Here is a 288358-nt window from a genome sequence, read left to right as displayed (position 1 = left end):
ACAATACCTTAATATCCTTTTTTTTCTGCATACATATAAGAAATTAAGTAGCTACGTTTGATGCTTCATAGGCAAAGAGGAGGGTAAAGTATTTGTTTGTTTACTTGGTCATCTTGCTATGCAAACAGACACAAGAAACTTGCAATAATATACATAATATATCTTCTAAAAAAATTGAAAATACATGGGAAACACTGAATAGTTATTGTGTCTTTCAGTTATTTACCTTTGTAGAATATTTTATCTGATAAGCTGGTTATACTGTTGCACCTATAATTTTTTTGAATTGAATAATAACTCCCATAAGATAAGTAGTATATTATCTCTATAGTTGATCTTTCTAATTAGTAGACTTTTTGTTTGCAGTTGTAAGATTAAACCTTATTAGTATACTTTTGTTTAATAAAATACTTTTAAAATCTCTATGAAATTCAAGCCGCAGAAGATTAGTTTAGTCTTCTAACACCTATCACCTAGTTTTGAAACAAGGTATACAGCAGAATTACCATCATAGCCCCAAGAGGATAGTTTAAAATCTATGATATTTTATTTCTAACAATTACATTTTATGCCACCCTTCTTAAAGGTTTCAAAATATTGTTATGATCAGGAAGGGACTGAGATACTGTAGCACAAGACAGATGTGTGAGGCAATATTAAAGCAAGCAAACCCATTTTCTAGAGTCAGACATTTGTATTCCTTCATTTTAGTAATTTCTCTGATTATACCATGGTTTTAAAAGAAAGAGCCATCTCCATACTTGAAAGTGTAAATGAGAAAAAATTACTTAGTTGAGAAGCAGTCCACAAAGTTCGATATTTAAACTACTATTACTATTACTATTACTATTACTATTACTATTACTATTACTATTACTATTACTATTACTATTACTATTACTAAATTATATAAGGCAGATTTCCAGAAAATTAATTGGCTCTGATGACTAGAATTTCTGTATTTCTCCTGGAAATTTTGTCTTTAAGTAATCACTTTTGTATCATCAACTGATTTCAGGATGTTTTATTTGTTAAAACAAAGCACAGAATTGCTTTATAATTAGCATTTGTCCTTTGCACTCTACAGTGCACCTCAAATAAAGATTCATGAGACCGTGATTTAGTTACTATTTCTGTCCATCTCATGCTGCAAGTAGATGTGATAGACTGAACTTGCAAACTTTTATCGGAATTTTGGTCTCTTTGCTAGAAAAATTCTGATTATGAGTTTTGATTCTAATTTTTATTCTGATCACCATTGTGAAATAGGATTGAAAGAAGGTTTGAGAATGGGCTCTGGCAAATTCTTTGTTGCAGTTTGTCCTGACATTTGGAGGCAGAATCTGCTTTCTGCCAATATCTATTTGTTACATGCTTTCCCAATAGAATAACTGCAAAGAATGCGATTGTCACTGTATATTGTATGTAGTCTTCTGTCAACTAACTCAAGTTATTCCTTATTGTTATAATAGATTTCTTTTGTACAAAAATAACTAAAAAAAAGTCTTTTCTAGAACCAAAAAAATTCCAGTTTTAATGCTACATAAGGTAGCTGTTTTATAACTGCTCTGAATACAACAAATTCTACAAGGTGCTCTAGATGTTTTATGTGGTACCTATGTGTCAAACCCTCTTTGTCCAGTCATCATTTTAGGGTGAACCCAATAGTATATGCAAGAGCTGAAAGATAAACTGTTCTGTCTAATCTGTCCAGAAGTGCACTTACTGTTGCAGTTTGTCTCCAAAACCTCCAAAGGTTTGAACCTGTGGCAGTTCAACCTCCAGCAGAAGGTGAGCCCCATGTTACAACTTGCTCCTTCCCAGTGGTGTGGGGGAGAATATGAGAAGGCTAAAAGGGCAAAAATTTGTGAGTTGATGGCAGTTTAAAACAGTCAGCTAGCAGATGTTTAGCTATTTCCAGGAAAGCAAGGCTTCATCACACATATAAGTGATCTGAGCAGACAAATGCTGTGACTTCCAATGTCCCCTATCCCTCTTCTTTCCCATCTCTTTAGTGTTGAGCACTGACATCACGTAGTATGGAAAATCCATTTAGTTCTCAGTTAGCTGTGCCAGCTGTGTTGCCTTCCAATCTAGTGCACTTCCAGCTGCTCACTGGAAGGGCAGCATGAGAAATAGAGTACGCTCTAAGGCTGTGCAAAGAGTTCTCAACAACAGCAGGAATGTGGGTCTGTAATCAATGTTATTTTGGTCTAAAACTAGCATCCCATGAACTGCTATGAGACAATTAACTCTATCCTAACAAGCTCTTGAACAGTAAAAGGTTTTTGTTGGCTTTATTTTTTCTAATAAGTTTGTGAATTTGTAAATGAATATTTAAGTGTTCCCTTGACTTATGTAATATGCTGTGTTGATTTGGCACAGCCTAATTTTTTGGGAGCAGGGGAGAGCCACAGAGGTGACTTCTGTGAGAAGCTGCTGAAAGGTTCCAGCATGTCTGACAGAGCCAATCTCTGATGACTCTGAAGGTGGACATGCTGCTGGTATGTGGGAGGGATCCCACAGCGTAACAGAGAAGACTCCTGTTCCTGAACCAACAGAAAAAGATCTTGAGTGGCAAACTGACCAAAACCCCATACCCTGTCTTCCTGCACTGTTGGTGGGAAGGAGAGAGAGGTTGAGGGGGAAACAAGGTATTTTAAAGGCTTAAATTTACTTCTCATTGTCCTCCTCTGACTATGTTAATAATAAATTTACATTATTCCTTTAAATTTGAATTTGTTTTACCCTTAGAGTATTTTCTCCCAATACTTATCTTAAATCATATGCCCTTCAATAATTTATTTTTTCCCCACTCCTCTGCCCAACTACAGCAGACTTTCATGGGTACTTGGCAACTGGCCAATATCAAATCATGACAGATTTCTATCATCTAAAGAGGACTCTATATTTGTGGATTCAGGACCTCACAGAGTTCATTGTGCCAGTACAGACCTGTATTGCCTGTATTTAAGTTTCTCTCTTGTAAAAACCTGAGGAAATTAGTAAATAAAATACTTCATAGACAATAAACGTGAAAAAGAAATCAACAAAATCCATGAAAATAGACCTATTCTACTTTTACTAAGGGCTCAAAAATATTTTTGTTCATTTCTTTGTTTTAGAGAAACATTCAAGTGAATTAAATTACCCTATCATTTGGCATAAGGTAAGAAGAAATATTTTCAGGGTGGGATATGAGATAAGCTAGGATACATTCTTGGAAACAGCCTCCCTTTTTTAATTCTCAATAGACAGAGTGACAAGGCACATTTTCTCCCTTTCTCTATCATATCATCTATAATTTGCAATTGGTCATCTCCAGAAAGAGACTGTGCAGGCAGAGTCATATATAATTTATGTTACCAATTACCTAATGTTTAATAAATATGAAAGGTAGCTAGGGGAAATGGTACATTCACTATTCCTACTGAGGGAACCTAATGGATTTATACTGGACAGGCAGACATCAGCCATGCTGGCATTCATCAGATCAGTTCCAGGAAGTCCTTGAAAAGTCTGATCTTTGAATTTTCTCTGTTGATTTTTCTGACTGTTTATTTTCTTGGGGCCCCATATACAATTTTGTTTCACTATTAAAAAATATTGTCAATACTATTAGTCAGGAGCATCACAAGGTTTTTTGGTTTCCATGACAAATATCTCAGGTCTAGCCAACACTGTTAAGTGAAGTTGAGCCAAGCCCCCAGACCAGTACCTTATAGAACAGGGTACAGTGCCAAAGATTGCTAATACCCCCAGACCAGGTGTTGTGGAAAAGGAAGCACACCAAATCATTGAGTTTTAAGCACTGTCCTCTCTCACACTCAGTTCTTCCACAGTGCATATGGCAGTCATCTGAACTGGGCTATTACAAAGAAATTTCCAACTGTTCACTCTGGAAGTGAGAGTCATGACCTTGGATACAGTAGATAAAAATCTAAAGCATCCTTGTTATGTGTAGTCCATGCAAAAGCATAAAGAATTTGAAACAGTGTTCATCAGGTAATTTTTCTTTTAAAAAAGCCTCCTAAAGAGGGCAGAATCAAGGTACAACACACACAGTGTTTCCTACCCAGCACAGCATTATACATACTGCATGAGCACAGAAATAGTATTAATTGGCTAATCCACATAGCATGGAGCAGACAAATGTGCTAGCAGGCCATTACTGCAGTGTTCTTATCACTCCTGGTACAGGTACTCAGGGAGCCTCTGCTGCCCACACACAAGACAGCTGGGAGTGGGCATGTGCTCTTTGTACCAGGCTCAACCTCAGTACTTCTGAGAGGCTCTCTTTGTACCATTTGGCTTTTTTCTTGGGTATTCTAGACACTTTATATCCTTGATATCCTTTTTCTGTTGGATGTCTTCTTTGACCTACTGTCACATTTCACCTCTAAGCTACAACTTCTTTTAAGAAGCCTGTGACTGACTTACAGCTCAGGAGGACATTTTTCATTACAAAATACAGGATTTGGTCTCAAGTCACATATCTCATGTTAGGCACTTTTTCATGCACCCATGAGCTGTGGGATGCAGTGTCCATGGTTGATGGCTCCAGTACACTGACCTTCATTATTTCCCTCCTGATATAGGTTTAGAACCAAGGACTTGTGTGCTACTGCTTGTGAGATGTGCTTGCAAGTCATCTTGCATGTCTTGAAGTCATGATGATGATTCTTACCACATCTCTATCCAGACATGCTCCTCTCCCTATGGTTTAATAAGGGAACGGGGTCTTATTTAGGGGTCTCACATATGAACATCCTCTGGTTTTGTTAGCAAGTAATATCAACAACTTAACTAATGGCACTTATTAAACCTCAAAAGAGGAAAATTGTCTCCAACTGTAACATGGTTTCCAAAATTTTACGACAAATAGCATTTTGAATAATAAGGAATTCCAGTAGATTAAAATTCATTTAAAGCTGGTACTTTATTTCGGAGATCATTTTATAGAATTCTAGGATAGTTCATCTTGGAAAAGAGCTCCAAGATCAAATTCAAACTTTGGCTGAACACCATCATATCAACTAAATTATAACACTAAATATCACATTGAACTGTTTTTCAAACACCTCCAGGGATGGTGAATTCCATCCAGTCACATGAGTCTTCCAGTGTCTAAGTGCCACAGCACACCACAAACTACTCCCTCCCAGGTTACAGGAGGTCTGTGCTGCTCCCTGTCCCGGTGTACCAGCTCAGGGGACTGGTTGCCCTATGTGTAACTGGTTTTTCTCTTAAAGACTGAGACAAAGAAGGCATTAAGTACCTCAGCCTTTTCCTCATCCTTGGTGTAAGGGTTTCCTGCCCTGTGAATACTTATGTAGATTTTCATTACCCAATTTTTAAAATTAAGTTTCCAGACTTGATTATAGACAATTCCCAGAAACATCTCATGCTGAGTGCCAAAGCAGCTTGCACAAGCATTGCCTGTTTGCCACAGCTCCCCAACATTCTCAATGCTCACGTTGTAACCTGTGATGGCACAAAGCAGTGTCATTTCATATGGCACATTTTAAAGCTGCAATACAGTTACAAGAATGGATCTTATCTGTTGCCCTGAGGAAAATCTGGGTTTTAACTGTTGTTGAAATATTTTCAGAAATATTGTAATCGTACCTGGGTCTTGATAAAAATCTTCATAAATCATTAAGGTGTTGTCATTAGTACAGCACTGGAATACCACTCAGAACAACTCTGTTTGGTATTTATTATGCATCATAATTAACTATTTAGTTAAAGAGGGGTTTTTTTTAATCAGGAAGAATAAAAATCATAATAGTTACCACTGAAAACCAGGAATTAAACTCTCATACTCATTTTTCTAGGTTAGAGAGTTGATGTTACTTTATTAGCTGCACTGGAAGGATGGGGCTTTCCCCTCAAAGCATGCATGCCCTGAAACCAAACAGACTGGTTATATTTCTGAAACTAACACAAATCCATCACTTTCCTGAATGCATGCGTATATGTTAATTATTTCAGTGGACTTGTTTGGATATGGTTCCAGGTCTTCTGATAAATCTTTTCTCCTTGAAAGTATCTCAAATATGTGGTCAGGTCATAATGTACTTGTCTCATCATTCTTTGCTCTGACACACAATCCTTGTTTTCAAAACTAAGCTATCAGCTAGTACTCATTAATCACTGATGTAAGTAAACAAGGAAGCATTAGCTGACACAAGGCTTATTAGTCACAGATGTAGGGAGTTAACACAAGGCCACATTAATCTCTGACATTTGTACCAAGTACAGAATGGTACAAAACTAAGAATTAACCATGAATATAGGGATCATACACCATGTGTTAAGGTTAAAAGAATTCTCCATCTTCTCCCACTGCTGCACAGACTTTTTCTAAAAGGAATGTAAGAAGTTTTATAACAGAAGTGTTCCATTTTAATCTTTATATGCCTGAATATTTCCTCCTTATTTTGCCCAGTTCTCACAATAAATTAGTACAAAATTTTATTTTATTTTCCAAATATTTGTATTGTATTTGTGATCCTGCTGCTATATATTGTGCATGGGAGCAATAAACAGCCATGCTCAAGCATTAGCTATTTATTTGAAAAAAGTTGGTGTTGCAATTCATATGAATTTACATCCTTAAACGATGTCTATGCAATTGTCATGGAAGAAATTTATGATCCAGGTACAGTATAATGTAAAAACAGATTAATTTCAAGAGGACTGTAATACTGTGGAGATGCCCTTCATGTCTTCTGTTTTTAAAAAATATCTTGAAATTTGCAAATTTTCTCTTAGCTGATAAAAAGACAGCAATTGGTAATCTATATCTTTTGGTATTGTCTAGTACTGCTGTACTGTGCTAAAAAGCAGTCACACAGCACTGCACCTCAGAAATATCTACTTCTTATTAACTCATTTCTAAATAAGGACAAGTTCTACCCTCATAAAGATATTTAATACCTTTACTTTCGGGGGGATATACAGCTTTCTACATCTTCAGAATACAGACCTGGCTGCAAAATTCTTCATGGCCAGTTCTTTGTAATCTTCAAAAGAGCAATGCTTTTATGTTTTGTTTTTTTCTTTTACTTTTGTGCATACTAAAGGACCTAAAATTAGGTCTTTTTAGACCATGAAAATATTTTTTCTAAGAATTATGAAATCTCTATTACTTGATCTGCTTTGATTTGACTTAATTTGGATAACTATTTAAATATTCCAAATGAAATAAAGAAAAAGCCAAAAAGATAACATCTTACTCTGCCTGTACCCTCAGTTTGTCTGCCCTGCTGATGTAAACATGCATAAGAAAAACCTGTATCAGACATATACTCAAAATGAGGATGCCAGTGGACTGAAGCTTGATTAGGCACTAGGCATTTGCACTGGATTGTGGCCAAACTGATTGCTGAGTTGTGGATGACTGCAGATGCAGACCCCACTAAACTCAGGCATCAGGTGACAATTCAAGGCTTTGGACAAGTTGCCTTTGTGAATGTGCCTATAGGAAGTGTTATTTAAAAAAAAAAAAAGAAGAAGAAAAAGTGCTGTGTCTTCCAGCTGTACAAAAGATGTCACAACCACATATCATAGACCTGTAGAAGGTAACACACCCCAAGTACTGCTATTACAATTTTTATCTCATTATAAGGTAGAGCAGCAGGAATTTCTAGTTTAAGGAAAGTGTCCACTGACACAGAGATGTAGATGTTTATTGTTACTTTATTTGTGTCTTGAAAAACAACAACAAAAAACACCAAAGCAAACAAAAAAAAAACCTAAAAAACCCCAAAAAACACACAGAAAAAATTGACCAACACAAGAAAGAATAAAGAAAAGGGAAGGATTTCAGAAAAGGAGTGATCATATATTTTGTAAAGGAACTGGTATTTTTCTGACTGAGAACAAGTAATTACCATCCATCCACTCTGTGAAAAGTGATGTGTAATGGAGATCACAATTCCAACTCTAAAACAGGAGGAAAACAAGGCCACAAGAGAGAATAAAGGATGCGTGTTTCTCTCCTCATGTAACAGAAATATGGTTTTAAACACAACCAAATGCAAAATCTTGCCCAAATGATGGAAAACTAATAATCAAAAAATAAATTCCAAAGACAAAGGGCACCAAATCTTTCATTACATGTTCTTTTCACTATTTGAGTATTCTCTCATTTACAAATCTATCATATTTACTATTCATTTGTGCCCAGATTTTCCAAGGCATTCAAGAGTCCAAGTTTTGCTTGGAATTTCAAGGGAAATTGAACTCCTACACAATGACCAAAACACCTTAGAGAACACAAGACAAGAAAGATTTTGATATTGTCCTTTTTTTCAGTTGCATTATAATTTTCCCAGTAAGGCTTGATTTTGCAACACTTGTATTTTTAACTTAATGCAGTTTACAGCACCAGTGATGAATATCATGTTACTTGAAGTGCATGGTTCCAGACATGTACAAATTTTGGTTCTTTGTAGCTCAAAGGCAAGTTGTTTTTCTCTTGAAATAATGCTTTCCTCAAAGATGACCTCATTCTCTTTGTATATAATACAGAATATATTTACCTTCCAGAAATTCCAAGATTACAGATGAAAATATAACTATCTAAGTTTGTCTTTAATGAGTGAAATTAGAAAAGCAGTACCTAAATGGAAGTCACTTAAAGCAATTACTCTTTCTGGTTTCCACAGCATTAATTTAGGTGAGTCAAAGCACTACTAAGTACAGAAGATAATTAGTGCATTGCAAGTCTAATTTTAATTCATGTTGCCATCTGTAATACATTTGATTTAGGTTCAAGTTTAAATGGTGCATTGTTATAACACCTGACCAAACATCACCTGACCAGCTCAGGAAAAACTCACAGGATTCATAAATAATGTCACCCTGGATGGAGATGTAGTTTTCTGACTGCAGTGCAGAATATTCTAGCTGTTGTATGAGACACAGGTTGCTTAGTGAAAATAAAGAGCTCAAACATGACCTTAAGTGTCCTGACATAAAATGCCAGTGTGCTTTTGCCAGTTTGCGTGAACTTTTTTCTTCTTTAATACTGGTAGAACAGCTTGATGGCTTTAGTTTCCCTATAAGGGGCCACAGAGCTCTGTGACAATGACAAAAGGTACTCAGTGATCTACTGGTAAATCTTTCCCCCCAAATAACTACATACCCTCCCCCTTTTAGATTATTTCTGATAGGCAATATAGTTTGTCCTAAGATGAGAACACCAGGTGGGAATAGCAGGAGGAACTGTTTGTCTACTTAAATAATATGTTGATTCCAGAGATGGAGGAATTGTGATGATTTTAAATTACTTTGGCACATACTGACCCACAAACAGGTTTAAAATTCTGCTGGAGACTGGGCCAGCTGAGTAAACTTCTCTCCCAAGGTTGCAGACAGCTTCCAGGTACATATTCCCCCTGCCAGGGACACCTGAAGAGTTGTGTCCAGCCTGAAGACAGTGAGCAAGTTATTCTGGACAGGTGATTAAAAATAGCAAGATCTGGTTATATTTGGGGATAAAATCCTAAAGCAGGTCCAGAGGAGATTTTTCCTCTGTAACTATTCATTCTGCAAGGCCAAGGGCCATGTACATTTCTAGATGAACCTGTTTATAGGACATCCCTTTAGACCTGTTTATATTATTTTGCACTGGCAATAGTTAGACATCATATTATCAATGAATCAAATCATAATAATTCACTTAATTAGTATCATACTCCTCACACCTTACTGAGTCTTCTCTCTACTACTCTGTTACAAGCTCTCAGTGACATGGTTGACAAACTCTTTACAGCAAACAAAAAATAAGTAGACCCCTCCTAAGTATCAGTACAACTGATGGTCAGGTAACCAATGTGGATGGGTTTTCACGACTTTTATAACTCCTTGAAATATGCAGAAACGCTTCCTTCTTCACCTCAGGCTACCCTATTCTTTTGCTTAGGTGCTCTTTCCTCAGCTCTGATGTGGACGCTTTTGACTGCCTGACAGATCTCAAAGTGGATTTAGATAATGATGCTTTCAGGCTTTGATATGTGGAAAGCCATTCTGAGCAAATATATCATTTTTCAAGTGATGAGGAAACAGGAAGGAAGAAATAATTCATAAGCATACAAAAATTGAGGTGGTTTCTTTGAATGTTTCAGCACCATGATCTTGTCCAGTGGCTGAAGAATGCTCATACCTTATTTTCCTGTGTACTCCTTCTGAAGCAAACAAGACTAAGAGAAATGTGAATTCTATTAGCTTTTGCACAGTGTTCGTAACAGGCTATGCCAGTCAGACCTACTAGAGAAAAAAAAATAATTTTAAATGCATAGGCTCAGATTACTTTAACTGCTTCCAATAAGAGAATTCCTTCACTTTAAGTATATTTGAAACTATTATTCTAAATATTCAGGATTCATCATAAATCAATGTGTGTTTTTTTGTTTGTTTTTTTTTTTTGTATGAGCTATGTAGAAATGTAATTGTATCTCATTATACAGCAAAGGTTTTACTGTCAAATTTGACAAATCTGATACGTGGTACTAATTCCCTTTTTATTTGAAGAACCTGAGGATCAGTGAGGGTAAGAGTTAGATACTCATGAAGCATTGGAGTTTCCAAAAAATAGCATAGAATAATAATTTATATTTTTAAAAAAGTCTACAATGTGGCACCATCATGAACATAATTCATAAAATTACTAGTACCTATACCTTAAGGTATCCTTCTTTTTATGTGGAACCATGACTACATACTGAGGGATGCATAAGCTGAGACAGGCTGAGAATTCATTCCTTCTTATTTGGAGTGAACCATGGCAGAGGCACCTCTGCAGAGCATGCACATCAGCATACCTATGGCCATGTCTTGGCCATGTTCCATCCCCTGTTACAACTGTACTGCAAGAGAGAATGACAGCAGGAATAAAAGGCTATCAACCAAAGTAAAATTATTGCCATAAACAGAGGTTTCAAAAGTAATTAGAAATGTTTAACATAGCTTTACATAATTTGTTTTAATATATAGGGTTTTTTCATTGCCATAATTCTGAATCTAGATCTCAAATAAATTCACAATTTCAATTGCAAATTCTTCTCATTTGAATTTTCAAAACCATACAAGCCAGAAATTAAATGTGTGCTTCAGATTCAGGTACAGAGATTATTTTTCCTTAAGAAAATTTTGTCAATAAAACTTAGGTAAAGTTTTTCTTCCTTTCTTTGAATTTTTTCTGAGGACACCCTAATTGTAGCACACTAATACAAAGCAAAACTTTCAATGGAAAACATTCACGTTAACACTGAAGGGTCTGAAGGCAAAACTAAGCAGCAGGAGAAGATTGAAGGTGAGAACATGATGGCAAAATGAGTCAATAAACTCATTACTGCCTTGCTGTTCCACCTGTAAACAGAAGGTATACTGAATTGCATTTAACTGCTAGTCTTGTGAAAAAATACAACTGTTTAGTTATTGAGCTAAGCAAAGTAAGTCTAGTGTATTTGAACACTTTTTAGAAGATAGATATTGCTGTCCTAGAGCTTGTATAACTTTCTGGTTTAATGACTCACATTTTATACTGCTATCTAAAAAGTGAACCTCATTAAAATAAGTGTATATCAGTAAAAAAGACTCTAGAAAAACAGAATAATTTAATTTCTCTCCCAGGAACACATATTCTGTGAAAGAAGCTACCATATTTTCCTTTACTCTTTTAAATGGTAACAGAGGAGGTATCTTTAAGCCAAAACTTCAAAATTATATTAAGGACTTTGCAGAAAGAAATGCAAAAACAATGGAGGAACAGCTGGTGAATTTCTTTGGAAAAGCTTTAGCCCATTAACAAAGAAACCCTATAACTTATGTATTGTGATTTACTTCAGAGAAATTCTGTAATAACATCTGAGAGGAACTTTAATCCTTTGAAGCAGTACAGTAGAAAAGATGTGCATAAATTTTGCTCCGACTATGCTGTCATTGCACTCTTATTGTCAGCAAAAAAGTGTCAAGGTATTGAAAGAGTTTGGCCTGAACCTAGAACTCCACCTGATCATTCCACTCTGTCAATGGCAAAAAACTGCCTGCACTATGATTGTTTAAAACCCCATAAAATCAAAGACATTATGGATCCTGCTAGTGAACTATAAAAATAAATTTCTTTCCCTGAATATTAAAATTACAAAACTTGAACTTTTTATCAAGATGACCTCTATTAATGGTTGTGGTGTAGAATACTAGTAAGCTAATTAAATGTCTCAAAACAAACAAAGTCACTAAACTTCTCCAAAACAACAAAAATTAAAATTCATAATCAAAGCATTTAAAAAACCCACTTAAATACTTGCACAAATGAACAAATAAATGAACAAAAAATAAAACAATAAAAAATGAGAAGGAAAAGCAATAAGACAAGTAAAGGCTCAGTCAATGTTTTTGGATGAATATGTCACACAGTTTTTTTAGTAATAAGGCTGAGCTCTTGACAGTTGGCCACTACATACAATGTTGTGATAGCCATTCCATCTTAGCAGCTTGTAAGTGATTGGTGTTTCTTGAGGGGCCAGTTGGTAACACAGCCTCAGAAAAATTGTCAACAGAGATAACAGCTAAGTTTGAAAGTTAAAAGAAAACCCCATATCATAACTACTGCCCTTTTTAAAAACCCAAATAGCCTCTCCAGTTAAGAAATTCTCCACTGTTCTTTTCCATGCAGGATTCGGTGCTGAGCCTTTGCTTACTTTAAAGACACATGCTAATCTACAACCTTTCTCTTTGCTTCAACTTATTTCTTGTGCCAGACCATTGAAGATAAGGAATTCTTGCTAATCATCTTAACTAACTTTACACATAACTATGGCTAGTTTTCTTTAGAAAAGTTGATATATTAGGTGAAGCCTGAACATATTGTTGATTAGTTACTGAGCAGGTGTATTTTCAAATGGCTGAAGTTTATTTAGGTAAACCTGAATAGAAGCCTCATTGACAGGATGGTGTATCTCTCTCCCACACAGTTTTGCAAATCCTTCTTTACAAGAACAAAGCCAAAACAAATTAAACACAGGGGACAGAGATATTTCACACACCTTGTTTTTTGGACTTTGAATTAGTTGGAATTGATTTAATTGCAAATTACTTTGAGGAAAATTACCTTAGTTCTCTACACAGTTTATACATATAATTTAAACATCCTCTGTTATATTCTGTAAGTGGCATTTTTTAAAAAATGAGCTGGTTTTGGCTCTTAAAGTACATAGGAACCCTTTTTGCAGGTTTCCTTCATGGGTAAGGGAGAGCAGGCATTTCTGGGCACTGAACCTTAACACGCCATCCACGCTCCCTCAGGAGCTCAGCGTTGGGAGTGGGCACCAGTTTGTTGTTTTACACCCACGCAGAGCAGATTTTTGGAGAAGAAAAGCAATCCTTTAGTTGGTACTTCTCTAAATGGAAGGAAAGGAGCATGAGCATCGTCCCTTTTCCAGGAATAGTAGCAGAGGGAGTAGTCCAGCTGTGGACAGGATACCTCATAAACATTAAGACTGAGCTTAGATGTACACACTGATTTCATACATACATACTTAACTTTTGAGACTTAGAGCTGTGTTGATCTTGTGTTCTCTCTTTGAGAAAATATGACATTATAACAAATAGAGGAATAAGTTTTTTGATTCAAGTTTTTAACACTTGGAACAAGCCATATGCACTAGGGTTGTATACTTCCTTCTTCCTTCAGAGTTGTATAATTCCTTCTCAAGTTTAGCATGAAAACTGTGATTGTGGAGGTTAAGAAGGGAGTTCTGAGGATACATGATTAAGATTGTTATGGAGAAGATGAAAAGGATAAGTGCTTCTTCTTTCATCCTGGTTTCAGTGATACTGCTTATTGGGTACTGCTGACTTAGATGAGCTAAGCTTAACTCTTCTCTGATGCCAGACCACTGCAGGAGAAAAGAAAATGCTTAAAATGCATTCAGCTGGGACTCTACACCCTCTTGTTCTCACTTATTTCTGTGTGTGTTCAGACACAAAACTTACATAAGAAATTATCACTGCTGTGCACTAGGCACACTCACAATAGATTACCCCTCTTCAGGCCCATTTTTATCAACTAAGAACCCCAGGAAAATCTGGCTGCTACAGATTCAAGTTACTTTATCTAGTTTCTTAAGGTGTCATCTGTAGAGCTGCACAACTAAATGATATCAAATTTTCCTCTTTTTTTTTTTTCTTTTTCAGACTAGTACCTAGCAACCTTTTATGCAGTAAACTTTTAAAGGTTATTGTAGGCATCAAATACCAGGACTTTGGCTTGTCAGATGAGCAAACCACATGCATTCAACAAACTCCTAAATGCTCTTACAGGCTAACAAATCTGCTTAAAATTGCTTTGGACTACAATGAACTATGACCAATTATTCATTACTGGACATCTTGGTCTATTATTCAGCATGGTGTTAAGTGCAATTGTCTTAGTGAAAGGATGCATGTAGCAGTTTACTGATACAAGCAGATTAATGTGTCTCTAAAAGACAATTACATCCTCTTGTACATCAGTAGAAATGAAGTAAATCCAGTTTTAATTACAGACAGCCTCAAACTGTTACACGAGAGAGTAAGAGAAGAATAGAGATGATCTTCTGATGTAGAAGTCCCCTCTTTGGCTGGTTTTCAGCACTTAAGGGACTTGTAACTTTAGCCTTGCAAAAGACCTTCTTTCTCTTCTTATCCAAAAATCAATATGTGTTACATAAATATGATGGTTTGGTTTCTTCCTGTCTGGACTGGAGACTGGCTACTTTCTAAACAAATTTTCTTAACCACCTACCAGTCATTAGTGTCAGGAATCAAATTTACATTTTGCATTAATCTAAAGACTGGTTAAAAATTCACTTTTCTCTCTTTCATAGCACCCTTCCCAAACAGTCTCACCCAGTAAGCAAATTTATTACATTCCCAGAATCTTTGCTGGGTATATAGGAGTCTGAATTTTGTTGCATATTTTGCTATATCACTTGTTAACATTATATATGGTAACATTGTGGGAACAGATGTGTAGGTAAACCCATGAGCCTCAGAAAAATCCAAAAGCCCTGCTGATCACATACAAGCCCAATACAAGCAGTGCATCAGTCTTCCATACTTAAGACAGGAAGGTGTAGTTATTTCTTCAAAGCAAATCTTGTGTCCAAAATAAATTCATCATGAGATTTTTCTCCTGTGAATTTTATCCATTTTCTGGAGCTGAAAAAATATGCCCCTAACTCAGTAAAATCTTCTATGGAGCTCAGCTGAACGTAACCCATTCTAATGCAATTATCCATGTTTCATTTAGAAGAGTGATCATTCTGATGGTTCAGAGCATTTCTCCTTTAATATGTGAGAGCATTTACATATCATTAACATGCAAAGTATTTATTTATAGTGTTTTGTGATAACTAAAAGAAACCTAATGACCATACCAAGGAATCCAGACTCAGTCCTTATTTTGTGCAATCTCAGCAGAGGTAATAATATTATAAGTAAAAATGTTACACTAGTTGTATTTTTAACTATTTTTTTAACATGGACACTGTTATTTCTTATTACATACAATATTAAAAAGATGATGTTAAGTTAGGTTAAAGATTTCAAGAGTTTTTACTGAAAAGCCTATAGGAATTTTTATTAGACATGAGTAAAATAATATATATTGCTACAGTTTGATACAGAATTCAGATGTGTGTACTATGAAAGCCATTGTTGCTAATTACTCTCTTTGTGGGAATCCCTGCATACCTATGCAAACATTTTCCTCTTTTGATTTCTGTGCAGAATGGTGACAGCATGGATGTGCAGTAGATATCTTCAATTCTTTGTCCAGAAAGAGCAAACACTTTCATTCTGCAGGAAGTTAAAAGGAATGCAAGATACATGTAATTTTTTTTCTAAAGTACTTATTTTAAATTTGTGCAGGTAACTGGAGTAAATTTGAGTACAAAGTCTAAAAATAACAATAATCAAATTCTTTCTTCTCTGAAGTCAAAGAATGGCCAATGCAGATGCCTGACTAAACTGAAGAAGTCCTTATATGAACATGATGCAGGGTGAGCTGGTGGAGGTGATACAAGCAACTCATGTCAGTTCTCAGTGTTATTCTGCACGGCATCCTGGACCTGCAGAGCACCATGGTGAAGCTTCAAAGGCGCTGGAAATGGTATGGATACAGGCTGCTTCTTGATTATGGCATTGAAGTGATAATCACGTACTGATTACAGCTCTTGTTCTGTTGCATGTGCAGCAGAACAGGACTTCTGTTAGAACAGAAGAAGTATAAAACTGCAATCCTGTAAGAAGAAAAGAGTTTTGCTCCTATGGAAATAACAGAAATAGAGTTTTCTAATGTGCCTCCGTGTGTTTTGGTGGATGGGAAATACTTTATGTGAATTTTATGGAAAATTAGAAGTGAGAAGTGAGACATTTTTGTGGTTTCTTGTGAGTGTTATTTTGCACTCTGCAATCACATTTCTTTTTGCTCTTTCTGGAGCAGCTTGTTTGCTGTCTTGTAACTCCGTATGATTTTTACACTGAATGAAATACTTGCCTCTGGGAGTAAAATATTTTTTAAATATGTTTCAATGCTTTGATTTCAAAAGGATTTTTCTTTCTAACACTGACTAAAAGAGCAGTAAAGAAAACTAGAACTAGGGTTCATCAAGATAAACTGTGATATTCACTTTCTTGATTATCTGACGTGTAAAGTTTCTCATGCTTCTTCTGCTCTTGCTGCACTTCAGTTTGTCCTATTGCAAATAGCATTTGGATTTGGACATAATGTGTCAGCAAGGCATATAAATATAAATAATGAACAACAACATTTCTTAGAAACTTTTCCTTCATCATGATGAGGCTTGAAAGGAACCCACTATGAAACAGAGCAAATTAATTTTACTCCTAAATGCCTATCTGATGGAAGTTTATGCTTATAGTGTACTTCAAGCCTCTTGCAGCCACTCCAGAATCCTTAGGAAATGGCATCTGCATGCTCAAACTTCCTCAGGAGAAGGAAGTTTTCTGAGGACAGTTTCTGTCAATATTTTCTCTGTTTCCCTCGTGATTCGTCAGATTTTCTTGGGTGGGAAAGGTGCTGCTATCCAGTTAATTTCTTTCACATGGACATAATAATGTAATAAACAGTAATTTCAATTAAAACTTAATTTTATGTTTGCCCAGTATTAACTATTTGCGACTGCTACTGGTAAGCACAAATTCTGCTGCCTGTGGAATCTGTTCTAGTCTTCCAAAATGAGAAATTCAAATCTAAGAGAAGTAGTCAATAGCTTTTTTTCCTGCAACAAAATAGGCCCTGTAGTTTAAAATCTAATTTGCACAGATTCAAGCTTTAAAATTATGTTTTCTTAATATATATAAATTGATAGAAGCTACATATTGGGCAAAAAGGAAATAGAAAAGGAAGAGAGATGTAAAATTCTTCAAATCCTATTTGCTGCAGAAAGGTTTGAAGACTTGCTTACTGATCTGCAAAAGGGTGAAAGAAAACATAGGAGGCAGAAATAATCTGACAGCTGATGAAGAGTTTGAATTGACTCTTTACACAGAAGAAGCTGTGTATGAACAAGAGCAACACTGCTATGCCAGCTGGAAAACCTGCTATCTGTGACTCCAGCCTAACAGAACACCAGATATTGTGACCACACCATTCATAATTTGTTAGACCTGACAGATTCCAGAGTGATTGCTGCAATCCAGAGAGATCAAATCTTGTGTGATTAGGTAAAGTTAAATGGGGATCATGTGTGATTTACCATGGATACTGGTATTTCCCTGAAATTTGACATATGCAGATATTGCAAATTTTTACATATGTTTTTCAAGAGAAAAGGTTCTATGTACTGTAGATTGATTAATTAATGCAGCCCTCCAGAGTGTGTAGGCTCTGAAGTAAGATTTAACTTGTTTACTAAGCATATACCAACAGCTACTTGTAAATAACAGTAGAGGCGGAATGAAATTTAACAAACTCAAAGCCAAGGCTAATAATTTATTATCCCTTTGTGCTGAGGAGTCAACACAAGCTACTCGATAATAAGGGCATCTTGAAGCTTTATTATATTCTTGCCTACATCTTTTTTGCTATTCAAGCATTGTCTTCTATATTTCTCTCAAAAATTATAATACTAATATCTATATTTAATAGCTATACTTATCTAGGTCTCTCTTCCTAAAGTGTCAGTGCTGGCTTCTGACAATCAAAGTTTTAACTACATAAAAGTGCAGAATAAAAATCCCCCAAATTAACTGTAATTTGATAACCTAATGGAATTGAGTCTTGAACATTATGTTGAGCTCTTAAACCTTTGATTGTTTTCAAGAGGTGAAAGCTGTCATATAGGTTGGTGGTTACCACAAAAAAACCAATACACTGAAACACACTGGTTAAATTTAAAGCAGGAGCAGAAGTGAAGAGAATCTCCAGCCTGCATATAGGAAATCCCTATTTTGAAAGTATGGCTGAAGTGGTGCAAGTTTTGCCAAAGTAATCACTGCAATATTGGTAATCACTACTTTCTTCAACACTCAGTCTGTAGTCACACAGTCTGAGTTATGCTGCAAGGCTGTACAATGCATTCTGCAAAGAAAACGTCTTGCATATCTTTACACTTCAGAAGAGCCTAGTCCAAATAATTTGCTGTCCTGCAATAATTTGAAAATTATCCAAGAGCTAGACTAATATGACTTTTTTGCTGTAGTTTTTGTAACAGATCAAGAGAAACAAATACAAGATACACTTCTGCCTCCTATAAAGTCAGGGGTAACACAGTCCTGTTTGTGACAGATTTTTCAAGTTTTTCTAACTTTGGAAAAAAAATATGTACTTATGTCTAAATTTTACTCAAAGTCCAGATGTATTTCACAGGAAATAATAAGTGAAGAATGGTGCTAAGATGATGACAGTCACACAATTTAGAGCTGCAGTTCCTGGTGCTGGGGGCAGGCAGGTCCTGCAGATCTGCAGGAGGGCTGGGGGTGATGGTAGCGCTGTCCCAGGGGGAGAGAGAGAGATGGAGAGAGAGCCCTCTGCTCATGGTGTGGGTCCCAGTGCTCAGCAGAGTGCTGGATGGTGGCAGGTTACAGCGAGAAGGCAGCAGGGCAGGGTCTGACAGCAGTGAGGATGGCTCCCGACGCTGGGATGGCAGTGATGGATCAGAGGCAGCGATCGTCCTTCTTGTCTGAACTCCGCGGGGGAAATGGGCCGAGCCAGAACCTTCTGTCTGCTCTTCTGGATGTTTGGATGTCCAGGGGTTTCCCTCTTCTTTCCCCTCCTCCTTGCCTCCAGGGCCCAGTCAACAGGTATCTTAGCATGACAATGGGGAAAATTCCACAGAGGGAAAAGGGAAAGAACCAACCCCCAACAGCTATGCAGACATGACTAAGATATAGTTCACTTCTGAAAATATTGCCACACTACTATTTTCTCTCTTGCCTTTTGATGGTTAATGTTCATTAAAAACTCTCTCCAGAGCTGCTGCTAAATCAAATATCACTTTTCTTCTTCAGCCTCAGGGCTTTTTTCTTTGCTTTTTGTTATTTTATTTCTTCTTTTCTGCTTGAAAATGCATCTTTAGAGTTAACTGCAACATAATGAATAATGTAAGCAGTGGCAGGATTATCATATATTCATTGGTATAATAAAAATAATGTTTCCTGAAAGTATCAGAAATTTGCTTTAGCCTGAGACTAGTGAAAGCATCTTTGTCAATATTTAATCTCGATTGACTCATAGCTTGATTATAATGCATAATGCTGACCACATCAATCTTCCCATAAAGCCTGGCTTCAGCTTCTGAAAAAACTCTATTGACACATTTGATTAATCTTCATATTGTATCACTAAAAAAACTGCTGAGATTTTCACTCTCTATAAATTTGTGTATAATTATATCTTGAAAGGGCACAGAGCAATATCTTACTAGATTAACTGCTACATCATTTTGTCCTTTTTTTTGTTTCAAATGCAAAAATGAAACAAAGAAATAAGAAACATAAAAAAACTGTAAGTAAATTGCATCTTCTCTTTTGAAGATTTTCTCCTTCCTCAGAGAAACCCAAAAAAACCCCCAAAGTCTTTTATTGCTTTTCTCGGCCTTAAAAATTTCTCCCCAGCAATATATCTTGTTTTGTGCTTAGCTTTGTGGTAATATGTAGTCCCCTTTTGAAGAGGTTTATTTAGATGTTGAAAGATTTTGTTAAGCTTTGTCCAGCTTTACCTGGTGGTTAGTAGTCTGATGTATTATAAAGTAATACATCATTTTACTATCTTGTTTTTAAGATGAAAGTATATATTTTATATAATATAAATGATTTTTTTTCAATCTTAGTCATATATTGTGTTTCCTTTGGGAGTTTGATCCCTAAAGTCAGTTAATTTGTACAAAAATACTAGGTTTACATGAGCACACAGTTTATCAGAATATGTCTGTTGTAAGGTTTGGATCAGATAGTTAGTAGATGTAGGTGCAGATAGGAGTTGTCTGAAAAATCTAAAAAATCTAAAATATATTACATGCAAGTATTAATATATGCAGAACTGATTTTTTTGGATGTCAAGTTCAAAAGGCAGCAAATTAAAACTAATAGAAGATAAATATCTTGCTGCCACAAGACATAATTGAGAAAATATCTCACTTTTAGAAAAACCAGGAAGACTTAAATATGTTGTATATATTTACCTTTCCAGAGACAACTTTCAAGTCTATGACAGCTTCTGGCTGTCAACACATGCACACCCACAGGTATCCACATGCAAGATTTTAGTGTAGCAGATGCATGCATAAATCAGGCAGAATAAAGAAAAGCTGGTATATACACTACAGTTAGGTAGTAATAAATGGATAAACATCTGCTCTGCTATTTTCTACCCATCTTTGGTTAGAAAATAGAAAAGCAGGTTAGAGTCTCAAGTACGTTTTCTATTCATGACAACATAATTTTGTTGCAGGATTGAGAAACTTACTGCAATATACAAGATAGTATAACTAACAACAAATTTGTTATAAATAGATCAACAAATAACAAATAGTTATAAATAGACCTTATGGATCCAACGACAGATTTATGAAAATGAACAGGGAGTAAAATTCTTGTTGCTTATTAATTGTGTACTTCTTGGTATTTGTGTATAGGTAGTCTGTTTCTGGGAGTCATCTCTCCCTCCTTTGACATCCCCTAGCAGTTCATCTACTCAGATATAATTATATATATGTCAACTGAAAATTGAACACTGTATTTGGCCCATGACATTTATGAGACAATTTGTCTACATCAGCTTGGGCTGATGCTCATTAGCTTTGAGTTGAATTAGCTCAGAGACCGCCCTTTATTTTCACATTTAAGTTGCATTTTTTGCAACTTAATTTTTGATCCACCTGGGAGTTGTGATTTCATTTGCCTCAGGAGATTTCTAGTCAGCTTTGCATATTTGATTGAGAGTCTGAAGTTAGCGATATGTAACAGTGATTTTTAATTTTTGCATTGTCTGCAATGCTTTTTTTTCTCACGTAAATAGAGACAACATTAAAAAGCCATGCTTCCGCAGTCAGTCTTATTGATGATGCTTTCTTGTTTACTGGCTCAATTCCTAGTTTAGACATCAACACTTTTAATTTGACAGAAAACAATGACTGTGAGGAGCTCTGACACATTAATAATTTTATGGCTGTGGTTTACTATAGGAACTCTCAGACACTCTGCCAATACAAAAATTCAAGTTGAATCCTACACACCTGATGAATTTATTGAATTGTTAAAACCTTCTTCTTTACTTCATTGTCCACGAAGTGTTGCTTTTTGACTTATGACTAGTTGTGTGTAAGTCTACATACCCATGAAGATACAGGAATCTGCAGAGCAGGCACAAAGGAAAACAAAGGGCAGTACATAAGATATATGGCCATAGTAGCAAATATTTAAATGTAAAGATGACCACAAATTCTTACCAGCTGTTAATCCAAATAAATAAATAATTGCATAATCTTACTGTCTTTCAGAAGCACATTTTGGGATCTCAAGTGCTCTTTTCCATCAGGAGTATGTAGTATGGGCCCATTCTGCATTCTGTAAATGTCCGCTTCATTCATCATTACAACCAATGACCTCAAGATGTGTTGGAAGCTGTAAGCAACTAATTATTCCCACAGTATAACATTAAATATATAGATGAATATAACTACATATTGAATAGGATCTTTTATCATCACTTCTGGGTAAACCGGTGTAATAAACCTTTGCTCCTAGTAAGGGGGCTTACAAAAAGTCTACAACAAGGTAGACTACATCAGGGGCAAACTTATAGCTGGCCATTGTCAAAATTTTCATTTGCATTTGTTTCTGTGAGTGAAAATATCTTTTTTTTTTCTTACTAAAATATATTAATCCAGGTCTAGAGTAGCAGAAGTCTCCATGAGAAACAAGAAATATAGCTTAAAAAATGGTGAAGGCAGGCAGGATTTTTAATGCAGAATTTCATATCCTTTGAAAAAACAAGTGACTTGATACCATGTGAAATAGAGTGAAATCCTGTTCCTGATCAGGATAATGGAAAATTTACTTATTTTCCAGAGTTATATTTTCCCTTAAAATTTATTTCATACTTCCTGAATGTACTGTGAACTATATATACATATATGTATATGTATATATGAAGATAGATTTCTAATGACATTCAAAATCCACCTAGAAAGCCAACTAAATACTTATTTTAAAGACCATCTGTGAGGTTAAGGCTGAAAGTTCACTGCAGCTCTCATACAGGCATTTATAGATTTTCCTCAAGCTCAGTCTTTTGTGTCAGCAACACGGTGACAAGCAGCAGTGAAAATGGGAGGGAATATTTATGGTGCTTTTTTCTACCTCCTTCTTATAACATTACTGTTCTCTGACCTTCAGAAAGACAGCCATTTGGCACCGTTGTTTGATGAAGTAACAAAATGCTTCATACTCCAGGCAGGAAAGATAAATTTTGAAGTCTTAACTATTTGGGAGTATACAGAAAGATTGCAAAATTTGTTATTTAACTTAATTCCATTCTTTGTTTTATAAATAAATTAATCAAATGGGTACATGTTTGCCATATTTTAACTTATACAATTAACATTTTGTAATAATGAAAAGTTATTTTTAAAAGAAAATATGATCTCTAAATTAAGGGTTGCTGTAAGAAGACCACTTACTGCTGATGGACCCAGAAGAGAGTGTCAGTGCTGCTGGCAGCTGAGCACAGCTGACACTGGGATGTATTTGCAGCAGTAGTGCTGCTAGGAGTATAAGGAGAGCAAGATCTTATCACAGATGAGCGAGGCATGTGTTTAAAGAGAGCAATCACAGGAGCCAGCTGGGGTGCTAATGACCAGAGGATAATAGCTCAGGGACTTCAAGAGAGGAGCAACCATTCAGGAGTTAAATATCGTTTTGAAGTAGGTGTAGGGCCTCTGAGACCTGACCATGTCAGTCCTGCCACATCTTTGGCTGAAACAAGGAATAGTGATCAATGTCAGTGAATGAACATTTGACTTAATGCACCTGATCCACTTCAACACACAATACTGTCAGAATCTCTTACTGCAGAGCTTTGCTCTGTTTAATTCTGAGACTCCGTATTGATTTTTTTTTTAATTCACGGTGAGATTTTTTTAAAATTCCACACACCAGTTATTTCTTCCCAGATTCACTCTCTCATAAAATTTCATATGGTTTTATTTTAATAAATCCTATTTATACTTTCCCGATCAGCTGAAAATAAAGTATATCTGTGTCTAAACCTGCAGCTCACTCCTATTTGTATTCTATCAATCAAAAATTTTATGTCATCCTCGCACTGCCTGTTTGCTGATCCCCAGCTGTTTTTCATGCCATTGCTGATCAATTCTAGGTTTAGAACCTTTCTACCTTTAAAACTTCCTAGTTATCACATTTTCCAGGAAAGTATAAGCATAAAGAAAACCACTGAAATGTTTGAAACACATTTGTTCCAATCAGTGGAAATCCACCCACAAGGTGCAATTGCACCACCCTGAACTAAGTGGCATAATGAGAAAAATGATACTTGAGATTCTTGTGTATCTTGCATGACAGTATAGATTTTTAAAATTTTAAAAAACAAAATAAAAAAGGAATAGGCAGAGTCAGTCACCCATATTCATGCTCCATTCCAGAGCATTTTAGTCACCTACTGCACCTCAAGTGAGTATGGCAATAAAAGATAATTATCTTTTATCATATCAAGGATACCAGGATACTTTGCATTTAATCTCCTTGCTTTGCCTCACATTTGAGACTGGACTGAACAAGTGCTGCAGCAGATGCTGTTTCTGTTGCTATGGAAAATAAAAGTACTGTGTTGAATTTAAAGTGAGTAACACTACAAGGTAATAAGATTGTTCTTCAATTTTCCAATGAGCATAAAAAGTACAAGGAATTAGTCCACTTCTGAATATGTGTATCTTCTTGTTAAAAGCTATCATACCAAATTAATGCAGAAGACATGGGTCAGTTCTGGCTTTACAATGTTGGAAAGACATTACTTGGGGAGAAAATATTTCTAGAAATTCATATCCCATATTTCATACTTTGGATGGAAAGAAAAGAGATTCATAGACATCCATAAAATACAACTTTTTAAATGTTCAAAGCAGGGCAGAGAGAAATACAAAGACAACTCCTCCAGTGACATAATATTACTAGTTTCTTTTAAAGAAATTAAAAACAAATATATACTCACAGAAAGAAAGAAAAAAAAAGGATAAAAAAAGAGAGCAAAAAAAGAGAAAAAAAAATTAAAAAAAAAAAAGGATGGGCCTAGAATTTATACATGGAAATCTACAGACAACACATTGTACACAGAAAAATAGATATAAAATTTATATCCTATCCCTTGAACAGAACTTGAATAGCTTGTGTCCTAAGAACTTTGAGCAGGCAGTGGTCACATGGAATTTTCTGTCAAGAGGAAGTATGGAAACAAGACTCATTTAATTACACGATAATTTGACATTGATAAGTGTGAACTTTAGTCAGTTCTAATTTCTGTGAAATGTATAAAGGAAACTGACTACCATTACAATATATTTTTATAAGGGGGGAAAAAGTTTTAATGATATTTGGTTATATTTCTGTTTGACTTGCATTAGGTCAAGTAAAGGCACTGGTCTATCTAAACAGGATTGCGAAAGTAACATAAAAGTAGCATTATGGATTTATCCCCTCTCTTGCACATATCTTACATCCTTCTTGATGCAAAAAACCTGAAAAGAAAAGGAAAATCTGGTCATTCAAAAGAGGAAGAGCAAAGACTTCTTTGTTACATCAAGATTGATTTTGGTTCTCTTTCAAATAAAGAAAAAAAGATGTCAATAAATCTAAGGAAGTAAAACTTACTTATGAAATTATAATACATAACTATTTGTTAGGGGTTGGTTCTTTCCCTTTTCCCTCTGTGGAATTTTCCCCACTGTCATGCTAAGATACCTGTTGACTGGGCCCTGGTGGCAAAGGGGAGGAGAGGGGAGGGAAGAGGGAAACCCCTCGATATCACCCCCAGCCCTCCTGCAGCTCTGCGGGACCCGCCCGCCCCCAGCACCGGGAACTGCAGCTCAGGGAAAAGGTGCCTGCAGCCAAAAAACACTGGGACTGAGTTACTGTTCTGTTTGTGGGTAATTCATAGCTGTTGTTGTTCTTGTTTGTCTTGTTAGATATACTAGTAAAGAACTGTTATTCCTATCCCCATATCTTTGCCTGAGAGCTCCTTTAATTCCAAAATTATAACAATTTGTAGGGAGGAGGGATCACACTCTTCATTTCAAAGGGAGACTTCTGCCTTTCTTAGCAAATACCTGTCTTTCAAACTAGCACACTGGTTTTGAATAGCTCAGCTGTCTGTGGAGAATGGATCTGTTGACACTTACCAAAAGTATGTTGAGGGAAATTTCACTGCAGGTATTACAGGCTGGGGTAGAACTCATGGTATATACACTTTACATCATCAGACAACAAATCTCGTAGCAGTATGGTTGATATGCCCGACTCCAAAAATTTTTGCCTAATGGGTTAATAGCAGGTATGTAGAAGGTGTATGTAGAAGAATGTATATTAGCTAGCATTAATCAGAATCAGAACTGTAGTAGTCAGTAGCTACAAATATATAGACTACTTGAAAATATTTACTCACTTTTGCTTCCTTGGAATGAGTTAAAAATATCCTAACTTGGCAGTGGTCTCACCCACCTTTTTTTTCCCTCCCTAAAGAAAATGTCACCAGAAGCTGACACTATACAATTTCATTTCCACAGTGAAACTGAAGAGTCTGAATTTCTTTGAAACTAGAATTATTTCAGTATTGGATAACAGTAATTCCAATCCAGAGACATTATGAAACTTCCTAATGTACAGTTAATATATATTGCTGTTGAATCAGTAGAAAGATTCACAGATTCATGTTAATGCTGTACTTCAAACAATATATACAAGTAAAAGAGTGGCTATAAACAACCAAGTACATAAATATATAATTCCCAATATTTTCAAAGTAGGGATTCGATTTCTTATACTTTTCTGTAATGTATATGCATTTTACAAATATTGAAACATTTCCTTCACAAACTTAGTCATTAAAACAAGACACCTGCTTGAAAAGTATTTTAATTCACCCTGTCTCATGCCCTCATTTTATTTATTGGTAGCTCAGGCTCCAGTATTTGTCAAAAAAAAAAAAATTCACTGTATATCTTGGTCTCTAACACAGTTGTGTGTATGTAGTTATTGCAAAAGTGAAAAAGAGGAATGTATATATCCTGATATTTTTAAGAATCCAGTATAAGGAAGAATCTATAAAGGCTTGAAAGATAAATAGCAATAGTTTTCTATTATTTCCCCATTCTGATAATCTGGGGAATTTTTTTTTGTCAGAATTCCCTTACTGCTTTTTTTTTCTGGTTTGTGTGTTTGTTTGTTTGTTTTTGTGGTGTTTTTGTTTTAGCTTTTTTTCTTTTTTACATAGATTAAGATTGCGTTTCTTGGAATTTTCTTCTAACTATTAATAGGATAAGGGGGAAAAAAACCCCTTTCTTAAATAATCACTGTTGGTGATATGTCACAGCACAGAACTGCCAGAAGAAATGTATATATAATTCATAGAACGGAAATATATTTGAGAAAGCCCGGTCTCAACAGACACTAAGGAAACAGAAAGAGAAACTAATTTCAGTGAATATATTACTAAGAATTATCTATTTTAGGTATTTCTAATATTTTCATCTTTCATTGTGATTTAACTCTATCATGTTTCTGATAATTTTGAGAACTGTGGAAGGGAAGACAACTAGTCCAGTCTTGTGTTCAAGGTGAAAATTCTGTTTACATTAACATTTTCAGTCTCAAACAAAGTCTTCACAATCATAGTGACAGAATGATAAATAGTAAGCTGTCATTCTGTATGTGCACTAAATCCCTGTTTGATACTCAAATGAAAGAGTGAGTTAATGGAGACACATTGACAAAGCAACTACTAAATATTCACTGTGAGATTTAGCAGATATTTCCTTAGATATGATGAATTGGGACACTTCAGTCCTTAGTGACCCTCAAACTAACACTTCATGTGTAGAAATAGTGAGATGTTAGTAATTTGCACTGAGTTGTACATAAAACACTTTGTTTTTACCTTATCTTTCAAAGTCAAAATCTCTCTTGCAACCAATGGAGTATTGCATAAGAAAAGAGGAAATTCGAGAGAGCTTATTTTTCCTCTTTGTTTGGTCATTTCTTTGATAATCAACAATTTTCTTTTATCTAACAACTCAGTTAAAGAATACATTTGTTTTTTTGACATGGAGACATTATTTTTGTGCATTAAATAACTTTGTTGTATTCAGATCCATGCCTGCAAAGGCAAATATTCATATTCAGTTTGTTACTTCTCTCTGCTTAACCATCTATTCATGTTAATCATTGCTGTCTGATATTTTCACTTCAATTATCACACGTTGGAAAAGTTCTGATACTGATGAGAGACATCAGAACAGAGAATTTAAAAGCATTATTTGGGAGATTTTTTTTCCCTCTTCATTGGAACTGCATCCATAACCATGCAAATCTTCATTAAATTGCACTGTATTTACAAAATTTTGTCCAAGACAGGATTTTAAGATTTATGGACAAAATCCAGATGTCTAAACCCCAAGATCTTTTAGTAATAAACCACTGAATTTCTATAGCTAGGGATTTTCACATGACTGGAAGCAGATGGTGTTCTCTCTATCTCATGATTATCACCTTCTCAAAGAAAAGGGAAGCATGGAATGTTGTGTCTTTGTCTTTCAGAACTGTAAATTTATGGATTTCCCGCAAGCACTATAACCATTAAAAATTTAAATAAGTTATGCTACTTACCTAGCTTCTTTCTTATAGTCTGTCTATACTCTGTACCTTTTAAGTACTTCGCAGCCACCTTTGGTTACTGACACTGAATCCAATGAAATTCGAGTTTGGCTTATGGCTTATAACTGTTTTGAGCAATCATCACCTTGTTAATTGATAATTGAAAATTGAAAATATGTTCTCTAAGGTTTATCTTCTAAAGATACCAATGGAAATTATAAATCCCATGTAGAAATAACAGGTTTTTTAATCCTGCAATATTGTTTGTATTGCATCAGATGATACAAGAATAATGCACCTAACAATTGAGCAAAATGCTTGGGTTTTATTTTTAGGTGATATCAGGATGATTTTTCAAAACTATTTCTGACATTTCTAAATTCTTTAATATTATCAATCTGCTAGCAGCCTATAAGAAAACAGTATGCTGGGATGAAATTATATGAAATTTGTTTTATAAAACATAAACCAATTTTTATATTGCAACATATTTAACTCTAGCATAAGTGTTATAAACCCTGGCAACATTTAGGACAAGTTGACTGTATGAAATACTATTTAAATTCAGATAAAAATTTTACAGTATACAGACCCTATTTTATCTTCATAAGGTAAATCTCTTGGTCAGCTTAACTGAAAACTCTGTTTGCTTTTTGCCAAAATAATTACTAAAATTTCTGCTTGTTTTTTCAGTTATTATGTGCCCAACAGGTGTTACAGTGGTGACTAAGAACAGATGTACTCCCATTTTTATTGTTATTTTTCAGTAGAAGTTTCAGTGACTTAACAATTTATAGTAGAAGATGTTTATGTTATTCATTGATCTTTCCTTGGTTTGTGATGCTTTTAGTTCAAGTTTTTCAGACTCATGCCATAATTGGAAAATAATTTGAGCATCAGTACTAATTCTTCAGTGAGTGTTGTATTTATGCCAGTTGTTCATCTTTGGTATTGGTACCTAAAGGTACTTCAGCTGAGGAAGCTAAATTTTGTCCTCCAATTTCCTCTCCTCTCTTGTGTTTTAAACTGCAGATATCACCGGTTCCTATTGCTTATCTGAAAACTTCATTAATCTGTGAGCTCAGTCTGTGCCTCATGTACCAGTGTCTGCCCACAAGACGGTGTAGTTTGTCTTGTCTGGCAATTATTGGTCTGATGTGGTTTACAGGCAAGGTTGTTTTAAAAGCAGTCTTATGGGCAAGAGCATGAAGGAAGAACCTCAGGTAGTCTAAAGTCTACCTGTAGATTAGAGTGTGATGCAGCTGGAAGGGTGACACATGTTCATCCTTAAAAATAATACACACACACATAAACACAAACACATACGTACCACATACTTCAGTAGTTGTGTTAACCATTTCCAGTTCAGAAATGTTGATATCAAAATTCTGAGAAATCTTCATGTATAACCATGAAACTTTCATTTAAAAAAAAAGAAGAAAAACTTAGGATGGAAGATTTTCCACCAAGAACCCCCAGTAATGGAATTTAGGATAATATTTAATTGGTTTGGGGCTCTCTATCAGATTCCTTTTGTTTTGGAAAGAATGGGGTTTCTTTCCTTATTTTTATGTATTGAAAGAAAAGGCTGTTTTTATTTACTGAAAGAAAAGGCTGTTTTTCCTCTAATAAAATGGAGCCAAAGGATTTCTTATTTCTTTCTGGGAAATTTAAAATAAACAGGCTTTAGATATTGTTCAAAAGTAAAACTATATAAGAATATTTTATTCTCTATTCAATCAAAATGTAGATATACAGGAAATGGCTACATGTGTTTAGTGATTGCAAGGAGTTTTTAATATTGATAAATAACATTACAACTATTGATTTTGCATATAACTATTTATTTGCATATGATTTCCCCATGGAAATAGTAATATTTTGATTACAGGATTTTCAGGGCTTCTCCTCTTTCCACATGTGGTTACACCTGTGAAACTATTCTTATCTCGACCTACCCAAATAATTTTTTCTCTTTAACTGACTGTTGGATTATATGCCAAAAATACTGATTTCCTTTAAGTTTAAGTGGGGTGTTTTATTCTGTCAGAGACACCTTAAGGACTTTTTCCAAGTCATTTGCAGACATGGTGATGACTCAATTCAGTCTTACCAATGCAAAAAGAATAGTAGGTTTGATTAGAAGATAATTAAAGAATACTTTCCATGTTCACATGCACAGAGAAGTGGTAGCACTAGTGACTACATCTAGTTACTGTGGACTGAATACAGTGTTTTGGCTCTGTTGAGACAGCACTTTATTATTTTATTGAACAACTGGAAACTAGGAAGTCTTATATTCCCTTTTCTACATTGTGTGAGGAGGTTCAAAGAATCTGCAAGGATGGATAAAAATTTATACAGTATTCCTATGGTATGTAAAGCAATTTAGCATCATAGAATTATAGAAGATGTCAAGCTGAAAAGGACTCATAAGGATCATCAAGACAAACTCCCTGTTTCCTGCAGGACTGCTTGAAAGTATATCTCTTAACTAAGAGCATTGTGCAGACATTCCTTGAACTCTGATGGCCTTGGTGCCATGACCACTTTCCTGGAAAGCCTGTTCTTGTGACTGACCACGCTCTCAGTGAAGAACCTTTCCCTAATATCCAATCTGAGTTTACCCTGATGCAGCTTCATTGTATTTCCTCGTGTCCTATTGCTGGTTGCCAGACAGAGGAGACCAGTGCCTCCCCCTACAAGCAATTTGTGCAAAGCTTTCCCTTGTCTTCCTTATCAGCACCAGAGTCAAGAGCAACCTTCTTCCTAGATGAAGACAGAATTAATAGGAGTTGTAGTAACATTGCTGATGGTTAACAAACATCATCTGAGTCCTCATCAATTATTTCAAGGGGAAAATCTCAAAAATTCTTTGCTCTGTATCAGAGAAATATATGGTGCCAATTTGCAGAAACATCTCCAGCTCAGCTTGTTTGTTCTAGGAAAGATGTGGGGGTAAACTGAGTGGTTTCCACTGCCACATATCACCTGGAGCTGAACTTGTGGAACTTTATTTATACCCCCATATATCAAATAATAGTATGTATATGCACTCATCTGCATAGATGAGGATCTTTCTCTCTTTTCTATCCTTTCAAGGCATCTTTTCACTGGTCCACCAAACCTGAATGATGTTTAAACACAGCTACTCTTTTCTTGTTAAGGACAATTCTCTTAAGTTATTACTGTCATATGGATCAGTGTTTTTTTCATGGACCACATACTCATTAGCTTTCTCCTATTTCTTTCCCTTTGACCTGACTGACAGAAATGAAAAGTGGTTATTATACATCCCACAGCTACTATTAGAGGAGACAAAGGAAGTACAAGAGATATTTAATAGCTTTCTTAAAAGTTTTATATTAGCCTCTATGGAAGGAATGCATGGTCAATCAATCAAACCTCTTTGTAGCCTCAAATTACCTGTCAGCTATCCCAAAACACTACCAGTATTTTAACAATGTTCCTTTGCCTTTTTTCAGAAATGCTTTTGATAAGATTCCAATTGATCTATTTATGGAAGCAGGTTAAGTAAATAAAAATTAATTTAATGGATATATTTATTAGTACATTATCAGACAGATTGAAATGTTCTGTTTTCCAAGACCCCTCATTTTAGAAAAACTCAGTTTCTTTGCCTGCTGAATTGTGTAACAGTTCACACACTCTCACTGTACAGTTTTTATTATGAATTAGCTGAAGCAGATATCTAAAAAGCACTGCCAGCCAACAAACCTTTAAAGTTACATTTTCCTCCAGAGAAATTCATTGAGTCATCATAATATGACAAGTGTGTGTTTTTTTTCCTAAATCCAGTAGATATTGTAAAACACTAAAATAACAAACTTCATTTCAATGAGACTGAATGGGACTCGGGTATTTGAGAACAGGAAAAGTTTAGATGGCAAGGATGGAGAAGAATTAGGCAGGAGAAAGTGGAAGGAAAATCCTGAAACCAGAACAGAAGTTAAAAAAAATAAAATAGAAAAAAAAATTCATACACACAAAGTGAAAAAATCTGCCCAATTTGAAAGCAAAATCTGAAGTGAGATCAAAATTATATATTTTTCAATCCACTGAAATGGAAGAAATAAGAATTTTAGTGTAGCTTAGAAATAATTCTGCATCACTTCTAAAAATATATAAAAATTATAAGAGTTCCAAAATTGCAAGCAAAATCTCAGGAGGAAAATACCTGGAAATTGGTATGTTAAATCTGTATCTCAGTTAAATATAATTATTATGCAATTTATCTCTTACACAGTACCAAAAATTTGTAAGAAGTTGAAAACTACACAAAACACACCTTAAAGTAAATATGCTTCTTCTCATGGGTAATTTTAATTTCTATTCCAAATATTACTAATGGAGAAATCAGGTAGTGCTACACAAATTTAGCAAATATGAGCATTTCTCTTTCTAACTTTTTTCTTCTGACCAACTTTCTCAACCAGGAATCTGCTGTAAAATCCAGACCTCTGCTTCATGACTATGCAGCTTTACATTCCTCTCATTTATTCTAATGGCCAAAAAGGACAAATTTCTTTGTCCAGAAGGTCACACAAAACTTATTTAAAGGACTGGAGCTTTCCTCTTGAATATGGAATAAGAAATGGTACTCTCCCTATTTTATTTAGCTATGCAGAGGCTATCTCTCCCAGGTGACCTGACACAGACCTAGTCAACACCATCCATAATGAAAATCAATGGCACCAAGTCACTAAACAATTACTCCATGTTCTTTAAAAATGCACAAGTCTTCAAAAAAACAAGGATTCAGAGACTGATTAATTTGCCATTTGCTTTGGAGATTGCACAAGTTGCATTATTTAAGATGTTGCCTTTACTTTGTGTTCTCAAAGGATGGACCAAGATCAAAGTCTTATACAATATTGTATTTCCTAAACAAAAAAGTAGTGGCTAGATGACTAGATGATAGGAAATACAGATCTGAGCCATGGTTGTGGAAGTTTCGTAAATACCTGTTTGATAAACATTTTTCTTCTGAACACAAAACTCTCAAATATCTAGCTTTTCAAAAGTTATATAAAAAGCTTTTTTTTTCCCCAAATCTGAGATGATATTAAAGAAGTCATTTTAGATAGAGTAATTTAAATATCAACCCAAAAAAACACCAACAAAAATAAATAGAAATTGCAACCAATTTTGACTAGAACCAAGTACTAGAGAACTCTTTTTACATATGCTATTTTCAAAAGTGTTTTAAACAGTGAGAATTTATGTAAAAAATTTGATAAGTCCTGTCTAAGACAGTGCTAGAAGCATAGATAGAAGTGTAGATAGAAGTGTAATAAATAGTTTCCTTGGAAAAAGGATGTGCTGCTTTCTTCTGCAAGCAGCAATATAATGATTGTGAGAATGTTAATGACCAATGTTTGCCCTAGCTGGAAGGAATGGTCCCAGCAGGGAATGGAGGAGGCTTTCAGTCTCATTTAAAGTCCTGAAAGTTCACTTCCACCCCACCTAATTTCTCTTCTATTTTTTTAAAGTATCATATAAACCACTGAGGATCTACTCTTCACACTGAGTTTTTTTTAACAGGGGACCATATGCTTTAAGCAGTAGATTCCTTTCCTCAGTGCTTGATTTTTGATATCTATTCTCTACATTTGCTCACACTATAACAGACAGATACTAGCACAAATACATACTTATAAGTACTTATGTATACACAGATATGAATAGATGTAAGCCTTATATATATCGTATATATGCATCTATGCATATACACTATAATGTCTATGTCATTATTTCATTCTCTTTTATTCCTAATTGTTTTCAATTCTTTCCAGAGCCTTACTATGCTTCAAAGCAGCTCATGTAGCATTTTTGCTATTAAGAAATCTCATCAGCTATTTATATAACACTGAACATCTTCTGATTTTTCATTTGTAGCTTGGATACTTGACCCTCTCAGCACCAAAATATGTATTTGGATGAATTTGTGCTTTTGTTCCTGAGATTATTATTTCTGCCTTTCAACAGGTGCTCAGTTGAGTAGTCGGTGACTTTTCTGTGGGAACAATGCAATTGTTGTAAAGGCATCACTTATGTGACCTGATTTCTGTAATATCTGACAAAATTATTTCAGATTCGTTATTGTGGAAACAGGGATTGATCCTAGAATATTGTTGGTTGCAATCATTGAATTAGGCCACAGACTGGTGTATGATTACAATGAAATATCATGTAGACTGTGAAGCAACAAGTCAAGATAACTTGTCATCATGACATGGTACTACCAGAGTCACCAGAACTACCAGAGCCCTGATGCTAGGATATATTTAGATATCTAAAAGTATTGATCATGCACCATGCAATCCTGTTAAGAAATCAACGGCAATCACTTGATTATCAAGGCTTTTGTAAAATCGAGTTGTCAATTCAGAGACATTGATGCATAAATATAGGTTTAGAAATTAAACTTTAGATATATTTTTTTTTAAAAATTGACACTAGGAGACAAACATGACAATATTAAAGGATGTGCAAATCAAATCATATTGACAAGAATGCTGTTTTTGACATAGATTTTAATGATTGACTCCAAGTGGTAGGAGAACCCAAGAATGTAGTTTCTCTCCTAAATCAGTTTGTCTGTGGCACATATTATCAATACACATCCTTGACATGACACTGAATGCAGTTTTCAAAATAAGACCATTTCTTATTTTCTTTCAGAAAGCCATAGTAGCTAATTTTTTTGTTTGTTTGTTTGTTTCTTTGTTGTCAGTTTGAGCAAATGCTCTTGATACTTTCCTCAGTTAAAATAATCATTGTCAAAAATCAAGGAACTTTCATTCTTTTAAACTCTATTAAATAATTCATGCTGCAAAAGGAACTCTAAGTCCTTGCTCAGAATAAAAAATGAATTGTCCTTAGGTATCTGCATTTTGTCAAATTTATTCTTCCAGAGAGCTGTCTAAACTAAACAAGAGCTGTGAAGGAACTGTGGTGACATAGCACTTAGTAATGGTAGTGTAAAAGCCTCAAGTAGAATGATATTGCAGGACTAATCCTGTAAAACTAATGGATTGCAGAACTGAAGCTATAAATCTTATGAGGAATGTCTGAGGGAACTGGTGGTGTTTAGCCTGGAGAAAAGGAGGATCAGGAGAGACAGCTTCACCTTCTACAGCTGAAAGGAGGTTGCTGAGAGCTAGGAATTGGTCTCTTCTCTCTGGTAACAAGTAACAGGATGAGAGGAAATTACAAGTTGCATTGGTGAAAGTTTAGATTGTATATTAGGAAAATTTTCCGCATTACAATAATTGTCAAGCATTGGAGCAGGTTGCCCAGGGAAGTGGTTGTGACACCATCTTTAGAGATATTTTGAAGAAGTTCAGATGTGGCACATAGAGACATAGATTAGTGATGGACTTGGCGCTGCTGGGTTGGTTGGACTTGATACTATAAAATGTCGTCCAACCTAAATGATCCTATGGCTATGAATGTATTTACTGTGCATAATCAAATGGGATTTCTCCTCTGTTACTAGGTGCACAGTTATTTGATCCAGGCAAATTCCTGTAAGATTTTTATTTATTTTTTTTTAATAGCCAAATGCTTACTAGATGGTTTTGCTCATAGGGTAAGTAAGAAGGAAATCAGGATTGATCCTGTTGTTGGTTAGGCCTACACAAATACAACAAATTTCTTTATAGATTCCTCTAGATATCAGAACCTAAGGAAGAGAGGAAAAGAAATACAGTATGTATCTCAGCTAGCTAGACTGAAGAGAGAGAAAGAAGTTTTTCCTTTATGATATGACTGGGAGAGGACTTTGTTACTGCCTTTACCATTTTTTTCCCTCCGTGTGGATCTCTGTTTGGGGCCCTAGCCTTGATTTGCACTGTCCCAGCTCGTCTACACAGGGCCTAAGCTTGCAAGAAAAGAGGAAAAAAAATACAAAGTGTACATTCAACTTTAAAAGCTGAGTTGTCTGACATGATTACTCTCACATTTTGATGGAAATATTATTTAAAAATTTGAGTAGCTTTCTGAAAAATCCCATAATGTTCCCAGGCAGGTAGGTCCCATGATCCCAGCACTGTGCACCCAGGCACTTGCCCAGGACACAGGAGGCTGGTGGGAAAGTTCTCACCTGCAGGTGTTCCACAGGGACCGCCACCTGCCCTACCTGCAGAACCCCTGCCCAGGTGTGCAGAAGGACGGGACACATTGTGGCTTCTGCTGGTGGCTATGGACAACGAAGTGTGTGGGACAGGAGACACACACTGCACTCTGCAGCCTTTTTGTTGTGCTTTCATGAAGTACTGTGCTGGTTTTACCCTGAGGAAGTTTCCTAGAACACTAGGAAGTTTTTTCTCCATGGGAACTTCCTCTGTGGATTGATGGGACCAGTTGCAGGCTGGCTTAGTTGTTGACAGCCTGAGAAAAGAATTGGAGAAGTCGGTTCGCTCCGTGAATCACATTTGAAGCAAGTAAACCCCAGGAAAGCTCCTCTTGCATTTCCATCCTCTCCCAAGGTAACACCGACCCGGCCCGGGCCCCTCTCATGTGCGGCCAGGCAGGGCTGGGCTCGGGAGCTGCCGGGCCCCGTTTCCAACCAGGAGCCCCGATAACCAAAAGAAGCCGAGCCCATTGCTGGGATCCTCGCCCTTTTCCCGGTGTGTCCGTGGCTCGGGGGGCCCTGCCCTTCCCCGGCTCGGAGCAGCCCTGGGGTGGCCGAGCCCGCCCGGCCGCCCTCACGGGCTGGGGGGAGGCAGCCGGGCCCGGTTCGGGAGAGCCCCCAGGGCTTTGTGTGCTGGGCAGGGCAGAGGGAGAACCCCCGGGCTGCGGCTGGAGCTGGGGGCGGGCAGCGCCGGGGGAAAGCCATGGACACACGGCCTTGGCACCCATTTCTCCTCTGCGTGCACTTTGCAGTTCTCGTCCTGCCCCTCCAGCGTGGCCTGGGCACCCTGAGATCCTGACACAGCTCCGGCATGGCCTGGCACAGCCCCTGCAACTTCTGGGGGAGATTTTAACTTTTCCAATGCTCAGATAAGACTGACAGATTTTTATCTTTCCTTGGGTGAGAGGAAGAAGAACAGTAAGGATACACCAAAGTCAATGAAGCAAAAGCTAAGTTTTTGGATGGAAGGAGAATGAGGAGACGCCATGAAGGTTGGCCGAAATATCTTTTTGTCAGTTATAGGGGTGGACTGTACTTCACAAAAAAATTCCTTTAAATCATGAGAAAAGAAGTGGCAGGGGATGTGTAGTGAGGTGTAAAGTGTTTGGAAGATTCTTTGCCCCAAGAGAAAAAGGGGGATCTCTGTTCCTGGGAATGTAGGAACAGAGAGAAGTGAGCTGAAGAAAACTTTTGATTTTCAGTAGCTCATCCTTAAAAGTAATACCCCATGACTTTTTAACATGGCCTGCAACTCAGTTCTGGAAAGACTGTAAAGTGGGAGGAAATTCATGATAGCAAATCCCAGGCAGCTGTTAATCATGAAAAAGTGGAGTCAAGAGAGAACTGGTGATTTCCTCTCTTGGTAAAAGATCCCTATAGCTAAACAAGAAGAAACTCCTCTCCTTAAAGTGAACTGAAAAAGATTATTTAAGTAAGAAATTGGCTGAAGTGTCTTTGTATGTTGTTAAACTGTAACAAAGGGGGAAAGAAGAACTAGTCTGAAAATCTGTTCTGAATTTATTATTATTATTCTTTGTGTTGTTAACAAAGTTTTTCTTTATCCCCTGTTAAGTTTTGGGTCTGCTTTGCTTTTACTCCTAATTCTATTTTACAACAAAAGGTAAATATATTTAAAATTGGCAAACCCAAACTATCCCAAGTGCCCAACACAATCTGAGCTGAACTATGTTACAGAATATTTGTATTATTTGTAGCCTGCTTTATATTTGCCAGTTTTTAGCATCTTAACCTTTTTTGTTAATTTGGAATACTAGCATAAGTCAATACAACCAAGGTTATACACAGAAATTTCTGTGTGCATTCATATTGTGGCTTTTGTTTGTAACTGGATCAAATAATTTACATTAAGTTTAGAGCGTTATTATGAAGTAAACCTCAACTCTTTGTAACTCTACGTTACACAGAAAAATCAGTGTATCACTAAAAGAGTAATAATCTGTAAATCACTCTAAGAGTATATAATCCTCTTATTTATAAATGGCTTTACTATCATCAGGAGAGAAGAAATAATTAAAAATAAAATTAATAATTAGAAGTTCTAAGCCTATCAAACAATTTTAAAAATTAGCAAAACAGTGTGTCATAGAGCCTCCAAAAGTTTTACTTTAATGGAATAATGATTAAAAATTAGAAAGCACTAAAAGAAATTGCCATTTCTAAGGGATCTATACAGTACAATCCACATATACTTTTATATCAAGAATTTTGTAACTTGTATTTCTCTTTACATAATTACAATACAGACCAAAAAGTTTTAGTTACAATATAATGGACCTGTCATGAATGCATGGTAACATCACAGTCCTGTGTTTCAGCAATTCATGATAATGTATTTAGTTATTTTTCCTTGGCAAATGCTGCTTTTGAAATTACTTTTCTTCAGTGGAAACATCTGAAAAATAAATATCTTAATATGCTTTTACATCTTTTTTTTTTTTTTTTATTTCTGGGGGCATTATGGTTTGTTAAGGAAAAAGACTGATCTTCCTTTGGGCATTCACATTTTTGGAGTGGTGATCTGAAATCAGACTAATTGAGAGTATTCAAAATAGGGTGGTCTTTGCAAAGGTCCTGCAAAACTGCTAGACAATTCTTGGCATTTTTTCTAATGGTGGATAAGACACATAGAAAGAAATTTTTTTGGGTAACTGACATGATGGGGAGGGAATAACTGATACTATTCAATGAGGGTGTGTTAATGAAACTCAGGCCTTAAAAAAATATTATATTATTTCTTGAGTGCCAAGTAAATTTACTTGTCTCCTAACAAAGGAGACTCCTGATATAGCTGGGTAAAACTGAGGTGAAATTACAGACTCCAAGCTGTAGATCTTTGCCCTGCTTCTTAAGAGATCCTGTACTGATGATATTTCCCAGAAATACAATTTTTATCAGCATCCTGATGTCATCACAAAACCTCTATCAATGATTTTTGAGCAGTCTTGGGAATCTGGAGAGGTCCCAGCTGACAGAAAGCTGGTGAACATTGTCCCAGTTTTCAAGAAGTGCAAGAAGGAGGACCCTGTAAACTACAGACCTGTCAGTCCCATTTCAGTACCTGGTAAAGTTATGGAGATTATTCTGGGAAGTACTGGAAAACACCTGAGGGGAAAAACAGACACTAGTCACAGCTAGAATGGCTTAATGAGGGGAATGTCTTGCTTACCAAACTTAATTTTTTTTATGACAAGATAACCTACCTAGCTGATCAAGTGAAACCAGTTGATGTAATCTTTTTGGATTTCAGTAGAGCTTTGGATACTGTGTCCTTCTGGACAAAATATCCATTGTTCAGCTGGATAAATGCATCATATGATGGGTGAGCAGATTGGTGACACCAGATTGGTGACCTGTCACTGGTGGGGTTCCACAGGGCTACATCTTCCGCCCTGTGCTCTTCAACACCTTCATAAATGGCTTAGACACAGGACTGGAAGGGATATTTATCAAGTTCACAGATGATGTGAAATTGAGGAGCTGTTTACTCCCTCAAAGGCAGGGAAGCCTTGCAGAAAGACCTTGACAAATAAGAGGGCTGGGCAATCACCATCCATATGAAGTTCAACAAGGGAGAGTGTTGGATTCTGCTACCCTGGATGTACAGACAGATGGGGGCATTTGATGCTGGAAAGAAGTGATGTGAAAAGGGACCTGGGGATCCTGGTTTACCAAAAGTTGAATAGGAGTCATCAGGGAGGGCCACCCCTGTCCTGGGGTGCATCAGGCACAGCATCACAGCTGAGCAAGGGAGGGATTGTCCTGATCTGCTCTGAGCTGGGGCAGCCTCAGCTCCAGTGCTCGGGGCAGGTCTGGGTGACACAGTGTAAATAAAGACATTGAGCTCTTGGAAAGTGCCCAAAGGATGACCACGAGGGTGGTGAAGGATCTGGAGGGGAAGCTGTATAAGAAGTGGCTGTGAGCACTGTTCAGCCTGGAGTCTGTTCAGCCTGGAGGAGTCTGAGGGGAGAACTTGTGAGATCTTGTTGCAGTCTGCAACTTCCTTGTCAAGGCAATGGGGTGGGGCTGGTACTGATGACTCTGGTGAGCAGTGACAGCACCCTAGGGGACAGCAGGAAGCTGAATCTGGAGAGACCTAGGTTGGATATTAGAAAAAAGTTCTTCAGCCAGAGGGTGGTTGGGCACTGGAACAGGCTCCCCAGGGATGTGGTCACAGCACCAAGACAGACACATCTCAAGAAGTGTTCAGATAAAGCTCCCAGGCACATGGTATGGGCTGGTCTGTGCAGGGCCAGGACCTGGACTTTGTTGATCCTGGTGTGACCCTTCCAACTCAGCTTATTCTGCAATACTGTGGTAGATGTTTTTGTACTTGTTCATTTCATATTTCTCTTTTGCCCCTCTGCTTAAAACAGGTTTTCTTGCAACTGTTACATTTATACCCACAAACATATTTTCCATTTACAAAGAGTGACTAGCAACAGATGTAACAGTCCATCATACTATGAACTAGTCAGTTTTCCATAACCAACCCTTTGCAAATATAAATATAGACAGACATCATTCTAGGAGAGCTTTACATTGCACTTTCTTTTTCTGAATCATGTCAGCATACTTCTTAATGCTAAGCCTGCATGGTTCTCTAAAATAAAATCAATAAATTGATATTGTGACAGAAAGTACAATTATCATCAATTTTAATCTTCTGTAGCAAGTCATTATATTGTTGAATTTCTTTCTGGTGTTTGATATAGAAGGGTTGGTGGGAGCCAACATTTGTTATGACATGGGCCTGAAGGAGTCTTTACACTCCAAACTGTATTTAGCAGGGGGATCCTTTACATACAGGGCTGTAAATCTGTCATTTATTTCATATTATTCTGTGGTAGTGCCATCAATCACTGGTGAAGTAATCTAGGATTAGGCAGAGTGTTCGTTTGTATTCCCTGAATTTTTGTTTCTCCCGTGGTAGCTGCTGCCCACGAGCCACAGTGCAGAGTGACTGTGGGTCAGCCTCTGGGGGAAAGCAAATCGACGACCTGCTGACCTCTGTTTCTGTAACCTGAGTGATCCAGAAATGTACAAAGAGGAGACCGTAGCAGCCCTTTATCTTCTAGAGTAGTGTTACAGGAAACAAAGAAAGGTCCCTCTACTGACCCCTAAGTGCTCAAAATGAAGTGAGTTAGAGGCAGCGGCAGTGTATGCAGCATGTACGAGCTGTATCTCAGGAAGCCACTGACAAAAAAAAGAAGCAGCAGCAGAACTGCCCCTTGCCTTGAGGAAACAATGTCTGCCTGGGCTGCTAAAGAGCTCATTCAGTTTCTTCTTAGCCTTTGTCTTAGGCTGAGCCTGAAGTCTCAAGACAGCCCACAAGGAATTCCCTAATACATATTATGGCATGTCATGACAGTTAAATCTCAGGATAATTCTGCAAATAAATGAGGTCTTATAGAGGTTTGAGTTGGTATGAAAAAGACTGATTCTTACTGTATTGCTTACAGTAGCAATAAATGTCTGATTCCTTATGTGTAAGGTTTCCAAAAACAAGTTTAAGATCCAGGTTTTCATCTCCATCATATCAGTCTCTAGCCATGAAAAAAGCAAAATCCAAAATGTCTCCTAAAATGACAACCTGCCTGCCCCTGACTGTGAAGCTTCTGAAATCATGCTGAGCATCTCATTATAGGACTCTCAATTATGGTTGGCTTTCTGCCTGAAGTTTACTTTTGAAGGTTGATTGATAGCTTCAAGGAACTGCTTTTTCCTTTTACACTGATAAAATGACAGCTTCTGAAAAGATTACTTTGCAAACTGTCTATGCTTATAGTAGGCCAAAGTGTCTTCCTTGCTGTTTAGGTCTGATATCTAGAGGAGTACTTAGAGGATGAAGAAAGGGGAATGTAGTAGAAACTATTCCCAGTAAACCCATTTTAATGAGGATTAAAATGTGTCTTTTCAAGTATTTTTACTATTTTGGCCCCAAGCTTCATCAAAGGAAAGAGGAAAATGTACCAGATGCGTTCCAAAATAAAAACAAGCAGACAAACCAACCAACCAACAAACAAACAAACAAACAAAAAAATCCCAAACAACCAAACCTAAAACCCCCAAAACGGATAAGCTAATTCACAGCAATATGCATATAACTTTTTTTGTTATAAAGTTATAACAAAAGCTGCACTCACCTTTGTCACAGGAAGCAGCAGGGGAATGTTGAGTACAGAAGGGCATTTATCAACCCCTTTTGGCAAACACAAAAGTGGTGCAGGGTATCTGCACTACTTTTGTCAGGGTACCTGTTGATTTCACTGGTGCCCCTCAAAGGAAGAAGGCAAACATTGATTCAGATTGCAGTCTTGCCCATCTTTCTAACACTCCTGTTTTACAGGAGTACAAAACTTCTTCATTTCAAAATTGCTTCATCCTCTTACTTCAGATTGCCTGAACATATCTTGATATGAACGCTATCTCACGTGCTGTGACAAAGCATAACTGATTACTGTTACTATCCCTCTTAGTAAAAACTAGATTGTTATAGAGATGGCTGTCTAGTAAAATATTGAACGAATGCATCTGACAGGAGAATATGGAGAAAATATTAACAGGTGGATTTTTTTCCTTTGCTCACGCAAAAGAATAATATTGATTTCTTGCAAAATGGATAAAAGAGTCTTGAAAACTAAGAGATATTTAATGGAAAAGAAAAGGGATTATATATTTAATATTAGTTCTATTTTAATATTTCATTGGTGCTAGACATTGTGAAGTTCGTGTAATATCAAAGAAGAAGGAACTGCATTTTTAAATTTGATTTTAACAACACCATTCCCACTGTACATATTACAATTTAGATCACATTCATGAAATGTAAAGAGAATTTAAAGTTAGATTTGCAGATAGTGCAGCTGTATTAATCTTTAAGATGAAACTGGCTTACTGTCAGTAAAATATTGAAAATAATGTAAATCTCAAGATAAATTGTACTTTACAAATCAGTGAATTAAAGCTGAGATATCTACATGAAAAGTGAATTACATTTCACATATTTTTGACTTAAACTTTTTCTGCAAAAATAAGTATAAAAGAAATCTGAACACTCTAAATATTTATTAGATATTATATGATTTTCAATGCAAGTTGTACGATTTTATCTCTGACAAGTTATGATTTTTATTCTTTCCCTTCCAAATAAAAATATCCTTTTTCAAGATAATTAAATTGAGCTATTTTGATTATAAATGAGAATTTTAAAGGATATACTTTAAAGTTTGCAGCAGTACAAATCATGAACTGATTTAAGGACCAAAGAGTTAATTTCATGCATTTTTTCTCTATCCATCTTTTCGGTAATTTCAAAAGAAGTCTGTGAGGAGGCTTTGGTATTATATTTTGTATTTTTAAAATTATGTTTTTACTCTGAAGTAATATATTTGAATGTTAAAAGGCTTTCACAGAAGGTTAATAGTGCAGAAAATCTGTTTCTTCCTTTGATTTTGGGAAAATTTATTCTATAAGATTTGATTACTGTTCTTTTGGAATGCTTATGGTGTTGTTTTGGTTTTGTTGTTTTTTTGGTTTTTTAAATAGCTTTTGATAATGATCTGTAATATGTTAGGAAGAAAAACTCACATAATCAGATATTCTGTGCAAAATGCAAACCATCCTTCATATAAGTCAGCTCTATTCTCAAAGTGACAATTCTTACTTTCAGTCTCAGGTAGTACCGCAGCTCAATAAATTCGGGGAACAGAAGAAAAAGCAGAAAAATACCTCAGAATGCAAATGTGTGTGGGGGAAATAAGCTGTATATAAAGCTATATATTCTCTATACTGTGTAAGGACGAAGAGTTTTGTTCTAAAATTTAACTACTTCTATTTTTTGTCTATGTTTTTGTTTCTGTAAGTCCTCATCAACTATTGTTCGTGACTCTAATGAAACTGGTTGGAATGAAATAATACCAGAGAAATCTCTTCTCCTGCTCAGCTCAGCCCAACCCAGCCTGTAAGCAGCCTTTGCTTGCAGCAGATGTTTCTGCTTTAAACTTAAGGCAGATGAAACTACAGGTAGTTGTTTTAATTACTGCTCTGCGTGCAAACATCCCTACAGAACAGAATAGAAATGTTGCCAGCTGATGTCCACAACAAATTACTGAATTTTGTGGCAGTATCCCAATAGGAATTTTGGACTGCAAACAACCAAACAGAGCTATATAGGCATGATGTTTGACTGAGTGGGTGTTTAAGGGATTCATCTGACCATTATGCAAAGAGGGGCAGTGAGAGGTGCCATGTGCCTTCACTCCATATGGCTCAACGAGCACAGGGGCACTCCCCATGCACTTTGACTGAGCAACTCAGACATTTAGAGGGACAGAGAACAGCATCATGGTCTGGCATGATATGTGTTTTTGCCCCTGCCTCTGCTGATGATCAGTCAGGGTCAAAACAACCCCAGAATGCTTTTTAATAGGAATAAATCTATATGATCCTCTTTGTTTTTATGATCTCTGAGGGCACAGATGAATTTCCATTATTTTTTCACATATGAAGCAGAGATTTGCCTCTAATTATTTTGTTAGGAAAGACAAAAGAACTAAGCTTTCTGTTTAACAAAGAGCAAATAGACTTATTTCAGTGGGATGTGTTTTAAAATGATGATTTTTCTGGACCAGGTCTATATTTTAGTTTTCAGGAAGTGAGAAGAAACACAATCCAATAGCCAGAGAACACAATGAAAAAAATACTGTGTTAAATTATTAGGTTAATTTGTCACCTACTTTTAAAATTCTTAGTATTGAGTTACCACCAATAAGTACATTCTGAAAATGTTTCTTATTCTTTTCCTTTTCTCATTTGGTCTTCAGTAGGTAACAAATCCTTTTGGTTAGCAGCAGATTCTTGGACATGAGTGAACACAGATGGAAGCAGGAGGATTCTTCTTATGAAACCTATCAGCATCTGAATGATACACAAAATGCAGAAAACATGTATTAAATAAAGCTGGAATACTTCCTTAGAGGAAAGAAAGAATAACAAATCTCTCAACACATGATACAATCAATCACATAATTACCACAATGGGTAAGTTTTTGCTTAGTGAAGGATCCATGATTTGACTTAAGATTTTATTCCATGCTTTCTTGTCATGTCTTTAACCAGGTATTTTTTTTTTTACCCTAGTCTTCTCCTACTGCCTTGTAGTACAGTGAAAATCTTCAGTAAGTTGTACTGAAGATGCAAAAATACCTTTAAAGGGTCTTGAAAGAGCAGTTCTTCTTGACAGCAGTAATGTTCCTGAAAAAGACAAAGATTAATAGGTTAGAGAAAGAAATAAAGATACCAACCTGGAAAAATGACCTACAGTCTGTCTTCATTCTATATTTCATCATAATTGTACAACAAAAACAGTGTTATTTTATCTTTCATAAAAGAGTACCATATAGTAATTCTGTGGTAATTATTTATTTTTTTTTAGTTATTATATAAAATGAAGTGGATTTTCCTTTCTTCTGTGTGTCAGAGGATTGTTTAGCAATGCGGATCTGACTGAGAACAGCACTAATTAGGCACAGCTGTAATCTAACTTTTATGAAGCCAAGGAATTGGATACATTTAAATGCAACTAAAAATTAATGTGACTTTGGGTAAGTTTAGGGATGTGACAGTTTATACATTTGGAGTTAGATACATATTTAGTATTTTCCTGAGTTAAGACTTACAGGTCAAAAATTTTGTTATCATTATTTTTCAATGCACTAACACTTTTTACTGGTTTATTCTGTTTATAGAGTTTGCTTGATATTTCCTTCACATCTGTGAATAATCCAAGCAGCAGCACACAAACAAAGCACTGTCTTGGCAATGCTCTCTGTTGCTCATGGGAGAGCTGCAGGAGGAAGTAGCTACAGGCTTTTGTATCTGACTCACACAGGGCAAATATTTCTTGCCAGGGTAGCCCAAGGGCTGAACAGGTAATGAGATACTTAGAACACTGTCTTTTGCTGATTATTTTAATAGTGTTAGTTTTAATATTTACACATGGCAACATGTAGAATATAACAATAATCTTTTATTTAGAGCTTTGACAGTAAAATGTAATCGTATCACTTGCATACCCAATTCCAAGCAGATAGAAGGATCTGAAGTGTTTTGAAGGACAGAACAGGCTGTGACAGGTAAGGCAATACTTACGTTTAAGCAAGTGAAAGGGATACTGGATTTTCTCAAGTGTCTACCAAATCAGTTTCATAAAAGACCAAGGCTAACCTTGTACCTTGGGTTCAGTTCTCAAATTCAGCAGGTTATCAGGGACGTAAGTCATGCATAAAAATTTTTATCAGTATAACTATGGTAAATTACAGATAAGAAAAGCTCTTTTACTGTTACAACAGTACTGAGGTTATGGATATTGTCTAAGAGAATTTTTCAGGTTTGGTTGACATATAACTTTTGAGTAATTCTGTTCCTTCCTTCACTTCTGTCTTTCCATCTGTGAAGAAATGAGAAGAATCAATTCTTCCTTCAAATCATCTGAATAATAAGTATTTCCCTAGATAACTGAAAGTTACACAGAAATAGAAACAAAGCCAAAAATATGAGAAAGAAAGCAAATGACAAAGGCATAACCCAAAGAAAGAACATAAGAACCTTCATATAAATTTTGAATTTTCATTTTTTCAGTTGTTTTAGGATATAATCCCTGCAAATATTTTTACATAGGCACACCATACTTTAAGTATTGAAAACAATTCTTTTGTATTAACTTCATTCCAAGGAACTTGCAATGGTCTCCTAGTGCATTTAAACAGTACTGCTGAACATGGACCTGTTTCTTTCCTGTGATTTTCTAATAATACTAAAAATTTTAAAATAAATAGTGAAATTTTAAAAATCTAAAATTAGTGGAAGTAGCTTTCAGTGAGTGAACACACTATGGAATAACAGTCCATGATACTGGAATGATAGTATAATGAAGAATACTATGGAAAGTATGGAATTATAGTCCACAGGCACTTATTTACAGCCTCTCTTACCCTATGTTTGAAAGTCACCAGTACTCTTCAGGACCAGAAGCTTCTGTAGGCTGAAATACTTAAAGGTCTTGTTCATTTTTAGAAGCTGCTACTGAATTGCCTCTCTCTTTTCATACTGGAGCCTTAACAGCTATGTAGACAGAATCTTAAAGGGGCACAGAAGGACCTAAAACTAAGGACTGTGTTTATCCCTTCCTTCTAAAACCACACAGTGTTTTTATTTTAGTTTCTTTTGTTTTCTATCCTGTTGGGCAGCCCCTTTCTAACTTAGATAACTGCAGCCCTTGGCTTTCTGTCTTGCCTTGGCATGTTTATACAACTAAATCCTTGAAGAAAGTCACCAATGGGTATCACAATAAACCTACCAACACTACAGATGTAAAGATAGGGGTTGAAAGTCTGCAGTAGATATCTTGGATCTGCCAAAAAGTAAATACTACAAGTACTGCAAAATAGGTCCTTTGATCAACCGAGAAAATTTCAGTTCAATGAATAAGGTCTTCATCCATAGTTCAAGCACATGTAAATGGCTAGCTAGTGCTGTTAGTTAGAATCAGTGAATCTCTTTTGCTCTTTTTTTTTTCTCCTGTAAAATACAACCAGTTTGCTTTGGCAGGTTCATTTTCCATATAAAGAAAAGAATTGCATTTTTATTCAGTACTTTTTTTTTATTTGAGTAACGGGCTTCCACTCTATTCTCTATTTTTATTGTCCAGAAAAGCACCTGGATTATTCTGCATACAGTTATCAGAATAATCAGATTTATTCTAAACATGGGCTACCACTGAGACCTCTCATGATAACAAAAATTATTGCAGAATTATTTCTAGAACATTATATTTTCTTCTTTGACCAGTCATGGCAGTACTTAGAATTCTCTGTTTTTTGTTTACTTGTTTTGTTGGGGGTTTTTTAAGGACAAAGGAAATCCAGTCATATTCCAACAGTTAGTAATACCACTGGAAATATATTACTTTTTCTATCTACTACAACGAGCTAATTACTACACTTGTTTGTCTGTTTGATTTTTTTTTTTTTTCCATAGAATCATGTAATTATAGAATCATGGAGTGGTTTGGGTTGGAAGGGAGCTTAAAGATTCTTAGCTCCAATCTCTCTGGGCAGACACACTTTCCACTAGGTAAAGTGCTTGGAGTCCCATCCAGCCTGATCTTTAACATGTCCAGGGATAGGGAGTCTAAAACTTCTCTGGTCAAGCTTTTAGAATATCTCACCATACTTATAGAAAAGAATGTTTTCCTATTGTATAATCTAAACCCACTATTCTTCAGCTTAATTCCCCCTGGTCCTGACCTGAAAAGCCCCTTCAGTCTTCTTATAAGGCTCCTTTAGGTACTGGAAGTTGATGTAAAACCTCTCTCTTTCTCCAGGCTGAACAGACTCAGCTGTCTCAACCTGGTTTCATATAATAAGTGCCCAAGCTCTAATCAACTTCGTGGCTGTCCTGTGGGCTTTTTCCAAAGAACATCTTTCTTCTACTGGGGACTTCAGACATAGACTCATAGCTCCAATAAAGCTGGACAATAATTATCCCTCACACTTCACAAATCTTTGATTAAAACTCTAGTTCAGTACTGGCGTAGCAGCTGGAAACTGATTTTTTCTGCATGATAGTCGGAAACAATAAACTGAGTCCCACAGTCAATCCCTTCCTGTACCAGTTTGATACATTTTCATACTATTTACATACTATTTCAAATGGACTGTTTCAGATAATAACATTCTGGATGTTCTGAGTTATGCAGAGCCTTATTTTGCAGCTCTCCTTCTAGGGGAAGTGCACCAGACATCACCATCAGAATCCAGTTTCACAATCAAAAGTCACTTTCACAGGAAGTGAAACTCCCTAGAAGAAAGTGGAATTACTTAAAACAGATATGAACATAGTTTATTATTTAATCACAATCATGGAATTCTGTGGGTCATGCTTGGGGAAAGGAATCACAAGCAACAACTTACAAAATCCAAAAAATACTTGCAAATCAAAAAACCAAGAATCCAAACATTTAATTTTAAGAGTATTATGAAAGCTAGAGGATTGAATTGGTCTCACTTGACCAAATTCAGCTACTAGTAATGTGAAACATTCATTTCTGTAAATCTGTCTACACCATTTAAAAACATTTTTTCCTCTTCCCTGATTTTTACATCGTACACTCTATTTTGTATGTATTTGAGAAACAGGTGAAAGTCTTTCTGCTAAATATTGCATTGTTACAATGAGCTTTCCACTGCTTAAGCTTTTAATTTCAAGTTTCAGTGTTTGTTTTCATAGATAACTCCTGCCTTTACTATAGCCAAGCCATTACCAGGCTTCCGTCCTCTGTTTTTCTTTAGAATGATTTTCTTTACATTTTAGCTTCTACACCACAGTTTTTGGTATCTGGTTCACAAATCAGACAAAAGCTCTTTTTTAACCAAACTTCTCAGATGGAACTGATATTAGCACAAGGGATATTAACCTATTTTAATTTCAAAACTCTGCTCAGGCGTAAGCATAGATTTTTAAACCATACTCATGTGTGAGGAGCTTCTCTCAAATCCCATCTTTGAGCACCAGTTATGGAGAAGATCCTGGTGTTCCGTATTGGTGATATATAAATGAATATAAATATAGATACGTACAAAAGTAATAAATATGAAGTGTCATATATAGAAAATATATATATTCTATATACTGCAGAGTAATTCTCTTCCCCTTCCTTTCCCCCTTTCCTTTCTTCTTCCTCCTTCCTTTTTGTTCATCACCATGTCATATCACAGTTTGTCCTCTGTGGTATCTGCTCTCAAGGTTTCCTTTGTGTGTGCATGTGTCATGGTTTAACTCCTGCCAGCAGCCTAGCCTAGCCGGCTGCTCACTCGCTCCCCCACCAGTGGGATTAAGGAGAGAATCAAAAGGTAACAGCTGGAAAGCTCATGGGTTGAGATAATAGGGACACCAAATAGGGACACCTGTTTTAATAAGGACACCAAAAGCCATGCCCACAAAGCAAACAAAAACAAAAAAAGGAATTAATTCAGCACTTCCCATGCACACACAGGAGTTCAGCCATCTCCAGAAGAGCAGGGCCCCACCACATATAAGGTTGAGCTGGGAAGACAAATATCATAACCCCAAATATTCCTCCTTCTTCTTCCTTCTCCCTTCTTTATATACTGAGCAGGATTTCATATGATCTGGAATATCCTTTTGGTCAGTTGGAGTCAGCTGTCCTGGCTGCATGTCCTCCCAGCCTCTCATGCACCTCAAACTTCCTCATCAGAGTGGAAGTACAAGCAGCAGAAAAGGCTTTGGCTCCATGTAGGCCCTGCTCAGCAACAACAAAAAACATCTGCGTTTTAACACTGCTCAGCACAGTTGCAAAACACAGCCCCATACCACGCGCTGTGGAGAGAGCTAGCTCACCCCAGGCAAAACCAGCACAGTGTGTCTTCTGTCTATGCTTTAGGACTTTTACTTTTGAACAGACACAATACCTTCCTGCTGTTAAAATACTGCCAAATCAAACTGTGAGATCATGACATCCATGGGCCCTTAAAACCAGTGGAGAAATTGAACATATCCTGCTGCTTCTGTGTGAAGGCTTCACTCTCCAGGCAAGAGACAGCCCTCATTCTGCCTTCAGCCCTAGTGAAACACCCTTTGAAATTAATTAGGAAAAGTGTTTAACCAATTATAAGACTCTTGTTATAAAGAACAAGAGAGAATTAAGCTAATGGATAGATTTGACTGTTTTTGTTTCCTAGGTTTCTTTCAGCTTAATGGGAACTAAGAAGAAGCAGGCACTGAAGAGACAGGTTTGTGCAACTGCAAAGAATTTGTCTAATTGCAAAGAGTGTGTAATTTCTGCCAGGCAGATGAAAAATAAAAAAGAATACCTATAATACAAAAATAATTTCCAGCTAGAGATTTGATGTACTAAAGACTGCAACAGCTCACACACATTGCTGTCAGGGTTAATACATATATGTAAAGCTTCTTGCGTGTGATGGGACAGTATTATCTCATCTTAATAAGTGAATACAATGTTAAGCCAAGTCAGTCCCACTGCCCTATCAGCTGTCCTGTTTTTCCTGCTACCCAAAATTCAAAAACACCCTGAGCATAAGTATTACCCATTTCAGCTGTTGTTCTGTCTGTTTCCTATGTCTCTGAGCAATTAACATCCACCAACTGGAACCTAAGGTTTTGCTTGTTTTTGTGGCTGGTATCCTGAAGTTTTGCTTTGCCAGACCATGACTTATACTAGCTTAGGTCAGTGTGTATGAGACAGTCTGACAGATTGTTTCTATTTAGAAGAACTAAAATGATGCTGGTACTTGGTTTTAAGTAGTGTTGTCTGTGGCCAAAGTAACAATTCTGCTTTTGAAAACTGCAATACCATTTTGAGTGTGCAAAGGTGTTACTAAGGGAAAGGCTGAATGGTAACTCCTTAGATTAAAAAAGTCAATACCGAGATCTTAGAATTGAAGGAAATCTCCTTTGGGGACTGCACAGAGATAGCACATAGTGACTAATTTGTGAATTGAGTCACATTTGAAGAGTCTAGCTGTTGTATAATTGAAAGTGCATAGCAGATCTTCCTTGTACAGCTCATCTTGTGCCATACGTGCCTGTGAAGTATGAGTTTGAAAGCATAACTTACCAGTGTACAAGTACATACAACATATAAGCATAAGGTACCACACATTGCACTACAGATGTCTTTCCAGATCACTGGGAAGGGTATTTACTGGTGACAGTAATGCATTCAGAGGTCCTAGATCCCAAATTTCAGACATTTGAATATCGCATTGGATCTAAGATTAGATCATCCACTTCCATAGATTTATAGCAGAAACAGCATTGTTTCGTTGTAACTTTACAGAATTAGAAATTAAACACATTTTTCTGGAGTAGATAGTCTATCTTCAGCTGCTTTGACATGAGAAGTTTAGGCAGTCTTACACTGCAATGCTCTATGAGAACACATACAGCAGAAGAGCAAGAAAATGCCCTTCTACAGCAGACACAGTATTTCAAGTGTGTTTTGAAAGACACATTGCACTGAATAAACTTTATGTTTTATTGAGATTAGCATATCACTTTTTTGGGGGGGGGAGGTGGGTGGAGGGAGGTTAAAGTAAGCACATATATATGCTTGCTTTTAGAGAAAGACTGTGTTATGTCATTGATTTAACACGATAACTCCAAATGCACAAGGTAAAGAAGATGGGAAACAGTCCTGCTATCACAAAAGTATCCATTTTGGTAAGCAGATACATACTGAATTTCCCTGAGAGTTTTTTTGCAAAATGCCACTAACTTCCTGTATGAATGCATATTCTGACTAAGAATCTACATGGCAAAAGATTTTCACAAGGGTCTAACCTGGCTGAAACAAGTTTCCCCATTCAGTTAAATTCAAAATTGGCTTCCCATATGACAAGATATTTCTTAAAAATTCATCAATTATACCTAGAAGGAGATTAAAACATTTTAAAATAACTAGAGGATGTCTGTTGCTGACTCCAAAACTTCACCTTGTCATGCCTGAGCAAGGGATAAAGTGTGGTACCAAACAGTGAAATTGTAGAATAGAAAAGAAGAGCGTGGCATAGATAATTGAAGGTGCATTTTGGAAGAAATAATGCCATGATGACATAGGTACTTCCAATATGTACCTTCAACTAACTTTCTGTTTCTGATGACCCTTTCACTCACTTTTATCTACATCCTTCTTCTTTCTTTTTGTTAAAAGGTGAAATGTCCTTTTGAAAATCAGTCTTCTGCAGTGAGTCAGAAGCAATCGGTTTTCTTTATGTCAGCCTTTTAACCAAAGGAAGAAAGGTGTAGGGCGAAGAGAAATTATCAAGGCAATTGAGCCTGCATGTTGCACACAGAGAATTAACATTGCTAGGTGAAGCTGTGAAGATAAAATCTCTAGTCCTGAGAAATTTTTATTGTGAAATGGTTTTCTTATCAGTGAGGTTAATGAAGATGTCAGCAAATGGGATGAGATTTTGCCAAATGGAATTGCTTTCACCTCCAACCCAACTTGGAAAAGGTGTTAATCAGTACATTTATCTTATCAGCACCTGAGAAGATGGCTTTGAAACTGGCCATTTATATTTTTCATTAGGAAAAGCTGAAAAGATAATTTTTCTCAAAATCCATATTATCAATGTAATTCTTCCTTCTCACTCTGCTTCAAGTGCATACTTTTTGAAAAGATATGACAAGAATGAATGTGTGAGAAATGGAAGGGTAGGTTAAAGGATTACTTGCAAATGTAGCTGAATTTTCCTTGCGGTTTTCAAGACATTCTTGAACAGTCTTTTTCATTTAAAGTTATGAAAATACTCAGGAAGTCTTTGTATGAATAGCCATACATAAAACAATTTCTCTTGTATTAAATATATCATATGACTACTTTAAATTATACTGATAGCATGACTTGATCATGATTTGCAGAATCATGCATGCCAACCAATATATTGGTTGATAAGCAAGAAAAATAAAATTTTAATTGACCCCGTGATTGTGTGATCTGTTATCTTTGTGAAAGACCTTTGTTATGCAAAGTCCTTTCTTCTAAGTGATTAGGAATAATTTTGCATTCCAGAATACTGGAATATATTGACTTTGTGTTGTGTGATAATTTCAGATTACTTTGCTACAGAAATGATATTGTTGTTTACGTCTGTCTATCTTTTGCATATCTTACTTTGTTCTGTGAATGCTCCTTGAAATTGAGAAGATATGAATGCACGAGTGATAATCAAATCCTGCTGATGCTGAAGGAGGTTTTATATATAAGTCATAGATCAGAAGTATGGTATTTGTTTTATTTATGTTAACACAGCATTCTCTCTTTTAAAACTAACACACAGATGAATAAAATATCACTTTAAAAATGTTTGTTTGCTTTGCTCTAAATAAAATACAAGAAGAAAAAAAGTAGATAACAGTTTGAAGGTCTTAGTGTGAGGGCAAACAAATCAGGGTCAAAATTCTAAATCTGCCACTAATTGTCTGGCCTTGAAAAAGAGAGAAAGATGTTTTTGAAGTATTTTAAATGTCTAGCAGTGGAGAGTGGAGAGGTAGTTCTAAGGCTTCTGCTTGAAAGAGGATGCAAAGGAAGAAGACTCAGTGAAAAATTTTGGAAGATTTTCAGAGAAATCTCCCAAATAATGCAGGTTGAACCTCTGACACTATTACCTGCCTCCATTCCTTCTCTGAGTAATGAATATAATGAAAAATCTCATCCAGAGAGCAGTCTGTAACAAAATGAACATAAGAATTAATTCATGACTGTCAATTACCAAGATAGGTTGATCTAAGTAAAAAGAGATTACTCTCAAAATGTATAAAAAAATAAAAATTAAGACTCATTAAATGAAGAAATAAACAGTCGTCTTGGCAAATAGTGAAGTCATGTTTTGTCCCATTTGAAGTACCAAATTTGCCAATTGTAAGTATTAATCTGGAGATGGGGAATAACAAGAGTCAGAGAAATGAAAGAGAACTGCTATTCATTACTAACGGCTCCTCAGAGGAAAAGATGGCAATTTAATCTTATTTCTTCTTGCACTGCATAAGCATTACTTCTATGAGAATATCTGTTTTTCCATTTTGTGCAGAATTGATTCTAAGTTGCCATGAAAGTGATTTGGTAAATCACACAGAAAGAAACTCCAATTTATTAAAATAATGTTTGCCTTTAGGGATTTTGGAGCTCTGAGGCTTCAATCGCAGTCTACATCTTCAGTGTGATGGGCTAACCTGGCTGAATGCCAGGTGCCCACCAACGCTACTCCATATCTCCCCCTCATTACCTGGACAAGGAAGGGAAAATAGACCAAAAGGCCCATGAGCTGAAATAAGGACAGGGAAAGATCACTGAGCAATTGCTATCATGGGTAACACAGACTTGACTTGGGAAAATTATTTATTTATTAACAATAAAATCAAAGTAGGATAAGGAGAAGTAAAAATAAACCTTAAAACACCTTTCCCACAGCTTACCTCATTTTAGGCTTAACTTCACTCCTCATTTTCCCTACTTGTACCCCAGCAGTTGAGGGATATGGGGGATGGGGGCTGCAGTCAATTATTTCTGTTATACCTATTATTTCTGCTGCTCCCTCCTCCTCACAGAGAGGTCTTCTCACACTGCTCCCCTGTCCCAGTGTGCGTTCCCTCCCATGGAAGACAATCCTCCACAAACTTCTCTGGAGTGAGACACTCTTTCGGGCTCCAGAGTGGGTCCCTTCTATGGGGTGCAATCCCACAGGAACAGATCACTTTAGCCTGGATTCACTGTTGGGTCACAAGCCTTGCCAGCAAACCTGCTCCAGCGTTGGCTTCTCTGTCCATGGCACCAGAGGTCCTGCCAGGAGCCTGCTCCAGCAGGGCGTCTTCCATGGGCAGCAGATGTATCTGCTCCGTGGGCTGCAGGAGCACAGCTGACTCACCCTGCTCTGCACCACGGAATGCAGTGAGACTTTAAAACCCGTGGTGCCTGGGACACCTCCTCCACCTGCTCCACTCACCTTGGTGTCTGCAGAGCTGCACCTCTCACATTCCTTCTCACTCCTCTCTTCCCTGGATGCAGTTGTTTCTGTGTTATAACTTTTTTCTCCCCCTCTTTAATACATTATTCCAGGTCCTGCCACTGCTGTTGATTCGCTTGGCCTTGGCCAGTGGGGGGTTCTGTTTTGGAGCCCACTGCCATTGGCTCCACTGGATATGGCAGAAGCTTCTAGCAGCTTCTCACAGAAACCTCCACCTCTCTTGTAGCCTCCACCAACAACAAAATGTTGCAAGCAAAATTAGTAAAATCAATTACTACTATGGTCTTTTTTACTTTTTAGAAGACTGAAGTCAGCTTTTGACCAAAACTAATTATTAAATATTGTTTATAACATATCAGTGCATACACTTGAGTAAAGCAGTCCTTGAGTATAAGTTAGTTTTGATGGCTTTGAAATTTAGATATTTGAGCAGGCTTATTGGAAAAATATAATGTCATATTCTGTGTAACATTATGCTGATAGATAATATATATTGCTCTGATACTGTTTCTATTATACTTGGAAAATTTACACTCATTCAGAATGGTATTCATAAGTTTCAAGAAAGTTTTTGGACACAAAGAAGAGCCTGTAGAATATTTACATCAAAATTTATAATTTTAAATTATAATTATTTTAATTATAAATTATCCCTGTCCATTTTCTTTCATGTCTGTCATTCGATATGGGCTCACTGAAAATGAAGCATCATTTTCTTTTCTCTGTTCCCAAAGTAAAATGTACTTGGTACCTTCTTTGGTCAAACTAAAAAGCAGCAAACCTGGTGTCTTTTGATGCAGGTGCTTTTGTGACTAGAAGTATGTGAGACATATTTATTTCATTTTAGATTTTTTTTTTAATATCTTCATTATATGAAGGTGAAAGCATAAATTTGATTCAAAGGCCTAAAAGAAGAGTGTGCACTAACTGAATTTTCAGGCCACTTTAATTTCCAAAGAGGAGTGACAGAGATTGAAGGTCCAGAAAAGATGCACAGAGAAAGGGGAATGATCTTAGCTTTTTTCACAAAAAAAAATTTAAAAATTTAGAAAGAAAAAAATTATATATACAAGTAACATATATAGTAATAGTAATATAATAATTTATATATATACAAGTAATAATGTATATTAAAGTGATAGTAAACATAATAACTTTAGAGTTAAGGGATAAGCTTAAGTTTTTGACATGAATTAGTACCTGATGCAGTAGTGATCAAGACAAGATTGACAGCCTTATATTAATCTGCTTGTTGTTATTATTAGGGTATTATTAGGGTATTATAATTTTATGGGAGATAAAATGAGCTGTCACTGAAATCATAACTGAACTGCACAGCACACTGGAAAAGAAGCTGTAATATACAAAACAGATTTTCACAGTAGACATCATGGAAAAAATTGTCTGTTGCGCTGTCAGCTCACCTTGAAAATCTTTGTAGATCATCTATGCAACATTGTCATTATTTTCAGTGTAACTAAGCTAACTAAGATGTGGTAGTCCCTGAAAGTTTTCAGAAAGGCTTTGTGTATTCTGTACCTACCCATTTCCTTCATTCCATGACCACCACAGTCTTACTGGTCCTGTAGTACTCTGGAGACAAGAGATGCAAAAAGGACAAAAACTGAAACAATGTAGGATTTAAAGGAAAAATCACCATTTCTTGGTCCTGCAAATGGCTCTGAAGTGCATCATTTAAGGTACACACGAGTGTCTTTATCTGAACTGGAATAGGACAAGAATACCCATAGTTAGATTCAGGATGTTGCTACTAATCTCATTCTCTCTCTCCTCTGCCTAAATGCTGCCTTGATTCCTTTGTTCCTACTATTGCACAAAGTCCTTCCACCTGAAAATAAAAAGGCCAATACTGACTTACACTAAATTCAGTGTTCTGTCTGATGATTACCTTACAAGAATAGGAGGAAAAAACCCCTCAGTCTTAGACTCAGTTTCGTCTCTATGGTTAGGATCTCAAATCAGAGGTTATGTGGTTGTGGTTAGTACCCCCTGAGATATTTTTCTTCCTTGAATTTTTTCATTGTCTTTGAGAACAACTGTAAAATTCTGGCGTGCATCAAATCATATAGTGAACATTTTGTAGATTAAATCTTCAGTCTTTTGCCTTCAGATGGTTAAGAGTTTATACCCAGTATTTCTCGTATTATAGAAGGAAGTAGATAATGTGTCTCTGCTTATTCTTCAATGTGTTCATGATTTTTAAGATGTTTAAATAGCCTTTTTCATGCACACATTACCAAAACTGAAATAGCAAGGTTATATCGTTCCACTTCTGGAATCTGTTCCATATAAATAACTATATTTCACTTTCTCTTGTGTGCTTTGGAAACAGATACCAGAACTGACCCTATCTTAGAGACGTAGGTACAGTATATGGTTGGATTCTTTTGCTAAAATACTTAGTATTCTATTTTCAAAAACTGCTACTTTTTTTTTTTTAAAGCTGTATGTCATCTCTCTAAGACTCCAATCCTATGTATATAAGTCAGTTGCTAACCCTTCACCACCCGAGAAAGATGGGGCTGTGTTTTGCTTATATATAAGTGACATCACTCATCTCTGAACTGAATGTCATTAGCTGCTTGCTACCTAATTCTTTGGTGGCAATCTTCCTGCTACTGTTCACAGTTAGCTCATGTGCTTACCACCCTAAATAGCTCCGAAAATTTTTTCTGTGTTATTTATTCTTCTTTTATTCTTGATCTGAAAATCTTAAGCATATTTTAATTCTGAAAAATACCACTTTAAATAATTCCTTTAAATTTATAGTATTCACCACTTACTATTGGTAGCAAACCACTTTAAATTAGAACAACTCAACAGAATTGACCTGCCTAGGCACCCAGGAACTACTCTGCCAATGATTTGTTTTTCTAGCTGAGCTAATTGACCTTTATCTTGCAAGAGATGAATTCTTGATCTCTTGGAAAATCAGACCCTAACTAATTCCATTTTAAACACTGAAAAATGAAAATTAAGGCATGCAGAATTAAATTAATGTAGTAAATGTTGCATAATTATGTGCCTGAGATATCAGAGCAGATCAGTAACAGAGTCAAGAACAAAACACTGGCCTCCTGGAGGCAGGAGCACTGGCCTATCACATGGTAGTTGCCAACCTCCTGAGCAGACCTGCCACTGACTGGGACAAAGCAGCCGACAGAGCAAGTCCAATTAGGCAGAGAAATTCCTCTTACTTCAACGCATGTAATTATGACAACCCCTCCTTGCAAAAACTTCATGGTTATCATCACTCTATACAAGTCCATACCATGGGAAGGAATGGAAAGGCAGCATTTTCTGTCTGTGCTATGACTGGCAGAGGACATGTGACCATTAGGCCCAAACTCTGCTCCAGGACTGAAGAACAGGGGAAAGGCCATTATGACTAGCATGATCTGGGAGTGACTTTAGAGTCTGGTTAAAATCTTACAAACATTCAGAGAAAAAGAGAAGCCTTGCTGCCTTGGCCTGATAAAGAGGTAGTTTGCATGATACAGAGAGATACAAGAAAAATTCTTATTCCATAAATGCATTATGAAAAAAATACTGAAAACTTACAAAGCTTATTGAAAAAATAATAGAATTAAAGCATTTTTACAAAAATTTAGGTGGCTTATCTTTTACTGATATAATTTTAAATTGAGCAGAATGGAATAGTGAAAACGGAACACTGTAGGAGCTGTCAGCTACCCAATGTTAGAATGGGCACTATGCAGAAAAAACAGAGGGCTGGGGCTGTTCTAGCAGTGCAGTGATTTGATTCTTTAACACCATTAGAGTGATATATAATCAGATTTTTGATACTCTCACCTAAATTCTACTCTAATTTTTTGTATTGCTAAGGTCAAACAAATCTTCCTTGTGTATTCTAGAGCAGAATCAGACTCAGTGCTTTACTACTCCATCTTCATTACAGCAATGCTTTGACAGCCCATATTATTTTGACTTCAGAGAATAATAACTGCTGAAAGTCTAACAACACTTAAAATTAAAGCCTCCTTTATGTTATGTACAACTCAGGTGGAGAAGTGTTTGTGGAGGTTTTCTTTCTCAGTGTCATCAGGGACTGCAAAACATGTGACACGATGGCTATAGAAGGGCAGAGTTTTGTACTAGTGGCCCATAAATACAACTGGCATGGGAGAGTGAAACTGCAACTTTTTTCAATTTGTGTTTTGGTGAACTATTCCAAATATTCACATGAAAGGAATGGAAGGCCTTCACAATATCTGATTCAACTCATCTGGGTCAACTCAGGATCTGTGTTGTTTCAAAGGCATCCTGTCAGGTTCCCTGTACCAAGGTAAATATCTGGGGTAAGTCTCCTAGGAGATGTCTATGTAGTGTAGTGAAGTAGAGGCTTTCTGAGGGCTTTGACAATAGACTAGATGTGGCCAGGAAAGAAAAATACTTAAAGGAGAAATTTTACTTTCATTGTCTGAAGCAGGGTAGGCAATTTCAATCCAAGTATGCACTAATAATAATCATTATTATTTCTAATGAAAATGTTTAGTGCTTAAGACCTTTTCCTTCAACATTTTAAAAAAACACCATCATAAAAAACAATTTAGCAAGAATGTTCACAGTCTAGTTATTTTGGTCATTGTGCCATTTTCTGAACAATTGAGTTATTTCATTCTATAGTAACCTTTCAAGCATGGCAATTACTTTTTATTGTGTTCCATCAGAGAAGCTGTGATCTGTTGAGGCAGTGCTCTCCCAGCTGAAAAACTTGATAGTTCAGCCTTGGTGTCACAGGCCATAATGTGCATTAGAAGGATCATGAGAGTTCACCATGCCAATGGAGCTAATATTGATCTTCTCTATTCCAGCTGCATGAGGTCCTTTTCAGAGTTTTCCTATGAACAGATCTAGACCCTATAGGTGCAGATTTCCTCTTGCTAGGTCAACTGATTCACGCAAATGTGATACCATCTGCTAACTTCAGGATGTCTGCTCTACCTCTTCCTCCAGACTATTAATAAATATATTAATATGACAGATCCCATAACAGATGATGACAACATCTAGTTATGACCATTCTTCAAGAAGAATATAAACAATATACCACTACCCTTGAGTCTGATGATCTGGACAGTTTTTTCAGACATCTAGAAGTGACTAAAAGGATGACGTGTGAAATCAGTCTTTCCAAAGTCAAAGTAGGGAACATCTGCTGATCCCCTCACATCTATGGATCTAGTGATCTTATGATAAAAGTAAATCAGGTTGGTCAGATTACCATTCACAAACATTTCCTTCTTCATATGCCCAGAAATAACTTCAAAGGGCATTTGTACCATGATTTTTGCAGGAATTGAAGTAATGTGACTGCTACAGAGTTCTCTAATTGTTCACCTTTGCATTCTCAAATATTATGCACTATTTGGCTTTCTGTGCTGACTAGAGACTTTCTCCAGCTTCTATGATTCCTCACAGAGACTTTTGACAAGCTCTTCTAGAACTTTACATGCATCTTGTCTGGTCTCAAGGACCTGTAAAAGTAGAAGTTTCTCTAGACATACATTACTCAAATCTTCCAACTTGGAGTAATTTATTTCCTTCTTAATAGCCCTCTAGGCACAAAGGTTTCTGAGACACTCAGAAAGACTCAAAGAACCAAAAATTTACGTTTTCTTATCTGCATTTGCTGTCACTACATAACCTACATATTTAGCAATGAACACACACTTTTCTTATCCTTTTACTGTTACATAAATAACAGAAGCCCTTTGTGTTGCTCTTGATATCTGTTGCCAGTTCTGGCTCTAGTTGAGCTTAATACCATTCATGTGTGCCCAGAAAATGCTTCTTAATTCCTTCTCATCTGTCCCTGCTTCAGCTGTATGATTTCTTTTTTTGCACTGCAGTTGTGGCAGAAGTTCTGTCTTTAGTCAAAAGGGTCTCCTGATCAACAACACTCAATTTCATGAAGATAAAATGTGCTGTGGTGCTTGCAAGAAGCTGTCCTCCTTGATCTGACGGCTGTCTTGAGCTCTTTCACACCAAAAAAATTCTGCTTTCTTCAAGTCCAGGGTCTGTACTCTGCTAATCTCTCTCCTCACTCAGGATTTTGAAGCCATATTTCATAGCCACTTTGGTGCCATTGTGCCACTAGCTTATGAGGTCTATTCCATTCCTCAGTAGCAGATCCAAAACCATGTCAGTCCAGCCAGGCCATCTCATGCTATTTATTGTTAAGCTGCTGTTATGATCCAATTTAAACACAGAAAAGCAAATTGAGCTAAATGTCTGTGTATAAAACAGAAAGAACTAAGAAGGTTCAAAATACACCCAAAAATGAGATTGAAAACAAATGAGGTTAGATGCTGCTGCCAAAAAATTATCCATTTGATTTAATAGTAAAAGAGGCAAAGAGAAGGAAAGAGAAAAGAAAGAGATAGAGAAGGAAGTGTGCATGGGTGTGGGGGCAGGGGGAGAGTGACGTGGGTTAGGTGGAAGCACATCACCCATCTAAGGGTCTCAAGGATGTCTCGTTGCTCCCCTCCCTTGCTCTTCTGGGTGTTGAGGGTCTTCCATCGCCGCTGCCACAGCCCAAGAGTCCCGAAGTGAGTGGATTAACTAATGCACGCTTTGGGCAGGTGGGAACACCCAGGTGCCTCCCTTGCAGGGCGCCAGCGTGACCTTGTCCCTTGCAGCACTGAGGGTCTGGTGCCTCATCTTTGGTGCTCTGTACAGGGTCTGGGGACCCCTTTGGGGGCCCTTTGATGGGCCATGACACATGGCCCTGTGCTGTGGATAAGCTTTTCCCGGGGTGAAGGGGCCCACAGCTGATCTCCCCTGCACAGTGGAGGATCACAGGGTGGTCACTGAGCCTCTGACCAGAGGCTTTTCCAGCACACACCCAAAACCTCTCTCTGCCACCCTCTGGTGCGAGGGTCTCTGTGAGTTTAGCTGGCAGCTGACAGCTCCCGGGCTGTCATCTCCTCCATGAAGCTGCTAAGCTTGTGCCTTGTGACTGTGCCCATCCTGATTTATTAATCTTATCTTCATCAGTGAATGGTGTTGGTCCTCTCAAAGCCCCATTCAGGGTGTGGTGATGATCTCTGCAGCTTTTGTAGTACAGTTCTGCTATGATAGGCAAAAGACTTCCATGAAAATGTTTAATTCGTAAACTATAATATTTCAGACTCTGACAGCGCCTCTCCTCAACACTTTCCTCGAGCTCCTGGACTGCTTGTGCTCTATGTTTTCAGGAGATTTCAGAAGCACAAAGTTTTTCCCATGAGATCCTGTCTTCATCAAATACCAAAATGATCTAGTCCAATGCTACACCTCAATTACTCTGTGATGCTTATCAATCAAAGTTTGCTGAATTTTGCCATAAAAATCAACAACTTGGATGTTGGGGGTTGGTTCTTTCCCTTCTCCCTCTGTGGAATTTTCCCCACTGTCATGCTAAGATACCTGTTGACTGGGCCCTGGAGGCAAGAGGGAGGGGAGGTAAGAGGAAAACCCCTCGATATCCAAACATCCAGAAGAGGAAACAAAAGGCTCTGGCTCGGCCCATTTCCCCGCGGAGTTCGGATGAGAAGGACAATCGCCGCCTCAGCTCCATCCCCGCCATCCCAGCATCAGGAGCCATCCTCACTGCTGTCAGACCCTGCCCTGCTGCCTTCTCTCTGTAACCTGCCACCATCCAGCACTCTGCTGAGCACCAGGACCCACACCGTGAGCGGAGAGCTCTCTCTCCATCTCTCTCTCCCCCTGGGACAGCTCTGCCATCACCCCCAGCCCTCCTGCAGCTCTGCGGGACCCGCCCGCCCCCAGCACCGGGAACTGCAGCTCAGGGAAAAGGTGCCTGCAGCCAAAAAACACTGGGACTGAGTTACTGTTCTGTTTGTGGGTAATTTCATAGCTGTTGTTGTTCTTGTTTGTCGTGTTAGATATACTAGTAAAGAACTCTTATTCCTATCCCCATACCTTTGCCTGAGAGCTCCCTTAATTTCAGAATCATAATAATCTGTAGGAAGGAAGGATCACATTTTTCAGTTCAAAGGAAGGCTTCTATTTTCCTTAGCAAACACCTGTCTTTCAAACTAGGACATTGGATTACTAAGTGGAGTTCATTTGTCAAGGGAACATGAGTGTGCCATTACACCCTTGCTATTCAATTCATGACGCAATTGAAGTTTTCAGTTGCCTCAAATATATGAAGTAAGTAACAGCCTGTATTTGAACAGTGACACAAGTCCTTTCATAGAGAGATATGATGGCCCCCTTGATATAGCTACAGAATTCAACATGACCAATTGTCATAAATATGTCAAGTAATAACACTAACTGGAAAACACTAGTCATGCTTGGTTCCATCACACTGAGGGCAATTGGGAAGAACACTTGCATTATCATGCTTTCCATTTTTTTTTTTTTTGTGAAGGTGGTAATATACTGTACTGAATCCATTGCAAATATTGCCTCTCTCTTACACTCCTGCTTTATTACTATCAGCAGTATGAATTCTTGCTCTTCTCTAATCAAATATTTTAGTGTCTTCTAAATATATGCTGCCACCAAGATATTAGCTCATGAAGAATTTTGCATTGCTTTTGTTTTAAAACAGAAATATTTTAGCATGCAAGAGAATAACTGTTTTAAACAGCTGTTAGATATTTTTATTAATCTGTGTACTGCATGCCAACAAAGATGCTATGAGACTCTAAACCCATCTCATAAATTGGACATAAATGTCTTCAGAACCAGAATACCAGCAAGGGAAATGGTGCAGCACTGCAATTGCATTGTCATTTTTTATTTTCTTCATTAAAAAGTTTTATATTTAAGTTTAAAAAAAGGCAGGTAAAGGCAAGTTGAAATTTTATTTGATCTTTCTTTCTATCCACCTCTATGTTCACATTTTTAATTGCTCTTTAGTTTCAGATGTGCTTTAAAAATAATTTCACTATTTAAAATACTAAACAAAAATCAGTAGAAGTACCTCTTTCAAGCTTCTCAGACTAACTGATTAATAGTAATTGGCTTCAGAATACCATAAGAATTGTTAATAATGCTGTATTCCTATGAATTGTGTCTTGAACTATCTTCTTGTGAGGTTAGATGTTGAGATCAAGATTGTAGTTCTGTTATAATCTTCCATGCAAATTACAGTTAATTTCATTAGGGAAAACAGGTTTACACTGGTGGGAGTGGTTGACAGCGGTGCCTCTTGAATGTCAGAAAAAAATAGATAAAAATTTGGCCAGATGGCCCCCCAGTAAAGTAGAAAATGGTAAGTCTAGAACTGAGACACTAGGCTAAACATGTCTATATGCCAAATTCTCCTATGAATCTCATATATAAGAGTTCCACCTTTCTTTAGGCAGATGTGTCTCATTGTCAAAATATTACTATCTCCAAACTCTTATTCTTAACCAGCTTTTGTCATCTAGGAGAAATAGTGTTGCTAACGGAGGGGAAATACTGTCTTGCTGAAAATCCATCTTCCTCTCCCTAGTTGTCAAGTACTATAATCTGACTTTCTCCCTACAATGATTAAAGTGGAGATCTCACTGCCAGTGTCACTGTTGTGCAATCTGATAGGGTGAACTATGTTAGGTGTTTTGTAGTCTGGTTAAGTTCTTCGCAGCCAAAGAAAGGATTTTTCTTTTTGTGCATAGACACATAGATCCTTCATTTGGCAATAACATTTCCTGCAAGATATGCAGCTCACAAATACAAGTTCAGCTATCACTCAAGACTCTATTATCAGTACAAGGAAAAACTTCACAGCTTTTAAATAAGCCTTCTACAGGTATTCTAAATCTTCTCTGTCCCTGTGGCCTGTTCTCTGATTTTTAAGCTTCTTTTTCCTCCAGTCTTGAATTTGGGACACACTATGGGAAGTTGCATATTACTACTGGAAAAACTATATGGTATTTACCTGTGAAAAAAATCTATTTGGTTTTAGATGGTTCTGGTTGAACATTTGGGCCATGAAATTATAAAGATGAAATTATATGGATGTCTTTCTGGTAATTGTCAGAGTCATTTTACAGCAGAAACTTCTGACACCTCCACTTGCTAATACCTATACAGGTATGTCTCTACAAAGACATTAAATGAGGAATTTTTTTTAACAGGCACCAAATATATGCATTTTGCTACCTCTTTTTCTTTGGAAATATCCTGCAATTCCCAATGGCACCTAACTCCAGCCATTGACAATAGAAGTCCCTAATTCAATGGCTGAAACTTTTGCAAATTTAGTCTTTAATTTGGAGGTGTGTCAGTACTTCACATTCTGAACTGTATACATTTTTAGCAGGATAAATTAGCCAATGCCAGAGCAAAGGTAAATTTAGTACTTACTGCAACTGAGTCAGAATTCCAGTTTTACTGAATCACACTGTGATCTACAGTCAGCAAACCCACATACTCTCTACTGGAAATTTTAATTTACAGCACCGTAAAATAGCACTGCTACTGTCAGCACCAGGACTTAACATATGCAGCAAATTTGGAAGGCCTAAGAAAGGGTACTTCTTGGGCTCACTCAGCCAGCAGTTTTCCTGACCTGCCTTCAGCTTTGTTTTTGTTTGGTTTAGCTGTACAGAATACTTGCTAGTGGACCTGGTGTCTATGGCTAGTTTGTTTTACTTTTCTGTCTTTGGGTGCTATAACCATACTTTTACACAGAGAGAAGCAACAAATGGTGGATCTGTGAAGAAGTATGTATTTATAACCCAAATTTAAACCACGCAGTTCAGAAAAAATACTGATGACACTTGCATTAGAGTTATGATTTCAGTTACACTATGAATAAATACTTGGCTACATCCAAAAATATATACAAATATCTATGGCCCTCTTCCATTCTGTTTGAACTTAACACAACAGTTCCAGCGAACACAGAAAGTGGACCAGGCATGCTACTTTTCATTCTGTTATTTTATTTACAAAACCATGTTTGTCATTTTTCAGTGAAAGGGATTCTAATTCATATAATAAGGACATTTTTGTTCAAAGCATTTTCAAAAAAAAAACAAAAGTGATAAAAAATATCTCAAATATATCATTGTAACTGATGTTTTATTCTGGAGTGGTTCAAAGATCAACTGCTGTGCGATGGCACTACATTACATCTTTGTCTGAGTCTTTATGACAATTACTCAAAGTAAATCTCTTCATCTTGAAATTTCAGCCACAGATGGAAGCCAAATTAGGCTGATGGACAGTTTGTCTCAAGTTATATATTATTTGATCTTATTACCAAAATCACCTTTATCATTTTAATCTACATAACATTTTCTACTATACTTCAAGCAAGTTATTATTCATCAATGTAGAATGCATACTTTTATATAATTTATTGAGCTATTCTTTTGCTTCTTTTCTTAGTGGGGAGCCCATGTGTTTGAACAAACATGAAAAATATCTTTAGCCAAACATTGAGATTTTTCTTAGGTTGCAAAAGCAAGACCTGCACATCTCCACATAGAGTAAATTTTTATCTCTGATCTCACACTAGTTTGAAATTTCCCAACACTGCCATGGATTAGAAAAGTTTCTCCTAAAACAAACAAACAAACAAACAAAAAAAAAAAACCAAACCAACCAACCAAAACAAAACAAAAAACAACAACAACAACAACAACAAAAACCCTGGAAACAAAGCCATTCTTCCATTCTTTAATTATTCAAGGAATCCTCCTGCGTCAAAGGCAGAAAAAGGATCAACCAAATAAAATGGACCACAGATTCCTCACATATGCCAAAAAATTAACCTTATAATGTCTGTACAAAGGTTTGTCTTTCACTAATATATAGTGGTGAGAACAAGAACGTGTTTTAAACTTACTCTCCTCTGCCCTCCTCCCTTCTCTTTAAAAAGTTAACTTTGAAAAGTTAACTTTGAAATGAGAAATTGTGAAAGGAGCTCTCTATTCTAAAGGAAACAGCTGGAAAACTGTTTCATTATTTTTTGAAGAGTTTTAAAGGTGATGATACTTTCATAGTAAAGTGTCCATTTCCAAAGATTCTCCAATCCTGCACAAGAAGAACTGAGAACTCTATACTCTGGTATCAAGCAGCAATATCTTTCCTAACAGCATTTGGATCTTCAGTGTCTATATATGAACTGGAGGATAGTAATTGCCATAGTCCAGCAATTCCTAAGTGTGGCTTTTAAAAACTTTTACACGAAAAGTTTGATACAAATCTATTTACTTTTAAATATCTGTAAAGAAAACAGTTTTTTACACATTACATTCTTTAGGATTTTAAGGAAGGTCTCACATAACTCAATGGTCTTTAGGGTTTATGCAGTATCTTAATATAAATAATCTATGCTTATGAGTTTGCTTTCTCTTTACCAGACAGTACTTGGTATTATGCAAATATTTTGTGGGTGGAGAATTACTAAACTAAGAGCTATGGAAAAAGAGGTTAGAATAAATTTCAGAATAAGATAGCACTCTTCTTCAGCAACTTTGAGAGGTCAGTGAGGGTAGATATTTATAATTTAGATCTGTTCCAGCTATTTATGGTATTTCATGTTCTTTAAACCATCTGACAGGTTCTTGTCTGTTGTTATCTCTGAGAAACATTCTGAGAAGCAGCAGCTTCTTCCGTACCTTACACAACATCTGAACTGCAGCCTCAAGCAGATTGAAGCTGACTTGAATAGCAGCTTCCAGTTGAGATGTTCCTAACCTCTCTGAAACTGTGTGTGTGGAGGTCTGGGGGATAGAAGTACCTGCTTTAAAGCACGGTGTTTTAGCATTTTGCTGATGCTGAGAGAAGGAAGCTGCTGTGGACATGTAAAATGCCTGTCCACTGCATCTTGTCTGGAGCTGCCAGAACTGCTGTAAGGACCTTCAACAACTCTTAGTCTATTTAAAAAATCCACTCAACTTGTGACAAAGGAAATTGAGGAGGTAGAGAGCAAAACTTAGATTATATTCCAGAAGGACTTCAAGAAATGCAAAATTATATTATGTTTGGAAAGTTTTCTGAGGCACATTTGTCCAAAAATCACAGACCCTCTTTATTCAGGTGTTCTGCTTTATATACTGTTTTGTTATGGGCCTCACTTTAACAATTCTTTTTAAAATATAACTTTTTATAGACGTAATTTAAATGATTATTGGTCTAGAACAGTAAGAGTTAATCTCTGGACATCAGTTTTATGTCAGCAAATAAATATTTTTAATGAAAACAATGAAGTTTCATCCATCAGACAAATGAGTGCACAAGAAGATTTTTTTTCAAATCAAAGTTAAGAACAAGCTATCTAGCAAAAAACATGCACCTAATGTCTCCTCCTTTTAGGCTTCTTCTAAAATATTTATAAAATTAAGTAAGCTATAAAATTTTATTTACAACAAATGCAGCTTAAAACATGTTTTCAACCTCTATCTTACTGCACCAATCTAAGTTCAAATTTCAGAAAGCAGAGGCAGTACAAAGAAGTGTCACCACGACAGAGGTTTTTCTCCAAAATAATTGTTGCTATGTGAGGTCTGTTATTTATTTATGAAACATCCAAAAGTAGAAGGGCACTAAAAATGAGGAGGTTTTTAGTTGTTGAAAATTAAAGGGTCTTATCACATTTCATAATTAGATTTTCTTTTCTTTCCTCTTTCTCAAACAGTACAATCAAGATTAGAAACTAGAAAGAACAGGTTGAAGACACAGAAGAAGAAAATTAAATAAACAAGAGCATCTGATACAGACTTTACCAAATACTCATGTAGTTCTACTATTTATTAAGCAAGGTCCTGTAAGGTACTCAACCGGCCCCCCTGCATTGTACTCCTGCGCTGGTTTTACCCTGAGGGGTTGGCACACTAGGAAGTTTTTTCTCCATGGGAACTTCCTCTGTGGATTGATGGGACCAGTTGCAGGCTGGCTTAGTTGTTGACAGCCTGAGAAAAGAATTGGAGAAGTCGGTTCGCTCCGTGAATCACATTTGAAGTAAACCCCAGGAAAGCTCCTCTTGCATTTCCATCCTCTCCCAAGGTAACACCGACCCGGCCCGGGCCCCTCTCATGTGGGGCCAGGCAGGGCTGGGCTCGGGAGCTGCCGGGCCCCGTTTCCAACCAGGAGCCCCGATAACCAAAAGAAGCCGAGCCCATTGCTGGGATCCTCGCCCTTTTCCCGGTGTGTCCGTGGCTCGGGGGACCCTGCCCTGCCCTGCCCCGGCTCGGAGCAGCCCTGGGGTGGCCGAGCCCGCCCGGCCGCCCTCACGGGCTGGGGGGAGGCAGCCGGGCCCGGTTCGGGAGAGCCCCCAGGGCTTTGTGTGCTGGGCAGGGCAGAGGGAGAACCCCCGGGCTGTGGCTGGAGCTGGGGGCGGGCAGCGCCGGGGGAAAGCCATGGACACACGGCCTTGGCACCCATTTCTCCTCTGCGTGCACTTTGCAGTTCTCGTCCTGCCCCTCCAGCGTGGCCCGGGCACCCTGAGATCCTGACACAGCTCCGGCATGACCTGGCACAGCCCCTGCAACTTCTGGGGGAGATTTTAACTTTTCCAATGCTCAGATAAGACTGACAGATTTTTATCTTTCCTTGGGTGAGAGGAAGAAGAACAGTAAGGATACACCAAAGTCAATGAAGCAAAAGCTAAGTTTTTGGATGGAAGGAGAATGAGGAGACGCCATGAAGGTTGGCAGAAATATCTTTTTGTCAGTTATAGGGGTGGATTGTACTTCACGAAAAAATTCCTTTAAACCATGAAAAAAAAGAGAGACACGGGAGCTGGAGCAAGGTGTAAAGTGTTTGAAGAATCCTTTGCCCCGAGGAAAAGGGGGAGATCTCTGTTTCTGGGAATGAAGTAGGAACAGAGAGAAGTGAGCTAAAGAGAACTTTTGCCTTTGAGTAGCTCATCCTTAAAAGTAATACCCCCATGACTTTTTAACATGGCCCACAACTCAGTTCTGGAAAGACTGTAAAGTGGGAGGAAATTCATGATAGCAAATCCCAGGCAGCTGTTAATCATGAAAAAGTGGAGTCAAGAGAGAACTGGTGATTTCCTCTCTTGGTAAAAGATCCCTATAGCTAAACAAGAAGAAACTCCTCTCCTTAAAGTGAATTGAAAAAGATTATTTAAGTAAGAAATTGACTGAACTGTCTTTGTATGTTGTTAAGCTATGACAAAAGGGAAAGAGGAAGTGGTCTGAAAATCTGTTCTGAATTTATTATTATTTTTTTTTTTTGTGTTGTTAATAAAGCTTTTTCTTTATTCCCTTTTTAAGTTTTAGGCCTGCTTTACTTTTACTCCTATTTCACAACAAAAGGTAAATATATTACAATTGGCAAACCTTAAACTATTACAACTCCACAATGAAGATATATTATTTGTTTGGCTTAATACATTTAATAAAACAAGAAAAGTATGGGCATTATATAATGTAATGTAATCTCTTTTATAGGCCTAAATATGACAACATAAAGAAAAAATTACTTCTGTTAGTCTTGCTAAAGAAATACAATTTTTGCTTCACTTCAGAACATGAACAATAAAATTTATACAATACATTCAGCAAAATTTAATAACCTCAAAATGTCCTGCATACTACCATATTGAAAACTGGGTAGCTCTGGTGGACTCTGGTGAAAGTGTTGTGATACAGGAAGCTAAGCAAATTATTACAGAATTCTAAGTTTCAAACCGAACTTTGATGAGTGATAAAGTTAATAATGACAGTGCTAACTAATCATTCACTTCAGGGCAGCTTCTGTGAAGTTCATATTTTCCTAACTAGTGGAGCCAAAGCTGTTAACTAAACTATTTGTGTTTTGGTAATTTGACTGCTTGATGACTTAGGTATCAGAATACAGTTTATGTCTATTTTAATATTGAAGGGGAGAAAGTATCTCAATATGTTCACATAGTAAATGTGTCTAAATCAATTTATGATGTCATACTAAAATGACCAGATTTATGGGCAAGGTTTTGTCTGTCATTTACCATTCTTAAAAGTCATTGGCTGCACTGAGATGTCACAGTTTGGCAAAAAAAAAAGGATATATACCGGGTTAAAACCAGTGATATAATGGGAGCATTTGACATTAGTTTGTAGGAAAAATCAATATGCTAGTAATTCTTTAAACCAAATCCCAGATCTGGAGCAAAGGCAAGTCCTAAAGCAGATAAAACTCAATCACAGTAAATAAATATCCCTTATAAAATATTAGTCTTCCACAATTTGTTACTGTCTGTATTCTGATCCATTGATATAAATGAGCAGAGTTCTGAGGAAATAAGCAGGAAAAGCTGATGAAAGACAAAGTCTAGAGTCTGCCATTTTTCCAGTATATCAGAGTCTGAGAGCTAAATGTAGCAGAATAAGTCATTAAAAATACCTGATAAAATCTTTCATAATGTTGAATATGAATGAAAAGATCCTGAAGGTTTATTTGGCTGAGGAATGCTGGTGGTTTATTAGTGAGATAAAAAAGAAGTAAAGCTGATAGTGGGGCACAGTTGTGGTCTTTAAGAGCTAAGTTTCCATTAAGTTCTGATTGTATTGAAATCCCCTTTCACCCTAAGTCACTTTTCATTTCAGTTTTTAATTTCTCTGAAGTACTCCCTGCAAGAACCTCTGCAACCTCTTTGATTTCACTGTTGTGCCAACATTTATTTTTACTGTTAAATGTAGAAGAATATAGTCTCAGATCTTTGAATAACCATCTGTCATAGTAAATTCTCATCATTAATAGAACCACAAAATATTCTGAGTTGGAAGAGATTCTCAGCATTGTCAAGTCCAAATCCTGGCCTTTATAACTTTCTGTTTTGAAGCACATGATTCATCCTGTCTTTGCTGTTTTCCAGGCTTCTGTCTAACAATAGCTAGCTATTGTTTACCTTTGGACAATAACTGATTAGGTAGTGTACAAGAATTTCCAATGCAAAGGAAGATCTGTTGGTTTGGTAGCATTTTCTAGGTTATAATATTGCAATATCAGCAAGAGATAATTTCTTTTCCGCTTTTATATATTAACATTTTATTTTAAAGATCCCTCATCTTCTGCCACAGAAATTTACAGTCACAGAGGACTTACTATTCTTTCGAAACAACAGAGTGAGCAAATATTCTTTCATCCCAGTCATTGTGCTAGCTCAGAGCTAAGCTGAGTTGGACATGGCTGAAGGAAGTTGCATGTCCGGTGAGTACTCTTGAACACCTTGCCATGTTCTGACAGGAAAAAAGTCTATTCACTGTGACAGCCAAAGTACTCTTCCATCTTCTATCTAGCCAAAGTGTCACAATGAGAGATGCATTAACATTTTTTTATGTGTTACTTAAGAGCAAGTGGACTGCTGTGAACCACAGTGTAATGGATATTCTGTGTGCATATGTATGGAACCATGCTCTGGCCTCTGCAAGACAGATGCAGCACCAGAAATAATTCAAGACCAAGGCGGTCCTCTATCCATCCCCCAGCAAAGAGATATCAGTTGTAAAGCAAGAAGCAAATGTATCTTAATCCATATGATGGGAGCCAAGCAAAATTATTCTTCATCCTCCTCACTTCCCGAGGTGCCTCTGCTCAATAGATCTGAACTTTCGTATGTAGAAAACCAGCCTAAGGACAAAGTGGGTGAAGGTCCAGTCACACCAGAGGCACAACCACAATCAGTTACATCAGTCCATGATATTACATCTGCTTTCAAGAAGAAAGCATGGGGTTTAGTTGTAGATTTCCTTCTAAAGGGAACAGAGGGCCTGATAAGCCAAGAGGGCCCAACCCATAGGAAGGTCTGCTGCTTCCTTGTGTTACGGACCTCATCAGGAGATTTCCAAGCCTAGTGTGATCTTTGGCCTACTGTCTGTTTCTGATCTTCAGTGTAGGGTGAAAGGAAGTGGAAACACATAGTCTGAGGGGAATCAAAAGAATTTCAGAGCCTTTGGACATTTGGTATGGGAATCTTGAGCACCAGTTATTTTCTGGTCTATACTTCTAGTTGAAAGCAGCAGTATCAAAAGAAACAGATGGGCTGAGTCTAAAAATACTGGTGTCATCACCAAACTTTTGGTATTTTGACAATGATATGGCCTATGCAGGGTTAGGCATGCTATCATCAGACGTCAAGACGTAATCGCAATGAGAGAGGAAATAGTGAGATTAATTGACAGAGCTTTAAACTAAATATGATCTGGGAGAGGAACAATATCAAGCTTGTGCCTGGAAAACTGGGATAATATGAAAAAGTTACATGGACAGGGTACCTGTGATGGTTCTCTTCAGGAGACTGTGAGATGTACCAGCCACACTAGGGCAGAGCTGCAGTCCTACAGAGATAAGCCAATAAAAATAATAGAAACCAACAGGGAAAAAAATTATATTTGTACCATTTAAGCTTATATTATGTTCACCTCTAAAATGCATTGCAAGTGAAAATTTAATAGTTTTGGATGACAGCTTTTAAATAAGTGTACTATAGGTTAACTATGGGTTAAAATTTGTTCCAAAGCTACTGAAACATTGAATTTAGTATTCAATGTATCCATCCACTTCCTGTGTCATACAGAAGTTCTGCCCATGACAGATTTCTGTCTACTGTTTCATTATCATCCCCAAAATAATCCTGATGCACATTCTTTTCAAAAGTTTAGAGAACAGTCTCTTTTTATAAGCAAGTGAAAGCAAAGAGCTGGAGTCTTTTTAGACTGCTTCATTTTCTTCTGCATTTCTTCTTTCCTACAAGAAAGGTATTGATCAGAAGGTTTCATGTGGTAGGCCAGGAGAAGTGGATCAGTCAGGTTAATGGCACATCCCATGCTCACTTAGCAAACTATGGACCTCACAGAAAAGTGACAAAGTTGCATCTGTAGGACAAATGAGCATTCTAAGACATGAGATACAGACATAGCTGTGAAAGCCTCTTGCTAATCTTACTCCAACACCTGTAGATGTATATTGTCTCACCTGCTAAGAACTTGAGTTTTTAATTTCTCAGATTGATCTTGTCTGTTTTGCCAAACACATTTAAATGACAGAAGGAAGTAATAATGGTGAGCTCACCTTCATAAGTGTAGTGAGTACAACCAACTCACAGTGTTGTTTCTATTCAGCAACTGTCCCTCACTCTAGGGGGTCAGTATTTTATTTTGTCTTAGTCTTAAGCAGAAGTAGCATAACAGGAGAAGAGTCCAGAAGAACTTGCAATTTTAACACAGGAATAATAGTAAAGGTCATAATGATAATTATTTAGTTTTCAGCAGAAATTATAAATATCTGGTTTGTAACAGCTACCGTTTAAGGCAAAAATTGAATAGCAACTTCATTATTAAATGAAAGCCATACTCCTGCTCATTAAAACAAGTCACTGAAGCAATTTCCACACTATGGTTTCAAGAAAAAAACCAAAACCAACCAACAAAAATCCTTTAGATTTTGAATTACAAAACATTACATGAGCTACTTAAGAACATTGTAAATTTTATTGTTTATTGTACTACCCAAGACACATGAACTACTTATGTGTAAAAGACATAACCTAAGGGAAATCCATGATAAAAAGTTTTTTGGAAAACAATTCCCTTAATCAGGACTGTTTTTCCTACTTTTCTTCAACAGCAAATCTCCTGTGAGAAGATGAACCTGTTTTTCGGAGGAGGCTGCCTGGACACATTGGTGCAGAAAATGCAAGGCAAAGCTGAAGAAAAAAATCAGAAGACAGCGTAGATGAGCTGGAGGGTAAAAGGGTTAATTTTTCTTTTTCTGAACAAAAGGCAGGGCCAGGTACTGAGGATACAGAGAACACTGGTCAGTATTGAAATTAGAGGAAAATGAATTGTGGAATGTAGCTGGAAACGTTACAAAAAGTTCATTCAAAGTTAAATTGATGGGCTTGATATACTCAAAGGAAATTAATGCAAAACTGTAACAGTTTTGCACTGTGACCTCAAATCAAATTTGTATGATTCCTGTTGTGCAAGACATCACCAGACTGCTTACATACTCATGAAAAATACTTATTTCACCTGTAATGAATGCTATTTTAATATTATTTTTTATACTAATTTGAGCATTATTTTAGAACCAGGTCTTCCCCTACCCCCATCAATTTTTTAAAATTTTCCTGTCTGAAAATATCCAACATGTGAAAACAAAATCAAAATGAAAAAAATAGGAAAACAGTCACAATAGTCATAACTAAAATGCTTGCAAAGACTAAAATATAACTTACCTCTGCAGTTATTAAAAGAATATGTTAAAGTAATAGATTTAGTTCACTTCAGATAAATCCAGATAAATTCAAATTCCTGTGGTTTTTATTGTTTGTTTGTTTGTTTTCACAAAGAGGAAACCACTTCAAGTATTTTGAGAAATACCAAAATATATTAATTACTTTTGGGATTGTCTTTGTCCATTGCAGTATAGTCTCTGGTTGCAAAACTGACAAGAGTTTTAGACCAGAATGATATTCCAAACTAAGCTTTATCACTTGACTCTACGTATTTTAAGGTTCTGGCAAGATATCTTAATATTATTTATCTCCATTTATTTTTCTTTACCACTAATTGTTCATACCATAATATGAGGTATATAGCCTATAAAAAGGTTATTTTTCTCTGAGTTTCATTTAGTACCTATAGCAAAAGAATATCCTTTATTTGAATTTTATAGGGTAGTGAAAAGTTGAAATTGATAGAAAATTAAAAGTTGCAATCTTTAATGTCACATTTTAATACTTCTTCATGCAGATCCCCAGCTTCATCATTCTCTGCTTTTGTTAATGAAATAGGCTTGATCAACCTCTCTTCTGCATTGTCATTTGAACTGCTGTATTTTACAGTATAACTTTTTAATGATCTGTAGTTGTTTTTATGGTTATAATAGTAATGAGATCCATGACATGATGCCATTAGTAATTTATGTAAAAGCTAGGCTTTCAAGGTCAGTTGAGTCCTCAAAACAATGATATTTCAATCTGTTGATTTTTAGCAGCTTTGGGGTTTTGTAGCAAAAAGTCATAGAAGGTGACATACAACATTGACAACATTCAGAGGAACAGATTTTCGTGTTGTGGATTCATGTACCAGGAAAACGTTTTGAAGATGTACTCACAGGTTTGGATCCTGAAGAGGAAAACTTCAAGCTGTGTCTGGTCACAGCAGAATATTTTTTGGGAAATAAAAGGTGTATTTCAGTTTTCTTGCTTTTGTACAAAACTATATTTGCTATGACTTTTGAGGACTTTTATCTGTGACAGCATTGCAGATTATACTTAGACTTTTTTTTGAAGTTAAGTTGTGATCTCTCGGTTACTGATCTCTCGGTTACTCAATCAAAAGTACTGAAATCTTTTGCATAGAGAAGGATAGATTGTTTTCCTAGCATAGACATAAGCTTGACTGTTTTTTGACTTGTAAAGAAGCTCATACTGCTGTTGTTAACGTACCTTAGAACTAATATTTTCTCAAATTGCTTCAGTAGAGTAATGGAACTCTTTATACTCCAAGACTTTGAAGTATCTACTAATATGGAGACATTAGTATGTGGATTGGCAACCAAATAAACCAACATATTAGTCCTATGGATTGGCAACCAAAGTGGACTTTGCACTTTTTCTCTCCCTTAGACTATTTTGCATAATGTATGTCAAGTACTAACCTGTCTGAATACATTTTAAACACATCTCTAAAATCACTGTGGAGTCCTAATTATATAGAATCCTAATTATATGTAGAATAAATGCCTTAGTAGCCACTGTGCAGCACTTACCAATGTACAACCAAAAGATTTCAGTCTGCTATATTGGAAAAGAAATACATATGGAAGAGAGATTATCATTCTAGGCTTTTTTTCCCCTGTTCATGTTACTAACTGGAAAAACATACCTTCATTAATCTGTGACAGTCCTAAACAATGAGTCTGAGGAAAACATGTCAGCTACTCTCATGAAAATTAGGACATATTTGTGGAATAAATAAGCCATGCTAATACTCTTTTAGATCTCAGTATGTTTGTGTCCAAAGTGGGATTTTGAACTGGTTTTTGATGGATGAAGTAGTAAATTTTCTTAGGGGAGATGTCAACAAAAGTTCCATTTTCTAAGTAAAACCCTCTATAAATCTGTATAATGAATGTTTTTTTTCCTGTGGAAATGTTAAAATATATAGGGTTTTTTTTTTTTTAATTTGTATTTTCTTCTCTCTATCTTTACAAAAGCCTATATGTATATTATTGCAGTATGTGTGGTGATCTGAAGTTTTCAGAATGTTAACATGTGGATTGAAGAAACCAAGGGAAAAAAGAAATACTGCCCATAAGAGTGAATGCTTTCATAGCAAAGGAATCTCTTGAAATACAGTGTAACATTGTACTGGTGAAAAATTGCAATCTTCTTGTGTGGATTTCCCTAAACCAGAATCATACTACACCATAAGTTAAGAGAAGGCTGAGTGTCATCACTGAAGAAAAACATACCACATAAATTACATACCTAAGCTTTGACAGCATCTTCTGATGTAAATCTCTGACCACAACTGATCTGTGTCCAGATACAGTAATTCTTCAAAATACATCTTTTGGGGAAAAAAGCAAACCAAACCAACCAACCAAACAAACAAAACAAAGGGAAAAGGAAAAAAAGGCTTGATGCATGCTTATCACCTCTGTTTTGTCTCAGGCATCCAGAACTTAAGTAGTCCTCAACAGTTTTTTATCAAGATACTGGGTAATCAGAAATTTTGTTAGTCTACTTTCCCTACAAATTATATTAATCAAATTAGGCCATTTACTGGATTGTGTGAAACTAACACATCAAATTTTATGATGAAATCTTTTAAGGGCAGTAAAGAGCATGTTGAGAGTCTTAGAAATTTTTAATTCACTTTTAAATACATATCAGAAGAGAACATATGACCATAGGAGGAGCAGTCTCCGGAAAGCAAGCTACGTACAAGACACTAAGAAATGTAGGGAATTAAGAAATCAAATGAGGACATTAAATGAGGAAATTGAAACATTCATATGATGACCCAGGACGAACAGTTGTTTATCAATAATCATCACCTTCAGAAGCCTGTGTCCAGGTTTGAAAAGACCGGGAGTATGCTGGGGAAGAGCAGGGCCTTTCCCTTGAAATGAATAAAGTAAATCCCTCCCTCTGAACTAGTACAATTTTGAAATTAAGGGGCTCTCAGGGGCAAAGATAGGGGGATAGGAATAACAGTTCTTGATTAGTATATCTACCAAGACAAACAAAAATCACCAACAGTTATGAAATGCACACCAAACAGAGCAGTAACCCAGTCCTTCTTGGCTGCAGGCACCTTCTCCCTGTGCTGCAGGTACCGCTGCTGGACAGGGGCAGGTCCTGCACAGCTGCAGGAGGGCTGGGGATGATGGCGGTGGTGTCCCAGGTGGAAAAGGGATGGAGGAGAGACTGTGCTCACAGTGTCGGTCCCGGTGCTCAACAGGGTGCTTGGAGACACCAGGCTGAAGAGAGAAGGCAGCAGTGCTGAGAGCCAACAGCAGAAAAAGTGACTCCAGGTGTTGGGATGGCAGGGGTAGGGGTAGCAGCAGTCATCGTTCTCCACGAGCAAGCAGGGCAAGCAAGTGCCTCCCCCTCCCTTAACTTGCTGCTGACCTCGTGGTTTTTCCTCCCCTCCCTTTCCCCCATCACTAGGGCCTAGTTATCAGGGCTTTCTTAGCATGTCAATAGGGAAAATTCCATAGAGAGGAAAGGGAAAAAAACAACCCCCAACAGCCTGATGGACTTTTAACTACTGAAGTTCATTTTCCAGAAGGGAGTTGCACAGGAAATTATGTTGTAATACAGAAACCCACTGGATGTAAAAATATTTCACCAAGACAATTCACAAATGCATACACAGCAAGGATCCAAGGATCAAATTAACTCTCTGGTGCGTCTCTACTAAGCACCTACCTTATTTCTCAAAGAAATATATTAAGACCACCAGAAGTTTCAAAAATGGCATAAAGCTATGAAAAAAACTTATATTTAGTAGCTCTCAACATTTCTTTGTTTAAACCCCAAATTTTTCAGTGACCAGAATATCCCTGGATTTTTTCAATCCCAGAGATAATAGCACCGAAAAACCCAGTATTTGATGAAAATATGCATCTAATGGTGGTTCAATGAAGAATATAAAACTACATTTTTCAGTGCTGCACAGAAAGTATATATCCAATGCCACTGCATAAAAGGCACCTCACCTAGGCAGCAATGACAATGAGAAAGTAGGTGTTCCAATGTATTCGAAAGTACTGATGCTTTCAGTTCAACGTCCCAAGTATGAAAACTTCTCCAGTTGCCTTCGATATAATGCCTCTGTAATCTGCTGAACATCATTAGAACTGGTAGGCAAAGAGTAAGAAATTAAGATGGTATGGAAAATAATTACAGAAAATTAAGAGGAGGAGATACAAAACCATCTTCTACCAACATATGCAAACAAACAGCAGACTTCCATACAGGAACAGTACTTCATGACCATAAGCATAGATATAGGTAAACCTGGCATTTAATTCTAAAGCTTGCCTGAAGAGACATTGTACTGAGGTGCATTATGAATGATACGTGATATGAAATATCTGAAAAAACTTTAAGTATTTTTCAAAAAAGACAAGTTCTGTGTCATAAAAATTACGGTTCTGATGCTGGAATGTAATCAAAATCTTATTCTTTATGCTAATTAGGTTAAATTTCCTAATAGCAATTCTGCCATTAAAATTATTAATGCATTAATGTAATTCACAAACCAAAAATATCACCTAGAAATCTTACATATCAATATAATAATTATTGAATTCCTCAAAAGAATGACAAAGAATTTCAAATTTTAGGCAGGAAGATTTTATTAACTCAAACTCTATGAGTTGACAGAGCAACTCTGTTGTTCTCTTTCAACAGGATTGAAATATTTCTTTTGTTGTAATATCCACTATTTCATCATGCCCAAATCAATCCAACTGAACGTCACTGGACAAAACTATTCATACCTCTTTTTTGCAGGATACTGAATGATTAATAAATGTTCTTCACTGCTGTGTAAAAAGAAAGTGTTTTATGTTCAAATTAAAGTTATGTTCAGGAAGAAGAAAGCTCACACATGGTTTTTTCTGCTTTCTGTGTTTTCTGAGGAAAAATTAAGATAGTGGTTATAGAGCAACTGAGAGAGATTGTGGCTAAGACTTTGTCTCCTAGGAAAAAATAATTCTAATTTCACATGTATGCTCACTATTACAAATTATTGCATATAATTTTGTGATTTTTTTTTTTCTGGTAAGTTTCAGTGAAAATATGGGGAAATAGGCAATGTATATCAGCTAGAAAGAGTAACTAGAGAGTGAAGTGGTTTAATTCATGATAAAAAAATTCAAAATAAAAAAAATTCTGGTCATTTATATGTAAAGAAGTCAGATAAGTAATAACTGATAGAATAAAATACACTATCTAAAAGGCATTGTATAACAAAATTACTAATATTCACAGTACACATCACTGTAAGTAAATACTGTCCTGTTTTGTCAAAGGATTCTTTCATTCATCCTCTCTTTCTTTTGTATTTAGTTACATCAACATATCTCAGTCATTATGCCATCATTTGCCTCAGAGCAAATGCCTTTCAGCCCAACCAAAAGTTTTTAAATGCCATGTGTAGTAAATACTTTTCCCTGAACCATACATAATATACAAATCCAATCAATACGGGACAAGAATATCCTGAGGTGATACAAATTGGAAGGGTGGCACAGGGAAATATAGAACATAAGGTCTTTTGGGAAATTAAAAAAAAAAGAGAGAGGAAAGTTGAAAATCATCTTATAAGGAGGGCAGAATTGCAGATTCAAATTATAAATGTTCACCTATATTTCTAGCACAAACCTTTTCATTCCAGTCTTAGAAATATTAACCTACCAGAAGGGGAAATAAGGCCTACAAGGCAAGGAGACATATATAGAAAACATTACTTCTTGGCAGGGGGTGTTTTATGGATATTTCTGGTCTATTACAGACTCTCACAAACCATTTGTATTCTCTAAGCTTTGGGTCACATTTTGAGCTGTAACCCATAAGCACTTGTTTCAGCTCCAAAAACAAATAAATATTTCATCAGTCACAGACTTGCAAGCATTTTGTACTGGAGTAATCAGTAAAGAGAATAATTTATTTGGATTATGAGTGTTTTACAGAAAGTCACTTTTACCAAGCGAGTTCCTAATGGTGACTAAGTAGGCAGAACTGAAGTAATTTTTTTTTTCAGCTCCATCAATATAGCAGGAATTCCAGTAGAATAACTGCCAAATTCCTACTGTATCAGTCATTCCTGTTAGTACTTTAATATTATTGTGGCAATATAAACTAGCATTAGAACTACAAGGTGACTAGCAGTTATTTCATCTCCTACTTTAGAGATTTCTTGCAGATATTTCATATTTTGCTACATGGCAGATAGCTATTATTACCAGAAGACCATATATTTCAAGTGTTAATAATAGCAATAGCAGATTACAACTCCTACTTTTATGTTGCTCTTCAGTGTTAGCCTAAGTTCCAGCCTTTGCAATGATTCTGCAACTATAAGGAACAGTTATTTTAATTCATTTAATGATTTTAATACATTCTTTGACAAAACAGTATCTGCTGGTTTCGTTTTTTTTTTCCCCTCTCCTTCCTCTCCTCCTACCTGGAGGAGAAAGGCCAAGATAGAAATGTTAAATGTTATTTTTTCTGAGATATATCTTCCATTGCACATGGCCTTCCTTTGCTTTCCACTCACTACATTACCATCAGGTCTCAAATATTCACATCCTATTCAGTAACAGGAAGAAGAGAAAATAAGCAAGCTCAAAGATCAATAATTTTGTATGAAAATTAAAGACATGAGCAGGAAAATTCATATGCCTCATATGTATATGAGATTTTTTAAAAAGTGAACAAACTCTTCCTGTCAATCCACTTTCAAGCTGCCAACAGTTATCTGTCAGGTTTGTCTAAAATTAACATGAAGGGAAAAAAGAATCAGACTGCATTGCTGAAGCACACTCTCAGGCTGACACTAGATATTACATCTCCAGTCACTTTTTGTTATTGAGAAGATCCTGGACAGGAAGAACAATGTATGTACCCTCAAAATTACTCCAGCTTTCACTCTGGAAATAAAATTTTCTCCTACACTACCTCTTCTGTACACTTGAACCCTCGGTGAGTGTGAGGCTTTCAGTATAGCATTTGTTATCTTTTCAATATTTTGCAGAGCTAATGCAATTTTCCCTTGCAATCATATATTAAAATCATAGGTGCATGAGAAATCTGTGTTAAACATTTCAGAAAACAACATATTTTTTAACAACAATCTATATTACTGTAGGCAAAAGTGAAAACCAATACTAAGATTCAGACCTGCATAACAATTATGGTATCAAACTATTTCAACTGCAGAAATTTACCATATTTTTCCCTTAGAAGGAAGAGGGGAAAGTATAACAATTCTGCAATGACAAAAAAAAAAAGAAACAAAAATACTAACAAAAAAAAGTACAACAGACAAAACCACTACCGACACCACAATAACAACAACAAAATCTGAAAGGATCTCTCAGTATAAACAAGAGGAAAACATCCTTAAGGTTCTTTGAGGGTTTTCTAAGTGTTCTGATAATCGAGCTGCAATCTCTTTTATGTCTGGATCTGAGGAGTACCGAGTAGGGGAGGGTTCAGTCAAGAGCAAAGGAGGGAGTGAGTTCTTCAGCAGATTAACATCTCATAAGATTTTATGTTTCACTATGCTACATTTTGACCCTGAACTAGATTTGAAAGGAACCTGAAATGGATCCAAAACTTTTTTCTTCCCTCTGGCTCATGCTTATGGAATGAATGCAGAATGTGAGACAACACTTTGCTTATTAATACTAAAGGGAAACACTCTATATTAGGAGAAGGCTAAGGAAAACTGTCTTGTTGATTATAATGATCCTGGAGATAGTAATTCTGCCTGTTTTGTCCCAGACAAGCATTGGGCAGACATGGAACCCAGATGAGAAAAAATTACATTATTTTCCCTTTGCACATAAAGCAAGAATTATTGTGCCTTCTTACATTCCTGCAAAATGAAGACAGCAATGTTTAAAAATTTCACTTACTTGACAGCCTAAAATTGTAAGATGCTCAGCAGGATCACCATAAAATCATGTTCTGATACAGAAAAGGGCCAGTCAGAGAAATTTCTTACACCAGGATACCAGCTGAGCAACAAACTCTTGCCTTGCATTTTCCCCAGAGGTTTTCACTATAGTCATTATAATTCATGATTCATTTTTATTTATTATTAGTTAAAAAAAAAAAAAAAGACAGTTCTGTTTTGCTTTACTCTGGTCCTTCCTGATTTGTCTGCAAGATGAATATCTCTAAATGTCTGTCTTTCTCCTTTTACAAGACAAAGGCATTTTACTATCTTCTTTTGCTTTTTTTTTTCTTTTTTTGCAATGCAGTCCATTGAGAACAAAAAATTCATGGAAAGAGATGAGCATACAAGCTTATCCGTGTTACTGCTTTAATTCAGTTCTAGCAAGAGACTTTGGAAATAATGTCTCATTTGCCACCATACCCTCTTCTTTAGTTCTAGCACACAGCAATTTTTTCTTCAAATTTTCTTCAAAATCTGCATTACTTTTGGTTAAACATAAAGCAGAAGGTGTGGTCCATCTGGCAATCTGTGTTCAGGATTCCAAAGTATCACAAATTTCTGGGTAGGTGCACCAAATCTCAGAAAATTATTGCTATTGGTTTGGAAATCATCTCAGAAATATTATTTTTCTCCTGAAAAAAACAAAACATAGTCATCCCAATGGAAAGGAAACATCATCAATTCACAGACCACTGAAACTCCATGAATGAGAAAAAAGTGAATAAATTATGAACACAAGATCCAGACTAGGTTAACATATGTAATAAATATTTGATGGGAATTTTTTTAAAAATAAGGCAGATATTTAGAACACCTTCTATTTTCCAAGAGCAAAATGTTGTCTCATTTTGGCATACCACAGTTCCATAACATGAATGTAAGCTGGATTCTTTGAACAGTTGTTAAAAGACATATTGCCTGAAAGGATAAATATTTTAAATTAATATTAACAAAAGTTTTTCCAAATTCCTGTGACACTTACAGCATAAGACTACAGCATATTAGACAAACACCTACTAGCACTTCAGAACAGTTTAGGACAGTCACACTGGTAATGACATCTACCATCATATCAGATACAGTTGGAAAAAAAAACACACAATAAAGATCAGGAGTAAACAATGTCTGAGTAGGAAATACTTCAAATTGCTCAAAATATTCTGTGTTGGATTCAACATTTTCATCTTCCTTCCAATTAGCCATCAATTTTCTAATTCTAACTTTATCCCTGTGTCATTGCTGGACCATAGTCCCACAGTAGCAGCACCTACTAACAGGCACAACTGACTTTTGATGGAAATATAAAATGTTAATGCAGATTTTTTAAGTTAATTCTCTACTGTTGATAGTTTAACGTCAGATAAAACAACTCATTTTCTTTCATGTCAAATGTTAACCAGGAATACCAAAAATGGGCACATTTCTCCAGAAGGTAAATGCTGAGAGTGTTAAAAGAATATGTACTGTTTCCCTAAACTCAGTCACTTCATGCGTCGTGTCCAGGCAGCTTAAGAGTAAAAGCCCCTTGAAATGGTCCAAGTTTTGATCTTATTTTATGGAGATTAACTGATTTAAAATTCATGTCACAGTTGCATAATGAGTCAGATTCTATTTCATCATTATTTTGAATGACAAATCAGACCTCTCCTTATAATATTCTCTTCCAATACTGTTGGAGTGTGAAAAACAGAGGCATCTCTGAGTCCCTCAGATAGACAACAGAATACAAGCTTTGAATTAACACCGTTAGAGAAAATAAAATACATTAAGCCATACAGACATGAAGTAGAAGTTTTAAGTGAGTAAAAGAGCGAGCTTCAGTAAGACTTTAGAAACTTAGCTCTAGACATAATGAAAATATAGTAAGAACTTTGCTTATATTCTTCAGATAGATCAGATAGAACTATTTGTGTAAATAGATAGAGCTATATGTGCAGATTATTCATAAGGATTAACATTACTTTTATACTGCAGAACTAGAATCCTAATAGATTTAGAAGAAATGCTTCGGGTTCATGTTTTTAGCTCACTGGGTAATTTGTAAATAAAAATCCGTGTATTGGAGTGAGAGTTTTCTCTCATTCTCTCCTCAATGTCATCATCACCACCACCCAGAAGAAGATAGGAGCTGCTGCTGCAACCTCTGCCTTTTTTCAGGACTTTGCACCAGAGAGCTGCTTCTGCTTCTGGTCGGGACTCTGCCAAAGCTTTTAGCACAGACTTTAATGCTTGGGATTCTTTGTCTTTGAGGCTGATGTGCCTCTACAAAAAAACAACTTTACAGTAACCAACAACTGTTCTTGCCTCTTTGAAGACCTAAACCCATAGCAATCTCAACACAATAGAACTAACATTTTCATCTCGTTACTGTTAATTTTAAAATCCAGCATATCTAGACAGTACAAAGAAGGACATTTGTGACAATTGGATCAGTGGAAAGAATGAAATTTTCAAGGTGTTTGGCAAAGCAATCCTGAATTTGTAGCCTTACCTCCAGAACAGCAGCAAAACAGACTCTTCAGTTCACATGATTTAGAGTATGTAAAGACAACAAAACACCCAAATGAATTATGGTTAAGAGCTAAAGGGGCTTCTATTATTAATAGCATAGAGCAAGTAACCCATAGGAAATGCTCCGTGCTTGATACATTTTAAATCTCCTGTATTACTGAAGTAAACATTTCCTTGACAGCATTCCTTGATTTAAAATTGTGTTGGGGATTTTTGCCCAACTGATCCTAAGCAGTTCACTGTTTCTATAGTTTTCTACTTTAACACTAGTAGTGCAAACTGGAGTGTCACTTAATTCCATGTGCCTTTTCTAAGTTAAAGAAAACTTATAATGTAAAAAGTTCTGAAATTTTCCTTTTGGTTTTTTTTAACATTTTAAGAAACAGGAGGCATTTCTTCATAAAAGGCTAGAGTGGAGCTGTGGATTTGGTAGGGAAAATGGTTGGAGAAGAATGGCCCTTCCCTGGAAGTGTTCAAGGTTAGGTTGGATGTGAGCTCTGAGCAACCTGAGCTGGGTCAGTGTGTTCCTGGCCATGTCAGAAGACTTGGAACTCGGTGATTGTAGGATATGGGGCTATAACTGTTAGGGTGGTTAAGGCTTACGCTCAGCAGAAGGCCCTACGGAAAAGGCAGAGCCGCAGGCTGCAGGGCTGGAAGTCACCTGAGCAGTGAGAGGCAGCTGTGAGGGAGGACAGAGTCAGTGACAGCTGGGAGTGAGATCGGGATTGGCTGCAGGAACACGTGGACAGCGTATGAGCAGGAAGCCGACTGGATGGCAGAATGCGTGGACAGTGTAGGAGCAGGAAGCCGATTGGGTGATAGGAGGTGTGGACAGTGCATGAGCAGGAAGCTGATTGGATGGTGGAATGCGTGGACAGTGTAGGAGCAGGAAGCTGATTGGGTGATAGGAGGTGTGGACAGTGCATGAGCAGGAAGCTGATTGGATGGCAGAATGCGTTGACAGTGTAGGAGCAGGAAGCCGATTGGGTGATAGGAGGTGTGGACAGTGTAGGAGCAGGCAGCTGATTGGATGGTGGAATGCATGGACAGTGTATGAGCAGGAAGGTGATTGGATGGCAGAATGTGCAAACAGTGCATGAGCAGGAAGCTGATTGGATGGCGGGAGGTGTGGCTAGTGCATGAGCAGGAAGCTGATTGGATGGCAGGAGGTGTGGACAGCAGCACTGCAGCTGTGCCAGCCAATGGGTGCACTCTTTCTGTTAAGTTCTGTGAGGCTTCAGCGTGGTTTCAGTTATGTCAGGTAGGGATTAAAGGCATAAAAAGGTGTGATTTCTACAATAAAGAGGTCTCCTTCGGACGCATGAAGGAGTCTGTGTCACTCCGTTCCAACTGCTACAGGTGATCTTTTAAGATCCCTTCCAACCAAAACCATTCTATGGTTCTATGAAATTCATGTTATTTTTAATGCAAAAGTGGTTAAATTCCATTATATACTTGTAATCTGTGAATGCATAAAAGCTCAAATCTCATTAGCAGGTTTGTAACTGAATTGTAAAGGGTTCACTGAAAGCACAGCAAACAGCAGACAAACTATTCAGTATTTCATAAATATTGCAAAAAAAAGAAAGAAAAAAAGTTTTGTACCTCTTATATCTGCAAACCCATTAAAAATATTAATATTTACCTATTTTCCAAGCCCTATTTATATAAGTACCATGAGAGTGACCTTGCCTTGCCTTCCTTTCCCATAACAGAGGGATACATATGTACATGAACACACATGTATTTACTTATTTACTATCTGAGGAAAAGAAGGCTTTATTTTGGCAGTTGCTTGGGTCTAATACTCTGTTTCTTTAAAGTAGCCACAATTCAACAGGAAAGAGAAGAATACTGAGTAGTTTAAAAAATGCCACCGCAACCAACAAACCCCGTAATATTCAGGCAGCAGCTGCAGAAGATAATGGATGGACTTACTTTTTATATTTTTAACCACACAGACTGGATTAATTATTTAGAGACCTTAAATATATAATGCTTTCAAAGCAGGGAAATGGACCAGGTTTCTAATGATATTGACTTCCAAAGTGCTATATGGAGAGAAAAAGTATTAGATTATTAAGTATTCTGATCTTAATCTTTACATTACAGACTATCTGTATATTGATTAGAGCACTATTTTTTTTTTCCTTCTAGTGAAAGCCATTTAAAGACATCACTAGCTGCTGTTCTAGGAAATGCATTATTGTGTCTTCTCTATCTTCCCATATAATCAGAAAGTCCTAGGGCTTGTTGTGTCAAGGTTGGCATTTTGTCTGCTTTTTTTAAAGCATGATATGTGGTTCTAATTTTCATGAAAAATAGCCTATTAGTTCCTTTGTTAAAGGAAAACAAATATGTCTTTAAGTGTGGCTTTGGATTTTGCAAAGTAAGAGATGCTGTTCCAGCATTTCTCTGCACAAACTAAAAACTGCAAAGAGACTGACTTCAAACAGTAACATATTCTAGAATAATAGAATCATAGAATATTCTGAGTTGGAAGGGACCCTCTACAATCGAAGTCCAACTCCTTGCCCTCCACAGAGCACCCCAAGAGTCACACCATGTGTCTGAGCATTGTCCAACAATTGAGATCTGTCAGGTTTGATACTGTGACCACTTCCCTGGTGTGCATGTCCCAGTACTCAACCACCCTCTGTGTACAGAACTTTTCCTAATGTCCAGTATGTTTCCAGTATGTGACACATTTTCAAGTCATTTCCAACACGATGATGACAGTCGTCAAAAAGATCTGAGATGTCAACACGTTCAGTTACACTCTACATCCCTACACCAAAGAACATAAAATCAAGAGTTCTAAAGTTTAATTTTATTACGTATTGGTAAGGTATTATTTGTTTAAAAATGTACTTAATACTCTTTTTTTGTGATATAAAAATACTCATTTATAACCATACTGTAACTTGTATAAAACACTGTAATTCTTCTGTTTTCTCCCACACTTAAAATTATGAGTAGTTCATTCATTGAAAGCTGTAAATTCAGGAAAAAAAATGAGAAAACATCTCTCATACTGAGTGAAGCACTGAAATAGACTTCCTAGGGCCTCCACTACTTGAGATCTTTAAGAACAGGCTAAGCCACACTTGTCAGCTGTAATAAAAATGTAGTTGTTTTGGCTCTGGGCTTTGAGAATAGCAGTAATCTCCTTTTTTCTAGCCCCATCAAGCTATTCTGGGACAGTGTCTCAATAACACATATGCTTCAGTACTTTATTAAATGCCTAATGTACCCCAGAATTAATTGTGTAGGTTTCAAGAAGAAAGTAAAAAATCTGAAATATTTTACAAATATTTCACATGTAGAGTTTTAATAGTCTTCCTTCCCTAATTATATACTTCTTCCTGGTTTATAAAATAGGTTGTAAGATTGTTCGTGTTTAAATTTTCCTCAAGGAAGGTGAACTGAAAAATTCTAGAAATCTTTTCCTGTGTAGCTGAGAAGTAAAAAAATAGCATGAGAAGGATTTAGATCTCTCGCAGAAGTTTTCTACAATATCTGTTGCTGTAGTTCAGCTATACACAGTAAGAAAAGGTTTAGGAACCAGAAGATGAAAGAAATAGTGAAAAACCTGCCCATAGTAATAATATGCAAGTGCAGTGTCTCTGTGCCTTGAAATTCTTGAATTCCATTTCAGTTCTAAAATATTTCACAATTGATTGCCCTTAGTATTGCAGGTTTACATTTTTTCATACAAAATGATTGGGAAAAGTATTGGAAATGAAAGAGTAAAGAAGAATTTCTATTACAGAGGTAATTGAGTGAAAGAGGTAAACTTTTTTGAGATTTCTGCCTAAACAAAAACTTAGTATAAAATCAAAAGAGACAGAAAGAAAAAAAAATATAATTATTTGAAAATCAGGCAAAACTGGAGAAATTAATGCAAACATTGCAATTTAGAGTTTGTGAGTGTTCCAATATATATCAGATCCCAAATGTTGTAATAAATGTGGAAGTGAAACAAAAAAAAAAGGGAAAATAAAAACAAAATAGGGAAAATCCACAGAAACAATTACATTTATGTGCTAAAAACTTCTTCAGTCAAATATTATGTATAGTAAAACTCTTCGACCTCATGCAGGGTCCTCTGTAAGAGTTGAATTGGGATATCTGCTTGCGAACTGCATGGAATACATCTCTTCATATAATGGACCTTCAAAGACATAGTTAACAACAACCCAGTTGCTTGTTTTCTTAGATGAAACAATGCTTCTCAGCTATCTCAGGGCACTGATGAGGTCTCTCTCCCCTTTCATTCTCTACTAATTACTGTAGTATGCTAAGTATGCTGTCCCTGTTTTTATTCCACTGTGTAAGCTATATGTAAAAAATTCTTTCATGTCTTGGTCATGCAATACTGGAACACGACCACGTAAATATGTAGAATCCAACAAGATGCATCCCAATGTCCTGGAGAAGGGTGCAGGGAAACTTTGTCTCAGCCTTTCAATACTAAAAGTGGTAAAATAAAGGGAGGGCTTTTTATCAGGACCTGAGGTGACAGGAGAAGGAGTAATGGTTTTAAACTAGATATTCCAGTATTACAAATAGAAATGTAGTTATTTCAACACTCAATATGTCACTTATTACCACATATATGAAACTAAAATGGCTTGAGAAGAATTTATTGTTTATTTTCTCTTTCCAAGTTCATGGTATTTCTGGTGATTCTGGATTTATCTCTTACAGTAACTTGTATGCTATTTTCAGCATTACTGTGAAATCAGATTATAATAACTTTAAAAATCTAAATGTGTGTTGTATATAAAATTCAAAGTTCCATGTAGCGAATGGTCTGTCAATATCTAAGAACCAATATTAGTAATAAACATGATACAAACATAAAAAATAGCAAATTATTCTAGCAACTAAAAAAAGGAAAGGCTGATAACTGTATGTCTGTCTGTGTGTTAAACTTTGGGTTTGGAAAAAAAAAATAATCTTGCTCCAGAAATATTCAGAAAGGAGAAGAAATCAGACTCTTTAAAAAAATGGCAAATATCTAAAAGAGTGGTGAAACCATTGACTTTACAGAGCAGTAGTATTGTTGTGTCCTGTTTTCTTGGCTTCAACTCTTTTATCATCTGTAACTCAGGTATAAATGAAATTATCAGTGCTATAGATGCACTAAAAAATTGATTCTAACCTTGTTCCATAAACTTTAGACAGAAGGAATCAATATACTTATTTCATTTCTGGGAAGGTTATATACACAGACATGGCAGGAAAGAGGAATAATGAATCAAAACTGGTATTTTTTAAATCAGTAAAAGATGACAGCAACAATTATGTCTAAAGAGGTAAATGAAACCTCAAGGCACAATTTCCTATCTAAAGACTTCTATTAGTAATGCATTAGGCACATATTTCCTAATTATTTTTCTCCTTTTTAACTTATTCAACCTCAATTGCTCTTTAGAATCTTAGCAATGGATGTGCCTTTTGTAGTTGTGCCAAAGATTAAAACATAAAAAAAAACATTTCAAAGAAATGTTTGGGCCAACCATTACATGTGGTCTATTGGAATTCATAGCATGATTATGTTTTAATATGCTGTCAGAGGTGAAAAAAAAGTGACTTCTCTGCTGTGTTCCATCATCACAACCTTCAGCAACATTCATGTTCAATTTCACACAGGAGTGCTGAAAATACTGACTGAACTTTTAAGTTTGCCTTTAATCTCTCCTAAACCTGGAAATACCTTCAACAATCGCTATTAGCAACAGGCAGCTCAAAGTGCCATTAAAATAATTTGAAGTCTGAATATGTTGGTATCAGGCAATATAAAAATATAAAATATAAAATATATTGCTTGCATATTCTGTCTGAACAGTGGAAATTTCCCGAAAATGGAAAAATTTTGAGACTTTGAGAATGCCTGAAATGAACAACATGGTTTTATATAATTTGGACTATCAACTTGTAGCGTAATTTAGAGTTAGTAAAGCCTGAAACCCAGCACAGGGATACCCACTTCTCCCCTAAAATTTATAATAACTTAATTCACTCAACATGGACCACTAAAAGTATTGTTGCTAATAGGAGAGTCACTATGACAAGATGCCAAACCTCCCCACACATCACGGTGAGATGCTAAATCATGTTTCTTTTTATGGTTCTGTCAGTGAAATTACAATAATAATGGGCTCCCATTATCATAATAGGCTAAAACTAACAACAAATATTAAGAATCAGGCAAACAAGACCAAATGGGGGGGAAAAAAGTCTCTAGTCTGTGGATCTTTTTGTTTGTTTGCTTCATTTTTATTTTGTTCTTATAGGTGTCATTGCATTTCAACTGTTAGGATACTTTTCTTTCATAGCTTTAGAATAATTCCCGCTGAAAAATATGCATTGTGCAAATTTTTGTAATGAGGTCCACGTGTAAATTTATTAGGAAAAGTTCTGAATTTTCACAAGAACACAAATTTTGATTTATAAAGTAATTTGTGCATAAAGCAATTTGACCATAGGCAGTTGTGGTCTCAGGAAATTAGGCTTTTTCTGTGGTCAGCAGAGATGACTTTTGTAGGAACAACAACCACAACACCAGCACCACCACGACTACTACCACTACTACTACTACTACTACCACTACCACCACCACCACTACTACTACTACTACTACTAATAATAATAATAATAGTAATAGTAATAGTAATAGTAATAGTAATAGTAATAGTAATAGTAATAGTAATAGTAATAGTAATAATAAAGGTTCAGGTGTTCCAAATTATCCCCTTGAGGAATTTCCCAGACATCCCACTGCTTATGGAAGAATTTGGCTTGTCAAGGAATTAGATGTTTGCAAGGGGAAATGACTGAGGCCAAATACCACTACTAACAGTGTAAAGAAAGTTTAGAAGCCACTTGAATTTCAGTTGCTCTTCATTATACCTAGATATATAATACATGCTGTTTTGAGTTCCTAAATACCATTTAGATTTGAGCTACCAAGTAATTTAAAACAAACAAATACAATAAAATAAATAAAACAAGTAGAAGGCCACACTGCCAGACATTTTCATTCTCAGAAAAAATACAGTGTATGTTGGAGCAAACTGTTTTTATTTGATATTAGATTACCAGAAAGCTACACAAATCTTTAGAGAAAATACTGTTATGTGTCCTTAAAATACTAGTTTTACAAAATTAAAGCTTAGGTGCGTAAGTGGCAGCTTCATCTGCTTTGCAGAAGCAAAGTTTAGGGACAGATGCTGATACTCTTGCACAAGTAGTTCTGTGTTTTGAACCTTACTCTGCAAATCACCAGTGTAAAGGACACCATGCTTATTCAGGTGTTGCTCAAAACTGATGAAACTGACAGTAAATTAAACTATTGAAGCATTGAGAAATAAGGAAGTTTGCATTTTTCAAGTACTTTTCTCAACATTTACATTTTATTGTGTAGCTTTCAGTAGATATTTGTGCCAAGTGAGGAGCTTTGTTCTGAAGTGGTTCTGGGTATGAAAACGATATTTTTTACATATACTTCCTCATTATCTTGTGATTTTGAAAAGTAAGCAAAATCATAATTTTCCTTTTTTCTGTGTATAGCAGAGGTAGTTTAGAAGATAGCTTGTATAATAGAACATGATAGTGATAAAATGTGATGAGTGGCTTAGAAAGAAACTTGGAAATGAACCATTCAATGAACAGATGTAAGGTCATGTTGGATGAAGTTTTAACTCACTGAAGTGACTCAAACTCTGATACCTTTCAAAAAAATGTTTGTGATACTCTAAAAGATTGTCGTGATTTACAAAGTGTAGGGTGATTGTATGACCTATGCTAGACATGCATTCAAACACTTAAAATAGTACATTCTGATCTCAAAATATTTGAATTTTATAAAATTATATGCCATACACTTTTGATAGGGTAAATGATATAGAGATGCAGCTCATTCTGCAGGACTGAATGAATGCATTAATTTGCTCAAGTTTAATATTTCAAAAATTTATTCTCAAATTATTTCCATTAAGTTACCGGAACTCCTTTATTAGTACTGCAAGAAGTCTTACTTCTACTGTGATCTGTATTGTTTTATAACAGGAGAAGTTTTTGTTACTAAAATCTTATATGAAATTGGAATAGTTATTGCATATTCCTCCAACATGGAATGAGATTTTATGGCAGTAATTTTCATCAGCATAAACCATATATATATTAAGCTAAATATTCTAAAACACATGTAAGTGTATTCTGAAATGTCTTTATAACCTGAACTTGTTGTGCATAACAAAAAAAAAAAAAGAAAAAAAAAATCAGGCTTGACTAATAAATGAAATAGTGTCTGAATGGTCAAGATGGGTAGCACCTGAGGTATCCATTCTCTCTCCAGCTATATACTTTGAATTGAAAAATCGTTGTTTTTTTCATGAGACATGAAACAGTACAGATGAAACATGAGACAATCACAAATATTTATCTATAGGTATTATCTATAATTTTTTAAGTACATTGCATAAATGAGATACAAACCAAAGAAAAAAATCTATGGTTAACTTAATTATAAATAAAATTGTGCTGGTACTAACTAAATACCACTGAAATATTGAAGTGCTGAGACTGGCAGTGACACAGTTAATGAAAAAACATGTTTATTTTGGGGGTTTTCTTTCTTTTCCTAAACCAGCAAAAAATACAATAAATAATGGTGGGAAGAATTCTCTTCTGCTTCACATACTGTAGTCAAAATTGTTAAGTAATAATAAATATATAGGTTGAATATCTACATATCAACATGAACTCTGATGAATATCTACATATCAACATGAACTCTGATGAAATGCACAAAATTTGTTTCTAAATAATAGACACAAACCCTAAAATATCAATTACAAATCTCAAAATATGAAGATAGAGAAATGAAATAGTTATAGTTGCAAAAATACCTTCTTCCCTTCTGTCAGTTGAATCATACAAAACTATTCTGACTTTTGTGTCCACAAATAGACTAAAAGGAGTGTTCTGAAAACAACTTGTAAATCTTCCATTATATATTGTGTTATAAAATGTCTGCCGAACTGCCCATAAGCTGAGTGAGCTTGATGAGCTTTTTGGTGCAACAGATTCACCGATTCAGACTCACACTGTCCTTTTGGGTTAGATCCCTCTGGAAAGATATTCATGTGAAGAAAATTAGCCTGGGACATAGCATAAAGTTTCCAGGGATATGTTTTCTGCTGACAGAGGCATTTCAGGTCTAAGGGGAAGTGAATTTCACCTAAGGGAAATTAAAGGTTCTGTATACAAACCACCTTTCCAGTAACATATAAAAGTGTAATAGAAAAAACACCTAACTTGGAGAAAGGTAAATTCATTTAGATATTCCTAAATGAAACACTTTAAAATCTGTTGTCTGATGAGGAAAAAGATATCAACTTACATGGATGCGGGGAAAATTGCATTTTTCACAAAAGAGATACTCTAAAATCCTGCTAGTTATGGACAAAGGATTTCAATACTCTTTTAAATTCTCTGTGAAAAATACCACTGAAGCCCTATCTGTAAACCCTTCACCTTTAACATGAAGAATTTACATAGCCAGCAGGCTACATGCTTCTTTAGTCTGAATTTAAAATATCTGCCTTGGAAAACAGACCAGTAATATGACTAAAAGTTCCGTTCTGTGACTGGCTGCAGTTTTCAGTAAAAAATGCTCAGTGAATGGCAGATGAAATAAGATTTATTTGTTGGTTTGGTTTTTTTTTTAATGCAGAATATTTGTTTCAGTAGCCACTGTACAAAAATGCCTTTAAATGTAATACATATTTTTTTAACATTCAGTTTATAGAGTCTGTGGGGAAATTACATTCTCTGAGAGCTCCATAAATATCAGAAGTAGCAACAATCAAAAAAGTTTTTTGTTTTTTTTCTTTAACAACAGACTGTGATGGCTTATTATTCCAAGCTATCTGGGAGAATATATTAATAAAATGTGCCAGTAAACTACTTTCAAATTCTAGGAAATTTCAGTCAAAATATATCTTAAAGGAAAAAATAGCAAATCTTAAAAATCAATTGATGTCATAAGAAATTACTTACAATAATTTTTTTTAAAAATAAAATGTGAGTTCTGCCTGAAACTTTATAGTCTTGTATGATGTATTAACAAAGTTAAGTCAATCACTTAACCTCAAAGAGCCTGAGATATCTTTTGGGCCTATGAGACTCAGGAACTGACTTAGAATTAAGGGATTGATAAAAAGAGGGCTAAGGGAATTTTGGTTATTTTTTCTTTTTCATTGTCTTTACAATGCATTTAATATATTTAACAGAATTTATTTATGCCCTGAGTGTTTCCGATATAGTTTCAAAATTAGGTATTTTGCTTTTGTATAGAAAGACAAAATGGTGTGAAGACAATATGGTGTGAAATAATTTTTTGGGAGATTGACAGGAAGCTGAAAGAAGAAAACACTTGACAGCTAGTGGGTGAATCATCTATAAAGAGTGCTGGTTGAAGGGCTCTGTTATGCCTTGTGTCCTTTTGTTCTCTTCCAAACAAAGTCAAAAGGTGTAAGCAAGTTACTAATGTTAGCACAAATAATATTCATAGCCTGATACTTGGCTCCTAAATATTATGGACACACACAAAAAATTGTTTTGGAGAAAAGGAAGCTCAATAAGAAAAATAAAACCCAACAGGAATGGTACATATATTTATTACCAGACAACAAGGTTTATAATATAATGCATTACAGTTTCACAAACAATCAATACAAAATATTGGATATAAAATTACTTTTTGATTACCTCTGTGAAAACACAAGCTTCTCAAATCATTCCCCACACTACTATTGATTTTACTCTACTTTTTCTATTTAATTTTAAAAGCATTTCACATTTATTCCTAAGACTCCATTCTGCTACTAAATGCTAAGCAAATGCACAAAGGAAAACAGGGAAGATTTAATGGTAGAGAGGTATGAATATTATTTCTCATACTTTATTCTCTGATATTTCTAACACAGCTTGTTTAAGCCTGAAATACATTTTCCTAGTCACACTACACTGAGGAACAGCCAGAATTTTCGTAACCTTTTAACCCCTTCATTCATGTAATGCAGTTAGCCTTTACCACTCCGTAGCAGCTTTCTATCATGGGACACTTTGCTTCCTGCCAGTTCCCATGGCAATGGTCAGGTCATGTGTCAAATGAAAGAGTGGTGTGCTATGGTCATATCTCAAAGCTGGTAAGTGGGTTCTTTTATTTTTCATTTGTCAGTTCTTCAAATATTCATCAGCAAGCACAGTACTTCTGACTCTTTTCCTGCTAGGTGAAGTAGAAAATTTAAGGACAAGGATAAAGACGTAGGAATATTTTTTCTGTTGTCTTAACTTTTTTCCTCCATGAACTTAGGTATAAACATATAAAGAGTTACTTTCAATTTAGGGAGTGGTACAAATTTCTCTCAATACCTACCTGTTGGTGAGACCAGTGTGTGAATCTTGCTATTTTTTTGTATAATCTTGTACATTCCAGTGTTTCTAGTCTGTTGCATTTCTGGTATTCACTTAAATGATTATATGTATTTAGAATGCATATCTCACTGGATATTGCTGAACAAATATGCAAGGATATTTGTAAAAATATTAGTTAGCACAGTATTGGAAATGTCTCTTGGAATGAAAGAGAATTACTATTTATCAAGCATCAGCACAATGCCCAGGCTAACAGTGAGAAGAACTTCTACACACAGTTAGAAATTCGAGGGAGTAGTTCTTAACAGAGCAAAATGCAGTTCATGACTAAGAGGTAGTGGTCCTACTCTTGCAAGAAAATTAATTACACAATGATGAAAATGGGAAAAAAAAATTAGTTTCAGGAGTGATAAGAAACAAAGGATGCGTAAGAAATCCCTCTGGAATATATGCCCTAATCAATCTTGAATCTTAGAATCTTGAATTTTAGATTTGTAAGAACAGAAGGTATGTTTTCATTTTGTCTGAAAGTGCAAAAATACTCTGTTTTTAAAATCCAAGATTGTATCCTTAATGTTCATTGTTTTCTTGATCACCTGTACAGGATTACCATTAAGCTTCGGTCAAATGTGCAGTCCGTTTTGGTGCTGATTTGTGTTGGAATTTTCCATCATCTGATCTCTATCCTGCACTAGTAATCCGTAGTAATTTCCAGAAGCAGTTTAAGTGAATGCTTATAGAAGACAAAGAAAGGCACATGCTACAGAAAGTAAAATATTCTTCACTGGTTTTATTTCAGTTTAATTTTTCTAATGAGTACTAATTAATTATGGACTATGTGATCAAATATATTTTTCAGAAGAAAATAATACTTTACATAGATTTTTTTAAAGTGCCTGATTTTCTCTTGTAGCTCTTAACTACTCCTTTAGTCTGAACAGTTTTCCATCCCAACTGAATAAAGGGAGTGTTGTATTTGACAGTAATGAGAAGCATAGTTTCTAAAATATTGAGGCATTCTCATGCAGTGGAATTGCATCACCAGAACAGATGACATAACTAGTTTTATTAAAATGAATAGATGTTTTCATACAAAAGGTTTTCATTCCTAGCCTTGTCATATCTGATTGTTTGAGAGGCATGGACAGATGGAGATATGACATAAAAGAACAAAGATGTCTAGATACCGTGATAACGAGGTTTATGGCAAGAGCCTGAAATAGCCTCCATTGTCTGATTTCATACCAGTGAACACTGAGGGAAAGAGTGATTAGAGTCCTGAACTCAGAAGGTGAGCTGCCTCACGGCCAAGAAGAATCATCTGTCCCCCGTGATGACAGTGTGCAATGAAAGTCATTAGGTTTAAATTGCTCCAGGTAAGGTTAGAGTGGATATACAAAAAAACTTGTATGTGAATTGGGTGAGTTAAATACAGGGCATTTCACAGCCTGCCATGCACAGCTGTGCAGTCTAATCCCCGGAAATTTTGTGTACAACCTAGCAGCTCTCCAAAATCTTGTCTTTGTTCTTTTCTGTCAGAAGTTGAACGAAATAGGTGTTATCCTTTGTTTTGGTCAGGACACCACAAGATATGTTGTGTGCTCTGAAATTAGGGAGAGCAAATTGCCACTGATTTTTGGAATTCTGGAATTCAATGTTTTATCTTCTCCTTAATAAGAAGCAATATTGAATTGTATGTTAGTTTAAAGCTGAACTTAAAATATTCACTGCTACTGTGCCTCTAACAAACTGGGTTTAGCATGAGACAGTATTATGGCTTGTCTATTTTTACTATTGATGACAGATACTTTTGTCATTATTGTTCATATTCAGTGGTGGTTTTTTTTCATTTTCTTTGAGACAGACATAAATTCCCAATATAACAGCTGTGCTATCTGGCAGCTGATGGAGTGGCATTATAGTTCAGCATTAACTTCATTCATATTTTATACATCATCTGCCACTGTATATCAGGAGTGGAATCTCATAAAAGATCTTGCTCATTTTTTTCACAATCCTTATTTATGGTTGGCTAATTTTTTTAAGCAAATACAATTATTAAAATATTTAGGAACTCTGTAATTATAGTATCTTTAATAGGCGAAAATATAGCATCTTTAATAATAAAACAATAGGAAAATAATAAATTAACATTTTTGAGAACAAAATATTTGATAAAATAAATCTAGAAAGATTATATACTAAAATATTAAATAAATACTTTAAAAACACCTAGTAAGGAAACATTCACAGGCTTTTCTCCCTTTCTCTTGTACTAAAATCTGAGGGTATTCATCACCTTTTGATTGGTTAGTACTCCTACCTGTTCCAATAGCTGATCAAAAGTTAAGTAAAGGAAATATATGTTATTCTCTGACTTAAAGTGACAGATGATGGACCAGAAGTGTCCACAAACAGACTTAGCATTTAAAATCAAAGCAAAGTGCTTATCACATCCAGTGAAACATGAATCCTCTGTGTCACTGATCACCCTACTGTGCTGCTGCTCAGTGTCAGCCTGACAGTCCTGTAAGAGAAGATCCAATCACATTAAAAAAATTGATAAAGTCATGAAACTAGAATATCCATGGTAGTGCTTGTTTCTCCTGTCCTGCTTTGTTTATATCACTTCTCACTTGTATTCTAATTTTCCAGACTTTAGTACTGAGTTCTCTCCGCATTTAATGAAATCTGCTAAAAATTTCCAAATCTCCTCAAGTAAGCAGCCCTGCCACAAATTCAGTTCTCTCTCCCTTAACTTTACCAGAGGCAAAATATGATTTGTACTCTGACAGAGTAAGCATTTGCTTTATCAGAAAGCATATTAGTGTGGGTATGTCTCAGTATAATGTGCACCAGCATCCGAGTTTATGACTAATTTGTTCTGCTATTAAGTGAAAGATAAGTTTATTTCAGTACATGGATATGGAGCACCATGTTTCTTTGGAGGTACTTTGTTGTCTCATCCTAAGTCTGTGACAGTCTGGGTGCTTTTAGTGCATTAAATTATATTTAGGGGAAAGACTGGGCTTCACATAGAGAAGATAAAATTGTGATAAACAGGAAATCTGCAAGAACATTACAAGAGTTCATTACCATAAACTCACGTAAGTTTTAAAGTCTTTACTTTTACCTTATCTCTTCTTACTCTGGTATACAGAGGTAACGGAATTGGAAAATGAAAGATGGTGCTTCTTTGTGAAGTTGTTTTGAAACATGGAATGGTTAGAGATTAGAAGATTCTCTGAAGGTCATCTAGTTTCAACCCTCCTGCCATGGGGATCAACATGTTACACCAGGACTGGTTGCTCAAAGCCCCATTCAGCCTTGAACACTTCCAGGGATCCACAACTTCTCAGGGTAACAAGTTTCAGTGCCTCACCACCTACACAGTAATGATTTTTTTCCTAATATCAAATCTAAGCCAGCTTTCACTTTAAAACCATTCCCGCTTATACTGTCACTCTGTGCATTTAAAGATCTTAGCATGTCCTCTTAGAAAGTCATCAGACAAGGGAGGACTAGTTGAGGATGTGAAGACTGGGGGCAGCCTTGGCCATAAGTGACCATGAGATGGTGATACTTGGAATCATGTGTGGAGAGAGCAAGGCAATAAATATGAGTACAACCCTGGACTTAAAGATACCTTTGGATTCCTAAAGGACCTAGTCAGGGGAATACCATGAGTTAGGCGTCTAAAACTTAGAGAATCCAAGAGTTCTGGTTAATATTCAAGCATAACTTTCTCCATGCTCAAGACTGGCTCATCCTTATCAGTAACACACCAAGCAAAGAGGGCAGGAGACCTGGGTGGATGAGCAAGAAACTTCTGACAAAAACAGAAGAAGGAAGTTCATGAAGTATGGAAACATGAAGACAGTGTTTGAAAGGAGCAAAGGAACATTGCCAAAGTATGTAGGAATGTGACAGAGATAGCTAAGGTCCTTTTGAAATTAAATATTGCAAAGGATATCAAGAACAATAAGAAATCTTCTTCAAATGCACTGACAGCAAGACTTGGGAAAATGTGTGTGGTTTTCCTTGGGAAAATGTGTGTTGAAGAAAAGGTGGAGTTACTGAATGCCTTCTTTATGTTAGTCTTTACTGAGAGGGTAGAGCCAGACACTTTTCAGTTGTGCCAGTGTCTTAGATTGCAATACAGGATGTGACCAAAAATATGTATTTGATCACCATCTGTTGACACCAGGTGGTGCAGCAATCTTTATCTCTGGGGAATATCTTCTGTTAATGGACCATTGAGTCCCACTTCATGACTGATAAAATTACATCATCCCATTGGGAGATGCTCCACCCAAGGGGAGGAGACAAGCATTTCCTACCTAGATAAAAACTGAGATTTGGAACATCAGAGCAGTCTTTTTCCACTGGATTTCAGAGGAAAACCATATCCTTCTACATCATCACGGGACTTTCAGAGGAAAACTGCATGCTTCTACAGCACCACTGCTTCAACAGAACCACATCTATCACTCCAGAAGGACTGCAGCCACCATTGAATCTGTTGGACTGCTACCAACACCCTGATGGACAGCGTGTATTCTGACTCTGTCAGTGTTTAGCTGTTTTGCACTACTGTACTTTTATTTATAATTTTCCTAGTAAAAAGCTGTTATTCTTATTCCCATATCTTTGCCTGAGAGCTCCTTAATTTCAAAATTATAATAATTTGGAGGGAGGGAATTTACATTTTCCATTTCAAGAGAGGCTCCTGCCTTCCGTAGCAGCCATCTGCATTTCAAACCAAGACATCCAGTAAAGAGACAAATAGTAAAGGGCACAAACTAAAACCACAGAAGCTCTAGCTGAATACAAGGAAGAACTTCTTTACTTTGAAGGTGACCTCAAACAATCCTGGAACAGGTTGCCCAGAAATTTTGTGGAGTCCTCTTGTCTCAAGATATTCAAAACCTACCTGGACAAGATGCTGTGCAACTTGCCACAGGTGAAGAACCTGTTCTAGCAAGGTCGGGGAGACTGAATTAATTCCAGAGGACACTTCCAATCCCAACCATTACCATTCTGTGATTCTGTGATCTTTCAGATGCACTTGGACATGTGTAGGAACAGCAGTGCACATTAAGTCTTCCAGTCTAATATTCAACAGACACATTATATAATAAGCCACTAAATGAAAGTTTGCATTACAAACCCCTGGCTTGGAATAACAGGGAACAAGGGAAAGGCCTGATGTTGTGTCAGGAAAGGTTTAAATTTGATATTAGGAAAAGGTGGTTCATTCAGAGGATGGTTTGGCACTGCAATAGGTTCCCCAGTGAAGTGAGCACAGCACCAAACCTGACAGAGTTCAAGAAGTGTTTGGATAACGCTCTTGGGTCATACTGTGACTCTTGGTGATGTCTTGTGAAGAACCAGGAGCTGGACTTGATTACCCTTGTAGGTCCTTTCAAACTTAGGGTATTCTGTGATTCTCTGAGACTGTAAAGCCTGCAGAGTTGTGTCAATTATGTACTGGTATCAAAAAAAATATTTATTTAGTCTGTTGCACAAGAAAGTTAGCATTCTGCTGCTGTGTTAAGCTGCAGCTTTCACTGCAGCTTACCTTCCCAATAGAGTCCATGAGCATATTAGAGGACTTAGGTACAATACTTTGCACAACCTAAATGCGTACATGGAATCCAGTGGATACGATTCAAGGTTACAGATCCCCACACAATGCTTTTCAAATGCTGGATTCATCTGCCAGGCACAGGACGGCCATGTTTCCGCTTGAATAGTGTCGTAACCAGATAATGTTATTGGGCCCTGAAAACCATCAAGACACGTTCATCATAACTGCTGTTCTTACCAGAGACAGGGTGCTACCCCTCCTGGAATCCCAGCAGAGGCAGTTCTTTTCATTTCAGAAACACAGAATTTAGAGTCAGAAAAAGAACACATTATATACTTGGTTAAGAGAAGGCTAATGTAAAGAATTAGACTCCCACTACAGTGCTAATAAGCATGCTTCCCTCTGCAGCTTTTATTGGAAAAAATAAGATCAGCCAAGCACTTGAAAATTTTTCGACCTCCCACTCCTAGATTCTTCAGTGCAGCCTTTCTCCAATTACTGCAAACTAAGCCCTTATCAGAAAACTGAAAATATTAGAAATAGTACTCAATGCTGCATTTCATCAGGTTACAAAAAATGTTTTCCAGTTATACATTTTATTAAGGAAAAGCACGTTTTTGTCATTGTATTCAATCAAACTGTCAGCTATAGTCAGTTTTTGCCACTATAAACCCCATTTTTTTCTTTAATGAAAAAATGTCTAATGCACTGAAAAAAGGTTAATGAGCTTTCTAGTTAAAAGATATATTCATTACTTCATCCCTTACTTGAAACCAACATTTACTTTTAGTTCATCTGCAATCTACCTGCATATCCAATCAACCTTTCCAAGGGAGCATATTTTCTATATTACTTTATAAGATAGATGAAGTTAGTACTCTTTAAATGTTTGGGGTTTTTTCCTAGCAGAATTTGGCAGGACCTTGTAAGCTATGGTATACCAAAAGATATGCTCATATTGAAGTTTTTTGTCATTTCCCATCTTTACTAAAATTCATATATTATCTACAGTTTATCTTCCGTAACTGCTAATATGCTAAGGAAAAAGATTATTTTAGGAAGACAAAGGAGTGGCATTTGGAAACTAAGCATGATCAATTGTATGTTTACATTATTGTAATTTGAAGATGTATAAATACATTTATAAGAAGACCTATATATACATATTTAAATGGTCCATCAGAGAATCTGCACACACACAAACTTAATCAAAAGCCAATGCAATTTCACATACATGAAAATACTCAAATGTTTCAACAGCAGTTATACCTTCTAAGCCAAGTTTTTAACAAACAGGACATTTTAGGACTGTCATGCATATGTTCATGGCAAAAGGACCTAGAATAGGAATATTTTCAAGGAAGATAATGGTCTCTGTAGGACATTACTTGCTAGCCTGCTGTTTTAAACTTCTCCCAGCTACCTTGAATACCCAGTTAAACATTGTCCTGTTTAATTTTTCAGTGTTCCTAGGCTAACAACACTGCTAGAATTAGGGTAAATCATGATGTTGTCACAGTCTCTGGTACAGAGTTAATGCTGAATATATCACCTACAGAAGATACTGATAGAGCAGCAGATACAGTAAAACCAGACCCAAGAACAATAAAAGAAATAATTATTTTTTTCTGTGACAGAATATCACAGAACTGCTTCAGACAGAAGTCCCAGGAGCACAGGGTTTATGGGGATAGACCAGAAATTCCAGGCTAATCTGAAGCACTTGACATACAGTGTGGAGCTGCATTCCAACTCCTGGTTTCCTTTGCATCAAAATAAAGATTTGAGGGTGGTGGGTTTGGAAGCAGACCCAGACCCAAGTCCTCACCTCAATATCAGCACAGAAATCTAGGGCAGACAAAAGAATGATTTGGGAAAAGAATGAAGAATGATTTGGGAACTACTGCTGGCCACTTCTCTCTGGCCGCAGGGCACTTGACACTGTAGCTTCAGTAGCTTCTAAAGGAATATCTGTTAATACTGTAGAAGAGGAGAATAGGTGAAACTAGGATTCACAAGCATTGATAAAAATGGAGGGAGAAGATAAGGGGATAATTAATCTGCAGAGAAAAATCAGTAAAAATGTGGAACTGAAGGGATACTGAAGGGAAAATTTATACTGAAGGGAGTAACACAAACTTTTTCAAGCTTCCATAACAAAGAAAATATTCCAAACAAACCACCATAGCCATGTATATTTTGAGCTATGATGTTCTATTTCTCATTTGCTTTCTTACAATTTTCTAAAATCTAAATGATTGGAGTTTTCTAAATTACCATGGAGAGTCTTTCTTTCATTTTCAGAAAAATTGAGGTATATATGTATTTCACCTGAATGATGGTAACTTATGTTCTTTAAGTTTTTCACTGTGATTTGAAAACACTAAACAGTGGATTTTTAGATCCAGTACCAAGATGGTGTTAATACAGCAACTTGTATGAAACAAAACTTTTATATGCAAGACATAGTATAATGAACTAAATTTCAAATAATGATGCTTCTCACTGCAAAAATGCTAGGTGAGTGGGGTAACAGAAGGAAAACATGGGAAGCATTTATATAAATAATTTAGCTGTCAAAGTGTAGGACTTTAGATGAGGGACAGTGCATCACTATCAGTTTTCACTCCCCAAATTTACTTCTTTTTATGGTAAAATTGTCTTATAGCACTTTTTAAGAATGAAGAAAACAGTGTTTAATTTATTTATTCACACAATAGGGGGCATGACGAATGTGGAAAAATGGTTTATTGCAAATATTAAATTTGAAATGGCCTTTTATTTGATTTAATAAATATACCTCCTGGAATCACAATGTGTCTCCTAAAAATGCCTCTCCTATGCTTTTAACTTTAGCTCAGACATAGCTAAACGTTAATGGCTTGCCTAAGACCCAAAATGACAGTTTTGGAGGAAAACACATGAGGTTTCCTTTTCTATTATTTCCCAGCTATAGACAAAGGTAATACTACTAGAGAAATAACAAAATCATCTTATAAAAACAAAGTAATTGTGACTGTTTTTTTAATAACAACAACAACACATAAAACACACACAAGAAGAACAAACCACAGCCCCCCCGCATCAACAACTTTCCTTGCCTTGCCTTTCCTTGTCTTTCCTTGCTTCCCCTCCCCTCCTTTTTGTTTTCTCTTTCTTTTCTATTTCTTTTCTCCTTGTTGTCTTTTCTTTTCTCTTCGTTGTCTTTTATTTTTTTTTCTTTTCTTTCCTTCCCCATTTCTTTTTTACAGCAGAATATCTGAATTGTGTGTAATATTTTGGCCACTGGTGATGCACAAAGGTCTCATGTACTTGAGAAGTGGCTTAGTGGCAAGGTTTACAGAACCTAAAGGATATGCCAAGGCTAGTCTATAAATAATATTAAATAGTAACCTGGTTTTCCCCTCCTCCCTTTCTGCAAAATGTTACCTGAATTCAAATAATAAATCTGGAAAGGGAATGCTCTGTTGGTATTTAAAAACCCTCAGATACATTTCTGAGCCTACAGACAGTATATTTTCTGAACAAGAAAGGCATTTCCTATTTTGAAGAGAAAAGCTGTATAATATATGGAAGCTATATCATCCAAGGGACATGGAATAAATATCATTAGCACAGACTCCACAGTAATTTAGCCAAGACAGTGTCTTTTAGCATAGTAAGACTGAGTAAATGAAAATCAAATAAAAATATATGCTAGTTTATCTGCAAAATAACAACAGTTGTAAAGGATAAGGTATCTAAAATAAACAAACCTTAAATCTTAAAAACCTTAAAATCCCTGTTATTGCCTTGTATAACATTCACATCCTTTGTATCTGAAATATTTGATTTTGAGCCTTTTGTTTCCCACCTATGTTCTATTTTCCATTAGAAATAAAACGGAACATGGTCAGTCAATTAAATTTAAAGAGCACAAGCTGTAATTCTGTATTGTTTGGTTTTCAATAAAACAGGTCTAAATTCTGGCAGCATGATCCCTAAATTGTCATTAATACCAGAGACTACACACTGCCTATTGTAAAGAAACCTAAAATCTGAAGTAAGTCCTAGAACCATGTCCAAGAATATAAATACATAAAATGCAGACATAAATCTCAGGGATTCCAAGTAAATGGAAAATAAAAAGGGTGAATGGGAGGCATGGATCATTCTCCTTATTTCTAAATGTCTGATTTAATTATTCAACAATGTAAGTGTGCAAGGAGTGGAAATGGTGTAAACATGATCTTTGGCTGTACTAGAAAATAAGCCCAGTAAGGACTTTTGTCTCTAACAGATTAAGAGAATCCTGTCTTTTCTGGGTGAGTTGGTGCCTATATTTGTTTTCAGACTTACAAGGTACCATGAACACCAACATCACATCCAAAAAATAGCAGTTGAAATTCATCTTAACAAGGCTGAATGATAATTTTGGGATAGCAGACCTAGTGCCGAAGCTGAGACTGGTGATTCTTATACTTCTGTGACAGAGGTAGATATTCATCCCTAGGTAGGGGCATCAGTTATGCCATGCATAAAGGACTGCATTCAAAGACAGAAAACAACATGAGGGAGCAAAGATTTTTTTCCCTTAAATCATCCAGAAAACTTCAAACACAACTTTTGACACTATTGTCCTCTGACTGTTAATACAGGTGATAGAGAACAAGTTTCCAGCCCACTTTTTCCAACATCAATGCATCCTGAATTTTGAGGCTTTCTTTTTCATCTGGAAATGAGATCCAGTGTTTTTGTGAGAAGTGAGTGCTTCCTTTCCTTGACAACTTGGCATGCAACACATGGGCAGGGTGAGGGAAGTAGAAGGAGGATTTTGGAAAGTTTGCAATAGGTTTGAGCAGTGCAGACATGATGAATTTCCTCTTTTTTTTTTTTTTTTTTTTTTTGCAAGCAGAATATTTCTGTGCATATTTGATTCACATAGATACCAATTTAGGCAAGTGTAAGTGAAGAACCACTATAAATTACAACTCTTTGTATTTCTATAGTGAGCATGGCAGATCACAGAGGCAAATACTCTAAGATCTGCAATACATGAAGTGAAAATTAAACACTTGTAGTAGAGTAAGCAAGGAACAAAGTCTGCAATTTTAAAAATATAATAGGAATGCTTTTCTTGTTGAACATTGACACAGTTCATTCATGATAGTTTATTTGTTCAATCGTGTTCTCCCTAATGACTTTGTATTTTTAAAGAACTTCAGTAGTTTGAATTTTCTCACTAGTATAGTGTAACTTGCAATTTTTGTTTAGTAATTTCCTTTTGACAATCTATGTATGGTTCCATCAGATACTTGCTCAATTCAGAGTTAAAGCAAGTGACCATACCTGAAGAATTTTTTCTTCAGACTTTGTCCTCCACATTAAAACATACTGAGGCTGATAAAGAGCAATTGAAATCTACTGTATAACACCATAATGCCACAACAACAGAGATGAGATCATATTTTGCAAACAAAATTGGCAGCTAGATGACACTCACTATCAGTGGCCAGGCCATTCCTATAAAATTGTTTGAAAAACATCATGATATGGCAACATTATAAGCAACAGTGATTAAATCCACTGGATTTGTGCTTAGCAAATTCACTCGCTGGCACTAAAGAAGAATTCAGTTGAACTTTCAACACAGTTACTGAAAAAGAAAATCCCTTTTCTTTCAGTAGGAAGAACACAGTTTTACCTTTTTTCTTTTTTTCCACCCCTGAATGCTGCATTTTCTAGCTTTCACTTTTCATGAGTTTGTTTTTAACAATCTCATCAGAAAACACCAGCCATTTAATTTATTTCAAATCTATTGAAGCAAAGTAACCAACTCATTGATTAAGACCATAAAATACAATAGGTTAAAAATCAGGAAGGCGTATATCTGAATTATTCTTATTTATTTAGATGCCATCCATTTATCAGTTTTCTGATGGAATAGTTTTAAAAACTGCACATAGAATGGAAAGTTAAACACTTTCAATATGTTATATTATTATTTGCACTATTTATAACTACACAGCTGAATTTCAGGTCTGATAAACTCTCCCTTTCAGATATAGCATGGTGCTGGATAAAATTCATTGGCTACTTGTTGTTGAATTTATTAGTATTGAAAATTAGCCTCAAATAAAGCTCCCTTCAAATACATATACATATATATATCTACACATGTATATACATATACATTTATATATATATATACACATAAAGAGACAGGCATTTACTAAGAATGGCAGAAACCTCCCATCCAAATGAAAAGTGTGATTTCCCTTCCCTATAAATTATTGTAATTTTGGAATTAAGGGAGCTCTCAGGCAAAGATATGGGGGTAGGAATAACAGTCCTTTACTAGTATAACTAACACGACAAACAAGAACAACAACAGCTATGAAATTACCCACAAACAGAACAGTAACTCAGTCCCAGTGTTTTTTGGCTGCAGGCACCTTTTCCCTGAGCTGCAGTTCCCGGTGCTGGGGGCGGGCAGGTCCCGCAGAGCTGCAGGAGGGCTGGGGGTGATGGCAGAGCTGTCCCAGGGGGAGAGAGAGATGGAGAGAGAGCTCTCCGCTCATGGTGTGGGTCCTGATGCTCAGCAGAGTGCTGGATGGTGGCAGGTTACAGTGAGAAGGCAGCAGGGCAGGGATTGACAGCAGTGAGGATGGATCCCGACGCTGGGATGGCAGAGATGGAGCTGAGGCGGCGATCGTCCTTCTCGTCCGAACTCCGCGGGTAAATGGGCCGAGCCAGAGCCTTCTGTCTGCTCTTCTGGATGTTTGAATATCATGGGGTTTCCCTCTTTCCTTCCCTCCCCCCTTGCCACCAGGGCCTAGTCAACAGGTATCTTAGCATGGGGGAAATTCCACAGAGGGGGAAAAGGAAAACCAAACCTCAACACAACAATAATTATAATAATAATTGTAAGGACTTTGAGAGAAGTAGTTATCTCAATATAATATGACAAATCTAGTACAGAGGAATTAATTCACAAAGAACCCCAAACTCATGGTAGCTGTCTAGGATCTCTCCAGGAGTGCTGAAAATACTTTTAAAAATGAAGGTTTGTGCAATTTAATACACTATCTTAATCCTACGCCTCTTTCTTGTTTAACTGGCAAAAATGGAAAGGCTAAATCAGCACACTATTTTCACGACTTTATCAAAAACTGGGGAAGAGTACAATTAAGTAAGAAATGAGTTCTCTATGCTACCAACAGATAAAACATGTAGTGGGTATTAAATTGGGGATTTAAAAAATCCCCAGCAATGTACTCACTTCTCTGTCAGAACACACTTACGACTCATTATAAGCTCCAAGTTCTTGCTCCCATTTCACACAAAATATCCAAATCTATTTTTGCCATGAAGCTTAGATATACTGTGCCTAGTTTATCTGTCCCCATCATGATGCAGACATGGCACTTGCTAAGTGTCATTTGTATTTGTCAATTGCGACAATACACCAGTGTGTTAGATTGCTTTCTCTGCTCTTTTATTTTATTACTGTTAGTAATGTACTACTTAAGGTTATTTTGTGCTGCCATTGCAAATTATTTTTTTATGTTTCTTATTTACAGAGATTTTCAAAATTTTATTCTTTTTTTAATATTACAGCTTTTCGATTTGATGTTTTGTTTACATGTGGTATAGAACTGTTTAAACATATTGTTATACATGTTATCTAAAATGTTTGTCAGCAATAGGCATAGAAATAATGTGCATGATGCAGGTGGTCAGACATAGTGATTTCAAAATCAGGTATTGGACATTAAATTAAATAAGACAAATGAGGGGAAAGAAAATAATAAATAATAAATAGTTCCCTTAATAATGTCCCCCTTTTACATTGATACATAGTATTAGCTTGGATATTCAATGACCCTTGTTACTGAAATTTGAGCTCCAAGCATTTTTTTTTTTTTGGGGGGGGGGGGAGAATAGGCAGACAGGATTGCTAAATTATTAAGATAGGCACAAGGTTATAAAGCAATTATATGGAAAAAGCTGTGTTCTCCTACTTCTGAAAATTAAACATCTGATTCATTTAATCACCCATTTCTGTTGATGAAATGTCCTTAACCTTTTACTACAATAAATGTGCACTCATACACCCACTCACATGAGTAAGCAGTTCAGAAATAGCAAATAGAAAGAAAGGTAAAAGAGGATAAGAAGGAACAAAAAGTTTTTTATTTCTCATGTTATCTAGTGGATAACATTTTCTTTCTTTTTGCCACGTTAGATGGAATTGGGGTTAACAGCTTCTCTTGTGATATGTTCTCTGTTTCAAATCAATTCATAGTTGTCCTAATAAGTATGGTTGCTAGACACATGAAAAATCTTGGCTCAAAGATGCATCAGTGTTAACTGATTTGCTAGATTAACATATCAGGATGGAAAGAAGGATGAACAGAAATGAAAAGTCCCAGGAGTAGTGGTCAGAAAATCTGCTTTACACAGTTTTATGACTACAGTCCTACTAGATGTTTTTCTAGTCTGTCCCTTGTGCAGCTTTCCACTGATATTACTGATGTGTTGGGTATTATCAATATTTTCAATTGATATTAATAGTATATTTGCAAGCAAGTATTTTGCATTTACACAGTTGAGTAAGTTTTCATAATCCCTAGAAGATCGGTTACCATGTCTGAAAGATGCATGGACTTCACAGTATGTTTAGCAAGAAGCTGAATTCAGAAAGCTTCAGTGGGTTTTGCCTATGCACCTCTCTACATTAATCTTACTGGTTTGCAGCTTTGTTCATTCTGCTGACTATTGTCATTACTTTTCCTTGGATTTTCTGGCTACTATCATCACATGCTTTCATTTTTGGAGAGTCAGTTAAGAAAAAAATAAATATAAAAGTACAGAGGCAGGTAAATAGAGCGATTGGTAAATAGAGAGATGTGGAAAAGCTTGCAGAAGGAGAATTAAATAAAAGAAATTCAATGGGAAAGTGGTATGTTGAAATTCATCCCTCCCTTGACCTTCTATACTACTTAGATTTCAGCAAAACAAATAACTTCCACATTCTTTTGCCTTGTTATAATTTGAGGACTCTTATGAAAACAAAAGCCAAAAATCAAGAAATCAGAGACAGTTTAGTGCTGCTGTGTGTTGAGAGTGAGTTATAACATACAGTAATTATCTAGAAACAAAGAAAAACTGTGTTTTTTGATTGTCTCATTTAACAGTGCTTTCTACAAATCTTTGAGTCCTGGCAGTTGAGAGAAAGAGAAGCCACCCAGAAAATTTGTAACAGTTAAAAGTAAAGAAAAGACAGCTTTCCCTTGTCATTATAGGAATACAGTATTTCTGTTTAGTCAGATCCACCCAACAAAATTATTTACTAAAGTAAGTGACATGACCTTTAATTTCTAAATCTAGAGTGTAAATTGAGAACATAAAGAAGAAATGACAGAATTGTCAAAGATAATGCTGTATTTACAAGCAATGTGGAAGCATGAGTGAATTCCTACACTCATTATATATTACCTATTTTATTATCTAAATATTTTATGATCTAAGTATTTGTTAATCCAGCCCTACTGAATGTCTTGACCCAACTACTTCAAAGGATGATCTTTGAAATTTTCTTACATAGGTCAAACTGACTTTCAGCAATGGAAATACATATTTGGTGTATAGGAAGAGTGGTCTTTTAGAGATGATAATGAGTACATAATATTTCTCTTAAAGTAAAACACATATTGAAAGTTATTACATGATAAATATAATTTTTAACATACATAAATTCCATCAACATATTAATACAGACACCTACTATTAGGATGAATACATTTTGCAACTGAGACAATCTAGGCTTTTGCTTTGACTGAAGGAGAGAGATGCAATTCTCTTCTCTATCCTAATCCACATCTTCCCAATTTCTTTTGCTTCCTTATATGTCATTGATTTTCTTCAAATATTTTCTCAGAATATTAAATTCAGTTCCTAACACACCCTTAGAAAAACCCTGGTTTTGTTTTCAGTTTTATTTTCTTCAGGTTCAACAGCTGAACTCTTTGAAATCAAGATCTTTCAGCTACCAGAGCCAGGATATCTCTCCATGAAGCTAGACCTGACTATGTTCTTCTTATTTGAGCAATGGGAAAACACCAGATGGGATAAAGTCAGTTTTGTAAACTTACAGTCTTCTAATCAGAAAAATAAAACACAATGGGATCCAAACAGAATCAGTCTAATATCGCTTAAATACTGCCATCTATATTGAGCTGAACAGGAAGTCAATATATGTTAAATAACTACTTTATACAATGACACATTGATAATTTTTTACAATGAGAGTGTGAGTTTTCCATATTTGTGGTCTTCTGATTTACTTAGAAATTTATCTTTGATTATGGTCAACATTCTACCAGTTGGGGCATGAATGTACCTCTTCATATAGTTTGATGTTCTTTATGGAAATTAACACTACTTGAAAAAATACTCCATGCTGCATGTGCAAGTGAACAGTCACGGTTACTAAATCATACTGACTGCCTACCTGCAACTACAATGTCTAACCAGTTTGGACATACAGAATATTTTCATCAGTGTCAACAAAGTTCATTATGTCATTTTCAATTTTTACTCTCCACACAAAGAGGGGATTAGCACAATTCCTCTTAGGGCACTAAATGGCATCTTAATGTTATACACTGATTCCTGTATTTTGTACAAGCCCGAGTCACTCTGAATTTAAAAACTGTTATTCAGATGTACAAACAATGCCAGGGTTATCACAATTTATTGCACAGCTCTAGTTCAGAATGTAGTGGTATCATTGAAGAAATAAAATAGTAAATGCATATGGCAAATTCAAAAAAATTCCAAAACATGCATCACACTGGAAAAACTGGTAACTTAAGCAGTTGTTGTGTCATTACCTAAGCCATTCTAGCTTTTAGCCATTTTTCCAACTATTTGTCATACTCTCTACTCTTCGCCTCTGTGACTTTTATCCTGGCCACCTTATTAACACTAAAATATACTTTAGTCATGATAATATTTCTTCCGGGCTTGGGTTTGTTAGGTTTTTTGGCTTTGTTTTAGGGTCTTCTGCATACATATACTAAAATGCAGTTTGAAGATTCTTTTCTTGCCTCAGGTGGGAATCCTATTATTGACTTAGGTGGACTCGGTTAGGCTATAACAGCTTCATAGGGACACAAGAGAGAAATAATTTATAACTCTTTACAACTCTTATAACTGCAATAAGGAAATGTCATATGAACTTACAAAAAAAAAAGGTATCTATTTTAGGGGATATTTCAAGGGGCTGCACAAAGAACAAAATTCATAAGAATAACTGAGCTCAGAACTCAGCTGTATCTCAACAACACCTTTTGAGTTTGTATGGTTTCCCTAAAGCAGTATTCAAACTGAAATATAAGTTTTATAGAACTTGCTAAGGTAGATCTTCATGTTAATAATTTTTGTATATAATCCTATTGCACTGAGGAATACTCAGGATAGTCACCATTCACGAGTTAAAAACAGATCAGAATAGGGATCAAGAACAAAAACACACAGTAAATGGACTATAATCATTCTGAAAGTCAGTAGCAAGAATGAGAATTTGATTTAGAAGACCTTGTTCCCAATTCAGTGCAAATCTTCCTCTGTGGATTGCATTGATGGCTATGTGTAACTCTTATCCAGGGAAGACCTCCTTTCCCCAGATGGCTCAGCAGCACATGACATGGAGGAGGAGACACCGAAAGGGCATGATTGGCCCTAAGGGAATGGATTATAATGGCTTGGCACCTTTCCACCTTGGATAGAGGCCCAAGCATTTTTCGAATAATCACTTGAAAACTTTGCCTTATCTTCCTGAAATATTCCACAAATAAATATCATCTGTCAAATTGCCTTTACCATACAGACACTAGAAAAGTTAGGGTGATACCTTAAATCTAACTAAATATTGATGAGGCACTTGCAACTACAGATACAATTCAGTCTGTGCAGCTGCAGCATCATTCTTTGCCTTAAATGTCAACTCCTTCAAGCAAATGTATATCCATGCTCCTGAGAACTTACCTGTTATTTTCTCCTTGGGACAAAGCCAAGATTGAAAATATTGCTGTAAGAAGAAATTAAACATCAACAAAAAAAAGTAGCAGAGCTTTCGCAAGAAGCAGTCACCCCACCCCCATTACCAACAGAAGCAAACCATACCAAAGCAGTGCTCTTTCATCCCCACAAAGAGATGAGGCATAAGGACTTGAGATTTTAGCAATCTTCTCTTATTTTTTTCCTGTGGAAAACTATAAGGGTTTTTTTTATAGTGGTGTTATATTTAGAAATAGAATAGGGTATATCTGTCCATCCATTTGAATCTCACTGTATATCACAGTTAATGGGAGTGCTCTTCTAGGTTTCTATTGTTCTCCTTCAGCACTTACTTATGTTCTGATATGAAGTAAAGGCTTTACAGCTCTTTAAAATGCACAATTTACCAATAACTCTGCAGAAGAGAACCAACAAAATTCTGTCCAAGACAACAAATATAGATAATTTCCTTATAGCACTAAGGCAGGTAGACTAAAAAAATAGGATTTTTCTTACAGACCCAGGGAACTACAAAAGACAGGGAAAGCAAGGAAAGAGAGAGAGAAAGAAAAGAAAAAAGGCAATTAAGCTAATGCATTTTTGGTATCACAAGGTTATAGATATTTCAAGAGCTGAGCAATTTACCGTCTGGAAAGGGAGAAGAGCTCTTGCATAAAATGTCCCCCAGCTCAGATTTATTATGCTTTTACTTGCATTATATGTGATACAATTAGCAGGAGGTGCCAATAAGGCATTCTCTCAAGGACGTGGTCATTTCATACCATCTGTTATTAATTGCATTGTCCTTTCGACAGCTAGATAGAGGGGAAAAAGTTATCTGAGAACCACCTGCAAATTCTGACTGTATGACGGCTGGAATTTAAAAATATCTAACCAGAGTATGTGGATGGATGAAAAGATCCAGAGAAAAACTGGTTCTCAAAACTTAAAGAAAAAATATCATGAATATAAGGCCCTAGTGTAACGTATATTAATGTACTGGCCTTTTTTCAATTTTCAACTACAATGATAATTTCTCTGTCAAAAAGAAAAAATATGTGCAGAAATTAAAGAGGAACAATTAAACTTCACCACTTAAGATATGGTTGTACTGTGTATGGTTTGTTGAAGTCATCGTTGTTTTTTGTTTGCTTTTTTGTTTGTTTGTTTGTTTGTTTGGGGTTTTTTGTTTTGGTTTTTTTTTGTTTGTTTTTTGTTTTCTGTTTTTTGGGTTTTTTTGCTTGTTCCCTAAGTTGCTCATAAAACCAAGGATAATAAAAGTTGTCCACACTTTTATTCTTTTTTTAGAGAAGTAGATAAGTACTGAACACAAGAGATGTGGGGAAACTAGAAGGTTTGGGGTGAAATCTCAGGTACAGTAGCCTGTGTGACAGATTCCACGGGGAACAAAAATACAAGCTACATAAAAAATTTGTGTACCCCTCAATTTCAACACAATAACCTGGTTATAAAATATATTACAAAAGTGGAAAAAAAAATATTAAATAAAGTTTTGATTATGCAGTAATATTTTTCAGCATTCTGGTAAGTGCTGGAAGATTTTAAAATCCATGTTTCACTGGAAATTGAGGAGGGTTATCATCAGAATTAGGAGCACAGAGCAGACTATCATAGTAAGACCAAACAAAAGAATTGCAAATATGAGAAAAAGAAAGTGGTGAGACCTTGTTTGGGTTTAAATAGACTTTGGGTTTTTTTGACATCATATATCAAACAAGCAGACCAAGCAGGAATTTGAATTGCACTGGAGATGAAAATATGTGAGACAGGAGGAGGAATTTGAGGGAACAGGATGAAGTTGCTTGACCTTAAGAAGGAAAACCAACGCTTTTCGTGTCTAGAAACCCAAAGAGCTTAATTATAAGGTGTCTACCATCTAAGCATGAACACTCAAAACTGAGATCATGTTTTTAGAACACAGTACAAAAATCAGGCTTGTCTGGCTTACAATTTTCATTTTAAGTATTAGGGTGTCCAGCTTCCCACCTTCCAGTGCAGACATTTTGATTTTATTTTAAATATGCAAAGTCACAAAATCGCCTCCACAGTGTGTTCTGGAAACTAATAAGCAGATACCTGATGATTCATCTTCCCAAACATTTTACCTTTTATTTAAGCCTTGAAATTAAGTGCTAGCATAAGCCAGTCTTTTGTTTATGAAATTTTTATATTCTGTGTTCCTTATGTAATGTTTCAAAAGACTAATTTCGGACTTTAGGTTTAGATATTAAATGCTGCAATAGTTAACTGTATCATATTTCTATACATACATTAAAGTAATGTTTAAATCCAAAATCATGCAAGTATGTGACATCACTCCAAGATTTTTTAATCAAAAACTGTTTGTGCTTTTTTTTCTGATGAGGACCTGATAGGCCACAGAAAATCAGAAGTGAATTTTGTATCATCTTGATACTTTGTATTTAACAAAGGAATTCTTTATACTCTTGTTTCATTTCACAAGCATAAACAAAAACCCCCAAATTTATTCTTCTTATCAGGCAGAAGTGTTTTTCACTCTTTCTCAGGGATACTCTCTTCCACTTTGGAGTCAATCCCAGCCTTTTTGTCTTGATCTATGTTCAGCAGGAAGCCTTTTATATCTAGTAAATTTCTATTTCATTAATTATTTATCCCACTAGTTAGGGCTAGATTCCCTTTCCATTATTTTAATCCTGTTAATGCATGCTCTTCACTAGAACTACACAAGTTCTCTGTAGCTGGCTTAAACTTGATTACTATTATGACTGAATTATGAGCTTTCAGCACTTACGTTCTGTGTGAACACTAGAAGTCTATAAACATTTGTTAAAAAATGAGATGCACACATGAAGAGTGTACAAATCTAACACTGCATACAGAGGTCTGAATACAAAGATTGTTAGTTGTATCATGACCCTGATATCTCTAAGAAGGTCCTTCAAAGCTGAAGCCATGATCTCACCGAGAAAACCAAACAAGAAGATTTACCCCAGGTATTAGAAAAGATTGTTCAACAGATCTGTCAAAATCTACCTCTTTTTTCCCCACGTGTGTTAACAGTCCCACAGTCACAACACCATTGACATAAGCAAAATTCAATGGGAGGTGTCCTGTGACTGGTGTGCCACAATGAACACTTACAGGTTCTTTGGGAGGGATACACGGGGAAGGAGAGGTTAAAGGGTTCATTACATAAGGGTGGATTTGGACTGTGTGGCAGTTTCAATTAGCAAGTTGTGTACCTCTGGATAAGAACAAGAGGGAAAGCAAATTAAGAAGTTGTTGTTGTGGAGTGCACTATCTCCTGCCCAGACAGGATGATGACATTGATGAATTATTCCACAGAGAATTAAAGGATGTCTCTAGAGCATCCTGTGTTGTCCTTACCGGTGATTTTAACTTCCCAACCATCAACTGGGAGTGTCACACAGGGGACACAAACAGGTCCTGGAAATTGCTGATGCTCATTGCAGGTACTAAGGGAGCCAAGTAAGAAGGGCACCCTCCTATGTTTGCTCTTTGCAAAGAGATAAGGAAATGGTGGGCAAAATAGTGATTTCTGGCTGACTTGATCACTGGACCATAAAATAGCTGAATTTCAAGTTATTAGCAATAGGAGCAAAACTTTAACACTGGATATAGGGAGAGCAGACTTAAGGCTGATGGAAAAATTACTTAGTAAGGTCCCCTGACAATCTGCTTTTGAAGGTATTGTGATCTATTAATTCTGGTCCATTTTTCAGAGATTTTTGTAAAGACCACAAAAGTAGGGAATTTCACAACGCTAAAAGTCAAGCAAGTGGGTCAGAAGAGTGGCTTGGCTGAACAGGAAAAGGTAAGTATACGGAGACTGGAAGCAAGGACTGGTGATGTAGGAGGGTAGAGAGGCCTTACAGAGAGATCTGGATAGAATAGAGAGCTAGGCAATCAACAATCATATGAAGTTTAAGGAGAAAAATTAACATTTTCTTCACCTGGGAAAGGATGGTCCTGGTTAAACCTACAGACTGGGGGAAGAGAGGCAGGAAAGCAGCCCTGCAGAAAGACATCCAGTGGTTTGAGCTGGCTATCTTCAATGCAGTCTGATATTATCCTAGACTGCTTGCTACTTGCTGCACTGCTTTCCCAGAGGATGTTAGGATGACTGAAGTCCCTCAGCAAGATTATACCCTATGAGCATGATGCTTCCTGTAGTTCTTCATCAATAACTCCCCTTGATTGAGTGGCCTGTAGTAAACATGAACCACAAGGATTCCTTTGTTGTCTTGGTCTCTAATATTCACTCATAATTTCTCAACATGTGCATGTGCTTTTCATAAACAGAACTATGCAGTCAATCCTTTTATCTTGAAATTTAGACAACAATCTCCCACCTTTCTTTCCCTGCATGTCCCTTCCAAGCAGTTTATAGCCATTGATTGCAGCACTCCAATCATGTGATTCATCCCACCAAGTTTCCAAAATGACAGGCAGATAATACTTTTTCCAGCAGTAGAGTGGGAAATCTTACTATTTTCTCTTTTTTTTTTTTTTTGGCCTGTATTACTGTACTGCTGTTAAAGATGTTCCTTGAGCAGCACCTGTAAGATGAATGAAATTAGAAGTAAATTGAAAAACTTTCTGATATGGAAGAACCCCTTGCAGAGTCAAGGGGGGCTGCTTAAACATATACTATTAAATTACACATTGTTAAATCTCATCACATAATATAGACCTATAAATGCCTAACAAATAAATATTTCTTACCATTTTATCTGCTTGTTGTATTTGAATGCAACAGTTTAGCCTGAAATAAATACCAAGTGTCTGTAGTCAAATTCCATTATGGATCCTGATATTAAGACATGCCTAGACTATTCCTCACATACAATTCTTGAGTGCAGCTATATATTTCATCTCTTGAGAAGCCAGCACCTCTTATGGGACTGGTTTCTCTTCCATGAAAAGTAGATTTTGTGGGCATATCCAGAGATCAATATCTGCCTCGATCCACAAGGTTATAATCTACTACTGGAGTATTTAAGGCAGCTCCCTGAACTGCAAAAGAAGTCACCAAAAAAATGAACAGACAGACCTATCTTACTTAGTTGTGCATTCCCCAAGTTATTTGTAGCTATATTTTCAGCACTTACTGCAAAATATCCCTGTTTATGTATGCTTTGTTGAAATATGCATGCTATGGAAAGGAGAACTCTATGGGGAATGCTGTAATCTTTTCTGTGTGCATCACATGTGGTTCTTACAATGGTAAACTACCAAAGTAAAAAATAGGGAGAAGAATATTTAATGCAAAACCTCCACCAATGTAATACAAATTCAGAAGCACAAACAGCTGAGAAAGCTGTATTAAAACATGTCTATATTTGAATTTAATGTTTATAGAAGATATTGGAGCAGCAGCCCTAGAGATGGATTCTTTTTATTCAGCCACACTGGGGGAGAGCCCATATGCTTCTTTCTGTGCCATTGAACAGACAGCAGCAGATGGACACTTCTTTTTGCCTAAGAATGCATAGGAAGATCATACTCAAGGGAAATGCAGCTAGATGACTAGATGTTACTGTACTAAATAAATACCAGCCGACACAGCACATGCTATAAATCCTGTATGTATGATCAGTGAGGAATGAAAAATAACTGCTAATGTCCCTGGAGGGGGGCAAAGGGGAGGGTGGGAACTCTGGAACTGTTTAAGGATGTTAAGGATGTTGTTAGGTCATGCAGAAAGAAAATTAAGATGAGTGAAAGCTCGGAATTCAATCTGGCCATTACTGTAAAGGATAATAAAAATGTTTTAATAAAGACATTAATAACAAAAGGACAGCCAAGGAATACCTCCATTCTTTATTGGACAAGAGGGAGATTATACTTACCAAAGATGAGGAAAAGACTGAGGGAAGCCTTTTTGCCTCAATTTTCCACAGCAAGGCAGGTTATCCTCAGGATAACTGCCCCCATGAGCTGGTAGATGGGGACAAGGAGTGGAATAAACCCTCTAAAATCCCGGAAGAGGAAGTTAGTGACCTGCCAAGACGCTTAGATGCTCACAAGTCTATGGGACTGGATGGAATTCATCCTGGGATTAGGAGGGAGGTGACAGAAGAACTCAGCAAGCCTCTCTCCATCATTTATCATCACTCCTGGCTCACCAGGGAGGTCAGGAGGTCCCAGACATCTGGAGGTTGACCAGTGTGACACCCATTCCAAAGAAGGGCTGGAAGGAGGACCTAGGGAGCTACAGGCCTTCCAGCCTGACTTCAGTGACTGGCAAGGTTATGGAGCAGATGTCCTTGAGTGTGATTGCATGGCACCTACAGGACAGCTGGCAGATCAGGTATGGGAAATGCAGGTCCTGCCTGAACAACCTGACCTCCTTTTGTAGCTAGATGGCTCACCAAGAGGATGAGGAAAAGCCTGTGGATGTTGTCTTTCTGGATTTCAGCCAAGTCTCCGGCACTGTCTCCTAGAGCGTTCTCCTGGAAAACCAGGCAATCCATGGCCTGGACAGGTGCACTCTTTGCTGGGTTAAGAGGAGGGCCCAGAAAGTGTAGGTAAGTGGAGCTGCATCCCTAGTGTTGGGCCCAGTCCTGTTTAATATCTTTAATCTGGATGAGGGGACTGAGTCTACCGTTAGCAAATTCTTGGAGAATACCAAGTCAGATTGGACCATCCATCTGGAAGGCAGAAAGCTCTGCAGAAGGACCTGGACAGGCTTGGTCAATGGGCTATGAGGTTCAATGAGACAAAGTACTAGTCACTACACTTTGACTACAACGAGCCCATGCAGAGCTGCAGGCTAGGGGCAGAGTGGCTGGAAAACTGCCTAGAGAAATAAGACCAAGTAGGTTAAAGTTTTACTTTCAAAAATGTTTTGGTAACTGCAGACAATCACAGGTGGCTCAGTCTGCTGTGTTGTCTGGATAAGGTTCTCATTAAGTAGACATCTTAACTTACTTCTTTTTTGACATGTGAAGTGTGTGTAACAGAGTGTACTTGTGAGGGTATTGGGAAAGGTGTGCAGGGTGCAAATCCATCTGTGAGAGAACAAATCAGTGTGTGAGTCTGCTATTGGTGTGCTTGTCCCTTTTTGTAGTACCTAACAGAAGAGTGGATCAGGCTCTCCTACACAAAACCAAAGGCATCAGCTTCATGGACAGCTCAGGTACGCTGAAGAGCTAAAGCCACAAGGTGAGATCAGACGGGGAAAACTGCAAATGCATGAGACAAGAACATAGCAGAGAGATTAATGCTGAAAGAGCATAAGATGTAAGTTCAGTGTTGTTAAGGGAGAACCAATGTCCTGCTTTTCCCATGAAAAAGAGAAGTTCATTGATGCCATGAATTATCTGTCTTAAATTTATAGAAATATGTTTTTCATGGACTGTATTATGAAATTTGTCCATTATTCATAATGGTTTATCCATAATGGAAATAAGGGATGTAAGGACTGAGCCCTTCTTTGTTTGGTCAGCATTTTACATAATGTTTTCACACCACCCATTTCTGCCAAGTCTCACTTCCTTGCCATGGAAATTTCCATTTAAATATTGATCTGTATGAAGGCTACATCTGGCAGGTCATATCTGTCCTGTGGGAGATAATTAGGATGATTCTCAAAAACCTTTTGATTGATTCACATTTTCATCAGTTGATACCCATTATATAATACTGTGGCCCTACAGTATTTCTACTAGACACACTGAATGCTTTTGTAATCATTTGTAACCACCAATTTGCACATCACAGAATTTGCTGAATTCTTTCAGCATCTTGGTCTATCAAATGCTAATGTAACTAAATAAGATTTTCAGGTCACCTTCTTCATAAGTGTCTTATACATTTGGCCAAGAAACTAATACCTCTGTCAGCCCATCTAACTCTTCTTCAGTAAATTAGTCTCTGGATGATTATGACCAGACCACTTCTCAAACAGAGGTCTTGGGTGAGTTTTCCTAGATCTTTATCTACAGTATGTTCACAGACAAAGTTAAATAAATTCAAACTTTGATACTGAGATAGTTTGATTAAAGGAACCTAAACCACAGAGTATTTAACAATCTACATGAAGAAAATGGAGCCATGAGGGCAGGCTGAGTGGGGAAAAAATGGGTACAAACAACCTTCCCTCTGCCCACATCTTTCTGCCCACAGGAGTTTTCTACTTGGTGACACACTCCTCATTCCCACATGGACCTCTGTAAATTGCTTCCTCTTTTCACCCATCCTTTGAGGCCCCACTGGCTGCACCCTCGACTTGCTACATTCCATCAGGAGTTTCTTAGGACTTGTCTCTCTCGCTCTCTCCTTCCTTTCCATGTCCTTCACTTCCTCAAGTCAGCATGGTCTGTTTTCCCTAAGGAAATCAACAAACTCCCTTCCTCCACACTGTACCCCCCAACCCTCAATCCAGTCATCCTCCTTTTCTTCTGGTAACACATCAAATCAAGAGGCATACAAGCCAGTCACAGTAGCCTTCTACCATATCTTTATTACATTTAATCTCAGACAAATTATTTATTATTCAAATTATGTTTGATGTGATGATTGTATCCAAACCAGGGTATTTTTTTTTCTGTGCTAGAAAATGGGCATATAATACTCAAAGTTATAAACTTACCCTCAAAGTTGGTAATCTAATTTACAAATAGCAATCTGATTACTGTTTTTTTAGCAGTGGGTGCTATTAACTATTATTGTTTGTTCTTTTGTCAGTCCCTACCACAGCAGCACTAAAAGAATGGCTAGAAGAAAGCACTAGACCCATTACAAGGTAATCTGTGGAAGTGGCATGAGAAATGGTCCTGGACAAATTGCTCTGCCAAGCTGTTCTTTCACTCCAGTAAGTGCTTCAACTGCATCTCACTGATGAATAGAAATGTCTAAGAATTTGTTTCTATTTCAAAACCTGTGACTTCATGTCATTGAACCTGCTGCTTTCCTTTGGTAGGGTCTCCTCTTTCTGCTATTCCTAACAGACTTGTTGATGAGTTCTTTATGAGTTTCACTGAGAATCTCTCAATGTTGGGAGACAAAAAGCCCTCAGCAGCTCAAAGAATACTTGAAGACAATACCTGCATGGAGGGATGTTTTGCCACTTTTGAGTGTACCTCGCTGTTTATCCACAGTCACACACACACACAGATATTGCAAATAAACTGGAAATGCTACACTCCCCAGAGAATCTCTGCTAAGGCATTGTCACAGCAAACAAAAGAGATTCTTTCCAAAGAATAACAAGTACGTCAGGTATTTTGCTTTCAGAAGAGGAAAAGGACAGTTTTACTATGAGAAGCACAATGATATACTGAAACTAGTTTTGCCATTTTAGTTATTAATAGAAATATAAATAATTTCTCCCCATGAAGAATCTTGCAAGATAACTAAAGTTTATCAGTTACAAAGTTCATTCATTTATTTATTTATTACAAAAAGCCAACACCCCAACCACAGCCATCTCTTTCTGCAATCAAATTTTTACCTTCAAACCTCTTAGTAAGGAGAATTTCTTTCAAACATTAATTAATTTCTCATAACACTATACCACCTCACAGTACCTTTCAGATTAAATTTTATCAGATCATGAGAGAGACCAGCTCAAAATACTTTTAATTTAATTTTCAAAGAACTAAGATAATTTTGGAATTTCCAATACATTAGGGCACATTATGGTCATTAATTTATTTAGAACAGAAATATTGATTAATAAATGAAACTTTACACACTGTTCAAATAGAATTAATATTTTGAGTTACATCTTCTTTAAGCCCCCATAGCTACTAAGGAGATAAAAGAGACTGAGTTCCATGGTGCAGCATTTTTATGTTTCTTGTTTTCAGTATCTTAAAGAACTTTAGTTCTTTGCTACTGAATATTTTAAGATGCATATTTATTCAAAGAGGGTAGTAAAGTGTACATCAATACAAGGTCAGGCTTAGTTCAACACTTTTGTTAGCATCAAAGGAGTATTGCTGATATTTTATTTTTAGCAATTGCATCAAAATGTATATCTCACTTATGTTCAACTACACAAACAAAAGGCTTAACTGAATTTTCAAGCCCTTTGGATATTAATTAATTTCTATATGTTAAATGAACCATTACTGTAAATATTGCTATAAATATGTCTGTGAAAACCAAACACTGTTCTTGATTAATAGATTATACTGAGGCTAAACTGCCTTTTTAAAAAAATTATTTTCTCCATATTAATCTTATTAAAAATACCTCTGAATTTAATTAACATTTAGTATAGAAATTGTGTTTGGCAATTGGCTTAATTCTTCTACTAATTGTTTATATATTAAATCCTCATTTTCCAAGAGCACTTTACATAAAAAAGAATAATAATTATAATGGAAAAAAATTAATCTTTTTGTTGGGGAGATTTTTCTTTTTGAGTTAATAATACAAACAGTTTTGTTGAATCATCCCTGTGTTAGAATTACTATGACAAATCAGTTCTCTTAATTCTTAATTGTAGATGCCAGTACATTATACTTTATTGAAAAGCATTGGTGAAATCAATAGCAAGAATTTATTCTTAGGAAAATAATCTGTCTTTATTTAAACAACAGTAATTACCAGACATAGATGCTTGCATGGCTAAACACTTAATAGTAGTATTTACTTGTACAAACATAAACATTATTTTTCTTTTCAAATAAGATAAGCCTTATGATCAACACCAATTTTATTACCATTTTTGATGCTATTTTAAGAATAATTTACAGACTTTTGATTTTATTAGGGCATCCTGTTAATGAATTAATATCTTGTGGAAGAATGCTTAGGAAAAAACCTTTAATTGAAGAAAGCATAGCTATGCTGTCAGAAACAATAAAATCATTTGCTGTGAAATGTGTAATTTTCTGCAATACAGGACAAAATAGAATATTTTTTTTCTTCTCAGCTGATGAGAACAAAAAGAAATTCCTTTTCAATTTTAGTGTCTAAAATCCTAGTCCTACGAAGTTTGTATCTCCTGAATGATAGACAATAAAAGGTGCTGAACTCAAAAATTAGTGAAAAGTGTGGAAAAGTGTATGTACAACAAAGCCCACCAAGGCTATTTTACATGCATTCTTTTGCTTTAAGGAGCACAAGACAAATGGGCCAGAGAATACAACCAATACCTAGGAATAGAAGTCAGGTACTTCAAATGCCAGGTATCTGTAGGTAATCATTCTGATAAGATACAAACAAATAAGGTACTGCCTTCTGTGTCAATTGAAATGATTACTGGAAGATCAGTTCTACATCTAGTGTGTCCTGGAATCTCTAAGTGTGTTGCTCTTTTGTGCATGTTGAACTTTTGTGCATGGCCAACATACGACTGTCCCATGCCATTTTTACATCTGGGCTTACTCCTGTATTCCTGATTTATAATTGGAGTCTAGCACTGCACAAGTGATCACTGAAGTGTAATTCCTGAGAGTAACTCCTAATTGGACTAAAGATCTCTGCAAGCACAGGTCAGTTAGGTATGGGTGAAACTTAATGTGCATAATAATATGCATTTGGTAATTTGGCTAATGTGAGAAAAAAAAATTGTGCATGTGTAAAGATAGATAATATATGTTACAAATTTTTTTATTTACCTATACAAGAGAGGTCTTCAGCCTTTTTTTCCCTACATTTTAAAAATGGCTTTCTAAATTTTGTTGCCCTGAAAGGAATTGTATAAACTAGATATTTAGGGAAAGACCTAGATATTTGGAGTGCCTTTCAGAAATCCTAAGAAATCACTCTAACAGAAATCATTGAGAGTATGCACCACACATTACACGTTCAGTCAGGTTCATGTTTTGGTAGGTCATCCTGACTTACTAGCATGCTCTGATGCATTTGAGAAACTTTATTGATTCAAGCTAGAGTGTTGCTGCCTGTTCCTTCACACTGTCTTGAAAAACACATTCCTGGATAGCCACATGGCCTTGGTGTGAAGCATAATTAGAGACGTCGTCTGGAACAACTAGAAATGCTCATCCTAGCTGGCCTTCACAGCAACCTAGTTCAAACTATCTTGAAACTTCTAAACTAAATCTCACAGAGCAACTTGGTTTTCACAAAACAAATTCCATCTTCATTTTGCCTTAGATCCCCTGGCTTCTGTACTCACTGATTTTACACTTGCCCCCTCCAGTGCTTAATCAGAGCACAGGAAGGGCACAAGCACTGTCACTGTTTGACTAGCTGCATTCATGTACCAGCCACAAAATGTTATGAGGTGAAAGAATGGCTCTTTTATGACTTTTTTAGGTACCAGGCTCTCAATTTACAAGGATCACTTGTACAGCCATGTAGCCACAGCAAAGAATACCACCACTGATACAGAACAACAGGGCTATAAAATCTGCACTTGGAAACATACCTTTAGCAATATTTTCTCCTTGAAGAAGCCAAGCTTACTAAATCTTTCTATCCAGCCACATTAAGAATTAGGAGAATATAGGGAAATAACAGTGGACCCAGAGAATCCATGATGTCCTCATGTATGTGCCAGAATCCAATTTTTGCCTTGGACAATGCTCACTTTACTTGTTCTTTGCTTTCTTAGTAAGCACACTTCATTTGAAATGTTTTTTTAATAGGCATAAGCACAGACAAGAAAACAGAACAGTTGTGGATTGTTTTGCATGACATATTTTCTGTAAAGTCTTACTTTGCTGTACATCTTTATGTCTGAGTAGTTTTACTTGTTATACCTGCACTGTCTTTTTGCATATTCAAACACAGATTTTTTGACCTTATGGCTTGCTTTTGCTTCAAGTTATACTTCACAGTCTACTGTTCCTTAATGTCTCAGCTCCTTCTGTCCTCTCTTTTGGTGTTCAGTTCAAGTACACCCTGTACATGCAAAAAGTGTTTGGCTCATACAAACCTCACACACCTCCCAGAGCACAGGCCTAATCTGGCACATCACTACTCTTCCACCTCCAGTTCAGTGGGAAAATAATAGTTCTTAAATTACACACTCTTTGGTGTACAGGATGTGTTCTTTATCCTATCATTACTGTTTTAAATCCTTCTAAGCAGATATAAAATTTTTCTTCATTGCCATTTGCCACCACTGAAAGTAGTATTTTTGCATAAATCATCATTTCATACATATTGTGGCAATGTGTCATTATTAGACTCTTCACTCATGATAACCTTTGAGTGTTTCTTATTCAAAGATTCATGCAAGATTGATCCCTGTATAAACATTCTGAAAACTCTCTCTGACAAAGTCTCAGGCAGGTATGAGAGTAGTTTTTGAAATCTACCCTTCTGCATAACGTCCTTTGGCAATTCTTGACAGTTCTCATGTGCTAAACCAAATAACAGTGTGCTAATCTGAGATAAATGTAAGTTATCAACTTTCATTTAAGGCCTGATTAATGTGTTTCAGCCATTGTTTCTAATACAGTAAGGGAATGCCTTTAGTTGCAAAACAAAACTCATCGAAATCATGGTTTCTCTTAACATGTTGAACCTTGAATTGAAATGCAAAGATCATTCCTGCCTGAAAATACTGTTGGCCTGGGTTCTTGAATAAAAAGCTTGAGGAATACATGCCATATTTGCAGTTACCTACCCCTTATAAATTCTCCTACTGTAAGGAAAACTAAGTTGAAAAATTAAAACTGACTTCAAACTCTCTTCCCCAAAGCTGCTCAGGGAAAAGCAGGAGAAGTTCTGTGGAGCTATTTGAGCAGGCACCTACCTATCAGATGTGTCAATTACCACTTGTAAAAAGTATTTTAATTCTGGGTGCTGAAAATTTAGACCAACTGAATTATTATGAGAGATATTTAATATATGATGTGGTAGTCTTCCAACTCCTTTCCAGCCACCAGTGAAAAGCACAGGAAGTTGGGGGCTGCTGTAGGGGAAATGAACTTATCTCAGCCAGACCCAATACATATGATTAAGGTGAAATGAATCTTCTTAATTTGTGTATTAACTGAACATTTTCATGGTCATTTAAATGCATGTTATGATAGAGCTCTATTCATGACACTTTCCTAGGTAGATCAAAAAACATCCCTTTAGTCCTCTAGCAGAAAGACACTGCTCAAGGGTGGAAGACGAGTGCTATAAACAAAGAGGACTGCCACATTAGACAAACAAGTAAAAAAAATAACTTCTAATAACTCTTCCCTATAAAATGATGAAATCTCGCAGTGCAAATGAGATGTGATTAGCCAGAAAAACAAGTTGGTTAGAAGGGAAAAAAATCAGTGAAAACAAACAAAAACCAAGTTGATCTGAAAGAACAGAGAACTGTTCTGTTAATATCTGGATGCTTGATGTTGTGGCGCCCTATATCCTTTTATGTCTCTAGAAGAGGAAAAGGACCTATTTTTTATCCAAAATCAAGCCTTTCTCTCTGAGAACTTCCCAAGTATCACATCCTTTTTCTTCCTGACACAGATTGAAACATGCACAAGCTTTCTGCAGCATTTTGTGCTCTCTCCAGGAATGTTTGAATGGCTTCAGGCACAGTCTTGGATGTCCTTTGTAGTGAGACAGTCTGTTATTCCCCCCCCTCCCCACCTTTGACCAATTTTGTTTCATTTGTCTTTTGGAGCTGGAGGGGGAGGGGTTAGGGAATGGTGGGGGGTGTTGGATCCTTCTTTGGGATTGGTTTGTCTTCCCTCTGCAGTGGCTTGGTACATTCTGAAATCTGTCTAATTTTTATTCCTCTCAATATTATATATATGTATATAATTATTCTATATCCTTCCTTAATTAATGATAATTGAAATATTGTAATACACCTACTTGGTTATTCTTTGTTTTGGTCATTGCTGCAATATTGATTGTGAAAGAAGGCTAATTTCTGTACAATACTCTGTTTTATTCAGATGTATGTAGGTTCTTCCTCCCATGTGCCTCTGCTCTTTTTACTGAGGTAGGCAAATTGGACATTGGACAAAGTCAGTTGGGAATTGGACAAAAAGTCTCAGACTTCACTTCCATGATTCAATAAAGAGCAATTAAATTAACAGGAAAACCCCTCTGACACAAGTAGAATTAAAATTTCATTGTGATTTCTTTTCATTGATGCCTAAACCAGCATCCTTTGCACTTCTTCTTCATGTTTTCTAGTCAAATCAAATGAGTTTGACTTTGGGATATTTATGTACAAAATACTGCTTTAAAAAACCCTTTATACTTTACATTCCTGGCTTTGGAGATTGCTTGTTTTCTCATTTAAATGGTATTTTTTGTAAGAGCCTTTTCTACCATTTATAGATAAAAATATTTTTACATTTCATATGTGCAGAATATTAACTATTATCATGTTTGTCTTTTATTGAAAAAAATGGGTATTTTATGAGTAAAATAAATCTACATCTATATAGTTTAGTAACTGTCTATATCAGTGTTGTAGCACTAATGATATTTTCAGGATTGCATTATGGCTTTACTGCATCAGTTTGGATTTTATCAGAAGTTATATTTTAGTCTGTGCTCAAGGAATTTAGTGGAGTCATGCTAGTTGTATCAGCTGAGAATTTTGCTGAATCACCATACATCAGTCTAATGGAACACTAAATTAGCAATATCTATGTTGTCAGAAATAAGTCCAAACTACAATGGCTTTTTAAGATTTGCAACTACTGTGTTACAAGCAGGAAAACAAAGACATTTTTAAAGGTTTATTTAAGACCCATCTGTATGCTGTATGGTCTCATAAACCTGGCAAAAAGGCTGCTCAACACATCTTTTCAAGCTTAATTTATTTGCAGCTCTGAAGGTTGAGACCTTCGCAATGTGTAATGGTCAAATAATACCAACTGCAAAAGCAATTCCAATTAAGCTGAGGGTTTTGGTTTTTTGGCCAAAATTCAGACATTAAACAATGCAGCCCTTAAAAAGCAAAATATCTATGCTTGCATCACAACATATACAGAATTATTAACAGTGATTCCTATCTCTGACTATTTGGATTTAGACTGCAACTATAAACAACTAGTTTGGGAAAATAAATATCAACTTACTTCCTGAGCTTTGGAACAAAACTAGTTCTAAAAATGGCTTCTAATTGGCTGTAGACCACGGGCCATAGTTTTGAATTAATACTAAGGGTATATCCTAATTTCTCATTTGATGCAAATGTTTCTGGATTGATTTTGCCACTAAATCATTCCTAAGATCTAATTGCTTCTTGCACTTCTAAAGTTTCTGTCCTTCTTGTGATTTTGTTTTTTTGTTTGGTTGTTTTGTGTGTGTGTGTGTGTGTGTGTGTTCTTTTTTTACTTGTTTTTGTTTGACTTTATGGTTTTTTGTTTGGTTTTTTGGTTTTTTTTGTTTGTTTTATTTTGTTTAGTTTTTGGTTTTGGTTTTGGGGGTTTTTGTGTTCTTTTTTGGTTTTGTTTGATTTTGTTTGTTTTTTGGGGTTTTTTTGTTTGTTTAGTTTGGGGTTTTTTTGTTGTTTTCTGGGGGGTTTTTTTGTTTTGTTTTTGTTTTTGTTTTTTTTAATGCCCGTTATCAATTTCCTGAGGCCACCTTATTTTTTTTTTCCTATTTGTCCAGTCTTTATTTCTAAGAGTTTCCTTCACTTTGATTTTTCTGGGCATTAGAGTGCTTTGCTAAACCTACTGACACCCTTCGTACATTTGAAGTCTGCTATGCTGAGGGGCATTCTCTCTCTCTCTACTATAACATGGTATTTTATGTGGTAATATATCTAAGATGGGATGCCATTGTAGCAGAATATGAAACGGAAAAGATGGGTTTCAAGTTAATGATAGGTTTGATTTAGACAAATGTGGTCACAACAGTAAAGGAGAAGGGGGATAACACTTATTTTGAATACAAGGGTAATGAGCAGTTCAAGAAATAAACATATTGGAAAGAAATATAATTGAGAGCAATTTTGAAAAAGAAGGGAAAAAAGGCCCCACCTAACCATTAGAAATAGTTATGGGTATACATCTGGCCAAGAAAATAGGAAGGCAGAGGCAGATAATAATGTGATTACTGTAGTAATGATATACATTAGATACATTACAGGGAAAAAAAGAATTCATACTTAATGCAGCCAATCCACTTATTGATTTTTCTTAATGGAAAAATAACAGTGCTCCAAAACCAAAACCAGATATCCTTTTTTATATTCCCTATCACTTATGAGCTCCATCTCCACAGACCCCTTGATTAAGAGCAGTAGACAGAGACAATAGAATAGTACATATAAAATCTTGCACCTTCTGGACCAGGTTTGGGTTTCATATAAAAGTTGCCTGGGTCACTGTTGCTATTGAAAACAAAATGTACAAATAGCAAAAGATGGCAATAGCAAGTATTACTTTTGCTTGACACATTGGTTAATTTTATTTTGCTTCATTTATACTATTTCATTATACTTCCTAAGTACATATAGCATATATTTGCAATGAATTCATCTGACTGCAAATCCAGGTGAACTTCACTGACAGGGTTTCAAAGTCTTAGCCTTCCTTATTTTCAATCCTCAACTCATATTTAATATGACTAAACATTGAACAACCTTGCAAAATACAGATTACCCACTACTCCATCTTCTATGTTGCCATATCCTATTTTCAGCAATTAGAAAGGTGTCTGGCACACAGAATCAAATCCAGGTATAGAGAAAACTAAAGTTTTGGTCTTGACTGTCTTTTTTTTTTTTTTTTTTTTTTTTTTTTTTTTTTTTTTTTTTTTTTTGCAATTACAAGAACAAAGCAACTGAATGGATAAATATAAAGAGCAGAGCTAAGTCAAAAGTCACTTGCATGATTGATCTGATTCATTGGTAAAATCAAGGCATCCATAACAAGCATTTTTATTATTTTTATTCCTACTCACTTCAGTGAGTGCCATTTTCTGAGTGCAGGGAGAGTAAAGGAGCCCTATATTGTGCTGTTATTCCATGAACAGAGTGATGTAATCCTATCACAGACTTTTTGGATTTGTCCAAGATGATATAGATCTGATCAACTAGAGAGAGTAGGAGATTCAGCATCATCCTTTACAAAGAAAAGAGTGCATACAGAAGCAGCAGAAAACATGAAGATGCCAAACCAGCTGTCTGTACTGGTCAATAGGGCTGTGCAAAAGAGAGCAGCAAGCAGAGCTGCCCTTGAAGTGGAGAAAAGACATTAATGGTGAGGACTGTCAAAACCAATCAAACTGATGACTGTGAGTGGAGGAGGAAAGTTCTGGCAATGCAGGAAACAGACAGCAAGAAAAAAAGGTTAAAAACCTCAATACCAATTGAAAAGATGAAGAGAAAAAAGAAGATAGAAATAGGATGATCAAATGCAAAACAAGGCAACAAAATTTGGCAGCAAAAATTCTGTCTTGTGAACAGCAAATAGAAGCAGTTTTGTGTGGGAAAAAGCCCCCCCAGTACAATGGCAGGGAAGGTGGTGCTTAAGCATTATACTTTATCAATTTTCCTCTAGGACTGCAGCTTGTATATTCTTTTAAGCAATGCTTTAATTTTCTGCTTGCAACCTAAGTAAATTTAATATTTAGAAATTATACTGCTTCTGTAACCAGATAAATATGAGGTACTGCTGGAATGTGGAGATCTCTCCATGCATTTTAACTCCAAGAATTTTTAGACTGATTTAGAAAACCAGATTATTTTAAAACTGCAATTTATCTTTTATCCATTTTTTACTTACATGAGTTGTGTACAACAAAACCAAATCAAAATCCCCCCCACCAAATAGCAGGAAAAATGGCACTACCAATATAGATTTCGAGCCTTTTCAGCTATGCTTATCATTCACTTAAACATTAACTTCAACCACTAAAATTGGTGTTCAACAACCCTGCAAATCTACTCGAGGGTGAAGGTGTAAAATCTGAAGAATTAAGCACTTTAGACTTGAAAGTACTGAGGGTGAGGATTGAGCCTTCTATTTACCTAATCTCTAGTTCCAATCAAATTTCTCTGAACAAAATTAATTTAGCACAATCCTAGGATAGTCACACATTCTAAGATAAAATGAATTTTGTATATTGTTGTACAATTGTTGTATAAAGAAAAGTAGAACACTTTTCACATCATAGGCTGTAGTTTCATCAGTCTGCAAAACTATTATTTTATATGTTCCTGAAATATGACTCAAACTCTTTCCCTCAATGATTAATGATTATTTAATTGAACACATAAGAAAATATTTCTCTCCCTTATATCATGTTAATTTTCACTGTTATTAAAAAGAAAAGACAGGGCATCTCCATTGCAATATGACAGTTCTGCTAGGAAGAAGCAAAAATATGTTGCAGAAGCTAAAAAGGAAAAATAATTGGCATTAAAAAAATTATAAATCGACAAATTTAAACCATTTAGGAGGTTAAGTTACAAAAAACAGGAAAACATGAAAGAAGAAAGAGGTAACTTTTAAGTTGCAGGAAAGATAAAGAAACCTACAAACAAATAATTACTTAAAAATCTAAAGATGGTTTGCATTTTAAATGTTAAAAGGAGCTACCACTATTTGATGGAATAATTTTAGATTATGTTTTCATTAATCTTTATTCAGAACTTTTCCCTATTTAAAAAGTTGTTCTAGTTTAGACAGAGATTGTTCTTCAAAGATGCAATGCTGTCTTTAACCAATTGTATTCCAAATATGGAAAAAGAACTTTAGTAAAAAATTTTTGATTCTCACATCTTCCGCACCTAGAAATACCCAGAAATCTTTGATTCTACATTTCCTTCAATCCATCTTTAAACAGTAGCCATTCAAACTGGAGCTGGTATTTTTATTTTGAAATACACTCTGTGAATACAGGTATTGATGTTTGTTCTCCTGCAAAGCATTTTTGTTGAATGAAGGAAATTCCTTAGGTGGATTTTTACAATTTCTTTAAAGTAGCTATAAGAATGCCATTATCCTTCTGCCTCCCTCATTCCCCTACTCTCCCATACCCTTCCTTAAAATGGCATTGTCGATATTTGAAGTTAATCAATTCCTACAAGCAATGGAACTATAAATAATAAATAGATTCCATGTGGTAAAAAAGCAGACAAAATTATAAAATTATTATGTATTCATACCCTCCTGCTTAACTCAATAATACCAAAATAAGAAAAATTGCAAACGCATAAAGCCACATATACTTAAATATAAGAAAACATTATTTTTTGACACTGGGCCTCCCAGGTTAACATATATTTTAAATGCACAATTTTGATCCACAAAACTAAAAAAATTCACCTTTCTTCTATTTTAATACAAGCATGATTTTGTCAGGTGACTTTTCTGCAGAAGTAACCAAGATGCAAATCAAATGAGAAAGAAAGATGAAAAATCTATGCATCAAGAACAATAATACAGCTATCCCACTCATATCTATGAATTAGATAGATAAATAGTTCTTAATTATAAAATTAAGAAAATACAAAAATTAACTTAGCTACATATTCCATGTTTAATTTGCTAGGTAACGATGCTTTGATGAAAGAAAAAACTTTGAGAAATTGTTTAAGGGATCTGTGATTGTTGTTATATACATAGAGTTTCAGCATTTTTTTTTCCTTTTTTTATCTTAACATCTTATGCTATTTAAAAGAAAAACAGCTAGTTTGGAAAGTATAAATTTCAATACCTTTCTTAGCACTCCTCTTTCTTTCCACTGTTGCTATTATTTAGTATTAGCATTAGTATTAGTATTAGTATTAGTATTAGTATTAGTATTAGTATTAGTATTAGTATTAGTATTAGTATTATGTGAATTTCCCCTTGCAGAGCACTTTGAATTTGCAGTAAGTCTACAAGCTTGTATTGTGGCTCATTTTATATATGGAGAAATATAAAACAAGTGTTATTATTCCCACAAAAGAAATAACCAGCTTTATTACTGTCAAGCATACAATGCATGAAACCTACTATCACTGGTAAAAACTAAAACCCTCTGTCATCCTTCACATGGAGTTTGGCTTTGATATTTTGGCTGGTGGTGCTGAACTATTACTCCTGCAGGATAACCAGCTGAGGGAAAAGTGAAATTTAGCTAAAGAGATTGGTATTTCAGCTTCCTCCAGGACCTCTACACAGCTGGAAACCCAGGGATGGTTTAGTATCTGCTCTAAAAGCAACTGTTATTCTGTCTTATCACTTGAATCTTCTAGTGTGGCTGTCAAACCCTGCCGAGGTGACCTTACAGTGTTTCAGGGGATGGTGACCACTAAACAATTTTTCACACCAAGTCTGCCTGTGTGTGAAGCAGAGAGGAGAGGAGGAACCAGCCCCAGCACTGGCTACAGAAACTCCCTGCAGTAATTCCATCCCTGCCATAGAGAAGTGGAGCTGAAGCATTCTTGTATGTCGGGGAACAGCTCCGTCTCCTTCTCCCTTTGCTCCCAGTCTTCATTTACAATGACGCTTTTCACAGGAGGTGAAGTCTGCCGTGCATTCACAGCCTGGTGCAGCACCATGCAGTGGCAGAAGTGAAGTGATGCAGCCTAATGAAATGCTTTAAAATCTATTTCTCTTGAGGGGAAAAAAAAAAAAATTGCTTGCCAAGAAAACAGAGAACATGTGAACACTTGAGAATCCCAAAGCTGATTTTTTTTTTTTTCAATAATGGAAGATATAAATTCTCCTATTTGATAAAAATAGAGTTGTACCTGTGATTTCAGCAGTGAAAGGTGGGTGTAAGGATATGCTCTAAAAATGTTGAAAATAAAATTTTTCTACAAAATTAAATGTTTTCATGAGAGTACATTCAGATTTGTGCAAAGATCTATATATATATGATCTATGCTTTAATTCAATTTTGGGGGGCAGATGTTCATTAATTTTGTACTTCACATAATAGATCTATACTTAGGCTGTTATTGCTGCAGTAAAAATCTTAGTTTAAAAGCTAAAAATAAAAATTTTAGAAATTCATCTAAAGTACGAAGAGAGTAAAATGAAATATTATGTACTTTCTTCTAATTCGTAATCAGCACAGTTTAGTAAAGGAAAAATTGGGTGCAAGTGAAATAACAGTTGGGTTATTATGGCTGCTGCTGTCAAAATCCTACACAACTATCTGAAAATGGATTCACACAGATCCCATGTTTTTTTTCTTTAGACACAAAATACTGATTCACTGAAGATCTTGAGAGAAGTTAATTGGATAAATCTTAGAGAGAAATTCAGATCAGGCAATAAAAGATGCTTCTCATTCTCTTGTGTGCTGGTATGTATGTGTGCACTTAAAATGCAAAAATCTGAAATGTTTTGTATCCTGTGCATTCCTCCAATGCCAAAGAAGAGCTAATGTGAAGAAATAGCACAGTGCCCCTGGAAAATACCATAAAAATGTGGACACTTTTCTACTAAGAAATATGATAAGGAAGAATCAGTTAAATGCTAATAGAAAAGAGATAATTTCCCCATAATAGGGCAAAGTAAGCATTAAAGGGAACCCAATTATGCCTTCAGGATATAATATCTGCTGGCAGCAGTTAAGCAAATTTGATTGAAAGCAGTTAAAATTCCCAAGTGTAGAAATATTAGACTGCTTGTAGTGACAGAAATTATATTTCACTTTGATGATCTAATTCTTGAAATGTATAGCAGAAATGCAGAACAAACAAAAGGGTTGAAACCAACTCCAGGCAGGCACTCAGCTAGAAAGTTACTGATTTCCAATAATTCCTGGCACATTCTTCACATTTCTAAAAGACAAGCAAATACTGAAAATTCTGAAAACTGTATGCCACAAACCTGAATATGAGTTGAACTACAGTGTGTGAAAACACACCATTCCTGTAGATATGCCATGTTAGTAGAATAATATTCTGTATGCTCTAAAACACAAAACCAACATGGCAACCTGATTCTTCCAGTGATAGTCAAAGTGCTGGAATTAGCAGGACTTCGCAAACCTAATAATGTTTGTCTTCCTGTCTTCACTGGATTTCTTATTCTCCTGCACTTTCAATCAAGCAATTATGCTTGGAAATTTTCATGATCAATTAAATGACGTTACACGTTGTCTCCAACAAGAGTAAAGGAAAGACATCAGAATAACTACCTCTATGAATGTCCCACACTCCTTAAAAAAGAAAGAAATTTCAGGATGTGTAAATGTCACAGTGATGTTCTAGTTATGATCTTTGCACTGTCAGCTATTTTTGCCATTCTACTGATGGACACTGTACAGCCACCATTTGGTGTACCAGCAGCTTGAGGCCATGGAAACACTTTTTAGCTTCTCTAGTAGAATTTCATTTATACTCCTGGGTGTGCTAATAAAATAGGATAAAATACAGTTGTTCAAACCAAGATATAAAAATTAGGTAATAATTTATTAACTAAATTATTATTATTTATTAACTTAGGGTAATAATTTATTAACTAAAGGCATTCTCATGTGGCTGTACCAGCTGCTTATTGAAGGACCCTGTCTCTCAGTACCCATATACACAAAAGCCACCAGAATTAATAGTGAGGTCAGATTTGATTCTGCTAGGGAGGAAAAAAGGGACTTTTGTATCTTTAATTTTTAAGGAAATTTTAAAGTTGTATTTTCACAACTAGAAGTTCAAAATAAGTCAAATTTTCTTAAAAATGCTTTAGCACAAATTATATAAATTTATAAATATTTATATAAAGTATATTAATATAGCAAAAATTATCTACAAATTTTGTCAATTAAACCACTTACAAGAAATGCTGTTAGTTTATAAATTTGGAAAATGCTATCCTCAGTTTCAATATAGGGCAACAGGCATGGTAATATGTTCAAAATCACCTGGAAGAGGAACAGAACCCTCTTCAGTACTCTCCTGAAACTCAGGTCAGTAAAAAATTCTTTAGTTAATTGTAAAACCTGTATTCTTTATGCCACTTTACTCCTAAGTCTTTTCCTTAGCTTCATTATCTACTAGTACTTGGTATATACTAATACTGATAGAATCATGGAGTGGTTTGGGTTGGAAGTGACCTCAAAAGTTCCTGCAGTCAAACTCCCCTGCAATGAGCAGGGACATCTACTAGATCAGTTTACCACAAGGCTCTTCCTTGCCATGTCTCCAGAAGAGACATATTTGTGATACTGCTGCTTTTATTTACTAATCTCCTGGATAACTTTCATCACTGACTTTTCTGTATTCAATGTTTGGCTGGATAATCAGGATTCCTGAATAAATATTCAAGCTAAGTATGCTATGTTTAGAATTTTGCACACATAGTATCTGCCTGTAAGACAACAGAATCAGGAAAAAAAGAATCAGGTCAAGTTCTCTAATGTGATATTAATGTTATTTTTTTTAAAAAAAAGGGTTAAATATTAAAAGAATAGAAGATAATTTAGATGAAACTAGGAGAAATACTTCAAGGCACTAACCAGACAAAATGAGTTAGTATCTTTGTCAATAACCTTAGAAATGAAAATGGGGTTATATTCCTTTCTGACTGGACATTTTGATCCAGTGTCCCATGAAGGCAGTAGCTTCTCTTGGTAGAAGAAGATATAGTGGCAGTAGGAAATGGTGAAATGAGACATGGCAGTGGCTTGTACTGTAAATTGATCAGTGGGACTTGAGCCATGTCAGCACTCAAGTTCTTTAGTGGTTTGATATGGCAGCCATCTTATTTTCATTAGCAATAATTTCATTCATGATTTTTGCACAAACTGGAGGTCCACACAAAGAATTGCAAATCTGGGAGGTGCTGTAAACATAGGGAAGGATCAGGGTGCAGTAAAGACAAAAAAAAAAAAAAAAAGCAGTCTGGAAGACTGCAGATAAAGAAACGAGCTGAAATGCAGAGACTCGGGAAGGATGCAAAAATGTATTTTTTTTCTTTCTTTATGACTAGGGATAGGGATAGGAACAAACAGCAAAATGAGTGGTCATGACTTGAAAGTAACTCTAAAAATTAAAGAACTGTTTTCTTCAGTCACAGGCTGAATGTGTGCTGCTAATGAAGAGAAGAACAGCCATAAATAAGCAAATCAATTTCTTCAGGGGGTTTAAAGGGAGTAAGTTCCACTCTTCAAAGCAAAAGGAAAGCTAGTTTTTTGGATACCAATTTCCAGAAAAAGACAAGAATGCAGGATAGTGCAGAGACTAAAAAGAAAACCAAGAGAGACATATGTCTAGAAGAAGACCATTGAATAGTAAAATTAATTTATTTCATAAATATCAAACTATATCCCTATCACAAAACACCTGGAATTGAGAGCAACAGAATACACTAAACAATGGTTCTGGTTTCCTTATAAGTATAGACAGAATGGCTATGGTGAATCAAAATTAGAAACTTCTCATTTTCAGGATTTAGGGTTTGTGAAATACCTTTCACCAACTGCCTCTTTTTGAGAAGAGGGTGTGAAGTTGCACAGGAGAAGGAACAAAAGTAAGTGGAAAATATAATAGTGTTCAAAGAGAGATTATACAACAACAGTTCGAGCCTGGAATTGTTATACCAATGTCTTACCTATTCCTCTCTTTCTCCTTTTATCAGTTTCTAATTAGCCCTTGACACTTGATTGTGACATAGATACTAATTTTTCTTCCTGTCCAGGTTAAATAGAAATATAGGCAGATAAGTTTGCATGTCTTTTTACTGAAATGTTTTTCTTTTTGCTGAAATATGAAAATATGCTCTCTAATAAAGAGCTGCATTTTCATGTATCAATATACAATCACTGGAACCTGCAAGAAGTACACTAGTCACTAATAGGCTATGACTTCTGCAGACAAAATATAAAATGGAGAGGAAGAAAAAGAAAATCAAGCTTAGTATGTTCATTACTCATCATCCAATCACGAGACATAAAAAAGTCCACTGTAATTATAGTCTTATTTGCGTCCAGCTTTTTTTCTGTTGTAAGAAATAAAACAAATTATGACTAAAAGCTCAAAAGATAAAGACAAGAAGAAGAAGAAGAAGAAGAAGAAGAGGAAGAAAGAGGAAAACGAAGAAGGAGGAAAAAAAAGAAAGAAAAAGAAAAAGAAAAAGAAAAAGAAAAAGAAAAAGAAAAAGAAAAAGAAAAAGAAAAAGAAAAAGAAAAAGAAAAAAAAGAAAAAGAAAAAGAAAAAGAAAAAGAAAAAGAAAAAGAAAAAGAAAAAGAAAAAGAAAAAAAAAAGAAAAAGAAAAAAGGAAAGAAAAAAGGGGAAAAAAAGAAAATGGGGAAAAAAATGAAAAAAAAGGAAAAGATTTCAAAAAATTGAAAAAAGGAAAAGAAGAAGGGTTGGGTTTATAGGCTAGAACTGCACTTTCACACTTCTGAGTTTCTGTCCCATCACCTCCCTTTTATGCTAAATGGGTCACTTGGTGTATTGTATATGAGTAAAATCTGATTTTGCACAGAATCCTCTTCTGTAGATTTATCCATTTTGGAGCTCTCACACATTCCAGAAAGAAATTGCTTTGGAAAGAGATTAAAATACCTGAACAAAGTTTAGTGATGTTCTTCACTAAATTTTTAAGTCAGAACAGTCAAACCTCTTAAATTAAGCACATGAATGAATGCAAACAGCGGTCAGATACAGAGCACAAACATTTGGTTACCTTTAGAAGCCTTCCAAACTGCTTGATTTCACACTTGCATATTTTCTTTCGCATGACTGCATTTTCTTATTGATGTTGTCCTTGGAGATACTAACAGCATTTGTTTTCTCAACAGCTGTTTAATTAATTTATTTCTGCACTTAGTGGAAGTGCCTTGACTCTCTCATGGTGAAGGATAACTGGAGTCTGGGGTCTGGTCTGCCATCAAGGCTTTGAAGCTGAGGATGCTACACTGCCATTGGCACTACAGGTATATGTGTCAATGGGAGGAAGATCCTGCAGAACTGTGTTGTTGTACAGGTAAGAGGATTATAGCTAAGTAGTTGCTAATTGGTGCAAATGATCTTCTTTCTTGTTTTTATTTTTTTTTTCTATTTGGCCTCAGCTGACCACTAAAAGCAAGAACAGAATGTTTTTACAGACACAAAATGACCTGATATACAGCTTACTGGCAGATTTCTCTAGTTTTCTAAGTACAGAAATGTTGTGCATTCTTTTGGGAAACATGCTTTGCTGCCCGCATGTTCTGGTGAACTTGGAGTTGCCAAGGTAAGAGAGATATTCCAGACCCTGCCTTTGATTTGTGAAACAAGAAACATTCTAAATGCATGGCCACATAGATCTTCACACAGTCTCAAGCTGTGCCAGGGGAGATATAGGTTGGATATTAGGAAAAAGTTTTTCATGGACAGAGTGATGAAGTACTGAAATGGTCTGCCTGGGGAGGTGGTGGAGTCACCATTCCTGGATGTGTTTAAAAAAAGACTGGATATGGCACTTGGTGCCATGGTCTAGTTGAGATGTTAGGGCATGGGTTAGACTTGATGATCTTGAAGGTCTCTTCCAACATAGTGATTCTGTGAATTCTGTGAATTCACCATTCATTATTACCCATAAATGTCAAAAACAATTCATGCATATAACACGCTAAGTTTGCAACTACACGGACCACTCCTTCCCTGAGCAATGATGTATTTGGCACATTTTTGCAAGACACTCTATGAAAACAACCTATGAAAGTCAGCAGTAGAAAAAATCAAATTTATTAGATTCCCACATATGATTCATAGTTTTGCATTATACATTTTTATCTAAATACACCTTTAAAGTACTGAATTTAGAATATGTGCCTACTCAGATGTGTAGAACTTCGATGTCCTAAAATAAAAAAAAAGTAGAAAAATACATGCAACAGAAGAGAAAGAAATGGCATTTTCTTAAAAGACAAACCAGCTGTGACATTTTTATTGTTATTATTTTTATTGCCACTTTTTTCCTTTTCTTTAATTCAACCCACAAAACACCACAGCAGCTGCCTTAGAGGCAAGCTGCTGTGAAAGGCAGAGTCCAAGCCAGCCTACTATTTAATTACTATCCTTAGTTATGAATCAGTGAACAGGCACTACACAGTGTTTTTGCCTTCCTGATTGAATTTCCCCCTTTGTAATAATTGCTTTTAGCACGAAGAACATTATGTTCCAACAAACAGTCTCACCAACAGACAAAGTCCCCAGCTGGGACATGAACTTGTGGTGCTGAAGTGCAAGGGAAGAAGCGCATCGAAGCAGTGACAGAGCTTTGTCTCGGCAAAATTAGAGCTGAAGCTCTTCTGTAATTAACTCCGTGCTGGCTGACTCTCCATGTTTGCTCTCAACAGAAGGGGATGTTGCACACTACCTAGAGAAATGAAAGGCCTCTCATTTACACACCAAAGGCTACTCTCCACTGGAGCTCACCAGGGCAGACAGCAGTGCTGGGTAGGAGGGTGCAGCCAGGGCTTGGATGACTGCTCTCCTGCCTCCCATGACAGCCACCCAGCAGTCTGCCCATTGTCCTGCAGCAACGGGTTCTGCAGCCACCCCAGATTCCTGTTTGACCCTACTTTTTTTTTTTTTTAATAAATATTGTTTAAAATATATTGAACAGTTTTCACTGACTGTCCAGTTCAAGAGCTATGTCATAGTTTGGGTTTGCCAACTTTAATATATTTACCTTCTGTTGTGAAACAGAATTGGGAGTAAAACCAAAGCAGGCCCAAAACTTAAAAGGGGATAAAGAAAAACTTTATTAACACCACAAAGGAAAATAATAATAAATTCAGAATAGATCTTCAGACTACTCTCTCCTTCTTCTTCTCACACTTTAACAACAGACATTTCAGACAATTCCTTACTTAAATAATCTTTTTCTGTTCACTTTAGGGAGAGGCGTTTCTTCTTGTTCAGCTATAGGGATCTTTTTTCAAGAGAGGAAATAATCAGCTCTCTCCTGACTTCACTTTTTTCATGAATAACAGCTGCCTGGGGATCTGCCATCATGAATTTCCTCCCACTTCACAGCCTTCCCAGAGCTGTGCTTGTGGGCCATGTCAAAGTCATGGGGTATTTACTTTTAAGGATGAGCTACTCAAAGTCAAAAGTTCTCTTCAGCTCTCTTCCCTCTGTTCATATTTCACTGCCATGAACAGAGACCCCCTTTTTCCCTCGGGGCAAAGGATCTTCCAAATACTTTACACCTCACCCCCCCATGTCCTTCTCCACGGTTTAAAGGAATTCTTTAGTGTACTACAGTTCATCCCTATAACTTACAAAAAGACATTTCAGCCAACCTTCATGGCATCTCCTCATTCTCTTTCCATCTAGAAACTTAGCTCTTGCTTCACTGGCTTTGGTGTATCCTTTCTGTTCTTTATTCTTTTCCTTCTAAGGAAGGATGGAAAGTCTGGAAGTCTTATCTGAGCATTGGAAAAGTTACAATCTCCCCCAGAAGTTTCAGGGGCTGTGCCAGGCCATGCCGGAGCTGTGTCAGGATCTCAGGGTGCCCAGGCCACGCTGGAGGGGCAGGACGAGAACTGCAAAGCGCACGCAGAGGAGAAATGGGTGCCAAGGCCGTGTGTCCATGGCTTTCCCCCGGCGCTGCCCGCCCCCAGCTCCAGCCGCAGCCCGGGGGTTCTCCCTCTGCCCTGCCCAGCACACAAAGCCCTGGGGGCTCTCCCGAACCGGGCCCGGCTGCCTCCCCCCAGCCCGTGAGGGCGGCCGGGCGGGCTCGGCCACCCCAGGGCTGCTCCGAGCCGGGGCAGGGCAGGGCCCCCCGAGCCACGGACACACCGGGAAAAGGGCGAGGATCCCAGCAATGGGCTCGGCTTCTTTTGGTTATCGGGGCTCCTGGTTGGAAACGGGGCCCGGCAGCTCCCGAGCCCAGCCCTGCCTGGCCCCACATGAGAGGGGCCCGGGCCGGGTCGGTGTTACCTTGGGAGAGGATGGAAAAGCAAGAGGAGCTTTCCTGGGGTTTACTTGCTTCAAATGTAACTCACGGAGCGAACCGACTTCTCCAATTGGTTTCTCAGGCTGTTAACAACTAAACCAGCCTCCAATTGGTCCCATCAATCCACAGAGGAAGTTCTCATGGAGAAAAAACTTCCTAGTGTGCCAACCCCTCAGGTGCTTTCAAGGTAAAACCAGCACAAGTTCTTCAAATGGCTGAGAGGCAGAAGATGCGGGCTGCTTTAGGTACTGCAGGGCTCATCTCAAAAAAATATAAGTTCTATTTGCCTGAGTTCTTTTCTAGCGAACAAGGTCTTCTGTGCATTTTTGCTGTGTAAAAATATTCACATCATCATAATAAGCTGTGATTTTTCCCAAGCTGACCAGAGCTAAATTAGGTGAATAATGTGAAGCATAGAAACATCTTATTTTGAAATGTTTTTCTCATTTACTTTCACTATAGGCATCTGTGTTATATCAGGAAAAAAAAAACAGCAACAAAAAAACCACTAAACTGAAGATAGTTACAATTCCAGTTGCAAAAATATTTTTTATTTACTGATATATAAATTAGAATTACTCCAGTGTTGCTGAATTGCAGCCATCTAATAGATTTTTCTCCTTTACCTCTGCGAAAGAAAGTAGATTCAAAGAGAATATCTATACTACCTCCAGCTGGTGTAACAAAATGCTTCAGGAGAGATCAAACAGTGCCACCAAAAGAATATTTAATTTTCTTTCTATGATTCAATTATTAGAATCATGAGTCTAATTCCATATAAAGATTCCTCCTTTCCTCCCCAGAAAATATACATGAAACTGTCTTCAAAATCATAAAAATCCGAAACAGCATTTTTCTGATGTGATTTTTAGAAATCTCTTATAAAGCTTATTTTCTAGTCATTTTATTTTCTTGTATTGGTTTGCCCTGTAATAAAACGTGTTGGGGTTTTTCCAAGAAAATACATTTTCCTTTTTTTCTGTCTCAGTGCTTTTCAAACAATGTATTAAATATTTCTACTCTGTGACAGTGAAAGGGTCTTCTACGTATTTATTTGCAGGACTCATATCCTAAAGTAGGGGAAGGGTATGAGCTGAATAGAATAAACAATACAATATAGAACTAAACAAATTGAAATTTTGGTCAAAAGGTAGTATTTCCCCAGAAACTCATTACTGTGCAAAATCTGAGATACAGCAATTTGTCTGTATTCTAATTTTAAAATTTCCATTAACAAAGTACAGAAAGGGGCAGAAGTAGGCAATATCTTTCACCATATCTTCTTCTTCAGAGGAAACATTTTCCTTTACAAGCATTTTTATGACCTTTTAGAAATATACTGCAGAATTACTTTGATTTGCAGTGTGACTTTGACATTTGTCCAGGCAGCAGTCCTCAAGGTGCTGAGTTTCAGTTTAGGAATTAATCTTTTCAAAGCAGAAGATTTTTACTTCAGTTCACATTTTTCCACTGTCACTATGGTCAATTAAGGCCAGGTACATAAAGTTATTTAAAATTCTAAAGATACTAAGGGTGACTCAGGAACCTAACACATAATATTTGATGCCCCTTTTTTTCTTTTTATTTTTTTTTTTTTTTGGTTTGGTGGTTTTGTGGTTTTTTTCTGTACAATGACCTCAGTGTTTCCATTCTATTTGCCGTATTTATTTGCATCAAAATGGGAAGTATTGACATGTCACATGTTCATAATCAGCTTGGATATTAGACAACAGCCAGCAGCAACCTTGTCTACTTAAGTGATTTGGCAAAGGAGCTCATGAACAAGCACAGGCTGCTCCTCACATTGGCCTCCAGTGCCTGTCAGATGGGACTTATGCTTATTGTCCAAAACAGGCATTTTGAATCTGGAAAAAGCTAGAGTCTGAAGGTGCATTTCCAATCTTGCATTTATGCGAGTCAAACAACTTGTCTTATTCACAGAAATAAGACAGTAAAGAAAAATCCTACAAGTTGTGCAGAGGTATTGTGATTTAAGACCAAAAGTTGCATTGTGCCTGATTTAGCATAATCATTGGACAACATCTCAAATATTGACGCACCTACAAAAATAAAAGTTTTTTTAAAAATAGTCTCTAATTCCTTGATGAAGAGCAGATCGCACTGCAGTTAACTGTTCCTGGCTTTGAGCCAATAATCTCCCTCATTATCAAAGGGAAGATCTGCATTCTTTCAGTTGGCCTGGTCTCCAGATGGGAAGTCCTTGTCATGTTCCCGTATCTATGCTGAGTGTTTGCATCATGAATCTGGAAAACTTCAAACTTTTTGGAACTTTATGAACCAGAAGGGCATGATACAGCCTACTTATTCCTACATGCCAACAAGTAATACTGGTTGACCCCTAAAGATCTGTACTCTAAGCACAAACTACAACTTTCTCTGTACTTCAGACAATTTCAAGCAGCTGAACTAGATAGATTCTACAGAATTTTCTATGGTAGTATCCTTTCAATATCTGTTGGCAGGTGTTGGCTAGAAAATTTAGTTGTTTTCAACAGTTGGGCTGAATATATTTTGAAGGGTTTTTAGTTCATGTCAAGCTAAAAAAGAAACCCCAGACACCTATAACCTACCACATCTAAGTAAAAACTTCCACAGATTGGTAACTCAGTGCATAAGAAATCACTGTTTTCCAGTTTTCCTGAACCTGGTTTCATTTGTTTCCCTCTGCTCCCATACCAGAAGTGAGATGACCATCCAAGTTCTCAAAGGTCTCTTAAACTTCTGTGTTTTCCCCTTCAATGTTTCTTCTCCAGATCAGAGCCCTACCTTACCCACTAGTTCCTGTTTTGGAAAGTGTTTAATGTTTTTGATAATAATTACTGCATTTCTCTGAACTTACCTGAGTTCAACAGGTATTAAACTTTAGAAAGTCTAAATAATGTTTTATGAGGCAAAATGTAGTGGTACTTCAGGGAGCTTGAGAAATCATAGTAAGGAAGAGGAAGATAATAGGCTAGAATTTGAGTGTTATCAAAACAGACAGTAAATGTGCAAAGTAAAAAATACACCCCAACTAATTACAAGTCAAGGAATCTATTCCAAAAAAATTTCTATCAACATGATCTAATGAAGGATAAACTGCTTGAAAAAAAATACTCTTGGCTTCAAGGTCCACATGTTAATAAGGTACTGTGTTACTGTATCACAGCTGAGAAGTAATCAAAAATTCTTTCTTGACTACTGGTGAGTTTTAGTTCAGCATACAAAAAGTAGGGAGATTTGGAGTGCTACTGGCTGAGAGATGGAAGGGGTTGGTGGGCTTCTTTGGAGTCTGAGGAGTAGGGGATCTCCCTGTCTCCTCCTCTTGTTTTCAGTCCCTTCATATGTTAGCATTCACTTCTTTTCCTTGGTGTGCTGAAAGAGTGAGAGGGAGAACAAGGAGCCATGGGAATCCAGCAACAAGAGGAACGGGTTGAGGAAGAGGAATGGAAATGAGGCAGAGACTCCAGGCTCTCAGGGCCATTTTGCCGGAGGTAAAATAGAGAACTTTGTATGCAGCAAGAATTGGTGGCTGGGAAAGGAGGCACTGCTCCAGTAGTCAGCCTGCCCCTCTGCTGACATAAGCTTGGCAGATTGTTTGCATCCTGCCTGCTCTGCCAGTGCTTAAAGCCAGCCCTCTTTGGACTGTGGCCTGCCACCAATAGAAAGCTTAAACTGCATGGGGACAAGCCTGAGTAGTGCCCACACCTCTTCCACATAGGAAATATAATGCTTTTACTGCATAAACTTCCTCCACATTTACACTGTCCATCTTGATTCTATTGCTATCTATCCCTAGATTTCAACATCAACGTATTCATGTGGCAGCAAAATCTCTACAACATTCCAATTAGCTGCTGAATATTTTTAGGTGTGTAGCAATCAGCTATCTTATCAATGTTGCACACTGATTTAGCCCATTGCCCATGAGCATCTCTTAAAAAAAAAGTGAGGTTTCTGAGCGAGGGTCTCAAAAATAACATTCCTACCAAAAATCTAAGGGATGGTATCGATGACAAATTATGCCAAAAGGCACAGTTTTGAAAAAGATTTAAGAATATGACACAAAAAGGCAAAACAAAATCCTAGGATTTAAATAGTGTGCTTCCTAATGTAAGAACAGTACTGATGGCACTGGTGTCAAGTAATGAACCAAAAATTATGAAGCAATCTCACTAACATATGAATTTCTCATCTCAAATTTTGCCAGGTTATTTATTTTTCATCTTAATTTATGCATAAAGAATTATTCTAACTCAGAATAATAATTTTCCAGTGAAAGTTCCAAAGTAATGCAGAGAGACCACCACACTAAGGGATCTTCAGAAGCTTTTAACCTCAGTGAAAATTGAGAACAGGCTAAAGAATTGATTTAGAAACATTAATTGAAATGAAGCATTAAGATTTTTCAAAAATCATTATTGTCCATTGAAGAAAAAATTTTGGTTAGATTTTATTCTTATTTCAGACAAATATTGAAGAAAGGAAAACATTTACTTACATGTGTAAATATTTTAAAATCTACATAAAAGTTAAAAAATTAAAAGTTTAATTAGCTGTGTGACTGAACATTTCAACGCATTATTTTTGAAAATATTCTTCAAGCCTGATAAATCAATGACTGCTTTTCATTAATTCTGCACAGCTTGATCAAACAAATCAGGAACATACACCCTTCTAAGCAGCCATAATAGCAAAAAATTATTTAGTCCTTGTAGGTGTAGACACAGTTTACTTAGGCAATGTCCTTCCTTTAAGTGCAACTTACAAGAAAAAGGTAGAGGGCTAGAATACATGAGACATGATTGCCTGAACCCTCTACTTGCTCTCTATTTTAGCAAAGTGGGTTGTTCTAAATATATTTGATGACATGTGCCTCTCAAGTGTAGTCTTTCTGTGCACTAGGTAACTTTTATGTCTACTGACTCTATCATTGCTAGACTGCAGCCCGTGATTATTCTCACCACATCAGTCTTGTTTGATTCCTATACAGGTCGTTTTCTAAATCCCCAGTCAGACTGTTCAGATTTTCTGTTCTGATTTTTCATGCTTTTACATCATGGATACAGCTGTCTAATTTAAGAAAGAAAAATGGGTTATCACCTGCTTGTACTCCTTATCCATCACTTACCCCACGGCCTTCCCCCTATCTTCTTGTTATTATATCCTGACTAATTTAAAAAGAATATCTATATATATGCAAAATGCAAAAGTTCCTGACAAAAAGCTTCTGTGATGCAAAGTTATGTACTCCCTTCACAATAGTGCAATACAAACAGGATTTCTGTGTCACAGTGGGTGGAATGCAGAACTAGAGAAAGATCAAGTGAAGATAGACAGGAAAGAAATGGGTAAGAGCTGAAATTTACTAAGGTAAAGAAGTGCAGTAAGAAAGGGGACAAAGAGATGGGTGCTAATTTTATAAACCCTGTAGAAAAGGAAGTCATTAGGAAGGTGCATGATTCAGATGTAATGATGAGGAAGAAGATTGCATGTCTGCTTCATTACTGTTCACTATTTCTCTCTACATTTTTTTTTCCAAAAAGGGGCGAAGAGAAAGGCTGGCAATATCAGTTTCAGAGAAACATTCTGCAGAATAATTACATTAATCCTGAGGCGTAAGATGTAAGTTATGCAGATTGTGCAAAATATGAAAACTGAACTTCTTGGCAAATCACTTTAACCAGTTATCACTGACATTAACCAGTTTTGGATTTTACTGCCTAAAATACAGGCAAAATTAAAAGCATTAGGCTAAACATTTTGGTTCCTCTTCCCTTGCTTTGGCTATAGAAAAAAAGCAGTATTGCCCTACACAAATTCAGAAAAACACATATCATAAGACAGTAATATCTAATCATATTTTTACATGCAAGATACGCTTTGGTGTGATTAAATTAACATGCAAATAGAACATCTGACTTAATAATTCTGGTTTTATTACTTCTGTGTATCATATTTCTCTTTACGATAATGCAACATTTATTACATTAGCAAATTTATTTCACATCCTGTGCTTTCTGAGTTCTTGAGCTTAAGTGGAGGTGTAACCTTTTGTACCTAATTGTTCTTTTCTTTTTGTTTCTCTTCACTGTATTGTATATTCATTGTTTTTCCTCCAGACAGGAACAAATGGTTCTGCCAAAAGAAGAAGCTCTAAACTTTAATGAAGTTTCTGGATGGTATCTGTGATTGATTTCAAACTAATCCAATTTCTTGTAGTGACTATGTATCTCTTATAACATCACAGCATTTGACATCACAACCAGTCAAAATCATCTCACATATGAGGGATGAACAGCCTCAGAAGTCTCACTGACAGCATGCAGAGACTCAGTGCTTTTCAGAAGGATGTCAGGAAAGGAAGGCTTTGTGGAAATCTGTTTGTGAATAGTATGTGTTCTTTCAAAAGTCAAAAATATCTCAGTAGTGGGTTATGCAGACAGATTTCTTACAGTCATCTACTTCATACTCAAATCAAATTAAAAAGTTAATGGGAGCTAGCATGCCTCGTGGTTTTAAGTCCTGCTTTTTTTATGTTCTGCATCTGCTTCTGGGCAAATGTAAATGGGGGTGTTCCAATGTGCTTCTGTTATGCCTATTGTACCCTTATATCCAAAGGTAAAGTCCCCTGACTTCCCTGATTGTATTTTCTCTATTCACTGTGGGAAATAAAAAAAAATAATAATAAAAAAAAGTGGGTGTATTTCCATAAATTTCAACAGAAACTGGGTCCAGCTTGAAAATTACTCACGCAAAGGGACATGAGGGCAATAATAATTTAATACCATAACACTTCATCAGTATTTTAATTTCTTCCCTCCTCACTTATACATCTTTCTCCTAAGCTTTAAAAAATCCCAGATAATAATTGAGATATTCTAACAGTGACTATATAAAGCTACTCCCCTAAAGTTCCAGGGCTGTGGAGTTTGAGTTAAAGATTTAAAATGTTTTCAAAAGTGTGGTCCACAGCTCTGTGATTTTTCATTACCTACCCCACAGCCACAGTATACTTATTTATAAAAAAATGTCAATTTGATGTTTAAGGTCTAAGTGAAAGAATAAATTAACACAGTGGGAATTACTAGAACAAATACTAGCAATAAGGGAACAATCCATTAAATCAACTGTACTATCTACCCAAGCTACTTTCAAGGGAAAATACTGCTCTTAACATTGATACTTTCACAAATGGTATTTCCTAAAGATTTACAGCACATCTGCAAGATATGAGGTTAAAAGTCATACTATAACAATGAATTAGGAAAATCTTCCTGTTCGGATTCTTAGAATTAAAATTATAGAAAAATAGGACCGGAAAAGACCCAAGGAATCACCTATTATTTTCACAGTTTAAAACATATGATAAATTGTATCATTTTTTCATGTCACAGATTCCCCAGTCTTATAAGTGATTGAATTATTTTGTTACCTTTATGAAATTAAATAAAAATAAACTGAAAATTCCTATGCGACTTTTTTTGTGCTGCATTTTAAGCCAATATTCTTTCTGATCTTTGCAAAAGCCTTGGTATACCTGATTTTTGTTTTTTTCCTCTGTGTTCTTCCGTTATCTTTAGAATCAAACAGTCCCAAGCTCTTTAAGTTCCTGGCAGAAGTTATTTATTTCATACCCCTAATCTATCTCATCCAGCTCTTTCAGATCTCTTTTAGTGATCCATATGTTCTTCAAAATGTAGCACATTTTTCTTAAGTTACACAAAACAAACAAACAAACAAAAAAAACAATCTACCAGCATAATGCCTTACTAATGGTAAGTATTTTCTTAAAAGGAACAATTCAACCTAGTGTACAACCTAGTATCTTTTTTTACAATCCTGATCATTCATTATTAACTTCTTGGTTGCCATCATCTGAAAAAAATCTTTTTTTTTCAAGTTTTTTTTTTTTTTTCTAAATAGCTAATATAATCCTGAAATTCTTAGAATCACAAAATATTAAGGGACTGGAATGCACCTTAAAGATTACTTGCTCCCAACCCCCCTGCCATTATGGGGACACTCCAACTGGATAAGGTTGCTCAGATCCCAACCCAACCTGGCCCTGAACACAGCCAGGATTGGGGCATTGGCAACCTTGCTGAACAATTTGTGTTTAACAACCCTCACAGTGAATAATTCCTTCACACTATCTAACTTAAATTTCCCCTTTTTCAGTTTGTGCTCATTCCTCCTTGTCCTACCCTTACAGTTCCCAATGAAAAGTTCCTCTCCAGCTTTCTTGTAGGCCCCTTTAGGCATTAGAAGTTTGCTGTGAGGTCTCCACACAACCTTCTCCAGGCTGAATTGCCCCAACTTTCTCAGCCTATCTTTGTAAAGTAGGTGCTCCAGTCCTCTTATCAATTTATTTGGCCTCCTCTGGACTTGCTCCAACAGTTCCATGTCTGTCTTGTGCTGGGGGCACCAGAGCTGGATGCAGTGTTCCAGGTGGGGTGTCAGCAGAGTTAAGAGGCAGAATCCCCTCCCTCAACCTGCTGGGCATGCTGCCTTGGATGCAGCCCAGGATTCCAGTGGTCTTCTGGGCTGTGAGCACACACCATGAGCTCACATTGAGTTTTTCATCAACCTTCACCCCCAAGTGTTTCTCTGAAGGACTGCTCTCAAATCACGTCTCCACCCAAGCTTCTGGGATTGTCCAGACCTAAGTGCAGGACCTTGCTTTGTTTAACTTTTTCAGGTTTTTGCTGGCTTACCTCTGTTGGGGGTTGGTTCTTTCCCTTTTCCCTCTGTGGAATTTTCCCCATTGTCATGCTAAGATACCTGTTGACTGGGCCCTGGTGGCAAGGGGGAGGGGACGGGAGGGACGAGGGAACCCCATGAGATTCAAACAGCCAGAAGAGGAAGTGGAAGGCTGGGCCTCAGCCCATTTCCCCCGCGGAGTTCGGACGAGAAGGACGATCGGCGCCTCCTGCCTCTCTGTCCCATCCCAGCGTCGGGAAACCACCATCGGACCCTGCCCTGCTGTCTTCTCGCTGTGAACTACCACCATGCAGCACTCTGCTGAGCATCAGGACCCACACCGTGAGCGGAGAGCTCTCTCTCCATCTCTCTCTCCCCCTGGGACAGCTCTGCCATCACCCCCAGCCCTCCTGCAGCTCTGCGGGACCCGCCCGCCCCCAGCACCGGGAACTGCAGCTCAGGGAAAAGGTGCCTGCAGCCAAAAACACTGGGACTGAGTTACTGTTCTGTTTGTGGGTAATTTCATAGCTGTTGTTGTTCTTGTTTGTCTTGTTAGATATACTAGTAAAGAACTGTTATTCCTACCCCCATATCTTTGCCTGAGCGCTCTCTTAATTCCAAAATTATAATAATCAGAAGAATCACATTTTTTTTCAGTCCAAAGGGAAGCTTCTGCTTTCCTTAGCAAACACCTGTCTTTCAAACCAGGACAGATTTTGGCCACCCAACGTGGGGCCTGAGGGCATTGAGAGAAAAGGGTGAAAAAGGAATAACAGTTCTTGAGTTACCTCAGTTTTGTGTTAGGTGGCATCATGTTGTCCAGCTTACCGTGGTTTGGGCTCCATGTGGCCACAGCTTTATCTCTCCCATTTGCAATCCCTTACTTGAACATGGGTCCTATAACTCAGGCTGCTGTAACTATTATCCAGTTCCTTTTGTGGGCTGATAACGTGAGAAATTCATGGATTTTTAACTTCCTCTGGAAGGTGGGTACATGGATTCAGAGCTATCACACTCTAACTATGTTTTTGGGGTTACTTTAATAATGGTACATACTGTGAGGATATGACACCAGGAAAAATTTTGTCCCAACCCCTTACACAGTTTTTTGGGTCTGCTCCACCAGCTTTTGAAGGGTTCAAATCTCTTCTAAGCAGTAATGATATCATAAAGTGGCTGACATTGCTAATAGGCCTTGTAAACCTGTTCTATTTAACATTCCGAGATGAGGGGAGATTGACTTGGATGACAACCCTGATACGTCGCCCAAGAAATAGGGATTCTGCCCCAGACCCTGGCTCTGCCCCAGAGACTAAGGATTCTGCCCCAGAGGTTAAGGATGTTGCCGCTGAGCCTGATTCTGCCCCAGAGCTCACCTCAGAAAGGAACCATCCAGAGTGGGTGGGGTTTCTAGTGAAGGAGATGGGCCAAATGCTGAAGGAGTACCTTTCCCCAGCTCTTGAGAAACTCTCCCCCTGCCTTAAAGAGGGAGAACCTGATGGTGCAGCAGTGGAACCCACAAATGTTACATCTCACCAGGCTCCAGCTGAACTGCAAGGGCACTCACAGCCAGCAGTAGTTGCCCCCGTGGAAACTAGAAAGTCTAAGGTGAAAACAAAGCACCTGGATAATAATGATCAGAAAGCAGGGCCCTCACAACCAGCAGGGGAGCCAGAGGTTGAGATTGTCACAGAGTCCTTGTCATACGAGAGTCTCCGTAATCTGCGTAAAGATGTTGTGCGAAGGGGCCGTGAGGCTTTTACAAGGTGGTTACTGCGGGTCTGGGACCTTATGGGTACAGGTGTGCAGCTGGATGGTACTGAGGCAAGGAATTTGGGACCCCTGACCCAGAACTCAGGTGTGGATCACATATTCGTAAGGGAACCAGGCCCCCTTTCCCTCTGGAAGCGGCTTTTAATGAGTGTAAGAGAGAGGTTTGTCCATAGAGAGAGAATGCAGGAGCACCAACACAATGAGCAAGTAGATCAGGCTGCAAGGATAGAGGTGTCACAGATAGACTTAGACTGGCAACACAAGGGAGAGTTGTTCCTGGCTCGATGGGCCCACGATGCCTCAGGTCACCAAGGCAGAGATGCTACCTATAAGTGGGCACGAGACCGAGGGGTGGATCTCACCATGGACAGTATTTCCCAGGTTATCCACAACTGTGAGACGTGTGCTGCCATCAAGCAAGCCAAGCGAGTGAAGCCCCTCTGGTATGGAGGGTGATGGTCCAAATGTAAGTATGGGGAGGCCTGGCAGATTGACTACATCACACTGCCTCAGACACGCCAAGGCAAGCGCCACGTGCTGACCATGGTAGAAGCCACCACTGGATGGTTGGAGACCTACCCTGTGCCTCATGCCACTGCCCGCAACACCATCCTGGGCCTGGAAAAACAAGTCCTTTGGAGACATGGTACCCCTGAGAGAATTGAGTCAGACAATGGGACTCATTTCAAGAACAGCCTCATAAACACCTGGGCCAGAGAACACGGCATCGAGTGGGTGTACCACATTCCTTATCACGCACCAGCGGCTGGGAAAGTGGAACGGTGCAGTGGGCTGCTTAAAACCACCTTGAAGGCACTGGGTGGGGGGGACTTTCAAGAACTGGGAGATTAATCTACCAAAGGCCACATGGTTAGTGAACACCTGAGGTTCCACTAATCGAGCAGGCCCTGCTCAGTCTGAGCCCTTGAGAACACCAGATGGGGACAAGGTTCCAGTGGTGCATATGAGAGGTATGCTAGGAAAAACTGTTTGGGTGAACTCTGCCTCCAGCAAAGACAATCCAATTCGTGGGGTGGTTTTTGCTCAAGGGCCAGGGTGTACCTGATGGATCATGCAAAGGGATGGAAAGACCCGATGCATACCCCAAGGAGACCTTGATATAGGGTGAACTTCCTACAATACTGTGCCTGTATCTGTAACTGTATGGATGTCTATAATTTGAAGATTTTAATTTGATTTGGCATGATGGTATGGGAAAATTCGGGGTGGATAATGTTGGGGGTTGGTTCTTTCCCTTTTCCCTCTGTGGAATTTTCCCCATTGTCATGCTAAGATACCTGTTGACTGGGCCCTGGTGACAAGGGGGAGGGGACGGGAGGGAAGAAGCAAGCCCCGCGAGATTCAAACAGCCAGAGGAGGAAGCGGAAGGCTGGGTCTTGGCCCATTTCCCCGCGGAGTTCGGACGAGAAGGACGATCGCCGCCTGTGTCCCATCCCAGCGTCGGGAAACCACCATCGGACCCTGCCCTGCTGTCTTCTCGCTGTAACCTGCCACCATCCAGCACTCTGCTGAGCACCAGGACCCACACCGTGAGCGGAGAGCTCTCTCTCCATCTCTCTCTCCCCCTGGGACAGCTCTGCCATCACCCCCAGCCCTCCTGCGGCTCTGCGGGACCCGCCTGCCCCCAGCACCGGGAACTGCAGCTCAGGGAAAAGGTGCCTGCAGCCAAAAAACACTGGGACTGAGTTACTGTTCTGTTTGTGGGTAATTTCATAGCTGTTGTTGTTCTTGTTTGTCTTGTTAGATATACTAGTAAAGAACTGTTATTCCTACCCCCATATCTTTGCCTAAGCGCTCTCTTAATTCCAAAATTATAATAATCAGAAGAATCACATTTTTTTTCAGTCCAAAGGGAAGCTTCTGCTTTCCTTAGCAAACACCTGTCTTTCAAACCAGGACAACCTCTCAAGCCTGTCGAGGTCCCTCTGGATGGTATCCCTTCCCTCCAGTGCGTAGATTGCTGTCTATTTTTACCACACAAATAAAGTTCTTCATAGTTATTTTATTAAATTTTATCCTACTTCCTATAACTTATCTCTGATTTTTCAAAGTGATTTGGATTTTTAAACCCTTTCTCCAATGCAATTCTTAGCCCAGCTTTGTCTTCTGCAGCATATTTATTACATAAACTTTTAACTCCCCCATCCAAGCACTTGAAAGTATCAAGAAGTACCTCTGCAGACAATCACATTCTTCTATTTATTAGACTATCAGTTCCCATTCCATGCGGGTCATGTATTGTATGTACACAACTGTTTCTTTTTGTTTAACTTCACATTTTATTTATTTTTGGATGAGTGTTATGGAAGACAAATTTTGGCCTGTGATTTACTTTATTTGTAGCATACCACATCACATGAATCAACATAGATTCCAAATGTATGATACTGATTGATCTGGTTTGCTGCCACTCGTGATCTAATTGTTCTGTAAGGTCACTTGTGGGTGGTCCATGTACTGTGCAGATCTCAGGTCATAAGGAGGAAGGAGCAGATTGCCATAACGCATGCCCTCAAAAAAAACCCCAAACAAAGGCTTGGCAAGTGCAAACTTCCCCAAGGAAATCCACAAAGCTTTTTTCCAATATGTGTCCTCGTTCCCTTACCTTTAATTGTAAGAAACAAAGTAATAATGGATTTTGTAGTTCTTTTACTTTAAACAGGGCTGCAAGAAAAGAGTTGCTGCCAGCACTTCCCTACAATATTCTAGACTGATTCACATGAAGTATCATCTATCACTTTCTGTTAGACTGCACTCAAAATAAAGTACCATTCAGTGTAATGGTGGCAGAATCTATTCCTGAGGTAATGCAACCTCATACATGTTCAAAGAAAGGAGATATACACATATAAGGACAATAAAAGAAAGGCAGAGACACTACAGTCCTTGAGCAAATTTTAATTTCTCTGTACTGTTTTGAACTAAACCAATATTTTTACTATCACAGATAAAATTCATCTCAGACAGGTGCAGAGAAAAAACTGCTATGAACATTCAGAAGAAAGACTGCTTTATTCTAAGCTTCCTCCTAATACTCTGCATCAGATGGCAGAGAAGTTAAGTATAAACCAGTCACTGACTTCAAATTAAATGATAATAAATGCAGATTTCCATGAAGATACCACAAGTTAGTAATTACAGTTTTATTGAAATTGGAAATGGTGAAATAAACTCAGTCTCCATTGTCCAATACATGTAATTGATAAGTTAATTTGTCCTCAGCACTCACACAGTTTTAATATTTCTCCATCAATGTCATGAAAATTAATAGGACACAAAATGTATAAAATCATATTCTCTGCAAAACCACTGTTCGCTACCAGTGAAGCACATTTATTTCGTTTACCCTTCGTGTGGTCTCAACATTTTTTCTTTTTCTTTTTCTTTTTCTTTTTCTTTTTCTTTTTCTTTTTCTTTTTCTTTTTCTTTTTCTTTTTCTTTTTCTTTTTCTTTTTCTTTTTCTTTTTCTTTTTCTTTTTTTCTTTTTCTCTCTCTTTTTCTTTTTCTTTTTTTCTTTTTTTCTTTTTCTTTTTCTTCTCTCAGTAATATCTTTGAGCCTTGGCATTTTGTGACATTTTCTATTTCATATTGATAACACTCTGCAGAATGAAAAGTAGACCCAAAGAAAAATTATGTTCAGGCACATCATCCAACATTTACATGGGTTCTTTTTCTAATAAATGTTTGCAAATAGACCATGTTCCTATGAAAAGACTAAACTGATTTTTCATTTTGTTTTGTCTTAGTTGTAGTTTCTGTCAAGATTCACCTCATTTTGCAAAACTTTTGACTCCATTGCATTCCTCTGGGATTCCAGCAATAATAAACATGAATAAAATAAAGTAATGCTTTGTGGTAGACTATGTTTTCACCAGCTGAAGGGACACTGTCACTTACTTGGGGAGAAATAATCCTCATGGAATAATTTCTCTCAATCTCTGTTCTGCAAACATCTGGAGGAATGAGCAATATTGCTGCTTTTTGGCAAGAGTACGTAGTCTAAATTTCTGCAAAGGGTTACTAAGGTTCCAGTACCTTATGTACAGACAAGGGGCTCATCCATAGCCAACCAGAGCATTTTGGAGATTTTTGGTATGTGACTTGATTTTAATTGATATGTAGGTGAAATGCTTCATCACTTAACCTTCAGAAAAGTGAGAAAATTTGGTTCTCTTTATGGGAAGGGATGAGTCAGGACTGTTTGCACCTGCCACAACTAATTTTTATCTAAGAAAATTTTCTCAGTGGTAAAAACCCAAGATATTAATCTGTCTGGTCTGCAGGGATATTTGCTCCAAGTTCTGAATGTTTGAATCCCTATATATCTGTAGGCTAACCTCAAATTTAAATGCCATAAATAAATAAGTTCTTCACATATTATTTCCCTGTTTTTTCCTAAGTGCTTATTGGCATGAAGTTATTCTTATGTCTATGTAAGTTCTAGATGGTATCTTCCTGTGACAAAATGGATTTTCTGCTGTTCAAGAATGTTGGTGGTACCCCCTATTTCTTTCCATTTCCACAAAAAAAGAATGTTGTTGAAGTGATTTGATTTGTTTTGTTGTTGGTTTCAACATGTAAAAGATAATAGAAAAATGTTTTAGAAAAACCCAGGACTTTTTAATACTAAGGAAAGGCATCATAGGAAAATAAATGATTTTCAACATACACTATGAGATAGAAAATGAATGAATGCTGTTAGTTTTCCAGAAAAATATTTAGCCTGAGTAGGGATGACATGGGATAGGAAGGGGAGGTGGAGTGTGCTGAAGCAACTTGGTGTGCAACAGATATCCAGCCAAGGTCAACCCACCATGTATTTAAACTATTCAGAATACCTTACTGAATTTTAATTCAGAGAGACATGTGACAAGAAAAAGATCAACAAGATACCATGCCTCCCATGTCTTTTCCCTCCAGTGTGTTTACCCTAAGTAAATGGGCATACTGAGATATATATACAGTAAAGTAGACAAGGATGCAAAATTAAAGTGTAGAAACAGGCAGAGCTTACTGACAGAAGATAAATTCACTTTCACCCTGCTACCAACATGCTGATGCCTCCTTGTTGCTGCTTCTTTATGGAAATCACATAATAAAGGCATAATCATTAAAAGTGGCAGGTTGAAGCTGAAGAAATAGAGAGATGGTCCTATGTCTTTATATCTACATAGACTTATCAAAAACCTCCCATCTAAGCTCCAGGCAATAGTATAAACTATAAATATATTAATCAGATGGCTGAAACACCTGGGGCAACCAGTGGTGAGGTTTAAAACTGCTGTATAGAGAAACACCCTATAACTAGCCATCATTGTCCCATCAGCCTATGCCTAGCTAGGTAAAATTACAAGGCTTGAGGGTCAAAAGCTGGATGCTGGACTGATCTAACCAGTGAAAGTTACAGCAGAATTTTGATCATTGCAAAGACAGCAAAAATTCTCCTTCCTCCAGGTTTGTCTACAGACCCACTTGTGCCTCTGCTTCTCATGGATGACTAGGAACTTGTCAACATCAGCAAGGTTAAGCACAGTGTTGCAGTGTGTTTCTTGTTAATGGCGTGTTCTGTTATTGCCCAAGCTAATGGTTTTGTCCAAAATTATACCCTCCCACCCACCCTGTCAATGTATCCTAAGCTACCTATCACTCCTGCTTTGTGTCGGCCCCCTGCTTGTCATTTCTCTTTGGAAATCCCCTAAAACTGGAGGTCTCATTAGTCCATGTGACCCAGTTTTCCCCCCTACCTCTCTCACTGGACAGTGCCTTTGTAAGCCCTACCCTTTATCCCTCCTCAGGATTTCTCCAATTTCCCAGTAAGTTCTACCTTCCCCTTGAACCTCCCCCATATTTAAGTTGTTGCACCTTCGCCATTTTTGTCTTTTGCCCCCTGGACTCCCCAGAGTAATAAATCATTTTTATCCTATGCAAAAGTCCTCCCCCTCCTCCTTGCCTCCTTTGAACACAGTCTGTCATCCAAAAGGCCATGGAGCCATAGCTCGAGCCACATCTAAGGGCTCCTGTTCCTGGGGTGGAACTCGCTCCAGGCATGGGACCGTAGTGGCAACGGGAGTGCAGCTGCACAACTTTACTAATGCATCTGTATAATTAATATCATGCATGAATGGCATATCAGATATATCAGGCACATTATTTTTTTGCTTTTACAGCCCTTTGTTTTTAATGATCATGCTGTGAATTTTTCTGGAGAAGTCCAAATATTCCTATTTTTTTATGATTTTAGTGAACATTAAAGTGTAAATGTTTTCCCAAAGCATCTGTCTCCTGTCCTTATACTATTTTTTTTTTTTTGCTAGCAAATGCAATAGTCTTCCAGCATACATAATTCCATCTATTTTCATTACCCTTCTATTTTTCTTCTGGATCTAATTATATATAACAAAGACCATACCTGTTACAGATAAGAACTTCTTAAGCATGAAACCAAATTTATACTTTTCAGTTTCCCAGTATGCAAGTAGTGCTCAAATTCTTTAAAGACAGTAAAATTGGACAGCAAAATACATGGGTCCTCATCAGAAGCCAGAACAAAGTGAGAACTGACCTATGACCTATAAGATAACCTTTGTGTCAAATGAAAAAAGCACATTTTTGCTTTATAGTAGTTTTCCTCAGAGAGGTTTGGACTATGACTAAATGGGGAGATACAAACTTTCACAATGTTTTTAATATTTTAATTGTCTTAAACTAATGAAAGTAGAAAAAGAGCAATCATCAATAAATATTAAAATGGGAGAAAAAATAAAAAGCAATATAATGAAGATAGAAAAAACATCCATCAACATACAAGTTACACAAAATATGCAATTTAAGTCAGATAAATTATTTGTGATAGTTTTTGAAGTCAGGCTTTGTTCTCAGTATTCAGTATCAAGAAAAGGGTAGAGACAATGTAGAAACACCTCAACTTTTGAAAAATTAAAAACCTCCTGCTTCTATTAATCAGGAATAACCCAAAAAGAGTTAAGTTTGATTTAAACTCAGACTTAAGCAAACAGTCTCACACAAATCAGAATTATATTGTATTGAAGAGAAGCAATATCCCTTTTAGAAGGTAGTATTTGGTTCTGCCTACCATCGCCTGCTTCTATGTGTACTCTTAGGGAAATGGTACACTGCACCAAAATTCACCTATAATTAGCAATTCAAATGAAAGCTGTAAAATAACCAGTGAAAATAACATTTCCATAAATATTTCTAAGGTAATGAAACATGCAGAAGCATTTTAAAATAAAGGAAAAAAAAAAACAAACAAACCAGAAAACAAATTTTTAAAATTATTTTGTTAAAACAATCTTTAATTAATGAGATATGTACTATGGATTTTTTTTTCCCAAAATATGTTACTTCTGTTTGCTTAAGTGTGTGAAGAGTCAGATCCAAGTCCATCATAAGATGAGCTTAGAAATACAGGCAGACTTAATGGGCATAACGATGCCTATAAATTCAACCAAACCTCAGGTACCTATCAGAGATAGGTGGGATCAGATTCACACTGTGTTTTGAGCTGTATCTCTTGTGTCCATTTGTCATAGTGTCCGTTTCTGATCTGGTGACATGTCGTTAAACTAACGCAGCATGCAGCCTTTGCTCTCACTGTCCTTTCTCTTATTCACATTTTATCCTTCACTGGTTTTGATGAAAATCTTTTGATCGTTTCTGATGAATTAACCTCCTTCAGTGATTCTGTGGAACCAGCCTATTCCTTGGTCCTGCGAAACATTTCCTGCAAAGGGAAGATGACAGTGGTTCGACTTGTCTGGCAGAGACACCCCTTGTCCAGAAGCAGCCCCGCATGTCCAACACTGTTCATTGCAGCTCCTGACTGTCAGCAGAGTGCTAGCAAAATATTCTGGTACTAGCCAACAGATGGTTTGGAAAATGGCCACACCCCTTGCACTGTTTATTTTGAACTGTGTCTGTCACACCCAGGGCAATGTGTAATTTTCTTAAAGGAAGGCATGCAGGTGAAACAAAACTGAATCTTGGTCTCTGGTCCTTCAAAGATTTTGGTTTGTTCTTTTGTGTTATTGTTGGGGTTTTTTTTGTTGTTGTTTGTCTGTGGTTTTTGTTTTGTTTTGTTTTCTTGGGTTTTTTTGTTATTGTTATTGTTGGGGGTTTTTTGTTTGTTTGTTTTTTTTGATGTAGCAGTCCTTTAGCTATTAAATGTGATAACAAAGTTTTTACCCGGAAGGAATTTACAGGAATTAAAAACAGGAATACAGGAAAGAATTTAAATGTGCAACTTTGATCCCAAATGCTAGTCCAGGTGAGCACAGCAGAATGGGAGCATGTCTTTGTTAACTGAAAAACTGTTAGGTAAAAGATAGGACTGACAAATAGTCTGGAAAAATCTTCAGCATCAATTAATCTTATAGCAATAATTTAGAATACATTTTCTGCTCTGAAATATTTCATTCAGGAGAATGTGAAAAATACTCTGCTGGAAAAAAAATCTCAGTGTCTGTGAGTTATATCCAAGTACTTTTTTAGTACACTAGATGAATTTAACACTTGCAAAGCACTTCACATGTCGGCCCAAATGTCTCTTAACCAACTCTTTACAGTAAAGATTCTGCTTGCAGATATTTTGATTACATAGATTTCTTTTTCCATATTTCAGAATGTAATTTCAGATCATAGGACATTGATTGCTTGTATAAAAGAAAGCAATTCACTGTGTGGGTTTCACCTCTTGTGAGATAGGGAATACCCATTGGTGTTGAGTTCACTGGTTTCAACAACACAGCTGAAAGATGTGCAGATGAAAAATATGTTCTTCGAGAATCATGTTTCACTTTAGCAAAATCAGATTTTTTTTTAAATCTACTCAAATCTATCTCCAGAAAACCAATTAAAGCTGAGAAAATAGTATTAAAGAGTTCTAAGACAGGTATTAGCTAGATCATTATGACTGTGCTCTTCATTTTGGTTTTACAGTAGTGGTTTTTTTTGGTGCTTCTTCACTTTTTATGCAAATGTCTGTTTTCATTATTAAATCTGAACAAAACTCCAGGCATTTGTGACTTGTGGCATTTGGGTCTGCATTTGAATTTTATGGATTAAATAGTAGACAGATATTATTAAAGGATGTACTCTTGTTTCCTTTTTAAATATCTGACTGGTAGCATCTAATGAACTAAGTAGGGTCATTTTAAATGTGTAAGTAGAAATCTACATTTTTCTGTAAACATTAAAGACTTAGATTATGCTTTCAGCACACTGAATGGTACTTGAATTGCAGCCCCACAATTATTCTTTTCCTAATCTCAATAAATAATTACAAGGATTTTCCTGTAACTAAATGCTTGCAGTGAAAAGGTAATATCTGCAAATATAACAAACATTTTGGACCGAATTGGAGCCATACTGTCAACAAGAAGAAGCAAGGTATTGATCATTCCACTTGCTTCCATGCTTACCAAAGTTATCAGCAGACCTTTACAACCATTTCCAGCTGGGGATCTGATGGATGGTTAGGGAAAGGATTTTGTGATTTTCACAAAACACCACCTACAGAAAATTTGGTAAAAGCAACATTATTTACAGTTTAAGGTTATTGCATACTTAGTATTATTATTATTAAAGTCACCTGAATTTGCAAGTGAACATTAGGTCTCTGATCTATCCTTCTGTTTTGGTTTGTAAATCATTAATGACCAAAAAGAAAGATATTATTTCTTCATCAGCATTCTTGGCTGACCAAATATACCCTTCCTATCCATAGCAATAAACATAATCTGTCCAATAAGTGTGGCCAGACTTTAAGCTTCTTGAGTTCATTCCAGATACTAACATTTTCTAGGAAGACAAATGTGTTCACTGATATTTGGCAAATCCAGGGATCTCTGTTTGGCTGTGCTATAAGAATAAATCAGTAGCTAGAAAATTCATTTCTTGTGATGCCAGATAAACCAATAGGATGAAATTAAGTATTTTAAACCAAGAAAACAATAAGCCCATAATTAATGAGATAAGTTATCTGCCAATATATACATGACAGCAAGAACAGGAAAGGCCACAATCCTGAAAAGTATGACAAACAAAGACAAGTTGTTTTGTAGATGAAATTTTATATGCAGCACATTGTTGTAGAACCCTAACCAGATAAACATTTTAAAGATTAAACTGAAAGTAAGATAAAAAATTACCCTGCTGAAAATAGTATATATGTGGATATTATAAAACAGAAATAGAGAGCATTCTGTTATATACTATTTTTCCTCTCAGATTAACCATGAAAGTAGTTCACGGTTTTTAAAAGCTCCCATTTAGGTTCCACCCTATAGGCTATCTTGATGGCTTTTCTTATGGATAAAGCAAATTCCTATTCTGGTTACTCCCAGTACCTGAATAGGTAATTATTATATAAAATTATATTCTGATTTATAGAAGGTAATTGAAAGTAACTTTTACTGTGATCAGTACAAGCCAAGGCAATTTTCTAAATTTTCTTTTCTTTCTCAATGCTTACTTTCTTTCTCATAGTCTGTCACACTGCAGTACAGAGTGGCATTGACCATTTGTGCCTTTTTAAAATGTCAGTGGTTTCTGGAGACCAGAGATTTTATTCTGTTAAAGACAAAAGTAAATTATTCAACATTTGCCTTCCTTTGTCCCAACACCTCTTCCTATAACACCTTTATTAAATATTCAAAAGTTATTCTTTTACATGAAGAAAACAACAAAATCTGGGTAGATTTGTTTTTCGCTTCAAAATTAAAATCTGAACAACATCCATATTTTTAAATCTCCAATTAAACCAAATTTTTTTGAAAATACATACTCCTATGAGATTTTTTTTTTTAATATATATAAACTCAATAAGCTGCACTAAAAGTTGCTTAATTTTGGCCTTAGGATTTTTTATTTTTTTTTAAGAACAAACCAAGAAACTGCAACTGTCATGAGAATTACAATATACCACCTTACACCAGTCAGACTGGTGACTACCCATGGGTACAAACTTCAGTGAATGCACCTGATTCTCTGAATGCTTCGTTGCCTCAACCAGCTCACCATCTGCCTTATCCACCTGTTGCATGCTGCTTAAATCTTAGGCTGAAATCTCCAGTGTAGGGGCCAGTTCGTGCCATTGTGAAACACTTGGGGCAATCAAATTCTGACTCTTGTTGAGATCCTTATGGGCTTCTATCATTCATGCACTGAATAATTAACTGTAAGGTCAGTAATATAAATAAATTACTCTGTGGTGATTTTACATAGTCTCAGACATAAATTTAGTGGTTTTGGCCAAGTTTGTTCTCATGAGCTTTGAAATGAGCTTAAAACTCCACCACCTGCAATGCCAGAAAATAACCAATAATTTACATTACGTGGTCTGTGATGATGACCTAATCTTGAGAAAGGAACAGCTGATTGAGATAAATATGTCTCTAGAAAGCAGAGTCTTTCTTTCAGTCTTGGGAGCAAAAACAATTGCGCATAAATATTGTTCTAAAAACTAAAAGCACTTTCCACATTCCCCAATTTAACAGAAACATGTAATTTTAAAAAATCATCTTGGATTTAAAATTAAAATCTTGACTGTTAACTCAGTAACATCATATAGCATTCAAACCTAAGTTGCAGTGACACTGTAGTCCTGATCAATTATATTTTATGCATTGTCCATTCAACCATGAAATAAAATGCTGGTGGAAAAATACAGCAGTAAATACATATTTGACACCATCCAAAAACACCATGAAATTCAGTTAATATCTTTGCACTTTAAAAATCAAAACTGAATTTACTTTTTGGGAAATTATCTGAATTCTTAGACTATGTATTATATAAAGTTTGGGCTGAATGTTCACTGAGAAAGTGGCAAAATTACTTTGGTATTTTGGCTGGATGAATGGTACATGTCAAGACTGCACATTTAGTAGAAGGGATTAGCTGAAGCCAAGTTGGAAACAGGGTAGTAGCAAAGAAAAAAAAAAAGATATATATATATATATGTGTGTGTGTGTATATATATATATATATATATATATATATATATGAAAAAATTATTTGGAAACATTCAAAATACGTGTGAATAATTCCTGACAGCCAGCAGATGCACCTAACATTGATAAAGCAGCTTTGATCTGAATTGACATCTAAAAAGCCTCTGAGTTTAAAAATCTTTGGTGAGCAGCAAGAGTTGGAAGAAACCTCATTTGAAATATTTCCCTCTGGCAGTAGCGATTACCATTTGGGCCATCCTTTAGCAAAGAATATTTTTTTTTGTTCAGCTTTTATAATCTGTCTGTCGTTGCCATTGCCTACCTATGAACTGTAAACACTTCCCAGTTCACTAATGTGTCATCTGAGGTTCTTTCTATTGCTCTGTGTGGTGAGAAATATCAGCCTTCATGATAGATGTCTCTCTGGAAAGGTGAATGGCTCCCTCTCTCTAGTGATAGCTTTTTAACTCCAAATCAAATATGGACTGGAACACCTGCTCTTGTATTTCTTCTTCTTCTTCTTCAGATAGGCAGTTTGTGTCCCTCATAAGCAACAAGGAGCCCCAAAAATTATGTGTCTATGATCTTTATCCTAAGATACTAATTTCCAGAATTCGGAAATATTTAATAATTGTATATTGTATTTATTTTTGTCTTCCACACACAGGTTGGAATTCTTTGTGACTTTAGACTGAAAGAGGAATGCATACAGACTGGACATAAAGAATTATGTATTATGTGTTTTTATGTATTACAGGATTTCAGATTATTGTAGAATATTTTGTCTTAAATATATGAAATGAGAAATAAAAGTCTGTTGTCATATGGAAACAACCTAAATTCCTCAACTCATCACACTGGTTTCTTAAGTCATGGACTTGGGAAAATAGCAAGGGTTAGTCAGTCTACATGCAAAGACTGTGGCAAAGATGTTTTGTTCCAAGGTATCTTGCTGATGGACACTTTTGCATACTTTTGGGGAAAGAAAATGTCAAATTTTGGCATATGTGGTTCTCCCCCTCTTAACAAGAAAGGGATCTTGTTTTAGAACTAACTGCTGCTTTGAAAAACACATAATGTAAGTCAGTAAAACAAAACAAAGAGGTGCCACCATGAAGATTTTGGAAAATAGGATTTTGTCGAAGGTGTAAAGTCCACACCTAACAAAAATGCCCAAACAAACAACCCTGTAATGGCCTCCATACACAGATATACCCTGTTGCTTGCTGTGCCTAGTGGTACTGTTTCCTTAAAAAAAAAAATCATTCTCTTTGGTATTGAGGAAGGCAAGATTAGCTAATTAACATAATTTTTAGTATAAATTTATTATAGAGAACAATTTAATCATTAATATTTTTCTTGCCTCTTTACAGACACGTTTTTATTTTCCTTTTTTTTTTTAATACTAATTTTTGCTCTGTTGAGTCTTCTTCCCCCAAAGCAAATTTAAACTTCTGTGAAAATTTGATTTGATTTGATTTTTCCTGGGTGATAGAGTCAGTCGATGCTTTAATAGATTCAAGTGGTTGCTTTCTAATTATGGTATGCTATGAAGAACTAGACAGAGCTGACATGGTGAGAGAACCCACGGGTCTTACCACGCCCTGCCAAATCTTCCCTGGGGTGTCTCACGGCCCTTACCATGGGACTGGGACCCATGCCATGTCCTGGTCTCCCCAGTGAGATTCAGAGGCAGGCCCTGTCCTTGCTTCCAGTCCTGCCACTGGCCCTGGTCCTGGCTGACTCTGGACCTGACTTACCCCCTGCCATGCCCGCCACACCACACAGGCATGCCTTATCACACATTAATCATAAAAATTCATTCAAAATCTTGAACCATGTGCATATAAATGTAATGTGCACATCCAGTAACAAATACACAGCTGTCTCCTAGGCTATGTTATGCCAGTCCACAAGGTCAAGAGACTGCTCACACAGCTATTGCAGGAGTGAACAGCAAGATTCACCAGTAGCTATTTATGTGCCTAATCATTTCATCTTCCAACAAGCTGATCAATGCATGAACAAAACCAAGTGCATGCCTACCTTTTTTTTTGATGGCAAGCATAAATTTTAAAGGGTATTGAACACCTCTTGTGCCACAGCTGACATACTAATTTACAAGGAGAGAGGGTCCTGGGCAGAGGCATTTACTACACAAGAGTAGAAGTAGAAATAGTCACTTTCAGTCACACTTGGATACAGCAAGATTATGAGATGAAAAATGTTACAGAGGAAGGGCACTCAACATGTCCTCTCAACCCATATTTTCTTATTCCAATTCTCTTTTTTTCTCCTCTATGTACTATTACTGAAATGTTTCTCACCTTATAAAGATTAATTGTAGGTGAGTTTTAATACCTAAAAAACAAAGAATCCTAAAGCTGAGCAAAAACAATTTATCAGTAAAATGTGATAAATAAATACCCCTATATATAAAAGTATTGTAATGCTATTGCTTAAAATAAAACTGAAGAATAAAAAAAATCATGCTAACTGCAGCAATGGAAAGCTCAGTGAGAATTAATTTACCATCTTATATAGGAGAATCATTTAGTGCTGAATTCAGCATACATACAGGAAACCTGGCTCACTTTGTCAATTAAACTAAGGCAGAAAGCTAAAACTGGACAGGGAGGAATGTGGGGAGCTAAAGCTGGTGACTGCAGGACTCATTTCCACTTCTGTATTTGAACATGTCACTACACTACACAGAGCATTTCTGGTCAGCATCCACAGGCCTCTATAAAATGGAACCCCTGATTCGATATCCTCCTTCTCTTTCTCTTTTCTGGAGGTGTTTAGCTCCATAACCCAATTCCCTACATTTTATCTGGGAATATTCTTCCCCCCTTGATACACCTGGGTCTCAGAGTGGGTTAGGAAACGCCATGCTGCGAAATTGGGACTTGGCTTTAGGACAAAGAAGGAAACAGTAACGTAGATCTATTTTCTGGAAGGGAGACAAGACAGACAGAGAGGCAGCTGGTGACAGGAGATGGGGTCCTCTGTCTTGACTGAGATTTGGGAGGATATGAAAGCTGGACTTCCTTATTTTTCTAAGTCTGACTTTGTTCCTACCTGAAGTCTTATGAGTAGCACCCACACACTCAGACTCCTGAAAACCAGCATTATCACAGCTTCAACATGAAAAAAAAAAGGATATGATGACTTTTGCCAGTATTTTTAGACACTCTGAGCAGAATTCAAGAAGAGAAAGCTCTGGCATGTGCTATAGAAACACTTTTTAATATTTCTTATTTAAGAAGGAAATTGGCCTTTTTTGACTCTGCATCATGTTAATACACAGAATCACAGAATCAGAACTGTGAGTGTTGGAATTGACTCCTGGAGATAATCCCATCCAACCCCCCACAGGCAGGATCCCCTACAACAGGCCACACAGGAATGCATCTGAGGGGTTTGGAATGTCTCCAGAGAAGGAAAGCCTACAGCCTCCCCAAGTAGCCTGTTCCAGTGCTCTGCCACCTTCAAGGTAAAGAAATTCTTCTGCATGTTGAGGTGGAACTTCCTGTGGTTTAGTTTATGGCCATTTCTCATTGTTCTGTTGCTGGGAACCACTAAAAAGAGTCTTGTATCATCCTCTTGAGACCAACATTTAAAATAAAAAAAAGAACGCATCAAGATTCCCGTGGCTTTATCCACAGAGCTGCTTTCCAGCAGGTCACCCCCAGCCTGTGCTGGTGCCTGAGGTTGTTCCTCCCCAGGTGCAGGACCCTGTGTTTGCCCCTGTGGGCATAGCTCATTGTTTTTCTCCACCCAACTCTCCAGCCTATCAAGGTCCAGCTGAATGGCAGCACAGCATTCAGGGATATCAGCTGCCTCTCCTGGTTTTATGTCATCAGCAAAACTGCTGAGGGTACATGATGTAGATTAAGCTGGGGGTATATTATATGGATTTCAGTGGGCCAGCTCAAAAGTGCGTGATGGCCACGCTCCAGACTGACTGAGATATTTGTCCTACTTGGGGATCCCCAGCACAGCTGTACAACCCCAGCTCACATTTCACTGAGAGAGGAGATAGAAAGCAATGCACCCATGAGTTGGTGCTGTTATGGATGCAAGTAAAGGAATGGATTTATCAGTTTCAAATTGATACAGCTTCAGTGTGCCACCAAATATACAAACCACACAAAAAAATAACAGCAAGAACAACAACAACCAAAAACCAAGCAATTATAGTAAATTGTAATAATGTTTTATGACTGGTACATCCAACTCTTAGGAGCTGAACTGAAAGAACGCCTTTCTGTGTGGAATAGAAATCATCTATAATGACTTTCAATCATCTTTTTCTTACTGTAGAATTAAATCAGCAGTTCAGAGATTAAAAGAATTACATGTCCTCAGCAATTCCCCAAACTGGAGCAGAAGGAGCCAATACTAATTCCCTGAGTTCCAAAAGTTATTCTACTGAAATATGCCAGAGTATCCATATTTTTTTCAGAAAAAATAAAAAACAAATTTAAAAAAACAGTTACCTAATGGAAAACAAACCAACAATAAAGAAACCCCACTGTGAGAATGAAAGAAAAAGTTGGTAAATATATTCTATTTCCTTACAAGTTATATGTTACACTTGAATCAATTAAAGTAAAACAGAGGGTTTATTTCTAGGAATCTAAAATATTCGAGCAGTTAAAAATGTTATTTAGTTCTTATTTTATTTCTTATTTTTGCAAAAATTTATTTAGTTCAAGATTATGTGTTATTGTATAAAGTTGCAATTTTATTCCAAAAAGAGCCTATGCAGCAGCAGTCCTTTTGTTAAATTTTATGCACCATAGAAACAGTTGCTGTCAATATTTTAATATCAGTTAGATTGAATGAAACTAAGAAAACCCCAAACATGTCATTCTAAGCAGATGGTTGTCATGGACTGCATACAACAACAAAGAGTTATGATGCAAGTTTATGTAACTTGATACCCTATAAACAATTCCTGTGAAGAAATGCTGATTGAAATAAGCCTTCAGCAAAATATTTCATTTCTATTATTTTCCTGGTTCTCAAGATGTTTTTTAACATTTCTAGATACATGACAAATGTCCTGCCAAATACTGTGTTCCCATGTCTTCACCAAGAGTGAAAAAGCAACATCCCCTCCACAGCAGGGCTGCTGCAAGCATTCCTTCAGGCCTGACAATAGAAATTATTATAAGTTTGAAAACAAAATTATAAAGAAATGCAAGAAGCACAAAATGGCTTTCTGAAATTTAACATAAGGCATTGTGACTTTGCTTTAACTCTTACTTTCCAAATAGCAGGAGTAACTGCAGAAACAGCTCTATAAAGTTAATGGAGGTCAAATACATGGCCATACATGGAGGCAGTCTCTATCTTCATAAGGAGGCAAGAAAATGTAAGCAAAAAGCTATGTAGTAGTAGTAGTAACGCATCATTTAGAAACCTTTGTCCAAATACTTAATGAAATAAAACACTGATTTGACTACAAAATATGTTATCATTTTCTCAACTGCTACCAGTTCCATGCATTCCAGGGATTTTCTGGATTGACCACAGCTTGCTGTGCTACTTTTCTAAGAGATGTGAGGGTGTTTTGTAGCTGGAGCCAGAAGGCCTCATCAATAACCTCTCCTTTCTCAGTGGCCTGTAGGGACACCCACCACAATGGTCTCTTTGCTGCCCTGGTCTCTAATTCCTACCTTTTGACTTGCTCGGGGCTGCTCTTTAGAGACAACTCTTCACAATCACTTCTGATGTAGAGAGTTACTCCTCCACCCTTTCTTCCTCTTGCGTCACTTTGGAACAGCCTTTAGCCATCAATATACACATTCCAGTTATGGGAATCTTGCCATCAGTTCTTGGTAACTGCAACTAGGTCATAGCTGTTCAGCAGCACAGTACCTCCTCCACTTCCTCCTGTTTGCTGCCTGTGTTGCATGAAATGAATGAAAGAAGTTAAATGCTTCTCTTAAGGCTTTCCTCAACCTTCTCTGCCTTCCAGTTTGTTTCTTAGACTTACTAATGATGTGAGCATGGAATGAATCTGGGTAATGTCAAATTATACAAGGCAGAATTTCTCATGCTCAGTAGCCCTCAGAGTGCTGGGATGATTCAATAAAGTGTTTAAACAGAATTAATGCAAGTGCTAGAGGCAGTACTGTTTAGACAAGCAGAGTTCAGAAATGCATCCACTGCGTTCTGCTCTGCACAGTTGTGTACTCTTCACCTAATGCAATCCTTCTGTTCGAGTACCTGTGCTCATCTTGTGCAGACACACAATAAATTCAAGTAGGAAAATTATAGAGAAACAACTGGTGAAACGTATACTGCAGGAGGACAAAAATGCTAGGAAATTCAGAGCAAATGTTTTTTATTTTTGTGCCTTGTTTTGGTTTTAAATATTTTGTACCTGGTAAAAGCAATAATCTAAACATGAATGCCATATTCCATATTTGCCATATGGAATATTTCTAAAAAGTAATTGTATTTGTCTGTTTACTTTGAGTATGGCATACTTTCCTTGACTGCCTTGAACTGTATCAATAGATGGATAATCTTGTGCAAATCAGCTCCAATGAGCATAAACATTTTTATTTGTATGGATTCTCTCCTATTTTAATGATTTTACTCCTATTTTACTCCTATCAGTATTGTACTTGATACTGAAGACATCAAGTTTATAACAAGGATAATGAAAGTATTGCTCAATCAATCATAAGTTACTACTGAGAAACTTCTCTTCAGAGTATCTGGAATAAACACATTCTACATAAATCCTGGATCTTTTGAAAAAAGCTAGGGACACTCCGCACCTTACAGAACAGGATTTCAGCATGTGCAGTGGTTCAGAAATGGCTTTTGAAATTCTGCTGTTTCATTGCCACAAGGCATCTAACATATAAGAAGAATGTCCCAATTGTGGATCTCAAGCAGACTTTACACAGACAAAGTGCAACTACAGTTTTGTGCCCTATTTCCTCTCAAATTCTATCATAAATCATGAATAGCAGTAAACTGATGCTCATCAGTCCCTGTTTCCTCTGAAGCTTAAAGTGTTCATCCCTGCTGTGTGGAGCTGTGTGCAGAAGGTACAGGAAAGAGTAAGGAATGGAATAGATGATACCAAAGAATTTGTGGATGTCCTGGTTCTGGCAGTAGTCAGGAGAAGCATGGCCAGGACACAGAGTTTGCTCTATACCACCTCATGCCATTTCTGGGCTTGGGGAAAGGGAGTCCTTCCAGGTTAGGTAGCCTGGCAGGGTCAGGTGTTGTTGGGGGCTCCACATGGTATAGTGGTGAGCACTTTTGTGTAAAGCATTCACATCTTGTACACTTTTGCTCTTAATATTTATACTGCTACTGTTCATTTTCTTATCTCATGCTGTTTCCAGTAAATTGTTCTTATAACACCCTGTGATACCTTTTGTCCTTCCAATTATCCTCTCCAGCTCACCACCAGAGGGGAGGGAACAAGGAACGAGCAAAGAGTGCACTGAGGTGTTACAATAGGAACACTGAATGGGAAGTACCATTCCCAAACCATGACGGTTAACCATGTGTGTAAAATACAGATTAGTAACATGGACTATTTTCTCATCTGCACTGCACAGTCTACCAACTGATTTACCCAAGTTGTTAATACAACTACAATATTTATTGTGCAGTTCTGTTCAAATTCTGTCATTTAAAAACCTACTATCAGAGTTGGAGCTAAATATCTGAACGGAGCGGAGAGCACACAGCATATGATTTAAATAAATTCTCCCATATGGATGCAGAAAGTTGATGTTATATTTCCTGGATTTTTTTTCCCAATCATTTAAAGTACCCGTGTGGCTGAAGAAGAGCATCATTTACATAAGATTTTAAAACAGCAGGTCATGAAGTCTTTTTCTCCAGAGAGTGCCTGTATATAAGTACTGTGCACAGCCTTCCCTTTTCTCTGTAGTTCTCAAATCTTCAGAATAAAAAACACTGCCATATGTGTCCACATATTTGTTGAAAGAACTCCAAAGGGACTATAATGCCATAACTAGATATAAATAGCTTAGGTGTAGTAAAATAAAGAGATTAATGCTTTGGTTTCTCTTAGATCAGAACCTCTAAATTCTGCTCTTAATAACTAGAAAGTGAAGTGAATAATGACCTCAGTTTGGTGACACACAAGTAGATTCAGATGAATACAGCTATTCTAAAAGTTCTAATGAGTTTTTTGACCTTTTTAAGGATTTCCAATTTTTTTCCTTTTTCATAGTTCAGACAAAGTTCCAAAGATAAAATATTCCCAGTGGTGTCTCATTGTTTTCCCTACCTTTCTTGATAGGTCATTTGTATACAAAGTTAGGACTAAAGGATTTGCATCTAAGCAAAAAGATATTTCTGAGGAACTAGCCTTACTAGTAAAACACTCAGTCTCAGATGTCTCTGAAGTTGAAAAAAGGAAGGAAAAGCAATTTTGGTACCTCATATTCCCTCATTTTCCTATTTCCACTTAATAGTGAAAATTTGTCAAGTCATCTATCTTCACAGATGAACAGATCATTCCTGCATCATCCTGCTCATGATGTGCTTCCTTATATGCATATTTCTGCTTTCTCATGTGTATATTTTGCTTTCTTTCCATGGTGTTTCATATTTCTCTTTTTTGATCTGCGTTACCCTAATTGCAGCATCCTTAAAAATGATTGCAAAGTTTGTTTTTTTTTTAAAAAAAGAGAGATTCTCTAGCAAAATATTGGTATTTATTTTGGTATTTATTACTGTTCCTCCTTTGGCTATTTGTCCCATTGCCTTCTATATCTCCTGCAGTTCTTAGTTATCTATTGGAATGGCAAATGGCATGTGGAAGCATCAGCAATGTCAGGGTTTATATCAATATGTGTGTATGTAAATTGCATATGCACATTATATATGCATAAATATCCACCAAGTTCATTAGATCAGTGTTTTCAGCTTTTACACTTTCTTCTGCAGCCTGTAGTCTTTCTACATAACTTCTCTGCACATTCTTTAAGGCTGGAAAGCAAGAACAGTTCTGCGCTTTGAAACCTTTCAGAACACAGCACTGATTCTGATACTGGTATTTCAATACTATTCGCATGACCAGTGTGTACAAACATAAAAAAATCTCCTGAATATAAGCATTTCATAGCCATACTGAATTACATATGCATTAAGCCCTGTATAAAGATCCACAGGTCTGAGCACAGTTGAGTATTACAACTTAATTTTCACTAAGTCCTGCCAAACCAGCAGAAATATTTCAATTTTTTTCTTCTTGTTCAATTTAGTTCATCAACGCTAAACTTTCAGTTTCTTAGAATATGCACTAGTTCTCCAGGATCCTGTATACTATCATATTTCCCCCTAGTCTCAGAAGCTATGATGTGTGTTAGGTATAGTACCTGCAAATGAGGTTCTGCAAAGAACCAGAAATCACAGTGCATATACACCTTAGAAACTTTTCACCTATGATCTCACATAATGGTAGCTCAGGCAGACTGAAGACACATCTTAGGTGAGGGTTTTGTCAACAGCCTGACAGATGAAGAGATTTTTCAGGCAGACCCTACTGGAGGCTGAGAAGCCTCTTGAGTCCTCAGCTCCTCCCACACTGATGCAGGCTGTTGAGTCACTTTCCTTCACGGTTCTTCCATACCACAATACAACCAGGGAAAAATCCCTCACAAAGACAACATACATTTTTTTTCAATGCTTTTACTTTGCCTAAAGATACATTAGCTTTGTTTTTCTGAAAAACACTGTACTCTTATCTGACTCAAGCCCCTTTTCCAAACAAGACTACTTTCTACATTAAGGTTTCTCAGAAAACCTTCTATTAAGAGAGAACTCTTAATAGACTTCAATAGATTCTGATTGGTAAAAGTAGTACTGTCAAAATGAAGCCATAGACTGATTACATTTTTACATTTTTAGATAATTTCTCCACATCATAATACTAATGGTTGGCTAGGAAAGAATCTGATACCTTTGGAGAATGTCTATAAATATACATGAAGAAAAATTTTAAAAACTGAGAACATAGAGAGACACTTAATGTCTACTAGTGAAAACTGTCATAGGTGGATAGATACTAATCTTTATCCTTCAGTTAAATTAAGAGGAACCTAATTAATAGTTATTTAATGTCCTTAATTACTGAAAATCTGTTTTATGAACAGTGAAAATGGTGGAGTAGAGTCATACAATCATCATTTATACTAAAAATGGAACATTGTCCTGTCTCTGATGAATATGAGGAAGACAAGAAAAGGAAAATATTGGCAATGTTGATAATGTTTTTAATGCAGATTTACTTTCGGAAGGCTGGATAATGCTAATTACCCGAGCATGGTGGTTCTTACACTGAAAGAATATCAATGATCCTGATGTATACTTGGAGATCAATATCTTCCAATCACTGACCAGTTAAAGCTTCTTGGTACCATAGTAAATGAGATGTGGAAGAGGATAGCATCTGCTGTTCTGAACATAAAATTTTATATAAACCAGCTACAACACAGATTATCTGCAATATAGAATGCATGTATCAATGACTTAGCTAACAACAGAATATTGAAGGTTTTTTCCTCTTGTGCCATATAATCTAAACCAGGAAGAAGGATCAGAACAGACAGCTTGCTTGTTCTCTCACTTGCAGAATAATTTTTTTGCTTTTTATTTATCAAAGAGGTTTTAAGTCAATACATATATTTAAAAAAAAAAAAAAACCATAACCAAGTCTTTTTAATGTATATTTTCATTGATCCTACATGTTAGATAAGAAGATCTTTTTGCAAGCATTAATTTGCCTTCTATTCTTAGATACCAGTGTATATGTTTAATCACTTCATAGATTAAATTAAATCTTAGATCATGACAGGAACTACAAACTGTGCAACTTCATGGCATGAACTAGGGCTGCTTGTTACAGACAAATACTAGGATTTGCTTTGGTATGTTCTTTATGTAATGTTCAGCTTGAAGGTGCTGAACAATTCCTAAAAACAGGTGCTAAAAACAATTCTGTTATTGTACCTTATTTTAAAAAGGTTGAAAATAAAAAAAATTATCAACTATGAGGCAGTACTACTAAATATAAGTAGGATTTGCTCTGTGCATATTTTAAAGTCACAATGGACAAAGCTCACTCCTGATTTTCAATCTATCCACACTCCTTGTGTGCCCACGCTAACTTAATTAGTGATCAGGATGTATAAACAGAGAATAATGGGGCCCTTTAAATCTAATCTCCCCATCTGAACACTGATGACAGAAGGGGAAACAGGAGGCTCACACTGCAGATGAACCAGAATTCAGCATTCTTCAGCAGATTTACACCAGGGATAAATAACTTGTCTGATGTAATTAAAAATTACATAAGTATCAAAATGTGCAAATGACAGTGAAAAATTTTGTATATGCACAGAGGATGGAAATGTATTATTTATGTGGTTAGTAAACTAATCACAGATACTACATAGCCTGTATAAGTTCATCTCTGATGTTTACCAAGAAAGTAGAAATGCAAATATCTATAAAGAAGAGAACATAGAGAGAGAAAAAGATTAATATCTATATGAATATGGAATAGCTATGTGGAATGATCCTACGTACTGAAGAATCTTTAATGTTCCTTCTTTCACTGTAAAATTGTTGCCAGACTTTGGAACTGTCTGCTCATGGAAGTGGTGGAGTCACCAACCCCAGAGGTGTACAAGAAAAAGCTGTATGTGGTATGTGCTACAGTCTAGTTGACATGGAGGTGATCTGCCAGGGTTTGGACTCAATAATCTTGAAGGTTTATTCAAACCTAAATTATTCTATGATTCTCTGCTTAAATTTAGCAGGAAACAGGGATATCATAATTTGTAATTATATTATAATTTACATGTTCCTTTCTTGAAAAGATTCTTCACTGCATAAAGTAGTAAAATTTTGACTGACCAAGAGAGGAAAAATCTTTCCTCATAATAAAATAATAATCCAGACACTGATTCCATAATTTGAAATTAATTGTAATATAATAGAATTGATTCCAGGGCATTTCAAGTCATTAGGGAACACAGCAGGTCTCCAGTTCAGCGCTCTGGTCGCTGACCTGGTTGCTGAGTGTTTTATCCCATGGGAGCTGGAAACCCTCCAGGAAAGGAACAGACCAACTGGCCCACCATTATCAATGGGGAAAATCTTCTCTTTGTTTCCAGCTTCTCTGTCCCTGCTCAGTTGTGTGCAGAACAGAGCACAGGACCTTCTCCCCAGAGTCTTCCCCAGTGCCATAAGCACCTCTGTCAGGACTCTGCCTGCCTAGGACATGGCTGAGCAGTGCTCCTGCCCTGAGTGCATGGGGGCTCCCTCAGCTCCTTGCACTTGCCAGTCCTGGTCCCAGTGAAAGGCAAATCCTATCCTCACACATATTGACCAAGTTGAAGGATTCGATATTTTTTCTGACTGACTGAATGAATTGCTAATCATGCCCCAAATATTTACCAATTTTTCATGGTCTGTAATGCATAAAATAAGCTGAAAATAATTATTTCCATATTAATTTTAAAAAAACCAACTAATTCTCATGAGTAAAGTGTGTTTGGCTATGTGCCCTGTCAGCTAGCAAGCATGACTGCCTTTCCCAGAGAAGCAACTTCTGATACACATGGTGTAACACAGACCAAGCCTGGCAGTGTGATATTATTGCAAGGAGAGACACACCAGGAAGATGGCACTGTGCTGGTAGATGTGCATGAAGTTACACTTACATTTAATCTTTTTATTTCAGTAGCTGCAAGCATTCAGATAAATTTCCAGGTCCTTTCTCTGAACTCTTCTACCTGCTGAAAATGCTTGCAGTATACGTAGTGTCACTCCCTCTGATTCTCAGGAGCTGTGCAGAAATCTAGAAAGAAAAGAAAGTATAGGTGGAAAGATAGGGGTGCAGGGAGCTGAGGGGGAACAAGCTGTTTTTTCTTTTTCTTTTTCTTTTTCTTTTTCTTTTTCTTTTTCTTTTTCTTTTTCTTTTTCTTTTTCTTTTTCTTTTTCTTTTTCTTTTTCTTTTTCTTTTTCTTTTTCTTTTTCTTTTTCTTTTTCTTTTTCTTTTTTTTCTTTTTCTTTTCCTTTTCCTTTTTCTTTTCCTTTTTCTTTTCCTTTTTCTTTTCCTTTTTTCTTTCTTTTTTTCTTTTACTATCACTAATAAAAGAAATATCACAGCAATATCTACAAATGCAGAGGGTAGTTATTGTACATGAGCACAAGAATTAGTATTATTAGCAGTGGATCTTATCCATAGATATTGTTTCTGTACAACTCCAAGCTGAGTAAGCCTTGAAATCTGATTGTCTCATAAACAGGCTCTATTAAGAAGCTATAAACCAATTTGCATTACTTAATCTTTTGAATCCAAATGAGATTGTAAGCAATGATAGCCATTTACTCTGGGTGCCTAATATAACAAGAACTCTGATGCATTCAATTAAGAGTCAGGTAGGTCAATATACCTTTTCTATAAAGAAAAAAAAGTTACAAAAGTAGGTAAACAAATTACATAGCACATGAGGCAAACAGTTGATTTTTCTGGAATAAGTATTTTTTCATTATGTGCTAACCTGCTCCATGAAGGAACCTCAGGAAACCCCACATCAGGATTAAGGCATGGAGAATTTGGCTATAGCTTAGGCTGCAAGTTTACAAGAAAACTCGAGGCAAATTCAGCGCAAATTCTTCATCCCATGGGCAAATATCCAAATAAAGTGTGACGACATGTTTGCTGAAAAAACTGAACAACACTTCAATAAACTGAAAAACACTTTTCCTCTTACCACTATTTCAATCAGGGGTGCATTTTATCAGCCTCATTTCCACTGAAAATAAGTTAATGATTAGTTTGAAAAGAACAATTACACAATACAATATAGATACATAAAATGATTCTGGGTCGGGAGGGACATTAAACTGCCAGTATTTCAATAAAAAGTCCTTAACATATTTTGAAAGCTGTGCCCATTGAATATTATATCCATCTGGAAACACAAGGTTTTCTTAAATGAATTTACAAAATCAGCTAAATGGAGACACATAAAAAGAGGCAAATATAAATTTTGAAATAGATATTTCTGAAATGTGTCATACTTCAGGAATAAAATGAAAAAATAAGTTAGGTTTTGGAAAGATGAAGCATAAAACCATTTTATGCTCAAAATATACAAGACAGTACTTTTCCAAAAAATTCTGTTTTGTGATTTCTGAAAATTACCAGCTGAGAGCTACAAATGACAACCATCATAAGTCTAAAAAATTTTTGTCATTTGTTTCTTTGTCACTTGGTTTTAGAGAAAACAAGGAGAAGTAAAATACAATGAAGCATTACATGGAGAAAGATTACTTTTCTTCATTAGGGGAAAATTGATATTAAGTTTTCAGCAGTGAAAATATTATAATGATAGTTGAATGATAAATAGAAAGGTAGCCAGCTGGTAAGCCACTAAATTGTGATTTTATGAGCTGCGAATCTGATCCACAGGCAGTTTAAATGAATAATCTTTGAAATCAAACACTTGTTTCTTAATTCAAAAGAAACATTCTTACTTGTTTTATTTATCCTATTCAACATACACGCACCATATTTAAGAAGTTCTTCAGAGAAGGAATGGCTAGATATTGGAATGTGCTCGCTAAGGGGGTGGAGGATCCACTGTCCCTGGAGGTGTTTAAGGAAGTACTGGATGTGGCACTAAGTGCCCCAGCCTTATGGAGATGATGGTGTTCAGTCCAAATCTGGACTTGAGGTCTTTTCCAACATAATTGATTCTATGAGATGTTATTCACTTCTCATCTAAGATATAGCCCAAGCTAGAACAACAAAACCTGAAACATTTTCATAACTGGAGACTAAAGAACAGAAAAATATAATTTTGCAGAGAAGGAGGTGAAACATGGCTGAAGGAGTACTGGTTCCTACTTTATAGACCTAATTTACTTTCACAATGCTCATATTAGTTAGGTGCATATTCAAGTTAAAGTAATTGAAATATTTAGAAATTTTGGGGAAAGCTAGAAGACCAAAAGAGAGGTTTCAATAAACCTGACAGTTCAGTAGATTTGAGATGGGGCAGAGCACTGTGAAATTATATTGTATCAATTCTGTGGTCCAAGTTGTAGAAACTAATTGCACTACTAAATGTCATAAATTTGTCAATATATCTTTAATTAATATTTGAGTAGTACAGCTACCCTCAAGAAAAAAAAACAATGCTTTTGTGACTAACAACTACTGTGCATGGCAAATCAATATTTGATGATGGCCAGCAAGACTAAAGAGAAACATGTCAGATGGTAGTTACCTTTAAGTGTGATTTCTGACATTGTCAATGTACAGGGCTACTGCTATGGCAATGGCCTTCCCTCACTCTTTCCATTCATATCCACCTGTATGTTCCTTTCTACACAACAGTTCCCTAGCCTCATTTTTTCAGTCCACCTTTCATGTATGTGTACCTACTTGCTTTTTACATGTTGATCTGTGAAGAACACTAGGAAGAAAAATGTGAAAAAGTTGAAAAATTCATTGCCACTGATCTATAACAGACACCTGCTATAAATAGTGTTTGATTTACTTGAGTCTTGAACTGGTCTCTTCTGTGAATACAGTAAGAAATTATTTTTAGTGTAAACATTGACAAAGTGCAGCTGCAACTTTGTTCATAAATACAATTGATCATATACTTCAAAATTTAAGCAGTGAAGAAAATTCAGAAATTATAATAAAAAATAATATTTTTTCACACAGTACACAGTTCTGATTCAAAATTTTCTGCAAATTTCTCGGCTTTGAGGTGAAAAAAAATCCAAATAAGGATTTATATGTCCAATAAGACAAGTAACCAGAATGGAAGTTAATGAAGGAAGAAGTCTCTGCTTTCTGCTAATAAATCTGGAACTGACCACTGTCAGAGATGATATCAGACCAGTAAATCCTGAATTACATGATATGGCTCATTACCTAAATCTCTTTGTGCTTAGTCTCTAAACTGCCATAAAGGGGCAAGTACTCTGTCAGCAGGCTGTCATCTCTATTATTTCTGGTCTGTGTGCTCCTTGTAAAATGCTCGCAAGGTCTGGAATGCCACAACACTCTTAGATTTGAGTGGTTCTTAATGATGACATATAGAAACCAAAAATGGCACTAATGTTGGAACAATAAAGATCTCTCTGATGCATTGTAGAGGCCAGAAAATGTCCTGCTTGAGATTACAAAACCAACTTGTAGCCATCTTGGTACAACCTGCCCTGTTTGACTCCTCTTAGAAATGCCGATGGCTTGATAGCAAGCCTGGAAGCAGATGAAGCTGATAGTTGTCATATCAGACTTTTCCACTTCAGTGCACAGAAGGTCGCACACTGAGGCATTTATCTGGGATATTGGAAACTCATTACCCGCTTCTGCTATCCAGAGTAGGTACTGGACCCAATTTTACCAATCCTTTGCAGAATTGCACAACTACACCTGCAGAAAGTTATTCCTGTTTTTCTGTTCTCTGATCCACCAAATAGTTAATTTTTATTTTCCAATTCAACAGGTGATATTAAGCAAAGATTATCCAAAGACTGTTCCAAAATCAAGTGGCCTCCTGAATCTGAACCCTAAACTCCTATACTTCGTTAGGCCCCAAAGTATGATCAAGGCAGAAGGATTTTTTTCTCATTTTTAACTTTCTTATAATTAAAAAAATTCTCTTAATGCTACATATTTCAATTTTATTTCCCAGCAGATGGTCTTTTAAGTTAGATGAAACCATGGTCTTTATTACCAAGGCATTTTGCTTTTTTTTTTTACCTTGATGCTTCCTATACAATTTTTGGGGGGGGAGGAGAGTGCTGCTTTCTTTCTTTTTCCTTCAGCAATTTTACATGTTTGGATTGCTGATCTCCAAACAACAAGACAATATCAGATGATTTTTAAAGATAGTAGAAATAATCCCATTTTCATGCTAATTTAATGCAAAGTCTGACTTCACATAATAGAATATCTGTGTTAGTTTCTGTTTTACCTAGCAGCCTAATGAAAAAGTAATTCATACAAATCATTTACTGCTTAAAACTTTTGAATAAAACATGCTAACCTTGTCATACTAAGTGACAGATAGAAATGTCGCCATTGTTTGCCTTGGACAAATAATCCATGTACTTTATGTATAATTCATTTGATCTTTAAGAATGTTTAACAATATTGAATTTCGATATATTTCAATACTTTAGCACATCAAACCCTTTTATCAATTTACGTCTGCACCTCATCAGTTTAAGTCTGTGACTATATCACTCTAGCTCCATGTAAACCCTCATAGGTTTGGAGGCTGTTTTTTTAATAGCAGAGAGACAGTGACATTACCCAAGTTGTACCATTCTGTATCCTCCTTGTAGCCTTCTTGCTACCACTGAACTTGAGAACCCACAACAATCCAAGGCTGTACATCCATCACAGAAGCTACTTACCTAGTAGGTTTTTTGTCCCAGAGCCATCAGATTCTTTGAAGAGATTGAAAAACCAATATAGATTAGATTTAAGTCCCGTGGCCAAAATAGGATTCCGGTCCCCTCCTAAAACTTCCTGCACATCAAGCCTTAAAAGAAAAAAATCTGAAAACAAAGTCTCTTGAGTTGCAGAGAGAGAGAAAGATGTTCCATAGAAAATTCATATATGCACTCAGATATGTATACACACTGATGCTTGCTGAGTCCTGCTGGCAATCCTTAACCTCATAAAGGGGAACATATGGGCCTAGTAGCTTTTAAGATAATAATTTTTGTGAAAAGTATGAGCCCTGTACTCTCCATTTTGCATCAACCCAGAGCCAACACTTAGGGGGCTCTGGTATGGCAGGATTAGAACATAAAGTTTGTGGATGGTCATTTCTAAAGTAGAGTGATTTTTTTTTTTCCTTGAGACACCCAGTTGCTCTTAAGTAAAGAGACTGAAGGTTTTATGCAACAAAATCAGCTTATCATAAATAGGTTCTCTTTTTCCAGTGCTTAACAAGTTTGCATGATGAATATAGCAATCCACGGGTATGCATAAGCATGGAGGCTGGCAAATGGGATGGAATCTCTGTTGTGGTAGAAAGAAAGTGGTTTTTCTTAAATCATTTTTCCCCAAATAGCTTATGAACTTGACAAAAACTTGCAACCTTATGATGCTTCTATTTACTTGATGCCAAAAAAGACAAACATAAGAATGCAAACCTGCGAAGAAGCACTGCCCAGTGTCTTCAGAGATTTTTATTGCTGTCTCCTGGATGGAGAAAATATAGTCCAAACAAACATTTCAAAAGGGTTGTACCTCCAGGTACGAGTCTGTGAGACAGCAAGGACCTGGCATATTAATTAACTTAATTCTTACCACCAAATTTTTCAAAGTATGCTTTATTTTACTAAAGTGCATTCCACTTCTATGTAAAAAAAAAGAAAGAAACAAAACATAACAAAAAACGGCTTTGTTTGGGGTTTTATTTTCTCCCTTCACACACAAAGTTTACTGTCTTCTTTCTGTGAAGCTTGACTTACGTTTGACACTAATTTCATCTAGAAGTATTTCTGCACCAGAAAATCTCGGTAGTTCTTCAATTTTTTCAAAGTCAGTAGCCCACTTTCTAAAGCACTTTTCCTCAGTATTATTATATGTGTGCCAGTACCAGCAGATGAGTAGAAATGGATGTTTGCAAGCACAGATGAGGAAGCAGCATCTATATTTACTACTACCACCAAAGGAAAACAAAGAAGCAAATAGAAATATAAAAAGCTCACCTTTTTTTAAAATTGAACCTTATCAAACTAGTTAAGCAAGTGTTGCAACCTGTCTAAGAAAGTGATAAGGAGGGATAAACAACAGCAAGGATTATTATCATATGCCTCTTCCCTGAATTTGCTTCAATCGTCCACCCAGAAATAAACTCACCTGAATCTGAAACACAGATATAAGCCACTGAAAGATTGCTTACACTTCTATTTTGACATATCTAAGAATATCAAACAGTAAGAAGATCATTTACAATTGGAAATAAAGGTCCTTGGTGTATCAAGGACCTCAGAATTACAAGTATTCCTTAATGCAAGCTGGACAACAAAATAATACAATTTGGTTCTGAAACTTTAAATGTATAAAGATCAGCAAGATTTCATTTCTCTTTTCCCCTTTCAAAAATTTGTTTTCATTTGCAGCCAGGATACATGGAGGCTGCAAGCTATCCTAATACCTCTGAATTATGGACCTGCTGTTTGCTGATCTGGGCAAACACAAAACCAGAAGGTGAAGGTGAAGGAGAGAGAGTGTTGCTGAATATAAATTCAGATGTGACTGCAAGCCTGTATGGGTCACCTGCAAGCATATAAACAGAAACAGGAAATGACTCCTACATTTCATACAAAATCCAATCTTGAGTGATCTTGGCTTTCCACCACCCCCTGGGCTTTTAAAATTTTAAATTAAAGACTCCATATATTTAGGGAACAGAACAAAAATTAATTATTCCTGTTGAGATCATCATACATGTCTGAATCCAATCATACTAAATAATGTAACTCTGATCTGAGTGAACCATTATACTTTCTCTTTCAGCAATCACATCCAAGTTAAAAGATAAAGAAATTGCCAAAAAATGCAGCAAACTCTGTGACAACAAATATTTGCCTTTATTGTACAATAAAGAGCAATAAGATTCAGAAAACTAAATCAGACAGCTTTATTATTTTTATTTTTTTCACATTAATTTCTATGTCTTTCCTATCATAAACTATGTCACATGCTGAACTGCTTTATTTTTATCACTGGTAACACATTTTTACACAGCAGGTCAATAGCAGATAAGTTTATCTCATTATGAAATGCTAAAACCATTGCCAACATATCTATTCAGAAGAGGTGTTTTGGATGGAATAGTTTTCCTTTATAAGGAGATCATAATGGTTCTGTGTCAGGAGAAATCTCAGACATTCAACAACTTTCCTTTAGCAATTTAGTAGGGATAGCAAACAATATGAGTAACAATGTAGCAATAAATCTTGATTGGAACCTAAAGATGTAATTATTGTTCCTTGAAATTAGAGTGTCATTCTTACATTAGTTGCAATTATGTTACCTTCAAAAATAAAAGATCAAAACAGATGGATTTGTTTAATTAATTTTGTTAGTTTGAATATTAAGTTCCTTTTAATACAGTCTAATCACTGCCTTCTTGAAAATTAGCTCTGCCTTTACAGAAGCATCACGTAAAACTTTTACTTATAGGAACTTAGCCTCTATAATATTAACAAAATGGGTGCCTGAATCAAATGTAACAATTGGAAAATACTAATTCAAATACAATTGAGTTTTCACTAAGGGTTTTATGAAAGGCTATAAACTAGAACTTAGTATTTCAGAGCATTTCTTGACATTTTTATCAAAATACTGTTGGGGCTGGCAGAAACAAGTTTCAAAGTGGAAGACTTATTTTCTAACTATAGCATATGGTTAGCAATATATATACATACAGCACAAGGAATAATTGAGGCCTTATACATATTATAAATATATGTATAATGTATATAATATATATATTAAAAATATTCTCAGAAAACAATGCTGCCTTGAATTAAAGAAAATAACCTTCTTTCTTCTAGGGAATATTACTCATAACACTACCATCTACACCAGTACACAGCACAGATCTATGTACATCCAGGTACAAAAGTACTTTCTGAGTCACGGGAGAAAGAAACATTATGATACTGATCTTTTATTTTCCTTTTTTTTTTTTTTACTTCTTTTTGACTTCTTTTCTCATTCACATTACTCAACAGTTTGCTCAGATAAAAGCACAAATAAATTAGTAAGAAGTCCCTTCAAGAAATTAATGAGAAAGGCAAAGAGAAACCAGGAGAGAATAATTATGTTTTCGCATTCACCATTTCTGATAGAACAACGCAGTGACCCCAGAATTCTCTAGTCTGTAAGGGCGAATATAAGTAACTATTTTGAGGAAAAACACCTTGTTTTCTCTTTCTCCTGCAGTCGGAAATTTGTTATAGAAAATCAGTGAAAATCAGTGAAATCAGTGAAAAGGAGAAAAATTGCCTGAAATATTTAAAACATATAGCAAAGAATTGTTTCAGAAATGGGCGCTAAGTGCTGAGTCTGATCCTGAGATGATGGCCCCTCAGTTAAGGCCATGCTTGATGTCACAAGCAACCTAGAAAACTGAAAAATTGCTACTGTACAAACCATGGCCAACTATTCACATATACACTTTCTTTAAAAATACAGAAATTTTTACAGATTTGCAAACACATTTTTATTACTTACGTAAATATTAATTTCTTTTCCTCCAAGGGTTGTCCAGCTTTTGAGCCTGTTACCCAAAATATCTGTATATGGACATTCTTGGCAAGATTTAGCATTTCATCTCAAGGTATTCTCAAAATGTTAAATCTAGTTTCTCAGTATGGGAGGAGAACAGGTCAGGGAGAACTATTGCCCTTTATTAGGTGAAATGATAGCTCAAAATTCCTCAGTGCCGTTGTGTGATTCTCAGCCAGATTAATTTTTAATTCTTTAATTTTGTAAAGGGTAAATCTTAAAAGTATTTTTTTCCACCTTCTACAATATTTAATTTTAAAAAATACCACAGTTATCAATCAAAAGCCATACTTACACAAGGCTATGACTTCTGCTCTTAGTTCAAATTCAAATAACTCAGTGCTGAATAAGTAATGGTTCTATAAAAAATTACTTATATGTACTCTTTCAATGACTCATTAAAATAACAATAGTCAAGATATTATTCTTTTATATATATATTCTTTTAAAAGAATACATATATTAAATATATAAAAATATATTATATATATAATTATATATAAAATAATTATATAATATATAAATATAGTATGTATAATATATATAAAGTAATATATATTCTTTTAATAGGAGCCAAATAATTCACATTTTAAAACCTTGTATTTATGCAATACATACTTTACCTACCCCCAAATACAACAAGAAAACACAAAAGATGTACAGTCACTTCTTAACACCTTTTCAACATACGTAACATACATTTTTAATATATGTCATTGACAAGACTCAATGAATTTATTTCAAATCAACATAAATATAACTACAGACAGAGCTTGGGCATGGGGTTTTAAAATGAGAGAATATGGAGAAAATGGAGAATGGTTTCTGATTAATTTCCTCATATCAGCCCTAAAAAAAATACACAGCACAAACAGAAGAATGAAGGGCAGTCTATTTTCACCACAGCTGTAGCTGCCTCTATGAGGAACAAATACTTTATCCTGGTTTTACCAGGGTCTTCCTTAGAGCACTATGAAGCTATGAATTATGCTGCCCAAGAACACTGTTTTGGCCTTCCTTGGAATTCCTTTCCAGCTCAAATTTTAGTGCTTCACACTCTTGTTACCTGTCTTACTGCTGACCACCCTGTCCCAGACAACTACAGATTTTCCCAGCTAAATTTGATTACAGTGCCTAATTTAAAAATACATGCAGGGAAAGATGTCATTTACAGAGTGTACTGTTTCATCTCTTTCTCATAGAAGCACTAATAATTAAGCATACACACACAAACACACACACTCCAACAGCTGGTCATCCTTCAACTGTTCCATAGCAATTTCACCATTAGCAAATGCACAAACCTAATTAAAGATCTGCATTCTTTCAGTCATAAGGAAAAATTAGTTCTCTTGTCAGTCCATTGAGGACTTACTGGAGAATTTCTAAATCCTCTGTGCTCCATTAATGGTGTGTTTTGAATAAACCTCAAAAAAATAACAGCCTGACATAAAGGAGCTGTCAAGAAAAAAATAAAACCAAATCAGAAAGTTATTTAATAGAACACTAAATAGGCTTCAAATTATTTCTTACACCTCTCCACAGTGATTATGCAGTTGGCCCTTCACATGTCACTTTTACAAGCTGGCAAACACATTCTATGCAGCAGAGGTTATCTACAAAATTTATTAATCTCGATCAGTATTTTCAAGACTGATACGTTAAAGATTTATGATTGCGTCCTTAAAATAATTTACTATTTGATTTCCTTTGTAATTTATGACACTTTTCATAACACTTAATTACAAACATCTGTGTAGAAAACAGTATTAGACTAGCCTTTTATAAGCATTTTAGCTGGCATGGTGACCTAGACCTTTTAAACAAAGTTGCACCAGAACTTTTAAGCTGTAGGCAAAAAGGAAAGTCCTAGGGAGAGTTTAGCTCTTAAGATAGTTTCAGAAAATAGATATTTGTTAATAAAGACTCTTTTTCTAAACCAATTTACACAGCTTATTTTTCAAAGAATAAGGGTTTTTTTCCTTTATTTTAAAAATACACTGGTCTGCTGGTCTACACAAAGGCAAATAAATAGGCTCTCTAAAATTACTTTTAATGGATTGGAAAGGGCCTACATTTGGACATTTATGAAATAAAATTAATTGTTTGGTTTAGACCAAAATAAATATTACTTTGTTTGGACCAAAAAAAAAAAAAATATTCTCACTGGCTTTATATATCGAATCAGTGTTTAATTCAGAGATCAAAACTTTAAACAGTTAGGAGAAAAAGAGTCTTACTCAAGGTGTTCAGATGAGCTGCCATCAGAGAACTCTGTAAAAAGGATGTGTTCCTCACACTAGTTTCAAATGTTTTCATTTACAAAATAATATCTACAGGCAACATGAAATGCTAAATAATTTTGAATCCATGGCATAAATTATAAAAATTGACAGAGCATGGAGAATAAACTTTCTGTTTGGTTAATGGTTGTATGCAATAGGATTTGTATCCCTGCATCTTACTTCTAAGTCATTCTGTAAGAGGCATCTTAATCATGTTTTTATCTTGATGCTAAAAAACTATTGATCCTCACATACAGGATACACTGATATATGAGTTCAGTATTGGAAATCAGGGATCTTAGTGTTTTTATTTTTTTTAATTGTGTATTTTTATAAAATATATTACTGAGGGAGCAAAATACTGAAATTAATAGAAAAACCATAACTTTTTTTTTAAGAATATGGTGAAAAGATGTAAAAGAAATTTAGAGTAATTAGCTATAGTTCTAATAGAAATTATGCTTTTTGCATTATAAGAGTTATAACAAGAAAGGAGAAACTTACAGATCCAACCTGATGGACTTTGTTTCATTTCAGTCCAGCTAAGCTACCTATAAAGCTTGAGAATTTGAGTTTCATGAAATTTCCTCAGTGCATCCTGAATTATGCAGCTTACCTTATCTAAAATTTGTAAAAACAGGGCACTGGGGGAATGCTCATGGAGAGAAAAATAGTGCCCTTAAAAATAAAAATGTCTTTAATTTATTTCAAGCATAGAGACTTCTCTAAACAAAAAGTAATGAGGGGCATACAAGCTAGATTAAACCTAAACAAATTGAATACCAAGTAATTAATACTTTTTGTCAAACTCCTTGGATGTAGCACAGTTAAGTGTGCCACTCTTCCCTACATTCATGGTAAGCATACTTTCTAAAGGAAACATCCAAACTTTCCTTTTGTGACCGATAGTTGAATGATTAAATCCTCAGGTTCCTTTGTCCTCTGCAGTTTTTGAGACAGAAACTAGACTTGTTGTTTCTCTTAAATATTTTAAATCATCCATTTCATTCCATTCCTTACTCTTTCCCCCAGTTCAGTGCTTATAAAAAGCAAAGAAATTGTCTTTTATTTTTCTTAAATAACAATATCCAATTATTAATATATTCAGTTCTCAGTCCATAATTCTTCACCAGGCTGAGATTTCCTTGGATGACGTTTTTTATATTTCCATTTTTTTTCCATATTCACAAAGCTTACCTGTGTGTTCTTTTGTAGTAAAAAGCCATCAAAGCACATAAAAACACACTACCAGCATTTTGTTTTCTGCAAAACAATACTTACATGTCAAATGATTTCTTATTTGCTGAAATATGTTTATTATATAATGCACACAGAAGGAAAAAAAAAGGTACTCCTACCTCATAAAAGCTGCATAAACAGGAAGACAAGACCTTGAAATTAAGTGGTAAATTAACCTAAGATTCTTCTCCTTATCTTGAATCCATCACTGGTGAAAAATAAAATTATGTTATTGTCACAGAGGAGAAAAAGCTGAGAGCTTGCTTTTATTGAAAACTCTATTTAATTTGCCACTTTGCAAATTAATATTGTGCAACTTGGTACTGAATCTTAACCCAAAAGCTGCAGCATTCTTCAAATTGTCTCTGCGAGTGTACAGATATTTTCTACTATCAGGTACTCTTCAAAAATTTTGCCTATTATTGACAGACTATTTGAAGCCTGAACAAGAGCACCAATATATAAAAAATGTATAAGAAAAAAACCTCACTCATGAGCCCCAACTTTGATACTTTAATATTGCTTATACCAATAACCTTATTCCCTAAAATGAGAAGCAGGTCATAGTATAAAAAAAATTGTTCTCCTCAAACTAATACATCATTCCTCCCAGAAATAATTCCCTCTTAGTTTCTGCTGCACTTTAAAATGGCCATTGGGAAGGAGTCAGATAAATGTGAAAAACAAATATAGATACATATATACATACATATATATATATATATATATATATATATATACACACACACACAAATATATATGACCTTCAGGTCATAGTGGTCAAAGGTCAGAAAATATGCATTGTTTCTTCTCAAAGGAGACAGCCCTTAAGACAGGACAGATAGCAATAATCTTAAAGTACACTGATGTATGTAAAGGTTTGAAACCTGCAGTAAATCTGAGCTTTCTCAAAACCTAAGTTTCTATACTTTCCTGGGATAACGAGAAAATAATACAGAAATGAGTAAAAGTTTAGTACAAATATTCCAGTGTTTTTTCTGTATACAATATATGCATCAAGATGTGAAAATGTCTAGATAAAAATATGTATTCGTATTGAACTCTGAAACTTTATTCCTCAACAACTTTAATCCAAATTAAAAACCTTAATCAGTAATTACATATATGAATAAAATATTCTTGTATAACACAGTCAACTCCCATTGTAACGTTTCCCATGAAGAAAATTTTAATTTATTTTTGTAAAAAATAATCAGAAGCATGAAAAACAAATAGACTTTACAGTTAGATCAGTTTCTCAGGGGATTATTATAGTCCTGGGTATTTTCTGAAAATAGATTAATGACAGAAATAGCAGCTGATTTAGTTTGGATGATGTAATATATATGTGTGATTGTCTGAGGAATATAGTGAGACTCAAATGATATTTTAAAAGTTCACATTTATTATGTAGAAGATTTGTGAACATAATGCATTTATTTGGGGTCTTTATCACCCAAGGCTGTCAAGGAACTCTTCGATTTGAACTTCTGTCTATATATATTTCTCAATCTTCCAGATCATTTTAAGTGCCCTACAAAAATAAATTTACTAATTCATTTTAAATACACAAACATCATAAACTGTGAGGGGAAAAGTAAAAGCCATCACTCTCTTGATTCTACTGTTAACATGTAACATGCACTATTACAGATGACATGAACAAACACCAAAGCAAACATGAAAACTGACCCATTTGTTGCTAACTTCTGCTATGAGATTGCCACCTTGTACATCCTTTTCGATTCTCTATTCTGTCCTGATGTCCTTACATACATGTTTGCCTCTACTTAAGAATTTTCTTGTTCATCCTCTGACTTGGTTTTGTTGAGTGATTCTGATTTAGCTCAAAACACTTCATTTTCACCCAATGAGTGCTCTACATAGTCTGGTGAAGGGACAAAGAGGTGACCAGCAAAACAATGAAAACATGGTTGGTAATTTTGATCAGTTGAGAAATATGACTTCTGAATCCAGTAAAAGCTTGCTTGGAAACTGAATAAAATATAGAGATGTCATATTTGCTTAATGCCCTCAACGCACCTTTCAAAAGTAGGTTCCTTTTATTCCCACAAAAATAAACAAACAAGATAACTTTTTAAGACTGCAAAAGTTCAGAATTTAATTGATATTAATGCCTTTCAGGAATTTAAGATTAGAATTTTAGCCACGGTGAAGTTAACCTTTTCATAAAATTCTGATTTAACACTGCAGTGAAATCTTCATGGTTAACAAGACCATAAACCTTGAATGTCTAAGAATTTTTCTGTAGCCTATGGCTTTGTCAGCATTCCACCCAGCAGCCTACTTCTTCTACATCAAGATTTATGTGACTGAGAGAAGATTCATAAGATAGCAAAAAATGCTGCAAAAAGCCAATTTTTTAAAAATATTTTTTATCTGCATGCAGTTGATTAACAAAAAAAAAAAACAAACCCGCACCCAAATGATTTTAGAATCTTAAATGTAGGCCATAGAATTTTTTAAGTTCTCAGTGAAAAAAAATTACTATTATACTCAAATAATGAAATCAATGATTGTAACAAACTAATTTTGCATCAGAAGTTTGGGTTTTTTTGGATAAACGTACTTCTAAAGACTATGTAAAAATATAATACATAGCAGTCCCAGTATGGTTATAAAACTGTTTAGAAAAATCTTACAGAGCATCAAGTGTGATTTGTGATACAAGTTCCTTAGCATGGGACATTTAGAAAATAGAAAATTAGATGAATGAATAATCATGGCTTTACTAGTTCTAACTCCAGTATTTTTTTTTTTTAATTCTTAAATAAAATATGCTGTAAAGTTAATCTGGTTAATTTTCTAATTACAGAAATGAGGTGATGTTCAAAATCAACATAATCAGACTCAGCCTTGTTAGATTGGTTTTTAGCTATTATGCATCTCCATCTTTTTAATGCTAATCTGGTACCTGGAAGTGGGAAACTTTACAAAAATTTAAAATGTCACCATGACGTTACATCTATCCCACTGCTTGGTGATGGTGTTGCTTTGAGACTAATCTGAATCTGGAAACCATCATTATAAGAAGAGTTTCTCAATAATATCCCAGACCTGATACCTCACATGCAAGGAACTGAAAGCCAAAAAAAGTTATGTGTGATGGAAATTCTCATTTAACTGATAGACTTTTTGCAAGTAATATTTCCATGAAGGCCAGATGAATCACCAAAGCACAATCACTGTAATTCTGAGATGTCTGCTTGCCTCAGCAGTTTTATTACACAGATCAATTTTGCATTACCTCCTTCTGGCTGTGAGTGCCTGCAAGTGCTCATAGAGGGAGGTCATAAAACATTTATAAGCCTAAGAATGTAAATTGCCGGAAAGAGTGAATCCTCAATCTGTAGACAGACATTTGAAAGAGATTTTTTAAGAAGTCCGTGGTAATAATTTGCCCCATTCCAAATTGTATAAAATTTTCATTTTATTTTTCTTTACACAGAGTTCACATTTGATTAGTATTTGGGATTCTAAAATGTAACTGTAAATTGTAATTTACTGTAAATTACATACATTTATAAATAACATGCAATTATTTGCTTATTAATAATATTCCATGTACCAAAAAAAGATGGATAAATAGACAAGATTTCAGTTCTTTTCTAAGTGATAAAGCCAACAGACAATTAAAGAAGAAAAAAAAAGAAATATTAAACTGACAAAAGAGTGCATAGTAGAATTCTGCAACACAAGGGCTGGTGTATTTCCGATTAAATAGGAACAAAAAAAAGGTTTACTTAGTGTTATTTTACATTACAAAATTCATATTGAGTGCTAAAAATGTCCAATTTCTCCCTCAATATTTTGTCACTAAATAAGAAAATCTTTTTAGTTTAACATGCAATAGTAATTCATCTCCTAATTAAGAAGTCCATTTGAGGCCTTTGACCTCACAGCATGAACACTCAATCCTTTCTGAAAGTCTACAGTATAAAAATAGAACAAAGATTTCAAGTTCTGAAACATACAGTAATTCAGTAATGAGAAACCGACAGAATTCTCATACTCTTTTGTGTATGGACCTCTTACATGAATTTTGGAATGGGTTTATTAATATAATAAAAGGGATGAACTTGGCCAGATAGAAAGGATCATTCCTCCTGGCAATAATTAATGATGGGTGTGACCTCTTTCACAAATCAATACTGAAACTATTCTATTAATAAATGAGAACCAAGGGGAAAATAAACCATTAAATAATCATACAAATCCTGTGTTTAACCATAATGACCCAGCAGACTGCAGGCACTGTCCAAAACACACAATTTTGTTGGGAAGAAACCATGAAATAAGGAAGGCTAAAAAGTCAATAATGCTGACAAATCAGAAGAACATCAAATGCAGTATACATCTTTATTCATGGCAGTGGACTGATATACATATACATAAGAAAAATGAGTAGTCTGTCCTACTGAACTCATGCTTTGACCTCCTCTCCCACAAATGTTAAAAAGCTAAGCTATTAATTCAAAAACTAGGAAAGTGCTAGTTTTGTATCTGATTATAATCAAATAACTAAGCAGCAGGCAGGTATTCTATGCATATATACAAGTTTTTAGGCATATATATATATATACATATTTTTATACATATATAGATGGGCATGATTTTTAGAAGGCTTTGGTGCTACAGAATCACACAGAAGTTGAACTTAGAAGGGACCTTTTGAGATGTTTTTGTACAACTCGTACACTTTTTTTTGTGCACCCATTTGAAACTGAATTTCCTTCTTCCTCAATACCTAAGATGTTCCTTTCAATCTACCTCATACAAAGCAAACAGTGCATTCCTATAATCAAGCTCAAAGAATCCAAGATAAAAACAATCAGCAATTTGCCGAGTTCAGTTAGAGTGACATTTATTAAGCTCTGAAAGTCTCATCTGAGTGTCAGTGAATGTCATATGCTGATTTTATGGTATTTACTTCTTCTATACGTCATAGGTTGAGATGACATTTATGTGTCTTGCCTTTCTATGATACAGAAAATTGAAATCTAATATCTGAAATGTCTCACTTTTTTTCCCACAACTTACCAATAAAATTCAGGACCTTTAACCACAGCTTGAGTTTGACCTTAAAAATTACAAATGAAACATGGCATATCTATGCAGGGCAGGTGCTGGAAGTATATGCAAATGCATAAATGTAGGAGACAGAATATACAGCTTCTCTCCTTACCAATACCAAAAATTTTTCTTTTCTTTCAAATTTGGAAGTCATTAAGCCTTTTCTGCATAATTTTTCTGCAAACTACTTGACAGGGTGTTCAACAACAGATTCCATTCTTTGATCCCTGGTGATGCAAATTACACACTTTACTTCCTCTGTCACCTCCAGCCTTCTACATAAATTACCATCTCCAGCTCAGCTCCTTACCTCTCATCCCAATCTGTTTCTCACTTTTGCTCAGTACAGTGTACAAGTCTTTCCTTGCCTCCAAACTTTTCATATCAGTACCTGTTCTTGCTAAGCTCTTCCCAAGGACTCATCACTTACCTGCCTTTCTGTAATCTTTGGATTATGTTATCTCCTAGCAAATGTATGTAGCAAAGTAAATATAACACCAAAAGCAAAAAGTTTTCTTCAGCGCTTTTCAACCACAAGATTAAATACTTACGGAACAACCCATCTTTAACATCACAAAATTAAACACTACATTCTAAAATTAAAATCTTTATGAATCACATGAAAACTGCAGGTTTGGTTTTTCTGTTTTTTTTTTTGGTTGGTTGGTTGGTTGGTTGGTTGGTTGGTTGGTTGGTCTGAGAGAATCACATCATTTAAACAAAATGTACACAAAATTATACAAAGCTTAAAATGGGTAGTTCAAAAGTTAAGTCTGCTATTTGAGGCAGTGTGGTTATCTGAAGCTTCTTAAAGATATTGGGTCATATATGACAGATCATAATTTTTGGCAAGAAGAGAGATGCACTCAATAAAAGTCTATGAGTTGACTTTTAGAACTTTTTAAAGTTAAAATATCATTTTTTCTGATTTTTTTTTCTGATGAGGTCAGAAAGATAAGGGTGGGGAAATAACAGTATTTTTGCAGAAAAATTTGGAGCAAACAAATGACTGCACTTTTCACACTTCTACATTCTGATCCTGAACAGCAGATTTTATATTAAAAAATGTATATATTGCTTTAGCAGTAATAATGGTACTGCCTGCAAGTGCTGATTTTTGCCCACACAGCACATCATTCAGATTCTGTACTCATGTTTATCTGTTAAAGCTACAGTTAATGTCAAGCATTCAAGATTATCATTCATTTCTACAACCAACAGCAACGAACTGTTCCACATCCAAGTGCATCCCCCACTTCTCTTTGCTGAGAAGCGTAGGCAGGCTTTTTTGATCCCTCCAGATTATTTCCACACTGTCAAAAATTAGATCATGTAAGCAAGGCAATGTCTGCTTATAACTAACTCAACAAGAACATCATATGAATATGATGAGATGAATAATGAAGTGCCTGTAACTGTGAGACTCAGGGCAAAATATTTCAGAAAAACTACAAAGTCCAGAGGTGTGACAATTTTAGTTTCAGATGGTTTTTCTCCAAGAAAATCATTAATAATAATTTAGAACACTATTTTTTAGGATTACTTTGGTCTAGGCAAGTCTCATGCTAGTATTTCTCCATTGTTGGTGCCAGTTATGATATTCTAGTAGATATTGTAGCAAAGATGGAGTCAGAGTGTTATATATTTGTGGCCTTTGTATCAGGGAGCATCTTACACGAGACTAGAGTAGGAAAAAATTGCACAGGTCTTGGAACAGAAGCTAATGTACAAAATTTCTATTTCTGAGATGAACTTTCTGAGAACCTTGGTGACTTCGCAGGTATTGTCTGTTTATTGATCTTACTTATACAGGCATATTAGCATTAACTCTACTGTAATCCACTCAAGGAAGATGTGTCATATTGCTACGGAATTTCACATGGTAACATACAAATAACATTTGTCTCTGAATTAGAAGTGCATGTTCACAGTCTTTGGCAATTCAGTACAGAAAGAAAGGTAGAAAGGATGAGTGATGACTCATGAAGCTACTGTTTCAATAATTGGAACAAGCTGATAGGAGGCATATTTTGATAAGGGAGGAGACATGAAGACATGGTAGTGGAACAGAAGTATCTTCCCACAGAATTCAGCCCTTTATATTTGTTACACAAAGCTGAATTAACCAAGCCTTGCTCCCTTAAGAAACTACCAGAGAACCTCAAGTCAAATATGATGCTTTCTGGGGAGAAGGAACAGATATTGAAGAAATATTTCGTAAAAAGTAGCAATGAATTGGTAAATAAGTTGAAACCCAAATGAGGTTTCATTGTCATTGCTTACACTGTATTTTAACTTTTTTATAGTTACAGTAGAATGAAAATATAATTCCACACAATTTTTATGAACACCATATTACATTTTTCCCTTCCTTATTTGTGTTTTAATTTTAATATTTCTGAAAAACTCTTTTTTTATATGAATTTATCTCCATTTTGCCTTGTAGTTTCATGTTTATTATACAGAAGGATTTCTGTTAGGTCTAAGTCTTTCTTTTTCCAACCAAAATGCATGATAATAATGCAATATCAAACACCTGTTTTGGGGAAATCTACAAGTAGTACTAAGTGGAAGAGCAGCTTTTGCTTTTTCTTTAACTACCCACAAGTAAATGGGTTCTCTGTCTTCAATTAGTCTGATGTTTCCTTATTTTGTATAGTGCTCTTTTTTTGTGTGTTAGTCTTTCCTTATGACTCATGTGTGCTTTTTTTTTTTTCTATTCTCTGGCTGCTTCTTTATCAGTATTTTGTGACATAAAATGTTAGCTTATAGAAACAAATACAATGAGATACCATAGATACAACAACAACAAAAGTTACTTCTTAAACAGATAATAAGAAAACTCCAAAATCTATTTTGTGTTTCATTTAAATGTATTCCCTGGAGGGTACACAAGATAATTGTAAATTCTCCTTTTGAAGGCTCTTTCACCTGTCTCCAAATTTCTTGTTTACTCCTCCGAACCAGGGAATACATGAAGTCAGCAGTAAAATCATATGTTCTGTGGACTCCTCTAACATGGCTTCCTTAGTTCTAAGTAAAAATAAAACTATGCTTAGCATTCTATAAACAGAATATTTATACACATATGCTATACTAACATTCTTTCTAAGTAAATGACAGTGATAATAAGGGTATTCTCGTAACTTTTAGGGTAAAAGGATGACCATATGTCTTCCCAGTAATTCTGATTCTGTAACCTGTATCTAGTATTTTTCTGTGCTTCAAGAAGGATGGGAGAAATTAGCTACCCCAGACATTCACCGCAGTTTCATCCAGAAGTACTACTGAACTGATGATGGTTATGCAATTCTTGAGTTATCTGTTCTGTGGATGACTCACACTGCACTACAGCCAACAAGCATAAAGGAATCAGTGTAAGCTAGAAAAGAAATTAATTCTCTGAAGTTCAAGTTGTGCAGGTATGGAAACTTAAAAGGCAAAAGGCAAGGAGAGCAGGAATTTAGTCCTTAATGATTATAACCACTGACTGCAATGGTGCTTTAGTGAAAAGGTCAAAAGTCTATTTAGAAAAAAAAGAGATTAAACCCACTCAATGTATGGCAATTATTTTCTCTCTTAGACTTTTATATACTGTTCAGTAGTCCTTGTAAACATGCCACTTTTTCATAGGTAATGGATTCCATTCTGCCTTCCTCATATACATTTCATAGCAAGTCTCGTCAGTAGCCCGAGCAGAGAAAAACCCATTGCCCATCTGACATTGCACACCTGGCATTGCTTTTCTTGGGATTCATTAAATATTATACTGGAGCAGATCTTCTCACACTTTAAAAAGGATATATACATGTGATGACAGCTTCTAGCATCTTGTTCTGCACCATAAAAGAAAATAAGCCAATCTCTTTCATGTTCAAACCTTATTTCTAGGAACCTGAGCTACAGTGATAGTATCTTGTATCATTTGTATGATTTATCACACATTTACATTAAAAGTTTATGCCTCTTAAGACAATTCTATACCAATTTTCAAATAGCCTTACTTAGTTCTATATTAGAATATATTAAAAATTATTAATAAACATATAAAACCAGAGAAAAGTTAGCAATGTAAGTGAAACATTCTGTATCTCTTATACATGAAAAATCCCATGACATCTATTTTAAGTAAATAAAGAATTTTACAGATAAGCTGGAGGATGATACCTGGATACATGTTAAGTTTGTTTGAGTAGCCTGTACATATTTCTCTATGTGAAATTTAGTGTTAATTTAGTCTTTTTGTTTTTGCTTAAAGACTTCTTGCTTTAGTTTGTGATTGGGTTTTTTCTTCCATTTTTTTCTTCTTTTTTATGGTTGGGTTTTATATTTTTGATGATTTTGAAGGTTAACATATTTTAATCTGGTTTGAAATTTAAGATATGTTAGCTTAGTTGACATTGTTTACAGTGAAAATGTCTTAAGTAATGAGAATTTTTTTCCACTTACATGCTAGTGGTGTCAAAGTGTTGTGACCTGTGTACTTGCGAAAGGTGTTGTTACTATTCAATCTCCCTCCCCAGCTAATACAATTCAGTCTTACTCAAACTCAGCCTGTCTGAGAAAAAGTTAAGTTTCATATTAAAAAATCTGACAATTTTTTCAGTAGCAGTGGTAAATTTTGAGCAGGGGCTAGAAGCTGCTACTCTACTTTGAAAGATTATTTCTTTTTCAGAAAGGGAAAATTTATATTTCTTTTCAAATGTGTTAATGCAAAGATACAAAACTTTCTTTCTCTTTTGGTACATGTAGCTTCAGACACAGACTTAGAATAAGGAAAGCTGTCACTTTTACTCTCAGTGTATCTTATTAGACATAGACATAGATTGAAAGAAAGAACAGCTCAATTTGAATAAAAGTGAAAAAAGAAGGCTGCTCAGGAAAGACTAAAACAATTACTAGGAACGTTGGAACTCCAGGGAGAAGGAGGAACGGATAACACCTGACAACAGCTGAAAAAGAGGGTCAAGCTGATGAAGCTAGAAGGAAAGACAGATGGGAAGAAGAGATGTCACCAAGGTGTCTAGACAAGTTTTGGTACGAGACTGACTCTGGCTGGTACACTTTTCCTAACATAATTCCTTACAGAACAAAAATACAGAGGAAGCAGACTGAAATTACATACACACACACATACACACATATATGTGTATATATATATATAAGACATTTAAGATATATATAGATATATATATATATATATATATATATATATATGTGTGTGTGTGTAAGATATATCAATTCTTGCATCTATTTCCACTAAGAACAAAGATACCTAGGTAGAATACATTGTATCCGGGCTTCTGCAATCATGTGATCCCAAGGAAATTACTACATCTGTACTGTAGAGATGGATTTGAGACTAATTGGGAATAATGGAGCAACAATTGTAAAATCCAATTTGAAATATATTAATTAAATTAATAAATATATTATAATTAAATAAAATTATAATTAAATTAATAAATACAATTTTAAAATATCCAATTAAAATATATTAAGAGCTGTCAAAAAATAACTCCGCATCTGTACATTTGTCGGTAAAGGAATAAGCAAAGAGAAATGTATTTAAAAGATTAAGTGGGAGGCAGACACTCTGTGCAGGAATAATAAGAAATCATATGCTTACAGGCTCTCAGTACATGTTCCAGTGAGAGACTGGGCTTTCTCCATGTCACTGACTTCAACCTCAACTTGTCATCTGAATTCAAAGGTGAAAAAGTTGTCAGCAGATTTAGTGTAGATTCACCTAGGCAGCAACAGTGGAAGGGGAGGAAGAAATATTAAAAAACTCAGTCTGCCACGTCTAGGTTTTTTTATTAAATCTTTCATTTACAACACTGTTTTCTCCAGATTTATAGAATAAAAACACTCATAAAAACACTAAGACTGGAAAAGTTCAAGTCCAACCATTAACCCAGTACCTCCATGGACACCACAACATCACATCCCCAAGTTTCACATCCATACTCCTTTGGAACAATTCCAGGGATGTGATTTCACCATTTACCCAAGCAGCCTATTGCAATGCCTAACCAGTCTTTCAGTACAGAAATAATTTCCAATATCCAATCCACATTTCTCCTAGTGCAACTTGAGGGCATTTTCCCTTGCTCTGTCTCCTTCCAGGTAGTTGATGAGGTAGTACAATGATGACATCTTCCCTGAGACATTTTTCAGGCTAAATAACCCAGTTTCCCTAACTGGTCCTCACCACACTTGTACTCCAGACCCTTCACCAGCTCGACTGACCTTCTCTGGACACACTCCAGCACCTCAGTATTTCCTTGCAACAAGGGGGGCAGAACTGAACACAGAAGTAGAGATGCAACCTCACCAATACTGACCACACCATTTCTGATAAGAGGCCAGGATACCATTGGCCTTCTCAACCACCTGGTAGCCAGCATACCTGAAGACAAGGCATGTAATTCTGTCTTCTTTTTCATCTTATGAAAATATTTGATATCTAAAGTCACATAAAAGTAAAATCCAGTCCCCACAAATATGTCCCTACAAAGTATATTTTCAAGTCCAAAATTTACAATCCTTCTTTTAATCTTAATTGAACTTTCAGATTTCAGTATTCTATTTGAAATAAAATCTTAGTTTTGCCTATTTTATGTTTTTCTTTCAAGCCTTTAATTTCTTTCCTATCTCTTTTCTAGTGTCCAAGAGTTTCCCCAGTGCATAAGTAGCAATCTGTGGTACTAGTGCGTGCCATACAAAAATTTGTTTGTTTTAAAATTATTTTGGTCCAAATCTGTTACTTTTTTTCTGTACTATTGTCTGACAACATTTTAAAAATGTAATAAGTATAGTCACATTCAAGAATCTGGAACTTCAGCAGCTATGGAGGTTTGCTACAATCTTCCTGTTCCGTCACCTAGTTTTTTTTTTTTTCTAGCCTGGCAAGTCTTCACCTCTGTCTTTCATTTTTCTTAATTTATCAGCTTTCTAGGTTAATGTTGTACTCTAGTTTACACATTATTTTCCTTAAACAAACCCATTCTCAGTAGTTAAAATTGGGCTGCAAAGCACCAGACATGCCTTACTGCCTTAGAGAAGGGCCAACAATTTGCAGCTCTGTGAACTTGAACCAGCATGCTGTTGGTAAGTGTACTTCAGTTTTTTCCCATTTCTTTCCATGAAATGCAGACAACATTAATTCTCATCCCTGAGCCATTTAATAAATAAATAGGCAATCCTTAGTTCTAGAGGCTGGACCAGTATACCTTATGCTTTATCTATTGTGAGCTTGACAGATGCTGTTTTCTGCTACAAGAGCTTGATGGTGTATCAGTCTACAAATTTGTATAGCGTGAAAGAAAACACAGTGTTTGTAACATGTTTATAGTTTCAATGAATGTTGAATGAACTCAGCTAGCAACTGAGCCAGAGCGTGGACTGCAACTTTTGAAAATCATTGCAAACCCCTGTAATTGTCAACTCTAAATAGAAAAGAAGCATCAACAGCCCTGATGGGCTTTTTTCATCTTCTAATTCATTTAAGGAAATACAGAAAATTGATGTCAGTCAGAAACACAGAGAGGAATCAGAAATTATTGCAGAAGCTTTTGGATATGTAGGACTGATGTTTCTCCAGAAGCTTGACTTCTTTATTTCAGTTTTTGCAGGCACAAATGGATGCAACCATGACATTCTTCCTGTGGTATATCAGCATGAAATTTTATGGTGAAACTTTTAGTCCTTAAATATACAGCGACAGTCTTTGCCACTTACTAGTCTACCCTTCTTTTTGATGCTCTACTCAGGACTTGATGGCTGTTCACCACAGTTCCACTGACAGCTCCTTAGTTTAGCTCCCAGCTGAGTTGCAATAAAGGCAGAGAGTTAAAGCTTGTAAATCACTGATATTTTTTCCACCTTCATTTTTATAACATTTTTCTTCATCCATTTTTTTTAATAAAATCACAACAAATTACTTTTGAGGTATTTTTTAGCCTTTTATTTTTAAAAAACTACAATTCCTCTTTGTGGCAAAAATTATAATGAATAGCTACGCAACATAGTTCCTTGTACTGCTCTGCAGAAAAAGCAAGATTTATTCAAATTATAAGACACATGCAAGTCATTCAGGTCAGTATGAAACCTCCAAAGGCACAGTTAATTTCAGCTGTTCCTACTGAGCTGTCAGTACATCTTACCCCAAATGGATGACATTTATCCCACTGTGCTCCTGGCAGGACACATAGATTCCTCAGATGCTTCATTCCTTGCTTCTTTAAAAGGCAACATCATAAATACTGGGCAACCCCAGCTCTTCTGGGAGGCAAGTTTTCTTGACTGGGAAGGTACAGTAAAGATAAAATTAGCATCTGTCTTCTTTTCATATATAGTGTATAAAAAAAAGGAAAGCTCCCCCCTCCAAATAAACCATGTGGACGGTCACAGCATTGCCAGTGGGAAATTGGTTGAACTTGGCATGTAGGCATATAGGAACAGCACTTCATTTTTTTGGTAACTTAATCATGGTTCTATTTTTGCATTATAATACAGTTCCTTTAAATTGACAAATAAAACAAAACAAAACAAAAATAACCACCAAACTAACCAACCAAAAAAAAACCCCCCAACAACCCCACAAAAAAAGCCTAAACAAAACAAAAAATCCAAAACCAACCAATCAACCAACCCACAAAACATCACAAAAAAACCCCCCAAACAAGTAAGAAAACCCTAACCTGAAAGGGAAAGATCTTATTTTGAACTGTGATATATCACAAATATCTTGCATTTATTACATTCTGATAACGTATTCCTCATTAAAGTTTCAGCCCTCTAGAAACTGGTGAAAATAGGTGACTTGTGGCCCTATTCTCGATAAATATATATACTTTGAGACCAATGCACACAGAAGAATTAGTACACTCTGTGAATATGGAAGCAGAAGGATTAAATAACTGAAATTTGTATTCTAAATAATAAAGCTAATGCAACAATTTTTAAGCAATCAGATTTATAATATTTTGATATGGGAAATTATGGTCAGTGAGGAAAAGAGGAATCCATCTGTGTATGTGAAATGCAGCAACAGGAAAAGAAGTCTACCAGCAGTCAAATATTCAGGAGATGAGTAAGGTATTTTAAAAGAATCTATTTTATAAATGATAAATAAGGATTAATAATCATTCTTAATTCATGGCTGATTATTTTCTTCACAAATCTGCTCTCTTCCTCTGCCTCATTATTTTCAAGAATTCTGGTGTCCTTTATAACTCAAAGATTTTGCAAATTAGGCACTGCTTTCTATGTCAATTCTCCCTTATACAATTTTTAATCCAAATACTTTTCTTTTAAAAGACTCTATAAACCTGCATGAATTTTAATCAAGGCTAAATTTATTTATGGGAAATTATTCTGGCTGTGTCTCTATCTTACTGCCAAAGCGTACGCACCTGACCATCATTCCCAACACCACAGTGAAAACATTGCCAGAAGGTCAGAGCAGGCAATCCTCCCCATGATCAGGGGATCACACCTGGAGTGCTGTGTCTTGTTCTGGGCCCCCCCAGTGCAGGGCAGGTATGTGCTTACCAGAGCTGCCCCAGTGAAGGGCTACAAAGATGATGAAAGGACTGGAGCTTCTCTTGTGTGTGGAGAGGCTGAGAGCTGGAAGAAGGAAAGACTCAGGGATTTTATCCATCTGTGGAAATACTTGATAAGGAGGAGAGAAGAGGATTGAGTAAATGTAGTGACAATTGACAGGACAAGGTGCAGTAGACATATACTGAAATACAGGAAATTGCATTTAAACACATTAATGTATTTTTTACTGTGAGGATGGTGGATTACTGGAAGAGTCTATCCATAGAGGGTGTGGAATCTACATCTTTAAAGCTATTCAAACCCTTTGAAGCATCACAGAAACATCACAGAATACTGTAAGTGTGAAGGGACCTATAGGGATCATCAAGTCCAACTCTTAACTGAAAGGCCCATATAGGGATTGAACCCATGACCTGGGTGTAACCCAACTGCAAACAACCCTCAACATTACCTGATCCTCATTTGGAGGAGGGGATCAGAGAGCAGGCCAATGCCATCTGCGGGGTACCATCCTGACCTTTGTAATTATTTGTTTCAGTGAAAGCAACATTTAAAACTATCCCCTGAAAGGAGTGAACAAAACGACCAGGAATAGGATAGAAATTACGGACACCTTGTTCCTAGACATAAGAGTCTGTACAAGCTTTAGCTGATTTGCTTTACCCATCTGAGCATTTGATGTAACAATTAGAGCGCCCAGGCTTAAGAGCAGTAGTTTATTCATACTGATGAATATATTAATTTTTATATTCCTGACCTTTCTATCCATTTATCTAGTAGATAAATCAGCACAAGTATTTACAGAGACTCAAACGTAATAAATCTAATGCCTATTTCCAAAATACATTTTCTTGGATTTAGTGCATGTAAATGATAAAGAAATCAGCACAGGTCAAAACGAAAGGGCCTACTGTTTCCACCACAAGCATCATAAACTTGAGTATGATGAGTACTTGGGAATTTTAGATGAGAAAAACTGGAAGCAAGTCCTTGAAAAAATCAGTCAGAAAATTAAATTCACCTAAGTTTCTACTAGAGGTAATGGGAGTCAGAACTGAAAAATGAGGTAGTTAAAACTATCAGATAAAGCCTTCAAGACTAATTATCAGGCAGAACCTGAAGGCATAGAGAATCTCATATATAATGCCTGTAGGCAAACATTAATATTGTCAGCAACTTTTCATTTATGGATATAGTTAAGAAGCACACATTATGGAAATGTGTTTTACTTTTGAGTGTTATATGTATATATTTCAGATAAACATAGATTTGAGTTAGGAGAGGCTGTTAATTGTGTATCATCATCCTTGAATTTACACAATTTACATTCTATACATTATAAGGCAAAACCAGATAATTTCATGTAATTTTTTTTTCTCATCTCTCATCAAAATAATTGTGTTCATTTTTCCCTTATATTTTGCCATATAAATTCTGCATTATGACTGTTAGAATTTCTCTCATATCACATTTTTTCACACTAAAATATGGGTGTCACACATCTATCTTTCTATCTCCTCTTCCTTTGCCTGTGTTGCAGCTCTAGCCTTCAATATTTCTTACTCTTTTTCACATATCCTCCACTCCCACCAACTGAACTGCTGTTGAAGGCAGTGTTCATTACTATCCCATTTGGGTTTTCCTGGAGGGTGAAAGAGAAGTGTGTGAGGAAAGATATTTTTCTCCTTTCTCTTGTCCCCTGGGAAGAATTACTATAAATCTTTGCTTTAATGTTGAAATAGAAGTTAATAATTTTAACGTCCCTGCAGCACAGAGAGGGGACTGCTCCAAACTACACAATGACCCCTTCCACTTTTTACTTGTCATCCTCTTGCTCTCAACTTTCAGTGCTCCACTTCTTGAAATTGGACCTAATGCAGCAAATTATAATATACAATGGAAGACAACAAAAAATTAAAATAATAATAATTAAAAAAAAAATCTTTGAACTCCTTCCATATCTCTTCTTAGACCAATTTTAGGGCAAAATTTTTCAGTCAGCAAATAGGATGATTTTACTGCCCAACTGCAAGTATAATCCCTTGAATAAAATCAAACATGGAGAATTTTCCAAAAACCTTTTGTGTCACACGAGCAACCTTTCGTCTGAAAACACTCAGATGCACTGGAAAATAACTAATGCCTATATTAGTATGATCAAGAAAATGAGCATATGCCAGTTATAAGCCAGTCCTGCTGAATAACAAAAACGCTTTATAAATATGGAGCATAACCATGGGTAGAATTAAAAAGAAAGGAACATAAGAGAAGCTTTTTTTAGAGAATTAATAATAACGCAGGTGGTCCTTTGGCTTACATGGGTCATTTAACACATAATAGCATAGTCTAAACTGGGGTTCACTGCAAATATCCAGCTAACTGACCTATTTGTAGAAGAGCAGCAAGGAAAGTTTTACTTCCTTCCATGGAATTCTACCTTATTAAATCCTGAGAATTTGGGTTTTTTTGTACTCTGTAGAACAGAGGAGTGTCATTGCAGTATCAATTCTGAGTTCACTAGTAAATCCCATACACCAAGCATCTCTGTAACATCAACTGCAATTCAAGCTATCTTCACTTGAACCTTCTAGGAATAAATTGTTTAAATAGAAAGACAAATCAATTTACAAATTCCGATTATGTTCTTTCTTGTATTAGAGTTTTAGATAATTTTCTGTAAGAAGCAGAACCATCCTCTCCACTGTACTCCACTACTTCCATACAAGGGCTAGAATTTTGTCACCTTTCACTTCACTGCCACCATCATAACATCTTGGGTTCAACACAGCTTTAGATGTTTACTTTCTGTATTTAAGACATTTTGACTGTCGTTTCTGTCTTGCTCTGATCTTGCTGAAACACATATTTAAAATAAACAAGCCCTTATCATAACTAGGCAGCACATATTTCACTATCTCTCAAGCATTTGCTGAATAACTTTTTCTGATTTCATCTTTTCCTCTTATAATAATATTTAATTTGACAATAAAAAAATTAGGTCTCGCTTAATTTTTTATTCCTCAGCCTCTTTATTATTTTCTCTCATGTATCTAAGTTGCACTTATTTCTCTCAGTTGCCAGCACAAATGTCCTAATAAATTCTAATTATAATTTAAATTTACCAATTATTTTGTCACTTGAAGGTCAGATAAGAATTTCCTATAAGACAAACTTTTTGACATTCCTCACACCCGATTATTTTACTCTCACCTGTGCTCCTGAGCACACAACGAGTTTCAGAAATTGTAGCATGCTTTCACTGCAATAGAGCAGCAAGATAAAAGGGTGGTTAGCTGAAATTAGAATCAAAGCCAAAAAAGCAAAAGGAAATTGTGGGTTAAGGTTACCTTATCAAGGATATTTTAAAATAATATTTTACCAGACAGTGTAAAGCTTTTAGGAGTAACATTTTAAATTCATTAACTTTTAATGTGTACTAACAACATTTTTTAGAGAAATCAGTTCCAAAAAGTCAGTCTCTTGGAAAAACTATACTAATATCAAGGGTAAAGAACTTTTCAGAAAAATTGGACAGCAGGAAAAAAAATCAGGAGAAAGATATTTTGAAATTAACAGTGATTAAAAAAATCAAAAATGACAAAACAAGCCAGTCTTCTATCCTCAAAACTTGCCTTCAGAGTTGTTCAGTACGTGTTACTTCAGAAGGAAGTGGATTAAAAATAATGGGTATATTTTTAATTTGAAATTTCTACTGTAATGCCCAAAAAGGAATACTTTATTATCTTACTAAGATCAAAGGCAGCCCTAAAGTCACTCTTCTTTCCTTAAGTCAAGAATTTTTAAGAGTATGATACAGACTATGACCTTGATTTGAGTCCGGGGCCCATTTTTTTTCCTAGTGTACGTAGTAGAACTGAGTTTCTAAAAAGGATTTCTTGAAAGAGTATTTTGCTTTTCCTTTTTTCCCTTAAATTTTATTTTCGGTAACTGTTGATGCAACACGTAATATAATTTTAAGACAACATCTCCCACTCAAACTTGGCTTTACTGTGGGCAGAATCACCACCTGACACTTTAACTCTCACTTCATTTTTATTTTCCTCATATATTCGTAGTTTTCACTGAAAACTTCTGGAAATACAAAGATTTCTAATTGCTTCTCTGAGGTCAAAAACTTATGAAGCTAAACATTTATTAAAAAATAAACTAATTATATGTTTTGGATTTACCACCTCTTAGGGTCTACTATTTAAAAAATGAAAACAAAACCAAACAGAGAAAAACCAAAACAAACAACAACAAAAAACAGAAAACAAAATAAATTAGTATAAAAGCAAAGGCTACATTCCGAACATCGTGATGCAGTAGTTTTTAAATTCTCTCAAAATACTGTTGAGACCAAAGGCTTAGGAGAGCTAAAAGTAAATATGCACATATTTTGAGAACAATAAAATACTGAAAAAAGGCCTCTAAAAGTGCAGAAAGATTATTTTGTTACAGAAACCACAATCCCCATGTTTCAAAGGATGTGGCAGGAAAAGATGTTTCTCACACAAGCCTTTCTGGCACTATCAAGGAAATTATACCAGTGCAGGTAAATCAATGATCTAATTCACTATAGTAATTTTTGCATCTATAGCAGATTTTTACATGTCTAAGCCAAAAGGTAACAAAAAGACTGTACATAAAACACAAAAAAGTAAAGAAAAATTATCAGGCATATCACCACAGAACTGGAAAAAACAATGCTTGTAGTGTTTATCAAAGGGAGCTGAAGTAAGGAGAGGGTGGGTAAACAGAGAGAAGAAAATCAGACAGCTCATAATTAAATCAAAAGATTAATAAAAGTGGACTGCATTTTATCAAAGCTTCTCAGTTTATCAATCAATTTAAATGAGACTCTTTCCATTACAGTAAGAACAGTCAGCCTAAAATTATGACCACTGATTGATGGATTGAAAGTGGATTAATTTTAGGGTTGTAAGAAAAGCATAAAATGACTACTTTATGTTCTTAGCCCCCTCAAGAACTGACAGATCTACTGCAGTAAAATGACAAAACAGCAGAGAAATTGGGAACAGGATTTTTTTGGGGGGGGGCCAAAATACGTATTCTGGCAGAAAATACAGTTTAATGTGTATTTTTTTCTTCCAGATTAACGAACTCACTTGTAATTATCACAAATATCTATGAACCACAATGTCACAGGGTTGTACACTTTTTTCCATACATGTCAATGACATGTGTACAAGTCATGCTCTGACAAATAAGCAGATCTAAGATAAACCTTCATTATTTGTTTCCTGATATTGCTTTACCTTAAGATAAACAAAAAATAATTAATAAAATAAAAATTAATAATATAAATTATTATTATAATAACCTGTGTTCTTAAGCAAGGTTGACTGATAGTTAATGATATATCAATGTTATGTACAAAAGGGATGTACCAAAACTGAAAATGAACATGACCTTACATAGAATTTTACACATCTAGATACATGCATATACACATGGTCTGCATTGTGCCAGAATGTGAAATTTGTCCTCAAACTGGGCATTCCAAGTTGGGACTTTGGTCTTCACTAAAAATGCTCATTTGCTCTTGACCATGTAATGGTCTTTTGGCAGCATCCACACCTGCCCCTGCCTTCCACTATGTTTATACATCCTTCTCCCTCTGCACCTGGTGCTCAGGCCCCACATGATGTGTGGTTCAGATGGAGAGACTGCAAAACGCTTCAACTGGCAGATTATGCTCAAAGTGAGCTGCTCATGTACTTGAGTAGACAGCAGGAAATCTTTGGAAAACTCATGGGTAAAAATCAGAGTGTGCCATTTTTTTTCAGACATTGTTTTCAGTTTTAACTGTTTGCATTAACAGGATAATTATGGCTGTTCACAAGGCACCAGAAAAATGACAACATTTATACATTTTGCTATAAGGACAATGATACTGTGGCAAATTGAATAATCTGATCTGCCAAAGAATATTTCCTATAGGTAACTGCTGCTACGTATTCATGATATACTAAGTCTTTTCCACTCCAGAGGAGTCTTCAAATTCAAACTTATTAGAGTTTCTTGAATATATACAAAGAAGCAGCCTAAAAATATAATCTTAATTTGTTTATAGATTTATTAAAGCATGCTTTCTCTGTTTATTACTTTTCCAAATACAATAGCAGAAATCAAAACCATATACAACAGATGAAGCATAATAGATTAATTCTGTAATATTGCGGTTAAATATGTTTTTCAAATAATTTAATTTTAATAAGAAGAAATGCATCAAAATATTTAACTTTAGTTCTTAAAGATCTTCCCCCCCCCCCCCCCCCCCACCAAATAAAAGCAAACAAATCTATCTGTATTCAGACTGCTTTTATTTCTCTTTCAGAAAATGTTCTGGGTAATTTGGCTTCTGAGATTGAATAATACTACAGTAAAATAACCACATATATTTTACAGGTTAGAGATAAAAATACTTCTTGTACATCTTGTTTTTCCTCAGGCACATACTTAAAACGGAATTGTTGATTCAAGCCAATCACAAATAGCCTTTAGAAGGAACTTTTTTAATCAGGGAAGTCCCTGTATCTTGGGAAATGGTGCTGAGCAAGGTCTAGAACTTGCTGCTTGTATATCTCTAAGGATCTGACAAAATTAAGAGTCTGACTAGGAAAATGAGTGCTTTTAGAAACTAAACTATGATGTGACTCTTAACACCTAACCTGTACTGCCAGCTCTCTCAATTTTATTCTAAGGAATATAGAATTCTCCTTAGGTTCTGAGCGCAGAAGTACCCGTATTCCAAATGTAGTTTGTTTAATGTGTAATCTTATATTCCTCGAGAAAGAAAGCTAAAAATAATACTAGTTAGATTTTTATTCATCTTCTTGTTGTTTAAATTTGAAGTACATATTTTCAAAGGCTCCTAACCTCAGAAGCACAGCACACTGAATACATGAGATGATGCTTCTGATCCTAAAGAGGCTAATATTTAAAGCTACACTAGCTGATTATCTTGTAAATCTAAACCACACATAGTTAGTGTGATTGAAAATATTAGTTCCCATTTAACAGTGAGTTAACAGTGAGGCTTCTGTCATATCTTTTAGGCTAACTGCATTTTAAAATTATCCTTTTCCTATTAGACAAGGAATAAGAAGGAAGTACAATACCACATACTTATAGAAAGAAATTAGTTACATTTGCTGACAATATTGGTTTCATGTGTTGAAGGGTGCAGAATGAGAAGCCAGTCATACTCCCACATTAACAGGTGGCAACAGTTCAGTGCTACCAAGTCTGGCAGATGTAGAACCACAGGTGCTTTTTTTAAAAATGGGAGAGCTTATACAATTAGTTTTCCTATCAAACCTCCTTTCTTGACCAACTTAGTCCTGCTAAGGTGGTCCTGGTCTCTGAGAGAGAAAAAAGCACTTGTAGATACACAGCGACTTCTTACACTGCCACTGACATAATAGAATTATGCTTATTTAGGACTCAGAGGCAAATCTCAATTGGTAATTAGTTTTAATTGATAGCCTATTCTGAAAGTATTAAATTACTTCATTTAAGTTCTGATCCATTATGTTTCTAACTTTCTTCCAAGTACTTTGTCTGATAGTATTCATTTAGGAACCACAGATACGTTAAGAAAAAAATGACAAAACTATGAAACACAGACAAAACACTAGATTGTACATAATCTCATTGAGACAACAAGGTATATTAAACTCAGAAGTTTAAAAAATGTATTGAGTGTTTGGGAATATTTCACAATGAACATAGAAAAAAGCAGTAGCCCATATATACACCACTAATAAAACACATAGTCCATGTCCTTATCATGTCTTTCACCTCCACTACTCATTCGTGTTGGACATGTTTCAGCCCACTAATAACCCATGACATGAATAATTAGAAAAAGGATATTTCCTATTGACATTCTTCGTTCTTACTCTTTTATCTAGTGGATGTTGTGCAACATAACATTGAAAGAAAGGATTTATTTCCTTTTTCTCGATAGTAATCTATACATGTTTGACATTCAGTTATATATTTTGTCAGATCTCCTATAAGTAAATGTCTTTTAATTGGTGGTGGAAGGGTGGTGTTTCATTTTTGTAACATTACATTCAGGTGGTGTGCTTGAAAACATCCTTTAAAAATAAGTAAACATGCCTACCTAGATAATATTCTATTATAACTGAGGGGAAGCTGAATACTAATGAAAAACCATACTGACTTCCCACAAGCAATAGACCACTCCAGTGTTCATCATTTAACTGACAAAAAAAGCAAGGTGAACAGCAGATCCCAGAGATCATAATCAGTGGCCCAGGCTCTAGCTGGAGGCCTGTCTGTGGTGGCTCATCCCAAGGTCCAGCACTGGGCCCATTCTTGTTTAACTTATCCATCAGTGACCTGGATGAAGGGGCAGAGGCCTCCTCAGCAATTTCACTGACAACACAAAGTGGGAGGAGTGGCTGATAGCCCAGAGGGCTGTGCAGCCCTTCAGAAGGACCTCAACAGCCTGGAGAGATGGGCAGAGAGGAACCTCCTGAAATTCAGCAAAGGCAAACGCAGAGTCCTGCACCTGGGGAGGAACAACCCCAGGCACCAGCACAGGCTGGGGGTGACCTGCTGGAAAGCAGCTCTGTGGAGAAGGAGCTGGGGGTCCTGGTGGACAACAAGCTCCCCATGAGCCAGCAGTGTGTCCTGGTGGCCAAGAAGTCCAGTGACATCCTGGGCTGCATTAAGAGGAGCAGTGCCAGCAGGTCAAGGGAGGTGACCCTGCCCCTCTACTCAGCCCTGGTGAGGTGTCACCTGGAATGCTGTGATCTGTTCTGGGCTCTTGAGGAAACAGACAAGAAGCTCCTAGAGCAGGTCCAGTGGAGGGTACCGGAGACAAAAAGACCAAAGAGAATAAAAGATTAGTATTTATATTGGTGTAAAATATATCCTGGAAAAAAAGGATAAAAGATAAGCTAGAAGCCAGACAGACAATAAATAGCTGACAGAGCATTTCAAGTTTCAGGAGAGGAGAAAAAAACACTACTACATAGGAAGTCTAATTCTGGTAATTTAGGGCATCACATGTCTAAATGGCACTCCTGGTTTCTTTGCTGGTAATTATGTAATAAACAACTGGGACATTAAGTTTATTATTTTTTTTGTTCTATTAAAAATCCATTGTAAAGGCAAGCTGAACAAATCAAAATTCCAACTAAACTAAGAGGTAAAATAGTACAAGGATTGATATTCAGAAAAATATTATATGCCTTCTACTACAAAACTGCTCTGAAAAGAAATTCATTCAAAGACCAGCACCAATGAATGACACAAATCTTACTTCAAACTGTTCTGTTAATATAAATATGGTGACTAGCAGGTTCTGAGACAAGTGAAAGAAGGAGAGCCTGAAAAACCTGGCACTTGATAGAAATAATACAAATACTGTGACAAATCTGTCAAGTGCAGGTACTGTCACAATGTGCTAAAGTACAATTAAATTAGAAAGGGAAATGAGACACTATTTAAGCAAAAACTGCAAGAGGAGGGAGAAAAGAGAAAACCTGGTACTATGCCAAATGCAGCTTTCAGTTTTAGGAGAAAAATTAATCAGATTCAGTAAGGACAGTGTCGAATATACACAGCAGTTTCCACAACAACTAAGAAATTTTAATATATTGTGTCAATATAAGCTTCACTATATCATTATTTCTGTGGATATATGTATTTTATAGTCTTATGGAAAGAGAGTAACATTACGTTTAAGATTGTACTGGAGTTTTCATTTTACCAGGTGTAGTAGCTCAGATTTGCTAATTTCAATATACTCATTTTTTGCTGTGAGTTAGAATTAGGAGCCAAAGTAAGGCAGGCCTAAAACTTAAAGGGTGTAAAGAAAAGCTTTATTGACAACATAAAGAAATAATACATTCAGAATAATACCTTCAGACTACCTCTCATCTCTCCCACACCTTCTTCTCATTCTCAACAACAACATATAGAAACACTTCAGTCAGATACCAATTTAAATAATCTTTTTCACTTTAGTACAGGAAGAGGAGTCTCCTCTTTTCAGGCCACAGGGACATCTTCACAAGAAGGAAAAACAGTTTTCTCGTGGCTTCACTTTTTATGAACTCCTAGCATTTCCACAGCTTTCCCAAAGCTGTGTTTGTGGGCTATGTTAAAGTCATTGGGTATTTACTTTTAAGAATGAACTGTTCAAAAGGTCAACTTTTGTTCAAAACTGTTCAGCTGTTCTCTTCATCTCTCTTTCTCTCTGTTCATGCTTCATCCCCAGGAACAGAGATCCTTTTCCTCCCTCAAGGCAAAGGATCCTCAACAGAGGCACTTTTGCTCAATGATCTATCAAATTGAACACTCCAACCCCCCATGTCTTTCTCTACAGTTTATAGGAATCTTTAGTGTATTACAGTCCATTCCCATAGCTTACAATAGGATTTTCAGCCCAAATTCACGGCGTCTCCTCATTCTCCTTCTATCTGGGACCTGACTCCTGCTTCACTGACCTTGGTGTCTTCTCTCTGTTCTCCTTCCCTCTCACTCAAGGGAGGATTGAAGGTCTGCAAGCTTTATCTGGGCATTGAAAGAGTTCAGATGTCACAGGGGAACGCAGAGGCTGCAGCCAGGCCGTGCTGGAGCCGTGCAGGATCTCAGGACACTCGGGCCGCCCTGGGAAGGGCTGGTCCGGGAGAGCAGGGGCCCGGGCCAGAAACGGCAGCAGCTGCTCTGGAAAGGGTCATGGGGGACGGCTGGGATCCCGATCAGCCTCCCGGGGCTCAGCAGCAGCACCCAGTGCCCATGGCCACCCCTCCTCCTGCCGGGACATGCCGGCTCCCTGACAGGGCCGGCCCTGTCCCCGCCAGGCCCGCAGTGCAGCCAGGCCCTGGGCCTGGGCCTGCGCTCCTGCCGGAAGAGAAAAGGGCCCTTCCCGGCTTCGCTCACTTCAAAATGGGAATTCACAGAGCTGGACCGAATCCTCCAGTTGGTTTCCTAAGCTGTCAGCAACCAAACCAGCCTCCAATTGCTCCCATCAACGCACAGAGGAAGTTCTCAGGGAGAAAACTTCTGTGGGTGCCCTCTTCTAAATGCCAATTAATGCAAAACCAGCACACCAGGCTATTGTATAATTACAGACTGAAATTATTTTAACATGTGCATATGTACGAGCATATATTAAATTACAGTTCATACTTACATTCATACTGAATTATTTTGAAGCATCTCTGGAAAATGTTTTTTATTTGCATGTTCCATTGCACAAAATGACATGAATTAATACATCTACAGCTAAAGTAGGGGGGAGAGGAAGGGAAGATCAGAGAATGAAAAAGCAGAGAAAATACATCTCAGTAAATGGAAGTAAGAACTGGGGTACCATGTCATCATAAGACTAGAAACACTGCAAAGCAGCAACAGTCTGGGCAAACTGTGAAATTAAAACCACAAATTGTTGTGATGTTTATTTTTTTTTTTAATGGCAGAATGTAAAAGCTGCTCAAGGTAAGCAGAAGAAGGGCATGAGAGCTGGGGAGGAGGCCTGATAGTGGTACTAAGACCAGGTGAGAAAAAAAGATGTTCTCTATGCGCTGTAGGAGGAGCATTAAATTTCCCTAATTAAGTAGGCTTTGTTACCTCTGGTCTGCTTACTCATGTATTCCAGACAGGATGACGTACACATCATAAAAGAAAACATCAACTTCTGTGTTGGTTGAAGCATAAAAACATCTCCAGATACATCATGATGAGGTTTTCCTAGAGCAAATTTTAAACTATCCAAAACATAATGCAAATTTCAGACAGCAGTCTCTTGAATCACAACATCACCAGTAAATTGTTGGACCAGGAAATCTTCCAGTTTTCTATGCTTTGATTTGTAGGGCTATTTGGGAGTCTTACATACATCAGGGACCTGCACAAAGGACACTTCTTAGTCCTCTTTCCCAAAAAACCCAACCACATACAACCTAATAAACACAAACAAAACAGAACACAAACCAACAAGGAACAAAAATCAAAACACCCACACACCAAAATATACCTGTCAAACTAATTAATATGGAAAATATTTCAGCGAGTTGCTGCATTTTTCTCCATTTCAGGACTTCGTATTTCCCATTAAGAGTTGCCTGAACACATGACTTTTTTCTTTTGAAGGTAACAAATATAGTCAGAATGTTTCTAATGTTTTAGTTTCAACCTGGACTCACACTTAACATCAGATTTAAAAAATAGAAACAGTGCATACTCTTTCTAGCAAGTCAAAGGACAACATTTGCAATTACATAATCAGAAACAAGATTACAGAGAGAAATTAGAACAAAACATATCCTCAGATTACCCCTAAAATTTCTAAGTAATTTCTTACTAGATGCTTGAAAAAGGAAACATATTAATTTTATAGAAGCAAATTAAATGGGTTTCCTCCTCTGGTGTCCTCCTTACGGGGTGAATCTGTAACTTAGCCTTGTTGGCATGATTCAGACATCCCAATTCATATCTTCTTTCCAGTCAGCACTTCATGACAAAATCCTTCTCCTCTTTTCACCTCTTTTAATTTCAAACTTGATTTCTGGTTCTTTCACCAGTGGAGTGGTATTTTTTAGCAGAAATGCATCTGAACCTCTCTTCAACTCCCCCACTTCACTGTAAACAAATGCAATGCAGGAAAAGCACAGCTCTTCCCAGAGATTTTCAAGATGGCCATCTTACTTTGGCTTCCTTTAATTGGGTTGCCTCTTCTATTTTTAATAGCTTTCTTGCTTGTCAAAATGTTTTCAGTGCTGTCATAATATTTTCATAAGTGTTATGTCACAAAGAATATTGACTGTATGTACAGCTTTATCAAAACTGAAGACTTTGATTTGGAGAGATGCCCTGATATTTAATCTATAGTTTATGCTTTTAGCATTGAATGCCATTTTAGGGGAGAGCATCCCCCACACACCCTCTAGCCCAGATATGCAAACACAAACACACATATACTTATGGTATTTTACGGCCCTATAGGGTCATATAGTGGGATAAAATAATTGTTTTTGCAGATACACAAGGAATAATTTTGTGCCAAAAAACCCTAACAGCCTCTTTCTCAAATACTGCAGAACAATGAAGAAAAGAAAATAGCAAGACAGAAAGGAAGTCGTGAAGGTCCTGCAATACAAAAACATGAGAAAAGAGATTTGGCTGTTTTCCTTCCCATTTATAGGGACCGAGCCAGTGAGAATCTCCTTGTCTGTGTGTAAAACAGGAATGCAAATATATATAACCATAAGTTAAAATACAGCAAGTTAGACGAAATATAAAATCACTTTCTGTAGTTTAAAGTTCTGTCAATTTTTATGCCTCACAGTAAATTTCAAGGATTCATGGAGGCAAAACATGCTTTGCAATTTTATAAAAACTTCTAGCTGTTATCTCTACTAGGAAATACAATTATCTCTTATAGTACAAGAGAACATTATCTTAACTGCCTGAGTGCTGGGGGGAAAGTACTGACAGCACAGACATCTTGGCAACATAGAAATAACAGTTATCCAATGAAGAATTTGTGAGCTGTTTTTTTCTTGAGTGGTGAGAACATCAAGGGCATTGTTTGGCATAGAACAACTTCATTCCACTTTTTCCAATCATTCCTTTATTGCAGGAAGAAACTAAACTGGGTAGCATGTGTACCCTTGATGAATGTAACATGAAATGAAATCTTATGTAACAAAACTACATGGAGAATGGGAAAATAAGTTTAAAATCATACTGTAAAGGTTTGAAAGCAAAACCAGTGAAAGACTCCAAGTGAGAAATACAATTTAATAGGGGAAAAAAGAGAAAAAATAAAATACATGCAATAGTACAAAATAAAAATCACTGGCAGAGTCAGAATACAACGTGACACTCCGCTAGTTAGGGTGCTGGTAGCAGTCCGGATGAAGTGGTCTTGTTGAAGTAGTGATCCTGCAGAAAAGGTCTGGTAGCTCTTCCTGTCCTCTGGAAACCAGTGAGTAAGGGCCACCTTGGTGTTCCAAATATCAGATGTTATCTAGGTAGGAAAGGCTTGGCTCCTCCCCCTGGAGCATCTCCCAGTGGGATAATGTAATTTTATCAGTCATGCAGTGGGACTCAATGGCTCATTAACAGATGCTATCTTCCTGGTGGAAGGATGTGTTGTGGAAAAGATAAAGAACACTGGCCCACCTGGTTTGAACAGATGGTGATACATACTTTTGGTTACATTGTAACCTGGGACATATTCAGGACCAAAAGGAGAGGTATCACTTCACAAGGCAATTGGCAAAAAGAAGAACAATCTAAAATATATTATTTTTATCTACTTTAAAGGAAATTATTTTTCCATGTTAAAAGAAGTTATTTTTTTCTTACTGATGCAATATCAACCATTGTATCCAAACACTTAGTTATCACTGCAGTAATTTATTTTCTAAAAAAAAATCAATTCTCTCAGTGTAATGACATTTCCCAGTAATTGTTCTTTCTGTTTGTTGAAAAGGAAAAGGTACAGAACTATTGATGAGCACTCTTTTGTGTATTGTAAAAAAACAAACCAAACAAGAGCATTTTATCAAATCTTCTCTAGATTGATAGTCATTTTAGAAAGTTGATTCATATGCCACGCTCACAAAATCGTATCATACTGTACTATGATAACAATGTGATAAAACAATTTCTCTGTAGATCTCCAGGTGCTTTACAGAACACCGTGAACACCATCATAGTGGAAAATTCAGAAAGAATATTTGGGTCTCCTGTACTCCAAGTGCAAGGTCACACTATATGTTTACCTCCAGTCCTCTTCACAAGTAACTTCACAAGTAAACCAGTTCTGTTCCCACCATTCAGTCAGTGTAAGAGATGAAAAAGCTTCCCATGTAACCAGCGATGTCCATCTCTTCAATACAGCAGTGCTATAAACTGACATAAGCTAGGGAGTAAGAATTTTGCACTAATTTTGTCATTGCAGTCACTCTGCCACATGTGCTTCAGACCTGTGTACTGTTATCAAGACAGCCATAATAAAAGAATTAAGTTGGCAATGCAGAGACACTCACAATGTGTCATCAACTGTGAAACTGTACCTGAAAAACTAATTATGACATTTACTTCCTCCACAAAAAGTAACATGTAGAGTGAAAGTCCAGGTTTTTTTGAGTCTGTACCCTACTCCTCACACATCCAAGTAGGAATGAACAGAGCAGTAAAACCTAAGGCATAGGTAAAACAGGTATCAGTTCATCCAGCTTCTTAGTCCCAGGAAATATTTATATGAAATAAAACAACCAACCTTGTAGCAATTACATATTGAAGATTCAGGAGCAAATTTACATCTAGAAGAAGTGTCCCCAAATCTCACTGCCAGGACAGAGAGACAGAGCTAGGGATCTCTCAGCACCGATCCTGTTTGGGGCAAAAGTGCTAAGTCAAAGGTGTTTTATAGAATTAAAATTTCTTTAAAACTCTCAGTATTCAATCACAATTTGTTAAGAGAAAATATATTTTCAGTTCGCAAACATTTTGTATTTTGATATGCATATACAAAAAGATTCTACAGTTTAGTTCAGTGGACAAAAAGATTATATTCTGTTGACTTTTGTTGACCGTATGAAATGATAATTTTTCACTAAGCTCATAAAATTCCCTTGATTCAGAATATAATTTTAGTAAGAAAATTTAGTAGCTGTCTTTGTAGTGGTTAAGGAAAAAGTAAATTTAAGCCTGGGCATGACACCATAATTTTTGGCTTTGGCAATGAAATTTCAAAGTAGAGTCAGGCTTTCATTTCAAAGAAGTTCAAATATGTGTAGGGACCAGGGAGGAAATAGGAAATATCTGTTATTTCCATCTTAAACCAAAGGAAAAAGTAAGTCTTTGTCTCTAGCTCCTTGCTACGAACTAGAGACATTGTAGCACACATCAGGTAGATAAGTATCTGCACCCAGGCATCTGAAACTTCTCTGTCTTTAATTTTTAAGGTTATTCAGTGACATTGGGAATGGACATACTGGCACCCTATTTTAAAGCCCACCAGTTCAATGCACTGTGGTAGAATTAATTCTCTATTATGCCAAATACTTTTCCACTATTTCATTCAGTACTGGTGCAAGTCTGTTCCATTTTGCTCACTGGGCAAGTTTTGCACACTAAATTCAAGAAGAAAATAAGAAAATTAAAATTAGAATAAAATTAAAAATTAACAATATTTCTTTGAAATGGAGCCTCAGTCCTGTATCATCCCCTTAGAGTTCTGAAATAATAGATATTTTGCCTGATTGAAAAGTACCAAATAAAGGCCTTGCAAAATGAACATAAATTGTTCATTTTCAAAACCTCTCTAGGTTTGTTCCATATGTGTTTTTATAGACACAGCTATGGATGAGGTTCTAACTGAAGAGGATACAAGAAAACTGGGGGAAGGAAGGAAAATGAAACATATCTTTTAAAGTCTCTATATAAACAGAAAAAGTTTGCAACTTCTGGTAGTAAATCTGCATCCAGATAATTCTTTGGGTCATAAGCTGCTATATTCATTGTGTCCACTTGAGACACTGTGACACACCTACTGACAAAAGCAGTTTGGGTATGAGTTTTCACTCCTAGAAACATACCAGACTAACTCTTTACCCTAAGCAGTCACAGCAGTTTGATAGCCACATGCTATATCCAAGAGAAGAGAAATATGCTCATATGCTTCACATGATAGAAGTCAAATATATCAGAATACAGAGCCATTTTAAAAACAGAAAAATATGAAATCTAGCTTTTTCTTCTGGTAAAACCAAGACAGTGTTCTATCTTTTAGGGGTTTGTTACTAGATAATTTCATAATATTCTTTGGAAATCATAATATATGCATATGTTTGGCCAATGGCTCACTGTGGATGAAACTTAGAATTTGTAACATCCATCAATAGAAAAGACCCAGGAAACTGTTTAAATTAGACATGGTAATTAGATATAGTATTTACAAGAACAAACTTGCTTTGCACATTTTCAGCAAAGACATGGCCAAAAAAACATAAATGTGTATAGGTATGTGTATGCACATGGTTTTATATTCATACAGCATTATGTTGTCGAGTTAGAATTCAAAAGAATAAAAAAAAAATGAAAGTATTAATATGTACCAAGTTAGACTGCATCTGAGATTTTTCAACATTTTCCTCTCCCAGCATAAAAAATGTGTATATATATATATATAGTGCAGCTAGTTCAAAACATCATAGAAATTAGTTACTCAACCTTCATGACTTAATCAAAACCTTCTCTTTTCATCTTCTCTCTCTTCCAGAGACATTGTACATATACTCTAAATTATTTCCTAGTCTCATCGGACTGTTATGAGGTATTATTTTCTGTCTTCAGTGAAGATCTGCAGCAAAGCCCAAAGCGTGCACACAGTTTAGGAGGGACAGACCAGGAAGGCACAGAGCTGGGGTTGTGCTTTGTCAGGCAACACTTGATAAGCATCGAGCTCTGTTGTGGAGTGAATTCTGAGGAAGTCAAGAGCTTATGGAGCAGGATAAAAGGGCAGACTAGATAAGGGTGACATTGTTGTGAGTTGTGCTACAGACTCCAGGAGGAGGAAGTGGATGAAATTGTCTACAAGCTGCTTGAAACAGTCTCAAAGACACAGGCACCAGTTCTTTCAGGAGACTAACTACTCAGAGTTCTGGAGAGGCAACCAGCGAAGCACAAACAGTCCAGGAGGTTCCTGGAAATCCTGGATCACAACTTCCCACAAAGGATGATGTGCTGTTCCACCTCATACAGAACAATGGGGAAGGCCTCGTTGGAGATAGGAAGGTTGGAAGCCACATGGCTGTAGCTACCATGACATTGTAGAGTTCAGTTTCAGGTGATGACAAAGCAGGACAGAAATTATTATAGTAACAGGTTTCTTCTTGGAAGAATCCCATGGAAATAGGCCCTGCAGAGAAGGATACTCCAAGAAAGCTGGCTTATATATAAGGATCACTTCCTTCAGTCTCAAAAGCAATGCATCATGAAGTGCAAGATATTAGGAAAAGCAAGTAAGAGAACTGCATGGATGAATAAGGAACAATCAGACAGGAACAGTCAGACACAAGAATGAAAGAGCTGGGAGGTGGAAACAGAGTCAGGCCACTTTGCATGACTCTAAAGAGGTTGTCAGATTAAGTAGAAATAATTCCAGGCCATCCAGAATTAAATATGGATACAGATGTCCAGAACAACAAGACGGACTTCTTAAATACACTATAATTACAAAAGCAAAACAAAGGATGATGTGGGCCCATTACCAAATGAAGACATGACTGCGGTTTTCTGCATTCTGAAGATGCAGAAAAGGCAGAGTTATAAAATATCACCTTTGCACTGGCCTTCACTGACAAGACTTTCTTTCAGCTAGGTTCCAAAAATTAAAGGCAACACTGATACATTAAACAGTTCAAATAAAATAATACTATTTTTGTGATAGCTTCAGACACCCTCAAGCAGACTGAATGATCTTTCAAATAAGTTTTACTCTATAGTAACCCTGATGTGTTTTGGTGACACAAAGGTTATGTTTAGCCCCACATTGTTCTGGGGGTTTTTTTGTGAGGCATGTGTAAAATACAAATTCATATGCAGTTTCCAATAACAGTTGGGATTTTGCTACTCTCATAACAAGTACAGATTAGAAATAACTTGACAAACTTCAGTAAATAAGTGACCACTCTTGTTAACTGGATAAATAGAGAGAGAAAAAAAAATAAAAGAGCAACAAGAATCAATGCTTCAAAGAGGATGCATAAAAGCTTAGAATGAGGAAATAAAAGAAAAGGATTAAGACTGCTGTGATGGAAATGGATGAAAAATAAAACAGAGTGAAGTGATAAGTAATAAATGATTTTACAAACACATAAAAATTAATAAGTTGGCAAGGGAGGTTGTAGATTCCTTGTGGGAAGGTGAAAGAATAAAGCATCAGAAAATGTAAATATTGCTGGAAAGTGTAGCACTAGAATGAAAGATTTTCAAGGTGAAATGGAAAACAACTAAAAAGTGGAGCTAAAGAGTGTACAAGAAAAAAAAAAACACTGAAACAACAAAGGTATTGTATAATATTATGGCATGGCATGGCACGGCATGGCATGGCATGGCATGATTTGGTAAAACTGAAAATGTAACCTGTTTCAGTAACCATGAGACAGATCATCCCAAAAATTCAAAGCAAACACCAGGTGGGAGAAAGATCTCCCCAAACCCCTCAAGATAGGAATTACTGGCCTTGTGTTTATTTACTTCTATAAAAGGCAATGCCTTACTCCATAGGTATGAATGGATCAGCTATGGTTTAAATTAATACATGTAATCATATTAAAGATGGTTCAAAGGACATTGAACAAGAAATCAGAAGATTAAATTTGATTGGTTTAAACTGGAGCAACTATGACCTTCTACTAATCTATTCTGATTTATTGAGAGTCTGAATTTCTTTCTGGTATTTTAAGAGTTTGGGTTTAAGAATCTGCATTCTCTCTCTGACTTACAGATTTTTTTTCTACAATTTGGACTATAAATTCTCTCTCACAGACCTTCATAGAGTTCCTGCACCAGAGACACCTTAATTAACTGTTCTGATACCGCTAATCAAATTTGCATAATTACTGAGACTCTCTCTTTGAGAGTCCTTTGATTTTTCAGAAATTTCAAAGTGGGTTTGGTGGAAAATCTTCAAATATTTTTACTTTTCTTTAAACATTTGATTTCCAAGATTCAGTTATAAATTCTACCCAAGTTTCAAAAAAGTGGAAAAGGTTGAAGATTATAACAAAAGGAGGGAGGGAAAGAAATACCTTTGGTATTCAAGAGTCTCATGCAATCTCTTTGTGTAATTAATTAATTAATTAAATTAATCAGTTAGGTTGATCAGGAAGTGTAGCAGTCCTCTGTATGTGTCCACTACTTTAGAGAGGTTCCTTTTTAAAAGCTAGGAAAACATTACATGAGCAATATCCCAGTACATTATCCTATCCCCAAAATTATGTAGTGATACATCTGTTCAATCAGAGAGCAGCTGAAAATTAATTTCTTTCAGAAGGAAATGGGGCCTCTCACAAGGTGCATCTGATTTCACAGCAATCTAGGATTTTTTTTTTTTTTAAACCCACACTTGTATGATTTATTCAGTGTGTTGGGTGATAAATAGCAGGGGTTGAAGATTTTTAAAGTACTAGTACAACACATGGTTTCAAAATTATGGTCTCCTAGAGGAACTGATTCAGATAACTACACGTATTGTGCAAAAACCACAATTAATTATCTAAAGATATAGTAGTAGCATGTATGTGGAGTAGCACAGCCTTTTCTTTTTGAGACTATAATGTATTAAGTGAATTTCAATTCACAATTTAAAGTGTTTATTTTCTTGAAAATAAATACATTCCTTTTCAGATTATCTTAATTAAAATTAGACTCCTGTGTCACAAGATTAATTCATTTTTTTCAACTGAATTTTAACCTAAATCAGAACAGAATTTTATAGTATTCACATTAATTCAGGTTCAATCATTGTTTGCAGTGGCAAAAAAATTTTACAGTACCCCATAGTGCCACAACAGGTCAGGTGGTATACTAATAATTTAGTTCCCTACTTTTTGGCAGACTGTATCAGCCCTGGGAGGTTTTTTTATTGGGGTTTTTGTAATGCCTTGTGATCAGGAAAGCCCAGTGTAAATGTCTTTCTTTCAGTGTTTAGTCCATATATATTTTATATATCTTTACTCACGTTTTAATCTGAGATGATGAGTTCAAAACTCAGGTGTTTGAAGGGCAAGAGATGGAGCATTTCTGCTGCAGAGAGGGTCAGTGGTGTGACACAGAGCCTCCAAGGCTCATGGGCTCAAGAACCTTCATACTCTTCACACATCCTCTTATAGACCTCTTCACATTTAAGAGAATAAAGAGTTCAAGAAAATTTGTATGTTCTTTTACAAGAACAGAGGGTATTTTCACTTTGTTGTAAATTTACCTCTTCTTACAATACTGACTTTCACTAGTTTTCTACCATCGTGTTTCCCATGAAAATATCTTTCACTTCCTTCCCTGCTCCTCTTCCAGGAGTGAGACAGCACTTCAGTCTTCATGTTTATTGTAACATGAAATATTTTGGCAAGGGTCTGGAATGCTCAGAAATGCTACACTGAAGCTGACCATGACTTTAACATTGGTCTTGTCATGAGACATTTCTTGCTGCTCACTTTAGTGGAATTACTCAAAGAACCAGCTTGGAAGAGAAATTATGTAACCTACGAATTAAACTAGAGCATTGCATTTATATCTGAGAGAGCAGAAGTAATAGATATGCTCAGTGAAGTACAAATTGTCAAAGATGTTGTTTTCTTGTCTCCTTAATATTTGCCATTGTAGACTCTTAGGAAACACAGAGGAAGAAGACGCCCTGACAAATGTTTGGTTTAGCAGCTTTTGCCTTTAAGTTATTCTAAGCTTAATGAAATACTGTGGGGCTTTTCATCCTTTATTTTTCATTTTCTATGTGAATAGTTGCCAAAATGCAGATGTAACACAAGGAGCCAGGAACAGAAGACCACGTCTCAGTCCATTCTTAGGCTTCTTCCAGTTGCTGTCCACCTCTGGTCACCCTGAAATTTCTCATTTTTCAAAGGAGAGGTGAACATCAACAATGTGCTATGATTTCCATGTCTGACTGTGCTATGGCCTATAAGATAGTAATGCTTCAAAATTATTAATTCCACCAATTACTCAGTTTCTGATTTTAATACTAAATTTAAAGCCTATAATGTATACTTAGGTACTTCTGTTGTGCTGTTGAATGAATCTAGTGATTCTAGTGAAAAAACAATTACTAATTTAATTGAAATCAAATCACAGTGTTCAGGAAGGAACTATGATAGGTGGTAAGGGAACAGAAATATTTCTACAAGAAAACTCAACCGTCATTTTTCCAACTTATAAGACTAAATTATTTAGCCTTATGGTTCTTTTTCTAATAGTTTATATATAATATTGCATAACCAGATACATGCCAAATTGAGTTACTCAAAATTTTCTTAGAAAACAGAAATATAAAGCTTGAAGGAATCAAAAAAATACATACTTCTGAGACATGACCAAAATAAACTCTCACAATCAGTTCTGCCATCTGAGTAATTTTCACTTTAAGAATGCCTCATATTTGCTCTTCATTTCTGGGCTTTAAAAAAAATACATAAGTGAAGAGAGACGGAAACCATAGGAAGAAAAATATTTTCCAATTTTTAATAGAGAATGGAGTCAAATATTCATATTTGATGTGAATATTCCCTGCCTATTTTCTTTTCCTTAAAAAAGTGTGAAATCCGTATTACCTACATATGGGGAATTCACTAGAGAATCAATCAGCTTTAAAAATCTTAGGAATTTAAAATAAATACAGCTAGAATAGCAAAAATGGCTTACATAGCCTACATGCAATTTGCTCTTAAAACTGTCTACATACAGTTATTAGCTCTCCCTATGAAGGAAATCAAATATAGTAGGATCCACTCTAAAACCTTATTTATGGAATAGAGGTGAACTACAGGAGAATAAATCAAGATTATTTAATAAATTTTGGGAAGGAAAATTTGTCTAAAAAAGGTATACCTTTAGGAAAAAAAAATAATCAGGATATTGCTTAAAATATGGCTGCTATTCTTTAATGATGAAACAGAGGAAAAAAACATACTTACAGGCCTTGCTTCAGAAGATTGCAGTATAAGTTAAGCTACATCTAATGATATTATAGAGAGAGGGAAAAGGAGAGTGAATAATATATAAAACTGCTAAGTTATAGGACTTTTAAATTATATATGCATGTATACATATATACATATACATAATATATATAGAGATATTATTACACATATGCAAAAACATAAAACATAGAGATAACATAAAGACTAAAAGATAATCCCTCTGTTTATAAAGAGAGTACTATACAGCAGAACATACTAGAATTTACATTTGGGATAATTTCAAGAAGGAATTTACTTTGTTAAATGCATCTTTAAAGAATCTCTGTCTGAAGTACTACTATTTCTGTTAGAGCCACTGTGACTTGTGTAGAAGACATGCAAGCAGACTTTCTTTGCAATCTAGAATTTTTTACTTGCTCTATTTTCTGAGTCATTCAGTAGAACTCTTGGTATGAAAAAAACAAAGTCCAAGGCATCACAACCCTCACCTACCTGTACAAATCCCCCAAAAACACTGAAGGGAACAGCAGCTTTCCAGCTCTCCCAGATGACTGCAGGCAGTATCACCACAACCTCGACCTGAACCACAGGTGCAAGACCAATTCTGCATGCTGGCCACCTCAGAGGGGAACTGGGCTCTACTGGTGTTCCTAATACTCTCCAGTCCCCAGGTGGAAATGCATTTCCTAGTTTTCCTTGCTGAAAATAAAGAGTGTTTCAAATTGAAGGTCAGTGAATTAGGTTAGCACAATGAGCAGAACAGTAATAAATGCTAAGTTATGTCAGAGTTGTCCAAGTGACTGGCTAATTAATGAATATTCTGTTCTTTTGAGCTCCACATTTAATAAAGTTACAGTGGTTTAGTACCTCACTGCAGACAAAATTAATTACAAAAGACAATTCCATGCATGGACAACACCAATATTACACTCTCTGCATAGTATTTAAATGGGAACTGCCATTTTTCTCAGCCTTCTCAAATGCAGGTTAATAAATAAACAAAAGGGTTTAACTCCACTTTACAGGAATTGTGTTATTGTGTGGCTTTTTGTTCAAGGGGGATACAGAGAGATAATCACAGAATGGTTAACCAAGTACTTTAGAACTGTGGTGATGCTCAACTATTGGACTACAAAATGACTAGAAAGGAATACAACTGCCTAAAAAGGTAAACAAGGAAACAACACATTTCATGTTAATAAAATAACATTAAGGAAATACACTGCAGATTGTTACAGTGCAGTGAAAACATCTTCTGTGACTCAGATGTTACAAACAATAAAATCTTTCCACAAACATGCTTAATCAATAAACCAAAGCATAAAACACTGTAATAATCATAATGGGAAGATTAGCTGGCCATAATGATGAAGATGCTTCTTTTCTTTCTGCCTTCTTCTTAAAAAATATGTTAGATACCATCATCCTAGTTTCCAGCTGTACTATAAATGGATGGAGAAGCAGAAGGGCAAAGAATAAATACATGCATATTCTAATCTTTACCAGAAATTAAAATTTGGGTTAGAGGGTTGGGTTGGTTTTGTAGATACACAAGAACAATCTAAACTTTAGATATATCAATACCCATACAGAACTGAGCAATATAGTTTTGCTCTTATCCCATTTATGCCTGATCAATAAAATTAAATCTATTATATACAGACCATGTATGTATGTATGTATGTATGTACTGTACGGTGCATGTCTGTAAATACTGTTGAATACAGTATTCTGTTTCTTTGATGCTGATAGAATTTACATATACCATTAATTTACATTTAAACAATTAGCATCACATTCAAAGTTTAGAAAAGATGTAATAATTTAAACTGACAACTCACAGGTAAGAATTAACCATAAGAAAAAATGGCCACCAAAATTTGTTTAAACAGGATCAGGAATCTAAAGCATAAGTTACTTTGCAACCCCTTGAAGCCTTAGCATTTATGTAGTATCAAAAGATAACCCTAACATTTAAGAACTTTAGAATAATTTTTAAAAGAGGTTGAACCAAACATCAGAACAAAGACACTACCATGCATAATATACTGACAATAGTGACTTTCCTCAAGAATCAACATTATTTAAGTGCTTTATAACTCCAACCATCATCTCAGACTCTTACCAGGTATCTGCCAGTAGATGATACAGCAGAGCAAATAGATTGCCATCCTCACAGATGCATCCTTAGAGATGTACTAAAGAAACTGAGTAATGTGTTTAGCACCAGCTTCCACTTGTGTATGAACTTGGCACTCTGGCTCAGAGACCACATTTAGGGTAATTTATTCTTGAGTATGAAAATGTTGCACCTACTAATCAAGCAGAGATAACCGAACAGTTGACCTTGCTGCTAAAATAATGCAGCAATGTAAATGAAAGAGATAACCTGAAGCCACTCCTAAATTCTAGTCTGAGCAACTCCATAAGTCATTGAACACCTTCATCCTCATACAGCTGTGTCATGCAGACAGCAGGTAAACTCTGTGCCTGTACCAAAAGAGCATTTGGTTCCATTCACTGGTTGAGGCTTTTGGCTATTACATTTGACTCACATAAGGCAGCCTTGAATTTGGATATCATTTCCATGCTGGACATATTGTAGTGCCTTGAACTTACTCAGTTGTAACAGGAAGGGCAACATGATGCAATGTTGTGATGTGAGGCCTTTTTAAGGCTGCTGGGAGTAGTAGCAAAACAGTATTTTGCTATATAGCAGGTACGCTGTACTGCTGAAAGAATAAAGGGCAGTCTTGCCTGCATGAACCAAGAACTGAATGGACACTCTGGATACTAAATAATTATTCATTACCTTCTAAGTGATCCTGCCACAAGTATTTTGGGCATGACTTATTTACATTTTCATTGCCTCAGATAAGCTTGATTTTGCATTTATGGGAATTTGGTTCCCATAGAATCAAACAACGGATAAGGTTTTATGAGTGCTAAAAGTAACAAGCAAGAAAATGTTCAATTCACTCAAACAATCCTCTCAATAGTAAAACAATGAAATCTGTGTGAGATTAAGCCCACAAACTTGTCCCTATCCCTACGGTTGCTAAAAGCTTCCTGTTCTCAAATAGTAATCAAAGGTTATCATTCATGGAGACATATACACCCATTAATATTCAGGATACTCAAGTACTGCTATCAGCCGTTTCTTTCAAGCTGGCTACTGAGCAGGATGATACATGTGAAGAGTTAAGGGTTGTAACACTGCAGGTGCTAGCCTTGTAAGACTTGGGTGTGTAAGAAGTGAAATGTTCAAAACACTTCAGGTGCATACAGGAACTAGTACAGCGCTCTCAGGGGGTAAGAGCAAAGCAATTTCATACTTTTTTATTGGTTTTTTGTACCTCCAAGAGTCATAACCAGATAAGGAAACTAACAGATCAATGTATAGTGAGGCTGATAGAACCCAAACTGCATGTGATGACAGCCTAGACTAACTTAATTTTTCTTATCATTATTGGAGAAATAGATACTTGCAGGTTATTTATCTGTACACACTATTTTTGTGGAATTCTAAGACAGGTATTTTGGTGCTTCAAGCACCAAAACAAGAAAATAGCTCCACTCAATTCCATTTGATTGTGCCAAGCCCTTCCTCCACAAAACACACAAATCTCCCCACCTGTATTGTTTAAGCAGCCCAGCAGAGTTCATTAAATCATCTGTCAAGCATTAACGTATCATCAACTGACTAAAGGTTCTGTAAAGGTGTTATTATCAGTTGAGTAGCTCAGAGAAGCTCTCCTGCTGACTACTGTTGGCAGAAATCCATGTTAACAGGGTATTGCCTGACTACTGTTGCCTTCACTCTTTGGCTGCCATGAGGGTGCAGACTGCACAAACAAAAGGCAGAATCACAAAAGAATTTCTGGAAGGAAGAAGATAGGCCATGCAAAGAGTGACTGAAGCATGATATTCAGCTTTGTTCTTCCTTTAGCCTTGGCCTTTTACTTCTTTCCTTCTCCGTCTCCTCCAGCAAGCTATTGCATTCTTATGTTTGTCTTTTCCTTGAAACACAGGATAAAGTATGCAGGATTCACCAGTAGGGAAACTGCTATCAATAAATGCCAACACTAGCACGTAAGTACCCTCCTGCTTGGAAAACAAATAATCTCAAAGGTTTCAGTGCTACACCCAGGTGGTTTGCAAGAGGAAAGACATCAAGCCTTAATTCTGACATAGCACAGTCACCTGGGCTTCCAGGAGGCAATTTTCATCCTACAAATTGTCCCAGACACCACCTGTACCTACACAAGACAAAACTGGCAAAGTAAAACCGTAATGCACATCTGTGTCCTTAGCATTCCACCATCTAATTACTGATACTAGTAATCTAATAACTGGGGCAAATCCAGAGGTACTTGGCAGTTTCCATCTGATCCAACATTCATAGAGACGAGTTGTAGATATCAGAAGTTCAAAAATTGCATTTCCTGTTATATAATTAAAACCTCACAAGCTCATTCACAATGTTTTTGCAATTATCATATTTTGTTTCAGCATGCAACCCTTGTCAGTGACAGCAGCACTCATAATTAGTTATTCAGCTGACTACCAGCAAGCTTCTAAGCATAATGATGTGATTTGCACTCTAGTCAGGTGAAGAGAGATAACACAAACTCAAATAAGATGAAGTCCATTCCACTAATTTGGTACCCATAGTGAGGAAATCTAAAAGAAAGCAATATAAGCTTTGGAACATAAGATAAGGAATAAGTGTAATAGATCAAACAAGTAATATCAGGAAAGCAAATCATGACCATTTAACAGGACACATTTAAAATTGTAAACCATGATATTCTGCAATTCAGGCCAATTCACAGTTCTCCCCTGATTGATTACATATAGACAAAGCTGTCCCGTTAATAGGTTTCACAACAATATTACAACTAGAGCACTGCCCTATCATTTAATCTGGATATAGGTATGCAGATGGATCCTTCCAATTCTGTGATGTTTAGTGACTGGGTTTCTGATTCAGAACTAAGCATGATGCTCCAGTAAACATCACAGGAATCACAGTTTGATGAGTTACAGCTTTTGCCTGATAAATCTGCAGCCTGGCTTCACAGTTTTTTCTATGATTTACAATGCATATTACAAATCATAAGATTTCCCTCTGGTTATTTTAAACAGATATTACAAATGCTGCTTCTCTGTCTGCCTTGTCAAATGGTTTTCAGCAGACAGCAAGCTTTAGACAAGAAACAATAGACCGGTGTCAGGTATAGAATTTCAGTGTCTGCATGTCTGCAAATAGCTAAAGGGGAAGGCTTTCACTTCAATTTGTTCTGTTCCAGAGAATTCTCTGGAGTCCCGTTTACTTGTGATAATTTTGAAATGGCTCAAAACCATTAGTTAATAGTTTTCTTCCACTCTAAGGTTGAAAAGAGATTAAATTTTTGCTTTAGTGCAGAAGTCTGTGTAATGTAATATAAATAGGCCCATTAGAAAGGATCTAATGAGAAGCATCATGCAATTTTTACACCACATTTGTATTTCTGCATTTGCCGGGACTTTCACCAGGATAGTACACAGAAAATGTCTGACAATTGGCTGGCAATGATGTATGTCCATCTGTAAGGCAGTATGGTAATATATTCCTGGATGGGAGGGTTCTGGTGGCTGCTGAAGGAGGACTACAATGACACAAAGGATGGAAGCAGAGACCTGAAATGCTGCTTTGGCACACCTGTGTATTTATTAATAACACACCAGAAACTGCTAAGATATTTAAGGACCTAATTCAACAAGCTAGCTCAGCTAGACCAGATGTCGCATCCTGCAGTATGGTTACAAAAATCCCATGCAGCACAAGAGGTTTGATTGACAAAGAGCTGTTGCAAAGCTGCCCAACAGAAAAATATCTGGGACTGCTGGTTGACAGTAGCTGAACATGAGCCAGGAAAATGTCCACGTGGCCAAGAAGGCCAACGACACTGTGGCCTGTACCAGCAATAGTGTGGCCAGCAGGAGCAGGGCACTGATTGTCCCCCTGTACTTGGCACTGGTGAGGCCACACCTTGAGTCCTGTGTCCAGTTCTGGGCCCCTCAGTCCAAGAAAGACATTGAGGTGCTGGAAAGTGTCCAGAGAAGGGCAGTGGTGCTGGGGAAAGGCAACAGAAGCTGTTGAGAAGCCACTGAAGAAGCTGGGGATATTAGCCTGGAGAAAAGGAGGTCCAGTGGAGACCTTACAGATTTCTACAAGCACTTGAAAGGGTCAGACTTTCCTCGCAGGTAATAAGTGAAAGGACAACAGGCAATGGCCTTAATCGGCACCCGCGGATGCTTGGGTTAAACATCAGGAGGAATTTCTTCCCTTAAAGGGCTGTAAAGCACTGGAAATAGGCTGTCAAGGAAGGTGATGGAGGCACCATCCCCTGGGGCTGTTCAGGAAGTGATTACGTGTGACACTTAGTGCCGTGGTGTACTTGACAAGGTGTTGATCGCTCAAAGTTTGGACTCAGTGATCTTGGAGGTCCTTTCTAACTAAATGATTCTATGATTATGATTTATTTATTTTTACCATTTTTCACAGACTTAATGCTGTGCTCCCAAGACTGCTTTCTCTGAGTTCTAGACTACTGGTAGACAAACAGGACATATTTTGATTATACCTACTAGAAAACCTTGTATTCAGACAAGGTCAGATTTAACTTGAGAGAAGATAACAGAAGATAAAGTAGCCAAGGTTACAACACTCAAAACATAATTCCATATGCACCTCTGCAAAAAGCAGGTTTTCATTTATATAATATGGGGGGGGTGGGTGGAGAGAGCAAACTATGTATATTTTTGTGGCAAACAGGTAATTTAACTGTGACTATGACTACTACCTGATGGCTACAATTTGAACAGAAGGAAAATCCAGCTGCAGAAACACTTTAAATCTTATTTTCATTTCAGAGATCAGATCATCAAATCTTCTGCCAACAATATCCAGTACAGTTTCTGAAGTGCATGCAAGGTTTTAGATAGACAAGTCCCTTTATTTGTCATGAAGGGAGCTCTGTATATAAATTTCTATGCAACAGGCAGAAAATATAAATTTCACAAGCCATATCACTTATTTTTAGCAGAAATCACTGCCCCAAATGCTTGTATAATCTGTAAATCTATCCAAATCAGTTGGTCACAACACCTGACAATGCCTTTTCAAATGTTAACTTTAACTATTCCCCTGTATGTAAAAAGTTGTCTTGAAGGTCAGTAAAGGAATAATAAAGAAAACTACAGAAAGAGTTTGTGTTCAGAGATTCATAAAGTATTTCAACCAGTTTTCTCAAAGAGTGTGTACTATTTAACTCAAAGGTGAGGATTTTAGCCATCTTTAAACATAAGAATTCATTAAGAACACAGATTCAGAGGTTCTGTATCTGTAGAGCAGAGCAGTTCCCCCAGTCCTTTCATTAGACATACCAGAGAATGGCAAATGAGCTTCTAACTGAATCAGTGGCAATTAGATTTGACTTTTTCCATTTTCCTAAAGCTAAAATGAATGCAGTAAATATTGTATGGACACATACAAATTAAATAAACATGTTTCCTTCATTTATTTGTTATAGAAGAAAAAAAGGTATAAGATCCTGGCTATGACACTATCTTTGGAAAATTTACCAAAAACTTATTATAAGAAATATTTTCATTTTTTACTAATATCTATCATGGCGAATACTATCAATTAGAAAACTTATTTGAAAGATAGAAGAGTTCTTACAATAGTTACCTGTTTCTTCTGTAGCAAACATATCTTCTTCATCTCTTGCCCTTAAGCACTTATTAAATGGTTCCCTCTGGCCTTAAACATAATTTTCCCTCACTTTTCTGAAGAGGAATATTTGTCAATCACAGCAGAAGAAAACCTTTCATGAACTGTACTAGTTCTCTAAAGGCTGGAAAATGTAAATTCTTGCTTAGTCTCTGTACTAATTCTTGACATTTTGATTAATAATTTAAATGTGCCCATTTTTTCTTCTCCCAGTTAACCGATATACCTTACTATAAATTTCATCTGGGCTTGCCTACATAAACCCTAAAAAAAACCCCTATTTTTTCCATCTTTTAGCTAAAATATGTCCCTGAGCCCTAAGACAAGAAGCGTAACCTTTTTTCAAAGCAGAAATGCAATGACTCATTCCAGACGCCTATGCAGTGTGGTTGAGGTGTTTATGCCAAGTGTTTTTGCTAAGATACCCTCCTTAAACATGAATAATTCATTTACATGGCAAATATCCACCTTACAGTCTGTCTGAACCTCCAAAAATTGCAAGAACTCTCTCCTGGAACCTTAATCAAAATTGGCTCTAGCAATATTTTTGCCAATTTCTATGTCATTTTTGGATTAAGTTTAAAATTTGGTTTTGAAAGCTCCCTGGTCCATTCTAGCATTTTCTTCATCCACATGTCTTATTTAGTCCCCTTTGGTTCATTTTTGTACTGCAAATGTTGGAGCATTGCTCTTCCTTTACAAACACCTTCACCAAGTACTCCTGTTTTTTCCACTCAGGATCTCATTTTAAATGTTAGAAGAGAACAGATTTCCTCTATTTATTCACCCTTATTTATTTTGTTAAGAACTGGAAGAAGAGATGTATGTATTTATTGTTTAACTGTTGCTAATATAGTTTAATCCTGGAAAACATGCACACACACATCTTTCTGTGAGCCACAGGAAAATTACTCTTTTTTTTAGTATTGTGAATGTAATTTAAAAAATCCAAAAGTGCCTCTAACTCAGGTACTTTTCAAGGTGAAAAATGGGTCTGAAAATGAAGCAAAGGACTTGGAGAGTGCTATAGACCTAATTTTTTTCTCTCTGTATGTAATTGACATATCATGTGACAGTGGGTAATTCATCTTTTCTGTATTCTCACAGTATGGCATTTCCCACTCTGCATATGACCAACAAAATAAAATAGTTTAAAAGAGCTCATTGTTAAATATGTGGTTTTGTTTCTAAAATGAAGGAATATTACCTCCAGTTACAACTAGTTACCAAAACTGAAATCACACTAACCTTGTATGACCTTTTCACTGAAAAGGTCAAAGTAAATCCAGGCATATTTTAGGAAAATTAATTTTACTGAAAAAAAATCTGTAATTGGAGGTTTTTTATGTTTATGTTCCATAGAAATAATCAAAAATTCTGAAGTCACTACAAGTGCAAATGAACATGTTATCAAAACAATACATATGAAGAGAAAAATGTTGTATGTAATGATCTTATTATTTCAAATCAGAAAAGGGAATTTAATGCAATTTTATGGAGGTTTGTTTTGTAACTCAGCTCTATTTCTTTTTGTAGAATGTAGTCCATATTTACAGTACTTGAATACTTTCTATTCTTGACATCATTGCATAACATTCCAGATTTTGAATGAAAATGAGAAAAAAATTTCATGCAGTTTGGACTTCAGAAAGGATTAATGCAGTCTAGGAAATCATAGTTTTTTGACAAGCATTAAAGTTCTGAGATTCCCATATTTAGAGGGAATTAAAAGTACAGTACTCCTAAAAGATCAAGCAAAATCTGTTCTATAAGAGAGTTAATTTTAAAACCTACCTTTTTTTGAAACATTTGCTCCCTCATTAGAATGAGAAAAAATTGAATGACAGGTGTAGTCTGGCCTTAGACCAAACTATAAACAGATCATTAGCATGAAGAAATCTTAGCCTCTTCGGTCATTAATCTAAATTTCATTAATCAGATTTGAAGCTGCAATTTTGTTTGTCTGTATCTGGATGGTCAAAAAATCAGCAATAAAGATGACATTAAACAGATTTTTGAGTTGAAAACTATGGAGTCATTATATGGAGTCACCCTAATAAGGATGTCTTTAATTCTGTTTTTCTGCCGGAAACTAAGAATGATATAATGTTATAATCTTACTAAAAATATGGTGTGTATAAATGGGCACTGCTTCTTCCACTGAATACTGGTAAAGCAAAATCTCAGAGTGTAGGAAGTTTTATGTTTTCATTTTTCTGACACAGTTTAAAAAGTAAAAGTATGCAGCAACCCAGAAAATTGATGTAAAAAGCAATTCTGTTAACATAAGTTTTGTAAGTTTGAGACATCCTTAACATCCTTACACAATTTATTTTTTTACTCTGTAGTTACAGTGCAATATCAATATAAGGACATGTATCCATATCCTGTAACAGTAACAAATGTTGCACTCGACCCTCATATTTTTACTGAATGTATTTTTACTCATCCTACAGCAAATACATAAAATAGTTAATGCTGTTTTGCACAAATCCATCAACTTAAAATTCAGTGAGTCAAACTAGTTTTATTCAAGGTGATTAAACACACCACACAATATTGGCAGACACCTTTAATGTTAACAACATATTAAATGGCAAGTAGTGGAGAAAGACTAAGTTCCTGACATCCTTTTTTGTAACTATGAGATTAATACAAGAATATTTTTGCACTGTAAAGTGCTGTAAAGCACCTACATAATGTAGCATAAATTCTTTATCAAAGGAGTAATTAAACATAGATGGCAGTGGCTGAGTTACCTCAAAGTGCATTTCTACTCTACAAGAGACAGCATAAAACAATATCATAGCATTTTCATGTTTACTGATTTCCAGATTTAGCTTGCCTTTGTGCATTCCCATGTAAAGTTTTATTCCCTCTTTTGCATTCTCCTGCTACCTGTTCAAAAAATACAAAAAAAAAAAATCAGAAAATGTTGTTAGTTTTTTGGCTTTGGCTTTGTTTCTTTTAGGTGAGATTTTTGGAGATGTTTTTTGGTTTGGCCTTTCTTTCTTGCTTGCTTTTTGTTTAGAGAGGTTGTTTCCATGATTGTAGCATTGGTAACAAGCTACATTCTCAATTTTCATATGAGAGTGTTAATCTGCCTGTTAAAACTGCAGCAAGGTAAAAAAATACAACAAATCAAATTCACATGACCCTATATACACAGAGTTACATATGTGTATACAGCTATTTCATTCACGAACACTCTGGCTTTTACTCTCCTCATAGCTAAAGTTTGATGAGCAAGGCAACAGGAAGGAGATATTTTCAGCCTTGGTGTTACTTGAAGTTGTAGTGCACTTGAGAAATCCAGCATGCAGAGGTAAAAAAACTAAACAAAACAGCCCCTCTTAGGAGAGCATGGAAGAAAACAAATAAAATCAAATCATTTTAGTTTTCAGTGTCAGTAATAAGGATATTTAAATCCTGGCATTGAGAAATCAAGCTTTCCTTTGTAAGAGTTACATTTGAATTCATAGGAACTACCATCTGCACACTAGGCAAGGCATTTTATTTTATTTCCTAATGTTCAAAAGAATTACTCTGTAGTCCTGACACCTGTTACCCTAAGAAAACTCTTTTTTATGATCTCTAAAAAGGCTATGAGTTATATATTTCTTGCAAAACAACATAATAGTCAAAGCACTAATTCAGCAAGCCACTATTCAGCAGGTACTATATCTGATCACACAATCTTGCTTTCTTTTAAGGGACTTGACAGTCAATGTGTCATTTAGTGATATTATCTAACAAATAGTTTTCTTTCTGAACATTTCCACAGTACAGAGGTACAATTATAGATTTAATCTTAGTTTCATTTTAAAAGTCCATGAAATAATGGCCCTTTTAATTAGTATTTGTATATTAGAAAAACGTTTGTGGAAATTTTAGTCCTTGACCAGTACCTTATACCAGGGCCAGTTCAGTGCCTTGCCCTAAACAACTGTTTCCATGGTGCTGAAGCACAACCCTAGGTTTTCTGCATTCAGTGGGTTACATGCAAGCACCAAGCTGAAAATCTAAACTGTGAAATCTGAAGGAAGAATAAGCCTTAAAACAGGACAATTTATTTAAATATAGATCTCTGAATTATTGTCTGAATATGCCTCAGCGCTCTGGTGGAAGCTCAGTTGATCATTTGATCACCAGAACAAAAAGTGCCATTTTAAGTTTGCCTGTGGAATAATTCAAGGAACAACAAAAAAGGATGTCAGAAAGATGTCTTGTATTTGGATCACATCTTTCATTGCGTGGTTAGAACACTCACAGTCTGTAGACATAGGAATACCGTTGTCTAGTCACTGAATAGAACTTATTTCTACTGACAGAAAAACCTCCAGATATCCAAAGTTGCATGGTGTTGAAATACTTCAGGAATCTCTTAATAATATATGTCAATAACTTACTTAGAGTTCATTTCTCAATAAGAGAGAGACAAAAAAAGCCAATAGCAATTATTACATACTGCAGTCTCTACAGAAATTTCAGGCAAATCTGTGGTAAAATATTCATTCTATAGGATTTTACAGACAAGCAAAAAATTAAATTATGAATAATTCTGTATCAAACGATTTAGAATTTCACAGAAATTGCTTTAAAACTTATTATATTTCTCTTTCGTTTTAATCCCCATTGAATTCTACAGAATCTTCCAGAAAGAAGTATTGGTTTTGGCGATATAAGCAATGGGAAAACTTCCTGAGAAATAATTCCTCAGAAAAAATATGTATTCATCTGAATGAAAAGAATCAAAACACTGTCATAAATGTTCAAGATGACTTTTCCCTTTCTCAACTGCTAGTATCTTAAACTTGCCGGCATTTTATGATCTAAACATTTCTTTTAAAATTTATTTCTCACAGAAGAAAACCTGCATCTTTCAATCTAAAATTAGACTGTCTTATCCCGCAGCCAATCATATGTAAGGTAGGTACTCAAATTAAAATGAAAAATCTGAGAATTCGAAAAACAATAGAAGTAGGTCACAGTGAGCCTTACCTATGGTTAAGAGAAAATTTCAGTAACCAAGTGTATTCTTGTTAATGAGCTGTAATTTAATCAGCTTTCTCATGAGAAAAAATTGTCTCCACATAAGGTATAAATTGCCCCATAAAGTGCAAGCTAATGAAGATAAAAGCTTTTTTATGTGCCCCATCCAATGTACTTAAAGGAAAAATCCCTTCAGAGGAGCAGTTCTCAGGTGCACAGTAGACAGTTACGTATTGCTGGCTCTACTCAGCTGCATTAGATTTAAAGCAAGGGGCTTCTCTTTCATGAGATTGGTAGAGAAGCTCTTGCTCACTGAACGACCTACTTAAGTCATTTAGAAAAGGAAAAGAATGAGTAACTGGTGTCTTAATTCCAGAGATCCATTTCTTCAAATCTGAGCCTGGAGACTGTGGCAGCCCTGTCTTTTCTCTTTTAATTATTTATATATTTTTTCTAAATGATAATATGGTATCTATTTTAAAGTTAAAATTGCCATCAGCTGCAGAGATGTGGAGAATGCCCTGTTGGTTTGAAGTAACAGCACAAGACAGTATAACATCTTTTCTTGTTTGGTATCTTCTCTTTTCTAGGTTGGACAAAACAAAAGCTGCTTGCAGGATCTGACAAGCTGTTGCCCACTCCTGGTCTTCACAGATGTATTTCTACTTTCAGGGGTCAATCTGGAGCTCATACTTTAACATTATCTGTCAGGATCTCAGGTGCATTTTCAAGGACCTCGGTCATTAGTTACTTGTCAGTAGCAGGAGATGACATATTTAGACTAAAAGCCGTGAAGAGATTATAATGTGCTTTTGCACAGTAGTTAAAACTTTTGGAGTGGAGGAATAATGAGCTACAGACATTCTTTCTAAGACATGTACAGCTAGATAAAGGAAGTGCTTATTTTAAAAAAATATATATTTCCTAAAATTTTATAGATACAAGTGAGGCATTATTTTCTTCAGAAATTTCAAACTATTTTGCTAGACCACTCCATTAAACCTATCTGTTCTTTGATGTATTTAGTAAATTTTTTTCAGCCTAATTTACAATTACCTTACAATTATTCTTTTTCTGTCTATATTAACTCATAATTTAGATAGTGTGCCTGTGTCTAATTTGCTATGTATTTTGACATAATATTTGAAGAACAATACCCATATCATCTATAAGATTACTCTTACATAATGATTTGCTAATTTTATTGTCACATTTTTAAAAGCCCTAAATTTTTTGTAGTTTCTATTTAGCACTGTAATATTTGGGCTAGAGAAACCAAGAACTTAGTGCAACTCTATGCATCTAGCAAAGAACAATATGTGTCCAGCATTCAATTGTACTTGTGCATGTTTTAAAAATTGTGGTTGGATACTCCTATGGGTAAAGGAAAAATTGTATGATTAAATGGGAGTGTTGATATTTCTTGTAGGATACTTAGATAAGCAAGGGAATTCTAGTTATTTTTAGGACTGATGGCATAGCTGTATTTTCAGTTCCATGAGCCACTAAGTAAATTTGTGATTTCCAATTGCCCTAGTATCTTACATTTCTCTTATAAAAACCTTTCTTTATTTCCCTTTTTATTCCTGTCTTCCACAGGGGAAGCATTGTGCTGAATAGCTCACTTTTATTTAAAACGTATTAGCAAATAATAGCACATTTAATATGTACATGTGTTTACTAGGCCTTTATGCACCATATTATATCAGCTCAGTATGAGTAACTCCATTCACCTTTCACTTTTCCACTGGTGAAATCCCCATGCACCCATTCTTTAGTCATTTCTCGATGTCTTGAATGGTCATTTTCAACTAAAAATGTACAATAAATAAAATATTACTATTTTTTGAGAGTCTTAAGCACTGAATTTCCAAAGCTAATTTCAAAAACAGATCTCCTGTAGCTGACCTCTGGGATACCTCTCATGAGAATAAGTATGGTGAATATACCACTATAACAATCATATAAATATTAATATTAATAAAATAGCAGTACTATTATAACATATTCAAATACTTATGGGGTCAACAACTTAGCCATTTTAGGAAATATTGAAATTATATATTTTTTATATATAAGTAATAGCAGTTTTCAAAGATACATATATCAACACCTGATAATTTAGACTTTCTGTTGCATAACCTTTGAGAAGGAGAACATTAGGAGAACATCTGTAATTTTTTGCAACTATCTAGAAAAAAACAGTCCATAGAAATGCAAAAGGACAGAGGACAGGATTTCCACTGCAGGCTAGGAACTTTTAAGATCTTACACAAGCCAGTCTGTTTGAGGACCTAATCTTATTACCACATTTAAGTTCCATTAATTTTACACTTTTTCTTGATTCCTGATAATTTCTATTAAATTTAGAACATTTTTGGAAGATTTTTTTCTCCATCATTCTCCTTTGCCACTTCAAACACTCTACCACAGCTTCACCACAGTCGATTAGCTGATGGAACCATAGTATATGGACTCACAGTGTTTGTTTTGTTTGCTTTTTGTATAACAGCAGAGTTTTTCCTCTTCCCATCAACTAGAACAATGGAAAATTTGCTTACAGAGGTACATGTCTCATGCTTTATACTGAGCTTTGGATTATGGAAGAAATTGTGAAATACATACCTGAGCAGAATATTTTTGTCTCTGTTTTTGCAACATTTATGGAGTTGTTGGATTATTGTGTCTTTTTTTTTTTTGTGGCTTTATCTTCAAAATAATAAAGCACTGATCTTCATAGAAGGAGCTTAACTGTTGGAACCGTCAAATAACTATTCTGTGAATAGTTAATTATCTAAATGTATCCATAGATACTAGACAGCACAAAAAAAAAACAAACAACATTTTCATTCTTCAAAGATGAGGGGTTTTCTGTTTGTTATTTCAATAATAAGTTTGCATTCACTTACAGCCAACACAATTCAAACTATTTTGAAGTGAAATCTTACAGAAATGAGAAAAAACATCTGAGGTGGATATATAATGAAGAATTCCTCTTATGCAGACAGAACACTTCCACTACTTTACACATGTAAGCACTTACAGCTATTTTGCAGAGGTAAGAGCCATGTGAAAAACTGCACAATCAGGTGACAAATTACCGTGTGGCAAATTAATTTAATGTGTGCCTTTAACTGCCTTATCTGCCCTTTACTCATGAATCCATCTCTTGGGACTTGCTTTAGTATCCAAAGCCTGAACAGCCTCAGATATATGCCATCCTAATTCTAAACCAGCTAGTCAGTAAAAAAAAAAATAAATAAAAATAGTCTTGCTATTTCTATCTTGAAAAATGAAATAAATCAACCATGACTCACTCAGTATCTTGTTAAATTTTGTGGCTGTGACATTTGCAAAGAAAAACATAGGTATGAGTGTCTATGTATGTATATATACATGAAATTAATTTTCCAATTTTAAAAACTTCTAAAATAGTTTGTTCAAATAAGCTTTTTTATATATCCAGAGGGTCCTCACTTGTACATAATCACTGCAAAAACTTTCAGAAGCAGAGAACTGCAAGTCATGAAAACAGTACACCCGTAAAATGTAATTCATCCATCTACTCTATAGACTCATGTGCCTGGTCCCAGGCTCACCATGTTTCAGGGATGAACAGCTGCTGGTGAAATTGCCCTGTACCCAGGAGAAATGCAGCTGGAAAACAACTACTTCTGTCTCCACTGAGATCTCTCTGATCAGCTGCCAGACTTTGTAAATGACCAGTAAGGCTTTAAAAGATAACATCTCATCTGGAACATTCCCAGGCAAATATGTAGCCCCCACCATTACACCATGATTACCCCAAATCTAATTCTGTTCATCTCCTGTCTTTGCAGCACTCAGTGAAAACCATAATGAAGAGCAATACTGAGATTTTCATTAGTGACTCTGGAGAGGAACTTTTACAATAACACAACTCCATATCATCATGTGCATATGTCACAAGGAGAATAAAATATCCTCTAAGGTCCTCTAAGGTCAGATTTCCTTCTCCTACATAATGGATCCATCAACAAATGCTATCGAATTTTTCTGACTAGGTGGTTGAGTGGGCTAGTAATGGCTACCCACACACCTAGCTGGGATTGAACCTCTCCCAGCATCTCTGTTCACTTCCAGCATTGCCTTTCATATATAACCTTTTATGGACAAATAGACATGGGTAAGTGTCAGAACAACAGTATAAATTTGGAACCAGTTGTGCTATTGCACCACACAATTCCTGAGGGCCTAGTTTTCAGCACCTTTACAGTCAGTTCACAGTCAATAATAGCTGGCTGAACTGGCTAATGAGCGCTAACAAAATGTTTCACCTGTGGCAGGGGAATGATCACAATACAAGACCTCTGGCATTCAATTCAGCTTTTGCTACATTGCAGAAAGAATGAAATGTGGGAAAGCAGCCCAAGATGCTGAGATTTTGTATTAAATGTGATTTGCTTATATCACTTGCCTTGTAACTTTTCTAGACTGAGGAAACGTTGAAAAAAAATTAAAATACAGAATTGAAAGTTCACCCCAAAAACTTGGGGTGAACTGTTGCTAGCTGTCATTATCTGGCCTTGCTTTAATGCTGCTGCTTACATGTCAGTTACTTATCGATAACTGGTCATGAATAATTCTCTCTTTAATCCAGACTGGCATTTGAGAAGATACAGTTCACCAAAATATGCAACTTTTTCAATTTTTTTTTTTTAATTAAGGTGTTGTCCGAGTTTGCTTAATTGCAAAGACAGTTAAGCTGAGGAACATGCAATAAATACTCTTATATTGCATCTCGGTTATAGAACCTCCAGCTGATGACATTGAAACACTTTTTCGATGGTTAATAAAAATATGGAAAATTTAGCCTTCCTGTACAACCTACCTGTTAGGCATCTCTACCATAGTGATAAGGAAGTAAAGGAAAAACACTGAAAGGCTTTCCTAAAAATCACACTAAAAGCATGAATCATTGATGATAAATCTCTTAAATCCCATTCTTATTTTGGCTTTGTGTTTTTTGTGGATTGTTCTTGTTTTGTTTGATTTTTTAAAAAAGTAATATGACAACCAAAACAGCAAGTAATATGTTCAATGCATTATTTTAGTAATGATTTTGTCCAGCCTTCTGACAGGCCAAAGAATATGAATCTTGAAACAATTCCCTCTAATTTAAGAACTTAGAAACAAGGTATTTGGCTTAATTTCCAGTGTATAAGTAGGGCTGTGCACCACTGAAGTCTTTGATACGGCAGGATGCTTTCAGAGAAATATGAAACAATTATGTTATTTCTTAGACCTTATAAACTAATGACAAAGAAATTTAATCAGACAAACATTGGCACTGTATCACCCCTTCTCACCTTTTGTTTTGATATGAGGAGGAACCAAGCTTCCTTGATGGAAAATGGAGTATCACTTGTGTCTGTGAAGGCTTTCTTAAATGACAGAAGTGAAATAAAATCTGCAAGCAAAGAATTGGGATGACAATCAAACTATCTAAACCTATGCTATAGAGAGAAAAGAAATTTTGATAATCTATTCTGTCCTTTTCTAGTGTGCTGTTTTTTTCCTAACCACACAGTGCTAGCATGTTGATTTTCAAATCACAGGAAAAGATTTTTCAACCTTTGCAATAGCAACAAGGTAAAGAGCCTCAAACACACATCCCCAAACATGTTTTCAAAGACAAAGTTATTTGGTTTAGTAAGAAGATAACTGTGAGGATCCTGTCAAAAAACAAAGTCTAAAGTCTATTCAGTCAGTCAGCTGCTTCCCTAAATTCATTCTTGATGACAAATCAACCTGCTTCATTCCCTAGCTTCAATGGTACTTAATCTCTGGTGGCACCTTCCTTCTGTCAATATACAGCATTATTTATATGTGCCTAATGTCTAAAAATTCAGGCCAAATTGACTGGCAAAAAGCCCTACAACTTGTTTCCTAGCCAAAGCATCTGATTCTTGTTTCATTTGCAATGCATTTGTATACATAGGATACAATAATTAATTCCATGTTTATACTTTAAAATATAGTTGATTTTATTTAAAATTAAAGACAATTTAAAATGAGTTAAATCTAATGACAAATCAAGAAAAACAACTTTTTGGCAAAGCTGAGTAGGCTCAAAATAAATAAAGTACTTAGTGAAGTGAGTGGGAAAATGACACTAAATGATTAAGTGTTGAATCACCATCCCATTTATCTCACACTGCCATTTTTAAAAATAGTTTTCAGTGTACATATTTGCCATTTTTCCTACTGTCATATATTTGGAAACACATTCTTTCTATTCATCAGACAAGAAATGCCACTGTTGCTCATAGCTTTGATCCGTCTCTGAGATTGTGGTTCCCTTCCACACAAGGGCCAGTAATTGGTGTAGTCTCACAATAATTTCAGAGAAGATAAATACTTCAGCAAAATCCTTCACAGTTGCTAGCAAAGTAGTATGAACTCTCATTCTATTATCTGTGCTGTACATATTGTAATATATAGATTAGAAAGTATTCCCTTGACCACCTATTTTCTAAAATAAACACAAATCGAATCACCTCACACACTAGAAAAAATACTTTTTTAAATAAAGAAAAATAACATTCTTTTTAATATGTTTTAACCTGATGGGATGTCCTATAATACATGCCACCATCATTTATAGAAATATAACAATAATGTAGCGTGCTAACACTGGCCATAAAAGGAAAGTGCAAATGTTACATTATCTTCAGTTTATACTTTTCAACACATCCACAGCAATAATATTTTGTGCTAGTACTGTTGGAGACTGAAATCTATAGATAAATTTGGCTTGTTTTTCTGGTCTTTTCCCTAGCCCCTGAATGAAGGCAATGATCCATATATCCCGCTGTGCTGGTTTTGCATTAATTGGCATTTAGAAGAGGGCACCCACAGAAGTTTTCTCCCTGAGAACTTCCTCTGTGCGTTGATGGGAGCAATTGGAGGCTGGTTTGGTTGCTGACAGCTTAGGAAACCAACTGGAGGATTCGGTCCAGCTCTGTGAATTCCCATTTTGAAGTGAGCGAAGCCGGGAAGGGCCCTTTTCTCTTCCGGCAGGAGCGCAGGCCCAGGCCCAGGGCCTGGCTGCACTGCGGGCCTGGCGGGGACAGGGCCGGCCCTGTCAGGGAGCCGGCATGTCCCGGCAGGAGGAGGGGTGGCCATGGGCACTGGGTGCTGCTGCTGAGCCCCGGGAGGCTGATCGGGATCCCAGCCGTCCCCCATGACCCTTTCCAGAGCAGCTGCTGCCGTTTCTGGCCCGGGCCCCTGCTCTCCCGGACCAGCCCTTCCCAGGGCGGCCCGAGTGTCCTGAGATCCTGCACGGCTCCAGCACGGCCTGGCTGCAGCCTCTGCGTTCCCCTGTGACATCTGAACTCTTTCAATGCCCAGATAAAGCTTGCAGACCTTCAATCCTCCCTTGAGTGAGAGGGAAGGAGAACAGAGAGAAGACACCAAGGTCAGTGAAGCAGGAGTCAGGTCCCAGATAGAAGGAGAATGAGGAGACGCCGTGAATTTGGGCTGAAAATCCTATTGTAAGCTATGGGAATGGACTGTAATACACTAAAGATTCCTATAAACTGTAGAGAAAGACATGGGGGGTTGGAGTGTTCAATTTGATAGATCATTGAGCAAAAGTGCCTCTGTTGAGGATCCTTTGCCTTGAGGGAGGAAAAGGATCTCTGTTCCTGGGGATGAAGCATGAACAGAGAGAAAGAGAGATGAAGAGAACAGCTGAACAGTTTTGAACAAAAGTTGACCTTTTGAACAGTTCATTCTTAAAAGTAAATACCCAATGACTTTAACATAGCCCACAAACACAGCTTTGGGAAAGCTGTGGAAATGCTAGGAGTTCATAAAAAGTGAAGCCACGAGAAAACTGTTTTTCCTTCTTGTGAAGAAGTCCCTGTGGCCTGAAAAGAGGAGACTCCTCTTCCTGTACTAAAGTGAAAAAGATTATTTAAATTGGTATCTGACTGAAGTGTTTCTATATGTTGTTGTTGAGAATGAGAAGAAGGTGTGGGAGAGATGAGAGGTAGTCTGAAAGTTTTATTCTGAATGTATTATTTCTTTATGTTGTCAATAAAGCTTTTCTTTACACCCTTTAAGTTTTAGGCCTGCTTTACTTTGGCTTCTATTTTTATCTCACAGCAAAAATTAGTATATTGAAATTAGCAAATGTAAACAAAAAGAACTGGGACTGAGTTACTGTTCTGTTCAGTGCTAATTTCATAGCTGTTGTTGAGGGTTTTTTTTTGTCTTGGTAGATATATTAGAAAAGAACTGTTATTCCTATCCACGTATCTTTGCCTGAGAGCTCCCTTAATTCCAAAATTTTAATAATTTGTAGGGAGGAGGGATCACACTCTTCATTTCAAAGGGAGGCTTCTGCCTGTCTTAGTAAATACCTGTCTTTCAAACTGGGACATGCATTAGGCTGCAAATCAGGTACATTAACCTCACACCTTCACCAGCCTATGTTCAGTCTTTTATAAAGCTGCAGTTTCAGGATTTTCCTTTGTGTAAACTACTTGACACTCTCTGAAAAAAAATGTAAAACAGCTTCTAAAAATTTGCAGAAATTCAATAATGGACAAAGTGCTATCCTTATGAAGTGATTTGTCATTACAGTTGGCATTGTCTAGGCATTTTTCAGTTTTATTTAAATTCCAGAAATCTTGTATAATATGTCTACATGTTTGCTTAGGTGTTAACTGAAAAAAAAAAAACCAGTACAAAATATTTCACAGAGTGTAAAGAGCTACAAAGTACACCGAAGACAACATTTTTGATATAATACAGTGCTTTGTTCCCCTTAAAATTGTAGATTTTGCCTTCTTTTATGTTTAGCACATTATAATGCATAGCCATAACAAGTTGTGAAAGAAAACAGAAAATTGTCATGCTCAGGAATTATTTAATTTGAAGTAAGTGCTGTCTATACACTGCAGTGACCCAGATTTGAATCTGTAAAGACTAGCATCAGGCTTGGACTTAGCAGCATGGATTGCACAGGAATAATTTTGGAAAAGGTACTGATAGGCCTGTGTGCATTCTGCTGGATAGAGCAGTAATATCAGCTTTTGAATTATCTCTAAAAGATTACTTAATTAAAACAGTTCTATCTCAAAAGCACAGAATGCTTCCAATTTACTACCTGGTGCATGATATATGAAATAGAGCCATGATCTCAAAGAACTGAAGGAACATTTTTACTTAATGGGAAGAACAGGGAAAAAACAGCTAATTTTAAAAATAATAATTTAATAAGTAATGAAAACAGCTCATTTCACACTCCTCGGGGGGAAAAAAGGTGGAACCAAGCAGAATTTTGATCTTTTGTAACGCTGCACCCTAAAAAAAGTAAATTTTTATTTTTCAATGGAAAATTAAATCAGCGTTTTTCTAGCCATTGAAAAGGAGAATAAAAATATATTAAGCCTATTTCTGTTAAAATCTCTCCTCGAGTAAGAGAAATACCAGGATACGTACCCTGGCTGAGTCTAGGATTCAGTTTGTGGGTACACTTGATCAGATGCTCAACAGTGAGCACCTGAATGGCCCCACTGAACCAAATGCAAGTATTTATAAGCTTTAGGGTTACTACATACTTCAGTACTTTGTGGGCAGAAGATTAAAGTACTGCTTCTATGTTAAACATTCTGTAGGAGAGAAGTGCTGAGGGACAAATTTTGGATTATAAAACCTCTCTTGTGCTGCTGATGACCTTGCCTGATGGGCAGACTCCATTGACTCTACTAAGGACAGTATGCTTCACCCCCCCCCCAAAAAAAAAATTGATTGTTGCCTAAATACTCCCCAAATGTCAGAGTGTCATTTTTATGCTAATAGTAATGTTTTGTTTTCCAAGTTGTAGAACTAAGAAAATTTATGTACAGAAGTAGAATAAAAGGTAATAAAATCAATTAAAATCAGCTAGAATAATCAAATCAAGGGCTTTTAACCTAGAAAATATATATGCAAAACTGAGTTCAAATCTGAGGTATTACCATTTGCATTCAAACTCCATAGTAAATGATTTATAGCACCGTCTCCAATGTCATGTATATTTAAAGTGTCATATAGCTAGAAAATATATCTTGATCTGTAACTGTTGTGTGCGAAGATAGATCTATAGGACGAAGGTATAAGGTATCCCATGCTTTCTGTTGAATAAATGAGAAAGGCAATGATATGTGCCCACCAAAGCAGCCAAAAATTCTGAAAATGTCAACAGAACAACCTAATGAATTAGTGTTCACAGTGGCACAAGATGAAGCCTAGGGAAGGGCATTCCGAGGAATTTAGTATTTTTATGCAAGACTTCTGACAGAGTGACTGCAGAGAGGTGGGCAGTGGTCATGGAAACAATCACTCTGCCCATCCTCATTTTCTTAGAAATACAAAAGTTTTTCCGCTTTATGCTCTGCCTCTGCATTCTCCTCCAAAGTCAGATCTGAGACCTGAGCTGAGTGACAAAAGGGTTATTCTGTTGTATTTTTTATGTGTCACATTTCTTTAATAAGTTAATAAATCTCATACACCTCCCCTTTCCTTCATGGAGTGTTTCAAGCCCTATTGATGTGTGTTCATTTTTTTCTTGATATAATTTTGACTAACTCCCAAAGCAATGCTGTTCCTTCAAAGCTGCAGTACTCAGCTGAAATTAGAGGGAAAAGTATATTTTTTTACAGGTGTCTAAAAATATTCAGCAAGTCAGCATAGACAGTACCAGGCACAGTGTTCTACTTACAGCTCAGCCTATCACACAGCACAAATATAAAGAATTGCTGACAGAAAATCCATGACTTAAAATATAACATAGAATATATATATTAATGTAAACAGGTAGTGCTCCAAGAACCTGGAATTTATTATACTTTATACTGGAAGCACAAATTTGATATACCAAAGATCACTGAGGAGGGATTACCTTTTCTCTCATATTTAGGTGGAAATTTATCATACTTCAAATAAGCAATTTTAAATATAGAGAAATCTTAATTAATTGGAAAATAACAATCTTCCACTTTCTTTGTTACTGCATGCCTCTATTGAATAATACAACTAACCTGAAGTTAAGAGTAAACCAAAAGCCAGTGCCAGTCTTTTTATAAAGTCCAAAATGCAGAATTGTTAATCGCAGCAAAGATGCTGCAACTATTTTCTTTCTATTAGGATATATATTTCCTATTAGCTGTAAGTTATAGCATTTTCTCTCAGGAATTCTGCAACTAATGCTGTTTTCAGGTCACAGGTGTGACAAGACATTTGCTGCCCACAGAAAACTGTTAAGTGTCTGAATCTTATGGCCAGAAACAGTGTCCAAAGGTCAGGACTCCTACTATCCTTATCTCGCACTGTCCTTGCTCTCCTCTGCTCCCAGCTTTCCTGGTTATGATAACCAGGTTATCATAAAAACACATGGGTGTACTAGACTAATGTTCTCAAAGTGTAAATATGAAGTGTCATAGAATGAAAAGTGTCTAGAAGAGTAAATGCATATTACATCTCTAGAAGATGTAATACATTTTCTTCTGATAAATAGCATTACTTCTCTTGTTTAGACATAAATCAATCATTTAAATCATTGATAGTAACAATAAACAGCACAGTTAATTTTTAATCTACTGTAAAATGACCAGATGCAGGAATACCAGGTTCGGGGGACAAAGGAACTCAAAATAGGGGAGTATGTAGGCTCCAATTATCACCTAGTTGCCATTTTAGTTTTCTGCAGAATTATTTTGTGAGTCCCTAGGAATTATTTAAGAACCACTTGTGAATGATGTCACTTCATTTATGTGTCATCTCCTGTATCAGTCCCGGGTCACTTGTGCTGAAGATGTACAACATCTCCCATAAGGTCAGAAGAAAAGAAAAATTTTCTCTTGTATTATGCCTTTGAATGATGTAGAGCAGGTCATGTTCTTCAAAGATGCCTTTTGTATACTTCAAAGCAAAAGGAAGAGTTCATACTGGATTTTTGACAGAAACTTATGTTTAAAGAGCCCCCTTGTCTGAAAAGACTGTATTCACAAGGCTTTCCAACATATTTTGATGTCATCTTGCATCAGTATTGACAGTGTTTTGACTGCTGCAGGAGAAAGAACAAATCACAGTGCTTCATTTAGATTTTATTGACCCATTTCACTGTGTTTCGAGTACTTATTAGAAAGAAAAAGTACCAAAGACTTGTAAGCCTTTCCTGTGTATACCCTGCAGACCAACAGCCTTACTTGTGGTAGCATAATTTATAAAAAAGATATATCAGCAATGGGAATCAGAGAGACTGCAACAAAAATAATTGTGGAACAGTACAAAAGGAGACGTGCACTACATTTGGTTTACAGCCCCTGATTTCTTCTGCTCTGTGGGTTCTTACTGGGGGGTGAATTACCAGAAAAGATGTGGTGACACGGACAGAGATCTCACAAAAGCATGCTGCTGTTCAGGTGTCAGGCTGCAGGGAGTTCCAGAGCTTGGCACTGGTGTTGGAGGGTAGTGGAGACAACAGCTGTGTGAGGTGAGACCAGGTCTGGTGGATGATCTGCCCAGCCTAGTGGCAGAGCTAAGAGAGGAGGTAGAAAGGTTAAGAACTATCAGGGACTCAGAGCAGGAGACTGAGTGGTGGAACCATTCCCTACCATCCTGAAGAACATGCATCAGCCAGCTGCATCACCAGAAGGGCAAAATCCTCTATCATCTGAAGGAGGGGACCTAAAAGGGCAGGTCAGCGATGGGGGTATAGGGGTGACAAAGAGAGTGATCAGATTTCTGTTAGGGGTAGCAGGTGAATTTTCCTTCCTAAACAACTTATAGACATCCACTGCAGTACTCCAGAGTTTTTAGGAGGGAAAAGAGGCAGCAGAGTAGTTGTGTATTATAGGCAGTAGAGATTAAAGATGGTAATGATAGGGTTGAGTGTTTGTGGGTAAGAATCAGGTGATAGTAAACAAGACAGACATCCTGGGGGGGATTCTGTTATAAACCAGCCAACTAGGATGAAGTGGCAGAAGAAATATTCTGTATACAGCTGGGAGAAGTTTTATTGTCATTAGCCCTTGCTCTCATGGGCAACTTCAGCTTTATCAGATGTCTTCCAGAAACACAACACAGTGGAGATGAAGCAGTATAGAAGGTTCCTGGAGTGTGTGGCAGAGAACACAGCTCATGAGTGACCCATATTGGGGAGGCACCTGCTGTACCATTTGCTTCTGATCTGAGAAGGAGTGGTGGGTGATGGGATGGTTGGAGGTCATCTTGTGCCCAGGGAACATGAAATGATGCAGCTTCTGGTTCTTGAGGAAGTAAGGTCAGCAAAACTGCCATCTTGGACATCCAGAGGGCAGATATTTTTCCTATTTAGGACACTAAGAGGAAGTCCTGAAGAGCAACAGATTTCTAGGTATTGTAGAAATGTTTTAAGAAAGAAATCTTAAAGAGGCAGAAGCATGTTGTTCCCATGTGCTGAAAGATGAGAGAACAGGGGAGACTAGCTTGGATACAGAGAGAGCTTTGGCTGGCACTCCAGGGGAAAATTAGATTGTATCATCTTTGAAAGAAGGAACAGGCATATCAAAATTACTACAGAGATGTTGTGAGGTTATGCAGGGAGAAAGTTAGAAATGTGAGAATCCAAACTTCATCTGGCTACTGCTGTTAAAGGCAATGAAAAATATTTTTATCAATACACCAGCAACAAGAGGTCCAAGGAGAATCTCCATTCTTTACTAGATGTAGAAGGGAACATTGTGACACAGGACAGGGAAAAGGCTGAGGTACTGGAATGCCTACTTTGCCCCAGCCTTTAATAGCAAGACCAGTTGTCCGTGGGGTATGCAGCAGCTTCAGATAGAAGAAGGAGGTGGTGAGCCAAATTAAGACCCCGTAACATAGTAGGAAGGCTCTGCAGAGGGATCTGGATAGGCTGGATTGATGGGCCAAGGTCAATTGTTTGAGGTGCAAAAAGACCAAGTCTTGGGTCCTGCCCTTGGGTCACAATAACCTCCTGCTGCACTACAGGCTGGGGACAGAGTGGCTGAAAAGGACCTGGGGAAGCATCCAGCTGAACAAGAGCCACAAGTGTTCCCAGGTGGCCAAGGCAGCCAGTTGCATCCTGGGCTTTATCAGAAACTGTGTGACCAGCAGATCATTCTATGGTTGGCCCTGTACTCAGTATTTCTGAAGACACATCTCGAGTTCTGTGTCCATTTCTGAGCCACTCACTACAAGGAAGACATTGAGGTGCTGGAGTGTGTTCAGAGAAGGGCAACAGAGCTGCAGAGGGGTCTGGAGCATAAGTCTTGTGTGGACCAGCTAAGAGAGCTGGGAGTGTTTAGCCTGGAGAAAAGGAAGGGACCTCATCACCCTTTGCATCTACCTGAAAGGAGGTTTTTGTGAAGTGGGGTTCACTCTCTCCTCCCAAGTAACAAGTGACACAAGGATAGCAAATGGCCTCAAGTTGCGCCAGAGGAGTTTTAGTTTGCATATTAGGAGAAAATTCTTCACTGGAAGTGTGGTCAGGCACTGGAATAGGGTGCCAATAGGGTGCCCAGAGAAGTGGTGAAATCATCACCCTTGAAGTGTTCAAAAGAAGTGGGAGTGTAGAACTTGATAGCATGGTTTAGTTGTGAACACAGTGGTACTATATTAACGACTGAACTGAATAATCTCAAAGGTCTTTTCCAGCCTTAATGATTCTATGATTCTAATTCTGCAGCACTGAGCAAAAAATTCTCTATTTTATGCTGGCACTCTTACTTTTCACTCAGAATGAACAATAGGTAGGTACTGTTCAAAAGCAGTGTCTGATGCAATATCACACAGAAACTGCCTTGATCTGAAGTTGTGTCAATCAGATAAGAAAGCTTGAGAAAATATAAAATAGAATTACACTGTCTTCAAAAGCAGGATACCTTTATGTATAAATGGTAGAAGAAAATTAATTGATTGGAATACTGAACACTTGTTTCCAAAATTCCCAAGTTTAACCATAGATTTTTTCACCTAATCTGACTTTCCCTGTACAGTCAATTCTTCAGATACTGAGTGGTCTGAAAACCTCTCTGCAGAAATCATGACACTTGGAGATGCCAGCATTCATCAAGAACATGAAAAATGTGTGGACTTCATAGGCATCTGTATGTGTGCATGCAGACATACATACAGACTCAAACACATACACACACATACGTATATATAAGCCCATATATGCATACACACATAGTACTTTATGCACAATACTGATATTGTGCTCAGGACCACTATTTTGCTGTTTCCTGTGGAAAGTCATCAAATGTGATTTAGTAATAAATGCTGATATAATTCAGCTATCTTCAAGAAGACAGTAGTAGGGCCAGCTAATCTCTGGTAATCAAACAACACAGTACAGAGAATCTTAACAGTATTCCTCCAGTTTTAAATGTGAGAACTTCTCTAATGTTTAATAACAAGTCCCAGTTATATGGACAGAAGTGCATTTTCTTTCAATTTATGAGAAAACAGACATGCAGAGGGTTTTTGCTTTTAAATATGCATAAAATTAAATGTAAACAATTGACATAGACTGGTCATTTCACCACTAAAAAAGCAGCCCAGTAAAAACTGGCACCAGGACAAAAGGTAAAAGCAACTGTTGCTTTCATTGTGGGGAAAAAGAAAATTTGTGTGTACTCAAAAGCATTAGGAGTAAACACTGTTATTACACTTCTCCTAAGAAGGATTCTACAGGGGAAACCTTGCAATAATATTTGTCATGCCAAAAAAACCCTTGTTAATTTCGTGCACATCCTCTCAAAACTTCAATCTCACACAAGACCTGTCCTTTGGGCCCAATATCTGGTCCATGATAGCAACCCATAGCACCATATGCTGTGGGAAAAGATGCCATAGCCCTATAGTAGGCAGGTAATCTGTTTCCTCAGTTACACAGCTGGAGACTCAGAAGGGTGAACCTACAACAATATCTTGCATAAATAATCAACATAAAATTCAGAAGTTGGAAGACTGACTGCTTGCCATTTGAATTCTTGATCACCTCTTCTTGTAACATTGCTAGAAAGGACACTGCCTGATTTTGCAGTATTGCTAAATGTCATTGCATAAAGCATAGCAAGGTAACTATGTCACTTTTTTTTTGTGGACTTGCCTTTACAATCCCTGAAGACCACAGAGAGCAATGATTTAAGGTGACTTGATATTAGCATTTACTGTTTGTATTTAGCCTGTTCCTCTTTTCCATTACAAACATCTCTTTAGAACGAAAAAGCCCTTCCTAATCAAGTGAAAACAGTAATGTGAAGTCACATAATTTGATACTTAGCAAATTTCTTCATATGAAGACTCAATAGCATTATGCAATATTAGGCTGCAAAAGAGCAGATATAAGACTCATCTTCACATGATAATTAATAATAATTTTATCAATTTTTGTTAGAATAAAAATAACCCAATAAAACAAACCTCAAGCCAAAATTTTTCCAATAACAATTCTCCTCAGTTCAAGCTACTCTAAGAATGATTTGCATGTCATTATTAAAATATTGTGATGGTGCCATTGAGAATATACCAACCCAACTTTAATTTGACCAAGGCAAGTTAAAATTAAACCCTATGTTCTTGTAACAAGCATAGCAAACTCTGGGTGGTAACTGCACCCCTTACATAAATTATAAAACTAACATACATCATCTGGTGACTTAGAGTGGCCACGGCAAGAAGTGACAGGGAGGGACCTCAGCCACACTGCTGTTAAAGCTCACTGGGAAAATGGATCCTGGTTTTTGTGGACTAGGCATGTATCTTCTTCCAAATTTCTTGAAGGTTATAAGCCCCATTCAACCAACCCCGCCCCCCAAAAAAGAAACAAAAAAAACCCCAAACCGACATTAAAAGAGAGGTTAGGAAAAGCAAATGGCTTTGCATAGACAGACAACTTATGCTCCTGTGTAGGTAATGCACATGGGTGTAGTAATGCTATCAAGAGATTATTGAATATTGCTAAAACTTCTGTAGATGGTTATCAACTTATAGCCCTGTGATTCCAAAATTATCTTGGAAAGAGACATGAAATAATCCTTATCACTGACATTTAAGATGGTATATCATTCCCTTTTTTCACAAAATTTGCTGTGTAGGTACCATGAAAAAACATCACTTGCAGAATTCAATGAAAACTGAGTAAATAGCAGTATCAACAAAGCAAAATAAATCAATTACATTGTAGACATTTTGTAGAAAAGAGACAAATATAAGAAAATTATAGTACAAACTGCTGTATTGATTACGCTTAGTGGAAAATAATTATTTCTATTAAATGGGTGACCTCTGAGTAGGCTGAAAAATAAAATCTTATCATTAAAAGTGAGTTTATATAAAAGAATGAATCATGAAAAATCTCCCATGAAAATGAAAATCTACTAAGCAGAATTTGCCCAATACACTCTACAATTTCAATAGGAAATTTTACAACTCTGCTTGACAACTGTGTTTTGAACTTACTAGGGCATTTAAGAGTGAGGATTCTGGACCTTTGTTAGAATTGTACTGTGTTGTATTATGAATAAATCTTGCACTGAGTTTATATAGAATTTTGCTAGTTCTCAGGAAAGCTTCAGGAAGAGAATATATAAAAACTAAAAGAATTTTTAGGAAAAAATAGAGAAAAGAAAAGTCCCTTTTCTACTAGGCAACTACATTTTGTCATTTTCATCCTTCTTCTCATTCATATTTGACCACTGAAGTTTTTCAGAGTTATTAAAATATCTGCTTGTCTTTATCTCTTGCCCAGATCCTAGCCACATTTTGCTTCCTGTTTCTTAATTAGAGGGAATAAGATGGGAGGGAAAGGAATTAATTTCTTAAGTCATGTAATTCTGCAGCAGATGAAATGTTATTCTACGAAGTTACAAAACATCAAAATTAACAATGCAAATTCTTAAAATACAGTGTTGCTATAAGAAACACCTGCATTGGATTGAAGTTAGATATAGGATAAATAAATATGGATAGATGATATAGATATAAATATTGATGCAGATAGATACTGAGATATATATAGATGATTAGAGATATAGAGATATAGAGACGAGATAGAGATGATAGAGATAGAGATAGAGATAGAGATAGAGATAGAGATAGAGATAGAGATAGAGATAGAGATAGATAGAGATAGAGATAGAGATAGAGATAGAGATAGATAGAGATAGATAGATGAGATAGATGATATAGATAGAGATAGATACAGATATACAGATATATAGATATATATGGATGGATGTAGATAGATGATATAGATATAGATAGATATAGACAGATATAGATAGATAGAGATGGGTATGTCACCTACTGGCATTTATGGAATTTGGGCTAGCATAAAGGATTAAGACCTGCCAAAATAATAATATTATTTTTGTACTTTAATTTCAGGGCAACTTAGGCAAACATTTTCCAAGATGTAAGAAAACAAAAGTCATATTTATTTGCTTTTTTCCAACATAAGAACATACTCTTCTTGCAGGTAAAACAAGATTACAATAATTGGGAGAGTTCCTTTACGTTCACTAGGATTTTTTGAATCAAAATTGTAGAATACCTGGAAGTGCAAGTGACCCATAAGACTCTTTAAATGCAACTTGCATGGTTTAGGAATGTTTTTCCCCAGTTCAGTGCTCACACCGGAGCACTCCAAAACACAGGCAGCTCACTCACCTACCTCTTTCCCTCCCCTTCCCCCCACCACAGCAGGATGGAGAGGAGATTTGGAGGCACAAGAGGTAAAGATTATGGGATAAGAACTGTTTACACACACAGGCATCTGTCACACAGAACTGAAAAGTGTGACAGACACCCCTCACTTCTGGAGTGGAAAAGTTTTGGGGGTTCCCTGTGGCTCACTGGTACCAAGTCTGAAGTGTGGCTCTGCTGGCACACCCTCTGCTCTCTCTCCTTAAAGTATAAGCAAGACAAATCAAGCTGCTTTTAGTACAGCAGAAACTGAAAATCAATGATCCAGAGGGAAAGGGTCTGGGTTTGTATGAAGGTTTCCAGTCTTATACATATCTAGTTTGTTCTACCGAATAATTTTCTTCTGGGAAGAGAAAAAGACCCATTTTCACAGTCTTCATCACAGCACAAGGTAGAATTTAATACATTCTCTTATACAGAGAAACCCCACTGCCCTTTCCCACCTAATATAGAATAATTTTATTTTCCGCTGGTGGAAAGGATGAATTGCCATATATAGAAACATGTCAATAGACCAGGTTACTCAGAGCTCCACCCAGCTTGGTCTTGAGCAGCTCTAGGAAAGGGAGACCACAATCTGTCTGGGTAACCTGTTGCAATGCCTTACTGCCCTCACTGGAAAGAATCTTTTCCTAACAGCTAACCTAAATCTGTCCTTCTTCAGCTTAAGGCCATTTTCCCTTGTCCTATCCCTACACGCCCTTGTGAAAGGTCCCTCTCCAGCCTTCTTGCAGGGCCCCTTTAGGTACTGCAGGGCTTCTTTGGAGTCTTCTTTTCTCCAGGCTGAACAGTCCCAACTCTTGTCATCCTGTCTTCACAGGGGAGGTGCTGCAGCCCTGGGAAAAACTTAATGGCTCTTCCCTTCAACTTAATGGCCCTTCACTTGCTGCAACAGATCCACATATTTCTTGAGTTGTGGGCCCCAGAACTGGATGCAGTGCTCCAGGTGGGGCATCTCAAGAGCAGATATTTATAAAACAACAACAACAAAAATATGTCCATGAGTCAGAAAAGAAAATTCCTTCAAGTAATGGCTTGAAGAAGTAGTTCTGTATAACTAAGCACAATTATTCTTGGGCATAACTAGAACATTGATTTCCATTAATTCTGATGCAGCAGTGTCTTGAAAATACTCTCTCTCCTTACCATTAGTAGATTTTGCTCTGGTTCTCAAAGTTAATAAATTAAAGGGGACAGGCAATCAAAAATGAGAAGAAAATGCAAATTTTCCAATTCTAATAAAAATGTGCTGTGGCTTTTGCATCAGTTTGTTACATTCTATGGAGTGATTATTACATTTTAAAATTATTCACTCCTGATAATAATTTGGCTTTAGGTCCCCAAGATAAGTAAACAACCCATGTACAGGAATCCTGAGACCAAGAAAAAATTGCAAGCTTTTTGTTTTACAGGCACACAGTTCCATCTGTGAGCTTCAGAAAAATTATACTATTACATTCAAGATTAGAAATTTATTGGTCATATACAGTGTACTCAATAATCTCTGTAAAAACTCTGGCTGTAAAAATTCTCAATATTAACTCAAAGGCTTTAAGCTGCCACTCTTTTTTTTTTTTTTTTTACTTCAGAGAAAGATCTGAACTTTTGGAGATCATGGCCAACCTAACATTTGGATTAAATTACTTATGAAAAGCGTAAACATTAGAGACACACTACTTTCTTTTATTCTTATTAAATTTAATATATATCATAACTGATTTCAAATCACAGTCAGAGGACAAGTGATGTAAGAAAAATCACTACAGACAGATTAAGGGATAATGCATGCTTTTTGAGGATGGGGTTTTGAGGTAATATTCTGGGCTAATGGTTAATTTGATGACCTTAAAGGCATTTTCCAACCTTAATAATTCCATGATTCTCTTAATTCTTAATAAGAGGATACATTACTCAATAAGCCTAGACCTAAATACACTGAGAGGTTTTAGTGAAGAAATAAACAAGTTGGAAGACTTTGAGAATATTACCAGCAGATCAGCATTCATTAATTTTCTCACTTGATGAATTTTTCTTATAGCTTCATTAAAGTCATTATTAGTGTCTTTCAAAGTGTAGTTTAATTTTATAGTTTAGCTATCATAATCTTCCTGTCAGTATCAACACCAGTGACAAAGCATAAAGGAATGACACACTCCGAGAATATGTTGGACACAAATAAATTAAGTTCACAAATTTTCTGGTCCCAATAAAAAATATTTTCAGATTAATTAGTGATTTAGCAATTTTCAATAACCCATGGAGGACAAGATTTCAAAAGACTGAAACAGGCCAGATAAAATTCTTACCATTACAAACAGGTATAAGAGGAAAAAGAAGTCAGAGAATTTCAGTTTTACTTGCATCCCTGAAAATTTTTGAAAAAATAATCAAACATGAACTTAAATTTAAATGAACCAGCTAGAGGGAAACAAAAGAATGAATAACATTGTCTGCATTTGTTTGTCTTAGTTTGAAAGACAGGTGTTTGTTAAGGAAAGCAGAAGCCTCCCTTTGAACTGAAAAATGTGATCCTTCCTTCCTAGAGATTATTATGATTCTGAAATTAAGGGAGCTCTCAGGCAAAGATATGGGGGTAGGAATAACAGTTCTTTACTAGTATAACTAACAAGACAAACAAGAACAACAACAGCTATGAAATTGCCCACAAACAGAACAGTAACTCAGTCCCAGTGTTTTTTGGCTGCAGGCACCTTTTCCCTGAGCTGCAGTTCCCGGTGCTGGGGGCGGGCGGGTCCCGCAGAGCTGCAGGAGGGCTGGGGGTGATGGCAGAGCTGTCCCAGGGGGAGAGAGAGATGGAGAGAGAGCTCTCCGCTCACGGTGTGGGTCCTGGTGCTCAGCAGAGTGCTGGATGGTGGCAGGTTACAGTGAGAAGGCAGCAGGGCAGGGTCTGACAGCAGTGAGGATGGCTCCCGGCGGTGGGATGGCAGGGATGGAGCTGAGGCGGCGATCGTCATTCTTGTCTGAACTCCGCGGGGAAATGGGGCCGAGCCAGAGCTTTCCACTTCCTCTTCTGGATGTTTGGATATGGAGGGGTTTCCCTCTTCTCTCCCCTCCCCCTTGTCACCAGGGCCCAGTCAACAGGTATTTTAGCATGACAGTGGGGAAAATTCCACAGAGGGAAAAGGGAAAGAACCAACATCCAACACCCTGCTAGTCAGCAGCCCTAGCATAAGGTATTACTTCTACAAGCAGAAAAGGTTTCCCTGGCAATCATTAGCTGGCATTCCAGCAGCTTTGCTCTTGTTGTGGTTTATCGGGTAAGGTGTAAGTATGTTTGGTTTGTTAAACTTTTCAATTTTATCCCAAAGAGGAGGCTGACTTGTCTCTAGACTGCTTCTTGTTTGCAGTTTAGCATCAAATGATGTGTGTTTATCACCATTTGGATCACTAAAGCTGCATTCGTGCTGGGTACACAGGGGCATTAATTCCAGGTCCAAGCGTTGATTTGGTTACCTAGCTGTAGAAACAGCTGCCTTAAAACACATCTTGCTGCAGCATCTTCTTTTCTGAAATATTATGGACAACTTGATCCATGAATGAAGGTCAAAACATGGTTTGAATGCGGTCTTTATAGCAAGATCTCTGAAACAGTTTTTTTTCTTCTCTGCCCCAAAGAACTTGACAGCACACAGGTAAACAGCTACTGACTGCTCTTTTTCTTTGCAGGCAGAGAGACAGGAGTGTGCAGAGAGGAACAGTGTTCCCAAGGCCAAACCACTAGCCTTTTAGCATCTTAGCTTCTCTTCTTCTAAATGCCTGCCCTGAAAAGGCCCAGGAAGGAAGGGGAAGACAGAGAGGGTTGCAGACTGCTCTCCACATAACTGGCCATAAGCTGCTATCCCTGGTTCACGCACAGCTTATCTTAGGCCCTCCTGCTGCCATCTTTTTTCCTGATGCCTTGCTCAGTTATTTTAAATTGTCTCACTTCTACCACTATCTTTGTCCCAGAAATACCTACGAATGCGACAAGATCAGAGGACCTTGGCCTACAACTTTCTTATCTACCTAATTGTAGTTCATCTCTTTTCTCTGAAACAAAGTCATTATACCCTCCTCAGGATCTGGCCCACAGACATATTCTTTCAAAAAATCACTGGCAAGATTGAAAAAGTTAGCAAAATACCACCTGCAGTAATGTCTTTAAACTTTCCATATGCACTAAACACCCTCCATATGTTAGCTTTTCCTTGGTATAGCTCTGTTGAAAGAACATGGAAGTGCCTTTGGAAGACTGGCTTCTGCTCCATATTCTGTACATAAGCCCTGAAACTGCAGTCAGCCTATTTTCTTAATTGATTGCATAATGCAGCCTTCCTGCTTCTGAGCTTTTAAGATGCACTTGAAATATGCTTTCAAGTTTTCCTCACAATTAGAAAGCTTGCTTTTTTGAAAAAGAAAAACAAAAACAGAAACAAAATCCAACAACATCAGGTATCATGGGACTTGAAAAAGAAATGTAACAGTGCCAGTACCCTGAACCTCATCTGAAGACTAGAACAGCATGGTCTGCTGGCATTAGTGGAGCTTGGACAAAGGAACGTTGGAGCCATGTCACAGCCCTGTCTCCAGGATGAGTGTCAGGATTCATTAACCCTTCATGGTAAGCCAGCCATGCTTTTTGTGGAGACAGAAAACCATGTAAATTACTGCAGTCAGACAGCAGTGACCAACCCTCACTATGCTGTCTGACTAAGAGAAACTAAAGGGAATGTGAGGAAATGATCTTTTGGCAGTGAATGGAATAATGGTGTTAAGGCAAAGGTCCTCCAGGACAAATATTTTACTGTGAAAGATGAAAGTTTGTCCTGTTGCTAATTTGCATCTACCCCTTCTCAGAAAGTCTTGGTGCTGCATTTTTTATATTCTTTTTGTAAGCAAATGAAAATGTACATTACCATACAACTTATTGTTTTATTGGATATGAAACTTCTCATTTAACATGTGCTAAACAGTATTCCTGGTTACTTAGCCACCAGTCAAAATCTATTATTAGGAATTTATTGCTCCATTAGCTACAACAAGACTAAGCAGCACTACAAAACATTCTAGTGCTGCATTTCCTCTTGAAATGTGAGTGGTTTGCTCATGAATCTCCATTTCCTTTTAGTTCTTACATGGACTTGGAGAAATGGAACTCAACAGTGTTCCACTGGCTGGCCAGTGGCTCTGGGTCATTTACAAGGGGTACCTGAGTGGTGCAGGTTAGGACGAGATGAGGGAATTGTTCAGCATCTCCTCACAGGAGGTACCTCCAGGGGGCTGTTGCTGGATGAACTGTACCTCTCCTTACACATTTTAAGGGCCTCTAAAAAAGGGCTGGCAAAACAATGTGCTGGCCCGTGCACAGACGTGTGACTAACAAAGATAATGAGAATCCAGTTCTCCAGGCAAGAACTCTGGAACCATTGAGATGATCTTGCTTAGCAGAGCAGGACCTCTGAGCTTTAATCTGTGAGATGCTGCAAGCTGTGAGAGTGGGAGATCTGAACAGCAGTGAGGGATAGAGAGTGTGTGGGTAGCTACATTTGAGGGGAGGACCGAGGATGTTGTGTTCAATTGATTGATCAGGAATATGTTTTTCTTCAAATATTGCAATAAAACCTAAAATTGCTATTCCAGCATTGATATTGTTATCCCTGGGCTAGAATCTATCATCATCTTAGGAGAAGTGAATCTCATAAGAATATAGGAAATCAAATACATTTGGAAGTAAAAATCCTGATAAAAAATAGAACCATCATGGGTATTTTACAATATTGCAGAAAACACTAATCAAAAATCACTAGCACTAAAATAAGGTGCTTGGAAACTCAAATATTTCCCTCATGGGAGACGTGCCCAAATTACTCAGCCTTCCAATCCTCATACCTAAAATTACTGATGAGATTCTCATAATAATATTAATAATTGATATGCCATAATAGCTCTGTATCTTAAAACATTTGGATGAAATTGACACAAATGGCTGTGACTAGGGAATGCTCAGTGCTGCTGGAGCACAATGGTTGTTAGCTAAATAGAAACATGGCTTCTGTGTGTCCCAGTACTTCTAAGCAGCCAAATACAATGAATAAATCCCTTTTCTACTGTATATTGAGCTATATTTGTATCAAGCATATTTGCAGAATTTGTGGCTTCATTTCAGTGTCCATTTATGAACAATTAATAGAAATTTTGTGCTCCACAGACATTTTAATAACAAAAAGTTGCTTAGAAATAGAGCTGGTAAAATAATATCCATAAATGATATATCTGTATTTTTTCCTCCTATCAGTGTTTGAACAAATTCTGGTTCATAAAACTTGGAAAGCATTATTTTAAATAATGGTACCCTATGGTTCTTCTAGCAATCTGAAAGTTGTAGGACTGATCTTGCAGGACTGGAAACTGCTATTTGATCTGCAAATATTGTTAGTGTAAGTTTTTTATATATACTGTTCATTTGCCATAAGGTTAATATTTTGGGCCTTTGACCTTCTAGATTGCTGTTGGATGTACAATGCCTCAACACTTGCAAAGCTGTGATACCTCCTCTGTTGATACCTCCTCAAAAACTGTATTATGTTTAGAAATTGATGTTTTATTCCTTGTGTTTTATATATTACCATATCAGAAATGAAGAGCTAAGGCCATTTTACTACCTTTTTCTTATTGACTTCTTTGAATACAGAGAGGGAAGAGATGGGATCAGAGACATGTCTCTTTATACACTGCCAAAAACACAGGTTGCTGGCAGCAGGAAGGAGTTACACAGTGCACCTGCCTTTTGTATACTGGTCATGTCTGAACAGAACTGATAATTTTTTTTGGTACTTTTCCAGCATATCATCTTTAGGAGTACAAAACTGAATAGTATAGCTCTGCATGGTACACTGCTCTTGCTGTTTTGGTTGGGAGGAGAGAGGATAGGGCAATATGCTTCAGTTTTAATTGCTGGGGAGAACAGGGGGCTACAAATTACCAGTAAAGAAACAGAAGTTAAGAATTCACATTTTGGTGCTACCCCAAGTTTGACTGTGCTCTCTTCTGGTTTTTATTTTATTTTTATTTTTTTTTATTTTATTATTTATTTTTAATGCCCCTAACCTGTGTTTTATATTTCCATACTTTTTTTTGACACTATGAATTGCACAAATCATGATGTTTAAAGTAAAAGAAAAGGCTGGAACATGTTTTAATGCTGTCCAAGTCCTGGTGAAAGATGGACTAACTGCTTGTTTTCAGGTTTTCTTTCACAAGCATGGAAGTCAGAGATTTGGGGAAATTATATTCCTTATTCCTCTCTTCACAGAGGGTATAGAATATTTTTTCTTTCAATTCCAGTTTTATTTGTAAAGTGAATGCTCACTTCATATTTAATTGAGTAGAAAGTGTTAAAAGAATGTGCAGACTAATGAAACCATGGAATTTTTCCTATTGTGCTTACTAGATTGGGTCCTGATGCAGGGACTGGTCTTCTTAAGGCACGGACGGTGCCTTTTAAGTAGTGATATTTAAATTGTTGTTATATCATAACAACTTAGTTAGAATCAAAAAGCTTCTTCCTTTAAGGATATCCTTGTTAAAGATCTTCTGTTCAGGCTAATAGTAGACAACAAAGAATATGCAGGGCAATGGGAACCCCACTGTGTCCGGGACAAATGGATATTTCCATGAACAGGGGATTTTTTCTCTGTTTCTCCTCACTTCATTTTTGGTTGTTCTGTTGTTTATCTTGGTTTTGGTGGTTTTTTAAATTGAAAATATTATCATCCCACTCAAATATGAACAGGGTTGTATCCTGTAAATCCTGATATAAATGATACAGAACTCACAGTGAAAAAAACTTGGACAAAAGACTGTGAAGAGACAAGAATAAAGTTACTGAAAAACAATTGTGTTAACCTGTAGCAGTGTTTTCAACTAAGTCAATGGTATGTCAAAAATAACAGCATTTAAAGGGGTTGGCAAATCCAGCAATATGAGAATAGACATTTTATCACTGCCTATTTATTATCCCTCCCAGGAACATGTACAGACAAATACAGATGAAGGCAATCACAGTGTGTAAGATATGTAAGGTATTTTTGTATGTGTGTGTGTGTGCAATAAGCATTTTTATGGATGGTTTGAGGCATGTTTCATCATCTTGGTAAGAATAGTTATCAATTCCTCACCACCCTTTGTTTCATGGCAAAGAATATGGCTCTAAAGTATGTATTTTGACTCACAGCCAAAATCCATCAGAGGGTACTCAAATCACCATTTGCTTCATGTGCATAAAAGCACATCATACCTTTTCAGTGGATGAACTCCAGTGACACATTTTAGAAGATATATCTGCTAATGAAGCTGCCATGTGTATTTCGTTATAGAATCAGAAAAAGCCCCTTTGGAAAAGACTCTTAAAGGTGCTGTCATTCATATCTTTCTGCAAGACAGATCCAAGGCAGGATTCTGCAATGTCACTGATAAAGACTGCAGATCCTCCAGACCACCTAGTTATGCGCTTTAGTCTCCTATCATAAAATGTTATCCTGATGCCAAGCCTCAATCATCCATTGCAGTCCAAACCCATTAATTCATGTCTCTGTAATGAGATCTGTCTCCCTTTTTCCTCTTACAGTTTCTTTTTGTGTATTCTCATTAAGAAATGTATATCTTTTTGCTTCTGTAAACCAAATATTCCTTCCTGCCTTCCTGAACTGAACTGAACTGAACTGAACAGAACCAAACTGAACTGCCATTAGTTTTCTCTGGATTCTCTCCATCTGACCATTTGATAAATATATTCTGTGGACTCTTGTTGGAACCCTGCCATTTCTTAGTAGAGTGGAAAGGTTGCTTTACACATCTTACTACCAATTTTCTTCATCTTCCTATATATCCTTCTTTGATATTTGCCTCTCTTTTTGAAGAACCACATCACAGTTAACCTGCTGTTCAATTTGCAATTTACTATAACTTCTGTGTCTTCTTCAGCAAATCTTTTTAATCAGATCTTCGCTACCTGTCAGCTGCAGGACTGATTATTCTTGTCCAGGTATAAACTTCACATTAGTCCATCAGATCTGTTTCCCAGTTTTTCATAATTTCAATTCTGTGTTGGTCAGTATGTGTGTAGTCCTTCTGAAATCCATGAACTTAATTTAAAAAAACTGAATAATATAATACATATACCCACAGGATATTCAATTGTTCATTCACATTTTATAGTGCACCATTGATAACCACATATCTCCAGTCTGTCTGAATGTTTTACTTTGACCTGCTATAGTTTCATAATAACCATGATTTTCTTACTTGTTCCCAGAAAGATCTCATGTCACTAGAGGTTCCTAGAAAGGTCTCATGTTCTTGAAGTGTTGTGGTTTAAGAACAGATGGAAATAAAGCACGATGCAGCTGCTCCCTTTCTCCTCCTCCCCTACCCCAGTGGGATGGGGAAGAAAATCAAAAGTTAAATTTGTAGGTTGGGATAAGGATGGTATGAATTTCAAAACCATAGTGAAATGCAGTAATAATGGTAAAAATATAATAATAATGATAATTAAAATGGAAATATAAATAGCAAGCAAGTGATGTACTATACAACTGCTGTGTGATGGCACATTCTCCTTCCCAAACCCAGACTGGATGTGCTACTGGATAATTCCCTTTAGTTTATATATGGGGCATGCCATTCTGTGATTGGAATATCTCTTTGGTCAGTTCAACTCACCTGTCCCAGATATAGTTTGTTTTGCACACCTCCTCACTGGCAGAACATGAGACAGAAAAAAATTTCCATTGAGTCCTTGACTTAGAATAAACACAACAGCAAAAAATAAACCATCACTGTGTCAACACAATTCTCATTCTGAATCCAGAACACAGCTCTGTACAGTGATTGAGAAGAAATTAACTCAATTTTAGCTGAAACCAGAACATAAAGGTATTAAAAAACACCTATATTTTCTTGTCTGTCTGAGAGGGATACACCTCTACAAAAATAGAAAAGAAAATCTGTTTTCAAAATGTTGGGGGTTGGTTCTTTCCCTTTTCCCTCTGTGGAATTTTCCCCATTGTCATGCTAAGATACCTGTTGACTGGGCCCTGGTGACAAGGGGGAGGGGAGAGAAGAGGGAAACCCCTCCATATCCAAACATCCAGAAGAGCAGACGGAAGGCTCTGGCTCGGCCCATTTACCCGCGGAGTTCGGACGAGAAGGACGATCGCCGCCTGTGCCCCATCCCTGCCATCCCAGTGCCGGGAGCCATCCTCACTGCTGTCAGACCCTGCCCTGCTGTCTTCTCACTGTGAGCTACCACCATCCAGCACTCTGCTGAGTACCAGGACCCACACCGTGAGCGGAGAGCTCTCTCTCCATCTCTCTCTCTCTCCCCCTGGGACAGCTCTGCCATCACCCCCAGCCCTCCTGCAGCTCTGTGGGACCTGCCCACCCCCAGCACCGGGAACTGCAGCTCAGGGAAAAGGTGCCTGCAGCCAAAAAACACTGGGACTGAGTTACTGTTCTGTTTGTGGGTAATTTCATAGCTGTTGTTGTTCTTGTTTGTCTTGTTAGATATACTAGTAAAGAACTGTTATTCCTACCCCCATATCTTTGCCTGACAGTTCCCTTAATTTCAAAATCATAATAATCTGTAGGAAGGAAGGATCACATTTTTCAGTTCAAAGGGAGGCTTCTGCTTTACCTTAGCAAACACCTGTCTTTCAAACTAGGACACAGGGGCTGGAGGGTACATCATAAAATGTGTTGGCTTCCTCCTGCCATGTCAGATAGGCTAAATGGAGGTGGTTCTCACTCCTTGAACTTTGCTTCTCTTCTTTTGTACATTATTCTTTTCTGTGGTACCTCTGACAAAAAGACACGATCACTTGTAGCAGGCAATGGCCCCAACACAGGTGTGCCCTGATTTAACTTTTTACTTCTGTACAGGGAAGAGTGACAGGCTAAGTAGCAACAGCAACAACTGTCTTTTGATAGTGCCCTTGTGGAGGAAAAGTGATGCAGGAAATATTACAGGGGTCACTGAAAGATTTAAGCACGAGATTTTAATGCTCACTTCCAAATACAAGCCCGCCTCCACTTCTCTGGCTGAAAACTCATTCCATCTGTCTGTCTTTCCTAATGATCACTCATATTTTTGTTTGTTTTTCCTACTAATGAAATTGGTGGTACAGAAAACAAAGTATGTAACAAGAGAGCTGGGTTGGGGATTTTTTGCTCATTTTTTTCTCCTTCTCCCTTTTACTCTATCTCTGAACTTGCTCTAAGGCATTTCTTGAAATTATTTCTTTTAAGACTGGTTTGTGAAGAAGGATTTCATGACTCTTAGCCCCCAGAGAATTGTTCTTTACCTTACGACTTTTCTCTGCCATCTGGCATGTTTACTTGAGTAAACACGTAAGGTCAGAGGCCAACACGGACATGTGGAAGGACAGTTTTGTCATAAAAGCTGTGAGGAATGAGTGGGTGCTTCTGAGTATTGCAGTGTGCTTTTCGCTCAGCTGCTGAGCACAGAGAGGTGAGGTTAGTCACACTGCTGAAAGAAAACAAAGAAAACCAAACAGACAAAGAGAATGGCAGATTGTACAACAGCGGTCACTCAGTTTTATTTGGTTATTTGGTTTTTTGTTGTTGCTGTTGTTGTTTTGGGGGTTTTTTTGTTTTGTTTTTGTTTGATTTTTTTTGTGGGGTTTTATTTGTTTGGTTGGGTTTTTTTGTTTTTTTTTTTTTTTATTTTTTTTTCTCTAAGCCTTTCTGGACACATTTCTAAAAAGTATGTCAGAGAGCACATAAAATCTCCCTCTCCCCATTCTTTTCAGAGACTTGGTTTATACAAGTTCAGTAGTGACCTGGAGGCCTCAAACCACTGCAGGTGCAGGTAGGCAGCTGATACCCACACTCCAGCTGTCAAGCCACCATCCATTTAAGTGCCAAATTCTGATTTTGGTATTTAAGGACAGGAATTAATTTGATACAACTTAGAGAAAGGAAAGAAGGAAAAAAGTGAGTCAGTCATATGAATGCAGTTATTTAAACAAGGGTGACCTTGCACCACATGAAGGTTTCTAGGTAGGAGAGGTAAGTCTGAGTATGCCAAAGACACCTTTGCTTTTCACTGATAGATTTGTTAAGAGTACATCAAGTCTGTTATTCACATGTGACCACTACCATGATAACCTCAAAGTTCACTCCCTTAAAGATTTTCTGCTAAAATTACTCCAACCAATTTTATTTAAATCTGACCATACAGCAAATAACACACAGGTTAATAATGACATCTTATTAATGGATCCTTTTTTGAAACTGTGAAATAATGTAATCTCTGAATCAGCTGTACTGCATGAAGTTTTTGTTTTGGTTTTTTTTTTTTAATACTTGAGCTCTAATAAAAGTTTATTAAGACCAGACAATGAAAAATGGAAAATTCCATACCAGATCCTTTCAAATTATCCTTGGAAACAGATCAACCAAATAAATAACAAATGCAAAAAAGCCTAAGCACTACATGTTTCACATTTTCACATTTATCTGCCTGAATTTTGATTTCATTGATGGAGTAATAGTTTTCCTTTTGGCTCCTAGTCAAAAGTCGTCATAGGTTTCAGGCCACTTGTCTCACTGTAACAGACTTGATATTCAGACAATCAGAAACATGCCTCTCACTCTACATCTTAGAAGATCTACAACAATTTCTCCAGAGATAGATCTATCACTATCACTATAGGGATATTAAAAAAAAATCAAAAACAAAAATAAAAACTAAAAAATACAAAAACAAACAAAAACCAAAACAAAAACTCCAAAAAAACAAAACAAACTACCAAAAAACACCAAACACAAAACACGAATTTCTGAAAATTTGCTTTACAAATCCAAATTATCAACAATTTGATCTCTTTGAGTACTCTCATGAAAGTAATTGCTATTGAACAAAGGAAAGCAGAAAAAATTGAAATAACACTATTTTTCGTAAACTAATCTTAAATAAAAAGCAGGGACCACCTGAACTCCGTTGGGGAAATGTCCTCCTGTTTTCAGGTGGCATAGAGTTAATTTTCCTGTCAGTGCAGGTACAGTGCTGTGTTTGGGATTCAGTGTGAGAATGTTGATAACGCAGTGATGGTTTGGGTGTTGCTAAGAAGTACTTACCCTGGGTCAAGCTCAGTGACTTATGCTCTGCCAGTGAGAAGATGCACAAGGATCTGGGTGGCAGCATGGCCAGGAGAGAGGACCCAAACTAGCAAAAGGGAAACTCCACACCACAGAATGTGCTGGGAGAGTCCAATTTCTTTTTGGGGATTGGTTGGGCACTGGTCATCCGGTGGTATACAATTGTGCATCACTTCTTTCTCCTGGGGCTTATTTTTCTCTCTTTCTTTACTAGTATTATTATTGGTGTAGGTGTTGTTAGCACTATTACATTTTATTTTGTTTCAATTATTAAGCTATTTTTGTCTCATACCATGAGTTTTTTCTGATGCTCCTTGCCACTGGGGGTAGGTGGACTGTGTGGTACTGAGTTGCTCTCTGGGGTTAAATGAGAACTGGAGTTCAGTTTACATGCTCTCCCTACACAGGAGCTGAATAGTAGGCCCATCCAATTCTGATGCAAACAATTAGGTATACTAGGACAAAGTGAAACCTGTCAGCCTAATACATCTGTATTTGGGAATTTGAAGGACAATCCTAAAACAGAAGAACTGTTCAGAGCTTCTGCAGTGTGGACTTAGAGAGAAGTTGGTACAACAAGCCTTGCCTTACTATCTCATGTTTTCTCCTGGCATTATTTCTATAACCTTTTTCAAAGACTATCAGCAAATGTTCTCAACTTAATAGCTGATATTGAGAAATCCACCATTTCCATGTTGGGCTAGCTTTAACCTTGCTTAACAGTGGTAGCCTGAGTATATGAACACAAGATACCAAAAAAGACTTATCCAGAAGGAGTATCCTATAGAAGCTTCGGATCCTATAGAAGCTTTAACCTCTGTCACAATGTTATTGGTGGAACTGATTCAGCACCATATGCAACTACAGACAAGTGTGTAACTCTTGGAACATTTATTCCATTTGCTAGTCTGTGATGAGTGGAAAGCAGGTGCTGCTTAATTCTATGTAAGACTCTAATTGGGTGCACTGGCCAGGGATTTCAGTGACCAAACTTCCACATGTGGGGAAAAAAAAAGCAGGAGGAATCAAATTTACTCACCTGAAAGAATCTCAATACAAGATTGTCACAACAGCATTCTGTATTGATAGTTAATGTTTCTGCTAGTGGTGCATACTAATCCATGTGGATTTTGCCAGAACAAATGTTAAACATATGTAAATATTATAAGGATTTTCTTAGGATATCCACAGAAATTGAATGCACTTTGCATAAACATTCATATCAGCAATCTAATTTTAATATTTTAGCGTTTGCAGTCAATAGTGGAAACAGTGTCACAAAGTCCTAAGTCATTTTTCCTAAATAGTGTTTTGAATTTTCTGTACCAACAGAGTAAAATAAATATGTGCAATTTTTTCATGAACATGAACACAAAAAAAAAAAAAATCCACTGAGCTCTGTACAATAATTTATTGTAAATTCTTTGCTTAGGTCTATAAAAATGCTCATGTTCACACAAAACATAAACACTTCCTCACATACTTACTTCTACAGAAGCAAACAGAATCTTACCCAGTGATTTATATCAATATTCCAGAAAGTCATTGAAATATGTAGTTTAGCTACTTAGTTCTGGATTTGAAATGTACTCTTTATTATTATTAGACAGTAATGATATTTTAATTACAGTAATTTTTGTGTCTTGCTTACTCTTCAGTGTCTATTGTAATTTGTGGACAAATGGGGCTGTCATAGTGTTTATATAAGTGTGAAAGAAAAGATAGTTCAGGAAACCATGATGATGGAGATTATATCAAGATGATAGACAAAATGCTGGATCTGAACACAAGCAGTTAGCTCACCCTATTATGCTGATACTTAGGGCTATGCATGAAAGTCAAGATTTTCCTAACATGAATTTAGTTAAATATAACATCTCTGTGGTTACAGAATAAATATGTAACAAGCATGGCCTTGGTCCACTGTCGTAATTAATACACACCAAAAATTATCTGCATTATGATCAGGTGGAAGTTCAGGTGACAGGCAAAAGGTCCATCACTAAATTTCTGCTGATAATAGTGTTTGCTTATAGTCTTCATATGTATGTATGAAATAAGCTTTACCTTGTTATATTAATTTTATACTACCTGGGATATAAAGTATAAAACTCTGAAGGACATAGGTATCACAGGGTAGAGAATTTCCATTTGAGATTTCTTTTTTTTTTAACTTCAGTTGAGGTAGTTGGGCAATTCTGATCAATGATCCACCTTGAGTTTTGCTAACACTCGATGACTGAACCACATTAATGCTTGTTGTTTTTCTTGCAAAATTAAATAAATGGAGACTAACTTGTTGGCAAAATTTCATTTATAGATACAAGCTTGTCAGTAAACACACATAAAAAATAGGACTACATCAATTTAATTTAATCATAAAATATTTCTATTAACAAAAATAATAAGCTTGATTTCAGCCAGGTAATTCAGCTGTATTTATTAATTAAGAATAGCGTGTAACTATATAAACAAAGATACATTAGAGGTTCAGAAGTTTTCTAAAAATGATGAAAGCCCAGTGCAAAGAGAAATTGCCACGACGCATACTAAATAAGTAGTTTACCTTCTTTAGAATTAACAAAAGTGTTTAACAAAGAAGAAGAAAGGTTATCAAAGTTAGAATTTTGGATCAAAAATGAAAGGCAGGCTTCTGTGGAATAGAAGAACATAAATCACTACAAAGGTACACTTGTAAATGATTATTACTGATCCTTCCTTTCTCCACTGCAATTTTATGTTCAGTCCACTAAATGCATCACAAAATAACATGGTTTTGAGGATAAAAGACTGAATTTAATCCCGTATGTCTGGTTTGCTCATACCTTTAAATGCCAAATACCACAAGATAGCACCTGCAACCTCAGGTCTTTATAAGTGCATTCACAACAAACAACACACTTGCATGCAGGTCAATATAACCATATTAGAATGGTTTGAGCTAGATTTGGTCCTTTAAGAGCTTGATCATAAAAGTGCTGTGCATGCTAGTTTTGCATGAATACTGAGGAAGATAATCACAGCTGTTGAACCAAAACACCACATTGCAGAGCTGATAGATGGCTTTTGTCAGTACCTATTACTGTGATGAATGTTAATGACTTAAACCACTAAAGTAACTCAGTGCTGTTGTATTTACATGATCAGCATACTTCTCAGTAAATACTCTTCACTAAACACTTTCACAACATTTACACATTTCTACTAAGAGCTTTTTCATAGAAGGAAAGAAGAAGAAAATACAACAAAAAATGTGCCATTCAAAAATACAATGAGCCTCTTTCAGTTAAAAGAATAAAAATAGGTGGTGGTTTTTTTAAAGAAGTTATTACCAGGCAAATGAAGGGCTCAATCCATTTATAAGAGAAGTACTAAAATGACTGGACTGTGCAATGAACCGCATTTTTCTTAGAGAATATAATCAATTTTCTGGAAATGAAACCAGAGATAGACAAGAAACAACAATCTTCAACCTCAATTTCTAATAAAAAGTGGTGACATGCTTATCTTTATTTCTTCATATTTTCAGTTATAGAATATGCCCATTTACAAATTCTTGTGAAACTGTTTTAATTCTCTGACTTCAGCTCAAAACAGGTTGGAGTGGTCCCAGAAAAGTAAACCAAAGCCTTATTAAGGTTCAAAATAATAGAGAGCCAGATATTATTTTGAAAGTGATACAGTTAAAAATAGCTCAGTTTCTTCCTCTCCTCAATACAAGTGTGAGTAAACACATACTGCAACAGAACCCTGACACAACTTAGACAAGAGAGTCCTTCAGGAAGCTATCACTGTATGTTGTGATCTTTCACTTTGAAAAGCTTAGCATCACAAAAATTATTCCATCTCCTTCAGGCACTAAGGTTCCAAAATATATGAAAATAATTGTGCCTGCAGAATTAGTCATATTGCCAGATCTTCATTCAGATGGACTCTGGTTCTCATCCATCCTCAATAGCAGAGGTTCAGGCTTCAAAGCATGATTGCCATGTTTTGTGCACAGCCACATCAAATCAAGGCTGTCATGTGTTATACCCATTTCTAGCTTAAAATGGATAAATATATTCATATAGTTGTCTTACAAATCTAGCTTGCAAATGCTTTTTGCATTTCACAAAGATCATAATATTCTTTAGGTTTGAAAAGACCTTTAAGATTATCAAGCTTTAAGATGATCATTAACTTCCCACTGCAAAGACCATTGCTAAATCATGTCTCTTGTCTCTGAACCCCACATCTTTTGGATACTTTTACAGGATGGTGAACCACTTCCACCTTCCAACATCTCAGAACCCTATAGGTGAGGAAATTTTTCCTAATATTCAACCCAAAGCTCCCCTGGCACAACTCAAGGCCATTTCCTCTCATTCTATGGCTTGTACCCTAGCTGGCTACACTCCCCTTTCAGGCAGTTGTAGAGAGTGATAAGGTCTCCCCTGAGCCTCCTTTTTTTTTCAAGCTGAACATCCCCAGCTCCCTCAGTCACTCTTCATCAGACCCTTAACTATCTCCCTTGCCTTTCTCTGGATATGCCCCAGCATATCAATGTCCTTCCTGAGCTGAGGCACCAAGAACTGGACACAAGATTCCACGTGTGGCCTCACCAGTGACCAGAAAACAAGGACAATCACTGCCCTGCTCCTGCTGGCCTCACTATTGCTGGTACAGGCCAGGATGCCATTGGCCTTCTTAGCCACCATGGACACTTGGCTGTCAGTCCCTACCATACTGTCTCATGTTCAGCCATTGTTGACTAACACTCCCAGGTCCTTTACCTCTGGGCTGATTTCCAGCCCCTCCTTCCCCAGCCTGCAGTTCTGCAGGGGTTACTGTGACCTAAGTGCAGGACCTGGCACATGGCCTTGTTTAACCTCACACAACTGGCCTTGGCCCATGGATCCAGGCTGTCCAGATCCCTCTGCAGAGCCTTCATGCCCTCCAGGAGATCCATGATCCCACCCATCCTTGCCCATACCATCAGTGGAGGTATTAAACAGGACTGGATGCAACACTGATCGCAGGAGAACACCACTGGTGACTGCCCATCAGTTGAATTTAACTCAATTCCCCATCACTCTCCGGGCTCTTAACCCAGCAAAGAGTGCACATGTCCAAGACATGGGGAGCCAGCTTTTCCAGGAGAATGCTATGGGAAATGGTGTCAATGGCTTTACTGAAGTCTAGGTAGACAACACCCACAGCCTTTTTGTCATCCAGCAAGTGGGTCACCCTTGTCATAGAAGGAGGTCAGGTTGGTCAACTGGACCTGCCTTTCCCAAACCCATGCCTGCTGGGCCTGATCCCTTGGTTGTGCCACCTGAAGTCACCCATGACTTTTCTCTTCTTGCAGATGGGTGTCCCATTCACCAAGCTCCAGCTGGGACCTCCCTGGTTAGCCAGGACTTGTGTTAAGTGATTGGAAGAGGCACAGTGAGCACCTCTGCCAGCTCAACCAGTACACCTTTGGTGGTTCTTATCAGGGCCCATAAACTTGTCTGGGTCTAAGTGGTGTAGCAGGTCACTGAACACTTCCTGCTAGATTATGGGAGCTCCGTACGTGTCTTCCAACTTATGGTACCCCCAGACTAACACTAGCCTTGCTATCTAAAACAGGGAATGAAGGCATGAAGTACCTCAGCATTTTCCTCATCCTTTGCTGTTTCCCTCTGTATCCAGTAAAAGTTGGGGATTTCCCTTGGTCCTCCTTTTACTGATGATGTATTTGTAAAAAAAGTTTTTTAATTTCCTTTTATGGCAGTAGCAGATGAAGTTCTAGTTGAACTTTGGACCTTTTAATTTTGTCCTTGCATGACCTTGAAACATCCTTGTAGTTCTCTTGAGTTACTTGTTCTTTAAGATCTTTTCCAGAAACTACAGGTATTATAAAATGTGTATTATAAACTGGGATTTTTTTTCTTTTTTCTTTTTTTATTTAACTTTAATGACACCTAACTGTATTGTAGGTAAAAAATCACCATCTAATAAAGAATCAACCTCAAACTAATACTGATCCTCTCTGAAGACAGAACTAGAATTTCCAGTGTTCTTAGGTAATGTAATACTGAGAGATTTAAGTAAATTAGTGTTTTCTTTAGTCTTGAGATTTTATTAACAGCTATTTAAAAAGTAAGATGATACTTAAAATGAGCATCAGAAATACATTACAAAGGTTGGACCTTCATGTTCCTACAGCTTCACCTTTCAATAATTCTATCTTACCAGTGTTAGGCTAAACACACAAAATTTCCTCTCCCCCTTCCCCTTATAATTTACTTTATAACATCAGGTTATACATCAGGGACCTGTATTTCTGTTTTGATTCCCCTACCACACAGGTAAACATTGTATTTTTATTCAATATGTCATTAAAATCAGTAAACAGCAAAAATGAATAAAACAACAACTTACGTTTTTTTAACACCTCTGAGTTAAAAACACTTTGCAATAGGGAAGAAGAACAGATGCTCATTTCTAAATGCTAAAGCCACCAACTGGGAATATGCCAGTTGTAACTGATGCCATCTGTTTTCAACTGTTCTTTTTACCTAGCTCTCTGAGATTCATATCCAAATTCACAGCCATACGTTACCACTAGGAGAGCAGCAGTGGGAATAGTATAAGCAGGATTTTCCCCACATGCTCTCACCTTCACTAAAAAAGAATGTTCAGTAATTACTGGTCTGCAGGATCTCTGTGAAATGGTAACTCAGGGGAAGTTTTTTCAAGGATTATATGATGACAGCAGTTGTTTAATGACCACTTTTCATCACTACAGCAGTATTGATGGCATGAGCAATACTGAATACTTAGCTGCAATTGATCTCATCATCATACTCTGTTTTCTCTCTTCATCACCAATTCATTGCAGTCTTGCTGTTCACTTTCGTGAGTAAACTTCGAACTATAACAAAACCAGCACTCCTTCTGAAGAACTGCAATCTCATTTCTCTCTTTCCAGTGAATAGAGAGGAACAGACAGGTGTAAAACTAAGTAAAATCAATAGGTCAAAGTAAGGCATTATGCTAAACAACTTGTATATGAAGAATGCCATCTCATTTAGTCTTTGTTTTCTCACCACCTTTATTTTCCTCCAAAGTTAAAGACAAACAATTGAGAAAACGACACTTTTTTCCTCCCATTATCAGAACAACCATCTAAGATTAAGAAAATCTAACATTATCAGAAGTACAATGTATTTTTCTCTTCAGATATGTTGCTATATTTAGTGCTTCTGACAGAACTTAGTTCCTCATTAATCACTGCCTTGTATTGGCAATGACGTCAAAAGAGAATGCAAAATTTTTCACTCTACCTTCTTATTTTTAAAATATCACAGTAAGCAGCAAAAGAAGCAAGGGAAAATGTCACTTTCCCTTGAAATTAGAACTGATAAAATTCTGGAGACCATTTGAAATTGAAACAAAGCTGCTGAAATCCTGTAAGAAGGTATACTGACTCTTGCCATTTTCCCAACACATACTCTCATGTTCATGCTTTGTAAATAACATGATATAATGTCTTAAAAAATAATTATATTATAAGCAACACTGATGTGCACAATTCATCAAGTTACTGGGATATAGAGGTTTTGTGGGGTCTAGAAGTGCCTGAAACAGTTAGTTCCACAGCTTAGCATAAAGAAGGCCATTTTTGTAAAACGCTTCTGGCCTTGTATCCCTCTCTGTAAAAAGGTTGCATTCTGCATCTTCTGGTACCAAATTTATTACCAAATAACACTTTTTGGGGCATAGATGGTAGGTGTGTGTGGCATCCTAAAATTGTATGGAGCTTCCAGACAACCTGTGCAATACAAAAAGCAGTTAATTCCTGCTCCTTTACCTCACTGGTCTTTCAGACACCATCTTTGTATTAAAGAAGATGAAACAGTGAAACCTTTCTCCATCATCTGGACAAAATCAAAGCCCCACATTCTGCGAGAGTCTCACCAGCAACGTGGGACTGGTCAGCATGAGTCTATCATTAGTCTGGCATGCTAAAGGAGTGGTCTTCTCAGGGTGTCACTGACAGAATACATACTGTATGGCTAGCTTTCCCTTCTGAATATTCCAGGAGAAAAGGGGGAAAGGAGGGCGTGAGGGAGATAGAGAAACAGACAGTGACAGAGAGAAAAAAGGAAAACAAAGGGAAGAAAAGCTATTTTTATAATTCACTACTAAGTTGGGAGAGAGTTTAAATGATATTTTGTTCCATTGCTTCTATCTCCTGTGTGACACTTTTGAAAATTCATATTAAAGTGTTTAAAGGTTAAGCACCATAGACAAATTTGCATCATGATAACTGAAACATCAAGGAAAAGAATTTAGTAAATGAGGAGAAATGTCCCTCTGTGGTGGGTTGCCAAACCAGCACACCCTCTTTAGCCAAAATCCTAACTTGCACTACCGAACATATCATACAGACTTTGGATATATTCTTTTCTCTTTTTATGCTGTCTTAAAATAATCAAAGAAAGAGAAGTCATGAAAGGGGCAGAATGTACCATGCCAAAAGCCAATAATAACTGCTAATCAATAGTTCTCTTGAAAAGGAGTCAATGATTATCAAAAGCCAGGCATTAGACAACATATTCACTAACTACACAAACTTTATATAAAAAAATATTCAGGCTTCTCTATTGGTCTGAATGAATTGTTTCTGAAGTGGTATGTTCCTCAAGATTCAACTTTTTAAAAAAATTTATTTTCATCAAAAAGGAGGGCTGAAAACTTATTGCAGAATAATGAGGAAATAAAGGACTTGTCACTTGGAAAATCTGTTTCTGAAATGGAACTGCTCTGTCATTAGTGTTTAAAAGAAACAAACAAACAAACAAAAAAAAAAAAAAAAAAAGAGCTGAGCAGAACTTAATAGTTGAAAGATGTGCCACAATCAGGAAAGAGCCCCTGTGAAGGGCTACAAAAGGCCCAAAGGCTAGGCAGCCAACGAAGCTATATGCAGTGATTTAGGCAGGGCTTCCTAAACATTCCTATTGGCATCTTAAGGCATAGACACCAATCTGTGTATAGACCCAGAAAATTTCTGCCAATTCCCCAGCTAAGAAGCTCTTCCTGCTTTTTTTTTTTTTTTTTTTTTTTTTTTCCATGAGAAAAAGCATCAGGACCAGCATCATGCCTCCTGCAGAGAGCAGCTGGCAGGTGGAGCAACAGCACAGCTCCTGCTGCTGCCACTGACACCATGGCACGGCACAGTTTTCTTCTGGTGGTAACAGTACCTGAGCAAACTGAGCCACAGAAATACTTGACAAAAAGTACCTGATAACAGGAACCCCTCTAAAAAAATTATTTCTTTTTTCTCTCACTTTTTTGGAGCTCGTGGTCCTGAGGAGGGTCTTTACAAATTTGTAGATGGTTAGAGATTGAGACCAGTGAACAGCAGAGAAAGGGGCAGTGCCCCAAGAGCAGAGGCCAGGAAATGCTCAAATAGACCTAGCAGTGCAAACCAGCTGAAGTAAATCTGAATCTAGCTTCTGAGATCTGATGAATTCACCTGTTTTGTGAATGGTGTTTGAAGAGTGATCTACAAAGCTTTCAATGCATGTTCTCACTGGGTAGGAACTATCTCCTCCCCACAAGTAGCTATTATTTTTTCTTTATCTGTTTTTGGCTTAGAATATCCCTAAAATATTTTTTATCCTCAGCATCTGTTTATGCAATACATAAAAATATCCCCTTTTTTCTCTTCTGTGTCTGACCACATATACTGTTTTCACATGCCAATCTCTAGTTCCATAGAAGAGCATAACATTTCAGTAAAAGAAAAAAAAATAAAATTTTCATAAATAGTGTGAGATTGAGATACTATTTCTGCAGATTTAGCTTGACAACTGTTGTTTAACTCCCCTTTTAATTCTCCTTTTCAAAAAATATTATTGTCTTCACAAGCCCTTAAGTGCCAAATGGTAGCTAGCCACCAGCATTAGAGTGATCTAGAGTTGAATAATGTCACCAGTGCTTCAGAATTTATTACAGCTATAGAATTTATGTCTGAGGTATTCAAAAGTTAATAGTTAAATGTAGGGTCTTTCATGCATCTTTTAATAAATTATTAGTTATGGATTACTGCTAAATCAGAATTTCTGCTTTGATCAAGATACTAAATAGTGAATATTACAAACCTCCAAGTATTACAGTACTCCAAGTATAAATATGGTAATTTAAAATTCCCAGTGTTTCTTTTTCCTTCTATAAAAGGGAAACAAATCCTGCTAAAACTGTCCTGAATTGCAACAGGACTCCTCTACTCTAAAAATTCATGCTTGTGTATTTCATGGATTATTTACCCGTATCCAGTACAAAAGTGAATAATTCTCTCTTTAATTGCCAATATGTCACTGTAAAGCCTACATATGCAGCTAACAGACTGTCCCACCATTTGCTGCAAAAGGAGAGTGTTGAGAAGGCAGCTGTCACAATGGAATCAGTGCTCTGGTCAGGAAGAGCAGGCAGACCACGCATGCACAAATTCCATTATTTTAGCCTTATTTTTAATCCCACCAGCCTACAGAGAAGGGTTGTTACAGGCTCGGCAAGAAAGGGCCCCAGCTGCAGTGTCCTGTTACCTACCATCAGCTGCTGGCCATAGTTGCCTCCCTGGGGAACTTGTAGTTCACCGCTTTCATCTACAGATGTTAACTCAAATGTTTTTCAATTTTGGTGTGCATTCCCCAGGCACCCACCCAACTTGGTTTATCATGCTTTTAAAGATCCCTATTCAGAACAAGTTTGACTGTACTTCTTTTCTGCAGTTAGCTAAAATTCAGGGAAGTTCATAGGGTCCATATGGCCAGCACTGTGGTGGGAAGAGGGGTACACAAGGGTGGGAAGAGGGATATTTGGTAACATTTACTGAATATTTTTCATGAGGGAGCCTAGCAGCTTGAGGAATTGCAGGACAATTGGATCAGAGAGAGTACTGTGCTAACTTGGTTTATTTAAAAATCCCTTCAGGCTCTGTAGTCAATGCATCTAAAGTACAGCTGCAGTTTTCTAGCAGTTATAGATAAAGGAGCTGTGTAGCCTCATTTAATCCCTTTATTTCTTCCAAGATTTGCATACTTTTATCAACTACATTACTTTAGGGGCTGTCATTGCATTTGGCTTCCTGCTCATGAAATTAGTGTCAGCTGTCATTCTTTGTGTACATTTGTTGAATTCAATCTTGTCTGTAGGGGGTTATGAGGTGGAGACATAAGTGTATTACATTTTGCCACAGAAAGACTGAAGAATTTTTGATTTGAAATGATTGTTCAGATAAAAGAAAATAAGTATATGTTTTTACTGCAGCCCTTTTAAAGGCTGATATGACTGATGTAAGCCTCTGAAACCCACCCCTCTAAGCATTAGGAATGAAAAGTAATATAGGACGCTCTCATGCTGAACTCCCTGCCATGTAGACAACTGTTTCCAGAGGGTTTTTTGTTTTTTGTTTTTTTTTTTTTTTTTTTTGGTTTTTTTTTGTGTTTTTTTTTTTTCCCAAGAGAAGATCAGGTCCGTGTATCATTCACTTCCCTTGTGGGATTGGGAATCCCAGGAAGGATTTCCACCCTGCTACTGAAGTCTTAAATATCTGTACCTGCTAACAAGTGGCCAAACTGCACAAACATTGTTGGTTTGTTTTACTTTTATCACCTCTTCAATAGTAAGAAAATTGTGTTTTTAAGATTAGGAATGTGCCAGATAAAACATTTTTTTTCTGACAAACATAGCTAAAATTCTTCTAATGCACATACATGCATCTTCTACTATTTGTCACCCTTTTCTGCCATCTTCATAAATTAGCTTTCTCCCATCCTGTGCTTCTCACTAAGCATCTACAAAAATCATAAACCCAGTGACATCTGGTTGGCCTTCATGAGAGTCTGGTGATATTGAAATAGAAGTGAAGAACTCCCTTATGTCCTGTGGGGAATTAGAGAAATTGGACATTATCCTACTCTGGCATAATTGCTATGAATAACTGAAACATGGTGGGACAATTCACACGACAGAAAGATCACAGTGCATGGCTACAGGCTGCTTTGTAAAGACAGGCAGTGAAGAAGAGGAGGAAGAGACACCCTCTGTGTTACTAAGTAGAACATTAAATATATAGATTTTAATGCTGTTGGTTATGGAAGCCCTGCCAAGAGCCCCAGGTCAAGATCAGAGCAGTAGTCTTCCAGGGAGATCTCATAGTAGGCATCTGCTACTAGCCTTAAAACCAGGATAAGGCCAACAAAGCAATATTTAGCTCACTTAAGCTTTGAGTCAACACAGTCTGATTATTATGGGCAACTTATATTACCCAGACATTTATTGGTAGAACAATGCAGAAGCTTGCATGCCATCAAGTTACTGGAATGTATAGAGGCCTGCTTTCTCATTAAAAAAAAAAAAATTGCAAGCCAGGAATGAGGCATTGTTGGACTTGTTATTCACAAACCAAGAAAACCTGCTTTGTGATACCTTGGTTAGTGACAGCTTTGGCTGCTGTGATCACAATATTACTGAACTTGGGGTCCCACTGAATCCGCTGAAGATTTTAGAAGAGCAAACTTCAGCTAGTTCAGAGCTAATTTGGGGGAATTTTTTGAGAAGATACTATGGAGGATAAAGGAGATAGGAAGAGTTTCAAGGAAGTTCTCTTGGAAGGATGATAACCATTCATGCCCTCTAAATTTAAGGGAAGTAGGTGGAGCTAGTGACCTAGTTGGTTTAACTGCAAGCTTCTGAATCTGCTCAAAACCAAAAGTGATGGAAAGTAGATGGAAGCGATGGAAAAGTAGATAAATATCTGTTGAGAACTAGACAAGTATTGTCAGGGTGTCCAGAGGTTTGGTAGAAAAGCGAAAGTTCCACTCAAATTGAAATGGGCCAAATATGTCAAAAACTACAAGAAAGTATTCTTCAGTAATATAAACAATAAGCTGAAATAGAAGAAAACAATGAACTGATGTTTTGCAGAAGAGGTGAATTACATGGTTAAAACAATGCTGAAAAGACAGAGGTTCCTAATACTTCCTTCATGTCTGTCTTTACCACCAATGTTGGAGAGCAAATACTTGGGAGCAAACACCCAGTTTGATGAAAATGCATGGGCAGTGAAGAAAAAAGAGGTATCAGTTGTTACAGGAGTTGAAAATATGCACCCAAGGGTGTTAAAAGAGCTGATGTCATTGTGAGGATCCTCTCCGTAATATTTAAGAAGTCATGGGGACCAGGAGACATTCCAGAAGACTGTAAGAAGGT

Source organism: Cinclus cinclus, chromosome Z, assembly GCF_963662255.1.
Source record: "Cinclus cinclus chromosome Z, bCinCin1.1, whole genome shotgun sequence".
Taxonomy (NCBI): domain Eukaryota; kingdom Metazoa; phylum Chordata; class Aves; order Passeriformes; family Cinclidae; genus Cinclus; species Cinclus cinclus.
Note: the sequence above shows the minus strand (reverse complement) of the source record.